Raw genomic sequence first — 288,358 nt, 5'->3', positions numbered from 1 at the left:
ATGCCGACGATACTTTTTAAACTAAAATGAATGAACAAGAGACATCATTCTCAATGTATACAATTTGATGAGGAAATGAGAAGAAGAGTAAAAAATAAGGTACAGAAAGTAGCAGAGCAAACAAAGTGTCTCTAACAAAAGTGGAAAAGATTTTGCCTGAACAAAAATAACATCGAGCTAAAGGAATATCAATGAGTGCATCGGGAAAGAAAAGGTCGATAGCAAAATACCGCTACTAATATTAATGACTTTGACAAATGACTGATACGATGAACGATTCACGGATTCTGTCCTTTGCACAATTTCTCCTAATATTTCGAAGTTATTTCCTATTCTACGTGAAGTCACCCATCATTGATGGGGAGCACTAGTTTAAGGAATATTTTAGGAGAGTTAGAGTTCTAATGTATATAGGATGTAGATCATAATAATAAATTATTGCAAGGCCAGTGGGGAGTCCTGCAGCCCGGAGCTGTGGCGCTACTGCCTCTGCGTTCGTAATACCGCATCGCGATAGTTCACATCATACCAGCGGCTCCACTCGCCTTGGTCGAGTAATACAATGAAAGCAGAAGTGATAGTATAGTGACAAAAAATTTTAACAATAACAATAAACACACAGTAACGTTTAATTAGATCTGATGTTCATGACTGGCATTATACCATATATTGTGGGTCCCTCTCACCACGGCATTGCGTGTCCTCGGGTTGCGGATAGAGGAGACGGCTTTTAGATAATGAGAGTAGCTGCGAATATATTGAATAAGCAGTCGCGGACAGAGAGTGAGGGACGGTCCTCCAGTTTGGGAGTTGGGCGAAAAGCTAACAACCCATCACCGGTAAAAGAAAACAGCTTGTTACGAAATCCTAAAATATAAAACAGTTATATTACCGGTTCTTCTGTATGGTTGTGAAACTTGGAATCTCACTCTGATAAAGGAACAGATGTTAAGGATGTTTAAGAATAAGATATTTAGGAAAATATTTGGGGCTAAGAGGGATGAAGTTACAGGAGAATGGAGAAAGTTACACAAGGCACAATTGTACGCTTGATATTCTTTACCTGATGTAATTAGGAACATTAAATCCATACGTTTGAGATGGGAAGAGCATGTAGCACGTATGAGAGAATCTAGAAATGCATATAGAGTGTTAGTTGAGAGGCCGGAGGGAAAAATACCTTTGGGGAGGCCGAGACGTAGATGGGAGGATAATATTAAAATGGATTTGAGGGATGTGGGATATGATGATAGGGATCGGATTAATCTTTCCCAGGATACGAACCAATGGCGGGCTTATGTGAGGGCGGTAATGAAACTCCGGTTTCCTTAAAAGCCATAATTAAGTAAGTAATACTGGCATTATAGGTGTATTTGCACGAGTTCTGAATGTACTTCTAGTGTCACGGCGATTGGCAGGCGGGTTATCAGTTGGGAGCTGCAGCTGGTTGGGAGACAACGTAGAAGTTGGTTAGTGTCTTGCTTCTTTCCTTAACGTTTAAAATTTCAGTGAGCAAAAAGGTCTGTGATACTTTATACAGCGCTAACTCTCAACTATGATCCGTCCCAGGAATCTGTAAGGTAACTTCGTGCATATGGGGGCGGAATCTATCTGTGCCGGAGTGTGTTGCGGGCAGCATCATCTCGAGGCCGCTAAGAGGTAAGATGCTAGTTGTAGAAGGTAGAGTAGAGTTCAGATAGAAATGATCTCCTCCCTGCAAGCGATTGCTCGCTTCGTTCAAACAGTGCCTCGCCCAGAGCAGTAATTTGCCTTAGCCTTCCCACATGCCACTTCCGTAGAGATCTTGTTTCGTCTTTCTACTCTACAGATTCCTGGGACGGACCATAGATTGACGGTACTGATGTTGCCGCTGGACTAAATCACCGAACACAGCCATAGAGTTCTGCCATATCCTAAAACTTAGGTGCATACCATTACCCTATGCGTACGAAAACTCCACTCTCTCCTATATCTAATTTCAATTAGCATAAGAATTTGAATGACCAAAATAGTCATCTAACAGGACTAATTTCTATTACTTACTTACTTACTTACTTACTGGCTTTTAAGGAACCCAGAGGTTCATTGTCGCCCTCACATAAGCCCGCCATTGGTCCCTATCCTGAGCAAAATTAATCCATTCTCTATCATCATAACCCACCTCCCTCAAATCCATTTTAATATTATCTTCCCATCCACGTCTCGGCCTCCCTAAAGGTCTTTTTACCTCCGGCCTCCCAACTAACACTCTATATGCATTTCTGGATTCGCCCATACGTGCTACATGCCCTGCCCATCTCAAACGTCTGGATTTAATTATCCTAATTATGTCAGGTGAAGAATACAATGCCTGCAGTTCTGTGTTGTGTAACTTTCTCCATTCTCCTGTAACTTCATCCCTCTTAGCCCCAAATATTTTCCTAAGAAACTTATTGTCAAACACCCTTAATCTCTGTTCCTCTCTCAAAGTGAGAGTCCAAGTTTCACAACCATACAGAACAACCGGTAATATAACTGTTTTATAAATTCTAACTTTCAGATTTTTCGACAGCAGACTGGATGATAAAAGTTTCTCAACCGAATAATAATACGCATTTCCCATATTTATTCTGTGTTTAATTTCCTCCCGAGTATCATTTATATTTGTTACTGTTGCTCCCAGATATTTGAACTTCTCTACCTCTTCAAAAGATAAATTTCCAATTTTTATATTTCCTTTTCGTGCAATATTCTGGTCACGAGACATAATCATATACTTTGTCTTTTCGGGATTTACTTCCAAACCTATCTCTTTACTTGCTTCTAGTAAAATTCCCGTGTTTTCCCTAATCGTTTGTGGATTTTCTCCTAACATATTCACGTCATCCGCATAGACAAGCAGCTGATGTAACCCGTACAATTCCAACCCCTCTCTGTTATCCTGGACTTTCCTAATGGCATACTCTAGAGCAAAGTTAAAAAGTAACGGCGATAGTGCATCTCCTTGCTTTAGCCCACAGTTAATTGCAAACGCATCTGACAGAAACTGACCTATACGAACTCTGTTGTACGTTTCACTGAGACACATTTTAATTAATCGAACTAGTTTCTTGGGAATAACTGAATTACCGAGACACTGGATTACCCTTAAATTGGCAAAACTTCATTTCTCACACCAGTTTATTATACCTTGTCGGACTGTAAAGAAAACAACTATCGCAATGTCCATATTTTATATGTTATACAATATTATAATATTGTGAAATTTTAATTTTTCTATCAATTGTTTTTCTATTGTTCTATCAAAATTATAGCATACTGGTAGCTTGTGCAGCAAATGCTACAAAATAAGTTCATTAGAAATTCAAATAAAAATTTTAGCTTTATTTTCAATGAACAATAGGCCTACCAGTAATTTCAAAAATTATTTGCTTCCATAATTAGGAACATTAAATCCAGATGTTTGAGATGGGCGGGGCATATAGCACGTATGGGCGAGTCCAGAAATGCATATAGAGTGTTAGTTGGGAGGCAGGAGGGAAAAAGACCTTTGCGGAGGTCGAGACGTAGATGGGAAGATAATATTAAAATGGATTTGAGGGAGGTGGGATATGATGATAGAGACTGGACTGATCTTGCTCAGGATAGGGACCAATGGCGGGCTTATGTGAGGGCGGCACTGAACCTCCGGGTTCCTCAAAGGCCAGTTAAGTAAGTATTTGCTTCCATAATAATGAAGCATGCTCTCTGTGAATGGTTTTTTATGCCAAATATTTTTTCTTGAAACTATCGATCTTTAGTTTTTGAGTTTAAAAGCGAAAATGCAAGTAACAACGTTAGGACAATCAGTGGCGTTTTCATATTGAAGTAAAGCAGTAGTTGCTATTTCAGGTCATTGTGGATTGTAGGTGAGAGTTAAGAAAATGTCAGGTTTGCCATGCTTTCGAACAATAGACATAGCATCTTGGTATAGGTCCTGCACGTTTCGTGACCTACCTTGAAATGTAGAGAGTAGAATCATTTTATCCTACTAAGAAATCTTGCTGAAATAATCGGGACACTACAAAATCTTGTAGGCCTCTTATTTTATCAGTAAGTAATATCTTTTGATCTTTCCCTAGGAACTGTAAATTTTTGCGTTCTCTCCAGACAATAATGAAGAGAATCACGCATATAATCCTGCAGATCATGGCCTTCAGGTAATATTATTTATTGTAGTGTGTGTTTTGTTTTATTCTGAAATGCTGTTAGTTCTCAAAACTGACGAAAGATGGTTTTTGGAATGTAGGAAAATTATGTAGGAAAACTAACGCTTCACTGAAAGTTACTATTTTTCTGAAAATCCTTGAATGCCAAGCTTCAAAATGACTGGCCATTCATTAAAATCCGTTCAGCCGTTTTTTCGTAATTCCCATTACCAATTCAAATTATATATAGATAGCCTATTAACCTGTTGAATCCTATAGGATACTTTGTTAAATGCCGAATGATACTTGGTTAAATGCCGAAGACCTCGCAAAAATGAAACTGAAGCCATTTTCCGTGATTGTGTATTTCATTATAAGGCCAGAGTAATGAGAAACGTACTGTGATAGAACTTTCAGTCTGTCAAAAGGCTTTTATTTTATTACATGTCACCACAAAGAAAAGGTTAGAAACTATTAGAAATTCCTTAAAAATTCATTGTATGTCTCCTATTGACAAACGATGTAAACACGGAAACATAGTTCATAAACTTTCCAAAGAACCAGAAGAGAACTTCTGCACTGATGTCAAGCCATTTAAAGGAAGATACATTATGAAGAAGACCCAGAAATTGTATCTATCTGAAGAACTAAGCATGAAAAAGGTGTATAAGATGTTTATAGAGGCATATCCGAATAGCCCAGCATCTTATGAAACTTACCATAGGCTTTTTAAAATAAGATTCAACATTTCATTTGGTTTCCCTAGAAGTGATACTTGAGGTACATTTGATAAATTTTATTTTACTTTCAAAGTCCTACAGACAGAGCTTAAGCATGCTAACAATGAGGAGGAGAGAATGAAGATTCAACAAAATGTTAAGAAATAAAATACTGAACACGATGTTCACCGCTGCAAGGCTGATACACTGTATGTGGGCAAGAAACAGGCTTAAAAGAGAAATACGAAATACAAAAACATTGAAGCAAATCAGCGTGGACCCTCAACGAAATCTTCCCTGTTCTAACATAAGCAACAAAATTTTCTACTATAAATGGCAGCTTTCTCTGTTCTTCTCTGTTCTTATTTAATGTAGGCTACATAAAAGTTCTAACAATGCTGCAATGTTTCATGCTTAATAATAATAATAATAATAATAATAATAATAATAATAATAATAATAATAATAATAATAATAATAACAATAACAATAATAATAATAATAACAATAATAATGACAATAATAATAATAATAATAATAATAAAATATTTTTCTTGCGAAAGCCACAGAAATACACGTACATATAGGTACATCATATTGTTTTAAAAATACATGACAGTTTTTACAAATTCCGATAGAAAGTAGCTATAATTGAGGGGTTTGCCGGAAGAAAGGCGGATAAACCTCTACGCCCTTTTTCGGGAAAACGGTTTAAAATGTAGTGAATAAATCGCTAATTATAGTAGCGAAATTTTGTTTTGATTGTACTGTACATACCTGCAGGACAGGGGTGCGTGCGTGCGTGATTTAGTCAGTCAGTCTACAAGTTGAGCTAGTGCTGCTCGTTACCGCATACTGTACTGTGTGTGCTTTCTCTTGGTAGAGACTAAGCAAATATATAGGCCTATAGTTCAATTTAGTCAGTCCAGTTGTTTCCTTTGACTACTTTTTATGTTCATTATTGTCCTTGCTTTAAGAGTAAACAAACTTATGAAACTCATAGATTCAGACGGAAATATTTTATGTTCTATAAAGAGATGTTACAATATTCAGATTTTTGGGCTTATTGTTATCAGGATTATACAAAGAATAAATTTATATATTTATGTTCACACAAAATGGAGACTTTCTTTTTCTGTTATATTCAGAGATTTTGCTTTGCGTATTTAATGTCTACTCAGTATATCTGAAATAATGTAAATTACTTTAGAAGTAGATAATAAATGTCATAAAATGTATCTTTGTTTCAATTCCGTGTGAAATTTAAATCTGAAATCTACATTAAATCCCCTAAGCAAATCATTACATGGATAAAGGGCTTATAGACCGAAGTTTTATATGGTACAAATATAAGGAAATTTAATAATATAAATTGCCTAAATGCTACAAAACATTTATACTCCCTAAGATTTTTAATTTAATGTATAATTTTGTTCTCTATCTGTATCTCAATTCACCATATTGACGTATACGCCTTTTTCCGGCAAACCCCTCAATTACATTCATCACATAATATTCAAATAACTCACAGTTGCTCGGTAACAATATTTGTGTGACTATACGGATGATGAAAGTATTAGCGACGTACATTGCAGGCACTATGTACCATTCAAGTTAGTCGAGTATGACGAAGTTGGACATTCGTCGATTTTCGCTCTGTCGTGTTTGTTCCATCTTGTTACAACAATATTCACTGCCCTCTACTTCCTCCATTTCATGTTGTAGAATAGAGCTTGCGATTAGTTTTTCATATAAAATAAGACGAAGTTTGTAATGTCTTGGTTGCCTCTCTCATGTTCAATCATTGCAGGACACTGTTTTAAACCGCTTAAAGATTTGACCACATACCTTGCGGTTACCACTTCATATGGAATAAGACGAAGTTTGTAATGTCTTGGTTGCCTCTCTCATGTTCAAACATTGCAGGACACTGTTTTAAACCGCTTAAAGATTTGACCACATACCTTGCGGTTACTACTTCATATGGAATAAGACGAAGTTTGTAATGTCTTGGTTGCCTCTCTCATGTTCAAACATTGCAGGACACTGTTTTAAACCGCTTAAAGATTTGACCACATACCTTGCGGTTACTACTTTATATGGAATAAGACGAAGTTTGTAATGTCTTGGTTGCCTCTCTCATGTTCAAACATTGCAGGACACTGTTTTAACCGCTTAAAGATTAGAGCACATACCTTGCGGTTACTACTTCATATGGAATAAGACGAAGTTTGTAATGTCTTGGTTGCCTCTCTCATGTTCAAACATTGCAGGACACTGTTTTAAACCGCTTAAAGATTTGAGCACATACCTTGCGGTTACTACTTTATATGGAATAAGACGAAGTTTGTAATGTCTTGGTTGCCTCTCTCATGTTTAAACATTGCAGGACACTGTTTTAAACCGCTTAAAGATTTGAGCACATACCTTGCGGTTACTACTTCATATGGAATAAGACGAAGTTTTTAATGTCTTGGTTTCTCTCTCATGTTTTAACATTGCACAATACTAGACTAGACGACAATTCGGAAGGCGGACGGCTACTAGATGCGCCGTAGCCTGTATGGCATGTGACGTCACAAGCTTGAACAGTAGAACCAATCAGAATCAGTCAGTAACAAGTGCTTCTCGAGTTACTTTGTTCACGTGTGAGTGTTTTAAAACATCGAATAAGTAAAACTAACATATACTGTGTGTGTGTAAGATAAATAAATGGAAGGAGATACTATAAAAAGACGCGGGAAATAGTGTTTAAGGTGTATAATTATTTTAAAAACATTAATGAGCAGAACTCTGCCGGGCATCATGATGCTGGCCGCAACGTTGCCAACGCGCAGGAGACGACTGCAGAAGCATTTGGTGTGGGTTTGCGAACCGTGCAAAGAATTGTTAGTGAAGGAAACAAATCTTTTAATGTGAGCCACGCTTCGTTCTCCTGGAAAACATCCTCGTCGTGAAAAAACAGTCTCTGAATTAGATGACTTTAATTAAAGTGTGCTGCGACGTACAGTATTAGATATGTACCTTCGAGAATCCGACTCTGAAGAATCTGACGGGACTGATGAGGGAATCAACGACTTCTATTAAAACCAGGTACTGAATATTTATTAAATCCTAATTTATATTAAATGTGACCGAAATGTGACAATATAACATGGTACTCGTAGTTATTGTTTTAGGGTATTTAATTATCTAAAATAATTTGCGCCTAGAAATAGGCCTAAATACAATTTCTACTTAAATAGTGTATCATTTTTTCTGCTAATACACCGTATACACATTTCATATTAAAACGGTGTGATAACATAATACATAAAAATCTTAAAACTTGGTACAAGCATTATTAATAGAACGTAAGATTTGATAATGTTCTGATAAAAGGTTTGTCATGCTTGCAGTAATCAACGGCTAAGGTTATTATTGTCTTTTTAAAATTGAAATTCTCTTCTCAGCTACTTGTATTGCGCGCGCGCGTGAAGTACGATGTGGCAATGCTGTACATTGGCTTTCTCTCCACTATCTGTCTCTCTCGACGCAAACGCTAGCTGCCGACCACCTTCCGAACTGGCGTCTAGTCTAGTCGGTACTTTGAACATACGCGTTTTTTTTTTTTAATAAATTTTGTTTGATTTATTTATATGTATATTTTTGTGCACAAGAAACCACAAAGAGATCAATAGAAGAATTTCATCGGCATGGAAGGCTTTCTGGAGCCTGAAGTTCATATGGACGGACAAGACAATCAACCGCAATCTCAAGTTCGAGGCACTAGAGACATGTATAATCCCAATTTTGCTTTACGGCTGCCAAACTTGGATATTGTCCGAGAGACAACGCTCAAGTATACAAACATGCCAGAGGAAGATGCAAAGGAAAATACTGGGCACCACGCTACGAGACAGAATGACTAACGAAACACTAGAAAGACTGACGAACACTACTGATGCAGCAGAACGAGCCACGGCAACGAAGTGGACCTGGGGGGGGGGGACATGTGGCGAGACTACATCAGACAAGATGGAACCATGCAGTCACGATGTGGGACCCCTACGTCGGAAAGAGAGGACAGGGAAGACCACGGCTCAGATGGTCTGACATGCTTACCAAAGAAGTGCGGAAACAATGGTCGAGGACAGCAAAGAACAGAGTTTTGTGGAAAGAACTAGGGAAGGTCATTGTAAATAGATAATGTAATCAGTGTTAAGATATTGTAAATAGTAATGTCAGTATTAGTGAAAGTGTAAGATAAGTTTTGTAAATAGTAAAGTCAGTGTTAAGAAAGTGTCAGGTAAATAGTGTAAATAGCAATCAGTGTTTGTCAAAGTGCCGGTGTCAGTATAATGTGTGTAGTGCAAGAAAAAAATGAACAAAGAACAGAGTGCTGAGACTAGTTGAAGTTGAACAGGGTTCTTAACCATGTCACAAAAGTAGTATACACGACAAGCTCGCCTGGATTGGCTTACCAAGCGAGTACACTTGAGTCATCCCTGTCGAGGGGGTTCTATAACCCAATCACAGGAGGACTGTGCCCAACATGGGACATCATGGCTAACATTCATTCATTCATTCATTCATTCATTCATATTTTTGTGAATGTTCAGTCATATCAATAACAAGAAAAATTACCTATATCCATTACTGTGCGTAACTTCGCAAGATATGTGCCTGACATCCTTATGCAACTGAAGCACAAAGACGCCGGGAGAGGAGGAACTAAGGAGAAAGGCACCGAACATATTATGTAAAGAAAGGGAAAGATTGAACAAATGTAAAGAGTGCTTCGACTCCACAGAGACTCGGCAAACATGAACGGAAATAAGAACTCTTACCGGTTTTCAGTGGACTCGATAATTTTAGTTCACATTCTTCGCTTGCACGTACTGTTGGGATGCCTATGGAGTAGGGCGAAGTATGTAATATCTTGATATCCCTTCACATGTTCGAACATTGCACGATACTAGTAGGGAAACTTGACCTTGATGAACCTTCGATTCCGTATTTTATATGCGTTAAGGGACTTCCGAAACTGAATAGTCAAACCATTGCTTAGTTTGTAAACAGATGCCTACAGTCGTTGTACTCTGGCAATATAATATATTTTATTTATTTATTTATTTAAATATACAGAATACAGAATATAATTACAACAATAGAAATAAAATAATGCAATCAATATAAAAAAGAAGATACAGTAATATTAACAAAATTTCAGGACCGAATGACCAGCGCTCGTGTTCGGTCGCAGTTCAGATATAGACCTATTATTAATAGGCCTATAAGACAATACTTACTTACTTATTTACTTACTTAATGGCTTTTAAGGAACCCGGAGGTTCCTTGCCGTCCTCACATAAGCCCCCTATTGACCCCTATCCTGAGCAACATTAATCCAGTCTCTACCATCATATCCCACCTCCCTCAAATCTATTTTAATATTATTTACTCATACACGTCTCGGCCTCCCCAAAGATCTTTTTCCGTCCGGCCTCACAATATCACTGTATATGCATTTCTGGATTCGCCCATACGTGCTACATGCCCTGTCCATCTCAAATGCCTGGATTTAATGTTCCTAATTATGTCAGGTAAAGAATAAAATGCGTACAGTTCTGTGTTGTGTAACTTTCTCCATTCTCCTGTAATTTCATCGCTCTTAGCCCTAAATATTTTCCTAAGCACCTTATTCTCAAACACCTTAACATATGTTCCTCTCTCAAAGTGAGAGTCCAAGTTTCACAACCATAAAGAACAACCGGTAATATAACTGTTTTATAAATTCTAACTTTCAGATTTTTTTATGGAAGACTGGATGATAAAAGCTTCTCAATCGAATAATAACAGGCTTTTCCCATATTTATTTTGCGTTTCATTTCCTCCCGAGTATCATTTATATTTTTTACTGTTGCTTCAAGATATTTGAATTTTTCCACCTCTTCAATGGATAAATTTCCAATTTTTATATTGTATTTCCATTTCGTACAATATTCTCGTCACGAGACATAATCATATACTTTGTCTTTTCGGGATTTATTCCAAACCTATTATATCGCACAATCTATCCTTAAGTACCAAATACGGTAACCTGTCACTGATAAATTCGACTTTTTTTAATGCTGATTTTATTTTTTTATGAATAAAGAATCCTGTTCCTAATTGGTGATTATCGTTTCCTTCCCCATAATACAAGTAATTTCCTATATAAGAGAATATACAAAATAAAATAAAATAGGAACTAAAATTAAAATGACAGCTACAGTGAAATTATACAATATAATATATTAATATAGGAGGAATGTAAAAAATGAAATAAAATAGGAAATAATATTAAAATTACAACTGCAATGAAATTATGTAGTATAATATTAACATAGAGAAGAATAATATCGTACGTGAATAAAGTAGGACAGTTTATGGAAAAATATATATTCCAAAATTATAGAATACAAATATAATATAGGCTGATTATATGTTTCTAAAGTTCTATTGTTTTATACTAATGTTGCCTCATACAATGCTGCCGCAACTCCACTTCTATAAACTTTTTATCCTAACATCATTCATGTAACCTGGTTAGCTCATTCCCTTCACAGGTTTCTGAAACAATCAGGAACGAATTCCCTCTTGTCATTTCGTTCATTTCCAACTACAAAAAATGATTTTGTGAAGTCTCAACCAGAATTTCAATATTCAGAGAGAAATCCCCAGACATTCTATTCCCACCTCAGCCTGTTGTTACACGATGGGCACCATGAATTCATCAGTGGTGTATTATTCTAAATACTTTAAAGAGTGATCACAATTGTTATTATTGAAAAATTACCTGAATGCGATACTGCAGCTTGTGTGAAAGCGGTGAAAGAGTGTCCGTATGACCCGTCAGTGAAAAAAATATATTGCCTACATAACTTCAAACTTTTCAATCATACCTGCAAGCATTAAACAATTACAACGTAAAAGACAATCTCTTTGTAGCCAAATAGCAATAATAAAGGATGCCCAGGTCATCATATATTGTGCTTTGGATGAAACTGGGAAAAAAGTTAAAAGTAAGTGAGACAATGTAGTAAATAAGAATGTAGGATTTCCAGTGTTGAAAAAGTATCAAGAGTGATATTGGGAGAAAATGTAAATGTTGCAGTGGGTATTGGTGTTTCTACTATAGCTAATTTAAAATTTGCTCCTCTCACATCTGTTTCAGTAAAAACAAGTTTTTTTTTATTTTCAAAATGATTCTCAATCACAAGAGGCAAAGATTAACTGTGGAGAATTTAGAAAAAATTCTGATTATGTACTGTGCAAATAATTATGAAAAAGAATGAGCGTGGAACTGAATTTCAATAACTTAAAAGGTGTAATAATTATTCATTGTGTTCCAATATATTAAATTTGTGCAGCCCTGTTTTTATAATATACAGTTGTCTGTCTCCATTTCTTAAATATAGTCGTTTGTGCCATGTTTTGTGTATTTTAGTGTATAATTTTAAAGAAATCAATAGTTTTGGCTTCATAAAAGAGCTCAATTTATTAAATTTTGAGCTTATTTTTGGCACCTAAATATCCTATATCTGCAGTTATTAGCCATCTAGTTATAGTAGCACTGTTTTATAAAAAAAATTGTAAATTTTAAAATTGAAAAAAAAAAGGAAGAAAAAAAAAAAGAAACTTTTGTTCGACACAATTATTTGTGAACATTATTACACCATGCAATTAATTTTAAAATTTTTTAAAAAGGATTATGAAATACATTTCCATGAAATTATGTACAGGTGAGCATACAAATACTAACCCATTATATTTGTTGTTGTTGCACTCGTTAATATTAATTATCTGTTGTGTGAATTCAGCAATAAATTAAATTATTTCGTTGCAAATGGACTGACATATAATTTCGGGAAAGTTAAAAGCAGTTACTAACGTCATTTCTAAAAAAAAAAAAAAAAAAAAAAAAAAAAAAAAAAAAAAATGCAATTATTGAAAAAACTGTGTATTATAAAAACTGTCTTCATTAAATATCAAGTAGTATTATGAAACATTAGAACGTTTTGAATATCTTAAAGAGACCTAACATTCTATTTTTTTTTTAAATAAAAACCAGTTACTTCACGCAGTAACGGAGGTGGCTCGGGTTCGAGTCCCGATTTGATCTGAAATTTTTCATGTGAAATTCTGTTGGTAGCGATTTTTCTTGCGGAATTTCCCAAAGGTCTCTTGATTACAAGATATGTGGGCATCTACATTACTCCTCCCATTCTCCATTACATAGCATTCTCTGAATGCAGGCTGGGGATACTCGGTGAAAGTTGGCCTTGGGGCGTGGGGAGTTGGCTACACGTGACCTGAGTGCGCAGCGGACTTCTGTGCAGTCAGGTCGTGTGGTTAACCATGTGCCTAGTTAAGGGTTTAGAACAGTAAAATTGATATTCCCACGTGGGATGACCGCAGTGTAATAGATACGTCCTACCTGCAGGGGAATATATAGCACGATCTTATACAGGGACATCATTTTATTTTTACTTCAATTTTTTATACCTGAGTTTTTTAATGTACCTCATTCCCACCCCCCTCTACTAGTAAACTTCTAACCGTTCTCCACACAGAACCAAGTGTATACACTCAAAGTCGCCTTACCGTCATAGTAAACAGTATTGAGTTAGTGAGTGTAGTACGTTCCAGAAATATGTTCGCGTTTTCCTGTGAGAAAGAGCTTTCAATATTGAATCATATGTTCGCACAGGTACTGTCGTCCGTTTGCCTACGTCGCATCCCGGTTTCCCTCACCCGCTTCTGCTAGCCCCTCTGTAAAGACTAGTGGCTGGGCTACCTTAGCTCTTTTCTGAAAACATTAATTTCTGTTAGGAATTGAACGTCTACTTAATATTATAGAACTGTTTAAAATAACTTAAATAGAAGGGCGTCGTTAATTAATTGTCATATGATTTCCCTTCTTTCTACGATCCTGCGACAAAACCACTTGGACGGACAGTAGATAGCATGTCTGAGTAATTTGAACTTTTCGGATCGGACAGAAGTGAAGATCGAATTTACTTTACGTAAGGTACTCCTTTATAGAGTATATACAGAATTATTTCAACATGAGTTACTAGTATGAAGGACGAAACTGGTAATTGGAATTAGGTACAATGGTCTATAGTGCGATAATATGCACAAAAGAACTGAAGCCTATATCGAAATTAAAGTCCACCATTTTCAAAATTGTGTTTAAATATCTATATTATGATTATTTTTCAATTTAACTTTATTCTCTATATTGTACGCTAATGTGTTGTATACAGTATAATGTACAGTATTGGCAAAAAAACCGGACCGACGGAATTATCAAAGTCCTCGAAATGAGCCACTGCGCATGCCACACCCGCATTCACAAGATATTGAAATTGTTGTAGTTTCGACTGCTGACGTACCCCATTTCGAAAGCTATTAGAAAATAAGCTGGTAAAATTCATGTTCTGGGAATAATAAGTTAATTAAGTAGTAAAATATCGCTGCAATCGAAAAATATTGGGAATAAATTTGAATAAGAGACAAAAAAAAAGTTTCCTTCCCAGGCAAGATTCGAACCACGAAAGCCTTAGTTACTGGACTCTGGAGTGAACAAGGCTCTGAAATCAGTAACAAGGTCGGTCCGGTTTTGTTTTTTTTTTTTTTTTTTTTTGCTACTACTGTACACTGCATAATGAATACGTCAGAATGAATAGCTCAGTTCTTGAGTAAAAACACTTATTGTTAACTAGCCGTACCCTTGCGCTCCTCTGCACCCGTTAGAAATAAATATAATATAATTACATAATTAAAATAGGACGTTTGATGCAGGGAACATTCGTGTTTGATAGAAGGATAAATCGTTTAATATGTTACTTAATTTAAATTGCATCCAAATAATTAAAATGCGATCATTTTGGTCCAGAGACACTCATTTGGTGCAATGACAATTCCTTTAATATGTTTCTTAATTTTTATTACATGCAACCATAGTTTAATGAAGATTGACATCATTTAGATTTAATGTGTATATTTTATTTTACTTGTTATAGATTTCCATTGAATTATGGTAATAACTTAATTTTAACCCTTGTTTTCTACGTATTCAGTAAATGGCGCTTGGCCCACTATGGTTCTGAACCCTTCAAATAACTTAAATTATATTATATAATATTACATATTATATTATATTATATAATATTACATATTATATTATATTATATTATATTATATTATATTACTAGCCGTACCCGTGCGCTCCGCTGCACCCGTGCGCTCCGCTGCACCCGTTAGAAATAAATATAAAGTAATTACATAATTAAAATAGGACATTTGATCCAGGGAATATTCGTATTTGATAGAAGGATAAATCATTATATTATATTATATTATATTATATTATATTATATTATATTATATTATATTATATTATATTATATTATATTATATTATATTATATTATATTATATTACATCAGAAGTTACTGTAATAACATTATACAGGGACATCACTTTATTTTTACCAACATTTTTAAGATTATCCTGGCTATACTCGGAAATACTGTTGCCCCCTTCCATTACAGGAGTTTGATGTTACTAGTGCAATATGTAAACAAATCATTTTACTAGGTATGGGAGGAGAGAAAAGTAGTATATCCATTTATGTTGTAGGGAAGTACGATATTACGATTTTCAGTTTGATGATCACTTTTACGGAATTTATCAAAATACAGTAGAGTAGTAACATTTTTTTTCAAAAACTCAACTTTTCAGGCAGCTATGTTCGTTATATAATGTCTGCTTTATTTAGCATATTAATTATCGGTGTTAACATACAATATAGAGAGTGCATTTAAATTGAGGGGGTCATAAGTAAAGGGCTGTAAGTGCACTTAAGTTACTTTTGAGAAAATGGGGTTTAAATATTTAAGCTTTCGTAAAATCGGTGAAATTTTTATTTAAATTTTAATGTGTGATGCGATTAAAATATCCCTTTGCCAATAAAATTTTAGATACTTTTGCTTACACTGGATGCACTTAACTCGTGTTATTACAAATGTCACTAGCATTCCTTTGCTTCTAGCCACCTCAATTCAAAAAAGCTAATCTGAATTTTTAAACAAGTTGCTGAAAATGGTTGCCGTTCATTACAATGCAGGATTCAATTCAGTACGCATATTATTAAAGACATTTTGAAGCATATTCTATGAAATTGAATTTATCGTTTCTTGAATATAATTTTTTAGTACGATATTATTAATATAGGTGCTTTCTTCTATAGAAAACGCAACCATATATCTGAAACACACTATACACTGCAGTGTTTACTTCACTGCTTGAAGACTTTGAATGCAACAGCGGCCGTAAGTTTGTGTGTCTGACGGGAGCAAGGACATTAGTGAAAGGGTGAGAGTGAAGTACATTCAGAAATGCAGGTACAATAAAAATGCAAGTAAAAATAAAATGATGTCCCTGTAGGATAATGTCCATCTAGAGAAATACACTTTCCAATGGTGAAATAATAATTAATTATACAAATCAGTTAATTTAGCTTACGATATTACTTCATACAAACACAGATACATTCTCTGTAGGCTATCTTTCATAGCTTTCGATTGTTGCTGTCCAAGGCCCCTTATAGACGAAGTCATTTGTTTTTCAATTCATTACACGGCCTTAGATGGCAGTTATTTTAATTTTAAAACTCATTTATCTCATTAAATATCAGTCCTATCAAAATTTTTCAATGAATAAAACTTATCGCAAATTATTTTGAAAGAAACTTTTGTTATGTAACATGTATCACAAAAATCAATAATAAGCGAGATATTTCGATTTATTTAATTCAGGCCCCCTTATAACCCCCCTTTAATTAATGTATTTTGAATGCCATATAGCCTAAAATCTAAGTTACATCGAACTTAATTTATATTCCAATTTTCATCGAAATCCGTTCAGCCATTATCGCGTGAAAAGGTAACAAACATACAGACAGACAGAGAGACAGACATACAAAGAGAAATTTCAAAAAAGCGATTTTCGGTTACAGGGTGGTTAATTATATATGTTAAGACCAATTATTTTTGGAAAATCAAAAATTACCAGAAAAATTTCGGCTACAGATTTATTATTAGTATAGACTAGCCGTACCCTTGCGCTCCGCTGCACCCGTTAGAAATAAATATAAAGTAATTATATAATTAAAATAGGACATTTGATCCAGGGAACATTCGTGTTTGATAGAAGGATAAATCGTTTATTATGTTACTTAATTTAAATTGAATTAAAAAATTAAAATGCGATCATTTTGATCCAGAGACCACTCATTTGATCATAAAAATTAGTTTAGGAAATACAGGAAACGAATATACAGAAGAGCCTATCACGTTTTCTGTGTATAAGAATCTATTTTAATCTTACCTGTCCTCGATTCACTCAGAAGTTACTGTGATAACATTATAGCATTATGTCCATCTAGAGAAACTACACTTTCCAATGGTGAATTAATAATTAATTTTGAATGTCATATGTCATATTTATTTATTGATATAGTTCACAAGTACAAAACTTAATAATATAACAAAAGATCTGTAAACAAATGTAGTTCTACATACTAAATATACAATTTCCTAGACTCATTATTTTATCGCAAATCTCAATAATTTATTGGTTCAAACTTGCACTTACGTCTGGTTTTAGTGCATGTTTAAACCAATCGTGATAACCATTAAGACATTAAACCTTATTTTATCTGCTCCTTTTCACAATTTAATTGTAATTATTTAGGTCTTATTTTAATAATAACTTATTATTCCAATTAGGTGATCAGATGTCGACATACTGTAAGTCATGAACCTGAATTCGCTGACTCGATACATTCTATATGTAGGTTGTCTTTATTTCTTACAATATTTCCTTGTCAGCAGAAACGTTTGCGTAACTTCAATGAAGACTACCGCATACCTGCTTAAAAGCAAACTTGACAAGTTGCTTACATAATCAACCTCAATTTAGTTTCATTATTGTGTCGCATGTACTCATTATCAATTCATTACTATTATAATGCCTACTAAATTTATTATAAATGCATTATTATTGAAATTAAGACATATTAGTAAAGCAATTTATAAAGTCAAAATTATCTTCTGAACCTTTACTAAATAATACAGCTATCTGAATACATTAATAACTGCCTTAATTCTCTATTTTCAATTTTTATTATTTTAAAACCTTGACGTAATTCTATCTTATTCTCAAAACCTGTCTGCTTATCTAATTTAATTAATAATAAGTGTTTCTAATTTTAGGAAAATTTAGTCTTTGCTGATGCCTATCTCTTAGTAGGTAGTTTCGTTCAGTATCTATAGTTTTGATTGAATCTACTTTATTTCTGATAGAGTTTCTATTTGTCAATTTACCTCTTAATAACTGTTCGTCACCTTCTCCTACTCCATCGGTCGGTAACGCACAGTTCCTCCATATTGTAGCTCTTCCTCTCGCGCACCCCGGACTACCAACGGCATGTGGCATTCTTATAAATTGCTCTTCACTTGCGCTGACTTTGCCGGTTGATCCACAATCGCTTCTCCTTGTTGAGTTTTCACTTGCGCGCCTCAGCCTACCCTCACTGGTCGTTCTCTCAGTCTGTGCCCCAGCTCCCCAAACAGCATCTTCACTGGTTCCAGCATCTTCTTCCGTACTAGGTTTTCCTTCTTCACTCTTCTTTCTTCTAAAGGGATCTGTGAAAACAGTGTTCTCTAGTTTACTTAGGTATGCTCTAATATCATTCACTCCCGTAAGCTCATCAATTCTTCTATTTGTTATTTCTGATTTCTTCTGCCCACTTGACGAGTTACTATTCTTATTAGTCCTCTCTACGCTTCTAGACTTCCTGTTTCGTGATGCACTTCTTCTGTTTACGTGTGGTGTCGATGATGCTCTATTTCCACAAGTCTCTATTTCCTTATTTCTGTTCTTGTTACCGCAACTGAATAAATCCTCAATGTTTTGATTATTTAAGGACTCTACGTTAACTATGTTTCCGTTTATCTTCATTTTATCCTTAACTAAAGTTGCCCTAAATCCTTTCCCTCGAGCTTCTTTTAATATTGGAATTAACTTCTTTCGTTTCTCTCTAATTTCTTTTGCAAAGTCATTTTGTATGAATATATTTGTGCCTTTGAGTTGATGCGTATTGGCAATGATGTGTTCTTTGATAAAGTAACTGTTCAATTTCACAATAATTGGTCTTTTATTTCCCTTACCTACTCTATACGCGTTATTTATCGCACTTATGTCCAAGTTTAGACTGAAATACTTAATTAATAATTCTAACACCACGTAACCAGTATCAATTCCTTTTTCATGATTGCACTCTTCAACACCATAAATTACAATGTTATTAATTCTACTATCATCTTCCCATTTTTTAACTATCGATTTTAACACCACCTGCTCTTGGATAACCTCCTTTAATTTCTTTTCCACTTCAGTGTACCTGTTTACTAATGTATCTATATCACTTGCTACTTTGTTTAGTAGAACACTTGTCTTTAGTCTGTCTTCTCTCGTTTCTTTCATATAGTCTATCCATTCTCTTTGAAACACTTCATCACTGAAGACTCTTCCTTCTGTATCTCCAGGACCAGGGTTTAACTCCACATTTCCAATAATCAGTAGAACTGATAAAACAGCCGCGGCCACAAATATGTTGATGCTATCAGACACTATAGCATTTTCACCTTTTGAACATCTGCAACACTGCCCTGCATTGAAGCACCCGATTCGCGCCCTGTAAGAATTTAGGTCGTCGCCCATACCTTCTTCACACGCTAACCTACTTGCATATGCTGCTTACTACACAACCGTTCTCTATGACTGCACTTTGTGATAATAATAATTAATTATACAAATCGGTTAATTTAGCTTCCGATATTACTTCATAGAAACGCAGAAACATTATCTGTATTCTATCTATCATAGCTTTCGATTGTTGCTGTCCAAGGCCCCTTATAGACGAAGTCATTTGTTTTTTAATTCATTACACGACCTTAGATGGCAGTTATTTTAATTTTAAAACTCATTTATCTCATTAAATATCAGTCCTATCAAAATTTTTCAAGGAATAAAACTTATCGCAAATTATTTGTAAAGAAACTTTTATTAATGTAACATTTTTCACAAAAATCAATAATAAGCGAGATATTTCGATTTATTTAATTCAGGCCCCCTTATAACCCCCCTTGAATGCCATACAGCCTAAAATCTAAGTTACAACGAACTTAATTTATATTCCAATTTTCATCGAAATCCGTTCAGCCATTATCGCGTGAAAAGGTAACAAACATACAGACAGACAGACAGACATACAAACAAACATTTCAAAAAAGCGATTTTTGGTTTCAGGGTGGTTAATTATATATGTTAGGACCAATTATTTTTGGAAAATCGAAAATTACCAGAAAAATTTCGGCTACAGATTTATTATTAATATAGATATAGATACAGTATTGCATTTTGATTAAGGAAAAACTTTATCAAAATTATCAAACTCAAAATCGCGATATTTCCTACTTTACGTAAATGGATGAACTACTTTTCTTCCCTTCTTTGCCTAGTAAAGTGATTTGTTAATATTTTACGCCAGTATCATCGAACTCCAGTCCTGGAAGGGGGTAGCAAACGGTGTTTCCGGTTCTCAACTGCTAATCCTAAGGTATAGCCAGGTTAAAATTAGAAATGTTATTAAAAATAAAATGATATCCCTGTATAATTACCAGTATATTGTAATGCATTAAATACAATGTTATATCGAACATCTGGCGCTAGGGTGCCATTCCATCACACAATAATATTCTAATCCCAAGGCTTATGAAAAATTTTAGCTCGATCGACTTAGTTTTGAAAAGCTTGTTTCATGCAATCCATCACTGAGCAACAGTTACATAACTATGTATACTCCAATCGAATCAAAATGTTACAGCCTTATCGAGTGAAATTGAAGTATGGAGTTAGGGGATTGTCTGCAGTGTCTTATTTCAGGTATACTGAGGATCACGTAAGAGTAATTCCTAAGGGCCGTATTCATAGACATTCTTAGCGCGAGCGTCCGGTGGATGATCAGCGAACTAACGTTTTTCGTATTCATAAACCAGTGTTAGCGATATGATATATGATATGATATGATATGATATGATATGATATGATATGATATGATATGATATGATATGATATGATATGATATGATATGATATGAATCCTGTCAAAGTAACCAGTCGATAGCCGGGGCTAGTTTAGTAGGCTAGCGAAATGTCTATGAATAGCAACCTTAAAGACTAATTTGGCCGTCTCTTCAGTGTTGCCAACTAATACTAGATGTCACCAAAAGAGGATAAAATCACACAATGCCATGTACTATAATAATAATAATAATAATAATAATATTATTAATAATAATAATAATAATAATAATTTTATTGGGTTATTTTACGACGCTGTAACAACATCTAGTTTATTTAGCGTCTGAATGAAATGAAGGTGATAATGCCTGTGAAATGAGTCCGGGGTCCAGCACCGAAAGTTACCCGGCATTTGCTCATACTGGGTTGAGGGAAAACCCCGGAAAAAACCTCAACCAGGTAACTTGCCCCGACCTGTATTCGAACCCGGGCCACCTGGTTTCGCGGCCAGACACGCTGACCGTTACTCCACAGGTGTGGACTAATAATAATAATAATAATAATAATAATAATAATAATAATATAGTATTAACAATAATGATGTCTTGCTTATTTTGCACTTCTCATCTTTATGTTGAGGAGGTGTTTTCTAAAAGGTTCAATAATTTGTGAAAGATTATATTTTTCTTCTGGATCTCTCGCACATTTGTTAGTAGTTAGTAGATTAGTGTATGATCAAATATTAAAATGTATTTTCTCTGTCAACATAACATTCATTGTTTTGATGAAACATTTTACGAATCACGAGACCTAACCTAAAAATGTGTTTTGTTTGATCACGTGAAATGATTAGTATGAATTCCGAAAAAGAATGCCACTTTGACATGTTTGCTTTGAAATATTTACTCCGTTATTGTAATAAAAGTCTAAACACGAAAGAAATTGATTAAAATGTGAAGTGGTATTATTATCGATTACTTAAGGGCATGTATCACACGAAATATGTTATATTTATTTACACTTAATCTACCTGACTATAATCTTGAATTGTAACACAACACAATGCAACACATACAATAACTAATATGTATTAATATTAATACTGATAGTAATTAATTATTAGTATGTTAAAATTTCACTAGCTTCTAGTAATAGCCTTAGAAATCTAGAACAATTTGAAATTTCAGAATTTAAACTACTGACAACTTGTGTCACTACTGCCAATATAGCAGTTATAAAATCACTACCAGTTGTAGTATTTCTCAGTACCGAAATTCGAAACGAGTTGGCAAAAGAAAATTCAACCTGCAAACTATAAAATCACCATAATCCACTAACTTATGTGGTAATTGGAGAAAAATGGTTAGATTTTACCCTTAGGGTATTAAGTAAGCTGACCCAGACTATATTAGAGTTTTCACACCCTCGTCGCCCGCTAAACGGCTAACACTATGTTGACGTCAATAGTCAATAGTTCTTAAAACTTAGGAAAAAATCGTAAGGGATCGGTATTCATTTAGCGTAAAGCTTTATTATAGGATATTTTATGCTCCGTTAAACATTTATCATGTCGTAGCTTCTGTGATAAACAATCGCTCAGTATTTTTTTTAATTGATAACTTATATGAACATACTGTATATCGCAGATGCTTTTTTAATTTGCCATAATCGTAAATCAGTCATCTGAGGCATGGAATATGCTATTTACGCTCGAAAAATATAGATGCTTGAAATACGAGATGGTAAAAAAGTCTCGATCCATTTTGTTGAAAGCATTGACCAACGTCAATGATTGTTACATATGTTATTTGTCAGAAGCCTATGTACAATATTTTTTAGGTTATTTTATGACGCTTTATCAACATCTTAGGTTATTTAGCTTCTGAATGAAATGAAGGTAATAATGCCGGTGAAATGAGTCCGGAGTCCAGTAGCGATAGTTACCCCGCATTTGCTCATATTTGGTTGAGGGAAAATTCCGGAAAAACCTTAACCAGCTAACTTGCCCCGACCGGGAATCGAACCCGGTCCACCTGGTTTCGCGGCCAGACGCCCTAATAGTTACTCCACAGGTGTGGATTGTAAAATATTTAATACAGTTCAATCTATCCCTCTTCCATTTCGAAGCACTGCTCCCAGCGTTGCACTGTCGCTCTAAAAACATTACGGAGCTTGCATAGTGTAATCTGGTACAACTTCGTAAATGCGTTGCTGTAAATGAGGAAGGTCAGGAATCTTTAACTTGTACACTGGGACCCCAAGCAAAAAAAATCAAGTGTGGTTAAGTCTGGCGCCATAGTCTTGGCGCAGCTGTGCCGATCCATTGATCCGGAAGGGTTTCATTCAGATAGTCACACACAACCATAGCGAAGTGGGTGGAGCACCATCTTGCTGAAAGACAACAGAGTGTAAAAGACATCCTGAGTAAGCTGTGGTTCTAGGAATCGTTGAAGCTTGTCCAAGTAGGTGACTCCAGTGACTGTGGGTTCCTGAAATATGTATGGACCATATAGTTTTTCTGCTGTTACATCTAACCACACAGTAAATTTGGATGTATCTCTTTGCCATTCGCCGGACCATATTCGTGCCTATTCATACGACCACAAATATAGAATGTAGTCTTGTCAATGAAAAGGATATGGTTAATTAGATTCTCATCAGCAACAGCCTCAAGCAGATCATGACACATATCCTGACGGGCAGCATAATCTTCTTGTTCTAAATGATGTAGCACTTGCAGATGGTACGCACGTTTGTGGAGTGCAAACCGCAGAAGTCTCCAGACTGTTGTCCTGGGAATGTCCAGTTCATTACTAAGGCGGTGAGTAGACGAGCCTGGACGGCGTTCAATCGCTTGCTGAATAAGTTGAACTTCATTTGCAGAGGTCTGTGTTCTACCTGAACGCTTTTCATCAAGAATATTTTCTGTTCTTTTGAATTTATTCACTAACATCCTAATATTGGCTCTAGTAGGTGCTGGTTTGTGAAATTTTCGTTCACACTCTTGACGCTCTTGTTCATAGCTTAATTATCGCAATCGCGCGGAAACGACTTCATTCATTCTTCAATAGTAAGCATACTGCATGATTAATCTGAAACAAAAATAAAATATTGCCGATTTAATGGAAATGGATCGAGACTTTTGGAACACTCTGTATAAAGATGAGACCATTATAACTGAAAGGGGCTTACTTTCCTGGTCATGGCTGTAAGTACAAATTACATCTTCATGCAATGCGTAGGACGCCAGCAAACCAACCTTCCGACCTTAATTCTTCTTATTACCCGTAATCAAAAGTAAACATTGCAGTTAAAGCGCGGTCTTATTTCCGGATCAACTACCAGTGTTCCCAACCGCACGATCTACATCGTAGACCTATATGTACGATAATTTTGTATCATGTATGATAGTACGATCAAAGCCGTGGACAGTACGCAATATTTACGATTCTGTCGGCAAAGAGAGAAAAAAACAGGCCAAAAAGAGGAGATTTAAAAAATGTGTTACAATTTACATTTTAAATTTTGTATAAACTTATACATTTCTGTGTGTTTAAATGCGACAGGCTCATGTCAGTAGATTTACTGGCATGTAAAAGAACTCCTGCGGGACAAAATTCCGGCACACCGGCAATGCTGATATAACATCTGCAGTTGCGAGCGTCATTAAATAAATCGTAATTTTTTTATACATTCCTACAGTATTATATTTCACTTATGCACTTACAGCAGTTTCTGCATGTAGCGGTTCTGTGTTAAAAGTGCTGTAAAGTCGATTGGCGCAATACAGATTTCTAATAACAATGCTTTCCTATGTCTTCAGATGCAGGCGACGAGAGCTTGATTTTGGAACAATAAACATTATTATAGTGACCCGTTAAGTTAAGAAATTACGTAGTTGCGGATATTTAAAAATTATGCGGCCAAGGGTTTATTCTTTTATTTTCAAATATTTGAGAGAAATGGCCTGTCCAATCTTCTTAGTAGTGTAAACTTATTTACTGTTGTCATATAAACATGTAATAAGTTGGTTATAATATTTTAGGCATACAGAAAAAGAAAAATAAAGATAGACTACATAAATCAGTACACATATGTACATATAAAGGAACACATTAACAGCACAGTTTAGTATATACAGTCACGAAGCTCAATACGTAGTAAATATGCATCCATAGATAGTTGCTAACCACTAGGATCGCTAATATCGCCTCATTAGAGACTGTATATACTATACTGTGCTAACAATACATCCTTGTGCCAGTCGTGTTTTGTGGTTGTGCATGGGCAACAAGAAATGAGGTATAATTGTGATAGGTTATGACATGAAGCAATGGCAGTGGAATCAGAACATAGTGACAGTGTCTTAGTAGGTCCTACCACAATATGCAGTCACGAAGCTTGAGTTGTGAGGGTGCTAGGAACAATAGACTCTGCCGGTACTATTTCGCATTGTACGTAATGAGGTGATATTAGCGATCGTAGTGGTTAGCAACTATCTATGGACGCATATTTACTACGTATTGAGCTTCGTGACTGTATATACTAGACCAGGGCTGGGCATCGGGAGCGAATCCAAATTCTAAACGGGGACGCTTAATATTCATCCGTCACGGAATCAACGCTACGCGGTATTCGGCGGGGAAGAAAGGGGTTGAAGAGAAGTCATATGGCTCCCCGTGAGAGAGTAGAATTCGCTCTTAGTGCCCAGCCCTTTACTAGACTGTGCTAATATCATACAGTCACGAAGCTTGAGGTGATTTTTTGCATTTCTCGCGATACAGCGCTCCAAGCGGTTAGCAACTGAGAGTACTAGCACAGTCTAATATCACAGTCTAGTATATACAGGCACGAAGTTTAATACGTAGTAAATATGCATCCATAGATAGTTTCTAATAACTAGGATCGCTACTATCGCCTCATTACAGACAATGAGAAATAGTACCGGCACAGTCTATTGTTCCTAGTACCCTTACAACTCAAGCTTCGTGACTGTATGATATTAGCACAATCTACCCTAGTATATACGGTCACGAAGCTTGAGGTGATTTTTTGCATTTCTTGCGATACAGCGCTCCAAGCGGTCAGCAACTGAGAGTACTAGCACAGTCTAATATCACATACTAGTATATACAGTCACGAAGTTTAATACGTAGTAAATATGCATCCATAGATAGTTTCTAACCACTAGGATCGCTACTATCGCCTCATTACAGACAATGAGAAATAGTACCGGCACAGTCTATTGTTTCTAGTACCCTCACAACTCAAGTTTCGTGACTGTATACTTGACTGTGCTAATATCATACAGTCACGAAGCTTGAGGTGATGTTTTGCATTTCTCGCGATACAGCGCTCCAAGCGGTTAGCAACTGAGAGTACTAGGAACAACTGACTGTGCCGGTACTATTTCGCACTTTGTGATGAGGTGATAATAGCAATCCTAATAGCTAGAAACTAAAGTTCAACTGGCATTGGATGCATATTCTCCACGTATTGAGCTTCGTGCCTATATGTACTAGACTGTGGTACTAGGAACAATACACTGTGCCGGTGCTATTTCGCATTGTATGTGATGAGTAGATCGTAGCGATCCAAATGGCTAGCAACTAAAGTTCAACTGTCATTGGATGTGTAATCCCTACGTATTGAGCTTCGTGACTGTATGTACTAGTCTGTGGTCCTATTCTTAATAATCTACATCGCATGTACTTAGATATAAAAGTTGGAAACAAAATTAAGGTACACTATTTCTAAATTTAAAGCTTGCTTGCGCGCTGATGAAACATACTGTGAAAGAGCTAGATTTACGTTCTTATTCTTCTGTTATTATTGCTGCTGATCCTCCTTAGGAAGAAGAAGATGATGGTGATTATGACTTCCATTTTTAAGCCATCTCCGAAGCCGTGCGTTTTTTTAAGCGCTCCAGTAAAGCGCTTCATGCCTATTCTGCAGCAAAATGAGGGTCGAAAATAATGCAATTAGGTCAGCTGACTGAAAAATGGTGGACAATTAATATTGGCTTCTATTGCTGCAGTAATAAACTTAACCTTAAAATAACCGAACATGTTAAATAGTTTCGACTTCCATAACAATGACATGGAATTATTATTACTAGACGATTTTGACAATAATAAACGTTGTAAAAGACCAAAATACGCATTCCGGCATGATGGATCGTGCAGCAAACTCGTAAAATGGTGTTTTGATTTGCTGCACGGTTGCTGCAGCGAAGGTAAAGCAAATGTAATATGTAAAAGAAAGGTCTTACTACAGCGCTTCACGTCTTGCTTAAAAAAAAAAAACGCACGGAAGGTAAGCAGACAACAAAGTGTTTAAAAATCATTTTGTGCGCTCATATTTAATTGTTGACAGTTATATTTCTATAAACACAACAGTAGTTTAAATAAAATACTGTGGAGGGGACTTAGGTAAGATAGCCTAATTTTAAAAAGCTCTATTTTGATATGCAGTGCACAATCCTTCAATGGAAAGTACGGTAATTTGAAAATAGTTGTACGATCCAGTCAAGCCGCAGAGTTGGCAACATTGTCAACAGCTGATAGTTCAGTGCTGAAAAGATGGAGATACTGTTAGTTCAGTTTCTAAGCTTCAATGTGATTGTACTGTGTACGCAGTCTTGTATAGACGCATTGTATATTCTTTCTTTATTATTTAGTTTCTCTCTCCTTGTGTTTGTGTGTGCGTAATATGAATGCGAGCAAAAATAAGTGGTTGGAGTGGTCTCTCGATTCATAACCGTGATGTGATACGTAATCAAAGCAGAAAATAAATTGTATTTTACAGAGTATATAGAAACAGTAGATTTTTTAAACACTCAACAACTGACTATAGTGGATAATGTTGTAGCTTGTGTACAGTACATACACTCAAGAATTTATAGTGAGACTGTTTCTGCTGATGAATATGGGAAAGTACCGATTTTTAAGCCCCCAGGTAAGATATACAAGGTTCAAAATCGAATTACTGGGTTGAGCGATTTTCATGAAGACGCGAATTACATATGAGGTGAGCACTAAAATGACATTATCTAGCACTAAAATATATACATATATATTTGTGTCAATGCTTCGTCTATCTTCCTCATTGCATTTACGATACATCCGCGGGTTATAGCATGGACAAGCCCCCGCTGCCCCCCAAAATACCATAACCCATTTATATGATTCCTGAACCATAAAAAATCAACATAATACATAATAAACCCAAAAGTATCAGAGTTAACAGTAGGCTAATGCCTACGAGATGTAAAGGCTGGTTTACAATAAACCGGGAACGAGAACCAGAATGAAAACGAGAAGCAGAGGACGTGAATATGAAAATTTTCGATTCACAATAAACCGAGAACGTAGACGACTATGCATATCGATATGTATATCAATAACTATATGTAAAGTCGATATTACGCAGTCTGATGTTATTTGTGTATAATTGACCAATGGCGTCTTCTCATGAGTACAAGGCAGCCAACATAAATACAGGTTAACCAACTTCGAAATTTCAACTGAATCATTTCATTAGGTACAGTACTATAAATATTTATTTTTATTTTATTGGGTTATTTTACGACGCTTTTTCAACATCTGGGTTATTTAGCGTCTGAATGAAATGAAGGTGAAATGAGTCCGGGGTCCAGCACCGAAAGTTACCCAGCATTTGCTCATATTGGGTTGAGGGAAAACCCCGGAAAAAACCTCAACCAAGTAACTTGCCCCGACCGGGATTCGAACCCGGGCCACCTGGTTTCGCGGCCAGACGCGCTGACCGTTACTCCACAGGTGTGGACTACTATAAATATGCCCATGCATCTTTATTATCACAACCTATTTTAAGTCTACCATAACGTAAAATAATTAGAGAAGAAACATTTGTAATAGAACAAAAATGAACAGAACAGTAGTTGTTGAATTGAAGCGTGGATATGTAGTGTGTAATACAACCTATACAATAATAAAATATGATTCATTTCCGATCGGTGTTCAAAGTTGTAGCTATTGAAAGACACGTATTCTCCTTCATTTTCTCATCTTTATGCGAGGCGCGCCGCTTATTGTAAATGTGAGGATTTCAATATTAGAATCTCATCAAATAAAACTTGCTTTATGATGCACAGCACAGTCACAAAATAATGCATAGGTTATGTCACGGTCTCCTTGCTACAAAATATACGACGACAAAATAGCTTTTAGATGGCAATAGAATGTATCTAGTGGGCTGTGAACGGAAACGTGAACGCCAAAGTTGAAACTTGACCAACTCTCCGTTCCTGATCTCGGGCTCCGGCAAGCTTTTCGTTAATTGTGAATGCTCACATTTAAATGTATACATTTTAACAATTTTGCCGTTTTCGTTTTCGTTCCGATTCTCGTTTCCGGTTTATTGTGAACCAGCCTTAAGAGTAGTTCAAAATGGCGTATGTGAACAGCTGCTGTCTTCTACGAAATTACCATACGCTTGCTCTGGTATTTTTTTTTTTTTTTTTGCGTTGGGCATGTGATACATGTTTTCTATATAATTTGAGCCTCCTGAATACGAATATGAAAATGAAAAAACAGTTGTTGGTTACGGTGTTTGAGAAATTTTTGAATTTATGTCTATTCGAAATACTGCTTTATATAATGAAAATAAGGTTAAATATTCACTATTCAGAAGATACAGCTTTGTTTTTCTTAATTTTCTTTTATACTGGGCATCAGGTAAATTACGAGATAAAGTGTAACAATAGTCTGCTAGCATATTGGTATTTCACTGTCCTTGGTACCTTTTTTTTTTCATAGTTGAAATTTCTTGATGAAAGCGCTCACCATGTTCATCACTGAAATCGTCACAGTTCTCGGGGAAAAAGTCGAGATGGGAGTGAAGGAAGTGAATTTTCAGGCACATGTTACAACCCATAGTTTCATACGCCAACAGTAAATTTTACACTAGTTCTTCATAGTTCTCTCTTCTACGGTTACCCAGAAAATTTAATAGCCTACAACTTCCTTGAATGCAATCCAGGCGGCTTTCTTTTTTCCCTTCCAACAAAGATTCGAAATGATTTTTCTTCATTATTTCTCTAATTTGTGGTCCATTGAAAACTCACTCTTTTATTTTCAAGTCACTAATAGCAGGAAATATTTCCTCTATATGTTTAAATGCTTCAGTCTTATGATTCATCCCTATAACAAAATTTGTCATTAACCCTAACTTAATTACTTTACTTTGAGGTAGAAGAGGTTGATGTGTAATATTTTTCTTCCCTTACTATAGTGATTGTCATTTTATTTTATAATGCTTATCTGGAGCGCGACTCTCCCATTTGCACAGAAAGCAGCAAAATTTTGTGTAACCTAATTGCATTCCAAGAAGCAATACTAAACCTTCAAATCTGCACATATAAACCATTCGTAGTTTGAATATTATCATTAAAGCACAATTTAAAGAAATACACGTCTTGCACAGAATATTAACACCACGGAATTCTCCTGGTAAATTGAAGCGATTTCATATAGCGAATCTGTATCTCACCCTCCAAATGTAACTGAAAAGGGCAATAAAACAATTTCCGCTTCTAGAAGTGGCTTTAACAAGGTGGTTAATTGCAAAATATAAACTACAGTAATGTCATTAAAGCTCACAGTGAAAGAAATGCACATCTGAAGTAAAATCCGGTAAACTCAAGCCAATTCATACCGCGAACCTGTTTCCCCCCTGCAAATAGACTCGTAAAAGGGCAATAAAATAATTTCCATTTCTACCAGTGCTTCTACGTAACATGATGGCCTACTTATACTAATATTGTTTTCACATAATGAGTCATCAAATTTCTAAACAAAGTAGTTACACACGAAATACGGTGATTTTTTAAATAGAGTGCACGTAAAATGAATTATATTTTTGATCTCGAAAACCCGAATTGATGGAACATTTTGCTTATTATTTCTGAATTCAGGAGGTCGGAATTAGTAAGAATTTGTTAGCTTTATGTCTGGCGCAAAATGGCTGTTGACCAGTGTAATCAACGATCAGTCCCATCTCAGAGCTAAATCGGTTCACTATCTTCTGCTTCATTATAAACATTTTGACTTTACTTTCTTGATTTCCAATCTGCCATCCTTTTACGTCAAGGCGATAGGTGATATGCGAGAGACACTAAAAAAATCGGATTATGCATGCACAGGTGACAGATCAAAAGCATATCGACTTACTTTCTCGACCATTGATCTTAAATGAATTTCGTTCATAGATTTGGTGTAGCTCTGCATACATACACTTTTGTGCTGTATTTCGGTAAAAGAATTACAAATTTTTCCAACTACTATGTTTAATGCAAGTTTAGGAATGACATTAATAGGCCGATACACGCCATTAATTCTAATTTTTTTGGGAACCTAAGACTGAATTTGTTCTTAAATGGAGCCATCTTCTCTTTTACACATTTGTTTCGTCTCCTTTTGGTAAAGCAATTTAATTTAACGACAAAATCTTGGAGAGAAAGGGCGAGGATTTTACCAAAGAATTTTCCAAGTTCGGTCCGCACTTGAATTCGAATATAACTACAATGGGACCAAAGAAATGACAAATACAGGGTGGATTGAAAGAGACGATAGAGTACTTATAAATGAAGAGAAAATCTGCATTACATTTTGTGATTAAATGCACGGTTAATTATAAAATTAAGTTTGAAGTTTCAGCAGTCAGGCAACATCGCCGCTAGCACACTCTACTCGTGATACAGATGTAAGAGGTCAAAGAACTCGATGTGTCTCGGTAGGTGAACTGCTCTCTGCCAAAACGTTGCTACTTTAATCGTGTAATGACTTGTATTTAGAGGTTGTTAAAATTAAATTTACACGAAAACCGTGCACGCTATTGAAATACGGTAGAGAGATAAATTTTCCTTTATTAGATTTCCTATACCATATGGACAAAACTCACAATACTGTTCGCAATAGTTACCGGATAAGAAATTGTTAAATATTTTGGGGGAAAAAAACTTTTTTCTAAAAAAATTGTGAACTTTTCACCAATAAAATATTTTAATTTTTTGTTACATACAACATGAGCTATTCGCTCTGGAAATCTGTAATGCTATTTCACGTCCACCCTGTATATCTTAATCACTCAGGACTCTATTGTCAGAATGTAATTTTTGCTTGTATGCACTTTGATTGCTGTTGCCGTCACAGTCCTATTTGAACACCGCTTTTGCTGTTTCGCTCTCACTAATGCACTGGTTTATTACAAGCTCTTGCACAGCCAAGTCGCTGAATAGTGTGGTTCACAATAGCCTGCAATGTTATTTCAGCAGAGATTTCTGTCACTCTCCTAGCTCCTTGTGGTGGATAGCACTTCAGTTTTGCCACTCTCACAACATTATATGTTGGATAGATTTACCAGACTGCGGCTCAGTGTACCGAAATGCATTAAGTTACGAACGCACTGACCACTGTGTTGTGTAGATCGAGGTGAATGGTATATTGAGAGTGCAGTTACTCCTTGTCTCAATATGTAAAGATTCAGTTACAGTGGGACAAAAAATAAATGTTCACGTTAACAAATATAATATATAGATTGTATTTGTAGTGTAACAAATAATTGCCTAATATTACATGTTTAAATTTACATTATACTGTAGGGTAATGTTGCCTAATTCGTGACACTCCTAATTCCGTGATACTTCTTTTTTCATTGAATGTCACGGAATTAGGTATCTTGCTAGGAAGTTCACCGATGTCTCAAAACTAGGCGAAAGATGTTCTCATCACATGATAACGCATATTTCCTGCATGGAAATATCATATGTACTTCGGTACATCGCTATAATATGATATGCGTATATAATCACTTGTGATTTAAGACGGCGCTCATTCCGTCGGATCCCGGCCACTTAGTCACTCGTAATGAGTGCACCTCTGCACATTAGTGTGTTGGACATTGCACCACTATCACACATCTGTAACACAGTGCATGAGGGTTGGCCACTACAGGAAAACTAAGAGGTGGAACTTAAAACTGAGAGGATTCAATCCGGCTTCGGAATTGGCTTAGTGGATAGAGCGTCAGCATATAGAACTGAAAACCCGGGTTCGAATTTCGGTGCCGGAGAGAATTTTTCTCCGCTGCACCGATCCTTCATCATATGATAACGCAGAATTCCTGCATGGAAATATCATATGAACTTCGGTATATCGCTATAAAAGATGTACTCTTTCGAGAAAGATGTCTGGCGCTATGGTCGAACGGCAAAGCTTTGACTGACATTAAGTTTTTAAAAAGTATCACGGGATGAGGGGTATCACGGAAATAGGCAACTTTAGCCTACAAGTTTTAACAGTAAATTTGTGTGTGAGCAGAAAAGAAAAAATATACAGTTACTTACATAAAATACATTTCTTCACAATTCAGTGTACCGATTTACAAGGCACATTCGCAACTTATCTAAAGAAAAGAATCTTCTGCTTTTTCCTACACTCAAAAGAATTTTTTCATGAAACGCTTTGAAATATTGTTGAAAGGGATGTTGATATGTACAAACATTAGACACAAATCTAGATTAATTTTTTGTTCATGTTTTATGTGTGATTGTGACGTTGAAGCCCAGTTTTGACTGTATAATTAAATATTCTTGACGTACATTTTGCTATTAGACTACTTTCGAAAGAATCGAGTTCTATCCGTCCTTATTCGTTTTTAACAACTTTCAAAATTCAATGTTTTTTTTTTTTTCCTTCAAACAGAAAATATTCCTTTCCGAACTTCTCTACAAGTTCGTTCTGAAAGGAACGCTTGGTGCTCTTAATTTTCCGATGTTCCTCAGTAGTGTGAATTATAAAACAGCGAAATTCACGCTAGCACAAAAATTCATGTATAAATAATCAAATAAGTAAATGAAAATAAATAAAATATACTTGTTTCTTCACAGGATCTCAATTATGTGTGGTGATTGCAAGGACCCACGCCAAGCAGAATTAGAAAGGCGGTAATGTAATTTCTTACGAAACCAACTGTATTCTCACAGTGCCATCCCACGCCATGGGTCATGATGTCATGTATATTTCGTGCGTTCCAGACTTCAGTCTCGCGAATCGGTCACCCTAGGCTGCAGTCTCAATATCACTGATCCTTTTTTTTCTCCAATTCTTATATTTAGTATACTGTCTTTTCGAAAAATCATTATTTATCAAAAGTCCTTAGGCTTTTTCTGCATTGTATGTCGTTCTTGTTGGAGGAATTGATTTGAACGTTTTCTTATATCTCGTAGCTCTTCTCGGAGATGCTTTCGTAATATCTTTCAGAATTCCCGCAGTATCTCGTTTCCCAGAAGCTCTAAGAGAATTATCCGCTGCTAACTCAAGTTCTTCTTGGGAGTTCTCTTCAACTAATGATTGAATACGATTTCCTTTTGTTTTATTTTCAGTTTTAGTGAATAATTTTCTTGGTCTTCCTACTCTCGGAGACCCAGGTTCCCATGGATCAAGTTCTCCACCTTTATCACAGAATGTAACTTCTCCAACCAGCCAAGCACTACACTTCGTTAGAAATAGATAAATAATTTATTCTAGTGCACTGTTTCCATCTCTTTTCGTATTCACACTTGAAAACAGTTAATTTGTTTCTGATTCTCATTGATGTTTCGAATAGTTTTCAGTATCATATTGTGATAAGCGCCCACTTACTGTAGGGATATAATTTGTAAGATTGTACTTAATGTTTGGAGTGACATTATTAATACTGTAAATCTAAAATATATTCCATCCTCATAACTCGCGCAGACTTGACCTAGAGATTATAGTTTGAGTCATGTATATACTAGGGTTAATGACTAAAAGATTATCTGTCAAAGTTTAACGGCAGGTCATTGCACCGGCCACGGCGTGGGTACGCCATCGAGTAGACGTGAATCACGCGGACTTCAAAGGTCACCGTAGCGTCACTGGCGCGAGTCTATAAAAGGCGCGGCGACCGCTGGAGAATCACTCATTATATTATTATTATTATTATTATTATTATTATTATTATTATTATTATTATTATTATTATTATTATAGATCTGCAGTGAGCAGAAGTGCTGGGGAGGGCGACGAGTGACTCAAGTAGCAACGATTAATCATCATCTTCATTTCATAACTTGTATTACTCCTTATTTTTCAAGATTGATTAATAAACTTAAGTATTGGAAGCCCTTGGTTGTTTAAAGGACTTAGGTCCTTTACTAACCCATCTAAAACGCACTCAAATAGGGATATCCTTAACTAGCACCAACAGATAGCCCGCGTGTACTTTGGGAGATGCGCTTTGCATGTGCATTTGTTTTCCAGTATGTAAACATTGAGGATTTACGTAGTGTATTAGTACATTAAATACTCTTAAAAACAACCCAAAATGGCAAATTTTTGTTGTGTTCCTATGTGTAAAAACCAAGGAAACCCTTTTGTCTTCATTCAGGTCCCAAAATATTCTGAATATATGCTTTAAACCATAAAAATTCAACTAATTAAATTGCGCCTCGAAAAACAAAAAAAATAACTACTTCGAGTAAGGAATTGCTGCCTACAATTTCATTTTGGAAGAGGGAAAAGAAAAATTAATAAAAACATATGCAATCTCGACAGCAAGCTATGTTAGCTTAGATTATATTCAGTATTTCTAGGAGTCTCCGAAGTTTACGCCTGTAGTAAACTCTCGATTAACTGGGATGTTTATTATCCAGGACGATCCATAGTGAAATTCATTTCGTGAATAATGTTTTAATGTGCTGTAGACTAATGATTAAAACTATGTTTTTTTTCCTTCAAATTTTCAAAATCATCCTACATAGTATTCAAAACTGCATGCCCTTAACCTACAAAACACAGGAATAATCGTGATACTGCTGCGATAATATTATATCATCTTATCAAACATTGCATTTGAGAAAAAAATACGAGGAATTCAATCTTGATAGTTCCTTCCCTATAAAGAAACACATTGGTGGCTGCATATCCTGTTTTTATCGTACGGCACTTACAATAATAATGATTAAAGAGGTAATATTCACCTTCGACAAAGTTACTATTTGATTTATTTTTTTTATTCGTGCACCTTATTCTCAAATTTCTCGTTTGGGTTCATGAATATTCAATTTACTCCTATCTATTACTCAGTATTATACAAGTTTACGCTATTATTTATTGTAAATTAAATTAAAACATGAGGTAAGAAAATACTGAATTATATTAAATTATACTAGGTTACACAAAATAGTTATAAATATAATTTTGACACGCACAGGAAAACAACAAGCAATAAAACGTAATCAACTTTAGCATATGAAATAATATAGACCTACAACATGTTGTGCCGCATGTAACGCTGCTGCCATCTAACGGTAAAACTTTGCATTAGATATCCCTAAAGAAGTTATTTTAACAAACTTCATCGCAATATGTTTGCACTAAATAGTCATATAATGCTTCGCTAGATGGTGTAGTGCGCAATACCGCTTTCAAAATCTCTTGTCTTATCACAACTGAACGCTGCGGAGCTACATCTGATGAAAAAAAAAAATCTAAAAAAGGGACACTAATGTGCAAAATCTGCAGAATCCAAATTAAAGAATACATTCACGACTACACAACGGGATCAGAAATAAGACACAGAATTTAAAAGTTTCTTTCTTTTTAAGTCTGTCCGAATTTCATTAAATGTAATGTGACTTACTTTTGCATGGATCGCAATAAAATTGATACAGGGACATCATTTTATTTTTACTTCAATTTTTATTGTACCTGAGTTTTTTAATGTACTTCACTCCCACCCCTTCTACAAATGAAGTTCAACCGTCCTCCACACAGGTCCAAGACCGCATATACAGTTATAGTAGCCTTACTGTCACAGTAAACAGTACGTTCCAAAAATATGTTCGCGTTTTTCAGTGACGAAAGAGCTTTCAATATTGAATCATTTTCGCACAGATACTGTCGTCCATTTGCCTACGTCGTATCCCGGTTTCCCCCACCAGCTTTTATTCGCCAGCTAGTGGCTGGGCTGTCTTAGCTCTTTTCTGAGAACATTAATTTCTGTTAGGAATTGGACGTCTACGTAATATTATGCAACTGTTTAAAATAACTTAAATAAAAGGGCCTCGTTATGTAATTAACTGCCACGTGATTTCCTCACTTTCTACGATCCTACGACATAACCACTGGGACGGACAGAAGATAGCATGTCTGAGTAATTTTATCTTTTCGGATCGGGCAGAATTGAAATTGAATTTACAGTACGTAAGGTACTCTTTTATAGAGTAGGTACAGAATTATTTCAATATAAGTTACTAGTAGAAGAACGAAACTGGTAATTGGGATTAGTTTATGGTGCGATAATATGCACATTAGAACTGAAGCCTGTATCGAAATGAACGGCCACCATTTCAAAAAATGTGTTTAAATATCCATATTACGATTATTTTTCAATTTAACTTCATTCTCTATATTGTACGCTAATGTGCTGTAGACAATATAATATACACTGCATAATGAATACGTCCACATGGACAGCTCAGTTCGTGAGTAAAAACACTCATTGTTAATACTGTACTGTATTTTGATTAAACAAAAACCTAATGAAAATGATCAAACTCAAAAGCGCAATATTTCCTAGTCTACGTAAATGGATGAACTACTCTTCTTCCCTCCTATACCTAGTAAAGTGATTTGTTTGTATATTACGCCAGTATCATCGAACTCCAGTCGTGGCAGGGGGTAGCAAACGGCGTTGAACCAGAAGTATAGGCCAGTTAATATTAAAAATGTTAGTAAAAATGAAATGATGTCCCTGTATAATGCAAGGTAGGCGTATTTTGCGCACACACTTGTTGTAAATATTAAATACAAGGTGGGCCAGTCAAACGGAAAGATTTGATAGGAGTATACTGTTCCTATGGAATGACTATAAACGTCTCTTCTGTACCTATTTACTTTACAATTTATGACTCAGACTGTGACGTCACTATCTCCGCGTTCCCTAATAACCAAGTTGTTTGTCTGTACCATATTTTGTTAAATGGTGCTCATCGTTACTGTAAACTGCAATTAATTGAATACAATGGTCATCATAAGTAAGGCTAAGAATTGTATGCCGTTACATTGCGCTTCATGCGCCTCTGTCTTTAGGTACCAGTACGTAATTGAGTTGGGTGGGGGATTTCAGTGTGTTTCGTTCAGCAGTGAACTTCAGTTGATCGGTTACATTACGACCGAATACTGCTATTCGTAACAGGCAACATTCGACGAATAATAGTAAGATGCCGAGGACGAAATTTGAGACTTAATTTAAAATGAGAAAATTTGTAATGATACAGATTTTGAGATAAATAATGCTTATGTAAAATATTTCAAATATTCCTCTATTGTTCCTGCAGAAGTGGAACAAAGTTTCTCTAGATATGAGGCTGTGTTTTCTAGCAAGGGGCAATCATTCTCCTTTGAAAATTTAAAAATGTGCTTTGTCATTCACTGCAACAATATATGAAATGATAAATTATGTAAAACAAAAGCGTTAGACACTATTACATTAACATAATGAAATAATAAAGCTGATACGTCTTGTCAATATTGTATTAGGTATATTTTCTGCAGACAGAAAATAACATGTAGTCAATGATATTGTAACGAAACTGAATAGCTGAACATGAAATAGGAAAAAAATATAGCAAACTAGATGGAAAAATACTGGGTAAACTTTATGAATATTTAGCTCTGTGTAAAATTTGTGACAATTTCAAATGAGGAAATTTATAATAATGATACAGATCATCATCGTCATCATCATCATTTCATCACTTGTATTACGCTTGTATAAAATATTTCAAATATATCCTCATTGTTTCTGTAGAAGTGGAACGAAGTTTTTTCTAGATGTAACGCTGTGTTTTCTATCAACAGGCAATCATTCTCCTTTGAAAATGTGAAAATGTGGTTTGTTATTCACTGCAAAAATATATGAAATGAAAAGTTATGTAAAACAAAAACATTACACACTATCGTATTAAGACAGTGAAATAATAAGACTGATGCTTGCCAATATTATATTAGATGTATTTTCTACAGATAGGAAATAAAATGTCTTTTAAATAGTGCAATTTTTCTTTAACAAAGGAAATGACGTCTTTAAATTTTTCTTTAGCAGATAGTTGTGTTTCGAAGTCAAAGGACTGGCTTTCAACCACCCAAATGCTGAGGACTAACTTACAGTGATGATAAGCATGAGTTCAAACGAACGAAAGACACTGCGTTAACTCACCCTAATTCTGAGACGTACGCAAAGTTAGAGGCGTTGGTAGTATTAACGGCATGTACAGTGACTCCCATAAATATTAGGTTCGTGATTCATTTTACAGTATTTTTCTATTGTTGTTTTGTTCTGTGTTCAAGCGAACCTGCATTTCATTACAGATAGATCATTTAAACACTTCGTACATGATGTTAAAAAATTTACTTCGAAAGTTTAATATTTACGATGTAATAACAAATAATCAGTAAGTAACATCAAAGTTCATTCTCTTTAATATTCGGATTTGATTTATTTGCTTTCACTATAATGCACGTTTTCTGTTGACATCATTGTAGAGTTCAGTAGCGAACGCGCAATCATTCTGTCCACACGTTGTGCACAGCCCAGGCGAGGTTGGATTAGTCTACAGGTCGGCAAATGGGTCGCAAAGGAAACAACACAACTTTTGTTATCTATCATGACGAAAAGGGGGTAAATACACAAAAATAGCCAAAATATTAGTGTGAGTAAGAGTATAGTTGGGGATATAGTGAGAAGATACAGAAACGAAGGCAGAATCAAGTCCATACCAAAAAAAAAGGGCAGCCAAGAAAATTAACAGAATGTGAAGAACCCTCCATCCTGAAGAAAATAAAAGAAAATCCTCGACTAAGTGCAACGAAACTTGCAGCATGTGTTCGTGAGGAATTTAGCAAACAGGTAGGTGCCGAAACAATTCGAAGAGTTTTGAGGAAAGAGGGGTTTAATGGGAGAGTATGTAGGAGAAAACCTTTCAAATAAATCAAATAAATAGGAGGCGGCTTCAGTTCGCATGAGAACATGTCTATAAAGAGGAAAGCAAATTTAACGTCTTCGGGTCGAATGGACAACAGTACGTGTGGCGTAAGAAAATTAAGATCTAGTACCACGTGACCTGCTCAACCGATAAAAACGAATGCACTCTCTTGTCACCATTATTACAAGGCGAAAGTAGTTGCTTGCTAGAAATCCTGTCCACTAGGGACTTCTTTGATAAACAGATTGCTGGATTTCCAGGTTAGGTTCCTTGCTATTTTTTGTGCGCTTTTTTATGCTGGGACACCGTTACAAAGTTAGTTTATTTCCAACTAAATTATTTCTTTAATATTCCATAGTTTATAAGAATACACCAATTAAATGTAAAACTTAAGCCATACCCATGCGCTCCGCTGCACCTGTTAGAAATAAATATAAAGTAATTGCATAATTAAAATAGGACGTTTGATACAGGGAACAACTTTTACAACAGCGCAAGATAATCTGCTTCGCTCATTACCCAATTTTTTTTGTATTGCATTTATTGCATATATATTATGTATTTTAACACGATTCAATTGAGCATAATTAAAATTTGAATTATAAAATAATGGATTGCTAAGCTAACATAATATTACTGCATACTAAATCAATACACTCTCGTTGTTCGTTAATTCTCTGAGATTAAAATGAGTGTACATAAATATTATTTTAAGAAATACAGAAAACGAATGTACAAAATAGCCTATCAAATTTTCTGTGCATAATAAGCTATTTTAATCTTACCTGTCCTCGATTTACTCAGACGTTACTGTAATAACATTACAGCATTATGTCCATCTAGAGAAACTACACTTTCCAATGATGAAATAATAATTAATTATACAAATCGGTTAATTTAGCTTCTGGTATTTATCTCCATACAAACACAGAAACATTCTCTGTAGGCTATGTTTAATAGTTTTCGATTGTTGATGTCCAAGGCCCCTGTTTCGATTGTTGTTGTCCAAGGCCCCTTATAGACGAAGCCATTTGTTCTTAATTCATTGCACCGTCTTAAATGGCGTTATTTTAATTTTAAAACTTATTTATCTCATTAAATATCAGTCCTATCAAAATTTTGTAAAGAATAAAATGTATCGAAAATCATTTTTAAAGAAACGTTTGTTACGTAACATTTTTCACAAAAATCAATAATAAGCGAGATATTTCGATTTATTTAATTCAGGCCCCCTTATAACCCCCCTTTTAAATAAAGTATTTTGAATGCCATATAGCCTAAAATCTAAGTTACAACGAACTTAATTTATATTCCAATTTTCATATAAATCGGTTCAGCCATTATCGCGTGAAGAGGTAACAAACATATAGACAGACATACAAACAACAATTTCAAAAGTGCGATTTTCGGTTTCAGGGTGGTTAATTATATATGTTGGGACCAATTATTTTTGGAAAATCGAAAATTGCCAGAAAAATTTCGGCTACAGATTTATTATTAGTATAGATTTACTACTGTTAACATTGTCTGCTGGCTTAGTTACCTCATGAGTTAACCACAGTCTAGTATATACAGTCACGAAGCTCAATACGTAGTAAATATGCATCCATAGATAGTTGCTAACCACTAGGATCGCTACTATCGCCTCATCACAGACAATACTAAATAGTACTGGCACAGTCTATTGTTTCTAGTACCCTCGTAAACTCAAGCTTCGTAACTGTATATACCTTGGTTATACCTTATTCGTGTAACTTGTGAAGTTAAAACCTGCCTTTGGATAGTTGACTAAACAAAACAAAATGCCAAAGAGCTTATAAATAAATACTACACTTGCCGAGAGCGCTGCGATAGGGGGGGTATTTTGTACCTCCCGGCGGCGGCCATTGTAGTGGATGCAGAGTGGAAAATGGTACAGATAGCCGTGTTACTATGTGACTCCGGTTGAAAAAAACAAACACACAAATATTTTGTACGTGTAAATTTTACAAGATTTTCTAATGTGTTCTACATGTTCCTCTTCTATGTATGGTAATTATGATGATATATTACATAGATTTTTAAAGAAAAAAGTATAATGAAAATTTGATGATCCCTTCACCAATTGTTGTTACAATATTACGTTCATTGTATGAAACATTTCTTTCGTCGATTACAAGCTCTCAAAGGGGAAAACTCACAAGCTGATGTTAAACTTATTCTACAAGTACAGTAAAAGCACGTTTATCCGATATAAAGGGTATATTTATGAAGTTTTTGTTACAATTTTAAAAGGAACTAGGCAAGAATATTATTCTCGCATGTTTATCAAAAACATCTTTTCTTGTATTTTAATATGAAATATGACCTGTCCACTGATTAATTTTGAAGGGGCGTTTAGGGTAACGTGATTTCAGATAATAGATGGGGGAAATATTTTCGGTAAAAGTGAGAAGGAAAAGACATCGTTAAGCATGTAAATTATAGACAAAAATTCAATGAATTTAATATTGTAATTGAGCGGTGAGCTGGAAGAAGGGCGTAACTAGAAAACAGTTTTGAGATAATCAACAAAAACTATCTGTACCCTGCATCTCTTGCTGGAATATGTCAGTATTCATATATATTGTAGGGTAATATATTCTCTTGTGATTACAATGAGTTCCATGGTTAATGTTTAAATATTGTACGAGAACGAAACATTTAATTTTTTTAATAATTACGCCCTTCTTCAATAGAAAAGGGTTGAAAATAGTGCAATAATGTTAACTTTTCTATATTTCTATAGGCAAGGCTATATAATATAGGTCTACGAGTATACTACAATAATGAAGATAATTACAATATATGTTCTACAAAAAATATATACGCCTACATAATATGTTCGTTTACTAAACTTTTATCACAACGTTAAAAATAATTAATCCCACTTATTTGACGTTATCATTTAACTGAAAGTACCTAGAATATAGGCTTACAAACACTGTACGACTTTAAGGAATCTCTAACATAAACAACATTTAGAATCTTGTGAGGTCTATTGGAGTGTTTGCCTCTCATATCAGTCATTACAGTATCACCTAGTTTCACTATATTTTGTACAGTTATCACTCTTTTCTTAGATATTTTAAACAATGACAGAATAAAGGACTTGCATAAAAATTCTTCTCAGTCGTGATACTGTACACCCAAGAACATTCTCGGTGCTGTGGTTGTACAGTTGTTTGACGTTGCTTAATGGTCCTCCTCTCCAAATATCTCCCAAAAAATGTATCCTGTTGGTTTTTGATTCCATTTTCCCAAAATCCTTAATGGAAAATGGCTTATTCCTCTGTAGACATCTCGTATTTCTTCTGGCAGTAAATGGCTTAAATGTTTTGCTGCTATATTGTCAGAAATATAGTCGTTTCTAAATGACTGACTGGTAGCCTGGATCTAACATTTTATAGCACTGCATAACCTATATTATTAGTACAGTACCTTATATTCAATCTCCATTGACAAAAATAAATAATAATACTGTATTTCTTTCACCATTTTTCCTGACCTACTCGTGTAAGCTTTGCCGTAATTTCGTCGTCGCTTGCTAGATTATTCTTTCATAGTTTGTTAAACCGTTTCCTATATAATTTATTTTCACTGACACTTTCAACATCAGAAATGTTATATTCGCTTCCATTAGCGAAAGATAGGATAGATCAGAACATTCGTCAGGCAACGCGAACACCCTTGCAGTTACCTTCGCCGGTCCTCGAACCACAGTAGTGAGATGGAAGACGGACGCAATTCATTAATACCTCTCTATTGCAATCTATTGGGAGTAGAGGCATAATATTGTGGTGGTTGGTAGAAACGCCGCCAAAGAACGCATATAGTCATTTTACGGATAAAGACCTTAATTCGAATTACGCCCTTCTTCCAGCCAACGGCTCAATCGCGTCAATTTTACATACAACAATCAGTTATCCTCTTCTGTCTCTTTCTCACATCGTTTGCCAGCTGCAATATCACGCCAGCGTTTGATGAGTAAAATATCCACGGGTGTGGCTTCACTGCTCTCTTCAGCTTATTGGAAGGCCACCAGTAAGAAGACGGCCTCGTTTTTTTTTTCTTTCGAATTGAGCTTCTGTCATTTTTTTCCGATTCGAAATTTTGCAGGAATGTTCCAAAAGTTTCGATTTACATTTAACCCAAACAGAGACTTTGATACTCGTACTCCATAGTCGGAAGCAAAATTTCACAAGGTTGCGCCACTTTCCACACGTATAAAGGCTTTTAACGTCTTATCCTTTAAGGATGCAACAACACATTTTCTTTTACTCCACATCGCACTCGCGTAACTAAAAAATAAGACGTATTGATAAGGAGATAACTGCAACACAACTAAACTGAATGAGAAATTGGAAACTTACCTCGAATGCCTACACCATAATCCTGTAATTCCCGGGTAGGTGGGAGAAGGGGGCGAAAAGAACGTCTCACTTAACGAGACTGCCCGCGCCCGGTTACTATACAAAATAAGTGTTTGGGGGATGGAGGTAGAAAACATATGTAGCATTGCTGTGAGGATATTGACACTTTAATTTGTAGCCATGCTAGAAGGGATGAACAAAATATTGCAGGAACAAAAAAAATTGGCTTTTTTTTTTTTTTTTTTTGAGACGTGGTTGCGGATAATCCGGATTTCGGTTAACCTAAATTCGGTTCAGAGGGATTTTACTGTAATGGTACTTGATAAATTGCAGCAGATTATAGTTTTCCAGGAACTGATTGCACATGATCTAGACCTTTCACTACCTCGAATACGGAACATATACGTTCTCTCTATTCCTCTGCACAGAACATCCTTCTACTCATCATCTTTCAGCATATCGATTCCACGCCTCTGGAATTCTCTCCCTGATCATGTCAGAGACTGTCGGACAATATCAAATTTAAATTAAATTATCACATTCTAGTTCATGGAATTGCTGTCAGGTTGCGCAACTTCGGCTTAAACCATGACATATAGTAAATATTGTAACAATGCTGTTGTAAAATTGACAATTAATATGTAATGTATTTATTACTATTATTATTATTATTATTATTATTATTATTATTACTATTATTATTATCAGTTATCACTATCATCATTGCTATCTCTGTTTTCTTTCTTTTTTCTTGTATTATCTCGATGAGAGATCTATAGCGTTCTTTTGACCCTGTTGACCCTCTATAGGGCTTTAATTTAATCTGTATTATTTTCATCAGCGTCTGTACTTCTTTTTTGTATTTATATGTGCTATCTGGTAGCATGGAAGAGAAGGCCTTATGGCCTTAATGCTGTCAGATTAAATAAATTAAATTAAATTAAAATTAATTTTTTTCCCCCACAAAATCACATTATATTGGTAATAAAAAGGCATTAGTTTTAACATGCTTGAAGATTATGTAAGTTCTGCCAGTGTTACACTTAATAAGGAAATGTTATGATAACCCTTATTAAGTCATTGTTCATTCTTAATCAGTAAGTCAGTGCTGTAAATTGATAGCCAACTGAATTAATTAAAGTGATGAGCAGTTGGTCAATTTTTATTTGCATATTCCTAAATGTTTATAAATGTTAAAGATACACACCTGTGGAGTAACGGTCAGCGCATCTGGCCGCGAAACCAGGTGGCCCGGGTTCGAATCCCAGTCGGGACAAGTTACCTGGTTGAGGTTTTTTCCGGGGTTTTCCCTCAACCCAATATGAGCAAATGCTGGGTAACTATCGGTGTTGGACCCCGGACTCATTTCACCGGCATTATCACCTTCATATCATTCAGACGCTAAATAACCTGAGATGTTGATACAGCGTCGTAAAATAACCCAATAAAAATGTTAAAATAATTAACTCTTTCAGTCACGTTTTTGTTTAGAAAATTCTAATTGTACGGTGAGCAGACATAATGTCAATCGCGGAATGTCCAATGCACAAAAACGTCCATACCGTATTGTCTTGGACTATATCGTCCAACCCAAAAGGTCCACCGCCGGAAACGTCCATAAGGTAACTAGTCCATGCCAAAATATCTATATGGTCAAAATGTCCAAAATAACATGCAAATGCAGGAACTATTAGCCATGTCGTTCATTCCTCTTCCAGACATACAAGCCGCATTTGACATTCTGTGTGAGGACATCCATGAGGATCTTCTCGAGTTTGCGGATTATATGAAACATACAGTATTTTTGTAAGGGGTAGACGTGCGCAAGGGAGACGAAGAGCTGTTGCTCCTAGATTTTCACCAGAGGATTGGAATGTTAATGAATCAACTTTCCATCGCCACCATCGGACGAAGAACACGTTGAAGGATTTGATTCGAGGTTCCAGAGGATAGCATCTGCACACTATGTTAATATTTGGCGATTTTTCGACGCGTGAGACAAGAACAAAATGAAACAGAACGTCAGATACTGCAAATTCAGGATGATCATGTGAATGTCATGTTTATTGGGATAAACAAGAAATACGAAACAAATGAACGAAGGGTGCTACAAATAGTAGGACCTTATCAGCAATATAAGTACCAGGGGAAATTGAAGCTTCACCTCAGAGCAATATTACTTACTTACTGGCTTTTAAGGAACCCGGAGGTTCAGTATCGCCCTCACATAAGCCCGCCATTGGTCCCTATCCTGAGCAAGATTAATCCAGTCTCTATCATCATATCCCACCTGCCTCTAATCCATTTTAATATTATCCTCCCATCTACGTCTCGGCCTCCCCAAAGGCCTTTTTCCCTCCGGCCTCCCAACTAACAACATATGCATTTCTGGATTCGCCCATACGTGCTACATGCCCTGGCCATCTCAAAAGTCTGGATTTAATGTTCCTAATTATGTCAGGTGAAGAATACAATGCGTGCAGCTCTGCGTTGTGTAACTTTCTCCATTCTCCTGTAACTTCATCCCTCTTAGCCACAAATATTTTCCTAAGAACCTTATTCTCAAACAAGGAATCTCTGTTTCTCTGTCAAAGTGAGAGTTCAAGTTTCACAGCCATACAGAACAACCGGTAATATAACTGTTTATAAATTCTAACTTTCAAATTTTCGACAGCAGACTAGATGACAAAATCTTCTCAACCGAATAATAACACGCATTTCCCATATTTATTCAGCGTTTAATTTCCTACCGAGTGTCCCCTCGACTCTACAGCACTGTAAGCATCACCTATACGCAGACGATTTACAAGTCTATATCCATACAACCCCTGACTCACTCAATGACGCAATACAAAATCTTAACGAGGACCTTGAATCTATATCTGCATTGGCCAGAAAGTTTGGTTTGACTCTCAATGCAAGAAAATCACAACAATAATAGTGGGACATCAACGTCTATTATGCAGTTAAGTTAAAAGACACAATAATCCCTTTTTCTTCCTGTGTTAAAAACCTTGGAGTTTACTTTGATACGCATTTAAACTGGAATAACCAAGTAACCCATATTACCAAAAAAGTGCTTTCCATACTACATTACTTAAACAGCATTCGAAAATTCCTTCCGCTATCACTCAAGAAATTACTAGTGGAAACACTAGTAATGCCCCACTTCGATTATTGTGATTTTTTACTGACTGACCTCAATGTCAACCAGTTGCAAAAATTACAACGTGTTCATAAGTCTTGTGTTCGCTTCGTCTGCGATGTCCGTCGCGCTGACTACATTATCCCGTTCTTCCAAACTCTAAACTGGCTACGGCTTAACGAACGTAGAAATTTTCATTCTCTGTTCTCCTTTTCCAAGTCCTTCACACTTCTACACCTACCTACCTTGCCTCCCGTTTCAGTTACCTGTCATCATATCATAATCTCTTCACACGCACGCAAAATAGCCGCATACTAGCCATACCAACACATAAGACATCATCGTATTCATCATCATACACAATCTCGCTCTCGCGCTTGTGGAATACCCTACCCAGTGACATCAGAGACTGTCGGAATTTAGTAGCGTTCAAAAGCAAACTTATTACGCATTTTCTTACTGCGCAGAGTAGGTTTAATTTTTACTTCATCAATAAAAGAAATGCTTCTCTCTTCTTAACTTTTACAATAAACTGTCTAGCTTTTATTAATCAGTTAATCTTTTAATACTTTGATTTTTATTGTATTTGTAAATTTAATATTAATTGTCATAATTATAATTGTATTCTTAATATTGTAGTTGTAATCCCCTGGTAGAGGGGAAGAGAAGGCCTGATGGTTTTATCTCTACCAGGTTAAATAAATAAATAAATAAAATAAAAACAATTTATATTTGTTACTGTTGCTCCAAGATATTTGAATTTTTCCACCTCTTCAAAGGATAAACCTCCAATTTTTATAGTTCCATTTCGTACAATATTCTAGTCACGAGACATAATCATATACTTAGTCTTTGCGGGATTTATTTCCAACCCTATCGCTTTACTTGCTTCGACTAGAATTTCCGCGTTTTCTCTAATCGTTTGTGGATTTTCTCCTAACATATTCACGTCATCCGCATAGACAAGAAGCTGATGTAACCCATTCAATTCCGAACCCTCTGTGTTATCCTGAACTTTTTTCTTTCTAATAACACCGGTATGAATTTCGTAAAACACATAGTGATAGAATTATAGAAGTTTATAACCCCGGAATATTTCTGCGAACACACTGTATTATCCTGCATTTGGGATCTGAGTCCATTCAGTCGCAGTGGCAACAATAAGATTCGGCTACCTTTCCAACAACATATTTGTATGAATAAATATTTTGCTTCTATGAAAGTAATGAAGTTTAAACAGAGAAACAGATTTCTACATCTTTGAAGTTATCAATTTATGAGAATGTCATCCGTTTTGACAAGTTGTACAAACAATGCCGAGCATAAACCTGACGTCAGCAGTCCATTTTTTTATTACATATTTACTTCTTCCTCCTTTTGTATCGACTTTGCTTGACTTTCATCTTCGTGGGCGGAAGCCGGGTCTTCCAGCATCAATATGAAGTTTGAAAATTGTGTTGGATCTGTTTTGACATCGTATAATGTTACACTGAGCTTTGGTAGCTACGTACAAGATAAACAAACAAGCAAATTCTAAGTACTGCGGCTAGCTTTGTATGGATTTTTTTCAAATCTTTAGTGGATTCCAGTATGTTTATTATTTTTGCTCGTACTCTTGCATGATACTCCGGGGTAATTTGACGAAATTGCTTCCGGGGCAAATGAAACTAACACAGAGCAAAGAAAAATGTCAAACAATGTTTTATATCCTTCTTTCAATCAGGCATTGTTTCCTATGGCCTCTCTCTAAATATACCACATAATGTATTTTGAATTAAGCTTTGTTTCAGCGTTCTTCGAAAATTAAACAGAGCCAGAAATTTGACGATATTACGTACTAAAAATTTATAGTTTTATAATAGATAGAAAGTGAGAGGCAAATATAATGTCCTTCAGAGATGTTAGACATTTGCTGAATTCTTATCAACGGTAATCTCACTATAGATGTTATCGATAAATCTGCGAGTGGAACATGAACACATTTATCTAGAGAATATCAAAACTCGAGTGGGTTTTAATTGACTATTACACGATTAGAAGAAAGTATATAAAGATCGGAGAAATAAAGCACTCTAATACAATAACACATTAATTGACTTACTGAAATTCTATTTCACTAATGTTTGCTTCACCAAAACGTTTAAACGGAGCTACCATTTTCAGTTCACTGTCTATGCTGTAAGCAAATGACGATCGCAAAGCATGTTTTGTAGTACCGTCACAGTCTGGTATATACAGTCACGAAGCTTGAGTTGTTGAGGGTACTAAGCACAATAGACTGTACCGGTACTATTTCGCATTCTCTGTAGTGAGGCGATAGTAGCGATCCTAATGATTAACAACTATCTCTGGATGCATATTCCCTACGTATTGATCTTCGTGACTGTATGTATAGACTGTAGTACCGTAAAGAATTTGTAGTTTAAAATGTTGGCAAACAAAGAAACCAATGGTAGGAAGGTGATAAAAAATAGAATAAAATATATAAAGATTAGAAGAAATGAAGTGCTCTAATGCAATAAAATATTAATTGATTTATTGAAATTCTATTTCAGTAGTGTTATCTTCACCAAAATGTTTGGACACAGCCGCCATTTTCAGTCAACTATCTATGCGGGAAACAACTGACGATCGCAAAGCATGTTTTATAGTACTGTCACAGTCTAGTATATACAGTCATGAAGCTTAATACTTAGGGAATATGCATCCATAGATAGTTGCTAACCTCTAGGATCACTACTATCGCCTCATCACGGACAATGCGAAATAGTACCGACACAGTCTATTGTTCCTAATACCCTCAACAACTCAAGCTTCGTGACTATATACTAGACTGTGGTACCGTAAAGAATTTGCAGTTTGGAATGTTGGCAAACAAAGAAACATAGGTAGTGATAAAAACAAACAAATGATAGGGAAGCAATAAAATTAAACAAATGCTAGGGAAGCGATAAAATTGTGCGATAAGCAGCCATGATTGGTTAAAAGACGTCGTTTCGTACAGTTTTATTGGTCAAAAGAAGTATGACGTAGTAAAAGTGTAATAATCATCTATAATAAGCCCTATAATTATCGCGTTTAGATCATTCTTGAAGTCCACGCCTGTGGAGTAACGGACAGCGCGTCTGGCCGCGAAACCAGGTGGCCCGGGTTCGAATCCCGGTCGGGGCCAAGTTACCTGGTTGAGGTTTTTTCCGGGGTTTTCCCTCAACCAATACGAGCAAATGCTGGGTAACTTTCGGTGCTGGACCCCGGACTCATTTCACCGGCATCATCACCTTCATATCATTCAGACGCTAAATAACCTAGATGTTGATACAGCGTCGTAAAATAACCTACTAAAATAAAAAAAATCATTCTTGAAAATCTTCCCTTCTGCTTCCATTTCCATTACTTAAAATAAATGTTTCTGAACCCATTTTCTCCAATCATGCGGCGGATATACCAAGACGATTTGTCCTAATTACCTGGCTGTTGTTTCATCATTTTTTTATATTTTCCTTGTTACGTTATTTATAATTCGCTCAAAGTATCGATATGCCTAGTTTTACGTTAATTTGCCACTCGACCGTCAATTACTTTCTTATAACCTTCCTTACGTGTGTATTCGTGGCCACGAACAATAAAATTGGCACATTGGAGATGACTGCAGAAAAGGTAGCCGCGTCTGCGTCATATCGAATAGCGCTGCGGTCTTCCTTCCGAACGTTCACGGTTTGATCCTCAGTCAGGTCGTGATGGAATTTATGGTGGAAAATGAAACATTACAAATATAAATATTGACTGTTTTATTCGATAGTCCTATCGATACGTTTATGATTTTTATTATTATCACTAGAGAAACTGCAGTTATTCGATGAAATGGATGATTTTCTTGCAAATTTTATAAAAAGGTTAACACGTATCGTTATTTATTGCCATTAAGAAAGTTCGTGTGTGATTTCCTACGTGACCTGGCGACGCGCTGTTGCCAAGCATTCCAGACCAATTTTCTAATTAACTATGCACTTGTGATGCATATAATAATTCAAATAATGGACTTAAATTAATAAAGAAAATGGTTTGACATAAATTATCTTTCTATCAACGAAAATAAAACCATGATTATTCCTTTCTCATTATCTGAAAAATGTAACAAACCTCCTACATCTATATTAAGTATTAAATTACATAATTCTGATTGTTGTCTTATACAGTGTAAATGTCCGATTATATTAAGGAGTCCTCTGAAGTTAAGTATTTAGGCATAATTTTCGACAATCACTTAAAATGGAACCAACACAATTAATTACCTTGGTAATAAATTACGTGAAATAATATATTATATTGTTTTATTGAGGAATTACTTGTCAATAAGTTAATTGCGCACAATATATTTAGCTTTATTTCAATCGTTAACTATGTATGGAATTACAGGATGAGGTAGCTTATTTAAAACCAATTTTAATCCACTATATTTATTACAGAAGAAAATAATTAAAATACAGTATGTCTTCATAAACCTATTGATTTTCCATTTCAAAAATTATTTTTGGTCTTTAATGATCTTAACATAAGTCAAATTTATTATATTGTATTAATAAAATTCATACATAAAAATAGAAATAATTTTGAATTGTATTCTCATAGTTATGAAACAAAAGGTATGAATTCTTTAAAATTGTTTGAACCAAAATGCAACACTGCTACAGTATTTAATCATAGTAGTAATTTAGGCCCAAGAATATATAACAAATTTATGTTAAAATATCCTAATCGTGTCAATTATAATAGTTCTAGTATTAAATTTAAAAAGTTATGTATGGATTTTATAAAATTTGAAAAATTGTAAATTTAAATTTATATATTCTTATTGTGTAGTAGACATAAAACAAATTGTATTATATACTTCTTAATTTCAATTCAGGATTCCGCCCCTGAACACGAGTTCTACTCTTTCAGGGGCGAGCTAAATTTTTTTCTGTATATATTATATCTTATATTACAATTATTAGCAAAATAAACAAATAAATAAATTACAAAATTCATAATACGCAGAGCCCCTATTTTGTTGGTATTAACGATATCCGCGAAATTTTGGATTTAACATTTCCTTCAATGTATCTTGGTTTTATGTATCCAAATATACAATAATACCAAGTTTTGAACCCGCGAAGTATTGCGAAATTGAGCATAATCGCGAAATAGAAGATTTTCTTACAAATTGCGAAATACGCAACACAATTACCGCGAAATTTATACTCTTTCAATTCGGTTCAATTTCCAAAAGATGAAAGGGCCCCCCTGAAGCACAAACAATTTTTTACTCTTTGACCATGATCATCGGCCATATTTCGCGGCGAAACGGAAGTACTGAGAATTGGAACTATGGAATTAAGTTGATTGTGGAAGCGGCTTGTAAGGAAGTGCATTGTAGTGTGTGTGAAATCTGTAGTAATCTATGTGATCTGTACTTTGTAGTGTTTTTAAACGAAAATATTGTTATATACTGTTATGGGAAAATCTAAAGTTGTGACAGAGTACAAGAAAATAAAGATGAAGGATTTTATGTCTTCGACAAACACATGTTAATGTGTAAATAATGTAATATACGGATAAATTGGGAGCGAAAAGTATTGCAAAGAAGGTGATGTCTATACAAAAACAAAGTCGATGCAAAATTGAAGAAGTTAGCAGCAAAAAGTGTGGGAAAACTCACAAAATTGTTAAACAATTTAGACTTTTATACCTCCCAAATATACTTAGAGCAAGAAATGGTGACGTGACAGAACTCTTAAATAAGATCCTATTGTTTAAAGGCCTCTCTAAACAAGATTTTGTACAGGGTTATATTGCACTACAGATACAAGTAAAAGAGGTGTCTGAAAATGCAGTGAGTGATGATTGTGTGATACAAGCAGTGGCGTAGCGTCAATGTAAGCTAAAAAGCTCAGCTTCCCCAATTAATAACTCCATAATAAACCTGCAGTTTATGAACAAAATTATTTATTAATTTTAATACAATTTATATTAACGCGTTAAATGTTGTGATGCGGCAGCTCAGGATGATTTGTGATGCAGCAGTAAACATGAAGCCTATACACACCAACTTCCAATCCCCCTACACTGCGCTACAAGCAGACTCGTTTCTTTCACACATTCTTCTGTGTAACCAACTCCGCAGATTTTCCATCGCTTTCTAACTAAACTACCCTGGTCGCAAGAGTCTCAAGAAGCTAGCTTTGGCATTGGAAAGAATTTAGCTTCCGAGTTATCCCTTTCGTGAGTTGTGTTCAGTTGAAGTGATAATGTGCACTGTGGCTGATATAATAAATATGAGTGAAATAACAGTTCCTGACACTAATTTGTGTAGTCAAAAATAATCTTCTGATAAAGAATTTAACGTTGATTGACGTAATTTTACTAACACTATATCTATTGACCGTTAATATCGTGATTTCTCTAAATATGACAGGGAGTTAAATTATACGTAAAGGTGACGCAAGAAGAGCTTGCCACGGAAAGCTGCGAGAACTTTTGGAAACGTTCGGGTGCACTCGACCTCGCTTCGATTCGATTGGCAGTTCTCAGTCGTCTGCTGGCTTGATGTTTCGAGTGAGATTTATCACAGCGCATGTAACGTAACCTAAACCTTGTTGCAGAGTAACTAGTAACATAACATTGTTGAAAATACAGAAAAACGAATTTTTTACATATAAAATCACTGAATGAAATGACAAAGATGTTATAAGAAATATATAATCGTGTAATAATTGATATTTGACGTTGTAATAAAACACTAATACTATGTGATTTTATTAAAATGTTCCGATAACTAAGGTACTATGGTCGGTTTATTTTAATCTGTATATACTCCTTATGTTACGAGCGAAGCCTGTTTCGTTTTTCATAAATTTATAAAAGTTATAAATAATTCCCTAGTTTGACTGTGTAACGTTTTATTAGCACTTCCCAATTTAGAGCGAAACAGGAGCATTGTTAAGTACATAGAATGTTATACAGAACTCTGTTATGTAACAAGCACACTTTGAACTACATAAAACTACTGATATCAGGGATAAAAGGCAGATAATGTAACGCACACGCTGGCTTCTACCCGCTCTGCACAATACACTCCACGATACGAACAGTTCAAGACAGCGCTTTCGAATGCGCCCTGTAATCAGCATTAGGTAATTCATAGCAGCCCTGTAACGAGCATGGCGGCACGAGGACCGAATATCGTTCTCTGCGCATCAGTCAAATGGGCAAGCTTTCTTTGCGCTTCCTCTATGTGTCTATTTCGTAGAGATATGTGTAAAGTATGAAATATTTTACTACGTACCATTTGAGGTGATGCCTTATTGGTGTTACTTATGAGGTTCCAACCAATCTTCGGACTGCTGACTTGACATGGACTACTATTTATTTTAAGACTATATTTTTGCAATACGTTTTCTCATACGTGAAAGACAACTTGAGTTAGCTTCCCCTGCTCAAAATTTCATGCTACGCCAGTGGATACAAGCCTTGAAGGGTTTACTTGAAGAATATGAGTTGTTTGCAGTGAAGTGTCTTGCAGCTCTGTGGTTTCCTACCACTAACGTAGAAAGTGAGAGGGCATCTTCTGGTTATAGAGGTGTTCTGACAGGCGAATCAGCCTCCACTCTGACAATCTTGACACAATTATGTGTTTTTATTTTGGTGATAACGCATAACGTCTATAACTCTCTGTGAAATGAGAAAATCTAATTTTTTGCTTTGTTTTAGGAATTAAAAAAAAGAAAAACACTTCAATTTTTGTTGTGAAATATCCACCGCTTTATGCATGTTTTAAGAACCGCTTTGGGGGATGTTAATTCACCACAAAATTGGGCCCCTAATAATAGTTTTATTTTAATATAAATTCTCCCTTTAATCTGCATTGTTATATCACTTTCAATAATAGTCTATACATAATATATTTTATAAAATTATGTTTAATCTACTGGAGGAGGATGGAGCGGTGGACAGACAGAAAAAGAAACGAAACTATGATGGAAATGGTGGATGAAGAAATGATGATGCTGAAACTGATTAGAAAGAGGAAAAGGAATTTGTTGGGTCAGTGGTTGAGAAGAAACTTCCTACTGAAGGATACACTTGAAGGAATTGTGAATGGGAGAACAGTTCCGGGCAGAAAAAGATATCAGATTATAAACGATATTAAGATATATGGATCATATGAGGAGACAAAGAGAAAGACATAAAAGAGGAAAGACTGGAGAATTTTGGGTTTGCAGTGAAAGACCTGGCCTTGGGCAGAACACTATGAATGAATGAATCTACACAGAGGAGTGCATAGAAAAATGAATGAATGAATAAATAAAGAAATAAAAAACAAATAAATACATAAATAAATCAATAAATAAGAAAAACAAATAAATAAATAAATAGATCATTAAATGTACAAACAGACCAATAAATAAATTTTTAAGTAAATAAATAAGTGAAATAAATAAACACAACGCTTATCTCTTTTATACTGTCGCAAAAACAACAAATTTGGCGGAAATTAAATGTACCCGTTAAGAAATAGTGTACAGGACTAGGTAATCTGAGTCCCAAGTAGTTGTCTGCTTATTCTCGTATAGGTAAACTGAGTCCCTAGGCTCATAAGGATGTAGGTAAACTCGAAAAAAAAAATCCTGCCAAATATATTTGATTTATTATGCTTATATAGATGTTTTTTAACATTTAAAAATTGATAGTTGATTTTGTTCATAATACGCCATGCAATGTTGGCAAATCTAAAGTACCGGTATGCAATTTTTTTTCTTTAAAACATTTCAGTTTTGTCGGTCTAATATCTATTTAGTCTGAAGATTGTAAGTTTCAAATGTTTACTAATGACGTCTTTGAGACATACATCTCACTTATTGCGCTATTTCTATGATCTCTTTGAGTTGATTTCGCAGCCACTGCTAATAGAATCACAAACAGCTGCAAGTCTTTTAATGTTCGCTTGAATGCATTATTTTATGATAACAGTACAGTCTACTATATACAGTCGCGAAGCTCAATATGTAGTAAAAATCCAAACATGGGTAGTTGCCCACCACTAGGATCACTACTATCACCTCATCATCGCAGATCTCTCTCCTAGTAGACGACAAAATATGTTACACTTTCGTTGTATTCTTTTGGAAAAATTAACACCTTCCTTCCATTATTGAAATATTAAATGCATGAAGTTAATTTATTATTTTAATGAAGTATATTAAATTCCACCATAAACTCGAAGATACCTGCAAGAAATAGGTTAATATTATTTTTGTTTGTGCAAAACGAACTGAAATTTACTATAATCGCTTACTCATTCAAGATTATAGCGATAATTAACTATAAAACCAATAAATATTAATTTTCATTTCCCTTTACAACAATAATAATGGAAATATGAATTAATGGAGTAACTTACGTGTACCGGTACTTGTAGTGTAGGCTTACGTAGTTAACAAAGTGGTATGAGGTTAAGCAATAATAATCACACCAGAATTGGAAATAAAACGTGATCAATAAATTTCATTGTAACAGACTTGTTCTACATGTCTGGTAAAGTAACAAATAAAAATAACAACAAAATTAACAGCTATAATTAAAAACATATCCTTTGAAAAAAAAGTAGGCCTAAGCAATAATAATCCCACCAGAATTGAAAATAAAACGTGATCAATAAATTTCATTAAAACAAACTTAATTTTTCTACGTCTCTAGTAAAATATTATTATTCCAATTATTGTATTTTAGCCATTAACATTTTCATTACAACCAATAACGAACATTTTACAAACATCAATGTGAAATACGCAACGAGCTAGCACTCGATGGAAATACGACACAGTCCAAAGTCGACCGTGGACAATCTAATGTTTCTAGTTGCTAACCGCTTGGAGCGCTGTATCACGAGATTTGCAAAAAATCACCTCAAGCTTCGCGACTGTATATAGTAGACTGTGATAACATCCTAAATATATACGTCCACAGACGCTATGAAGCACGTTCGGTCAAACTTTTCTGATTCATTGAGAAACAAGGGTAAAAATAGAAAAAAAGAATCAAAGAGAAAGTAAGGAATGATTTTAAGAGAAAAAATGGCAAAGCGAATCAAGGTAAAGGAATATTTATGAATTAGTGAAGTCTTTTTCAAGTTCTTTCCTTTACCTTAAATGACAGTTTCGTAGACGATCTTCAAGTGAAGTGACAAAATGTTTCACCACACAGTGGTTTAACCTTAAAATGTCACAATTTTTAACCACACAAGCAAACTACTAGTTGTACTAGTCTGGTGCCATTTTCAAATCTGAAAAAATGGGAGGTCAAATTTTGTAGTGGCGGAATTTAGCAGGGACTGAATTTATCTGTAGTAATGTCACTCGAGGTCTGAGATTTATCTGGGAAATCTCAGACCTCGAGTGGCATTTATTAGGAGTATTTCGTGAATAAAATAAAAATGTAAATAATATATCCCTAAAATTCGATCACAAAATGTTTATAATTGTTTATTAACGAATACTTAACCTATTCAGACATTGTGAAGTTGAAATACTCGTAGATGAATATCGATTATGGCAATAAAGAAATTCGACGTTATTATTCAGTAATGCCAATTGCGAAAAGCGAAATACAGGTTTAACAATGTTAATTACATGTACTGCACTTTTCTCTCATTATTATAACATAAATAAATTTTCATTATCTGCTGAAATGATAATTTAATTTAACAGTAACAGTGGGGACAGCTATATACCAATGCTTATGTATTCACAGCGAGACATGTTGCTACACAGTGAAGCCATCTCTGTATAGATAGGCCTAATTAAAACACGAATTTTATTACGCCATACGGAAGGCAGTTTGATGAAAAGACCTTATTATTACTATGCAAGGTCATTGGGTTTGATGTGCGATGATATTACATAAATTTGAACATCTGACTTTCTATTAAATGTTTCATTCACAAGATACAATTTTATAGGCTACTTATAGGTTATGTTACCTATGGGATCGGGGCCAATGTCAGCTGTGTCTTATTTCGACCGTTACAATCAGTGCTACACGAAAGCATTTTTTATAGCTCGACAAACGCTCTCGCTGTAGTGTGTAACGGAACTAAAGCTGCATCTACACAGTTCAATATTCCAATCGCATATGCGTGCAATCTGGGAAGCATATTGAAAGAATCAAGTTTAAAAGGTACTTTCAATTAAGATGCATGAAGATTTTGTGTCTACATGGTGCGCTGTTTTGAACGTCGTCTTCACTGCGTAAATATATTAATTAATATTAAATATCAATCGTGCATTCATTGCTTTAAAGTTGAAAGAAAAGTTTAACCGTGTAGTTGCATCTTAATGTATTCATGATCATCAATTTACGGGGAAACAGTTGGCGACAACGACTAAACAAAAGAACGACCTTGCGATAAATTGATAGCGATAAATCTAGCTGCAAAAATTATCGCAAAGTCTGACTATGATTGGTTGGAATTCAAAATTTCATTACACTTCATTGGTCGAAAATGGAATGACGTCATATAAACGAAATAGCCTACACAATTTTTTGTGGCAAGTATTCAGTTCACCGCAATTTTCACTGCAGGGACTGACTTTACTAGCACCGGAGTAAACACTAGATTGAATCGATTTTTTTCGAATATTTATTTTGGATAGGGATAAAAAGTGACAAAATGTCATTATATTGAAGCACACGAAAACTTTTTCTCGTAGAATAAATTTTCACCGGAGTGCAATTATTTACTTAAAGTTTAAATAATTTAAATAAAAATGATGTAATTTTGGGTTTGATTATACATAATTTTGATTTAATATTTGTTCTTAACTATAACTTCTAATAGCTTACAAGAGTATGGGAAGTGGTGCTATTACTTTATGTTTAATAGACGTGTGGTTAGGGGAGATTTTGAAAGGTGACTCAGTGATGAAATTCGCCAGCCAGCAGTAAAGCGTATGGTATGGTCACACGTCGCTACATTTTCAGCGCTGCAGTACAAAAAACTGCGCAATTCTCGTACTATGACGTGTGAACAACGGTGCAACCCTAAAAGTAGCGGCTGCCGAACCTGCTGCTCACTACTTTTTCATGCTGCACGTAGTTTAAAAGTAGCGACGTGTGGACAGGGTTCTCAGGGTTGCAGCCGCAGTAATTTTGATATCGGTTTTGTTGAAACTTTTGCTGCGGTTACGAACAGTGTTGCCACCCAAATGTGCCAATGATACTTTTATCGTTTGGATATATTTTAACGTTAGATGTAATGGAAATAAATGATTTGTAACAATTACTAAATGTACAACACAGTCTCAGTATATTTGCTGACGATGTAATTCATTTTTTTTAATTTTCCGTAGCGTAGTTTCAAACAAGAGGGTGCCAACATTGCTTACCTGAATATGATGTTGGTTATCACTTAAGTATATAGGCGTTTTTTAATAACCTTATAGTAAAAATAATGCCAATTTCTGAATACTAGTTAGGACAGAAAAGCAAATAATAGATAAGTAAGCTATCGCATTAGTTTCATAATAATGCGAACATAACCAGAAAATGTATATTGAGAAGTCAACACGGAGATGAAAACCTGCATCTAGACTGCGGCTACAAAAGTAGCGCCTTGTGTGTGAACAAACTTGCTACTTTTGGCTTACGTGTGAACACGACACGTAACTTCTGCAGCTGCAGTACGAAAGTTGCGCAGCAAAAGTAGCGATGTGTGACCGTACCTGTAGTAGTGTAACAGTTTGTTTTGCTCTACTGTCGTTGTCGCTTTTGCAAAATAAAATAGAAGGAAAGATGACTAAATCATCTAAGAAGAAATCTGTCACGAGAGCAGAGAAAATTTTATGAACTCCGGAAGCTCACAGCAGCTGAAGGGAGCGGAAGGAAAGAACCGAGAAATTGATTTCAAGTAAGGTAGCAAAAAAATTATAAGATATTTGAGAAATTGCTTCAGTCCTCGTGTTTTTTCTCTGCCGAATATCTATGATTAGCAGCTGGTACAGAAAAGTAAGGAATGTTTTAAAATGTTTATAAAGGGAGAGAAAAAGAGCAAGTAAAATTCTAGAATTTAAAGCGAATGACGAAAAATTGTTTGATATTGCAGCTTTTAAGTATCCAGATTTCACTTTGTACCATTGAGACAAGCTCAATAAAGTTCCTCAAATGGGAAGAACTTTGTTAACAGATCAAAGAACATATCGACGTCGTTGCATAGCAACCTCGTTTGTCAAAAAATTCAATTTAACAGGAGAGCGAAGAAACATTTTAATATATTGATAACGAACAAATATGTGACATAAGAGGATACTTAAATTTCTTCTTGTGAAGTTTGTATCAATGCCTTGACTTAAGTTGTGTTCGTAGAAAGTTTGAGAAGACTTCTTTGATAGAAATAAAGTGTAATGTAATCTCATTTTCTTCCTTTTTTTACGTAAGAGGTTGCTGTTCAACACCATCGATATAGCAAAATGGTGATCGTTGTTAGAGCCCGATCGTAAACTCGTGGCACCTGCGCGTAAGACGAATTGGCATCCACTTACATGGACTCGCCCAAGAGTCTTGCTGAGGGGTGTTTGAACAGTACGCTCTATGAGTAAGCAGTCGCCCGCACACACAGAACCCCCCACTCTGAAGCCTCAGAAAGAAGCTCGCGCATCTTGGTGCCACGAGTCTGCGATCGGGCTCTACAACAACAAAGAAATTGCAACACTAAGAAGAGCAAGATTCTTCGCAGAAAAAAAATCCCGATTTCCTTTGGAAGTATCTTTTAGAGCTGTCAAAAAGACAGCCGAAGAGAAGATGTACCTGTCAAATGAGAATATTCCTACCTGCATTAGCAAAATTAAATGACAGAGCTGACTTCACATCAAGAAAAATTGCAGCCAATTTTACTAGAGTTCTAGACGATTTCAACATAGTGAGCCAAAATAAAACGTCTAACATAATAATTGATAAGTCTAAGTAAATGAAGAATCGGTGGAGCAGAGAAAAATTCTCTCGGGCACCGGTATTCGAACCCATGTTTTCGATGCTTTATCCGCTAAGCCACATCGGATTCCAATTCCGATGCCGGATTGAATCCTCTCAGTTCAAGTTCCACCTCTTAGTTTCCGTTTAGTGGTCGACCTTCATGCACTGTGTCACAGATGTGTGACAGTGGCACAATGTCCAACACACTAATTTGCAGAGGTGCACTAATTAGTGGGCGGGATCCGACGGAATGTAGTATTTGTAGTATTTATTTATTTATTTATTTATTTATTTATTTATTTATTTATTTATTTATTTATTTATTTATTTATTTAACCTGGTAGAGATAAGGCCGTTAGGCCTTATCTGCCCCTCTACCAGGAGATTCCAACTATAATATGAAGAATAAAATTACATTAATATTAAATTTACAATTACAATTACAAATAAAATTACAATTAGTATTAAATTTACAATTACAATTAGAATAAAAATCAAAGTATGACAAGATTATCTGACTAGTTAAAGCTAGATAATTTATCATAGAAAAACAAAGAATATTTTATATTTACTGAATTACAAATTAAACCTAGAATAACAAAATTGTATAGTTATTAAATTACTGGATATTGAAATATTTTGTGATAGATTAAGGAAACTATTTACAAGAAATCAATTACTGACCAAGTGCCTAGTAAGTTTGCGTTTGAATTCAATTTTATTTCGACAGTCCCTGATGCTAGCAGGTAGCGAATTCCAGAGTCTTGGCAGAGTTATTGTGAAAGAGGATGAGTATGAGGAGGTGCAATGGGATGGTATTGTTAGTATTGTTTCATGACGAGAGAGTGTATTCAGATTATGGTGGGAAGAAAGGTAAGTGAAGCGAGACGACAGGTACGAAGGAATAGAAGTGTTCAAGATTTCGAAGAGAAAGAGAAGTGAATGTAAATTTCTTTTCTTATCTAGTTTAAGCCAACCTATTGCTTCCAGGGATGGGGTAATATGATCGTATTTAGGAACATTGCTTACAAAACGTACACACAAATTATGAGCACGTTGAAGTTTCGTTTTGTTGTCGCTGGAGAGGTCAGTCAGTAAAATGTCAGCATAGTCAAAATAGGGAAATACAAGTGCCTTCACAAAGGACTTTTTTAAGCAAGAGAGGAGATGAACATTTATCCTTTTTAGCACATGGATAATAGAATATGCTTTTCTGCAGGTTTCTGTGATTTGCAAGTCCCAGTTGAGATTATTATCCATGTGAATGCCAAGATTTTTTACTGAAGAACTGAAAGGGATATGCACTGTACTTACTTTAACGGGGGAAATGTCAAGGTGTTTTACACCGTCGGTTTGCCGTTTGTGTCCTAATATAATTGCTTGTGTCTTTCCAGGATTGATTTTAAGATGGAGTTTCTTTGTCCATGTCACAATCGAGTCAATGTCTTCGTTCAATTTATCTATAGCGTCATTTACTCGGTCTAAGCGGGAAGAGATGTAACATTGAAGGTCGTCAGCATACAAGTGATAGTTACAATGCCTTACAAGAGATGTAATATCATTTACATATATTGTGAACAACAATGGTCCGAGTACCGATCCCTGTAGTATACCTGATGTTATGTCAAGCCAGGAGGAGCTTCCATTCCCGGATACAACACATTGTCTTTAATCACTACATGATTATATACGCATATCATATTATTGCGATGTACCGAAGTACATATGATATTTCCGTGCCCTGTGGAGTAACAGCGCGTCTAGCCGCGAAACCAGGTGGCCCGGGTTCGATTCCCGGTCGGGGCAAGTTACCTCGTTGAGGTTTTTTCCTGAGTTTTTCCTCAACCCAATATGAGAAAATGCTGGATAACTTTCGGTGTTTACGCCGGACTCATTTCACCGGCATTATCACCTTCATTTCATTCAGACGCTAAATAACCTAAGTTATTGTTAAAGCGTCGTAAAATAACCTATTAAAAATATTTCCGTGCAGGAATTCTGCGTTATTGTATGATGAAGGATCGGTGGTAGGGAGAATAATTCTCTCCGGCACCGGGATTCGAATCCGTGTTTTCACCTCTACGTGCTGACGCTGTATCCACTAAGCGACACCGTATTCCAATTCCGATGTCGGATTGAATCCTCTCTCATCATATAATGCAGAATTCCTGCACGGGAATATCATCTATACTAATAATAAATCTGTAGCCGAAATGTTTTTGGTAATTTTCGATTTTCCTAAAATAATTGGTCCTAACATATACAATTAACCACCCTGAAACCGAAAATCGCTTTTTTTTAATTTTTGTTTGTCTGTCTGTCTGTATGTTTGTTAGCTTTTCACGCGATAATGGCTGAACGGATTTCGATGAAAATTGGAATATAAATTAAGTTCGTTGTAACTTAGATTTTAGGCTATATGACATTCAAAATACATTATTTAAAAGGGGGGTTATAAGGGGGCCTGAATTAAATAAATCGAATTATCTCGCTTATTGTTGATTTTTGTGAAAAATGTTACATAACAAAAGTTTCTTTGAAAATAATTTCCGATAAGTTTTATTCCTTGAAAAAGTTTGATAGGACTGATATTTAATGAGATAAATGAGTTTTAAAATTAAAATAACTGCCATCTAAGGTCGTTTAATGAATTAAAAAACAAATGACTTCGTCTATAAGGGGCCTTGGACAGCAACAATCGAAAGCCATGAAAGATAGTCTACAGATAATGTTTCTGTGTTTGTATGAAGTAATATCAGAAGCTAAATTAACCGATTTGTATAATTAATTATTAATTCACCATTGGAAAGTGTAGTTTCTCTAGATGGACATAATGCTATAATGTTATTACAGTAACTTCTGAGTGAATCGAGGGCAGGTAAGATTAAAATAGCTTCTTATGCACAGAAAACTTGATAGGCTATTCTGTACATTCGTTTCCTGTATTTCCTAAAATAATTTTTATGATCCAATGAGTGGTCTCTGGATCAAAATGATCGCATTTTAATTATGCAAATACAATTTAAATTAAGTAACATAATAAACGATTTATCCTTATATCAAACACGAATGTTTCCTGGATCAAATGTCCTATTTTAATTATATAACTACTTTATATTTATTTCTAACGGCTAGTATAATTATATAATTTTATTTCATTTTACTTTTTTTTTATTTTAAACGTGTATTTTCATCTTTTTGAAGTTACACGGATTATTTAGAAGCGTTCACGGGACTAATGTGATTAAAATAATTTCATATTTTACTTCTGTAAACTTAAGAGGAATATTAAAACGTAATTAATCATCGTGTCTATAGCTCAGTTGGCTAAGGCGTGTTGTTATTAAATTATTAAATCCTATGAACTTAGAAACCATGTTGTAAATATTCAGATTGTCAATGTTAATACAGATAATACAATATAATACTTGTTTTATTTAGTCTTATGACAAATCAATTATTAAAACAATGACATATATATCATAACATGTAGTCATTGAGTTTTATCCAAAATAAGTTACGAACGTTTTCGCCCATTCAGGTACACAGAACCTGAAGATGCCTGAATGGGCGAAAACGTTCGTAACTTACTTTGTATAAAACTCAATGACTACATGTTATGATATATGTCATTGTTTTAATAATTAATTTGTCGTAAGACTGAATAAAACAAATATTATATTGTATCATCTGTATAAATCCTATAAACCCAACTACGCATGTTCAACTCTCCTCACACCCAAAAGGTAAATTATTACAAAATTTAAAAAAAATACATATTAGATATGGATGCAATGCAAAAATTGCGACGTAGTATTAGTAGATAGAGAAAGGAGGAGGAGATTGAGTGTACGGAGATAAAAGAAATGGTAATAAGGAAGTAGAGGTAGTGACATCTAGTAACTTCTTGAGTAATAGTTGAATGGAAAAGTAATAATAATTAATAATAATTATTATTTATTTATTCTGGCGAAGTTAAGGCCATCAGGCCTTCTCTTCCACTTAGCCAGAAACAAAACAAAATGATACAATTTTACTAAAATTTAAAGAACACTAATAAAAAAATTATACAGTCATACAAGCAAAAGTTGAGTAAATTAATCAAAACATACTAAATAATAATTACAAAATAATATAACTTAAGGTGTGTGCCCGGGTACTAGGAAAATACTAATGAACTGTTATTTATTGATTTTCCATCACTTTTGAAACACCCTGCATATATCCACAAATGCCTGGTTTATGATTACTCCAATACAACGACAAATAGCCATATTTCAATTCAATCTGATAATATTTACAATAACACATTAACAATGCACTTGTACACAATATTTGCAGCTTACGATTCAAAGCAAATGTTTAAAATGCCCTCTGCCTTTGTCTACGCATGCAAGAACACATCGGATCATTCACTGTCGCACCCTTTCAAAGACCCCAGGACGGTTTCGAATGGTTTCACAGCCGTCTACAATACATTGATGAAGTATCTCTGCATTTGGAATGTCCGTTACATGAAAGTAGGGCGTTTAGGTGTCCCCACACATAAAATCCAAAGATTGATGTCGGGCGAACATGAAGGCTATAGAATTAGTCCTCCTCTACCTGCCTGCTCACTAAATGGATACCTGGCATGGATAAACTCTCAAATGTATCTAAAATAACTTAAATGTTATATGTAAATTGTAAATGTGTTACAGAACATGCATGAAATTATATTAAAATAGCATATATTTACTTAGCACTACGAGTAATTACATAGATTTGAAATGTAATCTAGTTTAAAATAGCTTCTAAGACTGTCTTAGGCTACGAAACGTCGGTTAATACAGCCAATAAGTAAGATTATATAAATAATAATAGTATATTGAACAATATTAATAGTGAAGTATGTTGTGTCAGTGAAGTTAAGTCTATAGTTTATAATTGCAGTGAAAAGCGTTTGAAGTGGCAGTGAAGTGCATTATGGTGACAGTGAAATGTATCATTGTATCAGAACAGTGAGAGAGACGAGAGTAAAATGAGTGTGGTAAAAGATTATCTGTGCTGAAATTTACTTGTTCATTTATGATATAATTATGTTGTAAAATGTATTTAGATCTACCAATTCTGATACCTTGGATTCAGAGTGCCTTGCTATATACGTTATTAAGTTGATATGTAATTATGTTAATGTGTAATTTTAAGTCGATATTTATTACTTATTTATGTAATGCAGAGGTATTTGACAAATGCCATTAACCTTAAAATGACCAAAAGGAAACGAAACAGACAATATACAAGGCAATTACAAGAGTACAACTTAAAAATAAATGGTTTAGAAATTCAATATTTCTTCTCTGGCCTCCCAGTATCTGTCCACAAAACTGCTAGCTGAGAGTGATGAGCAGAGTTTGATGTAATCAGCGTCCATGAGGTCTAAGGTATTGCAGAGGATACAATATGGGCTTGGTGGGATACCTAGGCGATGAAAGTGCTGCCTAGGCAGTCATGTCCTGTTGCAGTACGGAATAAAGCAACAACTGTTCTTCTAGGCCATTCTGGGAATGCGGTTAATAAAGCTTCCTTCCAAAGTTTATCGTTTATCTGAGCCTCGAAATTAACTCGAAAAGCTTCTCTGACTCTGTGTCGGATGTTTACTGCTGCTCTGGATCAATGGTCGTCAGCACTCGCTGAAATGTGCAAAGGGTACGCGGTGCTGTCCTGTTTGCACTGTCGTGCAACAGGGAGAGATAGAGAGCATATCTGCTAGCAGCTACGGAGTGCACTCTAGTGCACTGCGTTTTTCGCGGGTGAGAGAGACTAGCCCCAGCGTGCTCTGTGCTGACGACCCCTGCTATAGAGTATGGGATTGTGCAGGGAAAAATTTGAAGGATATGCGTTCCCTTCTTAGCCAGTGAATCTGCCATTTCATTCCCTGCAGTGCCGCAGTGAGACGGTATCCATTGTAGGGATACTTTTTTACCCAGGTTATTAATCTCCCTGATGATCTTCCTGCATTGTAGTACATTATTGTTGACTGGAGGTTCCAAGTGATTTGCAATTGCAGATATAGCTGTCTTAGAGTCAACTAGAATGACAACATTTATGAAGGATGTAGACCTGCAGGTGAGTTGGTTCAAGGCAGATTTTATGGCTCGAATCTCTCCACCAAATGATGTAAAGTTTTTTCCAAAAGTGAGATGCACTGAGAAGAGTTCGCAGCTCCGGTATTTCCGTTCTTATCAGTTTGGGAGCATCGGTGTAAACATGTAGTCATTGGTCTAGTGGGTACCGCAATTGGAGAGTCTCAAATTAGGCGTTCTGTAAGAGAAGGACGATCCCGCCAAGGATCTAATTTTGTGTTTTTTACTCCTCCCCATATTTAAGACACATATCTACAACTTAAGCCTGGCAAACGTTAGCGGTCTCTTCCTTACTACATCGAAATTATCATTGTTTGTAAGGTTGGAGAAACTGCGTAGTCTGTGACAGGTTCATAATATTCATATTACTCCGTATGAGAAGGGAGAATACGCCACTCTGCCTGAAGGCGCACGCCATTCATTGTCTCAGCGTTGTTGTAACCACACAGACGAGTACAACCATAGTGAGGAATTACGTGTATTTATGGACATTGTAATAGCTTAGTATGAGTAATAGTGACAGTGATAATCAACCAGGCATATCTGGTTATTGTAGGAAACGTCAGAGGCATGTCGAAAAATGGATAAACGTACAAGCTAAGATTAAAAGGAAAAAGGTGAATCGCACATTAGTACGAAAACATCTCGACATATGCAAGCTCACGGTATACGCCCACCATGCACTTGTGGGTGCTTCAACGCATTAGGTTTGAAGAAAATACAACCTGTATTTCGTAATTTCTGGGAGTTGGGTGATTATGACCTCCAGAATGCCTATATTTCTAAGCATGTTACCAGTGTTGATGTGAACAGATTTCGCATTAAGACCTCTCTCAGCTGATTTTGCCAAATAGGTATGTCACCCCAATAAAGCTCACTTCTGATAAAGTAAAGGATCTGAAAGCTCTCCTTATCTATTTGCCACAGAACGTTTCTGGATGGCGTGATCAGCAAACAAAACGTGCAACTAACAGTGACCGACTCAGAAGAACATCTTTACGAAGATGATGTAATGGATTATTAGCACCTCTGTCCCCAGAACAAGTGAGACCACTTTTGATAGCAAGGGTAATAACTTGTCAGGCATCTACTTATTTTTGTTTATTAATAATTTCAGACACTTTGTAAATGTCACATCACAGTGCGATTGTGTTTTCATTTATTATTATTATTATTATTATTATTATTATTATTATTATTATTATTATTATTATTATTATTATTATTATTATTATTATTATTATATTCTCATTAATATCTGCCACTATTGAGTTCATTCTACTCCCTTTGCTTTTTCTAGTACACTGTTTTCAAATTATTCCCATAATATTGATGAATTCATAATGTCATCTATGATCACTATTAAGTTGGAATATTAAATTGGATGTTTAATTACAATTTTCAATAAAGGTATTCGTTTTTCAGTGTACAACGTAATTGTCATTATTTACAGACGTGTCGTTGGCGGCTTCGCCCTTATCTCGTTTACAGGTAAAATACTTTGAACATCGATTATCTCTACAGGTACATTTGGCGGGTTCGCCCATCTCTTACGGAACGCCTCAAATGTAGTGAGTCGTAGTACATCATCACAAACATATTTTTTCTTATTTGGCTCAATTAGTTGTAGTTCTAGCGGATTACTTAGGGGTAGAAAGTCAGATGTTATGCAGGATATACCAAATTTGTGTCTTTCCGTTATTACCTTCTGTAAAAAAAAAAAAAAAAAAACTTTCTTTCGTTTTGAGTTTGCGGATATGATGTGTGTTGCTAGGAAGGTAATCAATATCAGGCAAATTTGTAAGCTTATCGTGTATTTTCAGAGATTATTACATAATTTCTGATTTTATGTCCATATTACTTGTATGTAAAAGTAGGAAGTTCATCGTAGCTGATTTTACCCCACCAGTAATCATTCTCATTGCTTGATTTTGAAGTTGCTCCAATTTCTGAATTTGCTGTTTTGAAGAAGTTACGTGTTCCACAACAATATCTCAATTCATCGTAATATTTGGTTTCCTGACACTAAACCTAAGAAAAGAGCATTGAGTATATGGGGCTATTCCATAAAATCATAGTAACTCATACTCACCACATACCGTCTACAATGTACAGTAGAGCGTCTCGTTTAGGCACAGTGAAAACTTAAACAAAGTGCAGGTAACGTGTGGGGGGAGGAAGAGCCGTACAATAAACATGAGGGATGTACAAGGTTTTAGTTATAACATTTATGGCGGAGCATTAATTGAAATTATATTTTTCAAAAACACATAATTCAAAAGAACACAAATTGCATAACGCTATCATATACACATTTTAACAAACAAGCAATTGTAACGTTGAAATAATTCAATATAACAAATCAAATTTTGCTACTTACATGATTTTGCTTCCAAGCAGCATTTTTACGGTCATGAATTTCATTCTCTCTATGACTAACATAATATCACCGTCTTCTGTGGCCAAATTAACAAAACTATAGTATATTTGTCTGAAGTGACACGACTATTTCCTATCCCTTCTTAATAGGCCAATGTAATAATTATTTTGATATTATGTGGCTTTGTGACTCTCGACAAATTACTGTTTCTCACTTTTGGCTCGCCTCTAATTTCTAGTGAGTACTATTGCACTAGACATCTCATAAATGGGTCCTTAATGGTCATGAAATCTGCATGACGTAGGATCACCGCAGAGACATCACAGGACAATCACAAGACAACGGACAAACACGTAGTACCTTGGACGAAAGATGAATGTCTTCCATTGTCCACGCCGGGAATCGAATCTCGAACCACTTGCTTCGGAAGCGCACACGCTATCCATATAGCCGCAAGGGCGGATTATCTTGAATATGAATTTTAATTTCCTGTAAGAACATCCTGCAGCTTTGGCAAGCCAGGGGTAGATTGTTACTATTTGGAAGACTTCGGTTTTTCAGGAAAATTTCCAATTTATCTTGACTTTTAAACAAGATGGGCACAAGTTATGACTTACTATATTTAAGTGGAACTTGAATTGGACATTTAGTATTGTTGGTAATAATTATACGAAGTTTCGTGTTTCGGTGTACATTCGTATTACGGCGGGGAATAGGCAAAGGGAGAAAGGTATTCTTTGGGGTGTTGCTATTAGAAGTCATAAAATTTCATTACATTGGCCTAATTAACCTACTAGTCTCCATTTTCACTTGAGGGCAACATCAGCTGTAATACCGATTGAACTTATTTTAAATTTTCATTATGGCCACTAATCCTATCAAAAGAAAAATAGTCCATATCCCATGAGCAAAGGAACCCAAAATGCATGGGATCGGCAGTAAGCTAATTACCTTTAATTTTCCTGCCAAACTTGAGTTATACATCATAGTAATCATGTTATTTTCACCAGAATGAATTTTCGACGGTCGTAGAAAGGTTTGTAAATCTCATTCATGTGAATAGAAAAGAGGGCGAGCATATTACCACGAAGTGTAAATGAACGAAGGTCGGCCACTCTAACGATCGATCAATTTAACTGAATATGTAGTCCTCTTCACAGATGTCTGTCACCGATTGAAGGGCTTCCATCTCGCAAAACATTTCAGTAGTATGACTGATCGACGACGAATGTCGAGGTAAAGGACGTAATAACACAATTTTAGTCGTACACAGAACATCTTTTGTCATCATCATCATCATTATCATCATCATCATCGTCGTCGTCCTTGCAGGTATTAGGCCTAGTGGCCTGTTAAGGTCTCCGTCCATCTTTTCAGGGGGCGTCCCAAAGATCGTCTTCCATGTGGTATATAGCGGAGAATTTGTCTTGGGAGTCTGGAACGGTCCATCCTATTGACGTGGTTAAGCCATTTTTGTCTGTAGTGGTTGAGATGTTCATAAATAGGTGTAATTTTTTATTCTTTTGTTATTAGTTCATTCCTTTTGTTGTCAAGCAAACTGTAGCCGGCAGTCCTCCTTAGAAGAAGAAGTCATTCACACCTGAGTCTCGTAGAGCAGCGGTAGTGTGTTCGCTTAATGATTCGAAGGTTGTGAGTTCGAGTCTTCTTCAAGTTATCGTTTATTTTGTTATCGTTCTTTAGCGATATAAATAATATTCAAGTTATCATTTATATTCTGTTATCGTTCTTTGTTGATGTAAGTAATATTCAAGTTATCATTTATAATCTCTTATCGTTATTTAGCGTTATAAACAATATTGAAGTTACCATTTTATTTTGTTATCGTTCTTCAGCGATATTAATAATATTCATGTTATCATTTATATTCTGTTATCGTTCTTTAGTGATATAAATAATATTCAAGTTATCATTTATACTCTGTTATCGTTCTTTAGCGTTATACATAGTCTTCAAGTTATCATTTTATTTTGTTATCGTTTTTAGCGATATAAATAATATTCTATTTATCATTTGTATATTGTTATCGTTCTGTTATAAATAATATTAAGTTATCATTTTATTTTGTTATAGTTCGTTAGCAGTATAAATAACATATAACATATCATTTGTATTGTTATCGTTCTATAGCGATATAAATAATATTAAAATTATCATTTATATTCTGTTATCGTTTTTAGCGATATAAATAATATCAATTTAATGTTAGATATGAAACAATACAGTTCCACAATACTAGTGCTAGTTTTTTCTTCTTATATTATTACATTATAATATCCTGTAACACAATAAAATGAAAGGGACTGACAAGGATTTGAACCTCAGACGTTAACATCTAAATTCCAGCGTTCTTACGACTGAGCTACGGGAGTACAAGTAAAGCAGCGTATGCGGAAAAATTGGCCCAATCCCCCTCCAAGACGTCCTGATGATTTGTGGAAGCTCATCCTGGATGACTGGGATGTCGTAGCTGAGAACTGAAAAGACTAGTCGATTCTATGCTCAATCGACTGCAAGATGTGATCGAGATGGGAGGAAGATGGACTAAACATTGAATCGTGGCTTTTTGTTTTTTTAAGTTTTGTTTGAATTTCCTAAGGCAGACGTCAGTAAGTTTGTTTTGTGTATGCCACGAAAGATAATTCTGTTGAGAATGTAATATTTCTTTCTTTCCATTTGCAACCATAATTTCATAATAAATAATTATAAAGTCATAAAAGGTGATGTTAATTACTATAACAGTCATAAAAGACACACAAATACCAGCCCAAAACGCTACCATTACGCTACAACAGTAATACGGAGAATACTTTAATTATAAATGTAGATATCAGACAACATGTAACATGGCCTATCTCTGAATTGTAGCGGAGATACCCCAAAGGGATTTAGTTTCTAGAGAGCAGCCACGTTTCCTTTTGAGAGATGTATAAAATTGCTTATTTTTTGTCTAAAAATATTCCTGTCTACTTTTACGTAATTGAGAACCAAATAAAATATAAGACTGTATAAGTCACTTGCTCCAAGCTTATTCCTTCAGAGAATATAAATAATCCCTACGGAATTATTGTTTCTTTCGTTTCTTGTGAACAGTCTAAGTCTGCATTTGCGCTCTACTATTTCCAGGACGGAAATCAATACGAGAGATCACACGACATACAGAGAAGAAGAATGGTATTGTTATAATATTGCAATAAATGTGTTCGAATGGATTTGAGTTCTGAAAGAGACCGTAAGAAGAACTGTGCTCTTGAAAGGATAAGATTTTTCAAGCCTAAAGAATGTGACCATTGGCAGTTCGGTGCACCGCGCGCATTACTAGCTTTTGCAATACCTGAGTTCCTAGGACATTGCGCTATGCCAGCCGTGGCGAAAATGTGATCGTGCGCTGAGCCACTGTGTAACCTGCAACGTGCATAGCACCTATGGAAGGAGGCGGACACCCGAAGGGTAAGTGAAGCAACTGACTGACTTATTAACAGATTTCATTTTCCATACGCCAAGCACTTACATATAATTTTATACAGTATAAGGTTACAAACTAATGTTTAGTACGTGTAACGAAGAAAGAAATAAACATGAAACATAGGACACATTATCACAACCTAAAATTAACTGTCTTCAGAATGTCTCTCCAACAGAGTTTCAAAATCAAGAATAATGTCACTTAGTGTCAGTCGTAGTTGACCACGAAGGTATTTGTCTGTCAGTCGTGATCTAAATTTGGTTTTTACTCTTTTCATTGTTGAAAATAATTTTTCACAAACGTAAGTTGTAGCGAACATGGCTTCAACAGAGCAAGCGAAAGAACGAAGCTTCGGATATTTATTTTTTGGCAAAGATTTGAAAAGTTCAACATTTGTCAAGTCCTTACATCCAGCTTTCATTTAACATCACATTGTAAATCTGCGAGTTTAAATTGAAGATCTAACAGCATTATACGTACATCTGCTGGAAAAGGATCGACGTACAGAAATAATAATAATAATAATAATAATAATAATAATAATAATAATAGTATTTCACCTTTTAATGTTTCATGAGTGACATGCAGTATATTGTCGCTTTATGTTATACAACCGTTTCCTTGTAATACTTGTAAACAAATCATACATTTAATATTCTCACCATATTGGCAGCAAAAAAATGCGTCGTCCCATCCTACTTGAAGCTTTCGTTTTTGTAGAGGTACATGGTTTCGAGAGAGACATTGGACGATACGCCACTCGGAGGTCAGAGACAAATACAAATGGAACGGAGTTTGACTCCAGAGAGTGAGAGGGTAGGGGTTGGGGAAGGTAAGAAGTAAGAGAAATGCTCAGCTATAATTGCGAGCCACAATGTGCTCGTGAGTCACATTTTCGCCACGGCTGCGCTATGCTATATGTTCCAGAGGACATTTACTTCAAGACAGAAAATGCTACTTGATGACTGGAAAGAGGCAACTATAATGAATTAATAACTAGGATGAGAAAAGTGCAGAAAAAATGTCGTTTAACACCAATAGAATCGGTCTGGTAATCGTTTTGACAGTGTACTCGATTTCCTGGCGCTCCCGAATTGCATGCGGGTTCATTGCAGGCCGACAAAATAAACATTGAATTACTGTGGCGATTTTTAACGCACACTTGAATTGCATTCCGATGTGTCTTGGACATCCGTTAGGAGTCGAGTCTCAAACAGGTATCAATTACATAAGTTACTGTTGTTCATAAACATGTCAACTACGTCGCTTCCAGTGGTGCCTTGAATCTTACAGTGTGAGTGAAACAATGTACGAGGGAGCTTCAAAAAGTAAGGTAACAAGAGCTGTCATGGACAAACTTTATTTCATAGGCAGATACACTGATACGCAGTAGTAGGGCATTGGAACTCATTACTTTTCAACATAGTCACCATGCTTATCCAAACACTTGTACCAACGGAAGACAAGACATCGATGTCGACATGGAAGAAATTTGAGTCAAGTCCCTGAAGCCATGTTATGACGGCTTGCTGAACGGTCGTACTACCCAGGTGCTTCTTCAACGGTCCGCAAAGATGGAAATCAGTGGGTACCAGGTCGGGGCTGTAGGTAAGAGGTCCAGTTACCTCCCACTTGTAGCACCGTTATAATTCACGCGTGAAAAATAGGAATGATAATGTTAAAGGTGTTGCCTTGTTTAGTACAAAGACATATAGCGAATATAAAAAAATGAATGCGGGAACAATTCGCAAAGGACAATAATAATAATAATAATAATAATAATAATAATAATAATAATAATGTAATAATAATAATAGTAATAGTAAGACATATTAATATCGTTTTAATACATTTAATATGTATTAGTGTAATAAAATGATATTGATTGCTATTTAAAAAATCTAAACGAAACTTAGTACACAAAACAAGAATAGAAACCATTTTAAAATTTTATAAAATATTAGTCATATCATTTCTGGCATACGGATGTGAATGCTGGTCGTTAACAAGAAAATAAATGGCACCCATAAAATCATCAGAGAGGAGTGGCAGGTAATAGGAGAAAAGGTGAAATGAATAATTAAGAAATTAAGAAGAAACTGAATATTTTCAATTGAAATAAAAGGTCAAAATATTACATTAACAGAAAGCTCTCTTTCAAGATATGCAAATAATGGAAAACCACAGCACCCCGAAACAGATATCACAATAAAAAGCAACGGGGAAGAGACTACAAGGACGTCCACGAAACAGATGGAGTGATGAGTTTTTTAGTAATAATAATAATGATAATAATAATAATAATAATAATAATAATAATGATAATAATAATGGTTTATTTTAATTGGCAGAGTTAAGGCCATTCGGCCTTCTCTTCCACTCAACCAGTATGATAGAAAATTACTACACAACACAAGATACCTAAGCCATGATGATGAAGATGATGATGTTGACGACGACGATGTTTTTGATGATAATGATATATTTTTAATTAATTTTTCTTTTCATTTCGTTTTTTTTTAATTTATATATTTATTGATTATTTATATTCATTCCCTGAAGAAGATGGGGCAGAGCTAGCCGTCGAAAGCTTGGAAGCTAATCTCCAACTCACCTGGCTGAGAACCCGAGAAGAGTTATTCGATTTCTATTCAGTCCACCCATTATGCGTCCTTTAAATATCTATTTTGGGTATTTCCCTTATTGTATCTGCTCATAATTATGTTGACATGTTAACGTTGTTTCCTTCCTTTGCAGATTTCCATAGAAACCTTTACGTTTTAGTATTTCCCTGATTCTATTTATTTAGTTTACGTGTTGGCAGGTTTGCCGAGTTTTCTTCTCCTGGTAGATTACAATCTGTAACCTGTTTGACAGTCTTTCTTTCCTGAATTCGCGTGATGTGAATGGCTGTCGTTCTTCTTTTTCCTACAAGATATAATTTTCAATGACAAATTTTCTCCTATTACATACTTATTTTGCGCATTCATGAAACATGTGTATATTATTTAAAATATAGACTATTAATTCACTTCATATGACTTTAACTTCACGAATGATATTGAAATTGGTTTCTTATTTTTTTAGAACCCATTTTATGGCATATAAAGCTCTCTAATGTAACATCGGGAAAATGCACAGGAAAATACTGGGAATTTCTCTGAAGGACAAGGCATCGACAAATTATTCACCAAATGAAATGGGCGCACTCAGTTACTATGTGGAACACCTACATAGAGGAGAAAGACCAAGAAAGAACGGGACTTGGATGGGAGGGATATGTTCATAAAAGAATTCAGATAAGCAACAGTCGAGGAGAGCGAAAGGTGGGAAGGAGTAAAACGAACTAGGAAGAAACTGCAGAAATCATAGAAAATTGAATGAAATAGTTCTTAGAAACTGTATTATTATTATTATTATTATTATTATTATTATTATTATTATTATTATTATTATTCAACTAAATGCTCAGTGGTCAGTACATGAATAGATGAGGTTGTTAAAAGTGATATTAAATACACGTAAGTAAATCTTTAGACCCTCTTTTCAAATCTTTCGTTTTATAATATAAAAACATGCGTTGCAGATTAAAATGAAAATGTCATCGGATTGCAGTTTATTCCATTAGACTGATTACGGGTAAAAAACACATCCCTTCTGTTCAACAACCTGTGTATGATGATTAGACTCGCATGATGTTGTAAGTAATTTCATACCTTCACATGGCATTTCAAAATAATGTAAATTTTTATACTAGACAACAATGTAATTTTATTATCTCAACAATAGGATTTGCTCTCCACACAGTAACACAGTATTCGTTAGTGCACTCCACAGACGACAATGACAATTTACTTGGACTATTACGAACAACAATGAACTGTTAATCTTAACTAATATTTACAAGGCACTATTTACAAATCAGAACTGTCAGTTCTCAGTTCACAGTTCTTCTAGCTCAGTCACTCAAGTTCACAGTATCTCGAACCACAGACCTTCAGAGACGATCCGCTGTACTCGAACTCAGGTTCCTCCAACTGCGGTCCACTGCACCCGAACTCAGGTCCCTCCAACTGCGGTCCACTGCACTCGAACTCAGACCTTCTAATGCTCACACAGTTGCGGACGCACACTCAAGTCGAACTCTGGTACACAAGACTGGCTGGCTTGCTCTGTTCACTGGCTTACTGACTGAACTAATCATGAATCACACTGTCCGAGTTCACTCGCGTTTCTGCTTTTATAACCACAGCGACGTAGCCTGAAAGTTCGAGTTCGCGATTTTTCGACGCGCGTCCAGATAGCACTCCAGAGAAAGCACTCGAACAATCCGGACCCCTCCTCTCCGCCGCGATCACTCTTTCCCCCTTTCTTCTCTCCGTAAGCACCAGATGCGCGCGCAACCCGCCCAAAACACGGCCGACTTAGCCTCTCCTCCGTCGGTCGTAAGATCGAATCTCACGTTGTCGTCACAATAATCTCTATTTCACCTATCATAGATATATGTTTGTTTTCAGATACGAGAGCATTGAACATTTAACGAGAATTCCACTCCTATGAAATTAGTTATACATGCTTTTATGACTCCACATTTAATAATATTAGGTTTTAATTTTGTATATTTTTAGTATTTTTATTGACCTTATTTTCAACAACACAATATATTTGAGATACCATACAAGGGATCTACTTTGTATAGCTATGCAAATTCAGATTGTTTTAAATTAAATTTGTTTTTAATATTTTGACAGGACATTTAATGTTGGTATGGATAATATTGTCACTATGTCATATTTTATTCTAGTCATGGCATTTTCAAATGTAAAACTTGTATTGTAATTGATTTTATTGGGTTATTTTACGACGCTGTATCAACATCTAAGGTTATTTAGCGTCTGAATGAAATGAGTCCTGAATTTTCTCATATTGGGTTGAGGGAAAATCCTGGAAAAAACCTCAACCAGGTAACTTGCCCCGACCAGGATTCGAACCCGGGCCACCTGGTTTCGCGGTCAGAGGCGCTGACCGTTATTCCACAGGTGTGGACGATTTTAGATGATTCTTACATTTTGTACCTGAAGATACCCCATTAGGGGCGAAAACGTTAATATCAAGATTAAATAGGATGTAACACATCAATATTTTTCTTTCATATGTTTTCCTTTCACATGTAATTCAATACTTAAGCCAAATTGACGGAATAAATAATTAATCATATTTTGATATATGTTATTTCCCCTTAAACTGCTTAATAAAGAATTCAATAAGTACAGCAGTGTTGAACAGACAATAATTTTTCACAACATATACATGCGCATAAGTTTTTCAATATTAAATTACGCATTTGTCTTTTTTAAAGAGTCTATAAAGATATAAGTACTTAAAAATTGGACTAATAAATAATATATTTCTATCTTCCTCTAATAGTACAGAAATGTCTGGAAGTTATATATAGTAAAGGGCACACCTACGTTCCGGGTTCGAACACATGTAATTTACGTTCTATGAATCTGAGGTGCATGCAAATAGTACCAATGGAAAGAGAAACGCAAAAAGTTTAGCTCCTTATCTTCAACGTGTTTAATGTGTCCCCCTTGGTAACACGGCACACATCAAGCCTACAGTCAAGTTCCACGTAGGTACGCGGATTTTCCGAGCCCCAGATTCAGAGGTTATGTTTATTCACCTTACAAGAAAGATAAAAGGTACCTTCGTCAGAAAACACCACAGAACGAATGAATTCATTATCGTTTTCAATTGAAGTCTGCATACATATGCAGAAATTTCTTCGTATTACTTTGTTCTCTGGTTTTAGGGGTTGCAGCAACTGTAGTCGGTACGGATGAAATCGCAACCTCTCGGGAAGAATCTTGCCTTAAAATCAGTGAACCATTTACGGATTGCAGGCCCACTGGGTAGATCTGCACCAAATTTTGTTCAGTAATGCCGTTGGGCATTAGTAACCGATTGGATCACATGAAAATGAAGCACACAAAAAGCTTTTCTGTCCTCTATAGCAGCCATTTCACCTAATGAACAAATTTGTTTATATGCGCTAATATGAGGCAGTGTTACCAACTAGGAAAACAATGTTGCCACAACTAAACTTTTTGAGTTTCTCTTTCCACTGGTCTATTTTTATGCATCTCCGATTCATAGAACGTAAATTACATGTGTTCGAAACCTGAAAGGTCTTTTGTAGGAGCCCTTTAACAATTGGATTATGTATTGGAGACTTTAAATACTATACATAGAATACTAATTCTCCGTGAAAATGAGCTATGCAAGATAGTTTAATGAAACTTTTTTCAACGTATTGATAGGCCTATACATTTAACAATTGAATTATGTATTAGAGACTTTAAATACTACACACAGAATACTAATTCTCCGTAAAAGTGAGGTATGCATGGTAATTTAACCAAACTTTTTTCAAAATATTAATATACCTTTAACAATTGAATTGCTTATTTCTAAAAGGGGACAAGTCCTATTTTTCAGGACAAAGAAAAAACTTGACAACTCCCGGAGTTCTCCCTTGTTAGCAATAAACGCACATTTCAAGTCCCCTCTCTTCACGCGAAAAAGTGCTGGAGACGTCCTAGTTTAGCACCAATCGATGTGTTTGTTATCGAACAATCTGAAACCAAAGAAAACAGTATTTTTCATTTTTGCGGAGTTATCCCCTTTTAGTAATAAGCGATTCAATTGAATTATGTATTAGAGACTTTAAATACTACACATATGGCCGGTTTGTCCAAGTAATGTTTAATTTGGCTTAACAAATGTTAAATTAACAGCTGATTTATTTTTAACGTTTTGTTAAGATTTTTTTTTTTCATTTTTCCAACATAATTTTGTTTAAAATAACCAACACTTAACTTTAACTGTCGTTAATACTATTCTAACTACTCAACAGCAGTTGGTAATGATTTTGCATATATAAGACAACTTCTTATTGGCTGATATTATTATTTAAATTCTGTACTGTAGAGTATGTCATGAAACATGTGTAAAATCGTAACCTGTTACAGTAGCCATGATTCATACAGTACAGAGAGTTGATAAATGAAAGTTGCATTGACTACTATTGAATAATAATAATTATTATAAGTAGGGTTATATTTTATAATGCTAAATATGAATTCCTGTTTAGAAAAACTCAGCATTATTACCACCAGGTGACAATAATTACACGAATGTGTGTGTAGTCAACTGTACACAAAACCCCGAGGAGAATTCCGTATCATATAAAATTCTCTAATTCAGGTCCATGTATAAATTATATGTAATTTAGTCCTAAAGAAGCAATTGCTGCTGAAACATTTTATTATTTACTCACTGCGTATTTTGAAGCACTATTGACATCGGCTATAGTTGAAGAGCCAGTAACATAGAATCTAGAGTTAATAGTAGCTGGTGAATTGGAACAAGTGGCCTATTTCTGTTTATAGGATATTCAAATCTGACTTCAATTTCTTGCCACGTTGAGATCGCACATTTCCTCAATATTAAATGGATATTGCTCAGCATCGAAATAAGTGTCAGTATGATAATCAGTTGACTTATAAAGATTATCTTCCCTATATTAATATTCCAAAATATTTTTGAAATTATATATTACCAGTCTTATGGCCGGTTTCACAAAGCTTCATTAAGGTTTTAATGTTTCATTAATGTATTTACTGGTTCATTAAATCATTTTTATATCTCACCAAGCATCTTTAGCCTAAGAAACCAGTAAAACTATCATTGAATTTAGTGATAGAAATTTCCGTCTTTAAATTTTTAATTATTCATTACTTGCAATATAAAATGGCGGAACGTTTCGATGCAGAATTGTTATATCTGGAACTGCTCGAAAATTAAGAGTCAAATGGAGATAATGTTAACCATTTAAAAACCGATCATTTTGAAAATTTGAATGACATAAAAATTCACAAAAGATACCGCGTCACGAAGATCGTGGTACCGGTACTCAAAATTTGAGAAGAAACTGATTGTAGGTTAGAATATCATAAAAACGGCTGAGACAAAGCTGAAACTAGTCAACTAGGTAACATGCAACTGAGTTTTATTTTAAGACATGAAAGTGATTATTATAACTACATACCGGTATATCTAAGAAATATTAGTAAATTAATACATAATGTGCATTCAAACATAACAAAACTTAATTGGTATATTAACTTTAATTTATTAGAATTATATTATAGCTAGCGATAAGATATGTTTGCACTGGCTTTAAAACAGAAGCGAAAGAGCTGGATTCTTGGAATTTATAATCGTTTTCTTTCCGATGGAAATTTAATTTTCCAGCAGGATAATCACCCCGCGCACTCCGCCATATACGTTCAAAGACGGTTCACGGAAAAGGATGAAAAAGAGGAGGATTGACAAATATCGAGACATCCCACCTCAAAATCCAGATCAGTTCTGGGATCAAGTTCTGGCTACCTGGGAAGATTTCGCTAAGGACCAGAACTATTTCCGCGATCTGGTGGACTCAATGCCCCGAAAATGCCAGGCAGTGATAGACGCCGGTGGCATGTGGACAATGTATTAGATCCACATGTGTATTTCTTTTATTTTTCTTTGATTTGTCTGTTTATCTTTGTTTTATTTCGGGAAGAAAATTGATCTCCCAAGAGTTTTTTAAATTCTCCTAGTCGAGCCAGAGTTGCGAAATAATTCGTTCCACTACGCAAAATTAAAAAAAAAAAAATGGAAGGTAACATGCATAAAAATTAGTTACGTTGATAAAAAAAAAAAGGGTAACCACCGAGTTTTGAACACGGGTCCCTGGGATGCCAAGCCAACTCGCTATTGACTGCGCCATCAGAGTCGTGACGTGACCAGCGCGATGAGGCACATATAGGAGCTCGGCTTGAAGCCTACGGAGACACCGCACATATAAACGTACTCGTGTAAATATTTTAATGTTCAGTACTAGTTAATGTTTTATTTGGACTGATTTACTGAAGCTTGGTGAAACCGGCCCTTACTCTCAACATTCCTCAAAGAGAAACATAACATGTTATTTTGACAACTTTTATCTGAACAGCTGTGGTGTTATCCGCCATGTTTAACTGTTTGTTAAATGAGTTAACGGCCTGAAATCCTACATTTAAAGTTAACAAACGGTTAAGAAGCTGTTAAGCCAAACTGGTGTTGAACAAATGGAAAAACTGTATTTAACAAACTGTTGAAGGTTTAACAGTCGTTAAGTGTTCTAACAATACTTGGACAAACCGGCCCATAGAATACTAATTTTCCGCGAAAGTGAGCTATGCAAGGTAGTTTAATGAAACTTTTTTCAACGTATTGATATACCTTTAAAAATTGAATCAAGTATTAGAGACTTTAAAAATCACACATAGAATACTAATTCTCCGTAAAAGAGAGATATGCAAGTTAGTTTAACCAAACTTTCTTCAACGTATTAATATATCTTGAATTAAATATTAGAGACTTTAAATACCACACATAGAATACTAATTCTCCGTGAAAGTGAGCTATGCAAGGTAGTTTAACGAAACTTTTTTCAACGTATTAATATACCTTTAACAATTGAATTATGTATTTGAGAATTTAAATACCACACATAGAATACTAATTCTCCTTGTAAGTGAGCTATACAAGGTAGTTTAACCAAACTTTTTTCAACGCATTAATACACCTTCAGCTATTGAATTAAGTATTGTGAAAGTGCACTATGCAAGGTACTTTAGCTAAACTTTTTCAACGTATTAATATACCTTTAACAATTGAATGAAGCGATGAAAGAGTAATGGAACGGAGAAAAATTCTCTCCGGCGCCGGGACTTGAACCCGGGTTTTCAGCTCTACGTGCTGTTGCTTTATCCACTAAGCCACACCGGATACAACCCCGGCGTCGAACAGAATTGTCTCTGATTGAGTTCCAACTCTTGGGTTCCCTCTAGTGGCCGCCCTCTGCACTACGTCATAAATGTCTGTGAACATAAGACCGAAGTCCACACATGTCCTGAGGTGCACTCGTTCTGTTCGACGCCGGGGTTGTATCCGGTGTGGCTTAGTGGATAAAGCATCAGCACGTAGAGCTGAAAACCCGGGTTCAAGTCCCGGCGCCGGACAGAATTTTTCTCCGTTCCATTACTCTTTCATCGTATGATGACGCAGAATATCTGCATGGAAATATCATATGTACTTCGGTGCATTGAAATAATATATAATTGAATGAAGTATTAGATACTTTGAAAACCACACATGGAATATACTAATTCTCCGTGTAAGTGAGTTATACAAGGTAGTTTAACTAAACTTTTTTCAACGCAGTAATACACCTTTAACAATTTAAGTATTGTGAAAGTGAGCTATGCAAGGTAGTGAAACTAAACTTTTTTCAACGTGTTTATATACCTTTAACAATTGAATTAAATATTAGAGACTTTAAAACCACACATAGAATACTAATTCTCCGTAAAAGTGAGCTATGCAAGGTAGTTCAACCAAACTTTCTTCAACGCATTAATAAACCTTGAATTAAATATTAGAGACTTTAAATACCACACATAGAATACTAATTCTCCGTGAAAGTAAGCTATGCAAGGTAGTTTAACTAAACTTTTTCAACTTGAATTTAAAAACTATTTTCTCGCTCTGACACACCCAGAAATTTAAACTAACCAACAGTCCATACTGAATTCTCATTACTTTTCATTTATTTGCAATTATCTCTCAAAATATTTACTTTTTCATAATTTATGTCGAATGAAATTTCAGAATATTTCTTTTTCAATATCTTTCCTACGCATTTGACAAACTCTTCTTGTAATTAAGACTTCATCAACTGCGGAACATTTAATTTGTTGATAGTTCGTTCTTTCATAAAGCCATTAACTCTGAAATGCGACTCAAAATTATGTTTCGGTCTCATTATCTATCCTGACGTATTATATTCATTTCAGTAGATGACGTAAATAATACACAATAGAACCCAATGTTAACACCTACATACTTACAGCACAAGCAATCCCGCAGCTGGCTCCAGTTTCCGCTGTTAATCTGGCCTCTCTGCCAGTCTCATCGAACGTTTACCCATCCTCACCGCCATGTCAATGGCGTTGAATAATTTGTGTTGTTCATCAGTGTCATTACACGAAGCATTAAGCTATATTAGCGCTAAATTGTATTTGGAAGTGTTGCTGGCCGACAGGCTGCAGAATATTCAAAATATTTTAACTAACAGTTCTATAGGCCCATACATTCTGAATACATTTTACAATGATTACACAGATTTCCAGTCTTTAATCAAAATATCCTTCGACTGGTAGTACTGTAATCAACTAATAAGAATCAGTTTCAACTGTTAAAGATTTCAACGTCGTCTAGTGTTGCATGTTTTCCTTTTCTGTTAAGATGCCCATTATGTTAGACAGCGGTGCACAACCCGCGGCCCGCCACTATGTTTGCTGCAGCCCTATAGTAAAGTTTCAGACTTAAAATAATAAAAAGATATATTTGCAGACTTATATTTATTAATTGCTATAAATTATAGTGATCACTAATTAGTAAGACATTAATGTAGGCTAAATTGCATTTATTATTGGAGGATGTCTGCGGCCCTCCAAAAGAACATTTTTTTAAATATTGACCCTCGGTATTCATAAGGTTGAGCACCCCTGTGTTAGACAGAATCTTACTTCACTGACTTACTTACTTCCTCACTTACTTACTTAAAATGGCTTTTAAGGAACACGGATGATTATTGCCGCCCTCACATAAGCCCGCCATCGGTCCCTATCCTGAACAAGATTAATCCAGTCTCTACAATCATATTCCACCTCCTTCAAATCCATTTTATATTATCCTCCTATCTACATCTCGGCCTTCCTAAAGGACCTTTTCCCTCCGGCCTCCCAACTAGAGCTGGGGACTGAGCGAGTAGAACTGTTGAGTTACTCGGTTTTATCGGTTTATGTGCTTGGCAGCGGAGCACCAAAGTTACTCGGTTAACCGTAGCCGTTACCGGTCAGTTGAAACGTTCAAACAGAGTTCACGTGTTTTACTTAATTCTAGCAAACAACGTAGGTACTGTTGTATTTAAATATTCTCTGCTGCAGGACAATTTATTTCCTTATCCCCAAGGCGGGCTGAAAGGCCTCTAGTATTGAAGAGGAGTTCATCCTATTATATGACCTGTCAAGAGGATCTAATGAACATCGACAGTCTGAACATATTAATATAAATAATAATAATAATAATAATAATAATAATAATAAGTTAATATTATTACTATTATATAATATTATTGCTATTATTATTATTATTATTATTATCACCATCACCATAATCATCATATTAGAGTGTTTGATTAATATTAAAATATGTTAAAAAAAGAAGTGCATTATATTTTTCTTCTATTTGTGTTTATTAGATTTGTGTTACCTCATCAGTCATAACTTTTTTTGTATTTATTTATACGAATTATGTTACCTAATTACTTCAATTTATCAATAATATTACTATTCACCAAAGAGAACATGGTTGTATTGAAGGCTAGTAATGTTATAAAATAAATAAACATGTTCTACAGTTTAAGATTACACATTTTATTGATTATTTTATCCACTTTCCGTAATAGTAAATAATTCTGTGTGTTATTTTTAAGTGTTTTAGGCAGGGCATCATGGAGCCCGTTTCTTCCTATCTTCTTTTTTAATTAGCTGCAGCGTTTAAAGTTTACATCACATGCTAATTTATTAGCTGTTAGTATTATAAATTATTTTATCAATTTTATTTCGTCTGTCATATACAGAGTGTTTAAAAAATACGGGGCTTAATTTCAGGTATGTATTTCCCACATGTAGATAATCAAAATAGTTCATTACAACATGTGTCCGGAAATGCTTTATTTCCGAGTTATGGCCTTCACAACATTGAAATTCACCGGAACGTTTTTCTTTCCGCAGGTCGTTGTCATTTACAGAAGATGTTCAAAATGTCCACCTCCTGCTTGAATACAGACCTAACATCGATGTCTCATTGACCTGCGAACACGATCAAAAACTCCAGGAGTATTGCGTATGTCCTCAGAACATGCCACAATTCGATTCCGAAGGGATTCCAAATCAGGCACCGGAGACGAAAAAACCAATGATTTTAAATTGCCCCACAAGTAGAAATCGAGAGGGTTCAGATCAGGTGAGCGTGGAGGCCAAGCAATTGGGCCACCTCTACCTATCCATCGATCAGGAAACCTTCGATCCAAGTACCAGCGAGCCGTACGACTGAAGTGTGCAGGAGCGCCATCATACAAGAAGTGAATGTGTTGACGATTGATCAGTGGAGTGTCTTCTAAAACATGAGGTATGGTGTTTTCCAGGAAGTTTGTGTACGCCTGCCCCGTAAGTCTGTTTACAAGTGCATGGGGTCCAACTAATCGATCACCAATGATACCGGCCCACATGTTGAGGGAGAACCGCATCTGGTGATGAGATGGGACAGTTGCACGTGGGTTTTCATACGCCCATACATGCTGATTGTGGAAATTTGTTATGCCATCTCGTGTGAACTGTGCTTCATCTGTAAATAATACTAAGGCAGGAAAGTTCGGATTTACACCACACTGCTGCAAGAACCACTGATAGAACCTAACTCGTGCAGGGTGATCTGCTGGTGACAGGGCCTGTACAGTACACGTTGCAAATGATAAGGATACAATTGATACTCTTTCAACAGTCTCCAGACAGTCGTATGAGGAACATTGACTTGCAACGCTACCCTTCGTGTGCTGATAGAAGGAGTCATGTTCACAGCCTCCAGAATCTTCTCCTGTACTTCTGGAGTTGTAGATCTTGGTCGTCCCCTTCCCAAACCAGGAGAGTTAAATTTTCCATACTCGCACAGACGGTAATGGAGACGTACAAATGTCTTCCGATGTGGACATTGTCGCTGTGGGTACCTCTCCTGGTACAAACGCCGAGCCAGCGCAGCATTGCCGTCCGCCTTACCGTATTACATGAAGTGTATCTCTGCCAGCTCTTGATTTGAATACATGTCGCACAGTCTGACGCCTACACAACACTGAATGTAACCTTCGCCTCGGAATGAACTGTCAGAGTGCCCTCTTAATGTCTCCTTTGACGGCAACGACCTGCGGAAAGAAAAACGTTCCGGTGAATTTCAATGTTGTGAAGGCCATAACTCGGAAATAAAGCATTTCCGGACACATGTTGTAATGAACTATTTTTATTGTCTACATGTGGAAAATACATACCTGAAATTATGCCCCGTATTTTTGAAACATCCTGTATAACAACACTGAAAGTTAAATAAGCCTTTCATACAAAATAACTCCGCAAATAATTAGTTGTAATCACGCAAATGAAATTTGCAACCGCCATTTTGCAATGAAGAGAAACACTTTTTTCTCGTCAATTGGCAAAGCGAAAGCTCTTTACTACAACGCTTTTAAAACACACTTGGTTTCACTTTCAAAGTACGTTCTAAAATCGACTCAATCTATCTAAATTTTAAATCTGGCGTGGCGTTTGCCACAAATTTGTACTCGGTACTGTACTCGGTTCAACCGAGTAATGACGTCACAGTAACTGCTCCGAACCGAACCGCTCCATCCCCAGCCCTACTCCCAACTGACACTCTATATGCATTTCTGGATTCGACCATACGTATTACATGCCCTTCCCATCTCAAACGTCTCGATTTAATGTTCCTAATTATGTCAGGTGAAGAATACAATGCGTGCAGTTCTACAGTCCTCCACTGCCGTCCTGCCATCTAGGAAACTGCAATAAGTTCCCGGTACATCGAGTGTAAAAATCAATTACGCAATGATGGATAACGTGACATAAGTAAAAACTGTGGATTTTAGTTTACAAAGCAACCTTAGAAATTTTAGAAAAGAAACACAGAAGAATTCATAGATGTGTTTATTGAAAAAAAAAAAATAGTTTCATTAAAAGTGCACGATTTTATTACGACTCAGCAGACCAATATTACAACGAAATTAAAAGAAAATTAAATCCCGGAGAATTTCTAGTAATTGTAGATGTTTCAGGAAAAATTGTGCCTTCGTTTTTCAAGATGAAGTACATGGATTCCGCTGGAATAGCAATGAGGCTACTCTTCATCCTTTCGTTATTTATTACAAAAACGATTCTATAGTTAAATTCCAATCATTTTTAATTATCTCTGTTTGCTTAAAGCACAACACAACTGCTGTCCACCTATTAAAAAAGAAAGACGATTAATTTCTTACATCAAAATTGCAACATTGTGGAAAAAAGCTGTTACTTGAGTGACTGCGCCTTTTCTCATTACAAAAACAAAAGTAATTATATGAGTTTGTGCTGTCGCGAAGAAGACATCGACGTAAAAACAGAATGGCATTTCTTTGACATATTCATGATAAATGATCCTGTGACGATCTCAGAGGTACGATCAAGAGACTCGCGGAGAAGCCCAGTCTTCAACATTCTACAAAGATCTACGTAAAGATTCATTTTTTGGTCCTACAGAATTATTTGTTATGGTTACCATTGGTTATTAATGCAGAAAATTTCGCTCCGGCGCTGGGAATCGAATCCGGGACCCCCAGTTTTATGCACTGGGCGCTCTAACCACTGAGCTACGCCGAGGCTCAATCCCCAGTACCCTATAGATTCTTTCTTCTTTGGCGCCGGCGTGAATTTTTCTCCATTAATAACTAATGGTAGCCATAACAAATAATTCTGTAGGATCAAAAATTAATCTTTAGGCAGATCATTTGCCCAATATTGCATATATGTATACTGTGGAATCCCGGCCACCAAGTCACTCAAATATGTAAGTGCGCTCCTTGTTATGATGACAGTTGACTTAATATACTGTATGTGTCAGTATACTCGTATATGTCGAACGTGGAGTAAGGACACTAAGGAAAAATACCAAACGAGAAAGAATCGATCCGGTGTTGGAGATTGAGCCTCGGCGTAGCTCAGTGGTTAGAGCGCCCAGTGCGTAGAATTGGGGGTTCCGGGTTCGATCCCCGGCGCCGGATCGAATTCTTCTCCATTAATAACCAATTCTACAAAGAATCAATACGCTTATGGATTTATATCAGTGGACGCAGAATAATTTGAAACATATAACATTCTATTATGTCAATAGTGATGGTCATTCACGAGAAGTGAAGTTATTGGAAGAAAATACTTAGAAGTGCTCCTATAGTACCCGAAACTCCAACCAAACACGCTTGCATTTCTTGGGACAGGAGAACGCTGATGCTGAAAACATATTATTATTTAGGTGCAAACGGAAATAACAGGTGTGCTGATCTATCCCTGAGCTCATTGTTTATGGAGTATAGTTTACATGTTAACTTTAAGATAACGCCTCATCATTAGGATTATTTTAGATCTCTGATAAGGAATTTGAATGACGTCATGTGCGTCAGGAGTCACACGACAACTGAGCTGTGGCGCGAGGTGACAGACCAGTAGTGAGTGATCTTATAGAGTGCACGGCGACTCACAGCAGAAATTCTCAAGAAAATCGAGCCCTTTCCGATGCCAAGTGCACTTACGTGAAAATCATAGGAGCCTGCAAAAAACGTAGTTTCGTTATTTCCAAGAAAGTAATCTTGCGTGTACATAATAAGACTGGCAAAGCTCGGATGGGATTAATTCCAGAGTGGAAAAAGCAAGCAAATCCACCCCCCGTCACAAGTCACCGCACCCCACGAGATGATACAAATTAATTCAGTTCGAGCTTTACCAATCTTATTAAGTACACAAGAGATGCCTTTCTTGGAAATAATTAAACCACGTTTTTTGCAGGCTCCTATTATTTTCACTTAACTGTAGGCTATTTGGCATTGGCAAGGGTAGTAATGTACCCCTCCCAAAAAGGCTCGATTTTCTTGGGCATTGTTACTGTGATACACCGTGCACTCTGATTATGAAATCATTCACTATTGGTCTGTCACCTCTCGCCGCAATTCAGCTGTCGGTGTGATTCCTGACACATATGATGTCATTCTACTTCGTCATTAGAGATCGGAAAGCAACCCTGTACACCTCCTTACCGCATCGGCTCTCCACTTCTGTCTGCGTTGCGTGGCAGCCGGACCTCTAGTTTCTATCAATTGCTCCTTTTTATTAATTGTTTGCTCGCCTGTCATTCACGGGCGCATACTTTTCTCTACGCAGGTTTATCCAACTGCTACCCTCAACCCAAGAAGAGCAAATGCTGGGTAACTTTCGGTTCTGGACCCCGGACTCATTTCACCGGCATTATCACCTTCACCTCATTCAGACGCTAAATAACCTAAGCTGTTGATAAAGCGTCGTAAAATAACCTACTAAAAAAATCCAACTGCTAATACTAAAAACACTCATATATTCATATATTTTTTTTCATATTGGAACAAAGATGAAATTAACATTTTCTATTATCTCATTCATATTTTGAAAAAATCAAAATCAATTAGGTATGTGTCTCTAGGAAGCCTATGTTATCTGTCTGAAAATGATACCTGATTCAATTTCCCATTTTAAGGGTGACTTAAATATCGACCTCGAAGGTAATCATTTTTTCGTTTGAGCGATAAATTTAGCGAATTTTTCTATGAGATCTATTACAGTTAGGGGTGTCAAAACCCCTATAGAACTAGAAGATACTGCACTTCAAACATGCTCTGCTAATGTCAATATCTTTCCATATAAAATAGGAAAAGCGACCTTAAAGAATAAGCGATGCGGGTTGCTTACGCCAGGGATAACCTCGTACTAGTTACAATTGGACATCTATGGCAGTGATGTCAACTGATGCCCATAAGAGCAAGCGGACGCTTTAGAGCCCAGGAGAGCCTGAGAGCTTTACAGCGGAAAGGAAAGAGACAGACGAAAGAGGTAGTATATGCTGCTTGGTCGAGCTATATACAGGGATGGCCAGCACTGATTCAATGGATAAAGGGAAGGGAACTTATTAAAACTGTATCCATGTTAATTTTTAGATTTGTCTGAGCAGTAGCCTATAAGTGCATTATAAGAATGTAAGTTTTAATTTTAATGCTCATTTTTCACAAGTTTGCTTTTTTATTCAAAAGGAATATTTTCTCAACTTTTTTACAGAAAAGTGAAATTTTCAGATATCTTTGTTTAGTAGCCTTACAGGTACTAAAACAATGTTTTCGTAAATCTAATACATCGTAAATACGTATTACTGAAGATAGTGTATTAAAATGTTTGAAAATATTCGCATGGAAAATGTTTGTAAGGAAATGAATTAACAAAGCAAATACATCACAAACAAAAGATATGTGCCTATGTGTTGGTAAAACGTCAGCCCTACAGCTTCAGCAGATTTCGAGATAATTTAATATTCTGATAACAGAAAGTTGCGCACCAATATCACCTAAAAGCATAATGCGATAAGAGTTTTATTATGTAATATTAGTTACAGTTAAAACATACTCGTATACCTAGGCAACTTTGCTTTGTACTATAATATTGTTTTAAATACTTTTATAAGACTAAAGATACCATCAATGTCAATTTCCACTTATCATGTCATATTCAGTGTCCTTCTTTAGGATAACATTTTCTTAATGAATGATGTGTTTAATTCACTTAGAACAGTATAGTTGTAGTTATTATGGAATTTGTGAGAATATACCTTCTTTACTCTTTATTATGTTATTAACGTTTGAAACACAACTGCAATATTAGGCTAAGAAATAGGTGTTAGTACTTTTGTATTACAGACAATATAGAAAATAACAAACAGAAAGAAGTCATATAAAAATAACGACATAAAATTTCACGTTCCGTTTGAAGTTTGTGCACCGGTGTTTTCTTAATCCAACAGGCAGCTTATTCCTCCTAGCATACCTAGCGATTAATGCCCGCGCACGACGTCAAGGTCAGAAAAATGCGCTTGCTTTGACATCACTGATCTATGGGATATATGTTATATAACCTAAACGTTTCCTCTTTTTGACTTGTATATAAAAATTTCGAAGTTTAAAAGGAAAGGCAAGGTCAATTTTTCCATATTTGTTTCTCCGATTTGAAGTGGGATGTCTGATTCATTTCACTCAGACGCTAGACAACATCGCAGTTGATAAAGTGTCCTATAATAAACCAATTAAATATGACATTATACCTCGTACATCGGAATACCAAACATTAATATCACACTTGAAGTTCTCCATCATTCCTTCATTATTATGTAAGTTGCCAACCTCTTGTTGTAAACGAGAGGCGCATTGTGAAGCTACTATTAATACGCTGCCTTTAGCTCTCAAGTTATGTTATTGTGTCGTTCACCTCGCATCCATATCGCAGCAGCGGAATTTCAGCGTAATGAAACTGTTGTTTGTTCTTGTACTCAAACTCATCCTTATCTTCCCTCAGCTGTTATTATACTGACACCTTATCTATGAAACACGTTTCGAAGGCAATTATGCGGGATTAATACCTGTATTATAACGATACGTAGATAAATTACTATGAATTTATAAATAAGCAACCACAAGTATCTACATTTATCGGCCTTTTGCGGAACTTATTGTGATGTAAGCAGAATTGTGGTTAAAGTATTGCAATTTTTCAATGAATGTTATTTATAGAGTTGACACCATATACAGATTGTAAAGAGTGTAAGCGACATTATTTTAAATGATGATTATTCATGTCATATGGAAGAAAAAATGCCCCCACAATTTTGTTGTAATTGCAATATTTAACGAATTATTAATGTTTGCAATATTATCTCCAACGTTGCTGGATGGGGAAAAGGGGTTTAGAAGTATACAGTACAGCTGAAAATGGGAGGAGCGGGTTTAGAAGTACACATACAGCTCAAGGGGGGTGGAGGGGAGTTTAAAAGTACACAGTACAGCTCTAGCGGGGTGGAGGAGTTTAGAAGTATACAGTAAAGCTCTAGTGCAGCGGTGGCGAAAATGCTATCGTGTGCCGAGCCACTGTGTAAGCTGCAACGTGCATAGCACCTATGGAGGGAGGCGGACACCCGAAGGGGAACTGAAGCAACTGTCTGACATTAACGGTTTTTCATTTTCCTTACGTCAAGCACTTAAATAAAATTATATACAGTACAAGGCTACAAACTAATGTTTAGTACGTGTAACGAAGAAAGAAATGAACAAAAAAACATGACACATTATCACAACCTAAAATTAATAGTCTTCAGAATGTCTCTGCGACAGAGTTTCAAAATCAGGAATTATGTCTCTTACTACCAGTCGTAGTTGATCACGAAGGTATTTGTCTGTCAGTCGTGATCTAAATTTGATTTTTACTATTTTCATTGTTGAAAATAATTTTTCACAAACGTAAGTTGTAGCGAACATGGCTTCAACAGAGCTAGCGAAAGAACGAAGCTTCAAATATTTATTTTTTGCCAAAGATTTGAAAAGTTCAACATTTGTCAAGTCCTTTCATCTAGCTTTCATTTAACATCACATTGTAAATATGTGAGTTTAAATTGAAGATCTAACCGCATTATTCGTACATCTGCTGAAAAAGGATCGACGTACAGCGTTGATAATGATGATGATGATGATAATGATAATGATAATAATAATAATAATAATAATAATAATAACACTTAACCTTTCAATGTTTCATCAGTAACATGTAGAGACGTGGACAAATTATTAACAAAATTGACGATTTTTATGATAATTCTGTTTACAAAATTTGACTTTTCAATTTAAATTACAGTTGACAATTTTGGATATTTCCATCATTACAGTAGACAGAAATATGCAAAAATGTCAACTGTAGTTTAAATTGAAGAGTCAAGTTTTGTAAAATATATAATCAAAATCTTCAATTTTGCTAATAATTTGTAAATTAGCAAAAATGTCAACTGCATTGAAGAGTCAAATTTTGTAAAAATATAAAACAAAAATCTTCAGTTTTGCTAATAATTTGGAAATATCCAAAATGTCAACTGTAGTCCAAATTGAAAAATCGAATTTTGTAAAAATATACAATAAAAACTTTCAGTTTTGCTAATAATTTGTCAATATGCAAAAATATCCAACGTAGTCCAAATTGAGGAGTTAAATTTTGAAAAATATACAATACAAATCTTCAGTTTGGCTAATCATTTGGAAATACACAAAAATGTCAACTGTAGTCCAAATTGAAAAATCATATTTTGTAAAAATATATAATAAAAATCTTCAATTTTGCTAATAATTTGTCCACGTCTGTAGTAACTTGTAATGCCGTTTTATGTTATAGGCCTACCACCGTTTTCCTAGTAGGCCCCTAATACTTGTGAACAAATCATTCATTTAATATTCTCATCATATTGTCAGAAAAAAATACATCCTCCCATCCTACTTGAAACTTTCGTTTTTATAGAGGTACATGGTTTCGAAAGAGACATTGCGACAATACGCCACTCGCAGGTCAGAGACAAATATACATTTATTTATTTATTTTTTATTTATTTATTTATTTATTTCTTTAATAATAACATATACATAAAAACGTTACATTAAAATACCCCGAAAGAGCAAAGCTCGTGTTCGGGGACAGTTCCGTTACATAGATACACATACTTTGTAGACAAAATACTTAAGAAAAAAGCTCACATAAAGATTGTAATAAAATTAGTAAATAATAATACTAATAATAACTGAGTGAAAAAAGAGACGATGTTTAGATTGATGGATTAATATTAAATTATTATTAGTAGTATAATTAGTGCAGGTCATGTTGATATAGTAACCAAGATAAAATAGAAAAATACACTTAGGATAGAAATAAACTTGTTTTACAATACATGGTACATAATATATATACAGGGAAGTCTGTCATATAAATTTTTTAATTCTGGATCTGAAAATTTCATTGCTTAAAGTAGTCAATTCTGGATGAAATTTTATTATCGAATTATATAGACGTGGACCATAATTTGTACTGTGTAGTAAAGCAGCAGATGTGAAACATTTAGGTTCAACTAATTTAAGAATTTCATTTCGTTTTGTATTATGAGCATGTGGCTGAGCTACAAATTTCATTCTATTTTTATGATAGAATTTCATTAAAGAGTATTTATAAATTTGGTCAATTCTAAAAACATTCAATTCGGAATGGATCAAATTTGTTGGATAATCCAGTCGCCTTTTCAAACAAATTTTGATTATACGTTCTTGCAACATAATTAGAGGAAAAAGAGCAGTTTTTGTAATGCCTCCCCATCCAGTTATACCATATTGGATAACAGATTCAACTATAGCCAAATAAACCAAACGTAATACATGAGTAGGCAAGTAATGGCGAAGGTTTACAAATTTGTAAATTGTTTTACGTATCCTGTTACATAAAAAGGTGATTTGTCTATCCCATTTCAAGTGCTGATCAACAATAATTCCCAGGTATTTCACATCTACAGATTCTTTCAGGCAAGGGCATTTACAGGTTGTTGAGAGTTTACAAAATGAGTTGTGGATTATTATTTTTAAATGAGAAAGTGATTTCAATTTATTCAATCCAGAGACTGTTAAAGAAAATGGCACCAAAGTAGTTTTAGTTATATTTAGAGATAGCAAATTTGAATCAAGCCAGGTTTTGATCAAATTTATACCTACATTGGCATGTTTATAAGTGTCCTCCCAAGTTAAACCACTGAAAATCACCACCGTATCATCAGCGTAAGAATAACAGGAGCCATTATGTACTTTCAGATCAATGTTTAATAAATCATTAATATATATTAAAAATAGAATAGGACCTAAAATTTTTCCCTGAGGGACACCTATATCAATATTTACATTTTCACTGATATTATCATCAATTTTGGTTACCTGAGTTCTTTTGTTTTAGTATGATTGAAATAACTTATGCGCAATACCCCTGACTCCTATATCAAATAATTTGTCCAGAAGTGAACGATGGTTAACCGTGTCAAAAGCTTTCCTTAAATCTAAGAAAATCCCTAAACATTTAGAACCGTTATCCTACTCCTGCATAATTTTACCAGTGATTTCAATAATAGCGTCATCCCTAGATAATTTATTTCTGAAGCTATACTGATGTTTGGACAGAATTTCATTTTTCTCTAAGTAATTTACTAATCTGTTTTTTAAACATTTTTCTAATATCTTTGAGAAGCTAGAGAGCAAGGATATAGGTCTATAGTTATTCAGACTTTTTCTTTCCCCCGACTTATGGACCGGTACAACTACAGCATTTTTCAGAGATTCTGGGAAAACTCCTTGGGTGAAACATAGATTGAATACATAAACAAGCGGTTTTAATATATGTTTAATGATAATCTTTAATGTGTTATTTGTAATTTTGTCGATTCCCGGTGAGACATTATTTTTTAAGGATTTAACAATATTATAAATTTCTTCTTCAGTTACTGGTGATAAAAACATGGAGGAAGATGCGTGCTTATTATGGTCACTACAATAATTTTCCGTGTTAAATGCCGATTTGTTGATGTTCGATGCAATGCTATGTCCTACTTTTGAGAAATATTTATTAAATGCATTAGCTATGTCTTTTTTGTTTTTAAATATTTCTCCATCTTCATTTAAAATCTCTGATATGATACTATTTTGGTTCACATTTACGTCTGCGGCTTCATTGATAGTTTGCCAAAATTTCCTAGGATTATTTCGATACTTCTGAAATTGAGATTGATAATACTGAGTTTTCATGTTTCTTATAATAAGAGTTAAGGTATTTCTGTATGTTTTGTAATAATTTATTAGATTTATATTATCAGGTTCTTTTCTAATATTTCTGGCTAATTTATCTCTTACACGGATTGACTTAATGATACCTGTTGTGATCCAAGGTTTTATTCTTCTTAATTTACAAGATACTTTAAGGTAAGATACATCTGTGCTTATGTCTATATAATAATATATTAAATTTTGGAATACTTGAAAGCATAATTCGGCATTTTCACAGTTAAGCACGGAATCCCAATTTTCATTTTCTACAAGAGAAATTAGCTTATTGTAATTTATGTTTCTTTTTATATGGAGAGGATACTGAGATCTATTCGAGTTTTTAATTCCAATTTCGAATAATGCAATAACTGCATAGTGGTCGGTAATAGCACTACAGAAAACAGCAGGTACAAATTTCCAGTTACTCTCTGTTTTAAAAAATATGTGATCTAGGCAAGACTTAGAATCAGGCCGAGTAATAGAGTGTAAAAATTTGACAAATCCATATTCGTGTAAGATATTCATGTACCTATTGCCAGTACTGTCTAATTTGTCTATTAGAATTTGTATGTTAATGTCTCCAACAATGATTTGATTGCTTGTGTCTTTAGAATTAAACAAAAATAGTTCAAAATTGTCTAAAAATTCATTTATACAATTGTTTGGGGATCTATATATCACCACAATGGAGAATGGAGTATTATTACATATAAAATTAAGATGAATAGAATTACATTGTGGGACGGACTTTGACTCCAGTGAGTGAGAGAGTGGGGGTTGTAGGTAGGAAGCAACGGAAATGCACTGTGAGCCAAAATGTGCTCGTGAGTCGCATTTTCGCCGCGACTGCTCTAGTGGAAGGAGGGGGTTTAGAAGTACACAGTACAGCTCTAGCGGGGTGGAGGGTTTAAGAAGTATACAGTAAAGCTCTAGGGGAAGGATGGGGTTTAGAAGTATACAGTACAGCTCTAGAGGGAAGGAGGGGGTTTAGAAGTACACAGTACAACTCTAGTGGAAGTAGGGGGTTTAGAAGTACACAGTACAGCTCTAGAGGGAAGGAGGGGTTTAGAAGTATACAGTAAAGCTCTAGTGGAAGGAGGGGGTTTAGAAGTACACAGTACAGCTCTAGAGGGAAGGAGGGGGTTTAGAAGTACACAGTACAACTCTAGTGGAAGGAGGGGGTTTAGAAGTACACAGTACAGCTCTAGAGGCAAGGAGGGTTTTAGAAGTATACAGTAAAGCTCTATTGGAAGGATGGGGTTTAGAAGTACACAGTACAGCTCTAGAGAGAAGGAGGGGATTTAGAAGTACACAGTATAGCTCTAGAGGGAAGGAGGGTTTTAGAAGTACACAGTATAGCTCTAGAGGGAAGGAGGGTTTTAGAAGTATACAGTAAAGCTCTAGTGCAAGGATGGGGTTTAGAAGTACACAATACAGCTCTAGAGGAAAGGAGGGGGTTTAGAAGTACAGAGTACAACTCTAGTGGAAGGAGGGGGTTTAGAAGTACACAGTAAAGGTCTAGAGGGAAGGAGGGGTTTAGAAGTATACAGTAAAGCTCTAGTGGAAGGAGGGGGTTTAGAAGTATACAGTACAGCTCTAGAGGGAAGGAGGGGGTTTAGGAGTACACAGTACAGCTCTAGTGGAAGGTGGGGGTTTAGAAGTACACAGTACAGCTCTAGAGGGAAGGAGGGGTTTATAAGTATACAGTAGAGCTCTAGTGGAAGCAGGGGGTTTAGAAGTATACAGTATAGTTCTAGAGAGAAGGAGGGGGTTTAGAAGTACACAGTACAGCTCTAGTGGAAGGAGGGGTTTAGAAGTACACAGTACAGCTCTAGAGGGAAGGAGGGGTTTAGAAGTATACAGTAAAGCTCTAATGGAAGGAGGGGGTTTAGAAGTATACAGTACAGCTCTAGAGAGAAGGAGGGGGTTTAGAAGTACACAGTACAACTCTAGCGGCGAGCAGGGGATTTAGAAGTACACAGTACAGCTCTAGTGGAAGGAGGGGGTTTAGAAGTACACAGTACAACTCTAGAGAGAAGGAGGGGGTTTAGAAGTACACAGTACAGCTCTAGTGTAAGGAGGGGGTTTAGAAGTACACAGTACAGCTCTAGTGGAAAGAGGGGTTTAGAAGTACACAGTACAGCTCTAGAGGGAAGGAGGGGTTTAGAAGTACACAGTACAGCTCTAGTGGAAGGAGGGGGTTTAGGAGTACACAGTACAGCTCTAGTGGAAGGAGGGGGTTTAGAAGTACACAGTACAACTCTAGAGAGAAGGAGGGGGTTTAGAAGTACACAGTACAGCTGTCAAAAGAAAAAGTGGCCGCTCTCCTGAAATTAAGTTCCCTTCGGGTATCTTCACTATAATTCGGAGACAGGCGATGTTACATGTTGTTGGACCACGTTGCCTGATATCTACAGTTATAATTGAAGTATTCTCTCTGTGATTCGATAGCATAATGGTAGCGTTCAGACCTCTTATTCATGAGGTCCTGGGTTCGACTACAACCTCGTGCTTTTTATGTTCTTTTTTGTTATGTTTTTGAGAGAGACAAGCTATACATAATGGCTCCTTTCTCTTTTACGATTATTTTAGTAATTAACATCAGGTTCATTAATATATTATGCCATGACTTTATCATTATGATATTGTGGCTGCAAATGGAAAGAAAAAAAGATTTTATTCTCAATAAAAATATCTTTCGTGGCTTAAACAAAACAAATTTACTGGCGTCGGCCTTAAAACATTCAAACAATTAAGCGTTCAAAAAACAAAAGAAAAAGCCACAATTCAATATTTAGTCTATCTTCCTCTTATCTCTATCATCTTGCAGTCGAGTGGGCATGGAATCGACTAGTCTTTGCAAATAGCGACTGTTCTTAGACACGATATTCCAGGCATTCTGAACATACATACATAAGTGTTCTGTCCATGGGCAGGTCTTTCATGGCAAACCCAGCAATCTCCAATCTTTCCTATTTTCTGCCTTCCTCTTAGTCTCCGCATATGATCCACATATCCTAATATCGTCTATTATTCTTTTCAACCAGAGACCCAACAAATTCCTTTTTCTCTTTCTAATCACTTTCAGCATCATTCTTTCTTCACTCACTTTTTCAAACACAGTTTTATTTCTTATTCTGTCTATCCACTTCACACGCACCGTTCTTCACCACATCCACATTTGAAATGCTTCAATTCGTTTCTCTTCATTTCGTCGTAATGTCCATGTTCCTTCCCCATACAATGCCACACTCCACACAAAGCACTTCACTAGTCTCTTCCTTAGTTCTTTTTCCAGAGGTCCGCAGAATATCCTTCTTCTTCTATTAAAAGCTTCCTTTGTTCATGTTTGCAGTTTTTCTTGGGAAGGATAGGCCTAAATGCGGTAACATCCCGTTGCTTTCCGCACACCACTATCTCTTTCGCATCTTATTAAATTCCAGGGGACGCAAGCGTGGAGATGATGAGAGTGGATTTAACTAATTGGGCCCTCCGGACTTCACCGAAAGTCACGGCAAGGGTTAAATATTAATTATATCAGGATGTTTGATCCGATCAGAGACCGGGAAATCTCAATTAGCCTTTGCCCCCCGCATCCTGGACTAGCTTCTACGAATCATCAGAAAATCTTAGAGTGTGATTGGGCCAATTTTTCCGAAAATGTTTCCACACTTTTGCCCTCGTAGCTCAGCGGACGAACGTCGAAATTTAGATATCAACGTCTCAGGTTCAATTCCTCGTTGCTCCTTTTCATTTTATTGTGGTTCAAGATAGTATAATGTAATAATACAAAAAGAAAAACTAATACCAGTATTATGCAACTGGATTTTTCCAAACCTAATATTAAATTTATGTTATTTATATCGCTAAAGAACGATTACAATATAAATAACTTGAATATTATTTATACAGTATCACTAAAGAACGATAACACAATATAAATGATAAATATCCGTTTGTTTAATTGAATCGGTCATTGCAGAAAGGGGATAAGTCATAAAATCTTACTTTTGAGATAATTAATAAAAACTGTTTTCCTCTTCCAATACTGGAGCAATCCTCATAAATATTTTTTTCTTACCTTGTTTATGAGTAGTGAAGTATAATACATCATGTTAGACATCTGACATCTCAAACACTTTTGTTTAAAGTTGTTTAATCGAACCATGACTTATCCCCTTTCTGCAAGGAATTGTTAAATATAAAAGAAAAAAATATTAATTTGCAATTTTGGGCTAATGTAATATTTTAATACAAACTAAATGGTAATAATTACAATGATAACGATGTTTTTGTGTCTAATTACTACATTACTGTCACCATTCACATAATATTTTTGCATTTTAATCGTTATTTCTACTATAGAAATGTACCAATACGTGATTTTATATAACACTTTTAAATTAAAACTGTACTTTTAAACTAATACTCAAAAACTGCATATAGGAGAGCACAATAATATATAGACAAATTGAATCGGTCATTGCAGAAAGGGGATAAGTCATAAAATCTTACTTTTGAGATAATTAATAAAAACTGTTTTCCTCTTCCAATACTGGAGCAATCCTCATAAATATTTTTTCTTACCTTGTTTATGAGTAGTGAAGTATAATACATCATGTTAGACATCTGACATCTCAAACACTTTTGTTTAAAGTTGTTTAATCGAACCATGACTTATCCCCTTTCTGCAAGGAATTGTTAAATATAATATATATATATATATATATATATATATATATATATATATAATTTACAATTTTGGGCTAATGTAATATTTGAAAACAAACTAAATGTTAATAATTGCAATGATAACGATGTTTTTGTGTGTAATTACTACATTACTGTCACCATTTACATAATTATTTTTGCATTTTAATCATTATTCTTACTACAGGAATGTACCAATATGTGATTTTGTATCACAGTTTTAAATCAAAACTCTACTTTTAAACTAATACTTAAAAACTGCATATAGGAGAGCACAATAAAAATACACTAAAGTACTACACAAAATCATTTATTTCAATTGTTACAGAGTGTATTGTTAGACGTTGGAAGCCATGTCATCTGTAGATTCCTTGTCACAAGGTGGCCAGTTCAGGATCTCTTCGTAAAAGGAAGTGTGTTCCAATGGAATGTATTGCCTCACTTTCGATACGTCTCCAAGTTTTTTTCGTATTAATGGGAATTTTCCATTTGTATGCTTTTGTGTAGGCATTGCTATGAGTCCAGAACCTGGTTTTTTCATACAGAATCTGTGTTTCCTCATTTCACTATCAATGAACAAACTGGCAGTCACACATCCTGGATCATCTTTAGAGTAAAAAAAATCACTGAATTGTGCTGAAGAAAACATATTCCTATCTTTCTCTCTCTTCCTCAGTGTCTATAACGAGCAGGTGGTTTTCTTGTAATGCTCTGGCCACCACCAGTACTTAAAATTCAAAATATCATCAGTAGTAACTGATTCTGCAGAAAATCTGTTGTTTGTGTTTGCCTGGTGGATCAAGGTATTGTATTGGTCTCGCACATTTACCCTGTCTGTCTTCCTTAGTTTGCGCTTCACTACACCAAAGTTGCGGTCACAGGGACGAAATGAATGGCATCTTTGTGGAAAATAATGAATTATTTTGTTAAATCTCCCCATTTGGATCAGTGCAAGCAACAATCGAATTAAGGTATGATTTTTATTTTACCCTCCACAGTTATCAGAGAAAAGATACAATTCCTTGACTGAAGAAGGGACATTATTTTCAATGTAGTTCAGAAGGAACACACTTCATTTGAAGATTTGTGGCCTATACCTTCATGATAGGAATAGAAATGCGCCGTATAGTCTTTGAAATTGTGAATGTTGAAAATTGATGACCCAAAGTTGCGTCTAAACAAACAATGAGTAGTTTCTTATCCACATTGTTCTCCAGTCGTACGGGCTGCTACAGCCTTCCCAATGGAAATGACGTTCCAGTGCCTTCAGTTTATTTTTCTTGTTTACATCTCTGCTGTAGTTAATTTCATTGCGTTTACGTTTACCACTAATATTACAGTTTTCTTCCCCTGGGTCACTTACTACTTCTAGCCTATCTGCCATTTTCCTTATCAGCTGATGGGCGCGTAACTTATTAGATCCGCGGCACTCAGTTGCGTCACGTCGTCAGGCAGTGCAGAAAGAAGGGGAGTCGCTGACTTGTCCCCTTTCTGCAATGACTGCGCTGCTAATGGTACTCTGCTTTGCGTTCAGAATGAGCAAATTTGTCCTATTTCTGTATGGAAATGTGTGTCTAGGTCTGGAGAAAGCAATGACACTCTTAACTCATTTTCGCGTTTTTCATGACTTATCCCCTTTCTGCAATGACCGATTCAATTGATATAAGATATTATAAAAAATACTTATTTAATTATCTAAATTAAATAACCTATTTTACGAAGAAAGATGGTTATTTGTGTTATAATAATTACTTACATAAAATACAGATTATTTATATTTCGGAAGAATAATAACACTATAAATAACTTGAATATTACTTTATAATGCTAATGAAGGAAAACAGAATATAAATGATAACTTGAATATTATCTATATCGCTAAGGAACGATAACAATATAAAAAACGTGAATATTATTCATATCGGAATTTCAGAGATTTATTACAGATGTATTTAAGAAATTGTAGAAGAATAGTAATTAGTAACAGTGTCCTATTTATTCTTCTTGGAGCCAAATTTGTAACTTTTAAAAGTGTGGTTACTATGTTGAAGTGTATGTGTTGTAACGGATGCTTGATTGTTATGTATGTGAGTCAGTTATGTGATGCTTGATGTCGTCGCAATGTCGTAATTATAGTTTGATTGTGTTTGTGTGACTATTGTGTATTAATTTATGATGTATGGTACGGAAAGCTGCGTATTTGTGTTATAGAAGTGATACGTATGTGTGTTGTTAATGTTTTTGTATGTTTCAAATTGATACCTGATAATGATTTTGCAATCGCAATGCCTAATTTACGGTTTGTTTATGTTTTGTTTACATCGCGTAAGCTAATTTAATTTTCTTTTCTATTTCTCTTTATGCTTATCTTTTTTGTGTATGAAACTATAGCCCTAACATACATATGTAAAATAGGGCTAACCACCATTGCAGATACAATAATAATAATTGTTATTCATATCGTTATAAAACGATAACAGAATACAAATGATGACTTGAATTTTATTCATATCTATAAAGAACGTGATATCCATAAAGAACGATAACTGGATATAAATGATAATTTGAATAGCATTTACATCGCTAAAGAACGATTAAAAAATAAAATAAAACCTTGAAGAAGGCGCGAACCCAGATCCTTTGAATCATTAAACAAGCACTCTACCGCTAGCCTACGAGGCGCAGACATGGAACACTTTCATAGTTCGGGAAGTGCTTGTACAAGCACATCAATCGTGTAACATCGCCGCGACCCGAAGTGGACTTTGAAAATATTCGCTGTTCACGAGTGCGGCCACTTTTTTTTTTTGACAGCTGTACAGCTCTAGTGGAAGGAGAGGGGGTTTAGAAGTACACAGTACAGCTCTAGTGGAAGGAGGGGGTTTAGAAGTACACAGTACAGCTCTAGTGGAAGGAGGGGGTTTAGAAGTACACAGTCCAGTTCTAGAGGGAAGGAGGGGTTTAGAAGTATACAGTAAAGCTCTAGTGGAAGGAGGGGGTTTAGAAGTATACAGTACAGCTCTAGAGAGAAGGAGAGGGGTTTAGAAGTACACAGTCCATCTCTAGAGGGAAGGAGAGGGGTTTATAAGTACACAATACAACTCTAGCGGCGAGGAAGGGGTTTAGAAGTACACAGCACAGCTCTAGTGGAAGGAGGGGGTTTAGAAGTACACAGTACAGCTCTAGAGAGAAGGAGGGGGTTTAGAAGTACACAGTACAACTCTAGCGGCGAGCAGGGGGTTTAGAAGTACACAGTACAGCTCAAGTGGAAGGAGGGGGTTTGGAAGTACACGGTACAACTCTAGAGAGAAGGAGGGGGTTTAGAAGTACACAGTACAGCTCTAGCGTAAGGAGGGGGTTTAGAAGTACACAGTACAACTATAGTGGAAGGAGGGGGTTTAGAAGTACACAGTACAGCTCTAGAGGGACGGAGGGCTTAGAAGTACACGGTACAGCTCTAGTGGAAGGAGGGGGTTTAGAAGTACACAGTACAGTTCTAGAGAGAAGGAGGGTGTTTATAAGTACACAGTACAGCTTTAGTGGAAGGAGGGGATTTAGAAGTACACAGAACAATTCTAGAGGAAGGAGGGGTTTAGAAGTACACAGTACAGCTCTAGCGGCGAGGAGGGGGTTTAGAAGTACACAGTACAACTGTAGAATGAAGGAGGGGTTTAGAAGTACACAGTACAACTCAAGCGGGGTGGAGGGGGTTTAGAAGTACACAGTAGAGCTCTAGTGGAAGGAGAGGGTTTAGAAGTATACAGTACAGCTCTAGAGAGAAGGAGGGTGTTTATAAGTACACAGTACAGCTTTAGTGGAAGGAGGGGATTTAGAAGTACACAGAACAATTCTAGAGGAAGGAGGGGTTTAGAAGTACACAGTACAGCTCTAGCGGCGAGGAGGGGGTTTAGAAGTACACAGTACAACTGTAGAATGAAGGAGGGGTTTAGAAGTACACAGTACAACACAAGCGGGGTGGAGGGGGTTTAGAAGTACACAGTACAGCTCAAGCAGGAAGGAGAGGGTTTAGAAGTACACAGTACAGCTCTAGTGGAAGTTGGGGGTTTCGAAGTACCCAGTACAGCTCTAGAGGGAAGGAGGGGTTTAGAAGTATACAGTAAAGCTCTAGTGTAAGGAGGGGATTAGAAGTATACAGAACAGCTCTAGAGACAAGGAGGGGGTTTAGAAGTACACAGTACAGCTCAAGCGGGGTGGAGGGGGTTTAGAAGTACAGAGTACAACTCTAGTGGAAGGAGGGGGTTTAGAAGTACACATTACAGCTCTAGTGGAAGGAGGGGTTTAGAAGTACACGGTACAGCTCTAGAGGGAAGGAGGGGTTTAGAAGTATACAGTGAGGCGCTAGTGGAAGGAGGGATTTTATAAGTATACAGTACAGCTCTAGAGAGAAGGAGGGGGTTTAGAAGTACACAGTACAGCTCTAGTGGAAGGAGAGGGTTTAGAAGTACACAGTACAACTCTAGCGGGAAGGATAGGGTTTAGAAGTAGACAGTACAACTCTAGCGGGAAGGAGGGGGTTTAGAAGTACACAGTACAACTCTAGCGGTGTGGAGGGGTTTAGTAGTACACAGTACAGCTCTAGCGGGAAGGAGGGAGTTTAGAAATACACAGTACAACTCTAGCGGGAAGGAGGGGGTTTAGAAGTACACAGTACAACTCTAGCGGGAAGGAGGGGGTTTAAAAGTACACAGTACAACTCTAGCGGGAAGGAGGGGGTTTAGAAGTACACAGTACAGCTCTAGTGGAAGGAGGGGTTTAGAAGTCAACAGTACAGCTCTAGAGGGACGGAGGGGTTTAGAAGTACACGGTACAGCTCTAGTGGAAGGAGGGGGTTTAGAAGTACACAGTACAGTTCTAGAGAGAATTAGGGTGTTTATAAGTACACAGTACAGCTTTAGTGGAACGAGGGGATTTAGAAGTACACAGAACAATTCTAGAGGAAGGAGGGGTTTAGAAGTACACAGTACAGCTCTAGCGGCGAGGAGGGGGTTTAGAAGTACACAGTACAACTGTAGAATGAAGGAGGGGTTTAGAAGTACACAGTACAACTCAAGCGGGGTGGAGGGGGTTTAGAAGTACACAGTACATCTTAGTGGAAGGAGGGGGTTTAGAAGTATACAGTACAGCTCTAGAGAGAAGGAGGGTGTTTATAAGTACACAGTACAGCTCTAGTGGAAGGAGGGGATTTAGAAGTACACAGAACAATTCTAGAGGAAGGAGGGGTTTAGAAGTACACAGTACAGCTCTAGCGGCGAGGAGGGGGTTTAGAAGTACACAGTACAACTCTAGAATGAAGAAGGGGTTTAGAAGTACACAGTACAACTCAAGCGAGCTGGAGGGGGTTTAGAAGTACACAGTACAGCTCAAGCAGGAAGGAGAGGGTTTAGAAGTACACAGTACAGCTCTAGTGGAAGTTGGGGGTTTAGAATTACCCAGTACAGCTCTAGAGGGAAGGAGGGGTTTAGAAGTATACAGTAAAGCTCTAGTGTAAGGAGGGGATTAGAAGTATACAGTACAGCTCTAGAGACAAGGAGTGGGTTTAGAAGTACACAGTACAGCTCAAGCGGGGTGGAGGGGGTTTAGAAGTACAGAGTACAACTCTAGTGGAAGGAGGGGGTTTAGAAGTACACAGTACAGCTCTAGTGGAAGGAGGGGTTTAGAAGTATACAGTACAGCTCTAGAGAGAAGGAGGGGGTTTAGAAGTACACAGTACAACTCTAGCGGCGAGCAGGGGATTTAGAAGTACACAGTACAGCTCTAGTGGAAGGAGGGGGTTTAGAAGTACACAGTACAACTCTAGAGAGAAGGAGGGGGTTTAGAAGTACACAGTACAGCTCTAGTGTAAGGAGGGGGTTTAGAAGTACACAGTACAGCTCTAGTGGAAAGAGGGGTTTAGAAGTACACAGTACAGCTCTAGAGGGAAGGAGGGGTTTAGAAGTACACAGTACAGCTCTAGTGGAAGGAGGGGGTTTAGGAGTACACAGTACAGCTCTAGTGGAAGGAGGGGGTTTAGAAGTACACAGTACAACTCTAGAGAGAAGGAGGGGGTTTAGAAGTACACAGTACAGCTGTCAAAAGAAAAAGTGGCCGCTCTCCTGAAATTAAGTTCCCTTCGGGTATCTTCACTATAATTCGGAGACAGGCGATGTTACATGTTGTTGGACCACGTTGCCTGATATCTACAGTTATAATTGAAGTATTCTCTCTGTGATTCGATAGCATAATGGTAGCGTTCAGACCTCTTATTCATGAGGTCCTGGGTTCGACTACAACCTCGTGCTTTTTATGTTCTTTTTTGTTATGTTTTTGAGAGAGACAAGCTATACATAATGGCTCCTTTCTCTTTTACGATTATTTTAGTAATTAACATCAGGTTCATTAATATATTATGCCATGACTTTATCATTATGATATTGTGGCTGCAAATGGAAAGAAAAAAAGATTTTATTCTCAATAAAAATATCTTTCGTGGCTTAAACAAAACAAATTTACTGGCGTCGGCCTTAAAACATTCAAACAATTAAGCGTTCAAAAAACAAAAGAAAAAGCCACAATTCAATATTTAGTCTATCTTCCTCTTATCTCTATCATCTTGCAGTCGAGTGGGCATGGAATCGACTAGTCTTTGCAAATAGCGACTGTTCTTAGACACGATATTCCAGGCATTCTGAACATACATACATAAGTGTTCTGTCCATGGGCAGGTCTTTCATGGCAAACCCAGCAATCTCCAATCTTTCCTATTTTCTGCCTTCCTCTTAGTCTCCGCATATGATCCACATATCCTAATATCGTCTATTATTCTTTTCAACCAGAGACCCAACAAATTCCTTTTTCTCTTTCTAATCACTTTCAGCATCATTCTTTCTTCACTCACTTTTTCAAACACAGTTTTATTTCTTATTCTGTCTATCCACTTCACACGCACCGTTCTTCACCACATCCACATTTGAAATGCTTCAATTCGTTTCTCTTCATTTCGTCGTAATGTCCATGTTCCTTCCCCATACAATGCCACACTCCACACAAAGCACTTCACTAGTCTCTTCCTTAGTTCTTTTTCCAGAGGTCCGCAGAATATCCTTCTTCTTCTATTAAAAGCTTCCTTTGTTCATGTTTGCAGTTTTTCTTGGGAAGGATAGGCCTAAATGCGGTAACATCCCGTTGCTTTCCGCACACCACTATCTCTTTCGCATCTTATTAAATTCCAGGGGACGCAAGCGTGGAGATGATGAGAGTGGATTTAACTAATTGGGCCCTCCGGACTTCACCGAAAGTCACGGCAAGGGTTAAATATTAATTATATCAGGATGTTTGATCCGATCAGAGACCGGGAAATCTCAATTAGCCTTTGCCCCCCGCATCCTGGACTAGCTTCTACGAATCATCAGAAAATCTTAGAGTGTGATTGGGCCAATTTTTCCGAAAATGTTTCCACACTTTTGCCCTCGTAGCTCAGCGGACGAACGTCGAAATTTAGATATCAACGTCTCAGGTTCAATTCCTCGTTGCTCCTTTTCATTTTATTGTGGTTCAAGATAGTATAATGTAATAATACAAAAAGAAAAACTAATACCAGTATTATGCAACTGGATTTTTCCAAACCTAATATTAAATTTATGTTATTTATATCGCTAAAGAACGATTACAATATAAATAACTTGAATATTATTTATACAGTATCACTAAAGAACGATAACACAATATAAATGATAAATATCGGTTTGTTTAATTGATATAAGATATTATAAAAAATACTTATTTAATTATCTAAATTAAATAACCTATTTTACGAAGAAAGATGGTTATTTGTGTTATAATAATTACTTACATAAAATACAGATTATTTATATTTCGGAAGAATAATAACACTATAAATAACTTGAATATTACTTTATAATGCTAATGAAGGAAAACAGAATATAAATGATAACTTGAATATTATCTATATCGCTAAGGAACGATAACAATATAAAAAACGTGAATATTATTCATATCGGAATTTCAGAGATTTATTACAGATGTATTTAAGAAATTGTAGAAGAATAGTAATTAGTAACAGTGTCCTATTTATTCTTCTTGGAGCCAAATTTGTAACTTTTAAAAGTGTGGTTACTATGTTGAAGTGTATGTGTTGTAACGGATGCTTGATTGTTATGTATGTGAGTCAGTTATGTGATGCTTGATGTCGTCGCAATGTCGTAATTATAGTTTGATTGTGTTTGTGTGACTATTGTGTATTAATTTATGATGTATGGTACGGAAAGCTGCGTATTTGTGTTATAGAAGTGATACGTATGTGTGTTGTTAATGTTTTTGTATGTTTCAAATTGATACCTGATAATGATTTTGCAATCGCAATGCCTAATTTACGGTTTGTTTATGTTTTGTTTACATCGCGTAAGCTAATTTAATTTTCTTTTCTATTTCTCTTTATGCTTATCTTTTTTGTGTATGAAACTATAGCCCTAACATACATATGTAAAATAGGGCTAACCACCATTGCAGATACAATAATAATAATTGTTATTCATATCGTTATAAAACGATAACAGAATACAAATGATGACTTGAATTTTATTCATATCTATAAAGAACGTGATATCCATAAAGAACGATAACTGGATATAAATGATAATTTGAATAGCATTTACATCGCTAAAGAACGATTAAAAAATAAAATAAAACCTTGAAGAAGGCGCGAACCCAGATCCTTTGAATCATTAAACAAGCACTCTACCGCTAGCCTACGAGGCGCAGACATGGAACACTTTCATAGTTCGGGAAGTGCTTGTACAAGCACATCAATCGTGTAACATCGCCGCGACCCGAAGTGGACTTTGAAAATATTCGCTGTTCACGAGTGCGGCCACTTTTTTTTTTTGACAGCTGTACAGCTCTAGTGGAAGGAGAGGGGGTTTAGAAGTACACAGTACAGCTCTAGTGGAAGGAGGGGGTTTAGAAGTACACAGTACAGCTCTAGTGGAAGGAGGGGGTTTAGAAGTACACAGTCCAGTTCTAGAGGGAAGGAGGGGTTTAGAAGTATACAGTAAAGCTCTAGTGGAAGGAGGGGGTTTAGAAGTATACAGTACAGCTCTAGAGAGAAGGAGAGGGGTTTAGAAGTACACAGTCCATCTCTAGAGGGAAGGAGAGGGGTTTATAAGTACACAATACAACTCTAGCGGCGAGGAAGGGGTTTAGAAGTACACAGCACAGCTCTAGTGGAAGGAGGGGGTTTAGAAGTACACAGTACAGCTCTAGAGAGAAGGAGGGGGTTTAGAAGTACACAGTACAACTCTAGCGGCGAGCAGGGGGTTTAGAAGTACACAGTACAGCTCAAGTGGAAGGAGGGGGTTTGGAAGTACACGGTACAACTCTAGAGAGAAGGAGGGGGTTTAGAAGTACACAGTACAGCTCTAGCGTAAGGAGGGGGTTTAGAAGTACACAGTACAACTATAGTGGAAGGAGGGGGTTTAGAAGTACACAGTACAGCTCTAGAGGGACGGAGGGCTTAGAAGTACACGGTACAGCTCTAGTGGAAGGAGGGGGTTTAGAAGTACACAGTACAGTTCTAGAGAGAAGGAGGGTGTTTATAAGTACACAGTACAGCTTTAGTGGAAGGAGGGGATTTAGAAGTACACAGAACAATTCTAGAGGAAGGAGGGGTTTAGAAGTACACAGTACAGCTCTAGCGGCGAGGAGGGGGTTTAGAAGTACACAGTACAACTGTAGAATGAAGGAGGGGTTTAGAAGTACACAGTACAACTCAAGCGGGGTGGAGGGGGTTTAGAAGTACACAGTAGAGCTCTAGTGGAAGGAGAGGGTTTAGAAGTATACAGTACAGCTCTAGAGAGAAGGAGGGTGTTTATAAGTACACAGTACAGCTTTAGTGGAAGGAGGGGATTTAGAAGTACACAGAACAATTCTAGAGGAAGGAGGGGTTTAGAAGTACACAGTACAGCTCTAGCGGCGAGGAGGGGGTTTAGAAGTACACAGTACAACTGTAGAATGAAGGAGGGGTTTAGAAGTACACAGTACAACACAAGCGGGGTGGAGGGGGTTTAGAAGTACACAGTACAGCTCAAGCAGGAAGGAGAGGGTTTAGAAGTACACAGTACAGCTCTAGTGGAAGTTGGGGGTTTCGAAGTACCCAGTACAGCTCTAGAGGGAAGGAGGGGTTTAGAAGTATACAGTAAAGCTCTAGTGTAAGGAGGGGATTAGAAGTATACAGAACAGCTCTAGAGACAAGGAGGGGGTTTAGAAGTACACAGTACAGCTCAAGCGGGGTGGAGGGGGTTTAGAAGTACAGAGTACAACTCTAGTGGAAGAAGGGGGTTTAGAAGTACACATTACAGCTCTAGTGGAAGGAGGGGTTTAGAAGTACACAGTACAGCTCTAGAGGGAAGGAGGGGTTTAGAAGTATACAGTGAAGCGCTAGTGGAAGGAGGGATTTTATAAGTATACAGTACAGCTCTAGAGAGAAGGAGGGGGTTTAGAAGTACACAGTACAGCTCTAGTGGAAGGAGAGGGTTTAGAAGTACACAGTACAACTCTAGCGGGAAGGATAGGGTTTAGAAGTAGACAGTACAACTCTAGCGGGAAGGAGGGGGTTTAGAAGTACACAGTACAACTCTAGCGGTGTGGAGGGGTTTAGTAGTACACAGTACAGCTCTAGCGGGAAGGAGGGAGTTTAGAAATACACAGTACAACTCTAGCGGGAAGGAGGGGGTTTAGAAGTACACAGTACAACTCTAGCGGGAAGGAGGGGGTTTAAAAGTACACAGTACAACTCTAGCGGGAAGGAGGGGGTTTAGAAGTACACAGTACAGCTCTAGTGGAAGGAGGGGTTTAGAAGTCAACAGTACAGCTCTAGAGGGACGGAGGGGTTTAGAAGTACACGGTACAGCTCTAGTGGAAGGAGGGGGTTTAGAAGTACACAGTACAGTTCTAGAGAGAATTAGGGTGTTTATAAGTACACAGTACAGCTTTAGTGGAACGAGGGGATTTAGAAGTACACAGAACAATTCTAGAGGAAGGAGGGGTTTAGAAGTACACAGTACAGCTCTAGCGGCGAGGAGGGGGTTTAGAAGTACACAGTACAACTGTAGAATGAAGGAGGGGTTTAGAAGTACACAGTACAACTCAAGCGGGGTGGAGGGGGTTTAGAAGTACACAGTACATCTCTAGTAGAAGGAGGGGGTTTAGAAGTATACAGTACAGCTCTAGAGAGAAGGAGGGTGTTTATAAGTACACAGTACAGCTCTAGTGGAAGGAGGGGATTTAGAAGTACACAGAACAATTCTAGAGGAAGGAGGAGTTTAGAAGTACACAGTACAGCTCTAGCGGCGAGGAGGGGGTTTAGAAGTACACAGTACAACTCTAGAATGAAGGAGGGGTTTAGAAGTACACAGTACAACTCAAGCGAGCTGGAGGGGGTTTAGAAGTACACAGTACAGCTCAAGCAGGAAGGAGAGGGTTTAGAAGTACACAGTACAGCTCTAGTGGAAGTTGGGGGTTTAGAATTACCCAGTACAGCTCTAGAGGGAAGGAGGGGTTTAGAAGTATACAGTAAAGCTCTAGTGTAAGGAGGGGATTAGAAGTATACAGTACAGCTCTAGAGACAAGGAGTGGGTTTAGAAGTACACAGTACAGCTCAAGCGGGGTGGAGTGGGTTTAGAAGTACAGAGTACAACTCTAGTGGAAGGAGGGGGTTTAGAAGTACACAGTACAGCTCTAGTGGAAGGAGGGGTTTAGAAGTACACAGTACAGCTGTAGAGGGAAGGAGGGGTTTAGGAGTATACAGTAAAGCTCTAGTGGAAGGAGGGGGTTTAGAAGTATACAGTACAGCTCTAGAGAGAAGGAGGGGGTTTAGAAGTACACAGTACAGCTCTAGTGGAAGGAGGGGGTTTAGAAGTACACAGTACAACTCTAGCGGGAAGGAGGGGGTTTAGAAGTAGACAGTACAACTCTAGCGGGAAGGAGGGGGTTTAGAAGTACACAGTACAACTCTAGAATGAAGGAGGGGTTTAGAAGTACACAGTACAACTCAAGCGAGCTGGAGGGGGTTTAGAAGTACACAGTACAGCTCAAGCAGGAAGGAGAGGGTTTAGAAGTACACAGTACAGCTCTAGTGGAAGTTGGGGGTTTAGAATTACCCAGTACAGCTCTAGAGGGAAGGAGGGGTTTAGAAGTATACAGTAAAGCTCTAGTGTAAGGAGGGGATTAGAAGTATACAGTACAGCTCTAGAGACAAGGAGGGGGTTTAGAAGTACACAGTACAGCTCAAGCGGGGTGGAGGGGGTTTAGAAGTACAGAGTACAACTCTAGTGGAAGGAGGGGGTTTAGAAGTACACAGTACAGCTCTAGTGGAAGGAGGGGTTTAGAAGTACACAGTACAGCTGTAGAGGGAAGGAGGGGTTTAGGAGTATACAGTAAAGCTCTAGTGGAAGGAGGGGGTTTAGAAGTATACAGTATAGCTCTAGAGAGAAGGAGGGGGTTTAGAAGTACACAGTACAGCTCTAGTGGAAGGAGGGGGTTTAGAAGTACACAGTACAACTCTAGCGGGAAGGAGGGGGTTTAGAAGTAGACAGTACAACTCTAGCGGGAAGGAGGGGGTTTAGAAGTACACAGTACAACTCTAGCGGGAAGGAGGGGGTTTAGAAGTAGACAGTACAACTCTAGCGGGAAGGAGGGGGTTTAGAAGTAGACAGTACAACTCTAGCGGGAAGGAGGGGGTTTAGAAGTACACAGTACAACTCTAGCTGTGTGGAGGGGTTTAGTAGTACACAGTACAGCTCTAGCGGGAAGGAGGGGGTTTAGAAGTACACAGTACAACTCTAGCGGGAAGGAGGGGGTTTAGAAGTACACAGTACAACTCTAGCGGGAAGGAGGGGGTTTAAAAGTACACAGTACAACTCTAGCGGGAAGGAGGGGGTTTAGAAATACTCAGTACAACTCTAGCGGGAAAGAGGGGGTTTAGATGTACACAGTACAACTCTAGCGGGAAGGAGGGGGTTTAGAAGTACACAGTACAACTCTAGCGGGGTGGAGGGATTTAGAAGTACACACTACAACTCTAGCGGGAAGGAGGGGATTTAGAAGTACACAGTACAACTCTAGCGGGTGGAGGGGTTTAGAAGTACACAGTACAAGTCTAGCGGGAAGGAGGGGGTTTAGAAGTACACAGTACAACTCTAGCGGCGAGGAGGGGGTTTAGAAGTACACAGTGCAGTTCAAGCGGTTACAGACATACCGGAACAAAGAAAGATGCTCTGTTCCAGTGCATGAGCTACCATGACAATTCTGTTGTTTACATAAAACGAGCAGTAAATAGCAAACTTCAAATCTCGCTAATAGAAGTTGATGGTAAATTTATATTTTATGTAGCAATATTGCTCCAATTTCTGATTGTACTTCTAAAGAATAAACAATAATGGTTTTCTGCGCAAAATCACACGAGCTTTTTTTCTAATGCAACATTTTAATCTCTCCCGCTTCCGTAAAGCAGTGTTAATTTTAAACAAATTTCTGGTTGTGTGATTGTCGAAACGGGGTAAGAGACTTCTAGTTTATAATAATCGTTGAGAAACTGCTACAAAAGTTCACCGATTAGGTAACCTTCTTTGAGGAAAAGCTTGACTGTACATCCTTCTTGGCTCACTTGAATTACGTTTTACTTTCTCCATAAATTAATAACATATGACGTTCCTAAATTGTGAATGACATTGTAAGTTGCTAATAGAATACCCTGTCCTGAACTGCCATCCGCTCGGCAGTAGAGCTATAAACAGGGAGCTTGAACTCAGCTAACTCGTACTTAGGTCTGTGCAGAGTACTGCCTGAGGAACATTGCCACGTCTCTTACGCCAGAATATTAAAAATTTAAGCACGGGTTTTTATTTAATTTCACGAAAACATAATATAGCACACAAATATTTATTTAAACTAATATTAACTCTTTGCTAGGTATACCTACTGATGTGATTGTTAAATTAATTTTACTAACTATATATGCAGTATAACGCAAATAAAATAACAAAATAAATATTTTTTTCTGGGAAAACTATCAAGTTTTGACCCTATATTGTATGGACATTTTTTGATCTTGTAGACAGTCCCCGACGAGTGTGAAAAGGACGGCACTTATTCCCCTTACACCCTGTAGTCATTAATGTACGTATGTATTCAATATATACTTATTAGCACTGCAATTGGTTATACTTCCGGTGGAAGTGATATATAATAGACAATAATAATACAATAATTACAATATTGCAATAATTACATGAATGAAATAACGCAGATAAAATATAGATAAGATTAACCATAAATAATTGCAATAAACTTAGGGTTATAAATAAAGACTAAACTACAAAAATAATGCCTTCTAAGCATGCTCAAGCAAAAGTAAACCAACTTACAAGTAGACTTATTTTTATTATATCCAACCATTGACAACTTAAGTAATTACAAGTCACCCTCATTAATTACATGTCGGCTTAATTAATTACATGACAACTTAGTTAATTAATTTATGTCAAATTAATTAGATATTAACTTCAGAATTTTCACATCAACTTAAAAAATTACATTGCACCTACATTGCTATTAAATCTAAGCCCAATCTTTTCAACCTTTCCTTAAATGTATTGATTTTGAGAGGATCATCCTGAAAGACTGGAATAGGTAAGCTGTTACAATGTACTATTGTGCGGTTTACAAAGAAAAGGTTTACCACATCTTTTTTGTTTTCTTCATTTAAACTTATGTGTGGCTTTTCGTCGCTTTGATTAAATCAATTCCCAACCTAATGGCCAGTTGCAGAAATGTTGATCAAATCAGGTGCATTATTGATCAATTAATGTCTTGTTTATTTGGCTGACAGATTGAGTTGTAGGAAAGTTAATATATGATGAGGTGGTTATGGCAGAGCCATCTTCAGTTACAAGCCGGAGCATGGGTAGGTTTGGCAACGTTGAGTGGAGGCGGGAGGAGGCGAAATAAAAGGCATGACGTTTGATGTTTTAGTGCTTTGATTTCGTTGTTATATGTACATTTTCGACATTAATTGGAACAAAACCAAGTACATATGACCAAGATTCAGTGTATCGATGTACGTAATTTATTACGGAATTCGAATTGGTATTTTGAGTTTTAGGATACCGCGTAAGTACTTGCATACAGCCACTTATAACTTAAAAAAAATTAAAAGCATACGTGTTTTTTATTGATGGTACAAGGGAAAGTAAATAAATACTGAAAGAAATGTTACTTGTACCAAAAATAAATAAAATAACTTTCGCAATACCCTATTCCAATCAATTAACCATTATGTAGCTAGTAAACTGACAATGTTTTGCAGCTTTATGTTGTTTCACCTCTGACGTGAAAGGTCTAGGACATCATATACATTTTAATTTAATGTGATTATCTGTCGTGCTTTTCTATTAATATTTCAGATGCCCAGGAAGCCAGTTTTAGTTTGAACCTCGCCAGTCATCATAACCATACTGTTATCCTAAATTATTTGTTATAAATTTTCTAAACTATAATTTTAAATAGGCCAAGGCCAAGTATAAAGATCTATGAAAAAATGAAGTAACATACCTTCAACATAATACGTAACAAAACACATCATTGTCTATTAAGTATGTGCCAATTAGCGTAAACTCAGTGAACTTTAAATCCTGTAAATACGAAATGAAAAGAAACATGTTTATAACAAATTTATTACAAAAGAAACAATATTAATAAGTAAATCTTGAAAACCAACAAAGTCACTGTATGCATCTACAAATTATAGGTAGTTCTGACGTATAGCAGGCATTCCGAATCTTGAAAAAACCTTCAACATTTATGGGATCACAAAACAGCTGTTTACATTGAACTTGAAAATCAACGGCGTAACTTTATTGATATAGCAGGCGAGACCCAACAATTTGGCTAGAATTCTGATACACCACAAACCACAAGTAAGAATATAAAAATGTAGTTTATACGATATTTAATATTCAGAAGAATGTTCAATCACTTTGTCATTAATAATAACCCTAAAAATTTGCTACAGACTGCAGCCATATTTTCATTTATTGTCTTGTTTTTATTGTCAACACTCACTTAGTTTATAATACATCAACAATTAACGTTTGCTACGACCGCGAACATAATTCCATCGATACAGACTTACATTGTAACATTAATTTACATTGAAAATCGACATTAGCACAAACATATTCTGGATAGTAGGCCTCCGTTTGACAGTTAATTACAGTGTTGCCGACGTAGGGCTCCGGCTTGTAACTGAAGAAGGCTCTGGCTATGGTCAATAGATTGTCGATTTGACTGAGAAATGAATATGGCAACAGCGCCAAATCAGCTCGCAATACAACCTTCAGCTGTTTAGCGGCGGTAAATAAATATCAAATTTGAATAATTTCGAGGGAAAAATTATCCCGGAGCCGGGTATCGAACCCGGGACCTTTGGTTTAACGTACCAACGCTCTACCACTGAGCTATTCGGGAACTCTAACCGACACCGATCCAATTTTTCCCTCTATATCCACAGACCTCAAAGTGGGCTGACAACCGTCAAGCAACCAACTTCGAGTGCACACTAACTCCGTGTGACTTAAATTGTGGTTTTCTGTTAACGAACAGTGACGTGTATAATGCAAATCAAGATTTCAGGTATAACTCCCTGTAAAGTTGATTTGAATAATTTCGAGGGAAAAATTGTCGAACCCGGGACCTTTGGTTTAACGTACCAACGCTCTACCACTGAGCTACTCGGGAACTCTAACCGACACCGATCCAATTTTTCCCTCTATATCCACAGACCTCAAAGTGGGCTGACAACCGTCAAGCAACCAACTTCGAGTGCACACTAACTCCGTGTGACTTAAATTGTGGTTTTCTGTCAACGAACAGTGACGTGTATTATGCAAATCAAGATTTCAGGTATAACTCCCTGTAAAGTTGATTTGAATAATTATTGAATATCAAATTTGTTATTTTATGCTTTTTAGAGGTGAGGAGATCAAGATTATATGTGTGATTCCAATAAGAAGAAATCAAGGGACCCAATTTTAATTCCCTGATAAATCTCTATTACTAAATATAGTGGAGGGATATATGCATATTATTGACAGAACTAAATTTCCAGAGCGCCTATAGACAAATGGAAACGCTACTAGAACCAACTACCACTAAGTAACAAAAAGATCCACCTCACCTTACCACATGAATTCCCTTACCCGTCAAGAACAGATGAAATTTTTTGTGAGTCCAGACCTGGACCTGCTAGTGACCCAGTAACATTTAGCTTCTCATCGAATGAAATCACAATTAAGTGAGATAATTTTCTCTTCCGCTGAAAATAGTAATAACACAGTTGGGCCAATCGTTTTAAAAGCAGACATCAAGCTGTAACAGTTGATGGAATTGATGTCAGCGTTTAACAGATGTCCGCTTGTACAGTGACATCACTTTATTTTTACTTAAATGTTTATTGTACCTGAGTTTTTAATGCACTTCACTCCCACCCCTTCTACTAGTGACCTTCCACCCAAGGCCGCATATGCAGTCAAAGTCGTCTTCCGATTACAGTGTACGTACAGTACTGAGTGAGTATAGTACGTTCCAGAAATATGGTCGTATTTTCCAGTGAATAAAGTGCATCCATTATTGAATCATATTTTCGCACAGGTATTGTATCCGTTTAGTTACGTCGCTTCCCTGTTTCCAACATCCGCTTCTACTGGCTCTTCTGTAAAGGCTAGTGGCTGGGCTGTCTTAACTCTTTTCTGAAAACATTTGCTGTCAGAAATTGGACGTCTACGTAATGTTATACAACTGTTTAAAATAATTTAAATAAAAGGGCCTCGTTAAGTGTCACGTGATTTCCTCCTTTCTACGACTCTGCGACATAACTACTTGGATGAACAATAGACAGCAATCTGAGTAAATTTGTCTGTGCGAATCGGGCAGAAGTGAAGTGATTACAATACATAAATAAGGTACTCTGTTATAGAGTAGCTACAGAATTATTATTTCAAGGGGCACAGGATTATGGCCCCCATGTCGACTCATGCTTTGCGTTATTTATTTTGGGGTTATTGTAAAACAGTTGTGTTTGTTAAACATCCTACAACAATAGAAGAATTAAAGAATTACATTCCAGGAACAATACATTCAATTTCAGAAGATATGCTTAAAAACGTTTTCGACAATACGCACACAAAAGAACTGAAGCTCGTATAGAAATGAACGGACATCATTTTCAACAACTTGTTTAAATATCGAGATTTTGATTATTTTTAAATTTAAATTGACTCTCCATATTGTATGCTAATGTGCTGTAGATAGTATTTTATATAGGGACATCATTTTATTTTTACTTCAATTTTTATTGTACCTGAGTTTTTTAATGTATTTCACTCCTACCCCTTCTACTAATGACGTTCAACCGTCCTCCACACAGGATCAAGGCAGCATATGCAGTCAAAATCGCCTTACGGTCATAGTAAACAGTATTGAGATAGTGAGTATAGTACGTTCCAGAAATAGGATCGCGTTTTCCAGTGAAGAAAGAGCTTTCAATATTGAGTCATATTTACGCACGGATACTGTGCGTCGGTTTGCTTACGTCGCATCCCGATTTACCCCACATGCTTCTGCTCACCCCTCTGTAAAAACAAGTGCTTTGTCTGTCTTAGCTCTTTTCTGAGAACATTTATTTCTGTTAGGAATTGGACGTCTACGTAATATTATACAACTGTTTAAAATAACTTAAATAAAAGGGCCTCTTTAAGTAATTAACTGTCACATAAATTCCTCTCTTACTAAGATCCTGCGACATAACCACTTGGACGGGCAGTAGATAGGATGTCTGTTTAATTTGATATTTTCGGATCGGGCAGAAGTAAAGATTGAATTTACAGTACGTAAGGTACTCTTTTATAGGGTAGGTACAGAATTATTTCAACATGCGTTACTGTTACGAAGGACGAAACTGGAAATTGGAATTAGGTGCAATAATCTATAGTGCTATAATATACACAAAAGAACTGAAGCCTCTATCGAAATGAACGGCCACCATTTTCAAAACTGTGTTTAAATATCCATAGCATAATTATTTGTCAATTTAAATTCACTCTATATTGGACGCTAATGTGCTGTAGACAGTATAATATACACTGCATAATCAATACGTCTGCATGGATAGCTCAGTTTGTGAGCAAAAACACTTATTATATCTAGAGTGCTTGGGAAAAGTGACACAAGTCAGTTTCCACAAACCTTTTTTGATAATTTATTGACAACTTACGGAACAACTGGTCGCTTGGAAAAAAATACAGAAGTATTTCTCCCAATACAATAATTCATACAGATAAAAATCAAATCGACATAAACCAGTGTAAGTTGTCAATAAATTATCAAAAAAGGTTTGTGGAAACTGACTTATGTCATTTTTCCCAAGCACTGCAGATATTTCGATTAAGGAAAAACCTAATGATCCTAGTTTACGTAAATGGATGAACTACTTTTCTCCTCTCCTATACCTAGTAAAGTGATTTGTTTGCATTTTACACTAGTATCGTTGTGTTTGCTGTTCTCAATCATTAATCCAAAGGTTAGCCAGGTTAATATTAGAAATGTTAGTAAAAACAAAATGATGACCAGCTAAATAGAGAGAACCACAGCCGTGGAGGGTGGGGCGGAAGAGAAGGAAGTTTTTCTTTTTCGCGTACGTGTTGATTGGATTTTATGTGTTTTCCCAATACATCTCTTTTCTCCCACAACAACCTCATATCACACAATTTGCACATTCAAATATTTGAATCGTTTACATAAAACTACACGCTTTTATAGATTTCCGCTCGTTGTTTAATCCCGGATGTGGCTATTTTTTCTCGTTCCGAAACTTCCAGAGCGGCCCAGGGGTCCACTCAACCTTCTATCGAATTGGTTACCCACTGGCGCAGGGAGGGTGGGTTTTGCGGGGTTAAACCCCTCAAGGGCTCAAGAGGTTATTTTTCTCACTTGAAGGATCAGCTGCTGGCGTTCGACGTTTCTTGTTAGATATAACATTCTATCAGTCGTCTCCTTAACCTAGATTTAAGTTTCATGAAATACAAGAAACTGTATACATCTGTATATATTGGCGAACATTTATATTTCTGAGGCAATATTTTATTTCATTGTTTAAAATAAAAAGTAAAAATTGAACTAATTGAGGATATTGCGATCATGAGTTTAATGCTCCTTACTTTTTAGTATGAAATCGAATGATGCACTATATTAAATTTGTACTCCTCTTTGACTTCTAGCGTAAGACTTCGGTAGGACAGGGATATCACGGGAGGTAAGGTTTGAACGCGTGCTGTTGCTCCAGTGAAATTGAAGAATAGCACGAAATAGAAGGGGAAAACATCGCTGGCGTATGCTCTTCGAGATCGAGCGGTCTGTGTTTCGATTCCCGGCGATGGTAATGGAAGGGATTTAGCTTCTGTTCATAGGACTAGATATTTGTCCCTTATCATGTGGTGTCTTATGTTGTCTCATTGTTGGTCCTATGCTGTTCTGATCAACGACCAGGAAAACCCGAAATTTGTGCCTGTCAAAATTTGTATACGTAAAAGTTATTCACTAATTTATTTTAGTTTGTTTATTTACATATTAAGTTATATATACATATATGTAATTATTCAATTATTCATTTATTAATGGTTTACTTATTTATTTACTTATTTGTTCATCTACTCATTAATTATTTTATTTATCAATTTTTATTTATTTATTCATTTATTTGTTCATATATTTATTTACATATTCATTTATTCATTCATTCCTTCATTCATTCACTGACACCCTCATCCATTTATTTATTTGTTTATTTATTTATTTATTTATTTATTTATTTTTACATGTCTGTCCCTTTGTCCGTCCGTCTGTCTGTCTGTCAGTCCATTCGTCCGTTCGTCTTTCTATTTATTTATGTATGTATGTATTTATTTATTTATTTATTTGTTCTGGTGTAGTTAACGCCATCGGGCCTTCTCTTCCACAACACCAGGAATACAAATACAATAATATAAATAAACAGAAAAAAAATATGTATGTATGTAAAAAATGGTAAATTAGGGTTAATTTAACGACACTCGCAACTGCCGAGGTTATATCAGCGTCGCCGGTGTGCCGGAATTTTGCCCCGTAGGAATTCTTTTACATGCCACTAAATGTAGTGACATGAGCCTATCGCATTTAAGCACACTTAAATGCCATCGACCTGAGCCAGGATAGAACCTGCAAACTCGGACACAGAAGACCAGCGCTATACTAACTCAGGGCGACCATGTATGTATGTATGTATGTATGTATGTATGTATGTATGTATGTATGTATGTATGTATGTATGTATGTATGTGTGTGTGTATGTATGTATGTATGTATGTATGTATGTATGTATGTATGTATGTATGTATTCATTCGTTCTTATATGTCTTGTTTTATTTCTTCCTCTTTTAGAAAAAGATGCGTCCCAATCTTCTCCAGGTATAATGTTTAGTCCGACAGTTTTCTCATTTTCATTCTCTTAGTCTGCTTACCTACAGTAGTTATGTTGCTGTAATTATTTAATTGGTTATTTAACGACGCTTTATTAATTGCTATGGCTAGGAATGTCATAATTCTGGATATAAAAATACCGCCACTTTTGTTTTCCCAAAAATTTGGATGTCATTTGCACTAAATAAAGCTGTATACTCGTATTATATTCTACCAATACGTAAAAAATTTACAGCGAAACTGAATGCAATATCATAATTCTCCTTTCACAACATTACTATCGTGATAGTTAACAAATATGCTAGTCTGATTAAATGATTTGAACATACATAGTATTAATTATGTTAATCATATTCTTATATTTCTGGGAAGAATGTACTTACTTTAGGAAAGACGTGATTTATTTGATGAGATTATACCGGGTCATCATTTTGTTTTTATTAACATTTCTAATATTAACCTGGCTATACCTTTGGATTAACGGTTGAGAACCGCAAACACTATGTTACCCCATTCCACGAACAGAGTTTGATTATGATAGTGTAAAATACAAACAAATCACATTACTAGGTATAGGAGGGAAGAAAAGTAGTGCATCCATTTACGTAAACTAGGAACTATTACGATAGTTTTTGTTAGGTTTTTATTTACTCAAAATACAGTACAGTTTTAACACTAAGTGATTTTACTCACTAACTAAACTATTCAGGCGGACGTATTCATTACGCAGTGTATAATATACTGCAGTCATGTCAATTGATGCCTATAGGAGCAAGCGCGCGCTTTAGAGCTCAGGAGAGCCTAAGCGCTTTTACAGCGGAAAGGAAAGAGACAGACGAAAGAGGTAGTATATGCCGCTTGGTCAAGCTATATTCAGGGATGGCCAGCACTGATTCAATGGATAAAGGGAAGAGAACTTATTAAACCTGTATCCATGTTAATTTTTAGATTTGTCTGAGGAGTATAAGTGCATTATAAGAATGTAAGTTTTAATTTTAATGCTCTTTTTTCACAAGTGTGATTTTTTATTCAAAAGAAATATTTTCTCAACTTTTTTTTTGTAGAAAAGTGAAATTTTCAGATATAGGCCTATTTATTTAGTAACCCTTACAGAATGTTTTCGTAAATCTAATATACCGTAAATACGTATTACTGAAGATAGTGTATTGAAGATTTTGAAAATATTCGCATGGAAATTGTTTGTAAGGAAATGAATTAACAAAGCAACTACTGTTACATCATAAGCAAAAGATACACGCCCATGTGTTGTAAAAATGTCAGCGCTATAGCTTCAGCACATTTCGAAAAAATAATTTAATATTCTGATGATTGGAAGTTGCTAACCAATATCACTTTAAAGCATATGCGATAAGAATTTTATTATGGAATATTAGTTACACTTAAAATATATAAAGCACCTAGGTAACTTTGCTTTGTACTGTCATATTGTTTTGATGGGTTTATCGATTACTTTTATAAGGCTAAAGATACCATCAATATCAACTCCTACTTATCATGTCATACTCAATATCTTTATTTTGGGATATCACTTTCTTTATGAATGATATGTTTCATCAATTTAGTACAGTATAGTTGTGAATATTCCTTCTTAACTCTTTATTATGTTATTAGCATTTAAAACACAACTGCAATCTTAAGAAACTGGTATTAGTACTTTTGTTTTACAGACAATATAGATAATATCAAACCAAAAAAACCATATAAAAATAACGACATAAAATTTCACGTTCTGTCTGAAGTTTGTGCACCACTGTTTTCTTAATCCAACAGGCTGCTTATTCCTCTTTCCATACTTAGCGCTTGATGCCCGCGCACGACATCAAGGACAGAAAAATGCGCTTGCTTTGACATCACTGATATACTGTCTACGTCTACAGCACATTAGCATACAATACGGAGAGTGCATTTAAATTTAAAAATGATCATTTATTTACTTATTTATTTATTTACTTACTTATTTATTTACTTATTTATTTATTTACTTACTTATTTATTTACTTATTTATTTATTTACTTATTCATTTATTTACTTATTTACTTATTCATTTATTTACTTATTTATTTATTCATTCATTCATTCATTCATTCATTCATTCATTCATTCATTCATTCATTCATTCATTCATTCATTCATTCATTCATTCATTCATTCATTCATTCATTTAATCTTCCAGGTGTCGAAATGATTTCCTTAAAAAAACACTGACCACAGATGCAAAATTTCTGGGAGGTAATACATGAATGCACAAATTTTAAAACTCTCTCAAAATTGATAAATATATTTTCACTTCCTTTCAAATTTCTAAAAACTGAAATAAACAGAGTTACAACTTTCATTTCTGTTTTTCGGTCTCTTTCTATTTTTTTTTTCCTTCCCACTTCTCAACATTGTCTTTGATTTCTTAAAACATAAGACTCACGAACACGATCTCATCAAAAAGTTTGTCAATGTTGATGGAAATGTGAGAATTTATAAACTCAGCTGATTTCTCGACACTTCCCCAGGGCAATTCATAACGTGAAATTATTTGCATCCAAGAAAATTGCTCAGCATTCTCAAAACTCCTCTCCCATGGTTCGAGATATTAAAAAAAACTGATCATAAATGTTTAAGAGTATTTTCTTCGAAATCCTCTTCTTTCATTTCGCCTTCTGTGATCAATATCGCCAGTTTCTCTTTATCTGTCTGGGGGATGAGTTTATGTTTTCTCTTGGAAGTGAGTTTCGTAACCTATTAATCTGTTAATGCAATACTTTGGTCTTTGATATATCTTTAAAATCAAAGTGTACAAACAGTGGCTAGTACGTTGGTTACTATGTAGTAGGTGTCATCCCTTAAAAATGTAGCAATTAATTATAAATCTCCTTTCCTAGCCCTATCCAGAACATATAGACATTTCGTCATTTTTTTATTTGTACGATACGGACACTGGTCTTAAAATACAAACAGTCCCTGCAAAATATGGACGTATGTTAACCCTAGCCATGGTTATCTAGCGTCTGCATGACGTAAAGGTGATAATGCCAGCGAAATGAGTCCAGAGTCCAGCGCCGAATGTTACCCAGCATTTGCTCTTAATGGATTGAGGGATAACCCCGGAAAAACCTTCAACCAAGTAATTCTTCCCAAATAGAATTTGAGCCTGGGCCCGCTCGTTTCACAGGTAGGCGGGCTAACCGCTACTCCACAGCGGTGAACTATTGTAATGTTGTTATCTAGAATTTCTGTGTATAAATAAATGCACAATATTAACACGATTTTGTTTTATTTATGTGACTTGAAATTAATTTCATGATTTATTTGATGGATGAAATTGAGTAAAGAATGAAACAGATGAGACTAAACAAAATTTAAAAATTAAAACTGCAACGGTTATGAGAAGCAGTTGAAAGTGTGCATTAGGGTGGCTCTTAATTTTGAACTTCCGAATTTTCTTCAGGACACCCCTCAAAGTTTCTATTTATTTCATTAATTAATTAATTAATTAGTTAATTAATTAATTTATTTATTTATTCAATCATTCATTCATTTATTTATTTATTTATTTAATTATTTATTTATGCATTTATTTATTTATTTATTTATTTATTTATTTATTTATTTATTTAACCTGATAGAGATAAGGCCATCAGACCTTCTCTTCCCCTCTACCAGGGGATTATAACTGCAATATTAAGAATACATTTACAATTATAATTATTATTACAATTGATATTAAATTTACAAATACAACATAAATCTAAGTACTAAAAGATTAACTGATTAATAAAGGCTAGACAGTTTATTGTAAAAGTTAAGAAGAGAGGAAATTATTTTATTAATTACTAAAAAAACTTACTCTACGCGCTAAGAAAACGCTTAATGCGTTTGTTTTCGAACGCTACTAAATTCCGACAGTCTCTGATGTCACTGGGTTAGGTATTCCACAAGCACGAGGTCGAGATTGTGTATGATGATGAATACGATGATGTCTTATGTGTTGGTATGGCTAATATGCGGCTATTTTACATTTCTACACATGCTACAAATAAAAATATTTTCTGAAGGAGCAAAATTGCCGAATTAGAGTTTTATTACAGCGTTAAGTTTATGACAGGTTTGTTTGTGGTGGGTATGTGGTTGGATGATAACTACAGTTTGATCCGTTTGGCTATGGATAATATTAATTTTGTTATTATAAAGCTATTATGATAGTAGGAAAAATTTCTTGCTGGTTATATTGTGATTTAAAGATGGGTGTTTCCATATATGACACTCAACAATGCATAATCTCAAAGGGCAAATGAACATAGTAGATGATTAAAATAGCTGCTACAAATGAACAGCGAGCAAAATGTGTTATTTGCTACGCTAAATTTGAGACTGTTAAGAGATCAAAGGGAATTTCGACGTGAGTATGGTATCCATAATGTACCTAAATACAATTCCATAATGTTGTCATATCGAACATTTGTAGAAACAGGTTCTGTGTTAAAAAGAAAAATGTAGGAGGTCGCAGGCGAAAGTCAGTACGAGAAGCAGCTATCTTTTCGCTTAGTCCCCAAACTCCCCAGGTCTGACTTCTTCGTGTAGGGCAGCGGAGACCAAAGCCAGTGTCGTGATTACATCGTGTAGTCACAGACATTCAAACGGGTACGAGGAGTTTCCTGTACATTGCTATGTATTTCATTCACATACTGAAGGCAAACAGTGGCGGTATCATGTCGCTCTACAAACTCTGTCCCTCCAAGCAGTAAGAGGTGGTTTCGTAAAGAATGGGAAGGAGAACTTTTTTGCTGTTCTGTCGGACAAAATGTAATACGTTTACTTTGCTCAACGGTTCATTTAGGAGTATATAGAAACATTGTCACGCTGAATAATGTATTACTATTATTATTATTATTATTATTATTATTATTATTATTATTATTATTACTGACCACTAAGTTTGTGTTCTTATAATTCTTTTGTACGTGCATGAATATTGATATTTTTAGATCCTCTCCCTAGAAGGATGAAATTATTTGGTTTTATCTTAATTTTAATTTTCTTAATCTTCAGATGTGGTAACTATCTATTAGTTATTCATTTAATAATAATACTGTAGAAAAACTGATCCAATATTATGTGCCAACGAAATGTTAATCGCCAGGAATTAACATGTCTTAAATCATAGCTAGGAAGAGAAAGATGAGATAAATGTAAGGAAGTCAGCTACCTAATGGGGTTGAAATATCTCGTGCTCTAAAGTCTTTTAATAGAACAGAATTTCTCAAAATAGTAATAATTAAAATAGCTTAAATAACTTTTCCATAACAAGTTTTTAATTTTGAAAAACTACGAATTTCTCGACCAAGTATCGAGAGAAGAATTTAGAAAATTCCTGATTATATTCAAGGGGAAGGTTAAAAAAAGAAGCAAGAAAAATCGTATTAAGTTATTATTCACTGGCTCTTGATGACAGCAGTGACATTACTGATACAGCAAAGCTTGAGATTTTTATCCGCGGGATTGATCAAGATGTTAGTACAGGAACCACCACTGGTTGTAATTTTCATGCCAAGTACCTTTCCTCCGTCTCCTTACTTCATAGGCAGTCTGTCGCATGTAATCATTGCAGTTCGAGTTTTGGTCACCGCTGGTGTAGGGTTTTGTTAAAGACATTGTTTACTCACAGAAAGCCAGGAACATTTGATGATCTGAGAGTAAATATTGCTCAAGCTTTTCAACAAATCAGCCCTCTTATGTTACAACGGACATGAGCTGAATTGCATCACCATTATGAGTTGTACTGGGTGCGCAATGGGGGTCATGTTGAGTTCTAAGGAATCTCTCATCTTTCAGTGTTTTATGCACAGATTTTCAACAAATAAAGTTTAGTAGTAAATGTTTTACGGTGATTTTATTTTATCCATACCCAAACGGATCACCCTGTATTGCATTATCCGGATTCTAAAAACAACAGTAGAAATTTCTGATTCACTCAACAGGAAAGAACGTATTTATATTAGTAAAAGTAGATGGAGGTAACGTATGTTGCATAGCTCGGAGTGAGGTATGTCCGCGAATATTGCAAGTATTTTTTCTATCACTGCACTGCAGTGTAGGGGCATAAGTTAATATATCCTAAAGAGAAGTGGTTTCCAAGCTTTTGAAGGCGCGACTCACTTTTGGGCAAAGGTTTCGTTTGTGACCCCTCCCCACTGCCGTAACATACCATACCGGTATAACCCCATTCGAATAATACAAATCCCTGTACATTTGAAAACAAGGATATGTTAATTTTACTGAAAAGAAATGGATAACATCCACAGAACGACCAAAATAGAAGTATATAGTGCAACAATGACATGAAATATTATGTAAACATTATTTCTAGTACTTTGGCGCTGCGATAAAAGTTCAATACAAATCGAAAATAATATTTGCACTATCTGTTATCTAATATATTTATAAAAAACTGATGTCCACCGCTATGGAGTAATATTTAGCGTCCCTGAACGTGAAACGACCGGGCCCAGAGTCATATCCTGGCTGAGACAAGCTACCCGGTTGAAGTTCTTTTCTAAGTTTTCCCTCAACACATTAAGAACAAATGCTGGAGTAACTTTTGGCGACGTTGGACTTATTTCGCTGCCATTATCACCTTCATTCAGACGCTAGATATCAATAACAGTTGATAAAGAGTCGTAAAATAAAGCAATTACAAGAAGGTTAAAATACAAACTTAATAACTTTCTAGAAAATATTGTGATTCTAAAAATGACTAAAATTGTAATTTGAGGAAGCCCTTTATCATATTAACTTCCAATAATACTGCGTTGTCAGTTCAAAGTGTGTCATGGCTCGCTGTATGCCGTCATGTGGCTAGTCGATGAGCCTAGAGAATTCAATCTTCCTACGTTTCCACAGAGGCGTATTACCTATGTGCCAGAAAAGTTGCATAGCAAGCACGGCGTTCATTCTGAAGAGTACTTACCGATACCGATACGTACGGTAACACCTGTAGTGGCAGGAATGTGAACTGCTTGGAAACACGTACTGAAGTGAGTTTTTTCCTACTGTCGGGATATGTGGAGAGGGTTGAGACGATTACTTACGTATTTGCTTACATTAACTTCGACGGTCAACATGGACACGGAGCATTTGATTTGTACTGTGGAATGTTGCCGTACGCAACCGATGATAACAAATACCCTGCGTACGACTTGCTCGCGCAAAACTCAGTTCGAAAAAGGTTATGGTAGCACACAGACTTTACAGACGGCTACGACGTTCAAGTTATACAATACACGTTCTCAAGTTCATATTGAACGCCTTGATTAATAGGTAACTTCTCTGACATAAAAGCTGAAAAGCGCTTCAAATCGCTGACTCACAACAGTGACGTCATGACAGACTTTGAAATGAACACCTTAGGGCATTGTTGGCAATTTTAAATAAGGGGTGTCTAATTCGTATGGGTTTATTCATTAATTTATTGCTTAGAACAACATTTTAAACGTGTTCTCCATAAATGGATTAAAAGACAAAGAAAGGATTTGTTCAGCTTCTTGGATAGCTTCAAACATGTTACAGAGAATAGTGTACGCAGTGAATGATAAAGGCAGAATTAGTTCTGACTCCTTTCAAAGAGGTTATTAGGAGAAGAGAGTCTTTTGTAAAACGAGCTATAGTGATGACCAAAGTGTAAGTACAAGAAGGATTACAGTATAATGGTTTGAACGCTCCCTCCCGAATATTTTAAAAGTGAAGCCGGGGAAATTCCAAGGCCGAGTACGCAGTAAGCCTACGCCCCTAATTATTGGGAGAGAATATGAAGTCGATCAGTGCTTGCTGTCTAGAAGCCGTTCCACGGCGGTTGAAGCATGGCCTTGGATGCGCTGTGGACGAAAATGAATCTACTCCGTAAGACTTCCACGTGCTGCAGACCACATAACCTGCGTGAGATGACTAGGCCATGCTTCAACTACGGTGCAACGGCTTTTACATGGTCAGATTAGACTAAAGTTTTGAACTGTGAACATCAGGACTTCGAAGCTTGAAGAGTTTACGTTGGAAGATAAAGCGAAATTATTACTGTACTGACTGTGGTCTATCCCAAGCGGATATTAATGCTGTATGTATAACAACGTTTGTAGTATAAAAATAGACACTTCTGTTTTAGTAAACCTCATACAAAGTGGACGGAATATGCTGGCAGTATACACGCAATAATATTTATAATAACGGAAATGAGTACTATCGGACACTTTAGGTTTTAAAAAAATCGTTTCAAATGTTCAAAGCGAATAGACTACAAAACATTAATCACACTATCGCACATAAAACTAAGTAATGAAAAGTTATTCAGGAACTCAAGAAATCCTTTTAATCTATTTTGCTAACAGAACACAAGGACAATACGTATGTGCCTGATAAACACACATATCCTGTTAAACTGTTAATTACTGTATTTAGTAAACTGCCTTTGTAAATTTTATCTTACATTGCAAATCAAGATTTCAGGTATAACTCCCTGTAAAGTTGATTTGAATAATTTCGAGGGAAAAATTGTTCCGGAGCCGGGTATCGAACCCGGGACCTTTGGTTTAACGTACCAACGCTCTACCACTGAGCTACTCGGGAACTCTAACCGACACCGATCCAATTTTTCCCTCTATATCCACAGACCTCAAAGTGGGCTGACAACCGTCAAGCAACCAACTTCGAGTGCACACTAACTCCGTGTGACTTAAATTGTGGTTTTCTGTTAACGAACAGTGACGTGTATTATGCAAATCAAGATTTCAGGTATAACTCCCTGTAAAGTTGATTTGAATAATTTCGAGGGAAAAATTGTTCCGGAGCCGGGTATCGAACCCGGGACTGTTCGTTAACAGAAAACCACAATTTAAGTCACACGGAGTTAGTGTGCACTCGAAGTTGGTTGCTTGACGGTTGTCAGCCCACTTTGAGGTCTGTGGATATAGAGGGAAAAATTGGATCGGTGTCAGTTAGAGTTCCCGAGTAGCTCAGTGGTAGAGCGTTGGTACGTTAAACCAAAGGTCCCGGGTTCGATACCCGGCTCCGGAACAATTTTTCCCTCGAAATTATTTATCTTACATTGTTGGCTCTTACGGTAGTGGCTCATTTATTCATTCATTCATTCATAGTGTTCTGCCCAAAGACAGGTCTTTCACTGCAAATCCAGCATTTTCCAGTCTTTTCTATTTTCTGCCTTCCTCTTTGTCTCCTCACATGATCCATATATATTAATGTCGTCTATCATCTGACATCTTCTTCTGCCCCGTACTCTTCTCCTGTTCACAATTTCTTCCAGTGCATCCTTCAGAAGGCAGTTTCTTCTTAACCAGTGACCCAGCTAATTCCTTTTCCTCTTTCTGACCAATTTCAGCATCATTCTTCCTTCATCCACTCTTTGCAACATAATTACGTTTCTTATTCTGTCTGTCCACTTCACACGCTCCATTCTTCTCCATATCCACATTTCAAATGCTTCCAGTTGCTTCTCTTCATTTCCTCGTAATGTCCATGTTTCTGACCCATACAATGCTGCACTCCACACAAAGCACTTCATTAGTCTCTTCCTTACTTCTTTCTCCAGAGGTCCGAAGATGATTCTCCTTTTTCTATTAAAAGCGTCCTTGGTCATTGCTTTTCTTCTTTTGACCTTTTGGCAGCAGCTCATGTTACTGCTTGTAGTACACACCAAGTATCTGAAGCTATCCACTTGCTCTACTGCCTCATTTAGAATTCACAAGTTTACCTTCTGCACTTTTCTTATGACAATGGTCTTCGTCTTGTTGGCAGTTATGTTCATTACATACTCTCTACAGCTGTTATTTAGTTCCAGTAGTATATTCCTTAGTATCATTTCTTCTTCTGCTAATGATGCCATATCATCAGCAAATCTTATATAGTTTATTCTTTTTCCTCTTACTATCACTCCTCCCGTGTTCTGAAAACAGATATTCACTAAATCCTCCAAGTAGATGTTGAACAGGGTAGGTGATAAAGGGCATCCTTTTCATACTCCTCTTGCTATTTCATTTCCTTCTAACATTTCTTCTCTTTTCATGACTTTGACTCGTTTCATATGAAGGTTACTGAACAATTGAGGGGTGCTCTGCTATAACAAGGTATGTACACATACCTCAGTATAGTCGCCACCATTAGAAATATAAAGCAAATGGGCTTATCTTGCTCTTCCATCACATAGGTGGCGATTATGAAATGTATTACAGTTTATACACAGCTTATAATATGACTATGTCGCAATTCCGTTACGTTGACAGTAGAGGTCTCTAGTGTCGGTGCAGACGTTTAGACGTTGCTAAAAGAAGCTCTAGTTCAGGGTTGGGCACCAAGAGCGAATTCTACTCTCTCGCGGGGAGCTGTATGACTTCTCTTCAACCCCTTTCTACCTCGCCGAACACCGCGCAGCGTTGATGCCGTAACGGATGAATATTAAGCGTCCCCGTTTAGAGTTTAGATTCGCTCCCGATGTCCAGCCCTGCACTAGATTCTGAATATGATGAATCCGAGCTGGAATACTGATTGATGATATAAAATATTCATTCGTAAAGTGATAAAAGTAAGAAAACGTTTTGGAAACAATACTATAATAATACTCACAAGGCGATTCCATTGTTTTGGATATGGTATGATTTTAAGAAACCCCATTTTTTTCTTCACTACCTAAAAGTACAGGGATATACAGAACATCATTTTATTTTTACTTCAATTTTTATTGTACCCGAGTTTTTTAATGTACTTCTACTAATGAAGTTCCAACTGTCCTCCACACAGAATCAAGGCCGCATAAAGTAAACAACACTGAGTTAGTGAGTGTAGTTCGTTCCAGATATATCTTCGCGTTTTCCAGTGACGAAAGAGCTTTCAATATTGAATCATATTTTCGCACAGGTAATGTCCGTTTGCTTACGTCGCATCCCGATTTCTCCCACCTGCTTCTGCTGTGCCCTCTTTAAAAGCTGGGCTGTCTTATCTCTTTTCTGAAAACATTACTTTCTGTTAGAAATTGGACGTTTACGTAATATTATACAACTGTTTGAAATAACTTAAATAATAGGGCCTCGTTAAGTAATTAACTGTCACGTGATTTCCCCCTTTTCTGCGATCCCTCGGCATAACCACTTGGTCGGACAGTAGATAGCATATCTGAGTAATTTTATCTGTGCGGGTCGGGCAGAAGTGAAGATTAATTTACAGTACGTAAGGCACTCTTTTATAGAGTAGGTACAGAATTATTTCAACATGAGTTACTAGCACGAAGGACGCAACTGGCAATTGGAATTAGATGCAATAGTCTATAGTGCAATAATATGCACAAAAGAACTGAAGCCTGTATCGAAATGAACGGCCAGCATTTTGAAAAATGTGTTTAAATATTTATATTATGATTATTTTTCAATTTAACTTCTTTCTCTATATTGTACGCTAATGTGCTGTAGACAGTATAATATACACTGCATAATGAATACGTTCGCATGGATAACCCAATTCGTGAGTAAAAACACTTATTGTTAATACTGTACTGTATTTTGATTAAACAAAAACCTAATGAAAATTATCAAACTCAAAATCGCGATATTTCCTAGTTTACGTAAATGGATGAACTACTTTTCTTCCCTCCTATACCTAGTAGAGTGATTTGTTTGTGTTTTACGCCAGTATCATGGAACTACAGTCGTGGAAGGGGGTAGCAAACTGTGTTTCTGGTTTTCTAAAGGTAAAGCCAGGTTAATATTAAAAATGTTAGTAAAAATAAAATGATGTCCCTGTACAAGAAAATACACAAGTTCTATTTTCTTATATCGTGTATAAGTATACTTAATTTGTATTGCGAAAATGAAGTTAAATTCAAACTATTTTATGTTCGTGTATTACATTTCAACCCATATTACATTTAGCAACCTTAGAAAGAATTTGTAATGTTCTCATGGATACGAATAACAAGGCAAGTTGTATCTTATGCCTGCAATAACAAGGTAAATCGGAGTATTTTAAGATTTTGACGAATAATAGATGAAACGTATACATGTAAACTCCCAATAATACTAATTCAAAAACACAGATACGCAAAGGCCTTTCTTTGTTAATGAAAACAATGTTACTTTTACTTACTGCCAAAAAACCCACTTTTACACATACCTTGTTATTACAGAGTACCCAACAATTTTCTTTTAAATTCCCACAAGTTTATTCCAACTACTGCCCGTGCCTCACTTCCTGAGCTGTTTCTTTGCGGGGCGAGACGCAGAGGGACAGGGTAGGAGGAGCTGCGTACCGCATGTGCCTACTACCTTACGTTCAACACATCGGCCTTTTCAGGATTCCTTTCGTCAGCTATGGAGCAAGATCAGCCATTGACAAGCGAATGTATAGGCTGTCCCCTCACGAAACAGATTATGTCCCCATCAATTCCTGTAATTAAACACTAATACCAGTTGTAGACTACAGTCTCTACAAGACATTATAGACCTAATCGCGATTACGGTTATCATGTGTACACATCCGTAAACTCTTTCCTCAATGGCAGTGTTTCTCAAACTTTTTCCACCGCAAAACCCCTTTTAATCTAAAGTGTAACTGCGGAATCCCTGTAATATTTTATTAGTGTTTAAATTAACAGACAAGTGAAAGCTAGTATCTCAATATTTCTGTTCAGTGGGACGAATGTATTTGCTTTTTAAGCCTGCAATCTGGTTTTATGGCGGAAAGTTGTAGTCTCATTTCTATTGTACTTCTGCATTTTGTCTTTTCGGTATTTTGTTTTAGTGAACAGATGCGCAGAGAATCCAGTGATGAAAGTGATAAATATTATGGGTATTTTCCGTTTTAGATGTTCATTAAACATACTATTATTACGCATATTCTTGGATTATTATTATTATTATTATTATTATTATTATTATTATTATTATTATTATTATTATTATCGGTGGTTTCACGTTATTATTGATTCATATTTCCGTAACATTTATATATTTCTATAATATCCACTAAGTATAAAATAGCCACCGGAGCAGTCCAGTCGGCTACGGCGTTTGCCTATCGATCCAGAGTTGCACTCGGGCGCGGGTCCGATTCCCGCTTGGGCTGATTACCTGGTTGGTTTTTCCCCGAGGTTTTCCCCAACCGTAAGGCGAATGTCAGGTAATCTTTGGCGAATCCCCGACTTCATCTCACCAAATACCATTTCGCTATCATCAATCCCATCGATGCAAAATAACTTAGTAGTTGATACAATGTCGTTAAATAACCAAGTAAAATCATACAAGGCTCACGGAACCCAGAACATACTTTGAGAAATGCTGCTCTATGGTAATTCAGCAGTTGTCCAAACTGAACGAAGAGTGGCCTAGTGTGTACTTACATTTTAGGAAATCGTCATCAGAGATAATAGCGATAGTGGTAACCACGATTACAGTATCCAGTATTATAAACAGTAAAGATCCCTGCGATGGCGTAGGATAATGTTTTCAGAACATGTAATATGCTGCCGTGCCGCCACGTTGCACTTCCCGTGACGTTCCGAGCAGACCTAAGAGGCGTGGTTATAAGCACTAGGGAACTCTCGGTTCAGGACGTGAGACACGGGCAGTAGGTACATTTTTTGTTGTATCTTACTTTTGAATTGTACTCACTTTTGCTTACTAACTAAATAAATAAATAAATAAATAAATAAGCAAATGAATAAACAAACACATGAATGAATGAATGAATGAATGAATGGATAGATGGATGATTGAATGAATGAATGAATGAATACTTGAATGAATTAATGAATGAATGAATGAATACTTGAATGAATGAATGAATGAATGAATGAATGAATGAATGAATGAATGAATGAATGAATGAATGAATGAATGAATGAATGAATGAATGAATGAATGAATGAATGAATGAATGAATGAATAAGATAGAATTATTACACGTCTAACATGGAAAGCTAGGGTATTACTAACTCTTTTTGTTTTTCAAAAATGGATGAGACAAGTTTTGTAAAGAACCGCCTCAATTGTTATATCTCTTTTCTCATGTACATTCTCGAATATATTCTCCCATCTACCTTGAACATTGAATGAGGAATTGAAGAAAACTCGTATTTACTTAGGAATTCTTCGGCTTCTTCTAACAATGATTGAATGTGTGAACAATGAATGAACTAAGTTCAAGTGTAGTGTGATGATCCATAGTGTGATCTTGACAACTTCGCATGTTTTATTATATAGCTTAACCTTTATTTCCATTGGCGTCCAAAGACTAAACTTGTCTGATAGAATCTGCTCTTCCTTAAAAGGGTTTTGTATTAAATTGACATTCTTTTCATGTCATTATTGATGTGTTGTTCTGGATGTTTTATTCAAATACTACTTTTGATGAGATGTTCATGAGTTCTTTTTCAATTACGTTATGGGCTTGGTCACTGTCATGATAGAATAAAATTGTACTGTGTATCTGATCTTTTTCCTTTTGGAGAGTTGCTTTGATTATAGATGGTGACGTTTGAATCGTTTGTATTCTGTGATTCCCAACATTCCTTTCTGCTTTTGTGTATAGCCTTGACAATTCAGGAGAGATAAAAATCCTGTATGTTGCGATTTCTCTACAGAGTTTCCAGGATGTGTACAATCACTTAGAAAAATTCTTAATACATGTTTAGTCGACTGTATTACTTCCCTCCTCAAAGAGATGCCTGCTGAATCACATGCTATAAAGTGTAACTTATTTCTTTCATTCCACTTCTTACTGAAATGTACGCATTTTTTCTATGTTACATCGGTATTTATATCTTGCACGGTAGCTTCGTTGTGTCATCTTTTCTTTATGACAGGAAGTAGACGGTTTTGACTCACGTGACTGTTGTTCACACAATATTTGAAGAGTACAGGGGAAAAAGTAGTGTTTTTTTTTCTTATCAAAACTAAACTCATAACTCACAATAAAAAAATACTTTTTATTTAATAATTTATAAACTTATATTTTTACTGAATGTCCTACTTACTTACTTACTTACTTACTTACTTACTTACTTACTTACTTACATACTTACTGGATTTTAAGGAACCCGCAGCTTCATTGCCGCCCTCACATACGCCCACCATTGGTCCCTATCCTGAGAAAGATTATCCATTCTCTATCATCGTATCCCACCTCCCTCAAATCCATTTTAATATTATTTTCCCATTCCTAAAGGTCTTTTTCCCTCCAGCCTCCCAACTAACACTCTATATATATTTCTGGATTCCCCCATACGTGCTACATGCCCTGCCCATCTCAAAAGTCTGGATTTAATGTTCCTAATTATGTTAGGTGAAGAATACAATGCGTGCAGTTCTGTGTTGTATAACTTTCTCCATTCTCCTGTAACTTTATCCCTCTTAGCCCCAAATATTTTCCTAAGAACCTTATTCTCAAACACCCTTAATCTATGTTCCTCTCTCAAAGTGAGAGTCCAATTTTCACAACCACAAAGAACAACCGGTAATATAACTCTTTTATAAATTTTAACTTTCAGATTTTTTGACAGCAGACTGGATGATAAAAGCTTCTCAACCGAATAATAACAGGCATTTCCCGTATTTATATTGTGTTAATTTCCTCCTGAGTATCATTTATATTTGTTACTCTTGCTTCAAGATATTTGAACTTCTCCACCTCTTCAAAAGATAAATTTCAAATTTTTATATTTCCATTTCGTACAATATTCTCGTCACGAGACATAATCATATACTTTGTCTTTTCGGGATTTACTTCCAAACCTATCTCTTTATTTGCTTCCAGTAAAATTCCCGTATTTTCCCTAATCGTTTGTGGATTTTTTCCTAACATATTCACGTCATCCGCATAGACAAGCAGCTGATGTAACCCGTTTAATTCCAAATCTCTCTTATCCTGGACTTTCCTAATGGCATACTCTAGAGCAAAGTTAAAAAGTAAAAGTGATAGTGGATCTCCTTGCTTTAGGCCACAGTGAATTGGAAACGCATCTGACAGAAACAGACTTATACGAACTCTGCTGTACGTTTCACTGAGACACATTTTAATTAATCGAACTGGTTTCTTGGGAATGCCAAATTCAATAAGAATATCATATAAAACTTCTCTCTCAACCGAGTTATATGCCTTTTTGAAATCTATGAATAACTGATGCACTGTACCCTTATACGCCCATTTTTTCTCCATTATCTGTCGAATACAAAATATCTTACTGAATGTCCTAGTAAAAAGAAATCACAAATGTCTTCATCCTGTGTCTCTGTCAATGAACTGTTAAACATAACTATAGAACTCGAATCTATTTTTCGTTGGAAGTGTATTAGCCTATTAGTGGTGATATTTTAAAATGTGTTTTAAAATTAAAAAGCACAAATATGAAAGATTTTTATGACATACCGAATTATTTAATTAAGGGGTTAGGTAGAGCTTACAGCAGTAAAATGTTGGAAATGTTCAACATTTTTTCCCTCCATTACTGTATCTTGTACAATAATATAAATTAGTATGTGTAAAACACTGTCCTTCTGCTATTGGAAAAAATTTGAATCGTAAAAATATTTACATATTTTTCAAAATTCATTTCACTGTGTAGTGATGAAGCGTTTCCCACATAACTTCAAAAACTACCCAAAATTCTGTGTTTTGTGTTTATTCATGCATGTCATATCAACAATATGATACAAGATCACTTCTCTAACTTTATTACATTGTCTGATAAAAAATAAATTCATTTTAAAAATGGTCAAATATCAGTATTTTCTTCTAACACAAAATAAAAAAATAGTATTTATTAAGGAATGTAGTTTAAAGAGCATGATATTGTAAACATGAGTTTCAGCAATAAAATAAAAGAGAGAGAACATGAAAAACTTAACAAGATTGTGGGTTATGAGGGAAACGCTTCATCACTGCACAGTGAACTGCCACCGTTTGAATACATATTTAAATCGTAAAAATATTTGTTCCATATAACTTAGCAAAAGGACACCCATACCAATTTTAATTTTTGTGCAAAATGCAGTAATGGAGGAAAAAATGTTGAATATTTCCAAACATTTTGCTGCTGTAAGCTGTACCTAAGCCCTTAAACAAACTATTAGGGGAGAGTTGGGTAGTATCGGACATCGGGTAATATCGGACAGTGATGTTTCTTTCATCTACCAGCAGATGGGAGTACCTAAGTGACGTGGTTACGTTTCTGAATGCGGCATCTGAACACTGCTACTACCATCTGGTGGTAGACGAAAGAAACATTACTGTAAACCATCTGGTGGTAGATGAAAGAAACATCACTGTCCGATATTACTCGATGTCCGATACTACCCAACTCTCCCCTACATTAATTTTATATCCATTCACAATAACTTTTAACAATTGCTTGTATCATAGTCACTTTCCGGATTTCCTAAAAATTTCAAGTGTGTGTGCATAATTCCATAGCGATTTTTCATAAGTTTATTAAACACACCAGATACACATAAGGGAGAAGTTAATTATCAACAATATATTCTCCTTCACTATTTACAACAGTCTGCCAACGCTGGAGTAGTTTTTCGATTCCATGCCTGCGTGGCTTTGAGTTAAAGAAGTCGTCAAACCATGTTCGGAGCGCATTTTCATCCAGAAAGGAAGTTCCTTGAAGGTTGTTCAATAGAGAGGAAAAGGTGAAATCAGAGGGCGCAAGATAGGTGAATAATGGGTGCGGAATGACTTCCCAACTCAACTCCTGGATAGTGTTTTGTGTCAGGTTAGCAGAGTGCGGGTTATCTATCAACGTGACACATGAGATACAATGCTTTATGCCAGCCGTGGCGAAAATGTGACTCGCGAGCACACTGTGGCCCGCATTGATAGCTATGCGTTTCTCTTGCTTCCTACCTCCCCCAAACCCCTCCCTCTCACTCACTGGAGCCAAACTTCGTTCCATTTGTATTTATCTCTGACCTGCGATTGGCGTATCGTCGCAATGTCTCTCTCGAAACCATATAAGTACCTCTACAAAAACGAAAGTTTCAAGTAGGATGGGAGGACGCATTTTTTTTCTGCCAATATGGTGAGAATATTAAATGTATGATTTGTTCACAAGTATTACGATGAAAACGGTTGCATAACATAAAACGGCATTATACTATATGTCACTCATGAAACATTAAAAGCTTAAGTATTATTATTATCATCATCATCATCATCATCATCATCATCATCATCATCATCATCTCTGTACGTCGATCCTTTTTCAGCAGATGTACGAATAAGGCGGTTAGATCTTCAACTTAAACTCACAGATTTACGATGTGATGTTAAATGAAAGCTAGATGTAAGGACTTGACAAATGTTGAACTTTCAAATCTTTGCCAGAAAATAAATATCCGAAGCTTCGTTCTTTCGCTTGCTCTGTTGAAGCCATGTTCGCAACACCTTTCCTTTATGGAAATTATTTTCAACAATGAAAATAGTAAAAACCAAATTAAGATCACGACTGACAGACAAATACCTTCGTGATCAACTACGACTAGCAGTAAGTGACATAGCCTAATTCCTGATTTTGAAACTCTCTCGCAGAGACATTCTGAAGACAATTTTAGGTTGTGATAATGTGTCCTATGTTTTCTTGTTTATTTCTTTCTTCGTTACACGTACTAAACATTAGTTTTTAACCTTGTACTATATAAAATTACATTTAAGTGCTTGACGTAAAGAAAATGAAAATCCGTTAATAAGTCATACAGTTGCTTAACTTCCCCTTCGGGTGTCCGCCTCCCTCCATAGGTTCTCTGCACATTGCAGGCTACACAGTGGCTCGGCGCATTTTCTCCACGGCTGCTTTATGCTAATAACAACTTACAACTTACAAAGACGTTCAGTTTTCTTTCATTTTGTGCCGTTTCCACAATGTTTCTCATACTTCAGACTTCTTATCCGCGTTTAGAGTTTTGACATGAACGCTAAATAGGCCCGTAAATTTTCCCTATTTTCACATTCTACTTCTTTATCCGGTGTCTTTAAGATATTCGTACTTACGAAACCAACGTCCACTCTTCTAATTATACTGGGCTTTGTATTCTAAAAAATGTCCTCTGTATTAATGCATTATTTTTTTTATTATAATGTAATTGTCTATGTGAAAGCGCACGCGGCAACATTGAGAAAGAAACGACACCCACTGGGAGATATAATTAAAAAGTTTTCTGCTAGAACTTCTCCGCAACGGATTAAACCTTTCTTTTTGGAAGCAGCATCCGCCCACAGAAAATCCGAACATGTCGTGAAGCGAAAGTCCTACTACAGCTTCTAATTGTCCTTCTCTTTCTTTCGAAAGAAGCATCGCGTATCATCTGTGATTATTCCCATGTTGCCCTGCGGCAATCTTGAACAGTTATGACAAGATCAAAAAGTGACGCTACTTAAGAACGTCTAGCATGAACAAAATCCTCACAAGATTGTTTCAAATACAAATAAAGATATTTAGATTTGGAAACTTGATTAATTTACTGACTGCAGTCCTAGTTAGGTCGGCCTTATAGGCTTTGACGTTAACAACTTTTGTCAGGTGTACTACGCTGCCATCTAGTTGTTACATAACGAGTCACGTCATAATTCCCATTTGAATTGCATTAGCGACTGTACTGCCATCTCGTGTTTGTTTACGGCAGACGGGTGGCGATCCTGGCGGTTGTTCTCTCCAAAGTGCAAACGATTTTAAAATAGCGATGACCTATCTGTTGCATATATGATTAGGCTGTAGTGCAGGAGATGGGTTGGGCGCATATTTTACATTGCATGACGGTTGTAGACTGTCGTACTGTCTCAGGTGTGAATATTTGCCTACAGTCATTGTGATGCTCCATTTTTCCTGAAGTAAGGACTATAGAGGACGAAGTACAGATGCATCGTATATGCTTGAAGTGTAATATTAACATGAGTATGAATTCTTGTCCCCACAAAGTCAAGGAGCAGATACAAAGATGGGAAGGAGAAGAAAAAAATGAATATAGGAAATGAGGAAACCGGCAGAAAGGAAATAAATAATGAACGAAGTAAATAATGATGTGAAAAAATAAGAATGGAATAATGAAAGAGAGGCGGAAATGAAAGAAATATACAGCTTGATTCAGGGATTTTGGCCCCTGCAGAAAGTAAGTAGATAGACTAAGAGCGAGTTACTCATCACTACTGGCGGGCTGGGTCATACAGGTCAGGCCAAACGGTCATAACACCTAAAGCCTCACACTTTTCAAGCAACTTGAATTCAAGTCACGTGATTTCAAGTAACTTGAATTCAAGTCGCAGTTCAGACATATTCAAGTAATTTTGTTTTCAAGTAGGATAAAATGGCGTCGATGGACGTTGTGCAATTAGGAATTTCTGTAGTAGCAAGCCTCCGAGCCAGGGAAATGATAAACATATTGAAGAAATGGAAGACGCGTTATTCAGTATGGGTTAGGAATTAGATTAGTAAGAGAAATACACGACCATTAACCATTACAAATAGAATAAGTGAAATCTTCAATGAGATTTGATAATTATTCTTATCGCAAATGTAATAAAATACAAGCAAGTCTGATTTACCTTAATTGAAAATGATTATCTTGAAGCTGTTACAGTTCCCCCCAAAAAAATCTATCAGCCACATTGAACCATGCCAGTTTCGGCGATAAGTGTTATCCCTTCATGCAACGCTCTTCTCTTCTTAACCCCTCTTATCTTCCTCACTTCTTCTATATCTACAGTTTAATAGTTTTTTTATTCCTTTTCATAAGCTATCTCATCTGTGTCCACGTTAAAATCTCTGCTGTTCAGTTCTTCAATGAACTCTTCCTTCCTTGGCAGCTTCCTTTGCATTTCTATTATGAAACTATGCAGTTTCTATAATCCGCAGGCCTTCGTGAATCTTATACAACTTCAGAAACTCAAATATTTTGTCATTATTTCACTTACTACTGTTTCCTATTATTTTTACGTTTCCAGTAAAACTGAAAAACAATCAGCTGTTAATTTAACGCTCTTAAAACAGCTGTTAATTTAAATGCTTGATCTTTTCTCCTTGAATTCAAGTTATCAAGTGACGTTGATACTTTTCAAGTTGTTTCAAGTGTCCTTTCAAGTCAAGTAAAAAGTAGAAAGGGATCCAACTTCACTTGAAACTTGAATTCAAGTCGTTAATTGATTTCAAGTCAACTTGAAACATAGTTCACACTTTTCAAGTTCGTCTTTTCAAGTGACTTGAATTCAAGTTACTTGATAAGTGTGAACGAGGCTTAACACTTTCTTCTTATCATGTCGCGGTACACTCCTCCTTAAAACACAATATTCTTCCGCACGTTCCGTTACTAACCATTACGTCTGTTGACTAAACAATGTCATGATGACCTATATTTTCTCGACATGAGTGTCCCTCAGCTTCGAGCATCGATATTATTTTCATTCTTCCTCTTCCCTCTTCTCCTCCTATGCACATTTGTAATTAAATTTCTTTCTTATGACGCAACGCACAGCTCGCTCACTAGCCAAACAACCAAGGACAGGGGCCAATAACGTTGAATCAAGCTGTACAGGGAAACTATAAGGGAACGCAAGGGAGAGGAGAGGAGAGGAGAGGAGAGGAGAGGAGAGGAGAGGAGAGGAGAGGAGAGGAGAGGAGAGGAGAGGAGAGGAGAGGAGAGGAGAGGAGAGGAGAGGAGAGGAGAGGCAAATAGGAATAAATTAAGTTTATGAGAAACAAAGAGAGAAATTAAAAAAAATGAGAGTATTAAAGAGGAAATGAGGGGATTAAGGAGAGACAATGAAACATAAAAATAAATGAAATATAATGGAATAGAATGACGGAAAAATAAGTATGTGAGTATAGTAGAGGGACATTGAAATACGAATATGAAGTAGAACTTTGGACCTAAAAATCTTTGTCGGTAATATTTGGCTCAAGTTACGAAAAATAGTTCAGTCTCGAATAATTTCGAGGGAAAAATTGTTCCGGGGCCGGGTATCGAACCCGGGATCTTTGGTTAAACGTATCAACGCTCTCCCACTGAGCTACCCGGGAACTCTACCCGACAGCGATCCAATTTCTCCCTCTATATCCACAGACCTCAAAGTGGGCTGACAACCGTCAAGCAACCAACATTTGAGTGCACACTAACTCTGTGTGACTTTAAAAAGCTTTCAGGAATAACTCCCTCGAAATTATTCAAATTAACTTTACAGGGAGTTATACCTGAAAGCTTAATTTGCATAATACACGTCACTGTATGTAACAGAAAACCACAATTTAAAGTCACACAGAGTTAGTGTGCACTCAAATGTTGGTTGCTTGACGGTTGTCAGCCCACTTTGAGGTCTGTGGATATAGAGGGAGAAATTGGATCGGTGTCGGGTAGAGTTCCTGGGTAGCTCAGTAGGAGAGCGTTGGTACGTTTAACCAAAGGTCCCGGGTTCGATACCCGGCCCCGGAAAAATTTTTCCCTCGAAATTATTCAAATTAACTTTACAGGGAGTTATTCTTGAAAGCTTAATTTGCATAGTTCAGTCTCATTTGTAACTTTTTATATTAATGACAACACAGCTCAATAAAATAATGTTTACTCTAACAGTTTAGTCTAAGTATTGAATTCCGAATAGCATCCATAAAATATGAAAGGCTATATAAAATAAGACATAACGATTGCAGTTGTATTTGTTTCAAGTTTTGAAGTAAAATAAGTGATGCATTGTAAGTGAAACACAATTCCTCATTTTGCGTTTTAAAAGTCACTAGTAGATTATTGTTGTTTAGTCAACTGTTCGAAGACAGGTTTGAACCTCATAAGTGACACCAATAACACATCATTCATGAGGCAACTAGGCCAGGAGATAATAGGGTAGGGTGGCCAGTTCCTTTCCCTCTCCATTGCATACAATCGTTGATTAACTGTATATTTCACTAATCAGACTTGAGATGCACACACAACAATTGTTCTTCCTCTGACACATATCGTCAAGTGAGATATACTGCCTGATAATAGATATACATATCAGCGAGAACCGCAATCAGAGATGTAGTAGAGTATTAATAAAACATATTACTTACAGTAAGAAATATTTTAAAATAATCATGTAAAATAAATTTAATAATATAGTTAAATATATATTTTTTTAATGTTTCATTGATGAATTTAGTTAGATCAGGTTTCTTTAATAAAAAAATGAAGACTTAGGACAAAAATTGAGCTGTGTTTTAAACCAGCAGTTTGTAAAACTTTAGGTTCAATTAACGGATTTTTGTGGGCTTCTTCTAGTATAAATTTTTCTCTTACTCATAAATTAATATAAGCTTATCTAGAAAATGAGGAAGACAGGTAACATAGAATAGTTGGTCAATGTGAAAAGTTAAGCACCAGAAGGGCTATTGTCACGTACGTAGACACGCGAAATATTTACAAAGTTAAAATGTTAAATGTTATGTTTTACTTAATGACGCTCACAACTGTCGAGGTTATATCAGCGTCGCCGATGTGCCGGAATTTTGTCCCGCAGGAGTTATTTTACATGCCAGTAAATCTACTGACACGAGTCTCTCGCATTTTAAGCAAATTTAAATGCCATCGACCTGGCCCGGGATCGAACCCGCAACCTCGGGCATAGAAGGCCAGCGTTATACCAACTCCGCCAACCAGGCCGACTTTTACAGTGGATTTAATGCCAAAATTTAATCTGGACGATTAATGTAAAGTTAGTAAAGACTAAAATAAGACAAAAACATTATATATTTGTCCTACTTGTATATTTCTGAAAACTAAACTTTTAAAATACACCTTTTCCTGAGAATGAACCATATAAAAATTCTTTAGTTGTATAAATAACAAAACTGGTAGTAATATTTTCCTGCTTCAACCTCTTATTAACATTGATAAAGTATTATATTAAATAATATGCGCCATATTCTTCCAAAATTATTTATCAGAGATATTCTGTTGAGCAAGAATTATGGAAATCCTAAAAAAAATCTTTAGAAATTAAGAAGAAAACATACTGTTTAATTAAAGTAACTCTCACAGCTTACAGGGCTAATAAGAAGTCCCTTACTTTTATTATTACTTTTACAATGACGTTCAATCTTCAGTGGCTGCTCCTCGGAATTAAGTGCCAATTTGTCTTTCCTGTGACTGTCTCCAACCCAATTCTTGTTCCTACATTGTGTCTATCCTCCGGTTCATGTAATCCAGAGTCTTCCGCTCTTGTGGAAACATGTAGGCGGCTGTATATGTTTTCTTACCCTTAATTAACTATTCTCTCTACAATATGCCCACAACATGTCAAGGTATATGTTTTAAACCGATTCAATATTGTCCTTTACGTATCCATTAACTCCATAATGCTCTCATTTAGGGACTTCATCAGTCTTCATACCCTTAAGCTCCCTCACAAACCATCAGCGTACACAGGATTAAAACGGGAAAAGTAGTAATCAAATGTAAACTTCGTAGTACAATTCTAACATAGTTTGTCGACTAGACATGATTATAATTAAAAATTAGAGCAGAATGTGAGATGAGGGTTGGAAGTAGATTTCATTATTATTCAGTGCTGTTATTATCCAGTGCATGGATTAAAACAGATAAAGGGTTGTTTCCGATCTCTGATAACGAATTTGAATGACATCATGTGCGTCAGGAATCACACGACAGCTGAATTGCGGCGAGAGGTGACAGACCAGTAGTGAGTGATTTCATAATCAGAGTGCACGGTGTATCACAGTAGCAATGCCCAAGAAAATCGAGCCTTTTTGGGAGGGGGTACATAATAACTCTTTCCGATGTCAAGTACAGTTACGTGAAAATCATAGGAGCTTGAAAAAAACGTGGTTTCGTTATTTCCAAGAAAGGCATCTTGTGTGTCCATAATAAGACTGGCAAAGCTTTGGATGGGATTAATTCCAGAGTGGAAAAAGCATGCAAATCCACCCCCGTCACAAGTCGCCGCACCCCACGAGATGATACAAATTAATTCCATTCCAGCTTTACCAGTCGTATTAAGTACACAGAAGATGCCTTTCTTGGAGATAACTAAACCTCGTTTATTACAGGTTTCTTTTATTTTGACTTAACTTTACTTGGCATTGGAAAGGTTCGTAATGTACCCCTCCCAAAAATGCTCGATTTTCTTGGGAATTTCTGCTGTGAGTCGCCGTACACTCTGACTTGAGATCACTCACTACTGATCTGTCACCTCGCTCCACAGTTCAGCTATCGTGTGACTCCTGACGCACATGATGTCATTCAAATTCGTTATCAGAGATCGGAAACAACCCTGTAGAACTCTGGCAATGGAAGCTTTGAGACTTTAGAAAAGAAAGTGATTTGTAAGAATTCGATATCGCATGACCTGAGAAAACCTCTGTTACTATATTATAATTTATAACAAAATATAACGTGACATCATGAGTAAGAATAATTTGGGAATCGTATAAGTACAATAGTTTACAGATGAGTAATATCTCAATATGTAAATAAAAGCGGCAGGTTAATTTGAGTATAGGAGGTTTTTCTCTACACGATGGCGATATACAAGTTCTTTTAATTTTTATCCTTCATCCCAGATTACCATCCTCTGACGTCTACCCAGTTATGGCAATGGGATTGCTCCCTCCCCCCGAGAACGTTGATGAACCTGTTGATATTATACGATGTATCGAAGTACATATGATATAAGGGAAGTCGGGGGAATATGGGCACGTTAGTGCTATTTCGGGTACAATATCTCTCGGTTTTTTCTAATAAATAATTTTACAGCAGGGATATGTTTCTTAACTATTTAGCTATATTATATAAGAATCCTGACAGCTTACTCCTAAATGTATACAAGTAAAACGGGAAAATGCAAGTTAATGTGTTTTGCCCATATTCCCCCGAGTGTGGGTTTAAAATGGGCATTAATGATGTGAATCATATTCAACTGAAATAAGTGAAAAAGCACTTAAAATACTTGCAAATATAACTGTATTAACTGTATTATATAAATTGTATATGCAATTTGTGATGGTTATTGCGTAACGCCTTTGGCAGATGATGTGACTCTTTGGCAATGAATGACGTTTAGAGATTCTAATACATTTGAATCAGTGGAAGGAATTGTATGAATTGTAGATTTGTCACCTGATACTGCAGTGCCAATGTAAGCATAATCAAGAATGATACTCATGTGCAGTGGAATAGGGCCTGAAGCTCGGAAGGCATTTACAGCCCGACATACATTGACACATCTGCTCCATGCTTCTTTGACAATGGAAGCAAACTCGACCTTCGTAAAATGTCTTCTATGTTACCTGAAGAAAGCTGTAGCACCACTGTTGTAAGCTTTCTTCAGAAGACCAAACAGACCACTATCTGCTGATTGAAGCCAGGCTGTGGTGTGTGGAGGAAGATAAAATATGCATAATTCATTTTCTACTGGAAAGTTAAGAGTGTCAGGATTACAACTATGTGAATCACGTGCATCTACTATCAAAATTGCAGATGCATGCTTACTGATGTTGAAATAAGCAACGAAGTTCTTCATTATTGAGAAAAATATACGAGGTGTGATCATTAAATTCCGAGATTGTGTCTGCTGTGGGCGAAGGGATCACGTGATTGACACGCGTGCGCAGCAGTGACACTAGACGACCTTGCAAAGAACGACACGAAGTTTCGAAGCGCTCTCTTCATTGAGACCTGTGTTACACAAGGTTTTGTTAGCACGTGCATCCGCGCACTTGCGAAATTCGATGGACTCGGAACTGAAGCAGAGAGCCAAAGTCAAATTCTTTGGGAAATCGGCAACCGTAATCCATGGAATGTGGAATCAAGCCTACAGGAATGAAGCAGTTATTCAGGCGATATGATTCGAGTGGCACTCGTGCTTCAGAAATGGCAATACATTGTTGAAGGACGACTAGATGCCAGGTCGACCACACACGTGCAACACTTGCGAAAATGTCGAAAAAATTCGATAAGTTTTGCATAATGATCCTCACGTCCATTTCGAATATGAACGACCACAGCTCTGGACAAAGAACAAATGGAAGCTCCATGACGACACTGCGCCAGCTCACAGAGCTCTCGCAACACTCCAGTTTTCCACTCTTAATAAGATGGTTGTCGTTCCTCACCCCCGCGTTCACCAGATGTGGCCACCGGCGACTTTTTTTTTTTTTTTTTTTGTTTCCGAAGATGAAATTCAAACTAAAGGGTCACCGTTTTAGCACTGTGGAGGAGATCCAACGCGAATCGCAGAAGGTGCTTGACAAGCTTCAAGAACGCGACTTCCAGGAGGCTTTCCAAGAATGGCAGACACGTTGGGATCATTATATAGCTGCCCAAGTGGACTACCTTGAAGGGGATGGCAGTCACATTTAAATGAGGTAATTTTATGTCCACTTATGGGAGAGGTCTCGGAATTTAATGATTACACCTCGTATCTCCGTTCATGTAGGTAGACTGCTTGTTGGAGTACAACTTACTGACAGCAGGCAGCTGTTCTTTCAGTCATTATTGTCCTCACTCCTTTTATAATGATACTTGGAGAAAAGTAGTTCCCTGCTGCATTTAAGCAGGCCACAAGGGTAATGGTTTTCGTCTTTTCTTTAGGGTAAATGCAATGCACCACTTTGTGTTCTTTGAGTGCAATGACATCTTTCGCTCTTGTAATCATTTTCATCAAGATTGAAGAGTCATTTTTATGAAGTATAATGCTTGCCCATAATCCCCCGAACGTTAGCGCCCATATTACCCCGACATGTAGGGTTTACTTTCAACCGTTGGAACTACCGTAAACAATTCACAAAACAACTTCTGACGCAATAGAACGGCAGTTCAAGATGTGTATTTTGTATGTATACTATTAGATTTAAACTATTTTCTAAAGTTCATGTGTAATCTACTGTATATAACATATCTAAAATAAGTATTGTGAAATTTTAGTATACTTGGAAGTCAATACTCACGATTTAGATGGCTGTTGTAACAACAATACGAGACAGTACTGCACAGCGCGCATCGTAACCGTTATTAGTGAAGAAACATAATTCTTTGCAAGAATTTTGACATGAAAACTTAATATTGCCCATATTCCCCACGTGCCCATATTCCCCCGAATTCCCCTATTCATGCAGGAATTCTGCGTTATCATATGATGAAGGATCGGTGGAGAGGAGATAAATTCTCTCCGGCACCGGGATTCGAACCCGAGTTTTCAGCTCTACAGGCTGACGCTCTATCTACTATCTACGAACCTTTCCAATTCTGATGCCGGATTGAATCCTCTCAGTTTAAGCTTCCTCTACAGTACTTAGTTTCCCTTTAGTGGTCAACCCTCATGCACTGTGTCACAGATGTGTGACAGTGGCGCAATGTCTAACACACTAATGTGCAGAATGACTAAGTGGCTTAGTGATTTAAGACGGCGCTCAGTACGTCGGATCTCGGCCACTTATTCACTCGTAATGAGAGCACCTCTGCACATTTAGGCTATTATTATTATTATTATTATTATTATTATTATTATTATTATTATTATTATTATTATTATTTAATCTTGCAGAGCTAAAGCCAGTAAATAATACAAAGCGAAAGATAAGTAAGGTGAAATAGGAAGTGATGATGAAACGAACGAACTTTGTGAAGAAAGCGAGACAATCAAGCAAAGACGTTCTATACTGTTAACGAGTTTTGTTTTATTTATTGATTAATGCAAATGTCACTATCGTACAAGCACTGTGATCATTCTTTAGAGCTCCAGATGAATTTTTGCTTGCTTCACAGGCCCTAAATGAAAATTTGTGACTTTTCCAAAACATAAAAATTCTCAATACCCTGACTAGTGAGAATTGAATTTCTTATCGTTGCATATAAAGATTTAAGTCTCTTTCAGCAGAATAGGTATAAGGCAGCGTACGTAGAAATGACGAGTGTCTTGTATAAAACAATCTCTTTGCGTACACTGTATAGTAGTAGTATTAGTAGTATTTATTTATTTAACCTGGTAGAGATAAGACCGTCAGGCCTTCTCTGTCCCTCTACCAGGGGATTACAACTATAATATGAACAATAAAATTACAATCAACATTAAATTTACAATTACAATTACAATAAAAATTAAAGTACGACAAGATTACCTGATTAATGAAAGCTATACATTTTATCATAGAAGTTAAGAACAAATAATATTTTTGTATTTACTGAATTACAAATTAAACCTGTAATAACAAAATTCTATAGTGATGAAATTACCGGATATTGAAATATTTTGTGATAGATTAAGAGAACCATTTACAAGAAACCATGTCTGAACGAGTCTCAATTACTGGCCAAGTGCCTAGTAAGTTTGCGTTTGAATTCAATTTTATTTCGTCAGTCCCTGATGCTAGCAGGTAACGAATTCCAGAGTCTTGGCAGGGCTATTGTGAAAGAGGATGAGTATGAGGAGGTATAGTACCTCATAAAACCAAACAGATGAATTAAAGACAAAAAATAGTCCGCTAGAAACCTCTCTATAACACTTCTCACTCTTCATATTATGTCGTCACTCAGAAGACCTAAGTTATGCCTTCCTTACCAGTAGTTATCATTGAGGGTGAAATAATATGAGTTGATGACAAAATGTGGTATGCAGCCAGCCAGTGACGTCATACCAGAACAATGTCATGTGGTTTCATACCGAAGTAGCATATTACGATAATAATGCATCAGAAACAAAGTGGGTAAACCACACACAAAGCCGAGAGACAGCGGTGGATATTATATACAAAGTGAGCCATACCGCTATAAAATGAACAAAACCTTAATAATTTTGGTGTAAATTAGATACATATTCATCCTGTGAAAAATCATATGCAAAAACAAAGAAATCCGCAACGCATAACTTTACATGATAATCATAGAGATAAAAAGATTCATCCACTGCAGTGGACAGTTCAATAATAGGGATATCATTTTATTTTTGCTTCAATTTTTATTGTACCTGAGTTTTTGTATGTATCTAATTCACTCTCACCCCCTCTACTAGAAAACTTCTATCCGTTCTCCACACACAACCAAGGCCGCGTATGCAGTAAAAGTCGTCTTACGTTCATAATAAACAGTACTGAGTTATTGAGTATAGTACGTTCCAGAAATATGTTCGCGTTTTCAAGTGACGAAAAAGCTTCCAATATTGAATCATATTTTCGCACAGGTACTGTTGTCCGTTTGCCTACGTCGCATCCCAGTTTAATAACTCATGAATTTCTTTTAAACAGATTTTCGTGTTTTCTAGAAACTTTGTATTTCGTGACTTAAGGGGTTTCTAAAAAAAAACCGATTCAATTGCTTCTCTTTTCACTCGATGCAAAGGTACGGTGAAAAGCATTATAGATTAGATTTCTTCATCCTCTCTTTTCATCAGTCCATTAGTTAACGCGATTCAAACCTATATTATAGAATTACGTGTAAACAAGTGTTCTAATGTTTGTTAAAATTAAATATGTGGTATTAATAATAATAATAATAATAATAATAATAATTATTATTATTATTATTATTATTATTATTATCATTATCATTATTATTATATTACCCGTTGTTCTTTATGGTTGTGAAACTTGGACTCTCACTCTGAGAGAGGAACATAGGTTAAGGGTGTTTGAGAATAAGGTGCTTAGGAAAATATTTGGGGCTAAAAGGGATGAAGTTACAGGAGAATGGAGAAAGTTACACAACGCAGAACTGCACGCATTGTATTCTTCACCTGACATAATTAGGAACATTAAATCCAGACGTTTGAGATGGGCAGGACATGTAGCACGTATGGGCGAATCCAGAAATGCATATAGTGTTAGTTGGGAGACCGGAGGGAAAAAGACCTTTGGGGAGGCCGAGACGTAGATGGGAGGATAATATTAAAATGGATTTGAGGGAGGTGGGATATGATGATAGAGACTGGATTAATCTTGCATAGGATAGGGACCGATGGCGGGCTTATGTGAGGGCGGCAATGAACCTGCGGGTTCCCTAAAAGCCATTTGTAAGTAAGTAATAATAATAGTAATAATAATAATAATAATAATAATAATAATAATAATGATAATAATAATAAACAATAACCAAAGCAAATTTTTCACCACTCGTTGAATGTTTGAAATTCCAGTATATATTTTCTAAAATGAGTGTCTTACACCATACTACAGAATTACTAGATAATGATCTATTGGGATCTGCGTAATTGATTCAGAAATACTAATATAGAATTTTATTAGTACTATGTAGTTATATAAGAATATAATCAATATGAACATTTTTAAAAATTACCTTACAAATCGAGATTTATATTCCGACGAACTTTAACAGCAAATTATGCAGTATGTCAAAGAAATAATGTTTTCCTTGATACAATTGAAATAAATTACTACTCGATTATTAACATTAATTAAGATAATGTAATATATTAGTTAGAAAACCTACTTTATATTCTTCAGCGTTTTCTTCTCTGCAAGACAGTAATTTATCTATTGCCGTACATAAACAACTGGCTCTGAAATACAAACTCGTTTATGAATACTCACTTTGCTACAAGCTGACCAACTTCAAGTTTTCTGATAAATAATACAGACAAAACGAAACAAAACCATTGTAGTCAGTACATGTTGTAATAAAGACATGAGTCCACAACTGCGGAGTAACGGTTACCGCGTCTGGCCGCGAAATCAGGTGACCCGGGTTCGATTCCCGGTCGAGGCAAGTTACCTGGTTGAGTTTTTTTTCCGGGGTTTTCCCTCAACCCAATATGAGCAAATGCTGGGTAACTTGTGGTGATGTACCTCGGACTCATTTCACCGGCATTATCACCTTCATCTCATTCAGACGCTAAATAACCTATGATATTGATAAAGCGTCGTAAAATAACCTACTAAAATAAAAAAAATAATGACATGAAATCAGTAATGTCCCTGATCACATAATATGTAACAGATTGCCCAGCCTTATAAAAGTTGACGGCAACTACTTTTATCAATTTCACTATGCTGCCATCTAGCTACTGCATAAGAATCACACTTCCAAAAAGTATTTTCTATCATTCACTCATTAAAGCGACTGAAGCACTTTCTTCCTGATAAATTTAAAATTAATCCTTGTACAAACACTCGTGATGCCACACTTCGACTACTGCGATGTTATATTAAGTAACCTAGATGCAAATTTGAGCAGCAGGCTACAACGTGTGCATAATGCGTGCGTCCGTTATATTTGTAATATTCGTAAGTATGATCATGTTTCCTCGTCTTTCCAAACTCTGTCATGGCTAAGGCTAAGCGATCGATGATCCCTGCATTCTCTTGTTCTCTTATTTCAAATTCTGCGCACCGCTACCCCAATCTATTTGGCTTCTCGTTTTCAAAATTTATCCGCATATCATCAGCTAAGTACAAGATCTCATCATAACAATTTACTCATTATACCCTACCACAAGACATCTTTATATTCTTCATCTTATACAGTTTCAGTTGCTAGAAATTGGAACTCGCTACCGAGTGATGTAAGGGGTTGTTGGACAATAACTTAATTTAGGTCAAAATTACATAAATTCATACTTAACAAAATAATTGCTGATTAACATTTATTACTTATAATGAAACTAAAATCTGTCCATTCTTATTATTATCATTAATTTCTCTAAATAGATTTACAAAACCTCTAATGGTAATTACATTAGTATTCTCATTATAGAAATATATTTTAGATATATACATATATTTTTTTTCTCCTTGTAACATAGTTCTAGTAAGATTATATTGAATTAATTTTCATCATTTTACTAGCTATCTCAAATTAATTATAATTGATTGAATTAAATTAGCTCATAAATTAAGTTGCTACTTTACTTTATACATTTATCTAAATTTGAATAAATATGTAGTCTACTAGTCGTTAAAACTTAACTGAAGAATATTGCTGGAGAACCTTTTAAGTGTATTGTAAATATTCGTAATTTAAATATGTATTATATTGATTGAGGCTGGTTGAATAGAAGAGAAGGCCTTATGGCCTTAACTCTGCCAGAGAAAATAAAACATTATTATTATTATTATTATTATTATTATTATTATTATTATTAAGATGCCACGTTATAACTCTCATTTGAATTGCATGGAGGAACTGTACTTCCATATAACGGTCATTCGCAATGGACGGTGACGATCCTGGTGGTTGTTCTCTTCCACATGTTACCGTTTTTAACATGGGGATAACCAATCTGTTATATATGTGATCACGAAATAACTAAATACCTATATAAAATAATTCTTCTGAACACGAATTATTATATGCAATGGAAATAAGCGAGTATACCGAACTGTGTCAAGAAATACAGACTGCTAGTTTCAAAATTAGTAATTCGGTTGGACGTAATATAGCTGTTGCCTTCTCTTTTCCTTTTTGTAATTAACTGTATGTCCAATTGCTTTTACAGATAACCTACAAAGTGTCTCCATCTGTGTCCGTATTTTACAGAGTCAGGGTGTTAAGGTTACAATGCGTTTCACGATGTATAAAAACGAATTTTTCGAACTCACTCTTGCAATAAAACTGAAAATGGGCGGCCGAATAGCTCAGTTGGTAGAGCAGCTGGCAAAGGACAAGGAGGTCCGGGCTTAGATCCCGGTTGGTGACGGTATTTTCTCGTTTCCAAACTCCCAGAACGGCTCTGAGTTCCACTCACAAGCAAACATTCTGATGGGGGCAGATAAAAAAGTTAATTTTTTCTTCCACCGTGTTAATAATGTCAAAAGAAGTGCTTATACGAATTTTGGCCACTCGACCGCAACTACGAGGCCGTCCACAAAGTGATTTTTCCTGGGGCCGTGTATAGGAAAAAGCACAATTGCATGGAAATATTTATTGAAACAGATACAGCAATTGTTGTGCTATTTCTCAATATATCCTCCACTGGAATTAAGACATCTGTCATACCATAGGATCAATTTTTGTGTCGTAGAAGTCAGCCGCTTCAGATCGGAACCAGCGTTTGACTCCTACTGCACCTCTCTCTGTCGATCCCATGCTATGAGAAATGTCTTAATTCCGATGAAAAATATGTTGAAAAATAGCTCAACAATTACTGTGCCGGTTCGAATAAATTTGTCCATAAAATTGTGTTTTATTCTGTTAACGGCCCCTGGCGTACTTATTTTTTTACGCCCCTTGTAATTGTGGTCGAGTGGCCAAAATTTATATAAGCACTTCTTTTGACATTATTGGTGAAAGAAAACAATTTAATTTTTTTATCTGCCCCCATCAGAACGTTTGCTTGTCAGCTTCCTATAAAATGGAGTACCGGGTCTTTCCCCGGGGGTAAAAGGCGTTCAGAGCGTGGTGCCGATCACACCAACTGATTCAAGTGTCGAGGTCATGGAAAGCATGGCCCCCAAGTGCCTTCATGGCGTGTGACGGAGATATCTTTACCTTTTTATGTCAAAAATATAATTTTAAGATAGATTTCGAGTGTCACTTCTAGCGACAGTACCATAAGAACATTACAACCAGGGTAGACCATGAAAAACAGTTTCAGACCATGACATGCCAAATGATCGATGACAGCCCGCATGGAGCGGACCATGTTGACGTATACTTCTTGCTGGAATATCTTGTATTCAATCCTTATGTCACTATCATTCACTTTTGCTGTCACGACTTTCAGAGATTCCAACTGTGATTGATTACTGAACGCAGGATTAATGCTTTTATAACTACTGCTGTGGAATATTCTGGTTCATAAGATGTCTTTTGGTTACATATTTCCGTTTTAAAGTAGTAGGCCTATTAACTAGAATCTCTTGCTGTCTGAGTTCAACATTGAAGAGTACGGAAAGAAGAATCGGGGATCGAATCTCGCAGGCAGTCGAAATATTCATAGAACCCATTACTCTAGCTAAAAGCCATTAATTACCTTGAGAGAGCCACGTATTTTAAATTAATGTTTGTTTGCTCAAACGCATCGTATGAATCAATACATTAATCAGTACACCCGTTTATATCTATTTATTATTTACTTATTTGTTTGTTTCTTTGTTCATTTATTTGTTTGTCTGTCTGCCTGACTGCCTGCCTGTTTGTCTGTCTCCCTGTTTGTCTGTCCGTGTGTTTTTCCGTGTGTCTGTCTGAGTTTATTTATTTACTTATTTATTTATTTATTTATTTATTTATTTATTTATTTACTTGTTTGTTACTTGTTTATTTATTTATTTACTTGTTTATTTGTTTGTTTGATTTGTTTGGGTTTGTTTGTTTTGGTTTCGTTAGATTTGGTTTGTTTTGTTTTGTTTTGGTTTGGTTTGGTTTATTTAATTTATTTAATTTGTTTCTTTTGTTTTGTTTTGTTTTGTTTTGGTTTGGTTTTGGTTTGTTTTGTTTGTTTGTTTGTTTGTTCGTTTCTTTGTTTGTTTATGTATTTGTTTATATATGTATTTATTTATATATTAATTAATTTATTTATTTATTTACAATCATTATTAAAACTAAAATGCAAGCACTATGAGTTAGAGAATTTCAACGACGTGAATTGTCTACCCTAAGTCGTGTTGTGCATGATGTAATATTAATATGCGTTACAAGAGCGATATGTTGAAGTTTTCATGTTCGAGGAAAAGTTTGAAAAAGCGAAACGTAGTTGAGCTTTTTTAATTTCCGAGAACATGAAAACAAACATACCGCTCGTGTATCGTGCATTATTTTGTGCGAAGATCGTTTATTACATACCTGAAAGAAGAATTTCTAATTAGTTGCAATGAAATCTCCATCTTGGTTTCTGTTCAATGACGGAAAATTTGCAAAACAAAAATTTCTATCTTCAACATTGTTGCTTTAAAATGTTTTCTGTGTTTACTATACTCCAGCAGGCAGTGATATACGTCTGTCTTTTTTTTTTCTCCCAGTCTATAAATGCGAACTTAAAACAAACGGTAAGGTTATGTAATGATTTTCCAAATGTTTAAAAACAATGATTAACAGTGCAATTTAGGTGAAATTGCAGTGGTAAGTTTCCAATTTATAATTATGACTAGACTTCGTGGAATTTCCACGAGAATCGCAAGGTTTACTGCGCACGCGGTATAGACTGTATGAGAAGGGGGTGTGCAACGGGTGGAGTATGCCTCTGATGTAAACGCTGAGCAGTATACTGCGGTTACAATAAAACCTGTATTCTGCATTCAAGAAATATGAATGATCATTGAAGTAGGAAATGTCTAGACATGTAAATACACAATTATTTTATAGTGAGATATATTAACTCTTAAAATTTAACGTAAGATACTCGCATCATCCTTGAATATGTGCATTGCAGTGAAGAGTTACGTACATTTTAAGCGACTGCTAAGTAACGTCCTCCGATAGTCACTTAAACAGTTTTTATATTGGGGAAATGTACGTTCAACATCACACGATGTAATACGTACAAAATTGAAGACCGGAAAGTCACTACTTTTAGTACACCAACTTCAGATGTCTTGTCGGGACTGATGGTACATCATTTATAATACGTAGTTGTGAATAGGCAGAATTTTTAGCAATAATGTTTCTCAACTTACATTTCGCTTTTTCTTATATTAATGAATTGTTATTTTGGATAACGGTTTATGATACTTTATCCACTATATTAAGAGTTGTAGTTTAGGCGATTCTAACAGGATGATGCTTTTGGGCACGATTTTTAAATTAGAATCAATGAACAGAATATCTTCCAAAAGTTCAGAAGGAATAATTTTATAGCTGCAACAGCGGAACTACCTGTGCTATCCAATGCATCAATTACCTCCATTATTTTGCCGTAATGTTCTGCATAATGATTTTATTAACAGCATCCAACCACGTTTTCCAACGGGTCAAGACTGGCTGCGGGGGTAAGGTATTCCAGGGGCAATTATTTGGAACAGCAACACTCTCATTGTAGTGTGTTTGATTGAATTCTTGTCTGCACTGAACAAATGTTAAGCTTTGACTATTCCAACCACAGTAATGCAAAAACAAGTGATTACATAGGTATACATTAGCTGTAACTGCTCTATCTATTTGGACCGGTCACAACTCTCAACATGAACTGCTTATACTACGAGACCGGGCGGTCGCTCACTTCCTCTATACTACCGTACATCGGCAACCTGATTGCATGTTGCGTGTGGCAATTCAACGAAGTCTAATTATCACTATATTGAACGTCTCTAAAAATAATATGTTAAAAGCCTAAAGCAGTAAAATCAATATGCCACTTAAGCGGTAAGAAGAGGGGAAATTGTTATGTGTGTTAGATTGGGAATACTGAATGTGGAATTTTACACTTTCCGCGGATTGATTTTGTGCGGAAACTCGACACTCTGTACAGTTGTAATAATTGTATACCAGAATAACAGTAGGCTACATAATAAGTGAAGTACAAGTTACTCGGACTTAGTTTTTTTGTGTTGATTTGTACATATGCCATTAATTTTTCATATATAGTTGGAAAACGACATACACATACATATACAGAGGGGAAGTGAAATAATCCTGCAGTTTGAAAGGTACACTTCAAGAAATAGAAAACCTATATAACTTTTGTGATTAAATGCACAATTAATTAGAAAATTAAGTTGGAAGTTTCAGTAGTCTGGCAACATCGCCGCTAACACACTCTACTCGTGATACAGATTTAAGAGGTCAACGAACTCAAGCTTTTCTCTATACTCGAGCCTTCCTCTCTCTCTCTCTCTCTCTCCCTCTCTCTCTCTCTCTCTCTCTCTCCTTCTCTCTCTACAATTATGCCATCTGTTCGCATTGTTCAATGGCTTGAAATTAGTGGCTATTGAAATACACCAGAGGAATAAATGATTCTTTATTAGATTTTCTATCGATATGGACAAAAATCATGATCTACTCGCAATAGTTGCCGAATAAGAGGATTTCAACATTTTGAAAAAAAAAATTGTGAGCACCATGAACTTTCCATCAATATAGTATTAGGCCTACACTTTTTTGCTACATACAACATGAGCTATTCGTTCTGAAAATCTGCAAGGTTATTTCACTTCCACTATTCAGAGTGATTGACGAGGATTTACCGTCCTTTACGGAGCTTATTTCCGAAGACATTCTGAGCAAAAAATGTCATATAAACATGAGTCCTATTCTCAATATTTTCAGAATTACACTAATTTGAAGTTGTTTGTAAAATACAGGGACATCATTTTATTTTTACTAACATTTCCAATATTAACCCAACTATATCTTTAGATTAACGATTGAGAACCGGAAAAACCGTTTGCTACTCCCTTCCACGACCGAAGTTTGACGACACTAGTGTAAAATACAATACAAATAACTTCACTAGGTACAGGAGCGAAGAAAAGTAATGCATCCATTTACGTAAACTAGGAAATGTTACGATTTTGAGTTTGATCATTTTCGTCGGGTTTTTATACAGTACAGTATTAACAGTAAGTGTTTTCACTCACTAACTGAGATATCCAATCGGACGTGTTTACTATGCATTGTATAGTATACTGTCTACACAACATTAGTGTACTATATTTACAGTGCATTTAAATTTTAAAAATAATCAAAATATGGATATTTAAACAAATTATTGAAAATGGTGGTCGTTCATTTCGATTCAGGCTTCAGTTTTTTTGTGCATATTATCAAAAACGTTTTCTAGCATATCTTCTGAAATTTAAACTATGGTTTCTTGAATGTAATTATTTAATTCTTCTATTGTTGTAGGATGTTTAGCAAACCCAACTGTTTCACAGTAACTCCAAACAAATAATGTAAAGCATTCAAATCAGGCGACATGGGGGAGCCATAATCCTACGTCTGTTTAAATAATTCTGTACCTACTCTATAACAGTGTACCTTACGTACTGTTAATTCAGTCTTCATTTCTGCCCGATCCGCATTGATAAATTTACTAAGATATGCTATCTACTGTCCGTCCATGTGGTTATGTAGGAGAGTCTTATAAAAGGGAGAAATCACGTGACAATTATTTAACGAGACCCTTTTATGTAAATTATTTTAAATAGTTGTATAATATTACATAGAAGTCCAATTTCTAATAGCAACTAGCTAAGACAGCCCAGCCACTAGCCTTTCCATAGGAGCCAATAGAAACGGGTGGGGGAAACCGGGATGCGACTTAACTAAACGGACGCACAGTACCTATGAGGAAATATGATTCAATATGAATGAATGCTCTTTCTTCACTGAAAAATGTGATCATATTTCTGGGACATACTACACTCACTCAGTCCGTACTGTTTACTATGAGCGTAAGACAACTTTAACTGAATTTGCGCTTTGGTTGTTTGTGGAAGTTTGCTACTAGATGGAGTGGGAGTGAAGTACATTCAAAAACTCAGGTACAATAAAAATTGAAGTAAAAATAAAATGTTATCCCTGTATCATTATTGTTGAGGTTTAAGGATAAGAGAATATTACAGACTATTTCGTTTATATGACGTCATTCCATTTTCGACCAATGAAGTGTAATGAAATTTTGAATTCCAACCAATCACAGTCAGACTTTGCGATAATTTCTGCAGCTGGATTTATCGCTATCAATTTATCGCATGGTCGTTCTTTTGTTTAGTCGTTGTCGCCAACTGTTTCCCCGTAAATTGATGATCATGACTATATTAAGATGCAATTACAAGGTTAAACTTTTCATTCAACTTTAAAGCAATGAATGCACGATTGATATTTAATATTAATTAATATATTTACGCAGTGAAGACGACGTTCAAAACGGCGCACCATGTAGACACAAAATCTTTATGCATCTTAATTGAACGTACCTTTTAAACTTGATTCTTTCAATATTCTTACCAGATTGCACGCATACGTGATTGGAATATTGAACTGTGTAGATGCAGCTTTAGTTCCGTTACACACTACAGCGAGAATGAGTTTGTCGAGCTATAAAAATTATTTCGTGTAGCACTCATTGTAAGTAACGGTCGAAACAAGGCACAGCTGACATTGGTCCTGCTTCCACAGGTAACATAACCTATAAAATCGTAGCCTATAACATTTGTATTGAAATTAAACAATTAATAGACGTTCAAATTTATGTAACATCATCGCATATCAAACTCAAAGACCTTGCATAGTAATAATGTCTTTGATCAAATTGCCTTTCGTATGGCGTAATAAAATTCGTGTTTTAATTAGGCCTATCTATACAGAATGGCTTCACTGTGTAGCAACATGTCTCGCTGTGAATACATAACCATTGGTATATAGCTGTCCCCACTGTTACTGTTAAATTAAATTATGATTTCAGCAGATAATGGAAATGTATTTGTTATAATGATAAGAGAAAAGTTCAGTACATGTAATTTATATTGTTAAACCTGTATTTCGCTTTTCGCAATTGGCATTACTGAATAATAACATCGAATTTCTTTATTGCAATAATCGATATTCATCTACGAGTATTTCAACTTCACAATGTCTGAATAGGTTAAATATTCGTTAATACACAATTATTAACATTTTTTGATCGAATTTTAGGAATATATTATTTAAATTTTTATTTTATTCACGAAATAGTCCTAATAAATGTCACTCGAGGTCTGAGATTTCCCAGATAAATCCACTCGCTTCGCTCGTGGATTTATCGGCAGGTCTCAGGCCTCTCGTGACATTACTACAGATGAAGAATGAACTATTCAGGAGTATCATTTCTTTAATTTGCTAGTTTTCTGAACTAAAAATCTGTTGTGAATTCCATAGTTGCTTCGTACAGATTTTTTTTTCCGATTTTTAACTACCGGTACAAAATTAAATTTTCTTAGCATTTATCACAATTGTTACAAATCACTCCACTCTTGTAAATTCTTTAAGACTGTACATTAGGATGCTTAATTAAACTGTAAAGAATCAAGTTCCTAAAGTCGTATGATTTGTAACAATTTTTTTGATAAGTGCATAAGAATGATGTCATGTATAGTTAAAAATTGACAAATAAAATCTGTGCAAAACAATTAACAACACATTGTTTGCTTCCGAACACTAGCCAATTAAAGAAATGACACTTCTGAATAGTTCATTCTTTATTTGTAATATTTTTTTACCCTTAAAACTAAGAAAGAAAGGTATTTTACTAACAACTTCTAATTAATGTAACTTTGAAAATATTGAGATTAAGACAAATGTTTATATGTCATTTTTTGCTCAGAATGTCTCGGAAATAAACTCCGTAAGGGACGGTAAATCCTCGTGAATCACCCTGCATATATCTGTATTTTTCTAATGTAAAATAAATGTATAACAGTATAGAGAATAAAGAAGTTCACTTTTTATATCTTTCATACTGCGTTAGAATTTTAATGAGCGCTATTTTGTCAACTCCAAGCAAGTTATTCTCGGTTGTAATGATCGCTATTTTATAATGTGAGAGATTTTCACACCATGAAAAATAAAGTGCGTACGATCTATAAAGTAAAATAATAATGAAATTATATATAATTTGAAACAAACTGAATAGATTCATTATGTAAACTTGAATACCAGGAACATCAACGACAAAATTTTCTTTGTTCCTAAAATAAAAGCCACACGCCAAGTGAAAGATGAGTTACTTCTCCTTCATCCTTCAATGCAAATGAAGAGCATATTTTAGGATCTTATGCTAATTACGCAATCCCGCCTCGAGTTCATTTCCGTCATTTTCATTATCTCCTTGCTACATAACTTGTTTCAATCTTTTGTCACTCCCACCCCTTTCGACTGCAACTCTATTTTCTCACACAATATTTCTCTGCTTTCACAATCTTGTGACTCACACACTAAGCTACTAATACTCTTTCTTACTCTTCAATCTCAGCGTCATTCCTTAATTAACAATCTCAATCTCAACCTAAGATTCACGCCCTTCCTTTCCATTACACTATTTACACCTCAGCTCGTTCAATTTGTTTTTCATAAAGGATAAAATACCATCTAGTAACTTGAAAACACAATATGTTATGTACTCGTAATAGAAACTGAAGTTTCAGTTATACAGTTTACGCAATATACAACAATATCTCTGTTTTGCGTATCGTTGTCCAAATTTAATTGTTTCAAAACATCCTTTCATACACTTTCTTTCTGAGAATTCACAAACATGTCATGTGAACAGGTTATTCGAGAAATCCCTCTTGTCCAAAATCTTAAAACCTTCAGAAGAGATAAAAAAACTAAATATTTCCCATAGGCTATGAAAATAATTTCATGGAAATATATATTTTTCCCTTGGTTTTACGTTGTAACTACATGTTTCAAATGATAAAGGATGAGTGGAACGGAAAAAGATTCTCTTCAGCACCGGGATTTGAACCCGGGTTTTCAGTTCCACGTGCTGACGCTCTATCCACTAAGTCCCACCGGACTCCCATCCCGATATCGAATCGAATCCTCTCAGTTTAAGTTCCACCTCTTGGGTTCCCTCTAGTGGACTACCCTCATGCACTGCGTCATAGACGTATGGCAGTGGCACAATGTCCACACATGTGCAGAGGTGCAATCGTTATGAGTGACTAAGTGGCCGGGATCCGACGGAATATGCGCCGATTTAAATCACTAATATTTCAAGTTTGTAATTGAGATTTTGACACAAGTCAGTTACTCAGAAAAAAATATTAAAATATTTGGGACGTGAGGGCTACCTCAAATTAAATATTAAATGTGAGAAGTTATGTCATTATTAATGAAGCAGAATGCGATAGAGGGTATTGTATTGCTATAAAGTATTAATACACGTATTATATTTTCATGTCTACAAAATTGAATGGTATCAGTCAGTAATTCTGTGAAAAAAGCTGGTTCATAATAATTTTCTATTAAATCATCCTTAGGTGATGTCACATACTACAGCAGTGTCCACTTATATCAAATCATACAAATGCTGCCGACATATAAATATATAACTTTTTAACAACACTTACCTACTTACTTACTTATTTACTTACTTATGGCTTTTAAGGAACCCGGAGGTTCATTACCGCCCTCACATAAGCCCGCCATCGGTCCTTATCCAGAGCAAGATTATTCCAGTCTCTACAATCATATCCACCTCCCTCAAATACATTTTAATATTATCCTCCCATCTACGTCTTGGCCACCCCAAAGATCTTTTTCCCTCTGGCGTCCCATCTAACACTCTACAGTGTGTTTCCGAGATGGTGTTACAAACTTTCAGGGATGATGGCGAAGGGCACATGTATCAATTTGAGATAAGGAACCATGGTCCGGAAATGACTGAGTCGAAAGTTATAAGCAAAAATAGTTGTATAGAAATGGAATTGTAATTTGGCACCACGTGCCCTTCTTCCCTTAACTTTTGGAACAGTCGTGGAAAAATATGGGCCGGATGTCTCCTACGTGGGTACTTGCCCGATACAATCTGTGAGCTTCTCTACTGTTCCCATTGGCTCATCCGTATTCGAAAATCAGGTCTGCTTATTCCGCTCTCCTGTACTCCTCCATTTCACTAGGACTGATCGACTGGACACTGCAACTTGTACACATGTACTGCTGTCTACAGACGTGCATATCAGGACCGACCATGTCCGTTACACATTACGCTATCTGCATTGCTTTAGTGTAGTTTCCTGTCCCCATCCCTCAGACAGCGCATTGAATGGAATACTGTAATCAGCTGCGGCGAAAATGCGACTCACGAGCACATTGTGGCTTGCAAAGATAGCTGTGTATTTCTACCTCCCACAACCCCCACCCTCTCATTCACTGGAGTCAAACTTCGTTCCATTTGTATTTGCCTCTGATCTGCGAGTGGCGTATCGTCGCAATGTCTCTCTCCAGTACATGTACTGTACAGCTACAAAAACGAAAGTTTCAAGTAGGATGGGAGGACGCATTTTTTTGCTGCCAATATGGTGAGAATGTTAAATGTATGATTAATTGTTCGCAAGTATTACAAGGAAAACGGGGTTGTATAACATAAAACGGAATTATACTGCATGTCACCAACATTATGAAGCATTGAAAGGTAATTGTTACTATTATTATTATTATTATTATTATTATTATTATTATTATTATTATTATTATTATTATAACCCTAACAGGTCTAGACCGAGCAAATAGACTTCTGGAATTGAAAGAAAGAAATGAACCCCAGACTACTAGTAATACACAAAGCATGGCACAGAAAAGGAACCACGCTAGTTATTTCGTAGCTTGGGAAATTGCGAAGAGTTGTAAGGCATTTCAGGAAGAGGAATTTCTAAAAACCTGTATGATTAAAATTGCTCAAGATTTTTGTGCACAGGAGGTTCCTAATTTTGAAAATTTACATCTTTCTCTTCAAACTATCGCCACAAAAATTGAATTCCTTTCTAATGATGTCACGAGACAGATGGACATAAAACTCAGTAGTTTTGTATATTTTTCTCTTGCAATTGACGAGAGTACTGACGTCACAGATACGGCACAATTGGCCATATTTATTCGTAGCGTTGACGAAGAGTTAAATGTTGAGACATATCTTCTAGACCTAGTTTCCATACAAGGCAGTGCTACTGGTGAAGAGTTTTTTAATTATTTCCGAATGAGTGTCGAGAGTCACAATTTAGATTGGTCTAAGCTAGTGGCAGTGGCAACAGACGGAGCGAAAGCAATGGTGGGCGAAAAGAAGGGCTTTCTTGGAAGATTGGAAACTTTTCTTGTTGAAAGAAATATACTGAATAAAGTTCATGCAATTCACTGTATTTTACATCAAGAGGCACTTTGCGCCAAGTCAGTGTCGTTGACATCAGTTCTAGATATTGTTGTAAAGATAATAAATAAAATAAAAGGTAGTGCGTTGCAGCATAGACAGTTCAGACAACTGCTTAAAGACCTTGGAGAATCCACGGAAGATCTGAAGTATTTCTGCGATGTTAGGTGGCTTAGCAGAGGGTCGATGTTACGACGTTTCTTTGACCTCCGTGAAGCAGTAGCAACATTTATGCGAGAGCAGGTAATTTTAGTAAACTTCCATAATTTATTGTCACTAAATTTTATTATTTGCTGATTCATTTATTCACTTTCTGATAATTATATAATTGTTTTAGGGTATGGAAATACAAGAACTAAGCGACGAAACCTGGATTTGTGATTTGGCTTGTTTGTGTGACACTTGCGAGCATTTAAACAACTTAAATGTGAGACTTAAAGGTCTCCAGAAAAATGTTGTTGCAATGTACAGCACACTACAGGCTTTCACAATTAAGCTGACGCTCTTAATGGAACACTTAAACGAGTCCCAGCTCCAGTATTTTCCATGTTTACAGTCTCTTCCAAATATTGCTCCTCATAAATTACATAATTACATTGAGATGCTGAACATTTTTAAAAAAGAATTTTGTGAACACAGTTTTCATGATTTAAGAAATTTAGAGCATGACATATCTCTGTACGTCGACCCTTTTTCAGCAGATGTACGAATGATGCGGTTAGGTCTTCAATTTGAACTAGTAGACTTACAATGTGATGTTGCAATGAAAGCTAGATGTAAGGACTTGACAAATGTTGAACTTTCAAATCTTTGTCAAAAAATAAGTATCCGAAGCTTCGTTCTTTCGCTTCCTCTGTTGAAGCCATGTTCGCTACAACTTCCGTTTGTGAAAAATCATTTTCTATAATGAAAACAGTGAAAACCAAATTTAGATCACGACTGACAAACACCTTCGTGATCAACTACGTCTGGCAGTAAATGACATAATTTCTGATTTTGAAACTCTGTCGCAGAGACATTCTGAAGACAGTTAATTTCAGGTCGTGATAATGTGGCCTAGGTATGTTTTCTTGTACATTTCTCTTTTCGTTGTACGTACGAAACATTAGTTTGTAGCCTTGCACTGTATAAAATTATATTTAAATGCTGGACGTAAGGAAAATGAAAATCCGTTAATAAGTCAGACAGTTGCTTCACTTCCCCTTCGGGTGTCCGCCTCCCTCCACAGGTGCTATGCACGTTGCAGGTTGTATATTGGCTCGGCGCATGAACTCTTCTTCGCCACGGCTCACAGTGTGCAATTTTCCTAATCTAGCTGGACAAAATTCATTTTCCAACTTATTGATTTCACTGTTATTTTTACGAATTTATGTCCCTAACCGTTCAAAGCATCTTGTGAAGACAATGCGCGATCTTTCTCCCGGATATTTATTTGTTTTACAGTAGCGTAAAGATTGCTATCTGCAGAGGGTTGAATCCACACTCCTCAGTCGCAATAGAGAGCGCTTTGTTCAAAGTCATATTAAGAGCCATTAAATTGTGTTTTCTTGTCTTCTTTGACATGGAATTTGTAAATGCAAGTATGTGCTTCAATATAATGTGTAATTTAGCTACATTACTAAATTAGAACATCCAATACGACCTTCATTTCATATGAAGAATATTTATATAATTTTTTCTATAAACTCTGGCTTTAACATGAGTTACAAAATACTAGCCGTTAGTTGCTGTCAAAATAATTGCATATTTATATTCCGACATCATTTCACGTGTGAAATATTGTTTGGTTGGTTGCGCATAGCTGCGAACCTAACCGGTATTAATTATTTTCAGTGGCGTGGCGGGCTATACGGCGCCGGCAGCTTTTTGAAGTTTCGTACCGGAGTAGTGCTGAATCAATGAATAACGAGGTTTAAACAACATTATAACTCCATTAGGATTGAAAGACATTCCCATTGATATTGAAAATAAAATTAAGAACGCCATCAGCCATTTTTCATTGAAAATTCTGTCCCGCTGGTTAAAGTACCATAGAAGTAAGAAAAGATTTTTAAAATATAATGCTGACAGGCTAAATAATGACTTCAATTTCCCTGAAGAAATTTGCAATTTTTTTGCTTTTATGCCTATGGATGCGACATCTGAGCCGAGTAGGGGTCGTCCAAGAAAACTATTCAGTGAAAGCAGCAGTAAGAGCAAAAAAAGTAAAGTTCAAGATTTAATAGGAGACCTTAGTCCGGAGGAAATTTCTTTGGCTGCAGAATCAACTTTAAGAGCAGCGGGAAAGCGATATGCAGCAGTCATTGTAAAAGAATTTTATTGTCAGATGCATCTCCACAAAGAGCAACTAGAATCAGCACTATCTTACCTTTAGAGTGTAAAAAGCTGCTATGAATTTCGCAATATTGTTCATATTTAATCAAATTACTTCATAAATGAGCAAACAATAACTGATTTTACTCCATCTTACGTTCGATTACCTTCAACTTTCAAACATTAATGAATATGCCATGCAGTTCTAATTGTTTATTGAAAGTAAATTTTCAAGGATAAGGGACATGTTTATATTAAATTTAAATATTTTTAATTATATTCATAATTATTAATTTACCCCTATAAAGAGGTAGTTTTTCTTATTTAAACATAATCGGAGTTTGTCCACAATTCAAATATAGTACATTTAACTTCATAATAAAGTTTAATTAAATTATGTTATATAGAAAAAAAATTAATTTTATCTAAATTCACCAACTATAAAAGGGTAGTTCTCCTTACATAAACGTAATCAGAGTTTGTAATCATATCAAATACATTACCTTTAAGTTCTGTATAAAGTTTCATGAAATTATGTTAGAAAGAAAAGAAGTCATTAATTTCTTCTGAATTCACCCCCTACGAAAGGGTAGTTCCCCCACAGAAACGTAATCAGAGTTCGTAATCATATCAAATACGTTACCTTTAAGTTCTGTATAAAGTTTCATGAAAATATGTTAGAAAGAAAAGAAGTCATTAATTTCTTCTAAATTCACCCCCTACGAAAGGGTAGTTCCCCCACAGAAACGTAATCAGATTTCGTAATCATATCAAATACGTTACCTTTAAGTTCCGTATAAAGTTTCATGAAAATATGTTATAAATAAAAGAAGTCATTAATTTCTTCTAAATTCACCCTCTGCGAAAAAGTAGTTCCCCCATAGAAACGTAATCGGATTTCGTAATCATATCAAATGCGTTACCTTTAAGTTCTGTATAAAGTTTCATGAAAATATGTTGGAAATAAAAGAAGCCGTTAATTTCTTCTAAATTCACCCCCTACGAAAGGGTAGTTCCCCCACAGAAACGTAATCAGATTTCGTAATCATATCAAATACGTTACCTTTAAGTTCTGTATAAAGTTTCATGAAAATATGTTAGAAAGAAAAGAAGTCATTAATTTCTTCTAAATTCACCCCCTATGAAAGGTGTAGTTTCCCTCACACAAACGTAACCTGAGTTGGTAATCATATCAAATACGTTACCTTTAAGTTCTGTGTAAAGTTTCATGGAAATCTGTTACTTAGAAGAGAAGTTATTAATATTTCCAGCTAGATTAAGGAAATTGCACAATGTGCGGCTGCTGTAAATAGACAAGTAAGGCAGATGAATACAGTATGTGTAAGATGTACAGATAAATACACATAAATAAGGTGTACAGAGGAATAACATTATTTCACTTCCACAGAACTATTTTTGCTTGTAACTTTCGACTCGGTCATCTCCGGACCAGGATTCCTTATCTCAAATTGATACATGTGCCCTTCGCCATCATCCCTGAAAGTTTGTAACACCATCTCGGAAACACTCTGTATATGCATTTCTAGATTCGGCCTTACTGCTACATGCCCTGCCCATCTCAAACGTCGGGATTTAATGTTCCTAATTATGTCAGGTGAAGAATACAATGCGTGCAGTTCTGCGTTGTGTAACTTTCTCCATTCTCCTGTAACATCATCCCTCTTAGCTCCAAATATTTTCCTAAGCACCTTATTCTGAAATATCCTTAATCTCTGTTCCTCTCTCAAAGTGAGAGTCCAAGTTTCATAACCATAAATATATTTGTTTCATAAATTCCAACTTTCAGGTTTTTCGAAAGCGTACTGGATGATAAAAGCTTCTCAACCGAATAATAACAGACATTTCCCATATTTATTCTGTGTTTAATTTGCTCACGAGACTTCTTAAAATTACGAACATATTAATATTAAACTTTCTAATATTTTCAAAACTATTCCAATATCGTAGAAAGTGATGTAATTGAGAAAACTCTCATGACCTGTACTTGAGGGGTTTATCAAATATATGCATTAGAATATATGTATATATGCTATAAGATTGAATAAATTTGGGAGGTTTCTTCACAAAACGATGTATCGGCCCCTAAAGTTATTCTATGATCCTTATCTCAATTTTGAAAAAAAAAAATGGACATGATGGGTTTCTCAAATAACCTGTTCATATATCATCAAAATGTACGGTACTCCATGACTAGATTTCCTTCCTATACATCATACTTATTCTACTCAATTCTTACGTTTGATGGTCGTATCTTCTTCTCAAAACAGTCCACTAGCAAATCATTTTGCCACTTAATTTAACTCATCGAATGTGGTCAATCACTTTCAGATTTTACCTTCTAATTCTTCTATTATAATCTCATCGACATCTAAAGTATCTTTTTGTCTCCTGTCTCATCAATAGTAATTGTTGGGACTTCTGGTTAAGCTAATTCAATTTATCTATTTCAATTGCTTTGTGCCCCTCTTACTAAAAACGCGGGACTGATACCTATAGATGTGTGAAGATTGTTCTTATTGAGATGAATTTACTTCACAAATAATACTCTTGTAGTCAATCTTTTGTCTTCTTGATTAATCTTACACAGCAGTTGCACGTGTTTCTAGTCAGCTATATGCTATATCAATTAGTCGATTATTTCAAGTGAATGGAATTAGTGATAGTGTGTAGTACGGAAGGTTGTTTCCGATCTCTGGAAACGAATTTTGAATGACGTCATGTGCGTTAGGAGTCACATGACAGCTCAACTGTGGTGACAGATGACAGAGTGCCGTTTTTGATGTCAGAGCCTTAATTACATTATACATTCATGACTGAATGCTAATCTTCGAATGCCTATTACATTACGCTTATAACTTCTGAGACAATGGTAGACTGGTGAAAGTAAGGTCCCTGAGACAAATAATGCCATGTATATCTTTAACGGCACCCTATTAACGTGTTCATAATGTGTGCATACGATTCATCTGCAATACTCGTAAATTTGACCATATAACACCTTCCCCCCCAGTTACTTTCATGGGTGCGTCTGAAGGAACGAAGAACAATACATTCACTGTCTCTTCTGTTTAGAATCATGCATACTTCTACTCCGAAATATCTGTTATCGCGCTTTCAATTTCTTACAACTCTTCGAAACCGACATCAAGCACTTCTTTCTATCCCTCATCATAGAACGTCTTTATACTCATCTTCCTATACTGTAGAAATACCTCGCCTCTGGAATTCGTTACCTAATGATGTCAGGTACTGCAGGACTTTATCACAATTCAAAATTAAATTGGAAAATTTTGTCTTAGTTAATGTTTTTTAGGTATTGCTAGAAGTAATGATTTGTGCTTTTTTTTCTTTTTCTTTTTTAACCTAGATTAAAATTGCAAGTTTCTTGTTTATGTTAGTTAATTAGTTAGGATGGAATTAATTATGATACTTAATCACTCATTTAAAGTTTGTGTGACTGCAACCTGTATATTTTTGTGTGGCTTTACTTTGTTTATAGTGTTTTTTCTCTCTCTCTCTCTTTATTTCTTGTGTAGCTTTACTTTGTATATTATAGTGTATTTTTTTCTGTTTATTTCTATTATTGTATTTATATTCCTGGTGTTGTGGAAGAGAAGGCCTGATGGCCTTAACTACACCAGAATAAATAAATAAATAAATAAATAGAAAGACAGACAGATAGACAGACAGACTGACTGACTGACTGACTGACTAATTAATTAACTAATTAATTAACTAATTAATTAACTAATTAATTAATTAATTATTGTTAAGGGCACCAGATTTCGGTTGTGCACTACTGTAGCCTGCATTTGCTTGCCATGTAGTGATGAAATGAGTTACTAGCTGTCCACTGACATTTACGAGTGACATGATATTCCACCATTTTGCTGTTGTGTGTTGATAGTGAAAGGCTGTTCTTATATCAAGATAAAAGGCAATGTTTTATTTTTTTGTGTTGAGCAAATAATAACTATATTAAACTACATATTTTCGTGATCCTTAAACATTCTTCTATGCAGAGAAAGTATATTCTTTCTATAAAATTTGAAAATGTTAGAGAAACAGGAGTGTAATGTTATCAAGTACTCAGTAGCATTTTAACGCCGCGTGGCGTTGAAGATCTGCAGATAAAATTTTAAGTTATGTTAGTACAGTACTCATTTGTTTAATGATAGTCCACAGTTTTTAATAGTATTTTCATTGCTATGGTATTCATATTCTATGAGGTATTTATATGGTAAGTGTGGAAACATAAGGAAAAACACTAACCTTTCAACGTACAAATGTCCAGAATGTATACAGTGATGATATTAGTTCAACTGCTTAACAAACTCCTTTGTTTTTACTTGTGGAAAACATTCATATTTAACTGAGGTTAATGCTTTTGTATTTATAACTTTCTACTGTGTCTCATTTCTATTTTTGAAAGTAAGGTGTTACAGAAAAACATATTTTCCTAATCCATCTGTTGTTTCAGCTTCAGATTAAGAATATTTCATTAGTGATTTTGTATCTTTTATTAACAGAAACTCAAATTTAGTGCTTAGTTCAATTTGTGTTGCTTATGAAAAATAATTCATTAGTAATTATAAGTGTATAGGTTACTAGAAAATAGGTGGCGTTAATTGGACAAGCTATTCCTAATAACGCCAGTATACAAAGTTTTCCTATTTGAGTTCTAATTCTTCTCCAGTATATAATATCACCATTTTCATTGTGTTAATTTCGAGAGATAAGATTAAAGTTTCTTTGTCATAACTTTTGTGTTTGTGCATGACTTATATCCAGAGTAAGAGTGGCATAAGTGTTAAGGTGGCGTTATTTGGTATGTGTATACCTTATAATTAAAGAAATATTGCGTATATAAATATAACAAAGGAGACATTAATTCCGTTCTAGATGGAATCTTTCGTGGACACGCCAAAGGCAGAATTTTAAATTGGCAATAGTGGAAAGATTACCAGAACTTTCTTTAATGGTCCAAATTTGTAAGCAAACACTACTCAGATTGATGTTGGACTGATATAAATTCACCGATAACGAAATACAAGACAATGGAAAATTACTTTATCTAAATCATAGACACAATACAACTTCTGCATAAAATTTCTGACTGTAGTTGAATCCAATGGATTCAAAATACCCTATATCCACTTTCATGAGTTGAATTTTGACAGTAACTGATAGCAAGTATAGCGAATTTTCAGCATAATACTAACTTTTAACAAACGTTTTGTTTTAAATTTAGTGACTTTTTGAATTCAAACTACATAAATAATTTGAATTCATTCTTAGCAAGCAATATGTGGACATAATTGAAGGGTTCAGAGCCATAGTGGGCCAAGCGCCATTTATTAAAAAGGGAGAAGGCAAGGGTTAAAGTTAAGTGAATACCTTAGTTTAATTAAGATTGACATATCATTTAGTTTTAATGTGTATAATTTATATTACTTGCTATATGTTTCCATTGATGGTAATAACTCTTGTTTTCTACAGTTTTAGTAAATGGCGCTTGGCCCACTATGGTTCTGAACCCTTCAATTCAGTTATCTATACTAATAATAAATCTGTAGACGAAATTTTTCTCGTATTTTCCATTTTCCAAAACTAATTGGTCCTAACATATATAATTAACCACCCTGAAACCGAAAATTGCTTTTTTGAAATTTTTGTTTTTATGTCTGTCTGTATGTTTGTTACCTTTTCACGCGATAATGGCTGAACGGATTTCGATGAAAATTGGAATATAAATTAAGTTCGTTGTAACTTAGATTTTACGCTATATGGCATTCAAAATACATTATTTAAAAGGGGGGTTATAAGGGGGCCTGAATTAAATAAATCGAAATATCTCTCTTATTATTGATTTTTATGAAAAATGTTACATAACAAACATTTCTTTAAAAACCATTTCCGATAAGGTTTATTCTTCGAAAAATTTTGATAGGACTGATATTTAATGAGATAAATGAGTTTCAAAATTAAAATAACTGCCTTCTAAGGCGGTGTAATGAAATAAAGAACAAATGACTTCGTCTATAAGGGGCCTTGGTCAACAACAATCGAAAGCTATAAATCATAGCCTACATAGAATATTTCTGTGTTTGTATGAAGTAATATCGGAAGCTAAATTAACCGATTTGTGTAATTATTTATTATTTCACCATTGGAAAGTGTAATTTCTCTATATGGGCATAATGCTATAATGTTATTACAGTAACCTCTGAGTGAATTGAGGACAGGTTAGATTAAAATAGCTTCTTATGCACAGGAAACTTGATAGGCTATTCTGTATATTCGTTTCCTGTATTTCTTAAAATAATATTTATCTCAGAGAATTAACGAACAACGAGAGTGTATTCACTTAGTATGCAGTAATAATATATTAGCTTAACATTCCATTATTTTATAATCCAAATTTTAACTATGCTCAATTGAATCGTGTTAAAATACATAAAATACAAATGTATTAAATGCAATGCAAAAAATTGGGCAATGAGCCAAGCAGATTATGTTGCCCTGTTGTAAAATAAAATTTCTTGCTCCTGAGATTCAAGAGCCCTCATAACAAATTAAAAACTTACTTATCGGAGTACATCCGTTACCAACACAATTTTTATATAATATAATATAATTAATATAATATAATATAATATAATATAATATAATATAATATAATATAATATAATGTAATATAATATAATATAATATAATATAATATAATATAATATAATATAATATAATATAATATAATATAATATAATATAATATAATATAATATAATATAATATAATATAATATAATATAATATAATATAATATAATATAATATAATATAATATAATATAATATAATATAATATAATATAATATAATGTAATATAATATAATGTAATATAATTTAAGTTATTTCAAGGGTTCAGAACCATAGTGGGCCAAGCGCCATTTACTGAATCCGTAGAAAACAAGGGTTAAAATTAAGTTATTACCATAATTCAATGGAAACATATAGCAAGTAAAATAAAGTATACACATTAAATCTAAATGATATCACTGTTCATTAAACTATGGTTGCATGTAATAAAAATTAAGAAACATGTTAAAGGAACTGTCATTGCACCAAATGATTGCTCTCTGGACCAAAATGATCGCATTTTAATTATTTAAATACAATTTAAATTAAGTAACATATTAAACGATTTATCCTTCTATCAAACACGAATGTTCCCTGGATCACATGTCCTATTTTAATTACGTAATTACTTTATATTTATTTCTAACGGGCGCAGCGGAGCGCACGGGTACGGCTAGTGAATAATATGGTCTTTAGGGGGTTTTGAGTCTAGAGGATTCAGTTGTTGCCTCCAACAGTACGTAACATTTTAATTCATAGCAATTGCTTGCTTGCAAATGGCTTTGGTGTGAAAGCTAAATTTTTCCCAACAAATCTATAAAACACCAAGGATTAAAATTTGTTTTGCTTTGCTGCAGGATTATTTCGAGAAAAAATTGCATGAATGTGTTCACAAAGAATAAAGTTGCAAATTATTTATTGTCGTGCTGGTGTTTTAACAGTTTTTCGAAATAACTCTTAATGGAAACATGCCCGCCCTGTGTTCATATACCATGTTTTTATATTTTTAGAATTTTACGTCCATTTTAGTTATACTGTGTGTAAAAGAGAGAGAGAAACTGATGCTCACTACCTACGATCAATGAATTGATCGTATATGTTTTTTGAATGAATTGCTTTCCGCCCACACAGTTGATGGCTCTTGTTATCAAAGAGTTAATTCACGCCCACATCACTCAAATTAATTAATATCAACTCATAACTAAGATACAGATTTAGTGGTTTACCACACATTATTGTCCACGAGTGATTGCTCATACGGGGGGAAATTCCTTAATTTGTATTTCTGTTTTAGGTATATAATAGTTTCTTAATAATCATTTAATGAAAATCAATGAATGAATGAATGAATGAATGAATGAATGAATGGTTCTTACTTCAACTATTTTGAACAGTGTGCGATATCTCTGCTTAATTGACCCTGTATTCTTGGTATGTAAACCTCTTCCTGTCAGAATTATGAAGGTTATCCGTTTACTTAAGGGGAGAGGATGGTATTTTTTTGGTGAAAAGTGAGTGAATTAAATAAAAAAATCTTTAAAATACTCTGTGATATGTGTGGAATGTATAGCATAATATTTTGTGGGTATTTGTGCCCTTATCAGATGTTGAAACGCCATTTTTAAACTTCCTGCGCTTTTGATTTTTAAATTACTTGTTCCTTTTTATTGTTGTTTCCGGTAAATTGAATTTTCAATTTTTTTTCTTTAAAATACTCTTTAATATGTGTGGAATGCATTGCATAAACATTTAGTGGGTAGTTTTGCCTTTATCGGATGTTGAGACGCCATTTTTAAACTTCCTGCGCTATTGATTTTTAATCACTCGCCCCCTTTTATCTTTTTATGGTAACTTCATTTGTTTGCTAAATTTCCAGAAAAAATGGATATAATTTCTGAACTATTAAAGATACATGCGTGAAATTTAGAATACACATTCTTTAGACTATTATGAAACTTTTCTCTGTAACAGAATATTGTTAATTGATTTCATTTTAAAACTACGTGCGTTTGTTTGCAAGAAAGGTATTCAGAAAAGTGTTATTACATTTTAATTGTTTATTTTACAAATGTAGGGACTAAGATCAAAATTCTGTTAGTTTGTAGAGCATGCTTTTTCAAGTACATTGCAAAAAACTGGATGAATCTACATTTAAAAATGGTTTAGATATATCGGTTTTAGTAAAATCCTACATTGGGTATAAATTTTTTTCAAATCTGGGCCCCCAAATAATTTTTTTCAAAATATTTATTTTTGGTTGAGTTGCTACAGCTATGAGATCTCTACATACAAAAAAAAATAATATTTTACACTAAATAGGAAAAAAGTTTTAAAAAATACCATCCTCTCCCCTTAAGACTTTAATAGAACCTGATGAACCTCACCAGCAGCAAACTCTGCCGTTAAGCATACCTGATCGTGAAACTAGGGGGCCCGGGTTCAAATTCTGATTGGGACAAGTTACCTGGTTGAGGTCTTTCCGGGGTTTGCCCTCAACACATTAAGAACAAATGCTAGGTAACCTTTGGCGCTGGACCCTGGACTCATTTCGCCAGCATTATCACCTTCATTCATTCAGACGCTAGGTAACCACAGCAATTTATAAAGCGTCGTAAAATAACCCAATAAAGAAGGAAACGCTACTCTACCATTTGACGAATAACACAATTGTTTTTCCTCCGCAGAAGTGTGCCAGCTATTGGGGAATGCTATGGAATATGGGCGGAGAGAGAACAGTTTCCTTGGGGGAGGTGGGGCAAAGCAAAACCATTGAATCCCCATATAACGGGGTTATGGGAGACATCATTTACGTCCTCCCCCCGTTGTAGCTTGACCGTGGTACAGTATATCGGAATATGATTATTTAATAAAGGTACTTTCGAGGGTGTTTGAGAATAAGGTGCTTAGGAAAATATTTGGGGCTAAGACGGATGAAGTTATAGGAGATGGGATAAAGTTACACAACGCAGAACTGCACGCATCGTATTCTTCACCAGACATAATTAGGAACATTATATCCAGACGTTTGAGATGGGCAGGCCATGTAGCACGTATGGGCGAATCCAGAAATGCAATAGAGTGTTAGTTGGGAGGCCGGAGGGAAAAATACCTTTAGGGAGGCCGAGACGTAGACGGGAAGATAATATTAAAATGGATTTGAGGGAGGTGGGATATGATGATAGAGAATGGATTAATCTAGGGACCAATAGCGGGCTTATGTGAGGACGGGAATGAATCTCCGGGTTCCTTAAAAGCCAGTAAGTAAGCAACTATTTTCGAGTGCATGTTTCTAACAGTGTAACATCCACATCCGCGATGTTTCGGACCGAGTTGTATAGGGCTTGAACTGTAGGTCTACTACAAATTATAATAGGGCATAACTTAAAACAGTATCTCTCTTTTTCTCTCTCGTACAGAAACACATCTATACATCAATAAAACTACGTAACAGTGCTAACAGAAACTTTTTTGATATAAGTTTACCTTCCAGTAGATATCATATGAAATACTCGTATAAATTCTAATTATTTTATTTAACCTCGTCTTTAATTTTATACATTATACCGGGACCACTTTTCTTTTTTCTGCATTGTTGTGCAATCATATTAGGACACAAACGGCAAACCGACGCTGTAAAGCACCTCGACATTTCCCCCGTTAAAGTAAGTACAGTGCATATCCCTTTCAGTTCTTCGGTGAAAAATCTTGGCATTCACATGGATAATAATCTCAACTGGGACATGCAAATCACAGAAACCTGCAGAAAAGTATATTCTATTATTCATGTGCTAAAAAGGATAAATGTTCATCTTCCCTCTTGCTTAAAAAAGTCCCTTGTGCAGACCCTTGTATTTCCCTATTTTGACTATGCTGACATTTTACTGACTGACCTTTCCAGCGACAACAAAATGAAACTTCAACGTGCTCATAATTTGTGTGTACGTTTTGTAAGCAATGTTCGTAAATATGATCATATTACCCCACCCCTGGAAGCAATAGGTTGGCTTAAACTAGATAAGAAAAGAAATTTACATTCACTTCTCTTTCTCTTCGAAATCTTGAACTCTTCTATTCCTTCGTACCTGTCGTCTCGCTTCACTTACCTTTCTTCCCACCACAATCTGAACACACGCTCTCGCCATGAAACAATACTAACAATACCATCCCATCGCACCTCTTCATACTCATCCTCTTTCACAATAGCCCTGCCAAGACTCTGGAACTCGCTACCTGCTAGCATCAGGGACTGTCGAAATAAAATTCAATTCAAACGCAAACTTACTAGGCACTTGGTCAGTAATTGAGACTCGTTCAGACATGGTTTCTTGTAAATAGTTCTTTTAATCTACCACAAAATATCTCAATATCCGGTAATTTCATCACTATAGAATTTTGTTATTGTAGGTTTAATTTGTAATTTAGTAAATACAAAAATATTCTTTGTTCTTAACTTCTATGATAAAATGTCTAGCTTTCATTAATCAGGTATTCTTGTCGTACTTTAATTTTTATTGTAATTGTAATTGTAAATTTAATATTAATTGTAATCTTATTGTTCATGTTATAGTTGTAATCCCCTGGTAGAGGGGCAGAGAAGGCCTGACGGCCTTATCTCTACCAGGTTAAATAAATAAATCTAAATCTAAAAATCTAAATCTATGTTATTCATATTTCTCCAAGTGGTGGCCTGAACATCAGCACACTTCTAACACATGAGTACAGGCTGTTACAAAAGAAACATTATAGTGCTTCCATTCCTCAAATGAGATATAGAAATTGTGCTACATTCAGAAATTTAAAATAAATTTTATAGTCCAGAGACATGATCTGAAGACATTAATTCATCATTTAAGCACAGAAACTTAATAATAAATAAAAGCAGAAGAGATTTTTTTAATTCATTATTTTCTAACGTTAATAGAAAAAAAAAAGAGTTCAGACAAGTTTGGGGGGACAGTACCCCTCACCCCCCATAACTCCGCCTATGCTATAGAATGATGACGAAATAGAGAAATGGTGACGGAATGATATAGATGCCTGATATGGGGAAAACGGGAGAAGCTGAGAAAAACCCCAATTGAAACTTTGTCAGCCACAAATCACATCCGGAATTACGGGTCAAGGTACAACCACAGTCTAGTATATACAATCACGAAGCTCAATACGTAGTTAATATGTATCCGTAGATAGTTGCTAACCACAGGATCGCTAATATCGCCTCATTACAGACAATGCGAAATAGTACCGGCACAGTCTATTGTTCCTAGCACCCTCACAACTCAAGCTTCTTGACTGCATGTACTAGAGTGTGGTGCAACTCCGTTTTGATAATGAATCCTGACCTATGTAATTTTGATTTAATAAATTTAAGGAAAATTGAAACATATTATTTAGTATTCATGTCCATAGTGTTACTATAGATTTTCAATGAAAAATCGCAGATATGACCTAGGCTCGAACCCGGGCCGCCTGCGTGACAGGCCGGAGGTCTGACCACTCAGCCATCGCGGGGGTTGAGCAACGGAGGAGATTGTAGCCGAAAATGTAGGCATACTGATAAGATGGTTTGACAACAGAGTCGTTACAGTTACCAGAAGCTATGTAAAGAATAACCAAATAACAAGTCTCTACAGGTCGTCCTCTGAAGAGAAAAAATCAATTCAGGTCCCCCAGACCATGCCTATTGTAAATTTATATCACGTACATACGGGAATATTATTTGCATGGGGGCTGAATGCAGTCGTTATAAATTCATGGCGTTTATTTTGCAAGTGTGGAAACAAAATTTCGCTTCTTCAGTTCCAACAATAAATCTGTCTCATACAATATGGCAATGAAAGAAAATGCTCAGGGTCAAGGCTTCAAATACTTGTGCACTGCTTACGATAATGTCCGCTATGATGGTAGCAACCAGTGAATCGTAAAATCTGAATAAGCTAATGCTCGGAGGAAGCACATATAACTGTGAGAAGTGTAACATAGCTCTTCATCCACAAATGTTATCATGTAGAGCAGCGGTGACAAAATCGAGTGTTGTGATTATATCGTGTAATCACATACATTCAAACGGGTACGAGGAGTTTCCTGTACATTGTTGTGTATTTCATTTATGTACTGAAGGCAAGCAGTGGCGGCATCATGTCGCTCTACAAACTCTGTCTCTACAAGGAGTAAGAGGTGGTTCCGTAAAGAATGAGGAGAACTTTTTTGTTGTTCTGTCGGACAAAATGTAATATTATGTTTACTTTGCTCAACAGTATATAGAAACATTAATTGCCACTCTGAATAAATTATTATTATTATTATTATTATTATTATTATTATTATTATTATTATTGACCACTAAGTATGTATTTCTATAATTCTTCTGTACGTGCATGAATATTGAAATTTTTAGATCTCCTTCCTAAAAGATAAAATTATTAGGTTTTATCTCAATTTTAATCTTCTTATTCTTTAGATGAAGGTAACTATTTATTAGTTATTGATTTAATAATAATATTGTAGAAAACACTGGTAGAAGACGAATGTTGCAGCACCACTTGTGTAAGAAGAAATTATGGAAATTATAACACGAAATTAAGTAACATTGTTGATACAGATCTTGAAGTCTTTTAGGTAATTCGTGCAATAAGTATCTTTAAGCAGTCCAGGACCGTATTATGGATTTCTCGATGTAGTTGTAGATAGTGAGTAAACCGTGTTTTATCCAACTGAATTTTAGAATTCTTTCAAACTACAAGGATTGCTACCACATAATTTACTTAATATTGAATAACCAGAAGTACTATTGCGAAATATTGACCCACCAAAATTATGCACCAGCAAGAATTGGTGTGAAGAACTCATGCGAAACGTAATAGAAGTCGCAATATTATCTGGAAAAACAAGAAGGAGAAGATGTTTTTATCTTACGTATTGCTATGATACCCGTTCGATTTTAAGCAACTGCAATTTCAGTGCGACTAGCATTTGTAATAGCGATATTAAAATGAAGCTCAAAGACAGTAGCTCAAATTTGCAAAAAAATGACTAAAAAAACTGCGTGTTTTTCACATCCTCGACTATATTTTATACAAAGGAGTGCAAGAAAAAAAATTACACATATAAAAAAGCAATTCAATGATATTTCTGTCATGTTGCTAATGTAGTATGTGAATGTACATAAGGCGACTGAAAATAACACTGTATTAATTCAAAATATTGTTGTTCACGTCCGACAATATGTTACTGCGAAATTCTATAGGCCTACGTATAATCACGTTGCAAATGTATGTTATGTCTTGTGGAAATAACAATCTCTTAATTTATAAAATACCGTTAAGCCTATGCATCTCTCGGAATATTAGTCTTTATGTTAAAAAAATGAATTATTGCAAGTTTATATCGTATCTGTATTCTGTGTATAAAATAAGAATTAATATAATATGTTCTGAATTTGTGAGATATAGTTTCCCAAGTCATAATGAAAAAAACTGGATATGATATAAGTGGGTGTGGGTGTACAGCGGTCAAGATGGTAATAAATTTCAAATATAAATTAAATGATATATTTACATATTGATTCGATGCTGAAACTGATCAGAAAGAGGAAAAGAAATCATATTATCGTGGTGTTTTACTTTGTTCATAGTTTGATTTTTCTATTAATTTATTTGTATTTCTGGCGGTGTGGAAGAGAAGGCCTAATGGCCTTAACTACACCAGAATAAATAAATAAAAACAAATAAATATATAAATTTAAAAAAAAAACTTTGAACGTCAGGCACATGAGACATGTTTTCTTTTCGGTGCCTGATTTACAATTGTTTTAAATTGAGTTAACGTTTGGCAGACATTTCGCTAAGGAGTTCATCAATTCATGTAAGTGACACTAAGTAAAGATTCATCTTAGCTTAGTAAAGACAATTCGTTTTGGTTTTCTATAGTTAGATTTCCGAAAATGTAATAACCAGTTTAATTAAAAATAGAAGCAGAAAAGGAAACCCGTGCAACGCCGGGTGCTTTCAGCTAGTATTATAACAGGGTGTTTCAAAAATAATTTCAGGTATGTATTTCCCACATGTAGACAATAAAAATACCATGTATTGTGGGTCCCTATCACCACGGAATGGCGCGTCCTCAGGTTGCGGATAGAGGAGACGGCCTCCAGATATGGAGGGTAGCTGCGAATATATTGAATAAGCAGTCGTGGACAGCCGATAAGGGGTGGTCCTCCAGCTTGGGGGTTGGGCGAAGGGCTAACAACCCATCACCGTAAAAAACAGCTTGTTACGTATCCCTATAATAAGCCTCGGAATAGGACTGATTCTCTGGCACGACCACAGCAAAGGCGTGTTATTATTCGGTTGAGAAGCTCTTATCATCCAGTCTGCTGTCCAAAAATCTGAAAGTTAGAATTTATAAAACAGTTATATTACCGGTTCTTCTGTATGGTTGTGAAACTTGGACTCTCACTCTGAGAGAGGAACATAGGTTCAGGGTGTTTGAGAATAAGGTGCTAAGGAAAATATTTGGGGCTAATCGGGATGAAGTTACAGGAGAATGGAGAAAGTTACACAACATAGAACTGCACGCATTGTATTCTTCACCTGACATAATTAGGAACATTAAATCCAGACGTTTGAGATGGGCAGGGCATGTAGCACGTATGGGCGAATCCAGAAATGCATATAGAGTGTTAGTTGGGAGACCGGAGGGAAAAAGACCTTTAGGGAGGCCGAGACGTAGATGGGAGGATAATATTAAAATGGATTTGAGGGAGGTGGGGTATGATGATAGAGACTGGATTAATCTTGCACAGGATAGGGACCGCTGGCGGGCTTATGTGAGGGCGGCAATGAACCTTCGGATTCCTTAAAAGCCATTTGTAAGTAAGTAAGTAAGTAAGACAATAAAAATAGTTCATTACAACATGTGCCCGGAAATGCTTTATTTCCGAGTAGTGGCCTTCACAACATTGAAATTCACCGGAATGTTTTTCTTTCCGCAGGTCGTTGCCGTCAAAGGAGACATTAAGAGGGCACTCTGACAGTTCATTCCGAGGCGAAGGTTACATTCAGTGTTGTGTAGGCGTTAGACTGTGCGACATGTATTCAAATCAAGAGCTGGCAGAGATACACTTCATGTACGGTAAGGCGGACGGCAATGCTGCGCGGGCTCGTTGTTTGTACCAGGAGAGGTACCTACAGCGACAATGTCCACATCGGAAGACATTTGTACGTCTCCATTACCGTCTGTGCGAGTATGGAAAATTTAACTCTCCTGGTTTGGGAAGTGGACGACCAAGATCTACAACTCCAGAAGTACAGGAGGAAATTCTGGAGGCTGTGAACATGACTCCTTCCATCAGCACACGAAGGGTAGCGTTGCAAGTCAATGTTCCTCATACGACTGTCTGGAGACTGTTGAAAGGGTATCAATTGTATCCTTATCATTTGCAACGTGTACAGGCCCTGTCACCAGCAGATTACCCTGCACAAGTTAGGTTCTGTCAGTGGTTCTTGCAGCAGTGTGGTGTAAATCCGAACTTTCCTGCCTTAGTATTATTTACAGATGAAGCACAGTTCACACGAGATGGCTTAACAAATTTCCACAATCAGCATGTATGGGCGTATGAAAACCCACGTGCAACTGTTCCATCTCATCACCAGGTGCGGTTCTTCCTCAACATGTGGGCCGGTATCGTTGGTGATCGATTAGTTGGACCCTATGTACTTGTAAACAGACTTACGGGGCAGGCGTACACAAACTTCCTGGAAAACACCATACCTCATGATTTAGAAGACACTCCACTGATCAATCGTCAACACATTCACTTCTTGCATGATGGCGCTCCTGCACACTTCAGTCGTACGGCTCGCCGGTACTTGGATCGAAGATTTCCTGATCGATGGATAGGTAGAGGTGGCCCAATTGCTTGGCCTCCACGCTCACCTGATCTGAACCCTCTCGATTTCTACTTGTGGGGCCATTTAAAATCATTGGTTTATTCGTCTCCGGTGCCTGATTTGGAATCCCTTCGGAATCGAATTGTGGCATGTTCTGAGGACATACGCAATACTCCTGGAGTTTGGGGATAGTGTTCGCAGGTCAATGAGACATCGATGTGAGGTCTGTATTCAAGCAGGAGGTGGACATTTTAAACATCTTCTGTAATGACAACGACCTACGGAAAGAAAAACGTTCCGGTGAATTTCAATGTTGTGAAGGCCATAACTCGGAAATGAAGCATTCCCGGACACATGTTGTAATGAACTATTTTGATTGTCTACATGTGGGAAATACATACCTGAAATTATGTCCTGTATTTTTAAACACCCTGTATAAAAACAACAAACTTGAGCTTATAGCCATGGATCGGTGGAAATAACGAAAAAAAAAATTTAATGGAAACTTTGTTTTTACATTATCTAAAAAAAAAATAACATAATTTTTCAGTTTTCTAAATCTGTGCTTATTTTGGCCCTAGGACAATTTAAAATCCCCAGAAGCGCGTGCGTGGAGCTGCAGCCTTTTAAACTAACACTCAGCGGTCATTCTGACAGATTTTGTTCTCCATTCTAACTAATTTTACTTTTCATTCAGTTCATATTTCGCGCTGTTATGTAACAGAAAAATGTGTGGTGGACCTGTATAGGAAGGAAGGGTATCGATAGTGTAACTTATATCATATATATGCTATACATTGATACTATTTTTCTCGATTTTCCAATTTTCAACAATTTGTTAACATTCAAGATGTTCTAATGAATGCAGTTTTTCTCCAAACTCAGTGAAATTTTGCACAAAAGCATGTAAGTAAACTGACACAAGCGTTTTCTTTTGCTATTGAAAGTATTGAAATCGCCATATGTTGAGGATGTGATAAGTTTTAAGAAATTGAAAAATTAACAACTAAAAGAGTAAAAATTTTTTTCTCAAAATGTAATTGAAAAAAATGTGAAAAGCATGTTATATTTTACATACATCTATCAGAAATAAATTAAATATAAATTTTAAAAAATCATGTAAACTTTCAAAATTGGGACAATTATAATTCAGTATTTAAAAAAACAGCAAAAATCAAAATAAACTAATTTGAATATCAAAGTGAAAATTTGTGTATTACATGTCCACATTATAAGAAATATGTGGTAAAAGTTTCAGATCAAATGGTGCAAAAATATGGAAGTTAGAAATTTCACAGATCCATAGCCTTAAGTATGCCAAGTGATTGACTTGCATCAGCCAATCAGCCACCGCTGTCGGAGGGAAAACAGGGATGAGAATGAAACCAACCCAGAAGATAGTCTGAACTTCACCCTAGAAAGAATAGAAGAATCATTTTGTGTGATATTATTTTTGTTGATGACTTCGACATGTGCTATTAGAACGTAGGCCTAATACATAACTTTTATGTGTATGGGAAGAAAGTGCCGCAATTCCGAATCTCCATACTACAATATAAAACAAAATCAATTTCCCATGGGGTGAAATTTCCTTACGTCGGGTAATAAAATCCAGGGGATTTAAGTGGAAGTGCTGCCAGTCAATGCGGAAGATTTTGATTGACAGGCCAGACATTGTGGAATGGAAAGCAGAATATCTCGTTAAAATGATGCAATATCGAGAACAAAGACGTCAAGTTTTTAAGGTGAAACATTGGTCGATAGCAACTGCCATTCAGGAAGTGTTCGCAAAGCCGTGATATCAATAGCAACGAGGCTAAATTTCAGTTTAGTAATGGACTGATAGCAGTTCATGTAGGCCCAACTATAGTCGCGTCTTTCTTATTTTCGGCACCCAATCACGTTGCAGGTAGGCTAAATTTAAACGTGTGCGTCTTATTCGCTACTTATGACGTTATGCACTTCCTAAGGCTCGATAAATATTGAATATGATCTCCCACCATTTTAGTCCTAAACATTATCATGTAGTACCACTTATGACAGTAAGTCAAACGTACTGTAATTTTTCGGATGCATGGAAAAATGTCTAAGGAAAGGATAGAAAACATTCGAAATCAAAATCTTTTTTGGAAAGTGAGAAAAATAATTACTAACTTTGAAGTGACCTGTTCAAAATAGGCATTGACACTCTCAAAAATAGATAAGCGACAAACTTTTTTATTTTTCACGTTAGATGGAAGTCAAAGCGAGAGAAATATTTAGAAAGAATGGACATTACTTTTAAAAGTGGCTGCTTCTCAAAATCTTTACTGGTTTGCGAGTTAAACAAATGTGGGTTTTTGACAGGCGGACTTTAATATGCAGAGCGACAACTTTTGTCTGTTAGAACTGCGGATTCTCATAGAAATCATCGCTCTGACTTCAAATTTGTTTTCAAAATGTTTCCATTACTTAAGACTTTCAAATTAATTGCGAGTTTTGAAATGTAATTAAAATATTTCTAGTACATAAATAACATCTATGATGAATAAACACTAGCTCGCCAACGAAAGAACTAAAATGACGAACGATAATAGTAACAATCTAGTCTTTATAGATCCTACACTTCCTAAAGCATAAGCAAAGAGGAGGAGTTAAGCCGCAATATAACACACAAGGCTCTTTGCATAGCAGGAGATCACCATAGTCAAATTAACAGTGATAATTTTTAGAATGGATATTCAAGCAGTTAATAAAATCTCTAACTCAATCTGTTATTTTACTCGACAATTCTCTATAACATTCTATCTTAATTGATAAACCACCAATACCTTATTCTATGAAACACGATATGCTGTCATAGCTACGGAAGAAAGCATTAGACTATAATAAGGGCATGCGAAAAACCGATTTATACAAGTTGAGTCACAACATTCCATGGTGTTTTTCCGCAACTCTTAGACAACTTAATAATAAGTGTAGATTCAGTCAGTGGTAGTGACAATGAAGTTAATTGAAATGTATCCATTTGTACTGATGAACATTCCGTCTGAGCACTTAATAAGTAAAGTAGATACGTTTATGGTAGTAGTTTGTTTATTGAGTGACCCAATCATTCGTGTTGTTTTCTTTCTTTCGTATACGGAAAAACTTATCAGTAGAGTCCGAATTTTATCTAATATGAAAATGAGAAATATGTAGCTAAAAATGACAAAATATGTAGATAAATATGTAATGAATAAATAACATGTAATTTAAAAATCTAAGCTTTAATAGATGTATTTTTACACACCAATAAAAATTATAGATGCATATATGATTCAACCTCATTTAAATAATTTTTGGAGGCTCAATTAATAATTTAATATTTTTCAATATTTTCTGCTGTCATTGATCGTCTCGTTAACGACATCCCATACATAGGAATCGTCAAGTTCAGCTCTAATCGTTTCCATTGTGTCAGGGTAGCAGTTCAAATAATTTTTCCGGATTGTTGATTCATGCGAAATATTGAAGTTGCAGTATTAGCGTAGGAATGCTTCAAACTTTGGAACTTCACGTTCATACCATGGTATCTTTGCAGCAACCATTGCCATGCACAAATTTTTATTAAATTCACTGGTAGAAGACGAAGAATGTTTCAGCACCACTTGTGTAAGAAGAACTTGTTTGTTTTCGACTGAGCATGTTTTTTATTTCTCACATGAAATTCAATTTTTAAATTTTGTTCTAATTGTGACTTCATGGAGCACCCAATGCTTTCTCACACACTTTGTACAGCACGATTTTTCTATCGAAGTAAAAGAATCGTCAATTGAAATCCAGCCTTTTAACTTCAATGCGAATGGCAGTAGGCTAGCTAATTGTATCACCTGATGTCAACATAAGCTTCTCAAGAAAATAGAAAAAATTAATCTTTTCTTTTAGAGCAACTGATTTGGGGTGTTTGTGTGAAACAATTATACCCACAGGGTCACTTTCACCTCGTTAGGAGTTCAATGACCTACTCTTCCCATTGGTATTTGTTCCTACTTTACCGTTACTTCTTAAGGGATATACAAACTATTAGCATTGCAAAGAGATGTCCACTTTTTGACAGAATAAGTTATTATTTTCAATTATTAAATTATATTTATGCACTAGAGACGAAGGGATAAGATTTATATATAATTTTAAAACGTATAACTTAAGAATTAAGTAGAGGGGAAATGAGTGAAAAAAAAAGTGTATTCTTTCAAAATATGCAATAACCTTGAAAATATGCCAAATGTTTATTATGTACCAAAATATGTAAAAATATGTAACTTAAAACTTCGGAACAATGATCTCTTTGATATGATTCGCCGACATTTTAGCTTTCCTTGTGTAATAAAATCCCGGTCTCTAGTTATTAGACACGAACATTATGGTAGGTCAACATATACTATGAGACACGCTGCTGGATCTCTTCGGTTAAGAGTGAACCATTCTGTCAGAGTCTTGTCTTTCCCTGTAGCTCTGTGAAGTACTTTTTCCTCTAAATCTTGACGAAATGAAAGGCATGATCAATTGGCAAGTGAGCAGAAAATATGGTGGTAGAATGACTTTATTTGTGCATAAGGCATCCAAAAATTCTACTGATTGCTTCTAGAGCAGAAATATAATAATATATCTTGAGTCCATGAGCAAAAAAATTTTATTTCATCACACATGTCAGTATTTTCACCTATTCCCTCCATGCACAGCTATCAAATCCTGTGTAACAGTAATCACAAACTGAATCAAATCTCTTTATATTAATGTGAACTTCCTACTTACGTGAAAGAAAAGAGAAATACGGGATATTAAATCTGTTGCCAACTTCAGTATGTCTGCCTCAAGGAAGATTTTTTTTTTACATTGGGGAATTTAATTGAAGTGAATTTAGTGAATTTATTATGGCAGGCAGAGTAACTATCTCATGCCACCATGTTTTATATTGATACCAATGCACTTCATTATAACCAGGTACCCAGCTTCGAAGCCGTTAGCCCTGCCTCAAGGAAGATAGTGTACCGGCCGTGATTTAAGACGGTAATTCGTTATCATTTTGAAAAGTGGTGTTGATGAAAATTTTTGGATACCCTTCAACACACTTCTCATTTTCATTAAAGTTTGAGGATTTGATATACCTCATAGACAGAGGGCGGATCAGAGTGACCAGGTTCCGTGGCTTCATGTTACTGATGCAAAGAGCAGAATGTCTCGGCACGTGTTCCCTAGATACAGACAGTGAATTATACAGTATGTAATAAGAACATCACGTTCCCTTTCGCAAACAGGTGGCGTATGCTACTACTAGTGAAAGCAAATGCGAAGTTATTATTTGGGAATACGAGGTAACCGATGAACTACGCATAGCAGTGGACCTACAGTTAAACAGAGCAGTTAGGAACAAGCGTGTGCTATTTGTGTTATTTATAAACTGTCAGAATCCCTAAGGAAAACGTGTACAAAGTGAAAAAGTGAACGCTTGTACACCAGTTCGGTGGTAATATCTTCAGCAGTGAAGGAGAAATAATTGCGTGTAATATATGTAAAATGACGTTAAGAGCTACGAAAAAATGGCACTTAGAAAGGCATTGCAACAGTAGACATCACATGGAATACATACAAGAGAATCCGTCAACTTCGGATACAAATGTAATTGTAGGAACATTTATACCTAACTCTACTGGAAAGAAATATGTACTAACGTGTGAGACGATAGAAAATATGAACCACACAACAATGGCAACTGTATTTTCTAATGCCATGAGTATTTTGTGTCCTACTGGTATCAGGTATAATAATGTACTTATTTTATTCAAAGATGCTGCGCCCTATATGATAAAGGGGCCAAGGACATAAAAATAATATATCCCAAGTTGATTCACCTTACTTGCTTAGCACATTGACTCCATAGGGTGACGGAAGTAATTCGCTCTTCTTATAGTGACGTCGACATTTTATAGGTAATGTTAAGAAAACTTTTCTGAAAGAACCTTCCCGAATACAAAAATTCAAGGAAATCGCTCCCACGGTTCTTCTTCCACCAAACCCCATAATAACAAGATGGGGTAGTTGGCTGGAGGCTGCCTTCTATTATGCCACATATTATGTTCAAATTGTGAAAGTGATCTATATTTCATATTCTTACAACGGCACATGTAATTGAAATAGCAAAATCCCTAATTTCAGATGATCTTGCAAGCAGTTTAGATTTCATACAGAATAACTTTTATCACTTATCGAAAGCCATAACGTTGTTACAAACATCTGATTTACACATGCCAAAGGCTATAAACATATACTCGTAGAAGAAATATCTGTAAAACGTAAGGAAACCAAAGCCGGATGTTACGAAAAAAGTGAACGAGAAACTTCAGAATGTGTTAGCAAAAATAATGGTTTTTCAATCGTGTGTGGCGTGCGAGATATGTTGCTGCAAAAAACAAATAGATTCCTCGAGATCAAACAGTCAAAGAAATATATCAGATATTGATATTGATATTCTGATATTGTATATTATTCGTGTGCACCTATTACGTCTTGCGATGTCGAAAGGAGTTTCTCACGATATAATTTTTGTTTAAGTGAGAGACGCAGAACGTTCACTTTCGACAATCTCCGCATGTACATTATTGTCCACTGCAATGCACAGACTATGTAGTATTCACTTTACACGTAAATACAAGTAGTGTTTTATAACGGAGTACAAATTCACAGCCGTCATGTACAGCACAGTGTACGCATTCTTTTGATACAACTGTACGGACATTGCAAGTACGCGCCCGTTGTGTACTTCTGGAGTCACCGTCTCTGCTTCAACATAAATAGACTATAGTAAATGGTTAGTAAACTTGTAAGAACAGTCACTCTGATCCGTCCTTTACTCATAGACCATGAACCATGTGTTCTGAGACAGTGATGTAAAGATGGGAATGCTGTATTGATCTGGGTTAACAACATAGCAATTTGTTCGATTTCCCAGGGAACGTCATCTTTTTTATCACATTAAAAGCATTTTTGCGATGGAGGAATTCTATTCTCTGTAATTCAAACATATATATAATCAATGTAAGTCATTACATTATACACAGGGTGGAAGTGAAATAACTTTGCAGCTTGAAAGGAACGATAGGGTAAACGTAAACGAACAGAAAACCTATATTACGTTTTGTGACTAAATGCACAGTTAATTGAAAAATTAAGTTTGAAGTTTCAGCAGTCCGGCAACATCGTCGCTAATACTCTCTACTCGTGATACAGATGTAAGAGGTCAACGAACTCAGTGAGTCTCCGTACGTAAGCTGCATTCTGCAGAGAAGTGTCCACTCGCTCGCTTCGTGCAATGGCTTGAATTTAGGGGTATTTTAAATTAAATTTACATGAAAACCTTTCATGCAAAGGGATTTTATTGTTTATTAGATTTCCTATCGATATGGACAAAAATCACGATCCTGTTCACAATAGTTAGATAATAAGAGATTGTTAAACATTTGGGGAAAAGAAAAAAAAAAAAAACATTTTTTTTTTTTTTTTTTTTTTTTTTTTTTTTTTTTTTTTTTTTTTTCTTCCGAAAACACTATGAACTTTCCGACAATACGATATCATAGTTTTGTTACATATAACTTCAGCTATTCGCTCTGGAAATCTGTAAGGCTATTTCACTTCCACTCTGTATATCCTCAATGTATGTGATACATTTCCATTTTTAATTCCGGAATGCCTCTTAGGTTCAAATATTGACACACTATTATTGTTGATGTATATTAATAAATTATTTTCTAAGTCATTAAATAATCAAAATGTTTACTTAATGCTGATGGTCTAAAGTTTTTAAATTAAAACAAAATTGTCAGATTTAGAATATTTGCAAGTTGATACTAACAATATTTATTAATAAATTTTAAGTAACGAGTTAAATTTTAATATAAAAAATATTGATTTATTACTTATGCAAGGAGAACTTACTACTTTACTTACTTTTAAAGGCTTCTCCACTTTATAAGCGTTTGCCTTGGATTCCCATTTTCCATTCTTCTCTGTTATTCCAGGATCCATCTTCCAGGCCTCTAGCTCTCATTGCTTCTTTAATTCTTCCCCTCCACATATATCTAGGCCGTCCTCTTTTTCTTCTTCCAGGTGGAGACCAATTTAATACTTTCTTGGGCCACCTCTTGTCTGACATCCGTTGCACGTGTCCAAACCATTGTAGTTGTCTTCGTTCCATAAGGTCGATTATATTTTCTTGTAGGTTCAACTCTTCCATAACAATATCATTCCTAACCATCTGTAAACGAGACACCCGCAAGCTACGTCGTAAACCATCCATTTCCACTGCTTTAATAGTATTTTTTGGTCTTTCATTCAATGTTCAACCCTCTGCACCATATGTCAGAATACTTTCTACTATCACATTTAAAATCATCAGCTTTGTCTTATGTGTTATGATCCGACTCCAAAGGACTCCATTTAACTGCTTTATAGCAGAGCGGCCCTGAGACACGATTTTCAACATCTCTCTCACATGTACCAGTTTGATGTAGTACTGATCCCAAGTATTTAAAATGGTCCACCGCCCGAATTACACCATTCTCTAAATTCAAATTTCTACTTTCTCCGCCGACAACCAGATATTCTGTCTTTGTAAAATTAATATTTAGACCTCCTGATTTATAACAACTTATTAACTTTTTTGTCATGATTTTATGTCATCCCTTTCTTGTGCCATGATGACCTGGTCGTCTGCAAAAAGTAATGAATGTATAATCTTATTCTTAATTTCAATTCCCATTGAGCTACAAGACCTATTCCATTGGCTCAAAACAGTTTCTAGATAGATTTTAAAAAGAGATGGTGACATTCCACATCCTTGTCTCAGTCCTTTAGATACAACAAAGTCTGATGAAATTACTTTTCCACATTTAACATCAGCTTTGCAGTTCTGATACATTCTCCTTACCAGATTAATAATAGGTTCTTGCACATGCATTCTCTCCATTGATTCCCATAGTTGTTGTACGGGCACTGAATCATATGCTTTTTCCAGGTCTATAAATACTAAATGTGTTTCTTGACCTTTTAAGCTTCTCTTTTTCATAATCTGTCGAAGTGTAAATATATTATCCAAACAAGACTTTCCTACAGTAAAACCAGCCTGTTCGTCTGATATATGGGTGGATATACTATTTCCAATTCTTAATGTTATTATTTTACTAAATAATCGTCTCATCGAGGCCATCACACTAATACCACAATAATTTGATGGGTCTTTCTTACTGCCCTCTTTAAAAATTGGCGTTATAAATGAGAGCAGCCATTCCTCAGGAATAGAATCCCCTTCTAGAATTTGATTTAACATCCTTGTTATTGTCCTTAAAATTCGAGCACTTCCACATTTCCATAATTCCCCTGGTCCAGGTGCTTTTCCATTACGTGATCTTACCAAAGCATTACATACATAGAGAAGGAGAGCTAATTACACAATAAATGACGAACCTTTAGGACTACAAAGAGTTGTTTCCGATCTCTGAAAACAAATTTTGAATGACGTCATTTGCGTCAGGTGTCACACGACAGCTAAACTGTGGTGAGAGGTGACAAACAAGTAGTGAGTGATTTCATAGTCAGAGTGCCGGTGTTTTAAGAATTGTTTAAAAATACGTTTCTGGGAAGATTATTTATTTTAATACTCAGTTGATTTACTTATTTCATGGTTTCAAACTTTTTCTTCTTTCTGCACAAAACTTTATGTTATCTTACTATTTATTCTTATTTTGCTTTCTTTCTTTTATAAATTCTTGTGTTATTGTTTGTTTTTTTACAGACTGTAATGTCATGACTTTTTCAATTACATTGTACAACATATGTATGTGTTCTTGTATAGCACCTACATATGAGTTATACTCGTTGGGGCTACTCAGTAAATTAAAAAAAAATGTTTGTGGGGAAATTGCAGGAGAAACAATTAAAAGGTATACTAAAACTCGTATTTAGAAGGGAATTTGGGGCTGAGAAAAACTGAATATGTAAGTTACAAGTCTATTGGCCATTTGCCTCCGGGTTTCGCCGTTCCACTGAAGCAACTTGAGAGAATTTTGAAGGGAAAATCCATACGCAACCTACACTCAGCAACTAATCCTCCACGCGAACTCGCAGCTTGAGAAACCACAAGCCTCGCAACGTCATTGCGAAGATGGTACGCAGCGCCGGCCTCGTACCGCGCTCGTCGCATGCTTCGGTTCACAAAAACCAAGGCTTTAATAATTTATCTGTGCGGATCGGGCAGAAGAGATGATTGAACTTACAGTACAGTACGTAAGGTACCGTCATTTCCCATAACTATGGTCCTGGAACACAACTATGATCCACGATACAACCATTCAAAGAACATTGTAAAAGTAACATAGACCGTTCGTAGATAGCTGCAGTGACTTGACTTCAAATTACAGTACAGCAAAAATATAGATAAACGAGGTACAGACCGATTGTTTAGTCCTGACAGCTCGGCGACGCGAAAGAGGGGAAGTAATAGGAATAGTGGGGAGAGCTCCGGAGTAGAGATAAGAGCGAGCGGTCAGTAAAGGAATGCAGTACAGCTTAATTGTACTAGAAACATACCGCTCTACAGCACGCATGGCATTCGATCGCTCCGAAGGCAAGCGAGTGACTAACCCAAACACCCCTTGACGTAACTAAATGGACTCGCCTGATCCAGGCGCACATTGCCGGCGACTGTCAGGACTAAATAATCGTACTGTACTATAATGAAGGTCACATAAGAACAGTTCCTAAGCAGCAAATATTACCGACTTGTCAGTGTTGCAAATTGTTACCAGATATCACATGATCCTACGTACTAAGTGACTTATTTACTTACCGTACGTTATGTTGAAAGGTTATTCTAAATAACTCAATAATTTGTAACATATTTTCGTAGGCAAACTATACGAGAAAGGGATCAACATGTCAAGTATTTTGTCTTGCAATACGAAATGCATTGGTTTGACTGAACAATTGACTCACGAGAACTGACCTAAAAATGTATTTTGTTTGACCACATGAAATTATTAGTACTAACTTCGAAAACTTACCTGACTATAGTCTTGAATTATAACCACAACGCAACACATAAAATAACTATTATGTATTAATATTAATACTGATATTAGTTAATTATTAGTGTGTTCAAATTTCACTAGCTTCTAGTAAACCGGCTCAGGAATCTAGTACAATTTTAATTTCATGGAACTCTGACAAATATTATCGATATTTGTCTCAGCTGCCAACATACCAGTTACAAAATCACTACCATTTGTAGTATTTCTCAGTATCGAAATTCGAAACGAAGTTGGCAAAAGAAAATTCCACCTGCAAACTAGAAAATCACCACAATCCACTAGGATATGTAGTAATGGGGGGAAAATGGTTGTTTCACCCTTAGGATATGAAGTAAGTTGACCCGGACTATACGTTATGGAGTAAAAAATTTACTGGATCATAGTTGTGTTCCAGGACCATAGTTATGGCAAATGACGGTACTTGTTATAGAGTAGGTAGAGAACTATTTCAAATTGCGCAGGATTATGGCTTCTCTGATTTGAGTGCTTTGCATTATTTCTTTTGATGTAATTGTAAAACAGTTGTGTTTACTAAACATCCTACAACAACAGAAGAATTAAATAATTACATTCAAGAAAAATACATTCATTTCCGAAGATAAGCTTAAAAGTGTCTGGGTTGGAGGAACAAGTCACTAATACCACAAGGAAAGCCTGGAAAGCACTACACTTATCTATGCGTATTCTGAAGAAATCTAACCGAAGGTCAAAAGAATTAGCGTACAAAACCCTTGGTCGCCCAATTATGGAATATGGAACAGTAGGTTGGGATCCGTACAGAAAAAACCAAATCGATTTAATAGAAAAGGACCAACGCAAGGCAGCAAAATATGTCAAAATGGGAAAGGGACATGGTGAAGAGATAGTAAAAGACAGGGTGGGAATCTCTCAATTCAAGGCGACGAAAAACCAGACTCACCGCATTAAGACACAAATGGGATACAAAGCATGGACCGACTTCAATGCTAGATTAGCAACACCATCATACTTAGGCAGGGCAGATCATATTAGGAAGTTTAAATGTAGAAAACAAAGAACGGACGTGGCAAAAGTTTCCTTTGTTAACCGCACAATAGTAGACTGGAACAGCTTACCTGCATTTAAGGAAAGGTTGAGAAGATTAGACTGAAAATGTAATTGTAGGTGTAGTGTAAATATCTAAGTTGTGTCATGTAATTAAGTTGATATGTAATTAAATAAGATGATATTTAATTAAGTTGATTTGTAATTAATTAAGGTAATATGTAATTACTTAAATTGGTAATAGTTGGGTGAAATAGAAGTACTTATAAGTTAGGTTTACTTTTGCTTATTGTAGACAGAATTATAGATTAGTTTTTATTTATAGTCCTAGGTTTATTGCATCTATTTATTTAGCCTATAGTTAGAAATAAGTTTAGGTTTATTTTATTTTATTTTTTTTTATTTTTCTTTTATTGCTGTAATTTTGTAGAATTGTAATGGTATTATTGTATATTATATATTACTGCCACCGGGTGTATACCCAATTTGTAGTGTTAATACATACATACATACTGTACATACATACATGCATACATACATACATACATACTGTACATACATACATACATACATACATACATAGTGTACATACATACTGTACATACATACATACATGCATGCATACATACATACATACATAATATGTACAAAAGAACTGAAGCCTTATATGGAAGTGAACGGCCACCATTTTGAACACTTTGTTTAAATATTCAGCTTTTTGCTTATTTTTAAATTTAAATGCACTCTTCATAATCTATGCTAATGTGCTGATACACAGTATAATTGAATTGAATTGAATTGAATTGAGTTGAATTGAATTGAATTGAATTGAATTGAATTGAATTGAATTGAAAGAGAAGTGAGAGGAGAAGGTTATAGACTTTCATACGAAGTATTCTCAAATATACTGACCCTCCAGTGCAGAATATGCTTGAAATTTATTAAATGAAGTTGATTAAGGAACGCCACATTACACTTTCCCAGACAGGCAGGAAGATAGGAATAGAAGGTCGAAAGTGTATTCCTGACGTAACAAATTATGGTGAAGCATAAATTTTCTTAATATATTTACCCCTGGGTGATCATAATTTCTCTGTACATCGCATAATGAAAAATAAAAACTTCAGTAAAAATATAGAGGTATGAGAATATATAGTCATAGACATGATCACATAATATTTTTAGTAGATTGCACAGGTTCGCACAGAGATACGGCGTCGTTAAAGTACCCATAAAACAAACATAGAATAGATTATCGTATCTTCCTCGACATAACCCTATTCAGTGTATCCTTACGGGTGACGTAAAAGAAGGCTGAAGTCGTACACTTTTGTGACCTTTATGCAGAACCGTCGTTTGAGGAAGGTAGTAAATGGAGGCATTTTAAAACAGAAACGTCTCGAATGTTCTTCATATGAGTTATCTTGAAGAGATGTATTATGGTTGCTGTGGCGTGGTTTAACAATTTTGAAAGGAGCTTTGACTACTGCAGTTGTATCATTAACAATTTTGGTCTATGGGCGAATATTCATATATTATTTTCTTTGACAGAACGTCCTTTTAAAATGTGTTCAAGTATAGCCGTGCAGTAAATCATCATGGTTAAATAAATTTCGATCTATTACATGTGAATATCCTAGATGCTAAAATCAGATATTCGTAAATTTTTGATTACAAATTATTTATAACCAGATAGTGTATGCGGGATGACTTAAGGAAAAGTGAAGTTGTTTCGTATCGGAGAGTATGGCACGTGCCGCGTCGTCCGTCTTTTGTGTACCTGGCGAGTACAGCAGCGTAAAGAACGAAGGGACCCCGGTCCGTTCATATTAATATTGCAACCCAATGTGTGCAGTTGTGTTATCCTGCTCAAGTTTTTAGTACGCGCTGAATATGTTGTGCTGATCCATTCATAATGGCAAAACCTTAAATTCGCTCAGAGATACGAAATGCAATTAAGAAGTATGAGAGTGACATTTTATATATTATCGTGTGTAATGTATGTAAAATTGAAATAAAAACCAGAACAACTCAGGCTATAGAGAAACATTGCAACAGTACATCGCACAGGAAATGCGTCGAAATGAAATCTGAGGGACCATCATCATCATCATCATTTAGTTGTGCGGGTCTAAACGACACGTACAACATGATGCTCACTGCAAATATTCCTCTAAAGAAATTGAGTGATCCCTATTTTAGAGTTTTTCTTCAGAAATTCTCTCGATACAAAAACTGTTTAAGCGATAAGCGAAGATGATTCAGTTCGACAACTCTACGAGAATATATCGTCGTTTACTGCAACGCTGGTAATTGCATCAATGATGACGAGGACTGAACTTGCAAGGTATGTACTACAGTGGGTTATTTTTCTTTTCCTTCTGACTGTACGGAGATACAGTAGCATGTTGACGTCGTCTGTTTACGTTTAAAACCTGATGAGCCGATGGTCTGAATGAAAAAATGTAACATATAGTAAATTTGCACCGACATTCAACGATAAGTCATCCCGCATCCACTGTCTATTTATAATAAATGGTCGCGAATAGCTATGGCGGGATGCTCCCTGGTGACTCGATTGAGTCACAAACATTTTCCCTCCTTTTCTCCCACCACTTCGCAGCGCAGCCAGTGCAGTTGTTTGTAGCGAACAGTAGAAGAACATCATAAACATTCAGTGCTGGATTCATCATGGCAAGTCGATCTCGGCACAATGTCCATAATGAGTGGGAAATGCAATATATTTTTTTTTTGTGTGTGCAGGAATGCGTGTATGGGATCAGATGTCTAATATGTAACACATTAATTAAATCGTTCTCCAGTTTCAACATTAAAAGACATTTTAGACTGCATGATCGTGATTATGGAAGTCATGTTTTGTCTGCTAAGTGTAGTCATATTATCTGTAGTAATTTATTATCTCTGAGGGTTATTAATATTACTGTAATTTATCAGTTTACTGTGAAAATGAGTATACTCCGGAATACTGTTGTTTTTGCTACTGCTATTGTTAATATTACGTCGTAAATCGAACATTGGTGACTTAGTGGTGATAATAATCGCTTTAAATGTACATTTAATAATAATAATAATAATAACAATAATAATAATAATAATAATAATAATAATAAAATTGAGTATCGGGTCTTTCCCGGGGGTAAAAGGCGGTCAGAGCATGGTGCCGACCACACCACCTCATTCTAGTGCCGAGGTCATGGAAAGCATGGGGCTCTACCTCCATGCCCCCCAAGTGCCTTCATGGCATGTTACGGGGATACCTTTACCTTTACCTTTTTATTATTATATTATTATTATTATTATTGTTAATATTATTATTATCATCCCCCCCCCCTTTAGAAGAAGCGAGGACAGCGAAGCTAGAAGATCTCAAATCTGAGAATGCTGACACCTGTTCTGATACAGTACCGATAGAAAACATTGCCAGAGCTAGTTGTCGTATATCGGAGTTAATTGCCAAACATATGAAACCGCTGTCTGAGGGCGACTTTATTAAGAAGTGTCTCATTGTTGCAGCGAAAGAAATTTTCCCCCAAAAATTTGAAAACATGTCTCTCTCGATGTACTGCCACAAGGAGAGTCGATGAAATGGGGAGCGGGAGCGATATTCAAAACTTTTTTATTTTTATTTTAGTTGGTTATTTAACGACACTGTATGAACTACTAGGTTATTTAGCGTCGATGAGATTGGTGATAGCGAGATGAGGCCGAGGATTCGCCATAGATTACCTTGTATTCACATTATGGTTGGGGAAAACTCGGAAAAACCCAACCAGGTAATCAGCCCAAGCGGGATCGAACCCGCGTCCGAACGCAACTTCAGACTGGCAGGCAAACGCCTTAACCGACTAAGCCACGCTGGTGGCTGCGATATTGAAAACAAACTACAAAATAAATTGAAAACATTTTCATCTTGTTTGTCTTCTCCGTCTTTCCTTATCAACATTTGAACCTAACATCAACAAACTTATAAATATGAAAAAGTGGCATCTATGTTCCAGTGAGTGACAGGAAGATTAATTTATTTTCTAAACATATTTAACTTATACAATTTGAAACAGTTCATTACGAGAGAAAAAAATAGTTCATTTTCGTTATATTGGCTTACCTTGTTATCTAAATGGCACCATCTGTTTGAATCTGAAAGATTAAAACAATTATTTGTTATCTTGGAGGTATTTATACTTATATTTCTTTACAAGAAAAATTGTACATGTTAAACCTATACCCAAAGTGCCGCCACTGATCGCTGCATCGTCTCGTTCAAGTAGTAAAGCGGTTGCTTTGCTACGTATAAGAGGGGGTTGGGGGTTACCAGATACTTCCCCTGTCGTCTCCTTGCGAGCATGCCTGAGCTAGGGTATAATTTGAATATCATTAATAAACACAGGTAGAGAGAAAATTTACCAGCAAGTGAATTTTATTGTAAATAAGAATATGAACCATAATCTCTTACTCAATTTTAACATCTTATTTGCTCTTCACTTTTGTTACATGCCCATTTATCGATGCAATAATTATCTCTTTACATATATTATTAGAATTATTTTTTTTTACATTAATAGCGGTTTTACGACAATACTGTACATGAGCTAAAATCGTATATAAATTTAACTTTAATAAGCTATTTGTATGTATTAAATTACTTGTATCTGGTGAAACTAAATAAACTACTGTAGAATTTATTAAAAATTATAAATCTGAAACATACCCTTCACTTAATACAACCACAAACTATTCGTATTAAAGTGTATGCTGCTTACTAGTTCTGCTCATTGATACAGAGTTAATATTCCTCGTTTGCATTTGATAAGTGTATTTCCAAATATAAAATATGAAAATGAGAATAATAAATCTAATAGTAATAGCGACAATCACTTTAAAAGTTTTAATTGTTAAATATCCTATGTTTAATACTAATGTGTTAAAATCTACATTGTAAACTGTGTAATCCGAAGAGCGGATTGTGAGAACTAGACTTGTAATGTTAGGCACCGATGGGATGCGTTACGGTGTTTCAAGTTGACTATCCGTTCACCAGACAGTACTCTAGCATGCATAAACAGTGTACTTGCTGAATATTCCGTTCGCCAGTCACTACCGTAGCATAAGTAAACAGTGTACTTGCTGAATAATAATGCAGAAGGTTAAAGGTCTTAGGTGCAAATTTTTGGAGCGGAATTTGGTGAGTGTTTTGAAGTGAATGACGGGAACATTACATGCAAATTATGTAATACAAACATACGAGATGATGAGCGATATTATATTATATACAGAGACATTATAGCACAAGAAAAGAAAGGAGGAAACTCAAACCCACAAGTAATTCAATGATAATAAATTCTTCTGCACATAACGAAAGGTACGTAAAAATATATCTTTGTAATGATATGTAGCGTATATTTACTTTCAGAGCTGTCCATATTTGTTTATGTGCACCTTGTTATTCGCGCAATCGCTCGCAGAACCAAATCAATGTCCTCGTACTAGCTCACGTCCCCGGACTATGTACCATGCTGCAGTCAACTTGTGTAATCGGTCCCCAACATTACAAGCCTAGTGAGAACAATTATTTTGTCCACACCTGTGGAGTAACGGTTAGCGCGTCTGGCCGCGAAACCAGATGGCCCAGGTTCGATTTCCGGTCGGGGCAAGTTATCTATTTGAGGTTTTTTCCGGGGTTTTCCCTCAACCCAACATGAGCAAATGCTGGTTAACTTTCGGTGCTGGACCCCGGACTCATTTCACTGGCATTATCACCTTCATCTCATTCAGACGCTAAATAACCTAAGATGTTGATAAAGCTTCGTAAAATAACCTACTAAAAAACAATTATTTTTAAATGAACGCGTTTTTCTGGCCGAAAAAGCTGAGAGTTATAATTTATAAAACAGTTATACAGTATTACCCGCTCTGTATGGTTATGAACAGGCTTCGGTCCTTGGCACAGAAACGCATGAAGTTTAGAAGGCACAGACGATAGTGTAATGTTGGTCGAGTGGACTGGGAGATGGAGCGTGGCGTTACTTCGTGTCTTAACATGTAAACAGTCCGTTACAGTACGGCACAAAATATATTTCACTCTGTACAGATGCAGTATATACAGTACATTCCTATTGCAGACAATAAATGTCTACCATTAAAGTATTAACGTGAGTTGTAACCTTCAATCAGGTGTCCCTACGCCGAAGCCTGTTACACGTACCGCAGCCAAGCAGCAATAGGCCCACACACAACGGTAATGTACATTACGGACCAACCTATGCTGTTGCAGTCGGGTGACTGCACACGGGTCATGACTCCGTGTACTCTAAACCTCATACTGGTTATTCTGTGTCCCTAGGCCGAAGCCTGGCTATGAAACTTGGGTTCTCATTTTAGAGAGGAACAGAGGTTAAGATTGTTCGAGAATAAAGTGCTTAGGAAAATACACAACGCAGAAATGCACGCATTGTATTATTCACCTAACATAATTAGGAACATTAAATCCAGACGTTTAAGATAGACACGGCATGTAGCACGTATGAGTGAATCTAGAAATTCATATAGATTGCTAGTTGGAAGACCTGAGGGGGAAAGACCTTTGTGGAGGCCGAGGTGTAGATGAGAGGATAATATTAAAATAGATTTGAGGAAGGTGGGATATGATGATAGGGATTGGATTAATCTTGCTCAGGATAGGGACAGATGGCGGGCTTATGTGAGGGCGGCAATGAACCTACGGGTTCCTTAATAGCCATTTGTAAGTAAGTAAGCATTTTTACGACTGATCAGTCGATCGACTGATCACGAAGACTAATTAATTGCCTGCATAGTATAATTTACGTACTATATGTCGCATGTTGTGAGTAGGTAATCCCCTCTAATTGAGGTTCTGACTGATGTAAACCTATTATCAGACAGTACATTTCACGTGACTGTGTCAGGGGAAGAGAAATTATTTATATACATCTGAAGTCGATAGGTGGAATGATTTTTGAGTTGGTTATTTGTATCAACTACTAGGTTATTTAGCGTCGATGAGATTAATGATAGCGAGATGGTATTTGGAGAGATGAGACCGAGAATTCTTCATAGATTACCTGGCATTCACCTAACGGTTGGGGAAACCTCAGAAAAAATCCAACTACGTAATCAGCCCAAGAGGGGATCGAACCCGCCCCCGAGCGCAATTTCAGATCGACAGGCAAACTCCTTAACCGACTGAGCCACGCCGGTGGCTGGTGGAATGTTACAAATACAAGTAAGTAATATATGCGATGGAGAAGAAAAGAAACTGGCTACCATACCCACTATCTTCTGGCTTAGTTGCCTCATGAATGATGTCTCATCGATGTCACTTATGAGGTTCCAACGTTTCTTCGAACAAGTTGACTAAACAGTAGTAGAGGAGCATCGTTGCAAACCGTATTATTTCCACCGGTAGATGAAATTGAGTTCGATATATTTGCGTGTAGTTTCTTATTCGAACTTCATACTGTGAAATATCTTTTCAAATCGTATTTGTAAAGCGTGAGAACGAGTGCTTAAAAATGGCTGTTATTTCAAATCATATTCAGTCCTCTGAAGTTTCAAATCAAATCATGTTATGTCCAAAATCAATGTTATTGAAAAATTGTGAAATTCTGACACTTAGTTTACCATAATATTTATAAATCTGTTGGTTGTGCTCATATTTTCTGTGAGGAATGCAATTTGAGGAACTACGAAACATTGAGTGAATATTGTAAGAAGATTGCTGGAATAATTAGCATTAAACAAATTACATAAAAAAGTCAATCAAGATTGAAACTGTAGCAGAATAAAAATAGAGCCTATCTACTGCGTGTTCAGTTCAAAGTGTGTCATGGCTCGCTGTATGACGCCATGTGGCTAGCCGATGAGCCTAGACAATTCAATCTTGCTACATTTCCGCAGAAGCGTATTACCTATGTGCCAGAGAAGTTGCCTACAAAGTACGGCGTTCATTTTGACGAGTACTTACCGATACGTACGGTAACTCCAGTAGTGGCAGGAATGTGAACTGTTTGGAAACACGTACTGGGGTGAGTTTTTTTTCTTACTGTCGGGATATGGGGAGAGGGTTAAGACGATTACTTACGTACAATGTTAGTTGACATTAACGTCGACTGTCAACATGGACACGAAGCATTTGATTTGTGTTGTGGAATGTTGCCTTACGCAACCGATGATAACAAATACCCTGCGTGCGACCTGCCGATCAAAACACAGTTCGAAAGAGGTTATGGTAGCACACAGACCGCCATCTGATGCTACGACGTGCAAGTCATACCGCACAAGTTCTCAAGTTCAGATTGAACGCCTTGATTAATAGGCAACTTCTCTGACATAAAAGCTGAAACTCGCTTCAAACGCTGACTCACAACAGTGACGTCATGACACACTTTGAAATGAACACCCAGTATAGTCATAATTCAAAATCAATACCATTTATAAAAAAAAAATGCACCATTACACTATAAACACATCTAATGCAGAAAATTAATATCTTCAGGCTGGCTTCAAGAAGCTACAGATTTTAAGAAAAATTCGAATGAAGCAATTTGTAAAGTATGTAATACCTTTAAACAAATAGCTAAATGCAAGTATCATAGCTCAATAATGCCACTTAATGATCCTGAATCTTTATATTAAATAATATTAACAAAAAATTATTAAAAATTTATTAATGAATATGAATGGTTATGATCATAATTACGCTGTAGGTTTTCTTTAAGTTTATTACTCCTTTCACTATTAATTTCAGAGATAATTGGCTACTTTCTGGAGCCTTGTAGGTGTGTATTTGGCGGCATTGGTCTGGAATCATCTAGCAACCCTGGTTTATACCACGATTTATTTACCTAGAGTCTCGGAAAAGTGTGTAAAGATGACCTTTAGGCTGTGTCATCCTCCGCGAAGGGAATGTATCGTTCCACACTGAGGGAGACATTGGGTTTTGCATTCATGGCAGGTGTGAAATTAAAGACACAATCACCCCTTAGTCCTGATTTGGGACCATGTGACTTCTTCTTGTGCCCAACCATCGGAAAGAAAATTCGCGGATTTTATTTTAAAACCGTCGAAGCTGCCTTCCACGAACTGGTGTCTGATGAGTCTCTAGAAAAGTGGGTGGAGTAATTTGATGACTCCTTCCATTGAATGGTTAAGTGCATAAGTTTTGAAGGGGAAGAAGTTTTATAAGTAATAAAAGCGAAAGCGGAAATAATCTGTTGCTATACATATCAGTTTGCACAAACTTCCATTGTGATATATAGTATTAATGGCTTTATAAATAGTATTGTGTTTCTTACTTAATACGTATTTTGAAAACAATTAATTTAATGTGAAATACATATACAGGGCTTTCATTTCAAAACTTCCCAGTCTAAATAACCAATTATTTAAATTGAATTCAATTTAAACAAAACAAAAACACGGCAATTTAGATATTGAGGGCGAAGTCTAAAACCAGGCTTAATTGCATTTTACATTTAACCTCTCAGCCCCTAGCCACCTCCACTTTGAAAGTTCAAATGCCACTCCTATATTATTGTTATATTTTAATACTGGCCGTACCCATGCGCTCCGCTGCACTTGTTAGAAATAAATATAAAATAATTACATAATTAAACTAGGACATCTGGTCCAGTTAACATTCGTGTTTGATAGAAGAATAAATCGTTTAATATGTTACTTAATTTAAATTGTATTTAAAATACGATCATTTTGGTCCAGAGACCACTCTTTTGGTGCAATGATAATTCCTTTAACATGTGTCTTAATTGTTATTACATGCAAATAATTAAAATATTTATTTATTTATTTATTATTTATTTATTTATTTATGTATTTATTATTTTGCTAATAATTGTAACATAAAATATAATATATACAGAAAAACTTTAGCTCGCCCCCGAAAGAGTAGAACTCGTATTCAGGGGCGGATTCCTGAATTTAAACTAATGATTATACAATACAATTTGTCTTATGTCTACTGTGTTTTTGGTGCCAGGATAATTCGTTTAACATTTTTTCTAAATTAGTCTTGAATACATCCTTAAATAAATCACTCCAAATTAATAGAGTTGATTGTGTAGGGAGATAATTTTTATGTTAACCTTACTGTGCATCTTTTTTTTAAATTTTATTTTATTCACGCTTTAACATCTGTGGTCATGTCGCGTGTTTAGAATGTGTGGGTATATGAGTAGGCCGTTTTTACTCTTGTTGAGTTCCTGTTTCTATTGTTTGTTGTAGATGGCTTGTTTCATGTAACTGATTATGGACTTTGATTAATATTTTTGGTATTGGTAATTAGGCCTAAGGCGGTGATGAATCATGGCATGTATCTTTCCAATCCGCCATTTGCATTTATGACTAAGGGAAATCATGAAAAACCCCAGTCAGATTGGTCGGCCACTGGGTTTGTACCCGGAACCTCCCTAATGCGTGTCTCAAACTCTACCGTCTGAGCCAACTCGCTCGGTTGTATATCATTGTTTATGCAAATAAAAAAATGAGGTACCCTACATAAATATTAGTTTAAGAAACACAGGAAACGAATATGGGTAAATTATGAGCGCAGGAACGCCATTTCGTGACACCTTTTAAAATAACTCAGCTCCAGTGAGTTCTATGGTAAAATGCTTATTTATTATGGGCTGTATGGTCCAGTAAAATTACTCACCTTTACGACAAAACTCTTAACTAATATGTTCTGTGAACAAAAAGAAATTTAAGTGTATAAAATTAGATTTATTTATGTGGACTAAATGAAGTTGCAATAATCAAGTTATACAATATTTTAACAGAATATCAAGTTTTCTGTGCGAAAATATCTATTTCCATCTTACCTCAGTCCTCATATGTAGTATTACATCCATGTAGAGATATTACAAATTTCAAACAGTGTAGGAATTATCCAAATTAGCTTCTGAGATTACTTCATACAAACACAATATATTCTCTGTATATCAATATTGATAAACGTCAAGGCCGCCTTAAATAGACAGTCATTTGTTTCTACAGTGAAACCTCTCCTTAAGGACACCCCCAAGATACGGACACTCCTCATATACGGACAGATTTTTTTTGTCCTAACTGAAATAATATAGAAATAATGATAAATTTAACCCTCGTTTATGGACACTCTCAGTCACGGACACGGGCAGCTATTTCACAGTACTAAAGCTTGCGTTACCTCCTGATTGCGGACAGAACTTGGATTTCAAGATCTAATGCGTTACAAAAATGGAAAATTTAGTACAGAAATTCCTTAACGTGAAAGAAGATAATAAGGGTCTCGTAGGCTACCACTAGCCAACCGGCTACATCTTGTTAGCTGGAAGTGTGTGGATAAACAAAGTCATCAAATTTAACCTGTCTGATGGGTACAAGGTTTCCGCGATCGTGAAATTGTATTCGACACATGATAGGGTTAGTAGGATTATTCTCTTCACTTCAATCAGCTGTTCTGTTTCGAGAGACATGGCACCTCAACGTAAAGGTTAAGCTGAAAACTGTAAATTACAATACTGCATAACTGTAGATCTAGAATAAAATTGCCTGGCACAGTAGTGTATTTTCCTTTTTCGGTCTTATCTACTGTAATTCAAAGTTGCAAAGAATTAACTGTAGTACAGTAGTCTGTATTTAGAATTAAACTAAAGTAACATGTTTCATTTAAAACGTGAAGGGATACAGATTGCATATTATAAATTTACTGTTAGATTGGGGAGCCTCCCTCCCAATAAAGGACACCTCCCAGATGTGGACAGATTGTTACGTCCCTTCGATGTCCGTAAATGAGAAGTTTCACTGTATTTAATTATAGCCATCGACGTCGTTCCTGCAATAACTCCTATGTGACATAGCCTATCGATTTTCCTATTTTTTCTCTATTAAATAACTTAAATAGTTTTACAGCAAATAATACAAACTCCTATATATATTATATTTCTTTCTTTCGAAAATGTAAGAATTCACGATCTCCTACGTACCACTGCCATAGAATGAATAAATATGTTTTTTTTTCTTCCTACTGAAATATTATACATTTTGCACATAGGCGTTACGGAACAACGACGCTATATTCTGAGGCGGCGGCGGTGAAAATGCATTGTATTGTTATTTTAAAACTTTTGTATATCCTTAAATATAAGTCGTATCAAAATTTTGCTTGGAATAAAACTTATCGAAAATCATTTTTAAAGAAACTTGTGTTATGTAACATTTTTTATGAAAATCAATAATAAGCGAGATATTCCGATTTATTTAATTTAGGCCCCCTTATAAACCCCCTTTTACGTAAAGTATTTCATATGTCATATAGTTTAAAATCCAAGTTACAACGAACTTAATTTGTATTCCAATTTTCATCGAAATCCGTTCAGTCATTATCGCGTGAAAAGGTAACAAATATCCAGACAGACAGACATACAAACAAAAATTTCAAAAAAGCGATTTTCGGTTTCAGGATGATTAACTGTACATGTTAACACCAATTATTTTTGGAAAAGTGAAAATTACCTGAAAAATTAGTAGATAAAAGAACAATCAAATGTTTATATAGGCCTACCTCATACATTTCACAGCTTTTGTTTTATATCGTTGCCTGGCAACCTCGATTTTTGTTACTGTTGATTAGAGCTGAAGCTATAAATACCATTGAACATTTCTTGTAATAGTTGTGTTCGTGTATTAAATTATTGTAAAATGGTGTATACCTTTAAAGAGAAAACAGAAATCATACTTATTTATGGAGCTGAAAGCCGTTGTGCTCGTAGAACTGTTAGAGCTTTGAACGAGAGTCCTGAAAAAAAAAACGCAAGTCACCGATATGTCATAAATCTAATACGGAAATTTGAAGAAACTGGTTGTGTGTGCAAAAAAACAAATGGCCAACCTATAAAACTCGATGAAACTTCGCAGATTGAAATACTGGGTCATTTCATTAATGAATCTACCACCTCCATTCCAAAAGTAGCTGCTGTAATAAATATTTCGGTTTGTTCCATTAGATAAAGTGCTGAAAATGAACAAATTTTTCCCCTACAAAATACAAATCACCAAAAGCTCAGCGAAGACGATTTTGATAGAAGAGTAGAATTTTGTGAACAGATGTCTCTGAGAATTGAAAATTATCCAAATTGTATTATGGTGCAATTCTGGGTCACGGGCAAGTCTTCTTGTGGGGGAGAATTAAAGATATGTTCTACCGGCTGCGTCCAACAACTAGAGAAGACATGAAACAAATAATTAGAGAAGTCTGTGGATCTCTCAGCTGTGCCGAAGTGTAATCACGGCTGGCGTACATTTTGAACACTTTTTTTGAGGGAGGAAACATTCCACGCACTACGACCTGTACACCCCCCGATATGGGATGAGTTGCATGCCCACCGATCCTCTACGCGCACCGACCAAACCACTTGACTCCCTTAACGACCGGGCCCTACAGCCAACAGAGTCCATGTACCACTCCTGCTTCGGCAACCCCCCCACCAAGGCTCCCTTAACGGTCCGAGGCGGAAGTCCTCCTCCGAGAAGGTCTGCCCCGAGTTCCGTTACAGAAGCTATCCATCATCATTTGAATACAATCCACGGAGACCGGTCGAGAGAGCCAGCAGTTTCGGAGGCCCGACTGTAGAGCGATATGAAAACCAGAAGAAGTAACGGGATGATGAATGAAAGGATGAAAGGTGAAGAAAGAAAGTGGCGATGATGAATGGGGTTCCAATCGCCTGATCAAGTTACCTGATTTTCATCTATAGGAGTGAGGAAAAAACGCCGAAAAAACATCACCCAGACAACTCGTCCCGACCGAGAAACGGGTCCAGGCCCGCTGGGTTCGGAGTTATGCTCGCTAACCCCTCAGCCACAACGGTGGACTTTTGAGCACTTACTATGAAGAGTGTACGTACATACACAACGTACAGCATTTCTCAGAATTTACCATTTTTGTTTTTTGTGAGTAAACAATAAAAGTTAGGAAAAAAGTTTCAGTAAAATTTGTTTTTTAAAAGTAGTTCCCAACGATACCTTAAATGACCCATGTTCTCATTTGAAATTTCGAAGTTGACCACAGGTATCCCTACTTCCGGTTTGTTACGGGAAATGGTACTACTACCAATCGATTCTCTACGTAGATTTTGATTATCAAATTTTTTTATGAACAACCAGTATCACATAGTTTTCGAGTAAAAAGGCTGATATGTGTCTTGTGAAACACCTGGTATATATATTTGTTTTTTAATAAGGAGGGTACTGTTAATTTCTGAGAAATTCCATTTATTTTATATGATCCCGTATAAATATCTCTCTCTCTCTCTCTCTCTCTCTCTCTCTCTCCCCCCTTAAAATGTTTTAATATAATAAGCTATCTAAATGAAAGTGACACAGTTCATGCATGTGTTTATAATGAATACGTCAAAGTAGTTGTTGCAAAGCATTGGTATTCTCGTTAGCTTTAATACCCGTACAGTATTTAGGTTCTTAAGAACAATGGCGAATAGCGAGTGACATTCATTTTAAACTAAATTTTAATTAAAATTGATTCCTTATAAGGCATTTTCTTTAGGGAATATCTTGTAAGAGGATTAAGTCTCGATCAGAATTAATGTCTCTAAGAGGATCAGGAGGTTTAGTATTCACTCAGTAACTCGTCTCTGCTGTAATCAAAGATTTTAATTCAGAATAGATGTTTACTTTTAAAACTTTTCGTACTAATCCTTTACTACCTACTCTAAGAGAATGTGACTTCGCATTTATCCTCATTGATAACCACTTTGAAAACAAGCTTTTAAAGTGTTATTATACCGCAACACTTTGATCATTTTTTATCTATTATGCTAATAAGGAAGGGTCACAAAGTTATAAGGGATTTTCACAACGATTGTTCCCCCATACGTTCCATTTGAAATAAGAAACCTCGCTATATATTTCTATATCCCGAGAATGTCTAGTTTTCGAGATATGATTTTTTCAAATTCTTCAATCCAGAGCTGTACCAGCTAATGCAAACAGTGCTATTTGCTAGAAATATCAGGCAATAAATCTCATCTAGCTGCATACTGTACTGTTAAAATCTCAAATAATATGGGTTATCAAAATGACACACCAGATATGAAGGGTTCAGAGCCATAGTGGGCCAAGCGCCATTTATTAAAAACGGAGAAAGCAAGGGTTAAAGTTAAGTGAATGCCATAGTTTAATGAAGATTGACATATCATTTAGTTTTAATGTGTATACTTTATATTACTTTTTCTACGGTTTTAGTAAATGGCGCTTGGACCACTATGGTTCTGAACCCTTCGTATATAATATTCATGGAATTGACTATAAAATAGTCTGCGAAGAAATGATAAGGAAATGTAAGCAAACCTGAAATTACTCACTTTATTTATCACAGTAGTAGTGGAAATCGTAAAAATACTTAAAACACAGTGGAACTTTGCACCACGAACATTTCAATAAAATAAGATTCTTACAGTCAGCTTTTGAGCAGTTGTGTACATCAACGTGAAAACAGAATTCTGCAAGAGTGACGAGTTTATCAGGTTTCTTGTCAAGGTACCCTGCTTTATACCAGTCATATTTAAATATATTTACGTATCTAGGAGATGAAAACTGATTATGTATTAAGGACTGCAATTTTTATCACATCTCTCTGATGCAATACAGTCTTTCATAGTAACGAGTCTATCGAAAAATCAACTATTTTGGATAATATTTTGAAATGATGTTCATCCTCACGAGAAAGAACCCTTCCCGCTGCCGTACAGTAGATTTGGAAACAAACACCCCCTCCCCCGCCACCACAGGAAACTACTTATCCACGCGTAATGTGCATTTGATGCCAGCTTAAAATGACCTGGAGCATGGCCTTCTATACGCCAAAGATTAAAATGACCTGGAGCATGGCCTTCTATACGCCAAAGATTAAAATGACCTGGAGCATGGCCTTCTATACGCCAACGATTAAAATGACCTGGAGCATGGTCTTCTATACGCCAAAGATTAAAATCACCTGGAGCATGGCCTTCTATATGCCAAAGATTAAAATGACCTGGAGCATGGCCTTCTATACGCCAAAGATTAATATGACTTGGAGCATTGCCTCCTATACGTCAAGGATAATAGCACACGGCCATATCTATACATATTGTTGTGATGGACTGCAATGATAAAATGCCACGCAGCTCATCAAAGTCCATGAAGAGTTGATACGTCGCTTACATTTGTGCATTCAGCACAACGGAAGACATTTTGAAAATTGTACAACATAATTTGTCAATAATTGGAACTCTTTTTACATTTATGTGTTTTGATAATGGTTTAAAACACTAATCATTCTTTCGTTTAATATCTGTGGCGGCGAGGGGAGCGTGGATTTGTTTCCAAATCGACTGTATAACACCGGGAAAGGTTACTTTTAGCAAAGATGAACATCGTTTCAAAAATTATCCAAAATAGTTAATTTTTCGATAGACTCGTTACTTGTGAAAGACCCAGTATAATATTCGTGGCAGGTAAGAAAACACTATCAGAGAACTTCCAAATTAAATTTTTCCAATGCTTAAAGCCATAAACATCAAGAGGCTGAACAGTCAGAGCTGTGTGCTTTGGAATTTTATTGTTAACATTTCCACAGTTTTACCTTCTGGAGTTTTCTTTTTATAGTCTTCCAAAAGAATGCCATGATCGGTGACAGATGAGAAGTATACTTCTTGAAAGAATCTGAAGAGGTGAGTTTTCATAAGCTTTCTTGGTTTTGAGGGCAACGGATAAACATTTGGAGCCTTAAACATTTTCTTCTTCACGATGGCAAGCGTGTCAAGCGATTAGTTTGAAGAAAAAAGAGATATCGAAGGCAAGGCCTTCTTCGGTTGTAGGAATTTACAGAGAGATTTCTTATTTTAAGTGTAACTTATGGGGGAAAAATCGTTGTGAAAATTCATTGTCGCACAGTGAACTTTCCTTGTAAGTTGCAACTGTACCTCATTTTCACATTCACTGGAGTGCTAAGATTCACCTGTGTTTCAGGGTCTTGCAAGCAGCACCCATACCTCTTGGATCGCCCCTCCCCCCGCCGGCGCTTTAACCGAATTGGATCAGGGAAATACTAATGAAATGCATAAATAACGGAATTATTGTCGGTGTCTGAATTAGGGTTATGTGAGGACGCCGAAAAATACGTGACTGTGATGTGACATGCCCGGCAAGAGTGTTATTGGTATTGTTCAATACTAAATCTCAGGCATGACTAGGAATCGAACCGCGACTGCCTGCGTGACAGGTCCATGACCTAGATCGTACGAACATCGCAGGGATAAAGGATGAATTAATTGTTGCTTGACGTTCGAGACTTCTGGAGTAATCAATCTCGACGTCTCTAAACACTCACAAGCAGTCTTTACTTCAACGACGCCACGTATACAACATTGTCGTGCGGGTTTTCGGCTTCGCGGGCGCTGTTAGTATTGCTTTCTCGATCATTGTTCATCTCTAATGAGAACCTATGACTATTGCTGAAAGTTAGCTTCTTGTTATTGATTGATTGGAAAAGGAAAACTAAACCTTAATAAACCAATTGATTACTCATCTTTGCTTTTGTTTACTGATTTTAATGTTTTGAAAATTAAACAGATTTATTATATTGCCTTATTAATCTTCATACATAAAAATCGTAATAAATTCAAATTGTATCATCATAAATATGGAACTAAAAGATCAGATTTTATACGACTAGAGGAACCAAAATGTTTCACAAGCACAGCTCTGAGCCATGGTACCTACTTTGGTCCAAGGTTATACAATAAAATAATTGATAAATACCCAGATTTGGAAAATTTTAGTATCAGAAATTTAAAAAATAGCGTTAGGAATTTAATTTTTAAAGAATATATATTGATTTAATGTGTATATGTATTTGTATGCCTTAAATTGTTAAAATTGAAATTGTATTTTTAAATTTAATTTATTCCTGTAATTTTTTTTTCTTGACCCAGTTTGTGTCAAAAATTATCTTTGTGTTTATCTTTGTGTTTAGATATCTCCCTGAGCACGAGTTTTTTACTCCTTCAGGGAAGAACTAACATTGTATTATTGTCCATGTTATTTTCTTAACAATAAACAATAAAAATATGTTTTTGGTATCGGTGTTGTACTGTATTGAGTGTTTTTCCATGCAATGTTTGCACTGAAATAATTTTTTTCTGCAGTAAAATTCAAATGGAGATTGACATAAATAGAAGTTCAGTAAGCTGAATTAAAAAAACGAGCTGTTGACTTATTCAATTACAAGAAATGATGCATATAATTTTATGATAGTATCATTCCCAGTAATGCTTTGTTAAAGATAAAAAGAGCAGCAAGTATGAAATTGATCAATTTAAATTAATTGCAAGCTTTGATGTGTGCATGTATGTCTAATTGGCAAGTGATATCTTAAAAGTTCAAGTAATAGGAGTTTTGTTTAAGTAATAAACTTTATCGCAGTTTTATTGAAAGAAAATATTTTTCCTCAACGGACTCCACTATCAGTAGGCCTAATAATCTATTCTAGTCTCTAGTCAACAGCAGTCAAATTTATTCATTATTTTCAATTTAAGAGACTCGAAATCCTAGTACAGTCAATTCTGGATATAGTGAACTCGGTTATAGTGAACATTCGGCTATAGTGAACCTAAATCGTTGGTCCCGACCCGCATAAAATGTGCATTAATATTTCCGTTTATAGTGAATCCTCACTTCGGTTATAGTGAACCTAAAAAATTGAAATTACAAGAGTTGTATCATGGAAAATTCTTATTTGAAGTCACACTTTCTTGTATAAAATTGAAAGAATGTGTTGAGAACATTCTAAGTTTCTTACTTCTTTAGTCAAATGACAAAGATAGGATTAGTGATTAATAGACAATGATCTGTAGGCTACTGTAAACCTAGGCAACACGTGACGACCTTGCTTGAAACACTGTCGAAGGGTTGCCATTCTGTTCTCAAGCACACTACTCTACTGTTATTTCTAATCCTCCACCGTCAAAGGATTGTCTTTTGTTCTCAGAAACATTTCCATTATGACTGAAAATGAAATTGCCTTCCTTTATTAAAAGGAGACGGACATTATGTGCAGAACATAAACGAAGGCAAGATTCCGATGGTTTTGAAACTCCATCAACACCCTCTCAGTTTCCATTAAATGGCCCGGGAAATTCCAAGGCTGAGTAGGCCTCGCAGTCATACCATAACAGCGTTTGTCATTTCGACCTGATCAGTCTGTTTCTAGTATTCGAACAGTGAATGTACTGTATAAAAATGTCGAAGCGTAAAGTGTTTTGTTTGGAAGATAAGGTGAACATTGAGTGAAAATGAACGTGGTCTCTCGCTAGCGGACGTGGGTCGACAGCATAGTTTAAGTGGATCAGCTGTAACAATAGTCCATACAGTGTAATCCATTCTACAAAAATGAAATGTTTTAATTACTGTAGAGTACTTTTCTTGTTCATAATTTCATGCATTCCTGTCATTCACGGTTAGGGGAGAGACACTTCGGATTTAGTGGACCTCGGATAGAGTGAACGAAATATGCAAGTCCGCAGAGGTTCACTATAACCGGAGTTTACTGTAATATTTTTTTCTAAGAGTACGCAGCGAACATTCTTCAACGCTTATACACTTTAAGACAGGTTATTGAGCAGAACTTATTTAATTGTAGATGTAATATTTTCTGAAGAACAAAATGGCTTCAGAAGAAATAGATCCTGTATGGACTGCGTATTTACTATCAATCAAATAATGGAAAAACATAGAGAATTTAATATTCCTACATATATTGCATTCACCGATTATGAAAAGGCTTTTAACACTGTAAATCGTACAAAACTTTGGAAAATATTATTGAATAGAGCCATAAAAAGCTTATATGTAAATACAACGATCACAATATAAAACTAATAGCGGAATAAGTAAGGAGAAAAGAGAAATAACAAGAGGTGTACGACAAGGGTGCCATTGTCACCTACTCTCTTTAATTTAAATATTGACGAAATTGCCAGAATTTGGCAAAGAGAATTAATATAGATAAACATAATCCGATTACACTTTCAGATTTGATAATTTCCTATTTCTATTTCGTATTTATTTATATATTTCATACATAATTCATCACTCATTGGACTCTACTGAACAAGAGTTTCACAGAAAATTATAAGTTTAATTACAACACTACGTGGTTTTTAACATATTGTTTTATAGTGATCTATACAGTTGCCACGTTCAAACGACGTGAGTACTTTTACTTATCCAATCCAATTCCGATTACACTTTTACGTTTGATAATTTCCTATTTCTATTTCGTATTTATTTATATATTTCAGACATAATTCATCACTTACTGGACTCTACTGAACAAGAGTTCCACAGAATATTATGAAGTTTAATTACAACACTACGTGGTTTTTAACATTATTTTAATTTATGACTTGTAATATTACATTTTAATTATGGAGATGTTTTGTACACCATTAATCTTAAACAGTTTATCTACCACCAATGTAATAGCTACATAGTTTGATATTGAGATATTGTATAATTGTGCCTGAAGATGCCTGAATGGGCGAAAACGTTTGCAATTTGTAGCTCATGTATATAAAACTTAATGACCATATAATATAAGTCATTATTTTACATTGATTTGTCATTTGACTGAGTAACAAATATTATATTGTGTTTATCTATATTAATTGACAATCTGAATATTTCCAACATGCTTTCTGAGTTAAAGAGAACTAAGTTCACATTTTATAATAAACAATACCCCTGTAAATACGATCTTATTAGCAGATGATCAGGTTGTATTTGCTAATTCAGACGATGATCTGCAACGGGCACTATTTCAACTAAATCAGATAGCCTGCAATTATGACCTGAAGATCTCAATGAAGAAAACGAAAGTAATGGGCTTTCAGGGAAAAATGCCTCTAAGAACGAAAATTGTAATAAATAATGAGCCATTGAGCAAGTTAATAATTTTAACTACCATGGCTGTAATATATCATATGATAAAACATCTAATGTAGAAATAAAACTTCCAAAATTCCAACAGCTCGTAGGAACCATCAAAAGAACACTCTGCAACAACGTCAGAAAGGAAACAGTTTTAAAATTTTATAAAGTACTTGACATACCGTCATTAATCTATGGATCTGAGATCTGGAAGCAGCGGAAATGAGATTGCTCAGACCATTGGCAGGTTGCAGTCTACTCCACCATAAAAGAAATACAGAAAAACGTGAAGAATTAATATGACAAGTGTAATAACAACAACACATGAATATATAAATAGATGGCATGACCATATTACCAGAATGGAACAAAACCGTATTCTGCAAATAATACGAGGCGCATCCAGAAAGTAAGTTTCCCTATTAAAAAAAAAAGAACACACACTTTCAGGAAAACATTTATTGGCAACAGGTACAGCAGTGTTTCAACTATTTTTCAACATAGCCACCATCAGAATTGAGACACTTGTCGTATCGTGGGATCAACTTTTGTATCCCTCTGTCGTAGAACTCTGCCGCCTGTGAATAGAACCAGCGTGTGACAGATATCTTCAGCTCTTCATCGTTGCCAAAAAGCTCACAGGAGGACAGGAATTTCTTGAGGTGCAAGAAAACGTGTCAGTGCTGCTCCTAAACGTTGCATTTTGTGTTCGGGTGTCAGGTTTTTCGGCACCCACCTGGCACACACTTTTTTGAACAGCAGGTTCTTAGTGACAATCTCATGCAACAAGGATCGTGATATCAGCGGAAAATGACTGCTCAGCTCCGTAATCGTGAAGCGACGGTTCTCTATGATGCACTGCCGCACCAGCTCAACACGATCATCATTGATGAGGGACGGTCGCCCACTGCGCTCTTCATTATGGACACTTTGACGACCTTCGGAAAACTGCCTACACCAGCGACGCACCATCTGCTTACTCATGATATTCGGCCCATAGACCTGACAGAGCTGCCGATGAATTTCAATTGGCGCAATGCTTTGTGCATTAAAGAACTTTATCACCGACCGAATCTCGCAGGCGGCGGGAGAAGGAATAAGAGCTTCCATTTCGGACCACTGCTGCAACGCTACTGGCACCAGGCGGGACCTGTCCTGCTGGCATATTATTGATACATCATAGATCTGTTACGCATGCGCAATTGACACGGCTAATTACGTTTACTTTCAAGGGAAAAAAAATCGGGAAACTGACTTTCTAGATGCGCCTCGTATATCAATATCAACCAAGAAGTAGAAGAGATATCGGTCGACCTAGATGGAGATACAGTGACCAATTTTAATTTTAACATTTAGAATACGTATGGAGACGGAACAGGCCTTAATGCCTAAACCGTGTTGTTTATGATGATGATGATGATGATGATCATGATCATGATCATGATGATGATGATGATGATGTAATATTTTATTCAATCAGATTCAAGTACGTCATACTATAAGAGAAAATTTAATCACAATCTTATGTTTACTCAAGAAAATCTGGAAGAATGCCGTAAAATATTAGGAACTGGGGAAAACATAAAAAAAGGATGCATATATGAGTGCGAATGAATCAGCGCTAATAAAACGACGAATGTTTAAGTTCGCAATTTTCGATTCATAATTTTTTTAAAGTATTTTTTATGCACTCTTAGCTTTATATTTTGTTTCTTTGTGTTACTGCACCGTCCCAACATCACTTTGTTGATTAAAATCAATATTCAGCTATTCAGCAGAGATGAAGAGAAGAGGCTGGCAAATGACGTCAGGGATTTCGACGCAAGATTCTATGGCATTACTAGAAAGCAATTAATGAAGCTTGCTTTAGAATTCTCAAAGACAAACAATCTGGAGTCCTTGGAATGACTCCAAGAAAACTAAAGTTTGCTCCGATTATATTTGTATTTCTAAGTGTCATTAAATGTGCTTTGAAAGTTATTTTGTGATATATGCAATAATCGTTCTTAGTAAACCACCGAAATATTAGTAATATGTAGGGTGACCAGACGTCCTCATCCGGACATGTGCTCCTTTTTAGGCCTTTGTCCAGGGTCCGGGCGGATTTTTTTAAAAATTAGGAATGCCCTCCTTTTCGTAACTTGCATGCCTGATATTTTGAAATTATTTGATTTGACGCTTTTTTCAAGTAACTTTCCTGTAGGTGGCAGCAGCATCGACGGAATATACTCCTTGCTAACGATCATAACTCTATTTGCTTACAAAGTAATATAAAATTCACATTTTGTGCGGTCTTTTTATGTATTTTGATAATAATTATAGTTCCCTTGGCTTTCATAGGTAGTTAACTGTAAAACCATTTTATGCTCGACCATGTAGTAATTATATACCTGGTAGTAGCCCTTTAATGCACCTCATTAAAGTACGCCCATTCATTATAGTTCAGTTGTTCAGCCAATGCGAAATCACCATTGTACCATTATAAAACCGCGAGTATAGATTATTCTCGGATATGCAATCGAAAGACAATTAGCGAAACGTCACGGAGGCTGGAAATCCAATACTATCGCAGAAGGTTTTGTTCTGTTACTATTATAATTAGCGTTAATTGTAAATAATATTCAAATAAATTCAATTTGTCATCTCGTTCTTCAATTCTAAATCAATTTCCAGGTTATATCAATATTAATATTCATGTTATTCTCTAGATTATATCAAGGTGAATGACATTCGTTCCTCGGAAAAAACCAATACTTTCGCGTCTGAGCACATCTCACAATTTAGGTCAGTTCCGCTCTTCACTTAGATAACCATAACATGAATACTTATGAATAATTTCAAGTTAGAAATATGGTCGAGCATAAAAAGTGGTATGAAACTTGCCTATAATGGTAATTAAGACGCTCGTATGAAAATTATGAAACGAGCTTGCGCTCGTTTCATAAACATACTCGCGTCTTAATTACTACCATTACAGGCTCGTTGCATAATGTACTATTATATTATTAAGTTTTATCATAAGTATTCTGTAATAAAATAAATATTGAGAAAATTTTAAGTATAATATAGGCCTAAGCCTAAATCTAAATAGATATTTTCTGTCCTTTTAATAATTAATAAGTTCCCTTGACTTTCATATGTTGCTAACTGTAAAATCAATATTATCAAGTTTTACCGTAATTATTTTGTAATATTAACATACTTTTAAGTATGTAATAAGCCTAAATCTGTACTGTAAATATTTTGTAAGAAAATAGATATTGACGTAATTTATAGTATAATATAGGCTAAGTATAAATCTATACATATCGTCATTGTCGATAAGTGACCAACTTTTCCTTTTTAAAACCTTGAATCACGTGCTTCACCTTTCGTAAGAACAATTGCAACTGGAATTATGATTTCTATGTGAAATGAATGTGAGCTGGAATAAAAGAATTCTACAATTTTTACCCTTTTGTCTTCAGTGATTTTACTGTACTGCAGTTGAACAACACATTGCACTCAATTTTATTGTCATGTGTTTTATTCAACATTTCCATCAGGAGACTACAGTAGGAATTTATACCCAGTCTTCCGTATCGCTATGAAGCATTCAATAGGACCTTGAATTGTGTGCGAAACTTCTTCAGTCAGAAAAAGACAAAAAAAAAAGTACTTACCGCTATTTGAGCTTCCCGTTATGTGCGAGAAAACCGGCTGTATTTTATACAATGACTAAAGCGCAGTCTTTCACATTGTGAGGAATTATCTTTCGAAATCAGACATCCATCATCTTCATCTGCAACAACACAGAATCAGAGTGAAAATGAACAAACATCAAAGCTACAGAAGAAATTTTAACTCGTGAATGAGTCTGAGCTATAACCAATAGAATTATTTTGGAATTGGACTATTAATTCAGTGTGAATATTACTTTCCAAATAATTCACATTAAAGGTTCGTTGGATTCAGATAAAGGTGCGGTTTGGCCAATAGACAATATTTGTTGGATTGAGACTGTATTTAACACATTCATTAAAAAGGAAAAAAAGTTGCAGCCGTCAAATTAACACTTTCAAATTCGGAAAACGTATTATTTGTCTTTCGTGTGTTAAATTTTATATTATCTCGTTAACATGTTTCAGCCTGCACATTACAGACTCCATATTACACTACACAAACACACCCACACAGGAAACAAACAAAAGGCGCCAAGACCAGCAACAACCAGTTCTGAAGATGGCCGATAGCAGGCTGAAACATGGTAACGAGGTAATATAAAATTTAACACAAGAAAGACAAATAATACGTTTTCCGATGTGATATAGTGTTAAAAGTTGTGTAATCAAGATGTATACCTTCAAATTATTAGTTAAATGTTGACTTCTCCGTCTTTTGAGTTCACTTATGTAATCAGAACGCCAGGAATACTATGTAATGTAACCTACTTGGATATAGGCCTATAACAAATTCAAGTGAAAAAAATTCGGAAAAGCTCAAAATATGAAATTCGCTATAAAACGACGCAATAGAAATAATTCGCGAATATGTTGATATTTCGCTATTACATCTGTATTTTGCGATTTGTCGTGATTGTTTTATACGCATATTATTAATGAGAATCACTTAATTCGTAAAGATTACTAAAAATGTATTATGTATCTATTATATAATGATTTTCGCGATTTACATAAATACCCGGATTGGGCGGGTGGGTGGATGGATGAATGGATGGATAGATAGATATTTGTCCTTAAAAAACCAAAAGATTATAAGACAAGTCACAATTTTAAAATATAAAATGTAACTAAAAAATCAAGTAAAATAAAATATTGAATATACATATATGCTAAACATTTCTAACACCATTATTATCATAAGGACATAATGAGACTAAATATTCTTTCACCAATTTCCTAAATAATCTTTTCTCTCTGATTTGTTTAATATTTTCAGGTAGATTGTTGAACAATTTTAAACCTAGGACCATGGGTGATTGACGGTATATAGACAAATTATGTTTTGGTGTTACATACATGTTAAAGATTCTTGTATTATAATCATGACATTCCCCAGTGGAATTAAAATCAGTGAAGTTGCTATAGATGTAGATGTTTAGAAATTACATTTTTCTAGATTAACTATTTCACTACATGCATTTACAAAACTTAAAAAAACAACAATGGTGCCACCTATTTTTAGTGGGTTATTTAACGACGCTGTATCAACTACGAGGTTATTTAGCATCGATGAGATGGGTGATAGCGAGATGGGTCCGAGGATTCGCCATACATTACCTGGCATTCACCTCACGTTTGGGAAAAGCCTCGGAAAAAACCGAAGCAGGTAATCAGCCCAAGCGGGGACCGAACCCGCGCCCGAGCGCTACTTCAGATCAGCAGGCAAGCGCCTTAAGGTTGACGCTCACTGGCACGAACCGACCGGAACGGAACGAACCGGAAATATTCTGCGAGAGACGTATGCATGTATTTTAAACGGTAAACGCTCACTTGTCCGAACGGAAGCAACCGGCTGCCGGTCCTGACGGACAGGGTTCTCGCGACACGACCCTAGCGGAATTTCCGATGACGATCGGCTGCATCCGTATGTCTTCGCTGGTCTTCGGAGAAAAGTGTGTTGGCTGTTCTCAGTACTTTCCCACTCAACATGTGCTGGTGCGTTGTCCAGACAGATTATTCTTAAAATTGGTGATGAAAAGTTAATTTTAACAGTGCTAATCGCGCTTCTGTGCTGATTGGCCTTCGAAATGTGATGTTTCCCTTCATTATTTGAGATGCTAATAACAGATGAAATTTTAAACATTTTTCTTCGCTCATACGAAAGTGCTAAAAAAAACCATTACTCGATCTTTACATAAATGTGGGCAAAGATGGTTAAATTAATCAAAACACTTTTTTATATTGTTATGACTAGAGCCCGGATTGTATGTAATTACATATTCCGTTCCTACATATGTAGCTATAAGGAAAGCTAAAAGTCCGCGAATCGTATTAAATTTAAATTTAAATTTAAATATACAGAATAAAGAATATAATTACAAACAAACAAGACAAATAGAAATAAAATAATACCATCAATATAAAAAGGAGATACAGTAGTATTAACAAACTTTGAGACCGAATGAGCAGCGCTCGTGTTCGATCGCAGTTAAGATATAATATTAATAGGCCTGTAAGAGAATATAAAATAAAATAGGAAATAAAATTAAAATTACAGTTACAGAAATTATATAATACAATATTAATATAAGAGAAATACAGAAAAAATAATAAAAATAAATAAGTAAAATAAAATAGGAACTAAAATTTAAATTATAGCGGCAATGGAATTATATAATATAATATTAACACTAGAGAAGAATAATATCGCACGTGAAAAGTAGGACAATATGTATGTATATATATTTCAAAATTATAGAATACAAATATAATATAGGTTGATTAATTCATACACATAGGCTATAAATTTATTTAATCAAATTGAAGATATTAACACGTTTCTAATTTTCTTGTTATATGTTAGTGGGTTACATGTTAGCAGTTCTGGGTGTAATTTAGTTAAAGTATTGTACAACCGAGGGCCAAAATTAATGCTATGCTTTAGACCAGCAGATGTGAGACATTTAGGTTCTATTAATGTTGAATTAATATTTCGTCTTGTGTCATAATTATGTGTCTGTAATACAAACTTATTACGATTTTTATGATAAAATTTTAACAGCGTATGCTTATAAATTTGTTCAATATTAAATACATTAAATTCAGAATAAATTAATTTAGTTGGATAATCGAAACGTTTCTTCAAACAAATTTTAATTATTCGTTTTTGTAGTAAATTTAACGAACTAAAATTAATATTTGTACTTCCACCCCAAACAATTATACCATATTGAATGGTAGACTGAATAATGGCCAAATAAACATTTCGTAGAACTCTAATGGGTAAGTAGCATCGAAGATTAACGAAAGGGATCATTATTTCCAAGTTTTAAATGTTTTTACATATTTTGGTGCATAATAAATATTTTGGCATATATTATATATTTTAAAATATCTTGAAGGATATTGCATATTTTGAAAGAATATATACATTTTTTTCACTAATTTTCTCTCTACGTAATGATTAAGTTATTTTTAAAATTGTTTATAAAGCTTATCCCTTCGTCTCTAGTGCATAAATATAATTTGATAATTGAAAATAATAACGTATTCTGTCAAAAAATGGACATCTCTTTGCAATGCTAATAGTTTGTATCCCTTGAGAAGTAACGGTAAAGTAGGTACAAATACCAATGCGAATGGTAGTAGTGAAGGAAAGAATGAATCAGTTGCTCTAAAAGAAAACAATAGTTTTTTCTGTTTTTTTTAAGAAACTTACTTTGACGTCAGGCAATACAAGTAGCAAGCCTACTGCCATTCGCATCCAAGTTAAAAGACTGGATTTCAATTGACGATTCCTTTACTAAAATGGTAAAATCGTGCAGTCCAAAGTGTGTGACAAACGCATTGGGTGCTCCATGAAGTCACAATTAGAATAGCATTTAAAAATTGAACTTCATGTGAGAAATAAAAAACGTGCTCCGTCGAAAAGAAAAAGTTCTTCTTACACAAGTGGTGCTGAAACATTCGTCTTCTACAAGTGAATTTAATAAAAATTTGTGCATGGCAATGGTTGCTGCAAACATATACCGTGGTATAAACTTGGAGTTCCAAAGTTCCAAGCATTCCTACGCAAATACTGCAACTTCAGTATTTCTCATGAATCAACACTCCGGAAAAAATATTTGAACTCCTGCTACACTGACACAATGGAAACGATTAGAGATGGACTTGATGATTCCTACGTATGGGTTGCCGTTGACGAGACGATCAATAACCGTAGAAAATATGTAAAAATATTCAATTATTAATTGCGCCTCCAAACAATGAGGTTCAATCACATGTGCACCTGTAATTTTTTATTAGTGTGCACAAATACATCTAATAAAGCTTGGATTTTAAATTACCAACTTTTTTTTATTTATTACATATTTATCTACATACTTCGTCATTTTTAGCTTCATATTTATGGTAGTCTACATAGTTCTCATTTTCACATTACATAAAATCCGGGCTCTAGTTATGGACCCATATTTTCTTTTTTCCTTCCTCATCAGCTAAAGACTCAGTAAAATAAAATAATCTTCGGAACTACTATCCCACTCCATGTTTAAAACAGACTACCTGTCGACTGTACCGGAATATTCCGAGCAGTGAGCGTCAGAGCTTCCGCGGAAGACGGACTGCTGTAGATTTCCGTTCCGGTCGGTTCGTGCCAGTGAGCGTCAACCTTTAGCCGACTGAGCCAGGCCGGTGGCTTAAACAACTTAATGAGAACTATGGGAACTGTTTCAAAGTTTGTCAGTTTTTTATTATCATTGTTTCCTGCCGTGTACACTGGCGTTCAAAGATATCTGACCTACCATTTTATGATCGTGTAAGCGAACTTTCTAACTACAGGATAAGTCAGAACCAAACTTTGAAATACCGCAGTTTCGCTACTATTCAATAGGAGGTATGATTATTGGAGCGGTTGAATAGTGTCAGGAAAAATTATTATATATATATACATATATATATATATATATAAGCATAAATTTTTTTTCACATTTAACAATATCAGCCGTATCCAGCTGAACCCAGTGTTGTTTTACAAATAGCAGAGAGAGATGAAATATTGAATTTTAATGCGGGTATATTTATATACGATTGGCAACACTGTCTATTATCTTTATCATCTATTCATAGACGTAATAACTAAAGAAACCACACTTACATGAACAAATTATCGATCATTATCGATTGGTAGGGATCAGGTATCTTTGAACGTCAGTGTACAAGAAGTACGTTCTGCTCTATTGTTGTGAAGTTTTGATTGCATCACCAGAAAAATCTAGAAAAGCTAGATAAAATTCAAAACAAAGCAATGAGAATTATCCAAGGTGGCGTTAAATCAACTCCGTTAGAAGCAATGCGCATGATTATCAAAGACTGTCCAATAACTTTTAAACTAACAGGAATAAGTTTTATTCCAATCTGAAAAGCTCAGGCGACTTCCAGGAAATAAATGGGGACAGAAAAGTAACCAGTAAGGAAATTAAGTAATATATTCAAAAACTATTTTCAGGAAATATTTTATTTTTACAAAAAAAAATTATGATTTATCAAACAATGGAGAACATATTCTCCTAAAAGAAAGTCCACTCCTTGAAAACACCATAAACATCTAATTAGAACTTAATCCATCAGTAAACACTGAGGAAACATTAGTATCTTCCTTAAACAACTTAGTCAAGAAACCGTACATACTTACGACCCACCTGAATCATGGCTACATATTTATATCATTGACGAACTTTTAAAGTAGAGTAGAAGCTTACGAAACATGTTCATTATTTTCATTCTATCGTCATACAGGGTAGTGTCCGATCTCTGATAACGAATTTGAATGACATCATGTGCGTCAGGAGTCACATGACAGCTGAACTGTGGCGCGAGGTGACAGACCAGTAGTGAGTGATCTCATAGTCAGAGTGCACGGCGACTCACAGCAGAAATTCCCAAGAAAATACAGCCTTTTTTGGGAGGGGTACATTACGACCCTTTCCAATACCAAGTACAGTTAAGTGAAAATAAAAGAAGCCTACAATAAACGAGGTTTCGTTATTTTCAAGAAAGGCATCTTCTGTGTACTTAATAAGATTGGTAAAGCTCGAATAATAATAATAATAATAATAATAATAATAATAATAATAATAATGATTTATTTAACCTGGCAGAGTTAAGGCCATACGGCCTTCTCTAACACTCAACCAGGAGTAAAAACTGCGTTACAAAAACACTACAAATTTACAAAGGACACTACAATTTTACACACAAAACTGAATAAGATAATAATAATAAAATGTAAACAACAAGTAAGAAGAAATCAGACATAATATATAACATACAGAAAGAAAGAAAAAAGCATAATAAAATGTGAACAGCAAGTCAAAATAAATGAGGCATACAAAGTATAAAAAAATAAGACAATTATTGATAATAATAGTGGAATGGAATTAATTTCTATCATCTCATGGGGTGCGGCGACTTGTGACGGTGGATGGATTTGCTTGCTTTTTCCACTCTGGGATTAATCCCATCCGAGCTTTGCCAGTCTTATTAGGCACGCACAAGATGCCTTTCTTGGAAATAACGAAACCACGTTTTTTACAGGCGTCTATGATTTTCACGTAACTGTACTTGGCATCGGAAAGAGTTGTTACGTATCCCTCCTAAAAAGGCTCGATTTTCTTGGACATTGCTACTGTGTTACACCGTGCACTCTGATTATGAAATCACTCACTACTGGTCTGTCACCTCTCGCCGCAATTCAGCTGTCGTTGTGATTCCTGTCGCACATGACGTCATTCAAATTCGTTATCAGAGATCGGAAACAACCCTGTATTTGGTCCCTAACAACAAATATCGATGGTGAGGTAGAAGTTATCAAATGTTCCCTCGAAAATATACTGATCAGAACCAATAATTCTACAAAGTGTCGTTTTACGGAGTTTAAATTGGCCATACAAGCAACTATAAAGTAAAACACCATAAAAACAAGAAAATCCTGCAGACTCATTTACCAGCTACAGAATATCGGCAAGCATTTTGCTTTGATTTCATCTCATTGCGGGATAGTGGGAACGAAACAGGAAACAAACTCGCGAAGAAAGGATCCAATATCCTACAGACTGTAAAGAAGAATATCTCATATCCCGCAATTAAAAACTACATTCAATGTAAGAGAGAATATTAAATGAAAAGAGGATAGAAAAAGCTGCAGAAAACAAAAGTTATAAGACACTCGACGAGAATCTGGAATGGATTATTATTGCTCCCAGAAGATCACCGGTTTCGGCCTGAGTGGCGCAGTCTGTAGATTGCTGGCCTTCTGTGCCCGAGGTTGCGGGTTCGATCCCGGCTCAGGTCGATGGAATTTAAGTGTGATTAAAACGCCACAGGCACGTCAATAGATTTACTGACATGTAAAAAAAACTCCTGCGGAACAAAATTCCGGCACAACGGCGACGCTGACATAACCTCGGCAGTTGCGAGCGTCGTTTAGTAAAACAATTTAATTTAAGATCAACGGTAGCCCCGTTTAGAATAAATACTGGCCATGATTGTTTTGCATACCATCTCCACAAGCTAAAAATCAAATGTTCTCCAAGCTGCGCTCTCTGTGATTCCCAAGATATTATGGCGGAGAAAATCTTAATTCCTACCCTGAATTCTCATCGGAAAGCGGCATTGTGTCCAAATATTGGAAGACTCGACTGCTTATGTCTTCATCGTCATATGCAGTGCCATGAAGGCAATTATTATACAGCAAAAAACCGCAGAAAATATGAAAAAATATGTAATTATTAATTGTACCTCGAAACAATTACTAAATGAGGTTGAATCATATGCACCTGTAATTTTCTACCAATGTGCAAAAATATATCTAACAAAACTCATATTTTAAGTTATATATTTTTATTAAAATATTTTTAACGACATATTTTGCCATTTTTAGCTACATATTTCTTATTTTCATAATTACATAAAATTCGGGCTCTATTTATTAGAATTGAATAAGTCCACAAACTAAACATAAATAGGCCCTGCGTTCAAGAGTTCTTCTGGAAATATTTCGCCATCATAAAAGCAAACATAAATAGAAAAATGAGATACATAATTAATGTTTGTAGATTCGTGAAGAGCAACTGATTTAATCACATTTCCTTAAATGAAGAGTTCAGAGCCATAGTGGGCCAAGCGACATTTATTAAAAACAGAGAAAGGAAGAGTTAAAGTTAAGTGAATACTGAATTTTAATGAAGGTTGATTTATGATTTAGTTTTAATGTGCATACTTTATATTACTTATTCTATGTTTAATTAAATAACAGCACTCACTTCTTTTTAACCATTGTTTTCTTCGTTTTTAATATAAGACGCTTGGCCCACTATGGTTCTGAACCCTTCAAATCATTTACTTAAAATCCGACCAGTTTAAGTGTCATTTGAAAGGAGAACTTGTTTTATTTACTGAACAATTTTACCTTTAATATTTTCATCTCACACTTCATCGACTATGTCAAGTGGGTAGGCCTACTCCTCAGTGACTTCCGAATCAAGGCTGGTCCAGAATAAACCGGGAACGAAAACGAGAACGAGAACGGAAATATTGTAAAATAAATGTATTTAAATGTGAGCATTCACAACTATTATGAATACTCACATTCAAATACATTTATTTTAACATTATTTCCATTCTCGTTCTCGTTGTCGTTTTCGTTCCCGGTTTATTGTGAACTAGCTTTTAGAGACTGGTTTCTCGTATTTTGAAAGTATGTAACTTTCAGTGAAGCAACATGACAATTTATTTGCTAAGACCTAATTTCTTTCATTATATGAGCTGTTTACGTAATTATAGCTTGCACTTAAAAATGACTTTAGTTTTCCTTTTATCAGATTCAGGAGGACATTGTTATTAAATCCCCGTGTTTGGTGCTGAAGTGGCGTCATATATTCTTCTTCGTGCACACGGTCACTGTTCCATTGCACAATACATGTCGTGGAATACAGTAGTACCTGTCTTAGTGGTAAAATGAAGAGAGCTTTTTATATCCAATCACTTTTAAATTCATGACTTTTCTCTTATTTAACGTTGCCAATGATATTTTGAAAGATCACCAGGCCACAAATACTGGTCGGTTGTTATGACTCACTAGCAGCACGACTGGAATGTACAGCACAGGGTAAAAAATGAGCAGGTATGCCGCTAGCCTGTCTCTAACGATGACCAGAACAGAGTTGCCACTCAAATGGGTTTTCAACCCGGTTTAGCGAATAGCTATGTAAGATATAGCTGACATAGCGTGAGCAGTGCCGTATGCATGAAAGGCGGCGCTAGAAGACATGCATTCCTCCATACAAACTGTTAATTTTTAATATTAAAATGTAATTTAACACATGAATAATTTCAAGGGAAAAATTGTTCCAGGATCCGGTATCGATCCCGCGACCCATCGCTTAGCGCACGAATGCTCTACCGACTGAGCTACGCCAGAAACTATACACGACACCATCACGATTCTTCCCTTTATATCCACACAACTCTAATGCACTGACAAGATGCCAGAAACTCAACTTTGAGTGCACACAATTTTATTCTGTGTGACTTAAATTGTGGCTTTCTGTTAACATACCTACAGTAACGAATATATTATGCAATTATCGCTTTCAGGTACAAGCTCCCTGTGAAGCAGGCTTGAATAATTTCAAGGAAAAAATTGTTCCGGGTTTGTGAAGAGTCACGGGATCGATACTTGGCCCCGGAACAATTTTTCCCCTGAAATTATTCAAGCCTGATTCACAGGGAGTTTCACCTGAAAGCCAGATTTGCATAATTTAACTGTATGAACATATCATACTCGTGGGTTTTAGTTCAAACTTAGGGTTAAGATACAAATTAGGCTAGATTTACTTTAAATTTTATTTTAAGTGATCGTGCATTATTTAATTTAGGATGATTCCTGTTAATATTATTATACTAATTTTTTATTATTTATTATTATTATTGTTTATTATTAGTATTAAATATTATTATTAGTATTACAATTATTAATTTATTATTAATTATATTTATTATTAATTGTGTTTATTGTTAATCGTCATTATTGAGTGTAATTAGTTACCACTGTTACCGAATATTTACCAATTTGCAGTGTGAATAAATATATGCATACATATAGCTCCCGCAAAGAACGATTACCGAAAGCAATGGTGGCGTTGCTGTCTGTTTTGACGTGTGTATGTTGGCACGCTGAGGGTGCGAGAGATGCGGGGCGATGGAACTACTGTCTCTTCCAAGAAGATGAACAAATAAGGACATCGCTGTGGAAATAAAGAACGTAGCAAGAGAAAAATTTGAAGCTAATGAAACGCGCAGCATATGTTTACGAATGAAATAATAATACCGTGGGATACAAGACACGTATTCACGTGTAATGGAACAAACTAAAGTCGTAATGTAACTATCACAATTCAAGACTGATTCTATCGATGTCATTTCTCTTCCGACTGTACTCTTGAATATCATTCAAGCTATCTCGTGACCTTTCCTGCCACCGCCTCTTCCTTATCGCATTGTTTCATTGGCATTCCTTCCGTCGGTATTCCCTGCTTGCGAGACCTATACATACATACATACATACATACATACATACATACATACATACATACATACATACATACATACATACATACATACATACATACATACATACACACATACCAATGTTGCCAATGTTTATTATTGTCACACTAACATTAGTTATCCAACTTTCATTATTTACTTTCATGTTGTTTTATGGTCTACATATTAATGTAATAACTATGTAAGCAATTGTATTCAATTGGAATTAGAGTCTGGCTGGGCGGAAGAGAAGGCCTACTGGCCTTAGCTCTGCCAGATTAAATAAATAAATTATTATTATTATTATTATTATTATTATTATTATTATTATTATTATTATTATTACATACATACATACATACATACCAATGTTGCCAATGTTTATTATTGTCACACTAACATTAGTTATCCAACTTTCATTATTTACTCTCATGTTGTTTTATGGTCTACATATTAATGTAATAACTATGTAAGCAATTGTATTCAATTGGAATTAGAGTCTGGCTGGGCGGAAGAGAAGGCCTACTGGCCTTAGCTCTGCCAGATTAAATAAATAAATTATTATTATTATTATTATTATTATTATTATTATTATTATTATTATTATTATTATTATTACATACATACATACATACATATATACACACATAGTTTCTTGTCACCCACAGAGTACCGGGGGCCGCCTATTGAGAACTGCTGGACAATACTGTAAGGTTAACACAAAAATGAATAGCAATTCGCTGGAGAAACGAAGTATCTGCATGACATCATACAAGACTTATTGAACTGCAATAAAACTCAGTACTGATTGCAACTTTTCAGATTATAGAGTACATAGTATTACCACAGTCTAGTATATACAGTTGCGAAGCTCAATATGTAGTAAATATGCAAATATTAGATAGTCGCTCACCACTAGGATCGCTAATATCGCCTCATTACAGGCAATGCAAAATAGTACCGTCACAGTCTATTGTTTCTAGCACCCTCAAAACTCAAGCTTCTTGACTGTATATAATAGACTGTGGTATTACCCGAAGTGAAAGAGGTACCAAAAATAGAGTTGTTTACAGATTTAGTAATATGGACTCGCGGAATACGTACAAACTACTGAAACTGGGCGGAAAACACTAATTTGTTTTTAATTTGCAGTAGGCAAAATGGCAGAGAAAATCCTTAATACGTCAAAACGTCTACTATACAAGGAACATCAAAACAAACCGCCAACTTCTCCTGTCAACTATACTGCACCACTGAAGTCTACGTTACGTTTCGTTACGTTATGAATAAATTTTGTCAAAAATACGCCGTCTGCTAATAATAATTTATAGTTGTTTAGTCAACTGTCCTAAAGTAGGCTTCAACTTCATAAACAACACCAATAAGGCATCATTCATGAGGCAACTAAGACAGGAGATAATCAGGTCGAGTGGCCAGTTCCTTTCCCCCCTTAATTGCATACATCGTTGAATAGTAATATAATTTATAGCACAAGAGAATAAAATTAGATTTTGTCCGCGACTGGAGAGTCCAGTGACCGAAGAGAAGCCAAGGGTGACAATTTTCACGAGCGCATAAAATGTTTATTCTGGTATGCTATAATATAGTAACTATTTCATCCATTACTGGTATCCAAATTTAATTTTATATTATAGATATTTTCACTGTAATTTGTTATTTGTGAAAAATTTATGAATGAAAGAATGTCTTCTATGGATTTTATAGTTTTAATGTGTTAAAATTTTATCTCACTGCTGTGAGCCATTGTTTAGATTATCTTCGACGGTAAGACCAGTTTAAATACTAGTCATGGATAAAGTACTGTAAATAATTATTATACAGGGTGGAAGGTAACCTTTTACAATTCTTGACACACATAACAGATCATGTCATTTGGGCACGTTTTGTCAAATATTTTTTCATACGACCAATAGTTTTCGTAATAATTCGTTGCAATGTTGCAACGTTGTAGACAGCAGCAGTGTTTACTTCGCGAGATCATTGCATCCCAGCATACTGAAAGTCGCTCCAATCACCTACTTGGCAGGGGTATTGAGAGATTGTACACACATATCGTTTTGTAAACAAAAACATCTGTTGAGAATGCAGTCAAATAAAAATTTATGTAATCGTAACATGTTAATTACATGAACTATGTTATTCGTTATCTCTGATGAAACATTCGTTATTGTATCGTTTCAGGACTAAATTTAGTACGAACAACCATTACATTTTAAATCAGTTTCATCAATAATACAGTAGAATAAAAAATTATGCAAAAAACAAAATTAATCCTTTAAATACAGTATGACTTTACATTGAGGATGACAAAGTTGATATCACTCCAATTCAATTACAATATAATGTTTGGAAGAAATAAACAACTTTGAAACTAAATGAAAATTATACACATTGATGTGAGGTACACTGTTAAATTTTGTACACAATTCTCTACAGTGTCTTTTAAAGGTATTGTTCAAAGTGTCCACCAGTTGCGTGTCTACAACTTTCACACTCCTGATCCAGTTATCTGTCACGGTATAAGCGAGCAGCTGCAGCGGCATTGTGACCAGTTTTGCCATAAATTAATTAGAAAACTGTGGTATCTCGTGTTTGAACTGCTTCGAACTGCACGTAGCCTGCAACTAATGACGAAGTGAATGTAAGCGTATCGTCCGCTCCGTATACCTAGCTCGGTCATATGGTTTACGTACGTAAGAAACAGTGTTGCCAGCGTGTCACAGCCCTGTTCCCATGCAATGTGTACACGACTATTAACGCGATTTATTCGAAATCTGTGTTATTTTCCACGCAAATACTACTGTAACATGGCCATACATAGCTTACTCTATCATCCTACATGATATAAAAATCTAATTTTCAGAAGTTTCATGAAAAACTTAATCATAATTTCAAGTTACAAAAGACCATTTTTTTTTCGAAAACCGCCCTTCTGGGAACAAAATATTATTAGACTTTCTTGTTTGTCATAATTCGAGATATCATATCCCAGATGGATTGTAAAAGGTTACCTTGTACCGTGTTTATTTTAACCGAAGTACAGGAAATTAAAAAACCATTTCCGCTACAAAATTAAAAAAAAACATGCATGAAATATTCTCTAAATATCGAAATATGCACAAACGTTCAAAATGAGCTCCTACATGCACGAACAACTTTTCGGCAATCAGCTTAATTATAATTAAATGTGAAACGTGGAATTACAAAGTTTCATTACGATATGCAACATCGATGCAAATATGCTTTTGCAAATAATTCTCATCACTACTTGTTAGTGTAAATAAATTAATGACTGCAGTTAATTGGCTGATTGTTGTGCTCTAATCAAGTAGCAGAGAAATTTGTCCACATCATTCAGTCATATTTCATATGACTATGGTCTTCATCTATGAGTCAATGTGATTTACTATATTGACATACGAAAACCTACAAAGCAGAAGAAGACGCATGCCCACTTCATTTAGTTATTGAGAATCAGTTTCTGTCTCAAATTGATTGAAAGACTGCCTGTTAGAAACTTTGACAGTAGACCTGAAAACATTGGCTGCTACAGACTTCTCTCTTAATTCAAGGTTCTCACACAGGCAGGTTACAAAAATTTTTCAGTGTAAGATTTCACAGCAGCATTATATTCACAGGAGCTTGGACAGTCGAACTTCCTTCATGATTAAAGATTTTGCTTCAGTGGGAATTCTTATGATCAGCTTTTTTCAGCATGACACTGAAACTGTGAACCGCGGTTACGAAATATTCAGTATTACTTTGTTCTTAATGGTCATAATATTTATATTTCATTGTAGCTTTTGATCCTCTCTCTCCATTTTTCGCAACTAGCAATTCATTCTTACGACAGATATCTTCTTTCGATCCGGTGTCCTACAATCAGGAATGACAGTACCTAAACTAGTGGCAATAGGAGACGGGGACTGTGCCGCATTTCATCTTCACACTTTTCTTCACTACAACACAAGTCTTTAGATCTATTTCATTTCGATCCTCAGCCAACTTTAACTTTTAATTAAGGAGGATGAGAGAATGAATTCTGTAATATATTACGTGTAATTTGCATACCTCGTACTTACTTATTTACTTACTTACTTACAAATGGTTTTGAGGAACCCGAAGGTTCATTACCGCCCCTCACATAAGCCCGCCATCGGTCCCTATCCTGTGCAAGATTAATCCAGTCTCTATCATCATATTCCACTCCCTCAAATTCATTTTAACATTATCCTCCCATCTACGTCTCGGCCTCCCCAAAGGTCTTTTTTCCTCCGGTCTCCCAACTAACACAATATGCATTTTTGGATTCGCCCATATGTGCTACATGTCCTGCCCATCTCAAACGTCTGGATTTAATTTTCCTAATTATATCAGGTGAAGAATACAATGCGTGCAGTTCTGCGTTGTGTAACTTTCTCTATTCTCCTGTAACTTCATCCCTCTTAACCCCAAATATTTTCCTAAGCACCTTATTCTCAAACACCTTTAACCTATGTTCCTCTCTCAGAGTGAGAGTCCAAGTTTCACAACCATACAAAACAACCGGTAATAGAACTGTTTTATAAATTCTAACTTTAAGATTTTTTGACAGCAGACTAGATGACAAAAGCTTCTCAACCGAATAATAACAGGGATTTCCCCATATTTATTCTGCGTTTAATTTCCTTCCGAGTGGCATTTATATTTGTTACTGTTGCTCCAAGGTATTTGAATTTTTCCACCTCTTCGAAAGATAAATCTCCAATGTTTATATTTCCATTTCTTACAATATTCTGGTCACGAAATATGATCATATACTTTGTCTTTTCGGGATTTACTTCCAAACCTATCGCTTTACTTACTTCAAGTAAAATTTCTCTGTTTTCTATAATCGTTTGTGGATTTTCTCCTAACGTATTCACGTCATCCGCATATACAAGAATCTGATGTTACCCGTTCAATTCCAAACCCTGTCTGTTATCCTGAACTTTCCTAATGGTATATTCTAGAGCGAAGTTGAAAAGTAAAGGTGATAGTGCACATCTCTTACTCACAAAAAATTAACTGCAAACAATAACGGCAGAGGGAAGCAGCAGGGAACATAAAAAGCTGAGTCTGTGCCTTCTGGAAATGTATTTAATCGCGTGTTTGGACTATTGACACATGGTAAGATTGATATGATGTTTTACTGTCAACGATCGACTCATGTTTTGCGAAGGTTGTGGGTTTGGTTGCCATAACAGAATTACTGTGTAAGTTGTCAAAACGTTTGTTCTCACTTTGTAATATACGTGTTAATTAAAGACTTGTTCTTAGTATTGTAAAAGTTTGGCGATGCGTGTCCCAGAGGATTTGGGCTGAAAATCAGCACTCACATGAAAAGAACTGCACGAAGTGAACGTGAAGGCATTAAGAGGTGTGTTGTTTCAAAATTTTATATCTGATTTCTTAAAATTTATGTTGCATTTTGAAACATCTAATAGCACTATTTTCCATAAGTAATCCGCATTTCACTATCCTAAATAAATATTAATGTTCTCATTTGTTTGTGTGCTGCACATTATATCATCATATCATTATATTGGATCTTCCTTAAGTGCAAATCTTAAATCCTCAAATCGCTTTCTTCCTGTGGTTCTTCTTCATCCTCATTCCCGTCATAAATGCATCTGGTAGCCTGGTATTCTTGTAATATTCTAAGTTTTTCATTTCTCTCCAGTTGTCTTAAAAAATGTTTTTGAAATAATTTGTTAACTTCACTTAGTTTTTGCTTTTTGACTATGCATGTGTTTATACACAATTGTAATTTTCCATTGCAGAGCATGTTTTCATATTTTCAAAATTACTTTGTGTAAATTTACAACACTTTTGTAATCCGTGTTGAATCTTTCGTACACTACTTTTAACACCTGAATATAAATAATTGATTAAATGGCGATACAACACACTAGAACAATATGAAATATACAGACACACTAAAACACACCCTAATCAAATTCTCAACACACATATCAATTTCAGAACACACACACTATTTGACACAACTCTTCATCACACGAACGCACTCGCACAACAGGTAGCGAAGTTGAAATGGCGCCGAGACACAGAAGGCTCTGAGGATGGTTTCATGTAGCACCGAAACAGCTGTAAGCCGCACATGCTTACATAATTAACACGAGTAAGATCGCCATTTAATCAATTATTTAACACTTTTTTAGTTTTTCTCCTCACTTATCGCGAGTCCAAAATACGTCAATTTTTTATATTTTACCTTGATTACTTTGCAGAATTTTAGTTTGAAATACAGCCACTTAGTGATTTGAAAATAGTTTATATATTCGTTTTCCAATTTTTCCAGTCATAAACTAGACAGTCCCTAACTAATTTAATTACAGTGTCATTTTTGTTGTAAATATTGTAATAAAATCTTCTGGTTTAATAATTATGTCGAGGTTCTTTGTCTCTTTCTCAATTCTATTAAAAATTCTATTCGGTAGGATGAAGGAAATCGAGCTCACTCATTCCTAAATATTCAACGAAGTGTTTCATAGCATATACAGGGACATCATTTTATTTTTACTAACATTTTTAATATTAACCTGTCTATACCTTTAGAGAATCGGAAATACCGCTTGCTCCCTCCTCCAATACTGGAGTTCGATGATACTGGCGTAAAACACAAATCACTCTACTAGGCATAGGAAGGAAGAAAAGTAGTTCATCCATTTACGTAAACTAGGAAATATCGCGATTTTGAGTTTGATAATTTTCATTAGGTTTTTCTTTAATCAAAGTACGGTACTGTATTAAGAATAAGTGTTTTTACTCACGAAGTGAGTTATCCATGCGAACGTATTCATTATGCAGTGTATATTATACTGTCTACAGCACATTAGCATACAATATACAGAAAGAAGTTAAATTGAAAAATAATCATAATATGAATATTTAAACACAATTTTGAAAATGGTGGCCGTTCATTTCGATACAGGCTTCAGTTCTTTTGTGCATATTATCGCACTATAGACTATTGCATATAATTCCAATTGCCAGTTTCGTCCTTCGTACTAGTAACTCATGTTGAAATAATTCTGTACCTACTCTACGTACTGTAAATTCAATCTTCACTTCTTCCCGACCCGAAAATATAAAATTACTCAGACATGCTATCTACTGTCCGTCCAAGTGGTTATGCCGCAGGATTGTAGAAAGGGAGGAAATCACGTAACAGTTAATTACTTAACAAGGCCCTTTTATTTAAGTTAAATTAAACAGCTGTATAATATTACGTAAACGATCAATTCCTAACAGAAATTAATGTTTTCAGAAAAGAGCTAAGACAGCCCAGCTATTACAGAGGGACCTGCAGAAGCAGGTGGGGGAAATCGAGATGCGACGTAGGCAAACGGACAGTACCTGTGCGAAAATATGATTCAATATTGAAAGCTCTTTCGTCACTGGAAAACGCGAACATGTTTCTGGAACGTACTATACTCAGTAACTCAATACTGCTTACTATCTGCGGTCTTGGTTCTGTGTGGAGTTGGAACTTCCTTAGTAGAAGGGGTGGGAGTGAAGTACATTCAAAAACTCAGGTACAATAAAAATTGAAGTAAAAATAAAATGATGTCCCTGTATTTTAATTTCATATGTCTTGCTAGTGCTACTTGTATCCCCTTCTCTATTTTCTACTGGTGGAAGTCCAGTTTGCATAGAAGTCTCACTTAGTCCTTTGAGACTTGAAGATTCCTAAGTAAGTTTGTCGGCAAACTGGTAGAACACGACCTACTCCCTTCCTGGATATCTCACTGTTCTCTTTACAAAACGTGCTTCAGGATAATCGGCTGCTGTGTATTCAGTATGAATGCATCTTGAATAACTTCGTAGGGACGATGCAAAACACTTTGTGGAAGTGGCTAGGAGACTGCATCCGAATGCTCCTGCTTTGTTGCAAGTTGGAGTTCTGGGAGTTCTTCTCGCAGAGTAGAGAGCATACCATGACACCTTTCTGTCTCTCTTCTGCATTTTGTGCAGTTTTTAGTATCACTGACTTTTCTTCTTCCATAACCTGGCTCTGAAGGCGAAATTTCTATGTGCGAATCTATTAAAATTTAACTTTTATAAAAGGCTCACACAACACGTCAACTCGTTGTAACAGCTCTAATGTACCAAGATAATGCCGCAAATTCTTGTTCTGCTAATGTTTCATTATTGATTTTTCTACCAGATAGTTGCGCGCACTGAAAAATTATGATATTCTAAATGCAAAGACTAGTGGCCCTAAGAAATGACACACATTCTTAGTCCAAGGAAAAATGTCTGCTTCTGGAACGTTGTTAGCCTTCATAGCCCACACAATGTAAGTGTAAATTTCGGAATTTGTAATAATTTCATTTCACTTCATTTATTATATTCCATAGATCTTACATTAGCAATGAAGTTTTAAGTTGTGGAACAAGTCAAAATTTTACTATATTACGATTACAAAATTGCAATTTTTACAAATTTTTACAATTTTCACAATTTTACAATTTTGCAATTTTCTACAATTTTTTTGCAATATTTTGGCGAGATGTAGTGAGATGAGGTGAGGGGCTGAGGATTCGCCAAAAGATTACCTGGCATGTCGAGTTTTGGAATAGTACCTTAAAATAATAAGTCGGGTTTTGGAAAAAAAAAAAACCTCTATATTTTAAAATTGTTAATAGAGAAGAAAAATTCGCTCCGGCGTCGGGTCCTTAGCTCTACGCACTAAGCGCTGTAACCAATGAGCTACGCCGAAGTTCAATCCGTGACACCGGATCGAATCCCCCTGCTCTAGTGTTTTCCTCCTTTTGGCCTTACTCCATGTTCGACATAATTATATGTTGACGGTATTATAATGAAGTCAACTGCCATTATACAGGGAGATCACTGAACTGTGTAACTTGGTGGCCGGGATTCCACAGTAATATGGACTTTTGGGCGAAGACTCTACGTAAAGATTAATTTTTGGCCCTACAGAATTAGTCTATTATGGCAACAATTGTTATTAGAGGAAAAAAATTCGCTCCGGCGACGGGAGTCGAACCCGGGCCCTTGGTTCTACGCACCAATATATATGTCCAACATGGAGTAAGGCCACAAAAGGGAAAACACTAGAGGAGAGGTATTCGATACGGTGCCATGGATTGAACTTAGGCGTATCTCAATGGTTAGAGTGCTTGGTGCGTAGAACCAAGAACCCGGATTCGATCTCCGGCGCCAGAGCGAATTTTCTCCTCTAATATCAATTGAAGCGTTGGGCCGAATAAAGGTCTATGACACAATCTGCTAACTGTGCAGGAGGAACAAAAATGTTACGTCGTAGACTAAGTAGACAGTTGTTCCAACCAAGAAAGTCATGGTTGTAACTCTTGTAAGAGCGCCTCTGTTGCAGATATTGAAAAATAATTTCTGTAACAGCTGTGTAAGACTATACAGAGCATTATCCCATTAAAAAGTCGATTTTGAAAAATTGTAACATAGACCGTTATTCGGCTCAACGCTTCAATTGTTACTGTAACAAATAAATTCAGTAGGACCAAAAATTAATCTTTACGTAGATTCATATTTTAAAGCTTGATTTGTGTTAGAAATATCGTACTTTGGATAGTACAGAAATGTTTTTCCAATGCATTTTAACCCAAAGATATAAGAAGTGGTCATAATTCATTTTTCATAAAAATGGCAGATGTCGACTTTTGGAACTATATTTTATGTTCTCATATGGTTCATATGAATTTCTACAGAATGCTGCAAGTAAAGTCCAGGACTTGTACACATCTATTCTAGACGAGTTTAATACCACAACTCAATGATGAGACTGAATGTAATTTTTCCTCAAAGGATAATGTGCGTCTTCCAAACTGTGCCTTAAACAGCGCGTCCACGGTTTTTGCTGAAAGCAGAATCTGTTGTTTATTTTTCCGATCGGCTCAGTATCTTTGTAGAAGATTACAAGCGAAAGGATTACAACTAGGAGGAAAGAAGTATAACGATCCATAAGCTTAAGATGTTTACTTTGGTTCCTGTGTCTATATTGTACGTACGAAAGACTTCTTTGAACTTAGGAAATGTGCAACAGACAAGCTACTACCTGTTTTAGACCATTTCGATTTGAATGAAATAAGTGGGCAAAGTTTGCGATGAGAAAGGCCTTTAAGACAACCACGTTTTCATCCTAATATATCGAACCAATATAAAGTTAATTTATATTATGTATAACGTAGCAAAGTGTAAACGCAGAATGATACACACGGTCAAAAACACGATCCGAATTTTTTCATTGAAGTTGCAAAAATTCAAAAGGAACAGAGTTACACTGAAAGTATGGTGAGAGAGTTGCGCATGAAAAGGACTACTTACACTGCCAAAAATTGTAACTCTGGGTAAAATTATTCGATGAATAACTTGCATTGTCAGCATGAAAATGATGGACTATCTTCTTTACGTACAGTAGGTTACACATGTCCCATATGAAATTTTTACATTCAAAGCAAACTCATTTTTGGATACCAAAATAAGTCACGTTACAGATATACCAGTAAGAATATATAAATATCCTGTTCTTATGTTCGGTTAGGATCACAATAACTTATGCCTACATTACACATGTCCAAATTTTAAAGTTTAACATTAAAATGTGCGTTTGAAGAGTTCGTAGCCTGACACATAAATGTCATTAGAAACGTATCAACAATACTGCCATTGTTAGCGCCATTTCATATTAAGTGAAGCACGAAAATCGTAATTTTCTGTTGAATACATTTTGTGTAGTTTAATTTTGAAGTTATTGCACAGAGAATGAGTCCAACAGAAATTAAAGCAGACATAGATGCTACATTGGGGGAATCCGCTCTAGCGTTTTCGACTGCACAAACATAAGCATAAGTGAGGAAGATGGCCTCCGTAGTGGACTTACTCTAACAGTAACAAGTGAAGAAATCGTAAAAAAATCCACGATATGGTATTGAATCACAGTCAACTGAAAGTGCGCACAATTAGCGAGGTTATGCGTCTCTCAACTGAACGAATACTCCACATCTTAGTCAATGTCTTGGGCATGTCCATGGTCTCCACAATTTGGGTTCCGCGTATAACACCGAAACAAAAGCACGTGCGATGTAAAATTTCGAGAGACTATCTGACTCGATTCGAAAAAAAAAAAAATGCGCTAAATTTTTGAGGCGCTTTTTGACCACTGATAAAACCTGGATTCACAAACCAGAAACAAAATAGCAATCGAAAAAAATGGAAGCAAAGTGATTCTTCGACACCAAAGAAAGCAAAGAAGGTTGTTTAATCAGTTGGGAAAGTCATGGCGTCCGTGTTCTGGGATTCTAAGGGATAATCATGATTCACTATGTAGCAAAGGGGCAAAAATAACAGAAGAACATTATCGAAATCTCCTGCAATAGCTTAAAGAAAAAATTCACGAGAAGATATGGCCAAGAAACAAGTGTTGTTTCATCACGACAAAGCACGTGCTCACACGTCTGTAATCGCAGTTGCTAAACTACACGAACTACGGTTACTTTAAGAAATGTTACATGTTGGCCTTCTTGAATTACAAGTGAATGCAATTACTTTCTCTTCTTGCTACTTTTAAAATGAGACATGTCTACAACGCTTTTAATGTTAGAGTAGTAGTTTTCAAAGTGGGATCGCGATCCGTAGGGTATTTGTGTAAAGATCTGAGATCGCAAGATTGTTGACAAAATAAAACAGAAACCATATTATAGGTCCACCAACTTCTTATTATCGATTGGAGATGAGGACGCTGCTATCACTACAAACAGGAAACATCCAAATAGTTCAGTAGTTTGGACTCCTGTCGTCGGTAATCGAAACTTGGCTGAAATATAACATATATTTATTTTGCGTATAGAAACGTAAACTTAGGAAACACTGAACATAAAAAATAATAAAAAAATCTTTTAATAGTTATAAAGTAAAAAAAATAATTACTGTGATAAAATGTGTTTGTTTCTTTTTTTCAGAAAGTAGCGTCTCAAATCTGGGCTAAGTAGTCAGTGCATACACAGTGATATCATGTTCAAGTTCGAGGCCATTTCTTGCTTTTGTTTTGACAGCAATCATAGACGAAAAATTTGATTTGTATAAATACGAGGTTGCAAATTTTATACAAAAATTTCAAGATCGAGCTAATCCAGAGAATAGGGACTATAAAGAATGGACACAGAGCCAATTTTCCTATGTTTGGTTTCTCTGTGTGCCTGCGTTTAGTTCCACTTTCAAGCGCTAGAGGTTAGTGTAATCGAGCATACGCTAAGATAATAACTGAGTATAGAGTTGAGACACAGGATTAAAACATCGCCTACCTTATTGCATAATCCAGTAACGCTTTGCTTCAAATAAATTCAAGTTAACAGCTTTTCCTTATTTCTCAGTGGCAAACGAGTTGTAATAATATTTTTTTTTTATATTTCAGATATAATAACTTATTTTATAAAATAATATAATACATTATAAAATTAAGTATCGAATTCGTTTAATATTTGTATATAATATAATATAGGTATATGGTTTTACTTCTCATAAGAGTTTTGTTTTTCCATTTTCAGTTCTATCAAGTCATTACACATTTTAATTGTTGTTGGGGTCAACGTCTCAACTCTCATTATAAAGGAACTCTAGAGTCTAGACATTACAGTTAATGACGGATTTATTATTTTATGGATCCAATTTATTTTATTTGAGTACATAATGTACTTAGATGTATTAATTATATGTGTTATATTTCCGCTGTGTCGACTGCTAGCTGGTGTGATGTCAGCGCCAATTCTAGGGAGAAAGCAGAATCTCACGCTCTAGTTGGCTTGAAGGTCATTGAAATGAGTCCGGCTACATCAAAGGTACCGACGCGAAGTGTCCATACTTAATTACCGTTACGCTGGCTAATCTTTTGATATAAAATTGGTCTGTGCTGTCCGAAAGAAAGGTCTAGTGTCAGCATTCCATCGGTAAATACATATTTCAATGACTTTTCCCCATCATATTTTTTTTTTTTTAATTTCAGCTCGTTTAACATAGCGGATTCAGGGTCAATCGTTGACTGTCTTAATAGTACTGTGTTTCTTCCGGAAAATACTCAAAAAGCTCTTGTTTGAAATTGTAATTCGGGGGGTATCAATTGGTTTTGAGTAAAATTCCACTGATTTTGACCAAAACAATATCTGTTTCCTACTATACAGGAATTTGTATTTTTTATTCTTATATTTAACTATACTATTTCAATTACAATATTATTTAGCGTCGATGGGATTGGGGATAGCGAGATGAGGCTAAGAATTCGTCTTACTATATGGTTCAGAAACTTTCAGAAAAACCCAAACAGGTAAGTTAATCAGTCCAACCGAGAATCAAACCCAAGCCCGAGCTAACTCCGGAACAGAAGACAATTGCCCCTGCCAACATAGCTACGCCGCGCCGGTGACTTTAGGGATTTCAATTTTTCGAATGGCAAGAACAGCCGCTACGGAAGGTGAGAATGCAAACGGATATCTCCCACAAAAGTGAGTCGCGTCTTCAAAAAGTTTGGGAACAACTGTTTCAGAGTATTCTTCAGTGAAACTTCATTTTCACCCTCTAGTGGAGGGATGCAGAGCTGGAGAAGAGAGGGGTGGAAGTATGGGGAGAGAATTTGTCCCCCCCCCCGTCCACAATCCCCCGGTCTTGAATTACGTATCTGTGACGTCCGCAAGCACACTGAATATACATTTTCTCTCCCCCTACCATATCCAATGAGGTGTGCGCGTGAAAGGAAGGGATGAGTCACGTGTTGCGGATTGTGACGTGTGCCACAATTGTAGCACAGTTTTGCATCCCTGCTCTACTGTGGCGAGTTCACAAGATCAGTCCTCGTAGAAAGTGACATAAGGACACACTACTAACTACATTACAATAAATAACCAATGTGAAAACATTCGATCAATTTTTAAAATTTAAACTAACAATTTCAACTTACACAACACATCGACACAGAGCTAGTCTCAAACTAGTTGATATTTTCAGCCACAGTATAATTAAACACCATGTGGCGACAGTGATGTCATCTTTTAGTGTCATAAGGGTCAAATTCATAATAACTTATGTTAGCTCTGGTCAGTTCTAGGAAGAGCGGTGCTCCATTCATCAATGTCTCCCCGTACCGCATCTAATAAAAATAGACCTCGCAGAGACTTTCTCATCAGTTCACACACACACACACACACACTCGCCATTCGAAGAAATCAATTATTTCCTAATTCTGCCACGACATCATTTACTATTTTTTTAATACATAATTTCAAAATTTGTAACTATATTCGATTGAAAAATAGTGAATTCGTCAACATATTTAATTCTTTGACTCTAGTTGGGTTGGACATAACTACGTTTTTACTCGTCACTTTTCTTGTAATCAGATCATAAGCTGTACTGGACGGTGTCCAGCTTCTGTATGAACTAAAAGTAAAGTGAATGCGAATTACACTGCAGTAGCCTAGATATCCGACCACAATTCTAACTGCGTCGTACTGCTGGCATGTTTTCAATAGTCTGTTTATGCAGCGACATTTTATTTGTATACACGACTATATCTCAGACTCACTGCATGAGTATGTTTACTCTGAGACTTTTGCCTCAGCCAGGCGAACATAAAAAAGGTCGGAAATTCCGAGCTTTACAATATATATATATATATATATATATATATATATATATATATATATATATATATATAGCATTATTTTACATAATATTACGTTGTATAACTGTTATACAAGTGTATGGAATGGAATTTTGTGAGAAAGCACTACGATCCAAGACTGCGACCTTTCAAGATCTGTTGCGCTAACCTTCAAACCTAAGCGCATTCCCAAATCCACATCGGTTGACTACACTAAGGTTCGTTACGTACCCAGATTTGGAGCAAACAACCTCACTCGTTCCTAGGCCGGCACCGCCGTGTGTCGCTAGCCGGTGTTCGGGGAATGTTATGAAATGTTGACGAAATGGAAAAATGTTGACGGAATGATATAGATGTATAATACAGTATGTCAAAACGAGAAAAATCCCGAGAAAAACCCCAATTGCGACCTTGTTTTCCACAAATGTTACTATGAATTTTTCAGTAAAAAATTCCAGGTCTGACGGGTCTCGAACCCGGATCATCTGCTTGGCAGACTGAAGATCTGAACACTCAACCACCGCAGGGTACTATTATGCAGATTCTATTAGTCTAAAGTAGTTGACACCAGTGGCGGCTCGTGATAAAATATTACGCGTATTCACAATTTTGTGTTCCAAAACCGAAGCGAATTTGAAATCGTACGTTTAATATGAAATGTCATGATTCCAATGTTTCGCTATCGAAAAAATCGTGTATAAGTTCAAGATAATAATAATAATAATAATAATAATAATTATTATTATTATTATTATTATTATTATTATTATTATTATCTTCCCTTCAAGTATTAGGCCAAATGGCTTGTTACGATCTCACAGTTGAATTAATAGAATTATCAATCCGGTTCATCCGAGGCTTGTGAGATTTGAAAGCAGTTATGAAATTACTGCCCAACGGGTAGCCGGCCCGAAGGGGTAGAATTGGTGGGGTTCCCACCTATACAGCGTTTCCTCTGTATATGATGTTGTGGTTATACCGCCAATACCCGGTCCCCAGAACCTCATCTGTAAAAGCAGGTTGCACCACGGGCAGGTTGAGGATGGGATTTGGAAAGGAGAGGTTATAGAATGCACTTCACTATCCCTTGCAACCCATAATAATAATAATAATAATAATAATTATTATTATTATTATTATTATTATTATTATTATTATTATTATTATTATTATTAAACTCATTCATTTTATTTACAATTTTTCCTAGTAAGTCAGTTCACCCAGTTCTTCATGTTCAAAATAGCTTCAACAGATTCATTTTTTATGTTTGTTAAAAATTAATACATACCACAATACCATTATTTAAAAAAAGCGTGTGTTCTGTAATATATTTTGGTTCACAACACACTGATACACTATAGCCTATCTGTAACCTCATTCTCATAGATTGATTACTATAAATACATGACAGTAAATATTATTCTTAAAAATTATACACCACCATGCAGATACTTAAATTCATATCACTATCACAGTCTTCCAGCACGTGTTTGAAAGCTACACCATGGATAAATATATAATAGGATGCGAAACTGCGATCAGCACCATCTGGCAGTGGGGGGCTGAAATAAGATGATCAGCGCCCAACGTCGTAAGTGGTGAACATTAGAACTACGTGTTGGGTTACCCAGAGTACTCTATTTATCCTTTCGAGATATTGCTCGAGGACTCGACGAGGAGGAGCCATGATGGCAGACAGAAACTTGCTAATAAGAGAACATAAAGTGATATTACGTGTGTGTATAAGCAGTGCATGTTAAACAGTGATGTTTATGGACGCTGTAAAAATAGTGTTATTGAATGTATTGTAAAGTAATAGTAATATAATAAATTGAACGATCTAAGTAGTTCTTGCAGACTTTTCAATTGCGCTGTACAATAAATACCCAAAGAATACAATCCCAATTATCTAACTTTTTGCTTTATTTTTTGTCTGTCTGGTTATATTTTAATTGGGTAATGTAAAATAGATCGTATATTTTATCTTCCTGTCCTATTTTCAGTAGAAGCTGCTGTGAGGAATAAAAATGTAAATGTTTTATTTTAAGTTGGGTTAGTTTTGAATATCGATGAGGGTGAGAGGGAATATTTTCTGCACAGTTTAACGTTTTCATCACCAGGTGCGCTGCTAAATGCTTGGAGTAATTACTCTTTTCGCTACTTGGTGCGCTGCTAGATGTAATAACGCCCCTCCCTCTAACAGGTGGCAGCAAGATCATTTTCTACAACAGCGCCTCTAGTATGTGTTACGGGAAACTCGGTAAGATTCGCATCCTATTATATATCATCTATGGCTACACTATGCTATTATGCTAACACTAAAGTATAGTAATTCACAAACTAAACTCTCGGAGCAGCACTGTACACAGACCCACACAAAGTAAACGTTCCGACATTGAGAAATGCTGAGACCTACAGGCTAAAATACTGACTATTAAATTCCCTGCCTCGAAATATAGCACGTGAAAGATATACATCGATGCACCTGACATCTGTAGAATAGATTCACTGTTCACTTAACGCTTTGTGCTCTTGACGAGTCATAAGCAGCCAGCTGAAGACAATTTTGTCCCACGCATGTGTGTAATTCCTGTAACCTTCTTGCAAAGAGCACGGCTTATAAGTGAACACACGTTGCCAAGTTTAGATAAGTTCATGCAAGATGCGGGAAGTTTAAAATACTCGATTCTGATATTATACATGCCCACTACGTCAATACGGTATTAAATAATAAAACTAGTCTTGCTTTAGTGGAAACAAGGTATTCACGTGCTCTTGTGCTCTTATTGACGCACCGCCACTGGTTGACACCCAATATTGGTGAGGAGTCAGGACGCGCGATGAGTTGACGCTGGTAATGTGTTACGCACTCAACCCATTTAAACCAGGAACATGTTAAAACTGCAGACTGTTCTTATCTACATATTTTTGGCGCCTGCTCAAAATGTTTCCCATAACTAGCTTAAGATCGTATCGAAAAATAGAAGAAATCTCCAGAAAGGATATTGAGTTTGAGATGATCTAAGTTGAATGGGTTTTTTCCTGTAAACTTTATCTTTAACCATAAAGCAAACATTACACGGCTAAGATCAGAGGATCGAGGGGGGGCCACCGATTAACACTAGTGATTCCGTCTAAGAACATATTAATCTCGTTTGGGAACGTTCGCTGTATGAGAAGTGGCGGAATCATGTTCAAATAATGTGTAATTTTGTTCCAGCTATATCATTTCTTAAAAACGGAGTGTAAAATCACATTAACATAACTATCGGCATTGTTTTCTGAAATGAAACTTGTCTGACATTTCTTTTTCCGCTCATGGTACAACATACATCAACTTTATAGTCACGTAGGAGAGAATCATGAATAATTTCTGTTTTTACAGTGGACGAGTGGCAGTAATTTTGTGAACATACATAGACGTAGAGATGAAACCAAGCCTAATTTTAAAATAAAATACTTTATTGATATGAAGCGGTGAGATCAATAACCATTTATGTCCACTTGTGGCCATTCATTTTTTGAAATTTCGAAATTAAATTTTGGATATTTCCACAAGTGTTACGACTTTACAAGTTGGTATACTACTTTGTCTTGATCTCTAAAACAACCAGAAATGTTACGTGCAAAAGAAAAATAATTAGGTAAGAAATAAAAAAAAAGTTTTTATCATTTTTCTCGAAACTTGTGTAAATGGACTTGAATGGTTATTGATCTCACCGCTTTATATATTTTTCCATCATATACGCTATTCAGATCCCATTCACAAAATTTATGGCATTTTCTAGGACCCCTCGTTTGTAGCTAATGACAGAATTTTTTATACCCTGATTTTCAATAACTTTGCAGCTCTATGCACGGAGAAACGAGAAATTCACCTTTATATGAGAAGCTGTCTAAAGGATTTTATTACAACCTACAGCCAATGTCGTCCAACGTTCTTCCGTAGAAACAACCTTTTTAAATCTGAACTCCTTAGGTCTAAATATAATACTTCCGAACGTGTGAGATGAAGTTCGACCACGATACGTTATCAACCAACCGACACAGAGGTTAGAAGTTAAAATTTCCATTGCAAAATGTCCACAGAACAAATGTTCATAAACTATAATATCCACCTTGCCATGACGTTCATATGAAATGAATGTCCACAACGAAAATGTCCACCAGGATTTAATAATATCCAGCAATTATATGTCCTAAATACAGTCAACTCTGGATATAGTGAACTCGGTTATAGTGAACATTCGGCTGTAGTGAACCTAAGTCGTTGGTCCCGACCTGCATACATTAAAAAGTACATTAATATTTCCATTTATAGTGAACCCTCACTTCGGTTATAACGAACCTTGTAGAACTTCCCCAAGAAAATGTAATTTTAAAATGGTCAAAATGATAATTTAGAAAACTCTTTGTCCTATACACTTCCAAGAATATGTTCAGAACAAAATGTCAAACCTTCTAGGCTTACTCCTTAAGTGCATTGAAAGACAAAGGATTCATTTAGCTTCCTGGACAGTTTGAAACATGTTAAAGAGAACAGTGTACGCACTGAGGGATAAAGGAAGGATTGATTCTGACCCCTTTAAAAGAGGTTATTAGACGAATAGGAAGAGAAAGTGTTTCCTTTTGTAAAAGGGAGTAGAGTGATGACTAAAGGGTAAATACAAGAAATATTACAGTATAATGGTCAACAACCCTTCCTCCCGCATCTTTGTAAAGTAAACCCGGGGAAATTCCAAGGCCGAGTACATAGTAGCATACCTCTAGTGGGAAGAGGTGCGAAATCGGTCAGTGCCTACTATCTACATGGCCATGACCAGATAAGATTCAAGTTTCGAACTGTGAACATCAGGATGCGGAAGCGTAAAGTGTTTAAGTTGGAAGATAAAGAGGACATTAGTACTGATATGGAACGTGGTCTGACCCAAACGGGCATTAACTGTATGTATAGCAACGTCAGTAGTATAAAAATACGCTCTTCGGTTTTAGTGAACCTCGGATATAGTGAACGAAATACGCTTGTCCGCAGAGGTTCACTATATTCGAAGTTGACTGTACATAAATGTCCAGAAAATATACAAAATTAAATTCTATTAAAATTTGTCAGTTTTGTGGTTCTTCAACAAATTCCCTGTGCATTTTCAGATGTTGCACTGACCATATCTTCGAACTATTTCTTCAATATGCTTCTGATTTGTTGCATAAGCCCTATTAACTGGCGCCCTAATGTTTTGTTGACCAGCCATCACTTGAACCATTAAATTTTCATTGTCATGCTGTTCTGATTTTATATTATCCAAAAATCGCCAAATGCTAACATGGTGGACTGAAACAATATGCTGAATTTTGGAATGAAATCCTTATACGGAATTATTGGTTCTCTGGAACCCCTGCTGTGTACTTTGATAATGGTTTCATACTGGTGGTGAAAATCGGTGAGGAACAGTTCTCCGTCTACCCCGTGCTCTTCTCCCACTTACATAGATATGCTCTATATCCAATGATTGCAACATATCTTGATACAATAGTGGCAAAAAAACCGGACTGGTCCTTGTAGCTGAATTCAGAGCCTTGATCACTCCAGAGCACGATAGACTGGTAATTAAGACTTTTGTTGTTCTAATCAGGGGTGGCCCGTCCTTATGTGCTACAGTGCTACAGCATAATGATAATTTTTGCTCAAATAATGTATTTGCAATACCATAGTATTTGATCTGTTATTTGACAATTTCCCGTGGTTATGTTCATGACGCGTTATAGAGTGTTTAGTCTTCGCTCTTCGGTTCGTTGTGCTACTCAAAACTCCACATGAGAATATAGACAGTTATGCGCATATGCGAAGCTGAAATCACTGCTCGATTGGCTATTTTTACGCGGGAAAGTGCTGTAGTCAGCTTCAGCACTACACAGCTTGGAGATTGCAAAAGTAAAGCACAACGAAAGAATGCTTGTTCGTGGAGGAACTCGGAACTATTTACAATGTATTTGGTAATTCAAGTGTCCGACTGCTGCTGCCATCTCCCTGCTAAAGTTGCTGTCAATAGCTATACTATACTCAACAAAAGAGTATTCCATATACAACTTGTATTTCTATACAGAAGACCTGACTTCCGAAATACAGATGGCTGTTCAATTGTCACAATACATAGTCTCCAACAATTTACAGGATCCATTCTGTGAAGTAACGAAGTTGTTAAATATTTTGGTTACAACACCAATGACCACTGCTGAGCCAGAAAGATGTTTTTAAGGAACACTATGTCCCAGGATCGTCTCACTGCTCTTGCAATACGTTAATAGAAAAGTGTATGATGTCCAAGATGGAGGGGTTTAACACCAAATGACAAGTTCTGCAGTACGAAAGAACGTCGTAAGGACTTCATATTTCATCACTAGGCGAGACTCCAAATTAAGATAAATACATATAAGTGTAGGCCTATACAGTAGGCCGATATAGAGATTGTAGCACACTCATTATGTTGACCACCAGCCGCTATTGGTACTAATCCTGCCTGGGAAGGAAACTTTTTTTTGTTCCTTATTCAAATTTATTCCCAATACTTTCCCATTGCAGCGATATTTTACTACTTAATTAACTTATTATTCCCAAAACATGAAATTTACCAGCAATCGAAAAGTATTGGGAATAAATTTGAATAAGGAACAAAAATGATTCCTTCGCAGGCAGGATTCGAACCACGAAAGTCTTAGTTACCTTTCTATCGTGCTCTGGAGTGAACAAGGCTCTGAAATCAGCTACAAGGGTCGGTCCGGTTTTTTTTGCCACTACTGTACATTATCATTTAACATCGTGAACATCTGAGATTATGGACATTTTATATGGACATTTTAGTTGTAGACATTTATTTATGGACATTTTATTTGTGGACATTTATGACGTGGATTTTTATTTAAGTGGGCTTTATAAAATGGACATTTTAACCTGGAAGCGACACAGAGATACCATGTGCAGCCCAAGTTGTACTGAGATACCCAGTATAATGCTATGCAATATACGAGAAAATAGAGTTTTGTGTAAAGTGCGATCGTGCATATTCTCACCCCTTCTTAAAAAAAAAAAACAAAATAATGGTTTATTTAACGACGCTTGCAACTGCAGAGATTATGTCAGCGTCGCCGGTGTGCCGGAATTTTGTTCGCAGCAGTTATTTTACATGCCAGTAAACCTACTGACAAGAGTCTGTTGCATTTAAACACACTTAAATGCAGAGATCTCCAAAAAGCGTATATTCATTCGTGATCGCGATGCTGCCCACCGAACACAGTGTGCTGTAAGGCTAGAGAAGGGGAAGAGACTCGTACCTCAACAGATGGGAGCGGTCAGTGGGGGACTGCGGCAACGATCTCCTTATGTTTACAAATAACATCAAAAGGGTAAGAAATATCATACGTTTGTATATTATTTTGTCATATTATGAAGCTTCCACTTTTGACTGGGGAATATTCAATAATGTAATAATTAATTTCGCATTACACCTAGAAGACATTCTGTAGGCTATGCACGATTTTACAAATGCTCATTCTGTAAAGGGCTTGATTGATTTTCCAATATTCCAAGATAGAACATAGCTAGCAAGAAGTTTTTTTTGTTTAAGACTGAGGATACTCGTGTGATTTGTGTTTGTATTTTCTTCTTTAAAATTTATCAAAATATTTGTATGTATTTCACCTAAAATGAAACGAAAATCTATAAGTATATCTTGCGAAACTGAGTGTAAACGTATCATAATATAGTGATTATTATGTATAACCAACAGTTATACAGACGTCCCAAAATAAATTATTTTCACATGTCCAGCATGCATGAAATTGTATGATATTTTTGTGAAGAATCGAGTAGTATCGTCGCATGTTGAATTTTAACATACCCTTAAGATTTTTCGAACAAATTAAACGTTTCGTATTCTCTCCACTAACACGAAAAAATATTTCTCTTCCCTTTCATCCTTGAATGTACTACGTCCATGATTAGAAGACATTGTGAAACGGTGGAACACGCCGACCAACACAGTGATAATGGCAGTCCGCCACTGCTCTTCGTTTGCGCATAAACATTGAGTACGGTACAGGTGGGGATGGGTGAGGCGGAGCGCGCTCATTACGTACTGGCTTCGGTTCCGTTCACTGGCTTAATCGCGAGTACGCTTTTGGAGACGTTTGCTTAAATGTCATCGACCTGGGCCGGGATCGAATCCGCAACCTCAAGCATAGAAGGCCAGCGCTATACCAACTACGCTACTGAGGCCGACCATTCTTTTTAATATATTCGTAGATGACATACTAGATATGGTCGATAAAATCGAATCTGAAGCCACAAACATAGACGAGATCTCCATACCTGCACTCTTATATGCAGAAGATCTGATTTTGATATCTCGATCAATAAATGGACTGCAACAGGAACTTTACTATCCGGAGAGTTATTGTAGTTAATTGGGTATAACTGTTAATACAGACGAGACCAAGACAATTACTTTTAAAAATGGATATGTATATAGCAGGGATGAGACATAGACATACGCTGGGCAGATATTGGAAAATGTGAAACATTTAATTTATTTAGGGATTACTTTATCAGTGAATGAGAGATGGACTAAGCATATTGACACAACGAAACGCACATTGGAGCTAATATACGGAGCGGGGTAAAGAGTGCGGAGGTATTGAAATTGTTTAGTAAATTGCCACATATTCCTAAATTCACATTGGAGCTAATATACGGAGCTGTGGTAACGCCATCTATGTTGTATTGGCTGGAAATTTGAGGTTGGGAAAATGCGGGAAAATTAAGTAAGATACAAACGGATTTCCTAAAACGAATACTTGGCATTGGAAGAAGCACAGCTAATTGCGGGGTGTTAAAAGAGTTTGGGCTTCAAAACGAAGCAATTCACATGAAAGTCAGGATAGTACAATACTGGCTAAGAATATTATATTTGGGAACCAATCACTGTTAGATCAACAAGTAAAGGGTGGGGGGAAAAGGATGGGTTCATAAACTGCAGAGAGGGCTGCATCATATAGGAATGAGATGGATGTGGGGGAAAAAGGAGCAACTAATACTGCGTGTTCAGTTCAAAGTGTGTCATAGCTCGCTGTATCACGTCATGTGACTAGTCGTTGAGGCTAGAGAATTCAATCTTCCTACACTTCCGCAGAGGCGTATTACCTATGTACCAGAGAAGTTTCCTAGCAAGTACGGCGTTCATTCTGAAAAGTACTTGCCGATACGTACGGTAACTCCAATAGTGGCAGGAATGTGAACTGTTTGGAAACACGTACTGGGGTGAGTTTTTTTCTTACTGTCGGGATATGTGGAGAGGGTTAAGACGATTACTTACGTACAGTATTTGTTGACATTAAATTCGACTGTCAACATGGACACGGAGCATTTGATTTGTGTTGTGGAATGTTGCCGTACGCAACCGAAGATAACAAATACCCTGCGTACGACTTTCCCGAGCAAAATACAGTTCGAAAGAGGCTATGGTAGCACACAGACCGTACAGACCGCCATTTGTTGCTACGACGTTCAAGTCATACCGTACACATTTTCAAGTTCACATTGAACGCCTTGATTAATAGGCAACTTCTCTGACATAAAAGCTGAAACTCACTTCAAACCGCTGACTCACAACAGTGACGTCTTGACACACTTTCAAATGAACACCCAGTAGAAAAAATGTATGGCGTAATGTGAAGATGCGTTTAAGTGATATCGAGAAGCAATAGATTGAGCTGCAATGTTCGGTAAAATCCTCACTACATTTAGGCCTACAATCAGACCTCATGCTTAATTTGGGGGATGAGTGACTGCATAAATTCTTGTAACAAACGTAGTAGAGCAGGTTTGGCGTGGGTAAGATTGGGGGGCATGGAAGAGTAATACAATTATGAACGAAGAAGGAGACCGCATCTGTCTATTATGTGTGGATAAGGATATTTGGGAAAGCATTTTAGGTCAATGTGAAAGAAACAGAACATATCTGGAGAAAATATCTTCCACCCTCGATGCTAAGTCAGAATAGGGGTTCGCTTGCACGTCTTGTCCTCATGGGGAATAGAGAATGCGAACAAAAGACTGGATTGTTCCTCTTGAAGGAGTGACAATTAGAACTTCAGCTGTTGAAGTTTGTGATGCGAACTGACGAAAGGATCATGCTAACTATTGAATTATACACGTCTATGTCTGTTTGTGTGTTAGTTTAGGATATATGATATAATGTGTTTTGTTTGTACTGTTTTCATATTAATCTGTATGTTTTATGAGGAGTGGTTGGATTTAATCATAGGTGAGGGGAGAGTGAAATCTACAAAGTAGGATTTGTTTTGTAAAGCACGTATGGTTAAAACTCGTGCATTGAATTTAATAGCGAATTCTGATAGTATAGTGCATTTGTATGTATAATATTGCTGAATAAATCAATCCATCTATGTTACATTGTACACATTCTTGTTTAATGAAGTCTATTTGTAATATAGGCTATATGATATTAATTTGAATTATTTTAGTGTGCGTGTTGATTTGAAACTTATTTTTTGAGTAGTGAACTGAGTGATCAAGTGCATAAACAGTATTGTAATACTAATGCGGGAAGGACTTCATTGCAAAATAAACATGAAATTTGGAGCACGAGCGGAAGCAAGTTTTGCAATGGCTCTTTACGCACGTGTGTTACATGCTATTTTTCTATAAAATATAATAATTAAATGGAATTAATTGAGTAATTACAATTATTGAAAATAATTATACAAGAATGCATTTTCATCTACGTCATAAGGTTTGTTACCAAGACATTAATAAGGATCCGTTGTTGATATAAAGAGCTGTTCAGCTTGGACGACATCCTGTATGCTTAACGTTTAAATGTTTAAGTCGTTCTGAATTATGGATTTTGAAGTCGAGAAGGAAGACGAAGAGTTTATGGGTACACCAACAGACGTGGCAGCAATATTGAATATATATCTTCAAGAGAACTGTTGCCTGAAAATTCTGCTAGAAGATATAAGGGAGAAGATGATACTTTCTTAAATGTGAAGGGTTGAAATTGTTATGTGTTTTCTCATTTTATTTAAATTGGTGGATAAATAATCTATTCTTATTCTCAATCCTTCATATAATTGAAACATTCGGAGCTAAAAGGAACTAAGTCACTTTTCACAACTTTTCAGGAAAATCAAAGAACATTCTACTAATAACACAAATGTATATATTTTTATGTTATAGAAGACAAAAGAATATTTAAAAGTCTTAGTTCCTTCTTCCACCAATCGATACGCGTGACATTCACTGTTCAATTTGTTGCATAATCCAAAACTACATATTTTGACTTAGTTCCTTTTAGCTCCGACCGATTCAATTGTGAAGCGTTTCATAATTCATTTAGGAGAGAAAACTGTAATGTGCGGAAACTGCGTCACTGAATGTAAGAAACCGTACTTCCAATATCAGTTCTGTTGTCATAAAACCTGTCATTCCGCACTTCCGTAGAAAAACATTTATAACAATGAGAATAATATTTTGCATTTTGGGTAATAAAATAAATATACATATAAAATTTACTGCTCAGTAGAACTTTTTTTCGTTTATTTTACATTTACTTTATTACGTAATCATTTAATCTGAAACGTAGTATAGTCTATTGACAACATTATGGGACTATTCATATAGTCTACTGTTCCTTCTTCTTGATTTTTCTGTTATTGTAATCTCATATTTACTGTAGTCATTACACTGGTCATTACTTGTACCACATGTAGAATATTTAATTTTTTGAGCATTATTATGTTATATGAGGAATTATTATACAGCAAAATCTGTCTAATACTGAACCTTTATAAGAAGGAAACCTGTTGATACGGAAAGAAAATCACAGAACGGAATGATATCATATGTGGAAACGACTTCTATAAACCGGAAAATTCCGTAACGCGGAAATGGAATGGTTTTAAAGAACCATTGATTGGTTGGTTATTATCAGAATAATACGGAAATTAATTTTAAGTTAATGGCGCAACTACAGGGAAGTCATTGCGAAAATACATATTTGTTCCATTTACTCAAAACAATTTTATTTAAATGGCGTACTGGAGTGTAGGTACTTGCTGATTTTAAATGTGCAGTCTGTTAGTTTTGTTTTAAATGAAATTTACCAAGAAAGTAGAACAAGGCGATTCATTCACAAAGTTGTGAAAATAAGATACGTTAACCATCAGGATGAGATGACTTCAGTTATGTCTTCCGAATAAGTATTATCCGTAAAATTTATATTTATATGTAACTGAAGTTGTGTTTGTATGTTCCTTAAATTACACAAAAATTTAAGCAAACCTATATCAGACGGAAACCTGTCATGATGGAAAACTTTCTACGTAACCATCATGATCCGTCATAGACAGGTTTTACTATAATATTTCATGTAGCCGTTAGGGAAGCAGAGTGGTAGATACTGACAGATAAAGACAGAAGTAAGGGAGGGAAACCAGATGGATTTTTGTGTCATTCATTCATTCATTCATTCATTCATTCATTCATTCATTCATTCATTGTTTTGCCCAAGGGAAGGTCTTTCACTGCAAACCCAGCTTTCTCCAATCTTTCCTATTTTCTGCCTTCCTTTTCGTTTCCTCATGTCATCCATATATTTTAATGTATCCTTCCCCAGCATGCCCCTTCCGGACATCCAAAAGGGGGATAGTTTACGTCCGGAATATTTTACGGTGCAAAGATTCATCATGCTATGCTTGCAGTTTTTCTTGGAAAAGACAAATGCGGTAGCTTTCCGTTGCTTTCCGCACACCACTCTCTTTCACATCTTAAAAAGATACCAGGGAGCCCCAGCGTGAAGGTGAGGAGAGTAAATTTGACTAATTATGCCCTCCGGACTTCATCGAAATTCACAACATGAGTTAAATACCAGTTATATCAGGGTTTTTGACCCGATCAGACATCGGGAAATACCATGAGTCCTAAAATTGAATTTAAGCATAGGATGATGTGAGATATGGTTTCTTCTCGTGCAGAGGACAAGGAAATAGGTGTGGACACACCCTCCATGCCCCTACAGCCGTAATACTGTACCAAATACTTTTAAATTTTTATTAGGCGAAATATGGTATTTGTTTCATAGATGCATTTAATATGTTTAGTGGATTTATTTTAAAGACAGAAAACTCAAATGGTGCTTTGGTATGGAAACCTCTCTAGAGCACTCTCATCTTTAATATGAATAGTATCATACACACGTATATTGTGCGTAGACTTGTATCCTCACGTTCGATGAGAATAGAATTGATATAACTTGTAGGTAATATAAGCGTAAGTGAATACATTAAAAATTATCAAGTAATGGAAAATGTTGAAGTATGTTTCGTATATGAAAACTGTTAAGTACTGTAATTACTTGCAATTAGTTTTTTAGAAATATATATAAGGTAATTCGGGGGAAGACGCCACACCTAAGCCATTTCTTGGCTATAGAACTCAAACCTGAAGTGATAAGGCAATACAAGGAAATTTATCGTATTTTTCAATTACAATTGGCTCTGTGTGATGATTCGTTCCTTTCCAAGTACGTATATTATTAACAATTTTTCATGTTTAAAAAACTCGTGCCAGAGGTGGCATCTTCCCCCATATATACGGGAAAGATGCCACTTGGTATGGGGTAAGATGCAACAACACAGTAAATGACATACGTAAAATAAACATTGGAATATTATCTATATTTTATTACAACTATGGAAAAACATTTATGAAATTAATTATATATTTGTTTCATGATTATTTTGCAAAACTTCATTAATTAGGACACAATTCTGAATGTTAGTACGAGCCTGCACCACATTTCATACAGTGCAAATTATTACCACGGCAATCTTCGTGCAATCATTTCTTGCATGCGATGCACTGAATCAAGTCACACTTGGGACCTTTCTTAACGTGAAAGTGTCCATTACAACAATACAAAAATCATCATCATCCTCATCAAAACTATTGTCACTGTCATCGTCACTAATATCATCATTAGAGGGAGAAGATGAACTTCCACATCTCTTTTTCTTCCTTGGTTGGGAAGGTTTCTTTTTATTTCTGGGCTTTTCCAGGATAATTTCTCTTCTCTGTGTTGTAGTTAAGACCTCCGCTGTTTGTTTTTTACGTCCAGAGGGTTTAGGTTTTCTTACTTGAGGAATAGGACTGACTGTTTTCAGAGTTTAAATTCCATTATCCGTTCTGATAGGAGCAACTGTTGATATAGGTCTACTACCACATGCTCCGTTAGTGGAAGGACCTGGTGAACCTTTAGTAAAGTTTGAAGATTCCATCAGCTCTATATGGAATGCCATAAATCCTCGCTACAGCCCATAACGTTATTCGTCTATGCTTTACATCTTCAGCAGCTCGAATTAAATTTTATTCTGACCAAGATGTCCGATCTGTTTTTCTTTTGTAGTCTCGAGTCATCGTCTGTATAGAAATGAAATGTGAATTACATTGTTAACTTTTGATACATTTTGTAAAGTATCAGGGAATATGTAGAATAATATTGTGTAAAATACTATCAAATAATAACCTTCCCACAATATAATTTATGGTTAAATAATGTATTTCTTAACCATGTTGCGACTTCCCCCAGTTACAAGGGGAAGACGCCACTCACACTTACTTGCCTACTGCCGCAAGGTTGTTGCCGCAGCTGCATGTCTAGTGTGCCTAACAGAATGCACAACTCACGTATATAGCAGATATTTCATTAAAAATAAAATATCAGTCTATGAACCTTAAATATAAACAATGAAATATTATAAAGTATGTACTCACAGGGCTATATGCTCACAAGATCCAAAATAGCGGCGATGAAAAGCGATAAAGTAAGACAAATGCACACGCTATGTGTCCACCCCGTCAACACTCTTCAAACTAGAAGGTCCGCGCTGACCACTGCTGACACATAAAAGAACTGCAAACAAAGTTGCGTCTTCCCCCAACTGGCGTCTTCCCCCGAATTACCTTATATATATATATATATATATATATATATATATATATAAATTTTTAAAAATATTTTAATTATTACTTGTGAAACTTTGACTCTCACTTCTGATGTTCGAGAATAAGGTGCTTAGGAAAATATTTGGTGCTAAGAGGGATGAAGTTACAGGAGAATGGAGAAAGTTACACAACGCAGAGCTGCACGCCTTGTATTCCTCACCTGACATAATTAGAAATATTAAATCCAGACGTTTGAGAGGATAGGGCATGTAGCACGTATGGGCGAATCCAAAAATGTATATAGAATGTTAGATGGGAGGTTGGAGGGAAGAAGACCTTTCGGGAGTCCGAGACGTAGATGGAAAGATAATATAAAAATGGTCTTTAGGGAGGTGGGATATGATGATAGAGACTGAATTAATCTTGCTCAGGATAGGGACCGATGGCGGGCTTACGTGAGGGCGGCAATAAACCTCCGGGTTCCTTAAAAGCATTTGTGAATAAGTAAGTAATTGTTATATATTTATCAAAATCAACATTTGAAAGTGGAATTAATATTAAAAAACATTACACAGGCCTGCGATGAAAATTTTTTAAAAATAATTTTAACTGTCCTTTAAATATTTTTGTGTTTTGAAGCCAGAAATGATAGCATGCAGCTACCAGAGGCAAGGTGCAGACGAAAGGTCCAAATATGAGCCTTTCAGAGGAAAAATGGTGTAAGTCAAAATTGGGTAATGAGGTTTAAAGTAAAAATTCCGTAAAATACAGCGCAAAGTAGCAATTAATATGGCCTTCTTGCTATCCACTGACTACTAATAGTTTAAATAAATTAAATATTAATTGCTACTTTGAGCTGTATTTTTACAGAATGTTTACCTTAACCCTCAGTACCCATTTTTGACTTACACCACTTCTGCTCTGAACGGCTCATATATAACTAAGCTTAGTATTCCTGCTACCAAAAGACCCAAGTTGCGGGTAAATAGTCTATATAGTAGGTGGAACCCAGGTGATGCAGCAGAGAAAGAGACAGACAAACATGTTCTTACTGCATGTTCGTAGAGTACATCCAGCCTGAAATAAAAGTAGAGCAACTACCGACTTTATAATCTAATGGCACAACAGCCCGAAGTTGGCCAGGGCCTACCTGCGTGACAAACATTTTTTCTTCATAAAGTATGGGTACAAAGTGCTGACGAAGTTGGTGCTCACTTGGAATAGGCTATGTTCCTTCGTGTACTTTTCTAGAAATTCTCTAAAGTGTTTATTACTCAATTCATTAATCGGTATATTGGCATTGGCCATCATGGCACACAGATCCCTGCAAAACATGGATTTCTTATCGTACTCTCTCTTAGTTTGATGGTACTGCTTGTTTTGAGTTACGTACAACCATTTTTCTATGCATTTTTGTATTGCAGTGTCTTTCAATGCACTGTTTTCTTGTAACTTTTATATCTACTTTGCACAACTTACATGTAATGTAAATTATTATTGGCTCCGAACTCTTGAATTATGTCCTCCAGTCTTTCATACTTCGAAGTTTTTGTCTCCGGCATTTTACCTCGTCACAAATATAAATGTTACGTTAAGTAAATAATACGATTTTTACATTTCACTGCTTTAAAGCACTCACTATGACCGTATTCCGGCTCCAAAGCAAACTAAACGCCATTTCATACAAGTTGAGAGGATGGAAGGGCATTTCTTTCCCCTTCTACTTGCCCTGAGTCAGTCAGTGACAGACTGGTAGCTATTACCTCTTATACCTGCACCCCCCCCCCCAAGTTCTACACACAAGAAAATAAAATATTAAATAAAGTACATAAGAGGATATAAAATACAGTGACACAGATTTTAACAATTACATTGAGTATATTTTAATACCGTTCTTACAACATTTTCAACTAATAATAAAATTAAGGAATGTTAGTTTATATTATAAAGTCAGGGGGGAGTGACAGTATAGATTGCCCTATTGTATATGCTGTAGAGTAGCAACTAGCGGTGAAAAAAAAAACATTTATCTTCTGCTCTCAGTAGCTTTTTAATGTGCCAGTAGATATAAACAACAATACAATGCAATATAAACGCTTAGTATAGACTCTCGAAAAATAGATTACCGGTAAACATTTTCAATAGTAAGAATTTTCACTATGTTTAAAGTCAATTAGTCGAATGTTAGTGAGATGGACAATAGCATCTTCCCCTTCAAGGATGGTAAAGAGTGCGAGTAGAGGGGAAGGCCTATCAACCAACCTGAAATGGGGTTTAGAGTGAGCGTGAGTAAGATGCGGTTCTATGTCGTATCAGACGGGACGTATCCCTGGGCTGTGACGTCAGGTACAGTATGAGAGTAGGCACCTGTATTCCAGCTTGGACGTAGCTGAAATACAAAACTTATATTTAACTTTTCCACACGAGAAAGTCCATACAGTTAGTGATTCAGGACGTTTAGTCCATTATTAATAGGTTCAGTATATAGATAGGTATACTTACGAGTACTTACTTACTGGCTTTTAAGGAACCCGGAGGTTCATTGCCGCCCTCACATAAGCCCGCCATTGGTCCCTATCCTGAGCAAGATTAATCCAGTCTCTACCATCATATCCCACCTCCCTCAAATCCATTTTAACATTATCTTCCCACCTACGTCTCTAGCGACGCTGATATAACCTCTGCAGTTGCGAGCGTCGTTAAATAAAACATAACATTTAACCTACGTCTCGACCTCCCCAAAGTTCTCTTTTTCACTCCAGGCCTCCCAACTAACATTCTATACGCATTTCTGGATTCGTCCATACGTTCTACATGTCCTGCCCATCTCAAACGTCTGGATTTGATGTTCCTAATTATGTCAGGTGAAGAATACAATGTGTGCAGCTCTGCGTTGTGTAACATTCTCTATTCTCCTGATATAGATAGGTATTCCCAAAGTTAAAATCACTAATGGACAAAAAGTTCCAAAATTAAAAAGCACGAGGAACATAACGAGGTACAACGTTTAATACGTTTACTTACTTACTTACTTACTTACTTATTGGCTTTCAAGGAACCCGAAGGTTCATTGCCGCCCTCACATAAGCCCGTCATTGATCCCTATCCTGAGCAAGATTAATCCAGTCTTTACCATCATATCCCACCTCCTCAAATCCATTTTAATATTATCCTCCCATCTACGTCTCGGCCTCTCCAAAGGTCTTTTTCCCGCCGGCCTCCCAACTAACACTCTATATGCATTTCTGGATTCGCTCATACGTGCTACATGCCCTGCCCATCTCAAGCGTCTGGATTTAATGTTCCTAATTATGTCAGGTGAAGAATACAATGCGTGCAGCTCTGCGTTGTGTAACTTTCTCCATTCTCCTGTAACTTCATCCCTCTTAGTCCCAAATATTTTCCTAAGAACCTTATTCTCAAACACCCTTAATCTCTATTCCTTTCTCAAAGTGAGAGTCCAAGCTTCACAACCATATAGAAAAACCGGTAATATAACTGTTTTATAAATTCTAACTTTCAGATTTTTTGACAGCAGGCTAGATGGTAAAAGTCTCTCAACCGAATAATAACAGGTATTTTCCATATTTATTCTGCGTTAATTTCCTCCCGAGTGTCATTTATATTTGTTACTGTTGTTCCAAGATATTTGAAATTTTCCACCTCTTCGAAGGATAAACCTCCAATTTTTATATTTCCATTTCGTACAATATTCTGGTCACGACACATAATCATATACTTAGTCTTTTCGGGATTTACTTCCAACCCTATCGCTTTACTTGCTTCAAGTAGAATTTCCGTGTTTTCCCTAATCGTTTGTGGATTTTCTCCTAACATATTCACGTCATCCGCGTAGACAAGAAGCTGATGTAACCCGTTCAATTCCAAACCCTCTGTGTTATCCGGAACTTTCCTAATGGCATAATTTAGAGCAAATTTAAAAAGTAGAGGTAACAATGCATCTCCCTGCTTTAGCCCGCAGTGAATTGGAAAAGCATCAGATAGAAACTGGCCTATACGGACTCTGCTGTAAGTTTCACTAAGACACATTTTAATTAATCGAACTATTTTCTTGGGAATACCAAATTCAATAAGAATATCATATAAAACTTCTCTCTTAACCGAGTCATAAGCCTTTTTAAAATCTATGAGTAACTGATGTATTGTACCCTTATACTCCCATTTTTTTCTCCAATATCTGTCGAATACAAAAAATCTGATCAATATTCGATCTATTATGCCTAAAACCACACTGATGATCCCCAATAATTTCATTTACATATGGAGTTTATTGGAACAAAGTCCAGACCCTGTAAAATCATGGATTAGAAAAATGTATAGTTTTATATGATACATTTCATAATATTTATAATAAGGTAATACGGAATCTGTTTTAAAGATGTCGTGCAATGAGCACACATAACACAGCTCACACTCTAAAATCGCATATCGAGTGAACAATACCTAAGTGATGTCTTTGTAACAGTGCAATCGAGCGACAGGCTTGAGTGAGACCATTGTAATCGTAAATCGATAGTTCAAGTTTCTACATGCATGTAATTATGGTAGTAAGACTGAGGCTTCGATGTTAATGGAACAGTAATTAACATTAATTATAGTTGTAAACAAAGTGAAGATCAGTACAATGGCACACCTTACTTACGTACAGGTATAGCTATATTTCTAGACACAGTTAACATGTGTGCAATGACTTGATGTGTGCAATCCCATTTCTAGTAGTGATTAAGGCCCGAAAGTTGAGCCATTTGTGTGAACGTTACTATGTATGGTGTGGGCTGGATGAGCAAGTGCATTTGTTATAGGCCTGCTTACGGCTTGCATTATTATTAATAGAGAATGCGAGATAGTTACCTATAGTCGCTTCGCTCATGGATTTATTGGGAAATCTCAGACCTCGAGTAATGTATATTAGGATTATTTCGTGAATAAAATAAACATATAAATAATATGTCCCTAAAATTCGCTCACAAATTGTTAATAATTGTATATTTACGAATACTTAATCTATTCAGACATTGTGAAGTTGAGATAGATTGAATATCGATTACTGCAATAAAGAAATTGGATGTTATTCAGTATTGCCAATTGCGAAAAGCGAAATACAGGTTTAACAATGTTAATTACATGTACTAAACATTTCTCTTACTATTATAACAGAAATACGTTTTCATTATCTGCTGAAATCATAATATAATTTAAACATTTTATAATATAATTACAAATAATCTGATTAAGATATTAATTAAATGAAGAATTGTTGAAAACGCAGTTATCAAATCTGAATGGAGTGTAATTTTTTTCAGATAGCCTACAATGGACATGGAATTAGAAGATGAAAATGTAGATGTGGAAGTAGAATTTCACACTTTATTTAGTACTTCGTCGTTACATTACACACTACACAGAGAACTAAGAACTATGTTATATTGTGTGAAAACAGCTATATAGTAATGCTTATGCATTCACACTACAGCGAAACATATATTGCTAAACAGTGAAGCCATCTATGTATAGATAATTAAAACACGTATTTTATTACGCCATACGGAAGGTAGTTTGATCAATAACCTTGTAAATAATATACAAGGTCTTTGGGTTTATATATGCTCATGTTACGTAAATTTGAACATCTGACTTTCTATTAATTGTTTAATTTCATTCGCGTAATATAGATTTTACAGGTTACAATTAGGTTAGTTACCTGTGGGCGCGGGACCATGTGTCAGCTGTGTCTTATTCGACCGTTACTCCGTGTTACAGGAAAGCATTTTCCATAGATCGGCAAACGCATTCTCGCTGTAGTGTGTAACAGGACTGAAGCTGCATCTACACAGTTAAATTTTCCATGCACGTATGAATGCAGTCTGGGAAGAATATTGAAATGATCAAGTTTAAAACGTAAATTCAATTAAGATACATGAAGATTTTATGTCTAGGTGGTGCACCGTTTTGAACATCGTCTTCACTGCATAAATATATTAATTAATATTAGCAATCTATCTTGCATTCATTGCTTGAACGCGTAAAGTTGAAAGAACAGTTTAACCGTGTAGATGCATCTTAATGGATTCATGTTCATCAGTTCACGGGTAAACAGTTGGCGACACCGAATAAACAATAGAACGACCATGCGATAAATTGATAGCGATAAATTGATAGCGATAAATCTAGCTGCAAAAATTGTCGCGGTATGTGACTGTGATTGGTTGGAATTCAAAATTTCATTACACTTCATTGGTCGAAAATGGAATGACGTCATATAAAGGAAATAGTCACAGTAAAGTAACATGACAATATTAGGATGCTGTTTATTTGACCGAAAACAAACATAAATTTAAACCTACAGCTACCAAAGTTTATTACAACTTACTAATACCAAGGGTGGTAAAACAATTACTTCCATCAAAATCATATAGGCCTAGCAATCAGTGTTAATAAGTTAGAATATTTAACAATGTATGTATTATTGAATGTAGATCTCCAGAAAATGTAAAATTGTAAACTATTCGTCCTATTTTTTAGAATACATAATGCTTCAAAAGTCCCGTTACGTGTTGTTGAAAACGTATACAAAAATTTAAAACCTTTAGATAAGTTATTGGTGGTACTATAAGATAATAGCCTAAAGGTATATAGTATATTTAAACTTGCCTCACTTTCGTTTAAAGACAAACTCCTCGAAGCTATATAGTTTTAACGTAGTGGACAACACAGCTATAAGCTATGAATGCCATAGTATTATAAAATAATTGGCAATCATTTCAGTTGTTTGTTGAAATTTAATATTGGAATACAATCTATGCAACTATGAACATCTTCAAAAGATTTGCTTATAATAAAATTGAATTTTAAAAAAAATCTATAAAATCTTATAAAAATAAGTAAATAAAACTGCAAATCCAATAAAACAATATTCAGTTGTATGTTGAAATTCAAATATTCGAACACCACCTATACTATAATGGTCATCTGGAACAAAAGGGTACACTAATAATATTATTTCTAACAAAATTTCTTTTAGAATAATCATAACACATAGGAATAAAAAACCTGGAAACCAAGGTCATGATGGCATGATAATATAAATAACAATATGAATAATGACGTAAATAACACGAAATAAAATCATTTTGGAACCAAATAAACTCAAAAATGAAGGAAATTAAGCTACAGATTGAATTTTCATGACACAGACTACCAAGGGGGGGGGTAACAAGAGCGCCCCACATGAAAAAAAGCGAATTACTTTTTAAAGTAGATGAATTATTTTTATTACTCGTTTCAAAATGTTAGTGCACATAAAACAGAAAAGTACAAGGAATTAAAAAAAATAAGTATGGGCCAAAATGGAAAAAATACTGAAAAATCATTGGTGTTGCAATTATATTATCCCTTTTGGTAGAAGGAAGGTTAAGGGCACACGTGGTTATTATGTTCTACTTTGTGAGAAAGTATTGGAGCATTTTTTTCTCATTTTTTTAGTCACATTTTAGAGGTCGCTACTATTCATTAAAATTTTGTGTGTTAAAACACACAAATTAGTGTTTTACACATACAACGATTTAATATTATGTGTAAGTACACTACTACAAAATAAAACATTATACACAACTAAATCTATTGAACTAACAATATCCTAAGAAATGTTTATAAGTCCGTAGAAATGTATGGCAGCAAAGTACATTTTTTAGTATCGCGGAATTTCTGCCTGAACTCTGTCACTAATAATAGCAGGTATTGTTTTATTCTTCTTTTGTAGTATTCAATTTATTGAATTCCTCAATAAATTCCACTACACGCTGTGCAATATCGTTGACAACCTTCATTGAATGAACAATTTCTATACTTTTTATACCCTGATCTTTCTCCCAAATCTCAATGTCTTTCTGTTCAAACTCAGATGGAATACCAGTGATTCTGAAAAAATCTGATTGTGTTGCTTGAAACGAAATATTCTAGATATTTTATTGCAATTGTATTTGGATCTATACTAAGTGGTATGCATTTCATATGAGATTGCATTCCTTCATTCCTAAAGGCATCCATTGTCAACGTTTAGTTTTGGATAGAAACATTTTCGCCATAAAAAACCGAACGCAACCTGTTCTTTTGACAGGTACCGTAAGTGGCCAAGGAACGTCTTCATATCCGCTTTGGACCATGTTTGGTTCATTTCTTCACACGTCTTTAGGTCTTTTATGAGCTGCAAGTTGTTTCTATGTGCACAGCACGTTTAGGCTTGGGGCTGGGAAGGAGCGGTTCGGTTCGGAGCAATTAATGTGACATCATTACTCTGTTGAACCGAGTGCAGTACCGAGTACAAATTTGTGGCGGCAGATTTAAAATTGAGATAAATTGAGTCGATTTTAGAACGTACTTTGAAAGTGAAACCAAGCGTGTTTTAAAAGCATTGTAGTAAAGCGCTTTCGCTTTGCCAATTAACGAGAAAAAAGTGCTTCTCCTATTGCAAATGGCGGTTGCAAATTTCATCTTCGTAATTACAATTATTTGCGGAGTTATTTTGTATGAAAGGCCTATTTAACTTTCAATGATGTTATATATGACAGACGAAATAAAATTGATAAAATAACTTATAATACTAACACCTAATAAATTACATGCAAAGTAAACGTTAAACGCTGAAGTTAAGTAAAAAAGAAGATAATCGTATACTTCGTCTTTTCGGGATTTACTTTCTCGCCTATCTCTTTACTTGCTTCAAGTAAAATTTCCGTGTTATCCCTAATTTTTTGCGGATTTTCTCCTAATATAGTCACGTCATCCGCATAAACAAGGAGCTGATGTAACCCGTTCAATTCTATACTTTCTCTGTTATCCTGGACTCTAATATTAGTAGTAGTAGTAGTAGTAGTAATAATAATAATAATAATAATAATAATAATAATATAATAGTAATATATTATTATTATTATTATTATTATTATTATTATTATTATTATTATTATTATTATTATTATTATTTACAGTAATATGTTCAGACTGTCAGTGTTCATTAGGCCCACTTGACAGACCATATAATAGGATGAACTCCTCTTCAATACTAGAGGCCTTTCAGTCCGCCTTGGGGATAAGGAAATAATTTGTCCTGCAGCAAAAAATATTTTAATACAGGGACATCATTTTATTTTTATTAACATTTTTAATATTAACCTGGCTATACCTTTAGAGAACCGGAAACACCGTTCACTACCCCTTCCACGACTAGAGTTCGTTGATAATGGCGTAAAAAACAAACAAATCACTTTACTAGGTATAGGAGGGAAGAAAAGTACATCGGCCATTTACGTAAACTAGGAAATATCGCTATTTTCAGTTCTATACTTTTCATTAGGTTTTTGTTTAACCAAAATGCAGTACTGTATTAACAATAAGTGTTTTTACACACAAACTGAGTTATCCATGCGAACATATTCATTATGCAGTGTATATTATACTCTCTACAGCACATTAGCGTACAATTTAGAGAATGAAGTTAAATTGAAAAATAATCATAATATGCATATTTAAACACATTTTTGAAAATGTTGGCCGTTCATTTCGATACAGGCTTCAGTTCTTCTGTGCATATTATCGCACTATAGAATATTGTACCTAATTCCAATTACCAGTTTCGTCCTTCGTACGAGTAACTCATGTTGAAATAATTCTATACCTAATCTATAAAAGAGTACCTTACGTACTGTAAATTCAATCTTCACTTCTTCCCGATCCGAAAAGATAAAATTACTCAGAAATGCTATCTACTGTCCGTCCAAGTGGTTATGCCGCAGGATCGTAGAAAGGGGGGAAATCACGTGACAGTTTATTTCTTAACGAGGCCCTTTTATTTAAGTTATTTTAAACAGTTATATAATATTACGTAAACGTCCAATTTCTAACAGAAATTAATGTTTTCAGAAAAGAACTAAGACAGCCCAGCTTTTACAGAGGGGCGTGCAGAAGCAGGTGGGGGAAATCGGGATGCGACGTAGGCAAACGGACGACAGTACCTGTGCGAAAATATGATTCAATATTGGAAGCTCTTTCGTCACTGGAAAACGCGAACATATTTCTGGAATGTACTATACTCACTAACTCAGTGCTGTTTACTGTGTGCAGATTCTGTCTGGAGGACAGTTGGAACTTCAATAGTAGAAGGAGTGTGAGTGAAGTACATTAAAAAATTCAGGTACAATAAAAATTGAAGTAAAAATAAAATGATGTCCCTGTACAAAAGTACCTACGTTGTTGTCTGCTAGGATTAAGTAAAACACTTGAACTCTGATTGAACGTTTGAACTGACCGGTAACGGCTACGGTTAACCGAGTAACTTCGGTGCTCCGCTGCCAAGCACATAAACCGATAGAACAGAGTAACTCAACAGTTCTACTCGCTCCGTCCCCAGCTCTATTTACGCTGCTTCGAACCGATATTTTACATACATTTTCACTGTAAAAATGCAAATGTCGCAAATTATCATATTTTCTTTCTTCGTCAGCTTGAATTGGTCTTTGAAGAAATAATCTTTAACTAGAGTTTTGATGAGACTATTCTATTTTCTGATGTATAATGGATGTCGCTTGAGCGTATGAAATTTTACTGGTACAGGTTCCTTCTTTTTTTTTTTTTTTTTTTTTTTTTGCAAGAATATCAGCCGTCTCTTTAGATGGGATCCAATGGAGGACAATTGTCTTGATCTGCGCAGTGAGGTTTTTAATCAATTTCCTGCAGTCTGATATCTCATTACAATTACATGAATCCGGGCTGTAAATAATACATAATTAACCCCAGTACTACCATAACAATAAATTACATGTAAATTCAGAAGCAAAGTCACATTATATCCATACTCTGAGAAGTTAAAATTTTGCTATGTATTTTGATAGAAAATTACAGGACGCAATAGACAGCGGACATTGGTTTCGTTTGTGTTTATTTAAAGCATAATGCTCGTTATTTACTACCAAAATGATAGGTCCTGCTAAAACAATGTAAAATTTAGCATTAGTAATAACAACAAAAAATTAATTACTTCTCTGCTCTGGTTCACATGGTAGCTTTTGGAAGTACAATTCCAGGCTTCTATTCTCGGCAAAGAAGTGGATAATGATTATCCTCTCATTAGAAATTTAATTTTAATTGGCTTACTTGAGGGACGGATCCATGCACTTTGGCTGACATCAACCTGCTTTATGCCCAACATAATTACTTACTTACAAATGGCTTTAAGGAACCCGGAGGTTCATTGCTGCCCTCACATAAACCCGCCATCGGTGCCTAACCTGTGCAAGATTAATCCAGTCTCTATCATCATATTCTACCTCACTCAAATCCAGTTTAATATTATCCTCTCATCTACGTCTCGGTCTCCCCAAAGGTCTTTTCCCTCCGGCCTCCCAACTAATACTATATGCATTTCTGGATTCACCCATACGTGTTACATAACTTATCCTGCCCATCTCAAACGTCTGGATATAGGCTAATGTTCCTTATTATGTCAGGTGAAGAATACAATGTGTGCAATTCTGCATTGTGTAACTTTCTCCATTCTCCTGTAACTTCATCCCTCTTAGGCTCTTTCCTAAGAATCTTACTCTCAAACACTCTTAATCTCTATTCCTCTCTCAAAGTGAGAATCCAAGTTTCACAACCACATAGAACAACCGGTAATATAACTGTTTTATGAATTCTAACTTTCAAATGTTTTGACACCAGACTAGATGACAAAACCTTCTCAAACGAATTATAACAGGCATTTCTCATATTTATTCTGCGTGTAATCTCCTCCCAAAAGTCATTTATATTTGTTACTGTTGCTCCAAGATATTTGAATTTTTCCACCTCTTCGAAGGATAAATCTCCAATTTTTATATTTCAATTTCCTACAATATTCTGGTCACGAGACATAATCATATACTTTGTCTCTTCGGGATTTATTTCCAAATCTATCGCTTTACTTGCTTCAAGTAAAATTTCCGTGTTTTCCTTAATCGTTTGTGGATTTTTCCTAACATACTCACATCATCCGCATAGACAAGCAGCTGATGTAACCCGTTCAATTCCAAACTCTCTCTGTTATCCTGAACTTTCCTAAAGGCATAATCTAGAGCGAAGTTTAAAAGTAAAGGTGATAGTGCATCTCCTTGCTTTAGCTTGCAGTGAATTGGAAAAGCATCAGATAGAAATTGGCCTATACAGACTCTGCTGTAAGTTTCACTGAGACACATTTTAATTACTCTAACTAGTTTCTTGACAATACCAAATTCAGTAAGAATATTATATAAAACTTCTCTCTTAACCGATCAAGTGCCTTTTTTAAATCTATGAATAACTGATGTAGGCCTACTCTACCCTTATGCCCGCATTTTTTTCTCCAATATTTGTGGGGTACAAAAATGCTTATCAGTAGTCTCTATTACGCCTAAAACCACAATGACAATCCTCAATAATTTCATCTACATATGAAGTTAATCTTTTCAAAAGAATATTGGACAAAATTTTGTACGAAGTCAACAAAAGTGATATTCCAATATATTATGACATAATTGTTTCAAGTCGAAAGAGTGGTCATTGGATGGAATTCGCGAATCGGACGACGGTCAGGCGAGTTATCCTTCCTCAGTCTTACAGTAAGTTCCCGTCATCAAAAAGAAACTTAGAACTCTACGGTCTTACTAATAAACCGTGTATAGTTTTTATACGAGACAGCGTTAAGACAGAAAACTTTACTAATAAACCATGCATAAACGATGGATGTATAAACAATCTGTAACAATAAATGGGAATTGCTTTGCAGTAGTTATATATACGAAACCCCTTGTTTAAGCGTTGTATATAGAGAAAAAATCGTCGCCCCTCTAACAGCTGTTCGTATCGACTGTCATTTTATGATGATGGATGCCTTGTAACCACAGCAGAACACAGAATAAGTAGAATGTTATTGCTGTAGCTTGCTCTTTGACCAAATATAGTGTGGTAATCGATCAGAGCCAGTTGTACTATCGATACTTAACACTGCACACTAGAGCGCTCTACCGGATGCAATAGAGAATCTCAGATATTCTATTACCTTTCGCAAAGAAGTAATAATGAAACTATGACGTAGCTGTGTAACAGTTGTTACAGAGTTAAACGTATGTATATAGAGTTTTTATTAGTAAGACCGTTAGAGTTTTGATCTCCATGTACTTATAAGCCACATCAGCATCAAAAATTCGTACTACCAGTATCGCAAAATCTTCTCTTGTACTATTTTAGCTCTTGCAGTAGACAGATGAAATGAGAAGATGGATAGTGTTAGTGTAATCTGGTGGACACGAATAACCCGAGAATCAGCTTCTACAACTTCTGCTTTGTCCGAACTTGACCGCCTCGATATAATACTAACTTGCTAGTTCTGGGACACAGACGCGACATTTGATCTTATTGTCAGTCCTTTGTCTCGATTCTGCCTCGTTAGCTCAACTTGTGGTCTTAAAGTTGCGTTGGCATTTCCTTGTAAATCCTAGTTGATAATTCTCATAAGTTACGACGGATTCAGCGGACCGAATCATTGAAGTTACATGATGGTTGCTATGGAGAGCCTTTAATAAATAATAATTTATTTATTTTATTTATTTATTTTATTGCTAGTAAGTTTGAAATGAATACAAGTTAATACCACATTTTACTATATACAGTCACGAAGCTTGAGTTTTGAGGGTGCTAGAAACAATAGACTGTGACGGTTCTATTTTGCATTGCCTGTAATGAGGCGATATTAGCGATCCTAGTGGTGAGCAACTATCTAATGTTTGCATATTTACTACGTATTGAGCTTCGCGACTGTATATACTAGACTGTGTTAATACAATGTGAGATAAACTAGCCCACTCCTGAATGAGTAAGACTCGTGCTCAGGAGGGGATTCCAGTACAATATGTTTACAACCAAGCTATAAATCCTATACACTTTCTTTTATTTTTTATTAATTTGGAGAGGATTCGTGGTTAAAATTTTATTAGAATAAAATTTGTTTAATAATCTGGGACCTTGACTCATGCTATGATAAAAAGCTGTATTGGTTTTACATTTAGGTTCAGATAAACGCAGAGAATTCATATTTTTAGTTCTATATTTATGTACAAGGCCCGGGGGTTTAGCCAGAAATTCGTCAAGTTAGTGGTGCACAAAATATAGAACGCTATCTGAATTAATACACAACTTGCGTTGTCTATTGTAGGTCACGCGTCTTGGGTACGGTAAGCAGGCAGGGAATACGCTGTAAGTGAAATCAAATCATGCATAAGCGAGGACGTACGAAAACAGTTACAACAGATACAATTGTGACAGATTATGGCATTGAGTATTTTTCCTCTGATGGTCGGAATATTGTTTGTTAGTTCTGTGGAACAAAATTGAGACGGGATACCATAAATATCGCAACTAAGAAGCATAAAAACATGTTGCATTGTATAAACAGAGAGAGGGAGAGAGGAAAATATGCATTCAACGTCTAACTTCAGTTCAGACAGACACAAACCTTTTATCCAGAAAGATGTAGAATTTTCAACTTCTTATACCATTCGAGATATTCAAGAAGGTTCTAGAGGAGACCAAAATGTTAACCCACATAAAGGAAACACTAAAACCTCCTCTTGTTTTAAATTTGTCCCCGTCACGTCATGCTACGTAGAGAGACGTTTTTCCCAATACAGATCATGTTTAGGGGAGAATAGAAGATCTTTTTTACTTGAAAACTTCAAAATATGTATTGTAATTCATTGTAACAAAGCATATACAATCAATTAGCTTTTCATTTACTGCACATTGTTAATATTAATGCATACGTTGTGTTTACTTATGTTAATATTACTGGAAAGATATTTGGTTTGTATAATTTACGATTAAATGTGCAATTTTTTCTATGGCGCTATGTCCGTCATTTTATTAGGTTAGCTAGGCTGCCCTTGACCTTGGTTGTACGTATTCTGTGAGCGACTGAAAGTGAGTCAACCCCCTCCCTCATCTGTACGAGATACAGGTGGCGTATAACCCAGTCACAATTAACCTGTTGTAATGTTTTTGTGGCTAAATCACTGGGCCTGACTAATGTATATACCTTTGAAAGTTATTCAGCTTAAGTAATTAATTGATTAATAGATGAAGGCTGGTTCACAATAAACCGGAAACGAGAATCGGAACGAAAACGAAAACGGTAAAATTGTTAAAATGTGTACATTTAAATGTGAGCATTCGCAATTAACGAAAAGCTTGCCGGAGCCCAGGATCGGGAACGGAGAGTTGGCCATGTTTCAACTTTGGCGTTCACGTTTCCGATCACAGCCCGCTAGATTCATTCTATTGCCATCTAAAAGCTATTTTGTCGTCATATATTTTGTAGCAAGAAGACTGTGACATAACCTATGCATTATTTTGTTCTGTGCTGTGCATCATGGAGCAAGTTTTATTTGATGAGATTCTAATATTGAATGTTGAGGAAAATCCTCACGTTTACGATAAGCTTTCAATAGCTGCATCTTTGAACACCAATCGTAAGTGAATCATATTTTATTACTGTATTGGTTGTATTACACACTACATATTCATGCTTCAATTCAATAACTACTGTTGTGTTCATTTTTATTCTATTACAAATGTTTCTTCTCTAATTATTTTACGTTATGGTAGACTTAAAATAGGTTGTGATAATAAAGATGCATGGGCATATTTATAGTACCGTACCTAATGAAATGTTTCAGCTTAAATTTCGAAGTTGGTTAACCTGTGTTTATGTTGGCTGCCTTGTACTCATGAGAGAACGCCATTGGTCAATTATACACAAATATATCTAACATCAGAATGCGTAATATCGACTTTACATATCGTTATTGACATGCATATCGATATGCATAGTCGTCTACGCTCTCGGTTTATTGTGAATAAAAAATTTTCATATTCACGTCCTCTGCTTCTCGTTTTCATTCTGGTTCTCGTTCCCGGTTTATTGTGAACCAGCCTTGAATTGAATAACTATTTCGATCCACCGGCGTATTTCAGACGGTAGCGCTTTTGCCTGCTGATCCGGTATTACATTCGGGCGTGGGTTCGATTCCCACTTTGGCTGTTTAACTAGTTTGGTTTTCTCCGAAGTTTTCCCCAAACGTAAGGCAAATAACAGGTAATCTACGGCGAATTCTAGGTCCCATCTCGCTAAATACCCTCTCGCTAACACCAATTCCATTGATAACCCAGTAGTTGATATAGCGTCGTTAAATAACAAAGTAAAACATAACTCTTTAATTTACATTATTTAGATATACAAGTTAAAAATTAATGTATAGATTTATTAGGCTACTCTTAGGAGAATGGAGAGAGCACGAATAGCTACAAAAGTAGGCATTAAATTAGAAATGTTATGGGAAATATTCCGAAATAAGTTTTGGCAGTGATGTTACTGATTAAGACTGTATTTACCCCTATTTGTAGTTCAGTATAGTAGAGCGTCTTGTTTAGGCACAGAGAAAACGTAAAAGAAAAACAGTTAACGCTTGAGGGTAGGACGAATCGAACGATAAACAGGAGGGATGCACAAGGTTTCAGTTACATTTATGGAGGAACATTAATTGAAATTATATTTTCCAAAAACACACAAAACAAAACAACACAAATTACATAACGTTATCATGTACAAATTTTAACAAACAAGCAATTGTAACGTTGAAATAATTCAGTATAACAAATCAAATTTTGCTACTTTTATGATGTTGCTTTCAAGCAGCATTTTTTACAGTCACGAATTTCATTCTCTGCATGACTAACATAATATCACCGTCTTCTGTGGCCGAATTAACAAAACTACAGTATATTGGTCTGAAGTAATAACCCAATTTTCTAAATATAATTATCCCTTCTCAAAGATTAATTTATTCAGGTACAGTAGCAAAATTTGATTTGTTATATTGAATTAATTCAACGTTACAGTTGCTTATAATATATTCATATATGAGGCCTCGTCGTCCTCATTGAATAATCAAGACTATTTGTAGTCAACTTGTAGATATTTGTTATTATAATTACAATTATGTGTTTGTTAAAATGTGTATAACATAACGTTATGCAATTAGTGTTCTTTTGTTTTGTGTGTTATTGGAAAATTTAATTCCAATTAATGCTCCTCCTAAATGTTGTAACTAAAACCTTGTGCATCCCTCGTGTTTATCGTACGTCTCGTCTCCCCTCCACCCCACACGTTATGTGCACTTTGTTTACGTTTTCACTGTGCCTAAACGAGACTCTCTACTGTACTTCATCACAGGCTCATCATACTACAAACTAAGATCTATCTCTAGCGTTAAGTAGAATTCATACTTGTGGTTGACGCGGCTGAAGGACAAACAATTTTCACTTGTTTCCATAAATATTTGCTAACCTTGTTACATCACTGCTCTTTATATTATAAATAGACTTCGTGAAATTGCCACGAGAATCGCAACGTTTACTGCGCACGCGGTATAGATTGTATGAGAAGGGGGTGTGCAAAGGATGGAAGAGGCCTCTAATGTAAACACTGAGCAGTGTACTGCGGTTACAATAAAACCTGTATCCTGCATTCAAGAAATATAATGAATGATCATTGAAGTAGGAGATGTCTAAACATGTAAATACACAATTATTTTATAGTGAGATATATTGACTCTTAAAATTTAATGTAAGATACTCACATCATCCTTGAATATGTGTATTGCAGTGAAGAGTTACGTACATTTTGTGCGACTGCAAAGTAACCTCCTCCGATGGTCACTTAAATAGTTTTTATTTTGGGAAAATGTACGTTCAACATCACACGATATAATACGTACATATTTGAAGAACGGAAAGTCACTACTTTTTAATACACCAACTTCAGATGTCTTGTCGTGGTCTGATAGTACATAATTTATAGTACGAAGTTGTGAGTAAGCAGAATTTTTAGCAATAACATTTCTCAACTTACATTTCAATTTTTCTGAAATTAGTGAATTGTTATTTTTGATAACGGTTTGTGATACTTTATCCACTAAATTAATGGCTTCTGAGAGTTGTAGTTTACACGATTCTAACAGGATGATGCTTTTGGACACGATTTTGAAATTAGAATCAATGAACAGAGTATCTTCCAATAGCTGTTCAGAAGGCAATGATTTTACAGCCGCAACAGCGGAACTGTCTGTGCTATCCAATGCATCAATTACCTCCATTACTTAGCCGTAATGTTCTGCATAATAATTAACAGCATCCAACCGCGGCAAGACTGGCTGAGGGGGTAAGGGTATTCCAGGGGCAATTATTTGGAACAGCAACACTCTCATTGTAGCGTGTTTGATTGAATTCTTGTCTGCACTGAACAAGTGTTAAGCTTTGACTGTTCCAACCACAGTAATACAAAAACAAGTGCTTACATAGGTATATATTAGCTGTAGCTGCTCCATCTATTTGGACCGGTCAAAACTCTTAAGATGAACTGCTTATACTACGAGACCGGTCGGTCGCTCACCTCCTCTATACTACCGTACATCGACAACCTGATTGCATGCTGCGTGTAGCAATTCAACGACGTCTAATTATAACTTTCCCCTTTTTTAAGTTGGCAAGTATAAGCAATATAACAGAGAATTTACCAACCACTCTTATTTTAGCAGTAGGAAACATTCACGACACTGCACTGGAAGGGTGAGCACTGTCGGGTAGTTTGGGGCGATGTCCGATTTCTCCTCGCAGATAATAATAAAGATTTGTCCAAGTCCCCTCTTTTACTTGATAAGGTGAAAACTTCACGAATATACTTCTTATCTCCTTTCTTCCCCCCCCCCTTCCAGAGAGGAGAGAACTCACAATATACCGTACAGTTATAGCAAGGGTGTCCAAAGATCTAAAGAACCAGGGATATTGCACTTCAAGAATGCTCTGCTAAGGTCAATAACTTTCCACATGAAAGAGGAAAAACGACCTTTAAGGATATGCTCTGCGGGTTGCTTACGCCAGGAATTACCTCGTGCGAGTTACAAATTGGACGTGTATGAGTTATAGATTCAAAAATAGTCTGACTGCCTCTTCCATGAGAAGAAAATAGCTGCTATATGTTTGAAGAAAGAATAAACCACGTGATCTTTGTAGATACGAAAGTGTTACTCTGAAGCTGTCAAGACTTGAAAAATTGAGCCTACGAAGGAGACTGACAAAACTGCCCTCAGAACGAATCTTTTGGAAGCCAGAATCTGTAGTCAACAATCAACACAATGTACATCATTATTATCATCATCATCATCATCATTATCGAAATCAATGATAAGACATCTCTGTCTGCACCTCTCAAAATTGTTAACGTCATCTTTTCCAGTATCGACCAAAATTTCTCTTTCCCGTACGAATGAATTAAAAGGTAGCCTTTATTATACTTGTGTCTAGTATATCGTCGTTGTTCCTGCAATAACTCCTATGTGACATACAGTATTTATCGATTATCAGATTTTTGCTCTATTAAATAACTTAAATAGCGATACAGAAAATAATAAAATCTCCTATATGTAATTATATTTCTTTGTTTCGAAAATGTAAGAATTCACAGTCTCCTATGTACGGCTGCCATAGGATGAATAAATGTATTTTTTCTTCCTACTGAAAAATGTTATATTTTGCACATAGGAGTTATTGAAGGAACAACGACGATATGCAGGATATGATTTCTTCAGTTTATTCTGTATCTTTCAGTTTGTAGATGCATTTTATTCGATATCATTTCTTGTCTGTTGTCGATACTTCTTTCATAATCTAATAATATGTAGGCTTACCTTGCCATAAAACTAGGGAATTTCATTAATTATGATTCAATTCGACTTAGTTGATTTGTTGTCAATGATCAGTTTTGCATCCACATAATTGTAATTGAAATTTAATGATTTTTTACAGTTAATAGCAGAATTTCCCTTCTCACTTTACTCGTATATGTTCGTTGTATTATTCCGCAAGTCTGTATGAATTTATTCAATGTCATTATATTAACATATTAGCTATGAATTTCTTTATAGCTAAATTATATTTTAAATAAATGAATTCACTTAACTGTTCGATGAGTTTGTAATATGTTACGATTTAACTGTTTAAAGATTTTAATCCTTATAATAATTATTTTTTTTTTAGTTTTGGTTGGTTATTTAACGACGCTTCTTTCCTTTCCCCTTTCTTCTTCTCTTGATCACCAGATGAATTTATTTTATCATAATCTTTTTATTGTGGATTTTATTTAATTTTAGTACTTTTTTCTTCTTTTTTATTATGATTTTATTACATTCCATTTGTTGTATTCTTCTTTACGTTTTCCCTATTAACCCTTTGTACTAACTGAGTTTCTTTTATTATATTCCAATCTTTAGAACTGTATTTTACTTTCACGAAGCTCAATACGTTGGGCATATGCATCCATGGATAGTTGCTAACCATTAGGATCGCTACTATCGCCTCATCACAGACAATGCAAAATAGTACCGGCACAGTCTATTGTTCTTAGTACCCTCATCATCTCAAGGTTCGTGACAGTATATACTAGACTGTGCTATTATTATTATTATTATTATTATTATTATTATTATTATTATTATTTTTTTTTTGTTATATGTAAGTATTCTTTTCTTTAACTTTCTGTTAAATTTGCACTGCTTGTATAATTTGTGACCTGGTAGAGTATAAGAGAAGGCTATATGGCCTTAACTCTACCAGTATAAATAAATACATAAATTATTATTATTATTATTATTCCTATTATTGTTATTATTATTATTATCATTATCAACTACTAGGTTATTTAGCGTCGATGGAATTCATGATAGAGAGACAGTATTTTTACAAGATGAGACCGAGGATTCGTCATATATTATCTGACATTCACCTTACAGTTAGCAAAACCTTGGAAAAAATATCTAGCCAGGTAATCAGAATAAACTGGAATCGAACTCCGAAGAAAACTTCGGATCAGAAGGCAAACTCCACTGCCGACTGAGCTACGCTGGTGACTACTTAGTTTCACTTTTTGAAATATTCATGAGCAACCTGGCTTCACTTAGGCCTATCTACAGTATTCTAGATTTCTGTCCCAGATTTCCTTTTAACCAGCTGTTATTCATCAAAAGGGAAGATCCACTCCTGTGGAGTAACGGTTAGCGCATCTGACCGCGAAATCAGGTGGCCTGGGTTCAAATCCCGGTCGCGACAAGTTACCTCGTTGATATATTTTCCGGGGTTTCTGTGAATCCAATATGATCAAATGCTTTGTAACTATCGGCGCTGGACCTCGAACTATTTCACCTACATTATCACCTTCATTTCATTAAGACGCTGAATAATCTGAAATGTTGATAAAGCGTCGTAAAATAATCCACTAAAAATAAAAATGAAAGAATAGATAATGAAGTTTATTTTAATAATTAATATAGGCCTATTCTTTATGATCATAAGCAAATTTTTAATTACCTAGTGAATACAAACCATAGAAAATGTCGGTAATAGTGAAAAATCTTGTCCGATTCCTTGATAAATATCAGCTGTAGCCGCATTATTTCTCAGGATTCGCATCTTTTATTATTATTTTTATGGTATGAAGATCGAATCGCTATAATTAAATGAACAGAGGTTCAAATATTTTAAATACTTTTCAGGGTAATTCCTATTTAAATATATCGAATGCTTTGTCATAAAGAATTAAAATACAATCAACTGATCACGTAAATTCTCTTCTTTCCTTATTACATACTTCAATGCGGAGTTAAAATTGTTATTGGATTTTTATCCTTTCTAAATCTATAATGAAGCTTCGATAAATATGTTTTAATAATACATACTTTTATTTTTTTATTATTCTAGCAATATTTACAACAGGAATTTAATATAAAGCATATTCCACTATAATTATAACACTGAAGTGTCCAAAGTGGAGTAACGGTTGGCATTCACCTGTCTGTGATGAGATGTTGGCCCGAGTTCAGATCCTGATTGGGAAAAGTTACCTAGGTGAGGTTTTTCCTGGGTTTTCTCTCAACATATTAGGAGCAAATGCTGGGTAATTTCGGCGCTGGACCCTGAACTCAATTCGCTGACATCACCACCTTCATCTCATTCAGACGCTAGACGCCAGACCCAGTTGACAAAGCGTCGTAAAATAATCAATTAAAAAGATTGAGGTTTATCACCTTTCTTATACTCTTGTGATATTTAACCTTCATTGTAACCATCCGGTGCAAATACGTACACTGTTCCAAATAGTGTTATAGGTACCCTACAAGCAAAACTCAGCTCGGACTCCTCGCAGCGCGCACGCCATACCCCTCTTACTCACCTGCAGTAGACGTGAGAGCAAGCTGGGAACGGGAGCATACGCCATCTGCGCGAGACAGTCACGCCCGCTGGTTTCTGCGCACTGAGTTTTCCTTGTTGGATGCCTATAACAAAATTTAGTAACATCTGTATTTAACCTTCTGAAGCATATTTGATCCGAATTTTATATTGATTGTGAGGGATGTTTTTAATCCCATGAACTGAATCTTTTAACTATGCCCGCTGCTTTTGTTATTTCTTAAAAAGTAACCCTTTTTTCGTTTATGCATTTCTTTGTATTTTTCAATTAACTTTATTTATTGAGCTTATTCCTGTAAAATAATCGTATTATTCATTATTCATATGAGGCGTACGCGGCAAGAAGGATGAATAAGCATTCGAGCGCATGATGTTCCTTGTGCTTTTCTTGCGCGGAGGAAGGAGCGGCAACCAAGGAGTTGTCCCCTACTCTCCTACCCTCCTACTCCTTCAGTGCTTCCAAGACGTTAAGTCCATTGAAACCATGTCCATATGACTTAGTCCTCTAATATTTTTGTCCACTTTCATTTATGTCCACATTTTATGTGCGTCCATTGTTTTGGGTTCATGACTGTTATGTCCACTTTTATTGAAGTCCACTTTTATTTATGCCCACTTTTTTAATGTTCACTTTTATTTAATACTGGATCAGCAGTATTTTTAGCTTCTTGTTTCATTGTTCATCGAAACCATGGAAGCGGCTCCCTAAAAAAAAAAAAAAAAAGGAAAACCTTTGCTATTGTAAAGTTTTTGTTGTCATCATCACTCATACAACTGTAATGGGCAAAAGAGATACTGGAGATGTGAAAAGAGAGATGTGGTTGGCGGGCATTTGAATGTGAGACACCCTATTAAAAGATCGTACCTATAAAATTTAAGTCGAGTAGAAGAGGTTGTTCGGAATTACAACCACTACAACAAAGAAGTAGGCCTACACATCAGAACTTACCTCAAAGCTATTAGTTACCGGTATCTGAAGCTGTATGAAGATGAACAACCAGAAGAGATTGAGTAGAGAATTGAAGTAAATTTGTAGATGGACATAATGTATCGTACAATAATGTAATGGACTTAAAAATGTGGACATAAAATTTGTGCAATCGGACTAAAATGAAGTGGGCATATACTTCATTGGACATATATTTATGAACATAGTGTAATGGACTTTTATGTAATGGACATAATAAAATGGACATTAAAATTATGGACATTATAAAAAGGACCTAACATCTGTGTTTCCCTTCAGTAACTCGCAGCAAAGAGCAAAGAGTTTGCAGTGCATTAGTACTTTGTTATGATGTAATCATAGGGTCTATGTTATTTAATGTTTACTATTTACGATAGGCTATTAGTTAAACTTAATAACTATTAGAGTAATATAATACAGGGCGTTCGTAGCTCGGCCGGACCGTTCCGCGGCGGCCTTGACCTTGGACTGGGTGAAGATTTGCTCGCCTGCTGCCAGAGTAGCGCTGTAGCCGCGTAACGGTCCGGCCAAGCTACGAACGCACTGTATACAAGAGAAAGAATGAATAATCGAGTTAAAGAATAAAACCAAATAAA

The sequence above is a fragment of the Periplaneta americana genome, chromosome 6, assembly GCF_040183065.1.
Source record: "Periplaneta americana isolate PAMFEO1 chromosome 6, P.americana_PAMFEO1_priV1, whole genome shotgun sequence".
In the NCBI taxonomy this organism is placed as follows: Eukaryota; Metazoa; Arthropoda; class Insecta; order Blattodea; family Blattidae; genus Periplaneta; species Periplaneta americana.
The sequence above is the reverse complement of the archived record's forward strand: the minus strand, read 5'-3'. Positions refer to the sequence as shown.